The sequence below is a fragment of the Elephas maximus genome, chromosome 10, assembly GCF_024166365.1.
Source record: "Elephas maximus indicus isolate mEleMax1 chromosome 10, mEleMax1 primary haplotype, whole genome shotgun sequence".
Lineage (NCBI taxonomy): Eukaryota > Metazoa > Chordata > Mammalia > Proboscidea > Elephantidae > Elephas > Elephas maximus.
This window is the reverse complement of record NC_064828.1, coordinates 83,625,315-83,913,672: the sequence shown is the minus strand read 5'-3', so window position 1 is coordinate 83,913,672 and position 288,358 is coordinate 83,625,315. Positions and strand designations below refer to the sequence as shown.

The following is a 288,358-nucleotide window of genomic DNA, read 5'->3' as shown; positions in this document are numbered from 1 at the left end:
CTTTGAACCATTCCTCAACCATCCTGAACCCCAAACTTTTGCCTCAATTAAAAAATTCCACTCTTGCCAACAACACTGGCAGAATCTCCCTGTACTGTAACTCACAAAACAACATTTTATCTGCAGAAACAGTGGCTTTTGCAACCTGTGGCAAACATTTATGTGTAGTTCAATAACTATCACAAATTCCCTGGAACAGAAGCATAGCTCCTTCTTCATTGTTTACACTGAAGCAAGAGACCCAGGGCAGGGGAAATGAACTGGCCTACCTCAGGATCAGATGAAGATAGGTCTGGTCTGAGGCAGAGCCATTTTCTTAGAGTAGTGACACAGGCTGGGAAATGCCAGCTCTGAGCTAGCTGGGTCAATCCTGTAATTCAATGTAACTAAGCGTCCTGTCTAACCAGGGGACTATAGAGAGGCTCAAAGCAAAATTTAGTGGGGAGTAAGCATGACTTTGTACCTGCCACAGGGATTTTAGATGGAGTATCTAATTGTCACAATGACCCTGGAAAATGGGAGCCCTTCACCCATTTCATAGAGTGGAAAACCGAGACTTGCCCAGGATCCTGCCAATTGCTGTTGTTGTCTTCCCCATGGGATCAGAGCGGCCTGGAGAGAACATGATGAGCCAACTAAAGCCGTCCACATTCTCTTCCTAGCCACTTCATGCAATTAGCAGTGCTAGAAGAGAACATTAGGGCAAGTGCAGGGAACCAGGAAGAGGCCAGTGTCTAGCTCCAGGAGTTCTAACCCAAAGGTGCCTGGGACTGAGGCTACAGAGCTTCCATAGCCCAGAGCACCCATCCAAGGCCACCTGGTGCGTGTCCAGCAGCTCTGGAGGCTGGGAGGAGAGGATTTGCACAGGCCTATAATTTATTCTAACACATTTGACTGATTCACTGATTTATTTCTTTTATTCACTCAATGGAAATTTATTAAATTCCCCTTCAAAGGCAGATCTAGTTTCTGTGGGGTCTGACACATACTTGTAAACCCTCTTTAAGAAAACCACAAATAAAAAACTAGATACAAAATTGAATATTTACTTAGGATGAGAAGAAAAATCACAACATATTACTGGTGTTGGACATTCAGATCTTTTTATTCTGAGGTCTCTGGATCATTGACCTAAAAAAAAACAAACAAAAAACCGAACCCGTTGCTGTCGAGTTGATTCCAACTCATAGTGACCCTATACGACAGAGTAGAACTGCCCCATAAGGTAGATTCAAGCAGCCGAGCTCTTAACCGCTGCTTCACCAGGGCTCCTGATCTAAAATACTTGTATACGAATACTTCTCCCATTGAAGTCTGGCTTCCCTGCCCCGTTAGAATACTCTGGGCCTCCCTTATAGCATCTATCCACTCCATGTTCTAAGGCTTCTGCCAAAACTCAGTAAACAGAAGATTCTTAATTCGTAGAAACTTCATGTATTGGGAGAGTTAGTCACCCACTTGCTCATTTATTTTGTGCTCTACTCATTCTTTATTCTGTCAAGTTACTGAGCACTGACTTTGGGCCAGGCACAGTACTAGGCACTGGTGCATACAGTGATGAGCAAAAACAGGTATGGTCTGCTGTCTTGGAAGTTGCCATTAAATAGTCACACTAATTGCATTGTAGTGAGTTACTGAATAGGCCTTTACAGTCATGCATGGTCTTGTGACTCCTACAAAAATGATTAGATGGGACTATGGAAATAAGGTGCTTGTGGCCCACCAAGGAGATTGGACAGCATTGTTAATAATGCAAATTAAGGTGCATGGCACACTTGTTGGGATGGGACCATGCAAATAAGCTGTATGGAACTTGGAATGAGGGGATTGGTCAGTTTTGCCATCCCACTAGGCTTAAAATAGAGCCAATCTCAGAGCAGAGGGGGGGACCTCACCACCACAAAGAAAGAACTGGGAGTAGAGCACATCCTTGGGATCTGGGGTCTCTGTGCTGAGAAATTCCTAGACCCAGGAGACAGAGAAGGAGCTGTAACACTGGAGATGGCGGAAGACAATGAGAAGCAGTGACAGAGGAAAGGCGTTAGCAGAGCCAGGAGACCAGCATGAGATAGCACAGTGGGCTTCCTGGACCACCAAGCAAGGTGGCTTCAGTGGGTGTGCTGACCCACAGAGTGAGAGAGCTGAGTACCTTAGAATAGGAGGCTTGCTGGTGGAGTGGAGTATCTCTGGACACTTATCAGTGGAGCTAAAGAGCTTCGTACCACTTGCCGAAGCAGGGCAGAGGCTGGGCCGAGTGTCCAAGAGAGAGAGACCTGCCTGTGGACACAGGCAAGAAGCTGTCCTGATTGAAGAACTATATCCTGAGTCATTCCTGATCCTGAATTGTAATCTGCTACTTCCCTAATAAATCCCATAACTTCAAGTATGGTCTGTGAGTTCTGTGTGGCCATTGCAATGAATTATCAAACCCAGTAGAGAACTAGAGAGTGCCATAGGAGGGATGGCTGGTGTCAGAATTGGTAAAAAGGTTGGAGGGTAGACGTCTGACCTCCACCTCATAGCAATCAGCCTTGGGCTGTTGATGCTAATAATGATTTTCCTTCCCTCTTATGAAGTTAGGTGAGGACGTTTGAAGCTCCAGTGCCATTTTTTACACTAATGATTTCTAATTAAAAACTGAGACGGGTTCTATGTTAAGGAGGAACATGGAGAGATCTCTGAAATTGTGTATGACAGACTGGGGCTTTGGAACATTTTCCTAGGGAGATGACATTTGAGGAGGTGAGTACAGAAGGAGGGTAGGTGAAACGGGGTTTGAGATAGGTAATCACTATGCCCCCAGATGGTGTACATTCTTCAGTCCTGCGTGGTTATTTGCTTTCGGGTGAGCTTCCTCCCTGCCAAAAGGCCCTGCACTGGCTCCAGTTATGCCTACTCCACCGGCCTGCTCTGAGACTGTGGGTGCGCTTAGCTTGGTTGGCATTGTAGTCTCTATTCCCAAGATACCTCCTCCTGCTTCTGCCCCTTCCAGTGGTATGCTTACACATAGTACTTGGAAGGCACAGCTGGCACCACATGGAGAGTGAGAATAGAGCCACGTGGCTCTGTAATTTCCAACCCCACAGATGCTGGCTGCCAGCCACCACCACTCTCTCTGGTTGCTGCGTAAAGGCTGAGACCTGGAGACAAGACTTTCCCTCAGTCCTGGAGTCACACAAAGAGTTAAGGGGTGGGGCTGGGCAGGGACAGGAGCCATCACAGAAGCTAAAACCATGAGTAAAACTCAAAGATGGGGAAGCCAAGCACCCTTGGGAATGGCAGGTTGGTTGGCATGTTCACTTCTATGTAGTTTGGGGAGAGAGAATGTGCCTGGCACGTCGCAGACTCGCAGCAAACATTCGTTGAAGGAGGCAGGAATGGATAGAAGGAACGAGTCCTGCTTGGTCACCTTGGAGAATGAAATAGGACATGGAGATGGCTGAGGTATGAGGGACAATAGTGCACCCTGACTGGATCATATGTCAATTCTGCATCCCACCCCTCAGGCTCATAGGAGAGGGTCCTCAGGCCACCCTGAGGAGGAAGCAGGAAAGCAGCTGTGGAGGTGGCTCCATTTCCAAACAGGGAAGAGAGGAGAGGCGTGACCACCAGCTAGGGCCAGGGCTCTGGCCTGTCGGGCAGATGCTGGTTGGAGCTGGATGACTGCAGAGCAGACAGCTCCTCCTGCTCAAGCCTCTGGCAGGCGCATCCCACCAGGTCCTGCTGAGCCCAACTGCGCTGCTAATTGGGGCTGGAGGGAAGGCGTGATTCTGCCTGCTTTTCTGGAGGGAGCCTTCTCCAACTGCTACCTCCCACCCGCCCCCAGCACCCTCCTCTTCTTGCCAAGTCTTCACTTGAAAATTTGCCTGTGTCCCCATGGCTGATCGATCCATGTACACTTGTTGGGTTTTTTCCCTCAGCATGAAGATGGTGATGATATCACACTACAGAAATGTTGAGGAACAGAGAAAGGACAAAACCAGCTGTGGTACCACCAACTAAATGCCACCCTGGCCTTGGCTTGTGTGGTCTCAGTCATTGTTCACAGTAGCTGGCCCAGGGCTCTGGACTCCAAACCTCTGTTTATGGGCCATCGCTGCCTGCGCTGGCACCCACCACAGTGCCAACATATCAGACTCTTCCTGGGCTGGCGGCAGGGCCACGGATGGGATCAATGGTATATTTCTTTCCTAGGGGTGCTGCTGTGACAACATACTATAATGTGGGTCGCTTTAATCCACAGGAATTTATTGTCACATCATTTTGGAGGCTAGAAGTCAGAATTCAAGGTGTCAGCAGGGCCATGCTCTTTCTGAAGATTCTAGGAGAAGATCCTTACCTGTCTCTCCTGGCTTCTGGTAGCCAAGTTGTTCCTTGGTTTGTAGCTGCAGCATCACTCCAATCTCTGCCTCTGTCTTTGCCTGGCTGTCTTCCTCTATCTGTCTCTCTGTGTCTCTTCTCTTATAAGGACACCACTCATATTAGATTAGGACCCACCCTACTCCAGCATGACCTCATGTAAACTGGTAAATCTTCAAAGACCTTATTACCAAACCAGGTCACATTTACAGGTACCAGTGGTTAGGACTTCAATATATATTTCTGAGGCACACAATTCAATCTATAATAGATAGGGAAAGCTGGTCCAAGTCTAGGAGCCTCTAAAAATGCTACAGGGCACATCCACAGTTCTTCTTCCATTGAAAACATCAGAAGAGAAGTAAAAGACTGAATGAAAGGGAGCTGACTATCGGGACTGGAAGAGAGGGAAAAGGACCAAGAATTGAAATGCTGCACTTTGGCTTGTCCAAGCTGCCCCTATAGGTTGCCCGCTTTGGAAAGCCTTCAGAAACTACAGGGAGCAGGGACTCATGCCTTCCCCTAGGGCCTACGATTCCCCCATTTTCTCTTGCTGGCTCTGCCCTTCGCCTACAAAGCTCCCTTGGAGGGAGGGGGCATTGCTTCTGGGATTGGTCAGAGTCCCAGACACCAAGCTACACTTGACCGGGAAGCAAGACCATTATGTGCTTCCAGTCCCACAGTCCTGCTTCCCATCTCTCTCCGCTACTTGGTGCAGCTGGGAGGGCACATGGGCTTCGGGTCAGCCCTTGGCAGACCTTGGCCTTGAGATCTGTCCTCAACTTGCTTTTTCCACAAAACCTGAAATTGAAACTCAGAAGTGGGATAGGGAGCCATGGCTGTGGGCTCCTACCCAGCTTTTACTCCAATTCTGCAAAGAGGTTACTGGGTTACAGCTCAGCTATTAATAAGGTGGTATATCGATTCCTATTCTGCACTTGTCACTTTTGTTTGTGTATAAAATAAGACAGCATTTGAACATTTCTAGTCCCTCTCCATAAAGCAGTCAAAATACCATCCCATCCCAGGAGCACTCTCGGGTGAGTTGAAAGGGTGTTTTATTTCGGGTGTTGCAAGCTCAGACAGTGGGCTTCTGCAGTGGAACTGGACACTTAGTGAACAAGCCTGAGTATTAACTAGATCTGTGCTGTTCACACTTCAATGTGCATACGCATGACTTGAAGGATCTTGCTAAAATGCAGATTCTGATTCAGGAGGTCTGGGTGGGGTCCGAGAGTCCGCCTTTCTACTGAGCTCCAGGTGCTGCCCCCGCTGCTGGTCTACAGACCACGTGATGTGTAACTGGCATCCAGAAAGTCGCAGCCAGGGCTACGAAGGGTCTGCTGCCTCTCCTAGAGCATCCACCTGCAAGGGGAGGTTCAAGTCTTCCCCACCAGAAGCTCATGGGAACCACCGGGCTGGGTCTCCTGTTGTGCACTGAGGTGTCTTTCAGTGGCTGCAGACCAGGACAACAGCAAAGGCAGCCGCTCCTCCTTTCCCCTCCCCTCCAAGTGGGAAAGTGACAAGTTGCTGATTAAGCACAAAGGGACGTGCTCCAGCTGAGAACAGCCATTCACCATGGGCTCCCTTTGTGCAGGAGAGGACAGGCACCACATGTTCCCTGCTCAACACCTTTAAGCCTCAACTCTTGCAGGTGACGGATGGGCCGTGGAACATTGCTAACAACAAAAAAGAAAGAATTTGCTGCCAAAGGCAGAAACAACCATCCTGAAGTCACCCAGCCATCCTGAGTCTGAGGACATTTATTTAGCATCACTGGGTGCAAAGCACTGCCTGACGAACACAAAGATGATGAGACCTGGTCCTTGTCTCTGGGAGTGCACTACCCTGGGGCAGCGTGACATGCAAACGTACTGTGGCACATGGGAGGCACAAATAAGTTCCAACCAGAGAGAAAAAGTTATCCATTGTGAGCGTTGTTCTTGCTAGATGCTGTTGATTCTGATTCATAGTGACTCTATGTGACAGAGCAGAACAGCCCCATAGGGTTTCCAAGGAGTGCCTGGCGGATCTGAACTGCCAAACTTTTGGTTAGCAGCCATAGCTCTTAGCCACTATGGCCCCAGGGTTTCCCCCAGAGAGGTTAGGGGTTCAGAAAAGGGACATATTCCTTTGGTCCCTGTCTCTGGACAACCGTGGGTCCCTTGAATGAAGACAAGCAGATAGACTATCTGATTAACCAGTGGTTGGCCTCCTGAAGGAGCCCTGGTGGCATAGTGGTTAAGAGTTATACCTGCTAACAAAAAGGTCTGCAATTTGAATCCACAAGTTGCTCCTTGGAAACACTATGGAGCAGTTCTACTCTGTCCTATAGGGTCGCCATGAGTCAGAATCTACTCAGTGGCAATGGATTTGGTTGGTCTCCTGGAAAAGGCAATAGAGCTTGGTGACAGAACTAGGACATTGGGCCTTTTTTATTGGTATTCTACTTGAGCTTTCAGCAACTTCTCCCCACCCTTCCTGACACAGCTGTGAAGCCTCGCCCTTGACTAAGTTGCTATGTCTGTAAAACAGTTGATTTAAAGGATTACCTGTCAGTTATTAAAGAAAACCATCTCAAACCAGGAAATAAGGCCAAAAGAATATTTTCATGTCCTTTCAATGTCATACTGAAAACAGGCTCGACCAAGGATTATTAATAGGAAATGCACCATTGTTGACTTCACTGTTTGCTATTAAGGACTCAGACTCTGTGAAATTACATGTGAGCTTGTAGAGTTGTGTGCACACAAATGGTCCCTGTCCAGTAGAAAAGATAACCTCAAAGGTTAGGCTTAATTGCCCTGTAGAATGTTAACCAGTTTTGTACCTAATCTCTGTATCCAATGTTCTTTCTTTAATAGTGCTATACAAACCCCAACCCCCTTGTGTTCATTCTGGGCCCAGGATGAAGGGGCAGCAGTTAACCTGAGGGAGCTCATCTTACAGCAATGGCAAAAATGCAAGAGAGCAAGAGGAAGTATATAAGGTTTCTTAAGAATGGATTCTCTGGGTGGTGTGAAGAGTTAACACACTTGGCTACTAACTGAAAAGTTGGAGGTTTGAGTCTACCCAGAGGCACCTCGGAAGAAAGGCCTGGTGATCTACTTCAAGAAAATCAGCCATTAAAAGCCTATGGAGCACAGTTCTACTCTGACACACATGGGGTTGCCATGAACTGGAGTTGATTTTATGACAACTGGTGGTGGTAGGCTCAGAGCCGCACACTATTACTTCCATTCACATCATTGGCCCAAGCAAGTCACACAGCCAAGGTCAAGGTCCAGGTCAAGAGGAGCACCCTTCACTACAATAAAGTCATAGCAAGGGTTTAGGCTCAGTGAGTGGTAAAGGATCAGGCCAATCGTTCAATCTAACCTAGAGAAGGTGAACTGATGATGTAATAACTGTGTTAATGGTCTTTGGAAGCCCCCACTTTCTGTGTGTCTGCCTCTTTCTAGCAAAGCAAAGAGAGCTAGGCCACCTCTAGCCCACACTTCCACATCCTCAGCAAGCTTCTGGGGGAAGCTGGGGCTTGGTTATGTGACTGAATGGCACCGGGACTGCCACAAACGCAGTCTTCTTTTTTTGTTTTTCTTTTCCTCCATGAGCCTGGTAAACACTGTAATCATTTCAGAGCTGTTTCCTACAGCCCATTAGAATGGTTCTCATTCCACCTCACTGTGCAGTTGAGGTTTCAAATCCTTTAATTACTGTGTTGCATCCCAGGAATGACATGGCACATCAAATGGATTCTAATGAAGGCCCGGTGTTTACCCTGATGGTGTCTGTAATTATCAGCAAAATTTCTTTCAGGGGGCCCATACTGCCCCATTGTGAGAATAAAGAAGAATTCTAGTGACGACACTCCAGGACTACGATTTGGGTCCTCAGGACACAGACAGATGTGTCTAACAACTAGTTACCTTTTATTGAGTTGGGATCACAGTTATGTGTCAGGCACATGCTAGGTGCTTTATACATGGCACAGGAAGGTCTTGTCCCTGGAAGATTGATGGCCCACTCTGGGGAAATTGTGGTGAGACTTTGGGGCAAGACAGGACAGGCAGCAACTTCCTCTGAGGGTGGGTATCTGTGGGGTCACTGGCTGGAATTCAGGGAGCAGGAGAGGGTGGGTGTTATGGATTGAATTGTGTCCCCCAGAAAGATATATTTAAGCCCTAACCCCCTTGACCTTGGTTGGAAATAGGGCCTTTTGAAGATACTGTCAGTTAACATGAAGGCATACGGGAGTAGGGTGGGTAGGTCACCACCTGAGTGGTGTCCTTTTAAAAGACAAGAAGAGACACAGAGTGACAGACAAGAGGAAGAGGGCCATATGATGATGCACCTGCCACCAAGGGCCGCCTGGGGCTACCAGGAGCTGGGAGAGGCAGGAAAGGATCTTCCTCTGGAGCTTTCAGAAAGAGCAAATCCCTGCCAACCCCCTGCATTCAGACTTCTAGCCTCCAGAAATGTGAGACAACAAATGTCTGTTCTTATAAGCCACGCAATGTGTGGTATTTTGTTACAGCAGTCGTAGGAAAAAAAACAGTGGGGAATTTCTGGCTGTGGCTGAGGCTAGAAGCTCTCTCAGACCCAACTTATTGCCACTGTGTAAAAGGACTTTGTGTGTGTGTGTTTGAAAGAGAGAGGGGGAAGGAGAGAGAGAGAGGGATCAAAGAGCTGAGTAATTGAAGAACACACCAGAGCCCAAGCGTTGGTGTTCAAGACCAGGGACCCCAGCCAAGGTCTTTCAGGTGGAGGTGAGTGGAATGTGAAGTTGCACACACTTTGTAGTCACAGTTTCTCCCCACCTCCATACTCATTGTCACCAAGGTGTGGGTGGACAGGACTGATGCCAGCCAGCATGGGGCCCCTGGCTTTAGTTACATGCATATTCATGTGACAGCCGTGTTAATGGCCTTTGTAAAACCAGAGTTATACATAGACACACACTTATTTAAACACATAAACAGAATTATACTGTACATATTTTTCTATATGAGTCGGAATCGACTTGACGGCACTGGGTCTGGGTGGGTATATTTTTCTATGTTTCTTTTTACTGAATATGCTTTAGATATCTTTCCATGTTAATACTTATTAATCTGTATCTCTTTTAATGGGTATGAAGTATTTCTCCTTTTTTTAAATTTTTACAAAAACCAGCATATACACATGGTTACGAATTCCAGTCACAAGGATGAAAAATAGAAAGTAAAAGTTTCTAGACCACCCATTTGCATTTCCTCTGAAATATACTCTTTCATAAATTTTCTAGGCATCTAATTAACACAGATGTATTTTTTAATTTAAATAGGATTTATTTACTAGATGGAACGGTGGGGGAAGGCGTGATTCTATGGTATTTATTCAATAGTAATAAATTTATTTACTAAATTAGATAATACTATATACATGGTTTGGCAACTCTCTTTTCTAACTTCATACTATCTTGGACATCTTTTCTTATTAGCACATATATATCTACTACAGTCATTTTTAACTGCTGCGTAATATTCCACTGAACACATGTATCTTACTTTATTTAATCAGCCTTCATAGTCTTACTAGGTTTTTTCAGTTACAAAAAAAAAGAAAATGCCGCAATGAACATCCTTATGCCTACATCTATACCTACGTATGTGAGTGTTGTATCAGAGGCTGTGCAATGTCCCCTACTAGCCAATCTCCTCCACTTTTTTAAATCATTTTAGTCAGCTAAACTTTAGTACCTCCACCCATCTGTTAGTTTTACTGTGGTGGCTTACATGTTGCTCTGTTGCTGGAAGCTGTGCCACTGGTATATCAAATGCCATCAGGATCACCGATGGTGGACAGGTTTCAGCAGAGTTGCCAGACTAAGATAGATGAGGAAGAAAGGTCTGGTAACCTACTTCCAAAAATTAGTCAATGAAAACTTTATGGATCACACTAGAACATTGTTTAACTTGCTTGCTTTGGATTCATCATCAGGAGAGATCAATCCCTGGAGGAGGATATCATGTATGATGTAGAGGAGGGCCAATATGGGGGTGGGAGACTGGTGGTGAGATGGACTGGCACAGCAGTCATAACAATGGACTCTAAAAGGCTGGCAATCGTGAGGATGATGCATTACCAGGCGCTGTTTCATACTGTTGTACATAAGGTTGCCATGAGACTTTGTGGTTAGGTCCCATTCAGTTGATTCTGACTGATGGTGACCCTACGTGCTACAGAATGAAACACTGCCCAGTCCTGTGGCATCCTCACAATCATTGCTATTTTGAGTCCATTGTTGCAGCACAGTGTCAATCTACCTCATTAGGGTCTTCCTCTCTTTCACTGACCCTCTACCTTGCCAAGCATGATGTCCCTCTTCAGGGACTGGTCCCTCTTGATAACATGTCCAAAGTAGATGAGATGAAGTTTTGCCATCCTCACTTCTAAGGACCGTTCTGGCTGTACATCTTCCAAGATAGATTTGTTTGTTCTTCTGGCAGTCCATGGTATATTCAATATACTTCACCAACACCATAACTCAAAGGCATCAATTCTTCTTCCATCCTCCTTATTCATTGTCCAGCTTTCACATGTATATGAGGCAATTGAAAACACCATGGCTTGAGTCAGGTGCTTACTCCTTCAAGTGATATCTTTGCTTTTAAACACATTGAAGAAATCTTTTGCAGCTGATTTGCCCAATGCAACACATCGTTTGATTTCTTGACTGCTGCTTCCATGGGCATTAATAGTGGATCCAAGTAAAAAGAAATCCTTGATAACTTCAATCTTTTCTCCGTTTATCATGATTTTGTTTATTAGTTCAGTTGTGAGGATTTTTGTTTTCTTTATGTTGATGTATAATCCATATTGAAGGCTGTGGTCTTTGATCTTCATCCATAAGTACTTCAAGTCCTCTTCACTTTCAGCAAGCAAGGCTGTGTCATCTGCATATCACAGGTTGTTAATGAGTCTTCCTCCAACACTGATGCCATGTTCTTCTTCATATAGTCCAGCTTCTCATATTATTTGCTCAGCATACAGATTGAACAAGTACGGGGAAAGGATACAACCCTGACACACACATCTCTTGACTTTAAACCATGCAGTATGTCCTTTCTCTGCTTAAACGACTGCCTCTTGGTCTAAATACAAGTTCCTCACGAGCACAGTTGAGTGTTCTGGAATTCACATTCTTAGCAATGTTTTGCATAATTTGTTGTGATCCACACAGTCAAATGCCTTCGCATAGTCAATAAAACACAGGTAATCATCTTTCTGGTATTCTCTGCTTTCAGTCAACATCCATCTGACATCAGCAATGATATCCTTTATTCCATGTCCTCTCCTGACTCTAGCTTGAATTTCCGGCAGTTCCCTGTTGATGTACTGCTGTAACCGCTTTTGAATGATCTTTAGCAAAATTTTACTTGTGTGTGATTTCAATAATATTGTTCAGTAATTTCTGCATTCTGTTGGGTCTCCTTTCTTTGGACTGGGCATAAATATAGATCTCTTCCAGTCGGTTGGCCAGATTTGTCTTCTAAATTTCTTGACATAGATGAGGGAGCATTTCCACACATGGTGGCTATGAGATTTTACAGCAGTTAAAAAGCAAAGATGTCACCATGAGAACTTCAGTGTGCCTGACCCAAGCCATGATATTTCCAATCACGTCACATGCATGGCCAAGCAGGACAATAAATAAAGAAAACTGAAGAATTGACACCATTGAATTACGGTGTTGGTGAAGAGTATTGAATATACCATAGATTGCCAGAAGAAAGAACAAACCTGTCTTGGAAGAAGTACAGCCAGAATGTTCTTTAGAAGCGAGGAAGGTGAGACTTTGTCTCACATACTTTGGACATGTTATCAGGAAAGACCAGTCCCTGGAGAAGGACACCATGGTCAGCAAAAAAAGAGAAGACCTTCGATGAGATGGACTGACACAGTGGCGGCAACAATTGTGAGGATGGTGCACGACTGGGCAGTGTTTTGTTCTTTTGTAGGTAGGGCTGCTATAAGTTGGAACAAAATTGACAGCACCTAACAACAACAATAAATTTTAGTTGACTGCCCAGAATAAGGAGTACATTTCCCAGCCTCCCTTTATTTAGAGGTGGCCATGTGACAAAGTTCTGGCCAGTGGGAGATAGCAGAAGTGATAGGTGCAACTGCTGGGTTGTAGCCTTAAAGGGAAGGGGTATGCACCCCATCTCTTTCCCATTGGCCCTGGCTGTATCAAGCAGCTATCCTCCATTCTGCAGATGAAGGTAACACCCTTGTGTGGCAGAGCATCAAAATATAGAACCTGAAAATCAGGAAAACAATACCATTTATAATAGCCCCTAAAAAAATAAAATATTTAGGAATAAATCTAACCAGGGATATGAAAGACCTATACAAAAAAAACTACAAGACACTACTTCAAGAAACCAAAAGAGATTTACATAAATGGAAAAACATACCATGCTCTGGATAGGTAGACTCAACATTGTGAAAATGACAATTCTATCCAAAGCAATTTATAAATACAATGCAATCCCGATATTCTTTAAAGAGATGGAAAAGCTAATCATTAACTTTGTACGGAAAGGGGAGAGGCCCCAGATAAGTAAAGCACTATTGAAGAAGAAGAATAAAGTAGAACTTGCACTGCCTGACCTAAGAACCTACTACACAGCTAAGTAGTCAAAACAGCTGGGCATTGGTACAACGACAGATACATTGACCAATGGAACAGAATTGAGAACCCAGATGTAAATCCATCCACCTACGGTAAGCTCATCTTCCATAGAAGCGCAAAGTTCATCAAATGGGGAAAAGACAGTCTCTTCAATGAATGGTGCTGGCAAAACTAGAAGTCCATTTGTGAAAAAACGAAATAGGACCCATACTTCACACCATACACAAAAACTAATTCAAAATGGATCAAAGACCTAAATACAAAACCAAAAACTATAAAGACCATAGAAGAAGATCATAGGATCAACGCTAGAGGCCCTAATACACAGCATTGACAGGATACAAACCATAGCTAACAACGCACAAGCTCCAGAGGATAAGCTAGATAACTGGGATCTTCTAAAAATTAAACACTTATGCTCATCAAAAGACTTCACCAAAAGAGTAAAAAGAGAACCTACACACTGGGAAAAACTTTTTGGCAATTACAAATCCAACAAAGGTCTAATCTCTAAAATCTACAGGAAAATCCAACACCTCTACAACAAAAAGACAAACAATCCAATTAAAAAATGGGCAAAGGCTTCTGTTGGCTCAGGACAGGAACCATTCCCGAAGCCAACTCTTCAGACATGGATTGGACTGGACAATGGGTTGGAGAGGAATGCTGGTGAGGAGTGAGCTTCTTGGATCAGGTAGACACTTGAGACTATGTTGGCATCTCCTGCCTGGAGGGGAGATGAGAGGGTGGAGGGGGTTAGAAGCTGGTGAAATGGACACGAAAAGAGAGAGTAGAGGGAGAGAGTGGGCTGTCTCATTAGGGGGAGAGTGATTGGGAGTGTGTAGCAAGGGGTATATGGGTTTTTGTGTAAGAGGCTGACTTGATTTGTAAACTTTCACTTAAAGCACAATAAAAATTACTAAAAAAAAAAAAAAAAAGAATATCTGGCCTCCCCCAGGCTGGCCAAAGAGCCCCGACCACATTCTCCCCTGGATGGACACCAGAAGTGAAACATGATTCTAACCTGGTCATTGGGGCTAAGCAGTGACACAGGAGAAGTTGCTGAGGGGTGAGGTGGTGGGTTGTGTTCCCCAAATAACCCCCATTCAGGCAAATCCTTTCCTTTACACCACCAAAACCACATACCTCAGAGCCCTGCTTTGAAAAACAACATCCAACAAGTCGCAAGTCACAGAGATCTGGACTCACCAGGGCAATGAACTAGAGAGGGATTCCCTTCTGGTTTCCCGCAAAGAGTGAGCTGCCAATGCCCATCAGCATTGGCTCACACAGGCACCCACTACCCATCAGCAGGGAGACCGAGGCTGGGGCGCAGCGAGGTGATGGAAAAGAGAACTTTCTAGAAACAACTGACGGTCACGTTGGATGCCACCAAAGCTGCAGGGCCTCACCTTGCAGGTGGTGATAAAAAGAAGAGCCATGAGGGAAAATAAATCAAACCCCTCAGTAGATGGGAAGTTCCCGTTTTCCCTCCGCCCATGGAAAGAAGGAAGAAAGAGGAGCACCAAACAGGAGCTGGGACCAAAGAAACCAGGAGCTCAGACTGAAGGTCCCAAACTTGAAAAGAACTGTCTCCTCATTCCCAGAGTCCCCTGGACACGGTTCACATACGTGGCTGCTAAATATGAACTCCCACCTAACCCGCACCCCCACCTCCCCCTACTGGACCTCCAGAAGCAGAAGCAGAGGGGGTTCCAGCTTCCTGAGCCTTCCATGAGCTCTCAGGTCTGGGTTCTCTCCTCATTCCCAGCCTCACTCAGTGTCTGCCTGCCCACCACCTTCTTCAGCCCTGAGAGAAAGACAAAGACAAATTGTGACCACCTAGCTCGAGTCTTTAAACCTTTCAAACCCTGGAGGGACATGTTGGTGAAGAAGACAAGATTTAGGGTCCTAAGGTCTGGTACTGCTAGCTCTCCTGCACACTGCCGACCTCAGCCATATTACTTGACTCTTCCAAGTCTCAGTTTCTTCATCAGAAAGAAGAAGACCCTGAAGCTATCTGTCTCATAGGGTTGGTGTGACAGCTGGCTGGGGTAGAACAGTTGCCTCGTCCTAGTCAAGGAGCTTTTACTCAAGTAACAGAAATTCTCCTCGTTGAGTTAAAGGGAGTGCAGTGGGATGGGAATTCCTATAATGACACAGAGGCATTTATAAACAACTGCCTTATGGGGTTAGACAGATAGGATCCAGAGGCATCTATAAACAACTGCTTTATGGGGTTAGACAGGCCTGGCAATCATTTGTCTCTGGGGTGGGTTTTCCTCTCAAGGAGTCTCTGCCTTCTTTTTTTTTTTTTTTTAATTTTTTGTGTGTGCATGATAAATATATAAATATATACCACCAAAAAAAAAAATGGGCAAAGGAAATGAACAGACACTTCAAAGAAGACATTTCAAGCGGCCAACAGACAGATGAGGAAATGCTCACGATCACTAGCCATTAAAAAAAAAAAAAAAAGCCATTAGAGAAATGGAAGTCAAAACCACAATGAAATACCATCTCACCCTGGCATTATTGGCACAAATCAAAAAAACAGAGAATAACAAATGTTGGAGAGGATGCGGGGAGACTGTGAACTCTTATACACTGCAGATGGGAATGCAAAACAGTACAACCATTTTGGAAAACAATATGGCGCTTCCTTAGAAAGCTAGAAATGGAAATACCATACAACCCAGCAACCCACTGCTGGGAATATATCCTAGAGAAATAAGAGCCATCACATAAATAGACATATGCACACCCATGTTCATTGCAGCATTGGTCACAATAGCAAAAAGATGGAAACAACCTAGATACCTATCAACAGATGAATGGATAAACAAAATATGATAATATACACAATGGAGTACTAAACAACTTTAAAGAACAATGGTGATCTGCGAAGCGTCTTACAACATGGATGAAACTGGAGGGCATTATGTTGAGTGAAATAAGTCAATCAGAAAAGGACAAATATTATATGAGACCACTGCTATAAAAACTCATGAAATGGTTTACACACAAAAAGAAACAATCTTTGATGGTTATGAGGGAGAGGAGGGGTGGGGATGGAAAAACACTAAATAGACAGTAGATAAGTGGTAACTTTGGTGAAGGGTAAGCCAGTACACAATACTGGGGAAGCTGGCACAACTTGTACAAGGCAAGGTCTTGGAAGCTCCATAGACACATTCAAACTCCCTGAGGGAAGAAATTAGGGGCTGAGGGCTGTGGGACCATGGTCTCAGGGAACATCTAGCCCAACTGGCATAACATAGTTTATGAAGAAAATGTTCTACTTTCTACTTTGGTAAGTGGTGTCTGGGGTCCTATAAGCCTGTAAGCGGCCATCTAAGATATTTTACTATTCTCACCCCTTTGGGAACAAGGGAGAATGAAGAAAACTAAATACACAAGGGAAAGATTAGTCCAAAGGAATAATGGACCACATCTACCACAGCCTCCACCAGACTGAGTCCAGTACAACTAGATGGTGCCTGGCTACCACCACTGACTGCTCTGACAGGGATCACAATAGAGGGTCCTGGACAGAGCTGGAGAAAAATGTAGAACAAAATCCTAACTCACAAAAAAAGACCAGACTTACTGGCCTGACAGAGACTGGAGAAACCCCAACAGTATGACCCCGGACACTAAAAGGGTAATGAAGTCATTCCTCAGGTTCTCCCTTCAGCCACAGATTAGACAGGCCCATAAAACAAAACAAGACTAAAGTGGCACACCGGCCCAGAGGCAAGGACTAGAAGGCCAGAGAGGGCAAGAAAGCTGGTAATAGGGAATCCAAGGTCAAGAAGGGAGAGTGTTGACATGTCATGCAGTTGTTAACCAATGTCATAAAACAATATGTGCACTAAATGTTTAATGAGAAGGTAGTGTGTTCTATAAAACTTCATCTAAAGTACAACTAAACCTAAAAACAAAATTGAAAAATGGCTGGTTAAAGAATTTCCTCTGGAAACCATGCTTTTATTGACACCAATGATTATCTTACGAATATCTTAAAAAATAAAATCTTTCAACTTTGTCACATCTTAAAAAAAAAAAAATACAGAACCTGGTCCCCAACACCACGGAATCGCACCCCACATACACTGCCTGCGCTAGATTGGTTAGGTTAGGCTCTTATGTTCCGGAAGGAATATAATTCTATTGCGTTTAAGCCACTGTTATTTTAGGTCTCTATTATAGCAATCAAGCCAGTATCCTAATTAAAATTAATATATTCATAGGATAAATTCAGAGTGGCAGAATTGTTAGGTCAAAAGTATGTGCATTAAATGATTTGATTTTTAATATCAAGTTGCCTTCCCCAGCTGTTGTACTAATTTATACTCCCACCAACAGTATATGAAGGTGTCTGCTTTCCCCTTCTGTTGCGAACATTGTCCATTATTAAACTTAAACTGCTTATCAGTTGAAAAAAATCTCATAATTCAAAAATTTGCATTAAATATGATTGAAAATCAGTCTTTGCATATGTTTATTATCTTTCCATACATTATCTTCAATCCTTATAACAATTCTACGACTTATTATTATACCCATTTAGTTTATCTCTAAAATGTTAAGTATCTTGTCCAGGATGACACAGCTGGTAAGTGATGGAGCCAGCATTTGAATTCAGGTCTGACTCACCTGAAACAGAGTTCCTTCCTGCATCACACCTTTGACGTTGCCAGGCTCCCATCTACTACCTCACACTGCCTGTCCTCATCTATATAGGTACTGAACAGGGCTGTAGGGCCCATATAGGCAAATTGGCCTCAGCATCTGGGTCGGTCCAGGCCCACTGGAGCATCGATGAATTAGGATTTTCCACTTGGACTTCAGATAGTCAGGGCTCATGAGCTCCTGCTTCAGGCAGAGGGAGCTGTGCAGTCTTTTCTGCTTTTCTTGTTGAGGGGAAAGTTCACCAAGCCTGACCTCCTCAGGACCAGAAGCTCCTCTGGGTGGACACCAAACTCCAACCTTTCAGTTAGCAGCCGTTACGTTAACTATTTGCACCACCCAGGGACTCCAACCTCCTCATAATTATCTTTAAAAATATTTTTTCATCTGGTTTTGTTTACTACGTCTAACACCAGTGGAGAAAATGGTCTTCCAGAGTTAACTGGCAGTAGCATCATGAACACCTGACATTGTGGGCAAAGAGAACAGCCTCCTGACCCAAAGAACAAGGGGGTTTTGAGTTTTAGTTTCCTCATCTTTAAACTGAGAATAATGATAGCTTATTTTTATTACCCTAGGTGTGTGTGTTTGTGTGTGTGTGTGTGTGTGCGTGAGAAAGAGAGATAATAAATGTAAATAATAAATGTAAAGCACTTCGTATTAGTAGAATCTCCATAAATTTTGCCCGTCTTATTATTAAGACTCCACTACGCACCCCTTACAGCCCACAAGCCTGTGAGATACACACATTTATGTTGATCCTCTTTTTCCAGCCTTATTTATGAATTCATTCAGAAAATATTTCTTGCTCAGTCTTGACACCTTGGGAATGACATGAGGATACTAGTAACAATACTAGCTAACACATGCATATTCTGACCCTGGGCCAAGCGTTGTTCTCTGCTTTCCATGCACTGACTCATCTAACCCTCACCACAACAACCCTAAGTTGTATGATCCCATTTTACAGATGGGGGAGCCTGAGTTCAGGGGGGTTAGTGAGTAGCCCTAGTTCTCAGAAATGGTAATTAGCGGAGTTTGGAATTGAGCTCCAGCAGTCTGGGTTTACTTCTTATACCTCCTCTAGCCATGTCAGGATATTCTCAAACGTGCTGTTCTCTGCTCTCCTCCTCATGGTGAATGTCCTAGTCACCCTTCCCTTCCAGGTCTACCTCCAACATCACCTTGTCCTAGATACCCTTTCCATTCATTCATTTCTCCCTACCCCGTTGCCCATCTTCTCAATTCCCAGCTCTAGTGTAATTATTCACCAAGAAGCCCTGACGACACCCACCATCAGCCCTGGTCTATGAGCAACTTGAGGGCAGGGAGGTGTCTAATTTATCTGTGTCTCTGGCCTCATCAAGCCCCAGGCAGGTGTGGCCTCTCAGGGCCTATTTCCAGGAAGAACCAAGACTGGGGAAGAAAGGGCCAGACCCCTGGGGAACAATAGTGGAAGGGTGAATTCCCTGGCTGAGTGCAATGGTGTCTGGATTCTTTGAGTGATGGCCTGAAAGATAGAAGGGCCAACACCATAGGAGCCAGGGAGCCAGGACACCTTGTGGGAACAGGGAGGCCTGCCTTTTGGAAGACACTAGGGGAATTCTGTTCCCTCTGAGTCAGAGGGAAGCACCCATAGGTCCATGTGGCTACAAAGCCTGTGGGATTGATCACTACCTGCAGATCCTAGGGAAGGCTAATGGAAGAGAAGGAAGAGAAGGAAACCTGGTGTTGGCGGGAAAGGGAGAGGAGCAGCAGCCTAGCCGACTCTCAGATAGCAAGACCTGGTGGATGATAGGTACCAACAGCTTCCTAGGTTGTCTTCCCAGGCTAATTTATGGAATGGAATTTCCCCCCAATATTATTCTTGCCTGTCCAGCACGGATTTTCTGCCCTTAAAAAGGACAGAGCCTTCTCCTGGAGACTGAGGAGGTTGAGCAGATAGTGAATGCTGCCTCCAGGATGTGGTCTCCCCAGAGCAGGCTGAATTGGGAGAGCAGCCGACTCCATAGGGGATGAGCAGGCAGTTGGGTCAGGATTCAGATCCCTGCCTGGGTGTCTTCCAGGCAGCTTTTGAATTCTCACACTCCCTACTACATACACATATACACACACACACGCACATACACACACCCTGGAAGGACACTGCCTTCTCCTCTGGGCTGGGGTACTCAGATGGCCCTCCAAGGCCTGTGCTGTCTCTCCTTAAGACTCCTTACCATAGTTCAGCCTGTAGCCCCAGGACAGATTCCCTTCCTGGTTGGTCAGCATGGTCTGCCTCCAACACAGGTACTCTGTAAGGCCCCTAAAAGCCTCACTACATGAAATGGAAGACTCAGGGACAAGTCATTTGGATAGATGGGAATTCAGGCCTTGATAGAACACAAAACAGATCAAAGCCCCAGTTACCACTTTTAATAAGCTTAATTTCCACTTAGGGAGGTAAGACTGTTACCAGGTGGAAACCCCAGGTTCATGCTTGGCATGATCCATATTGGCCAGTAAACGAGAGACCGAGGTGGAGAACAGGAAAGGCACTTTTATTTCATTGTACAAGGAAAGGAGTCAGTCGGAGCTGCTGCTGCCAAGACTGCTCTCCAAGGGCAGGCAGGCCAGTTACTTTAAAAGGGGTTTTCAAGTAGGGAGTTCATACGAATTACATGAGCAACATTCTTAGTCATACCATGCAGGCGCAATGGGGTTTACATAAAAGAAGAATTCAAATGCAAAGCTAGCGGGGAGGAAGCCAAGCAAAGGAAATAGGATTTTTAATACAGTACTGTGGGGGCTGTCTCAAGACAAGTGTAGCATCATGGCTTTGTGTTGCTGAAAGGAACTTACGGTCCACCTGGTCCAACTTGTTCATTTTACAATGGAGAACATGAGGAAAGTGAGTGCCCCGCACAAAGTCACAGATGGACCAGACCCCAGGTCGCCCCTATGGCTCAGACTATAATTCTTTTATTTTTAAAGATCTAGCTTTTGTCATAAGGGAATTATCACACTTGCAATTGTTCTGGCACCCAAGGGCTTAAATTCAGTTTGCTTTGCCAGTGAATGTAGGTAACAATCTAGGCTAATCACCCCAGACTTCTGGAAAAGTAGAATTGCAAGAGGAAAAAGACAGAAACAGGCTGTAGTTCAGCAATTCCAATGTTTGGTGAGAAAACAGATTAACACCATGCCCTAGACGCCTCCAGCTTAATGGGGAAGGAGCTTTTTTGAGTCAAGAGAGTGTCACAGCGGGAGGTTTCCTCTGTGCTCACAATCCCTGTGCAATGGTTTAGACAAGGCACTCTGTTCTGTTAGCCTCCAACTTTACAGACTGTAGGTGGTTTGGAGCCCTCCATTACCCTATAACTGGGCTGCTAGAGCCCTCTGATACCAGGATCTTTTAAAAAGGTGGAGAAAGGGCATAGCAAGCTTCAGTTACTACTCTTTTTCTCCTTGCAACTGGACAAGTGTAGGCAGAAAGAACAACTGAGTTTGCTTTCTCTCTACAACCACCAGGTACTGAGAGTAGGGGGAGGGAGGGGTTAGAGCTGCCTTCTCACTGTGCCCATTGCAACATCTTCTGGAACTCAGCAAGGAAGGCATGAAGTGAGCTTACCCAGGCCAGTCTCTCTGGTTGTGGGTAGAATACAGGAGACTATGGATAAAAGTTGGCAGGTTTCCTGTGGTCAGTGAGGGTGAAATTTCACAGGGGTTCTGTCTTGTCATCACTCAAAATGAAATGTATTCAGATTGGGAGAGAATTCTTGGGAACCATATACCTAGTAGGGGTATAATATGGAAAAAATATATTAAAAAACTTCTGCAATGTAACAACAAAAAGACAAGCAACCTAATCAAAATATGTGCAGAAGACTCGAACACACAATTCACCAATATTAAAATGGCCAACAAGCACATGAAGAGATGCTTAACTTTATTAGCCATTATTGTTGTTGTGTGCCATTGAGTAGATTCCAACTCACAGTGATCCTGTAGGACAGAGTAGAACTGTGCCATAGGATCTTCTAGGCTGTTAACTTTATGGGAGCAGATTGACAGGTCTTTTCTCCTGTGGAGCTGCTGATGGGTTTGAACTGCAGATGTTTCACTTAGCAGCGAAGCAGTTAACCATTGCACCACCAGGACTTCTTCATTAGTCATTAACCCATTGCCATGGAGCCAATTCCAACTCATTAGCCATTCCAAACGAAAAAACCAAACCCAGTGCCATTGAGTCGATTCCGACTCATGGTGACCCTATAGGACAGAGTAGAACTGCCCCATAGAGTTTCCAAGGAGCGCCTGGTGGATTTGAACTGCTGACCCTTTGGTTAGCAGCCATAGCACTTAACCACTATGCCACCAGGGTTCCCCATTAGCCATTTAGGGAGATGCAAATCAAAACCACAAATGAGAGGGTGGAAACAACGTGGCGCCCTAGACAGACACATCATGCTGTTCCTCTGCAGCAAAGACCCAAAAAACTGAGTAAAACAGATATAAACATCAACCCTGGAACTCTAAGCATCAAATAAAGGGATAAAGAACTAGATTGAACACCAAATGGAAGAAGAAATTGAAGGAAAACAGAGAACAAGGAGAGATACGGAGTGGAGGTCCCCTGTCAACTATCACAGCAAAGTGTTGCCATCTTGGAGCAGAGTCAGCAATGAATGACCTTGGACAAGGAGTACGGAAAGGCAAATTCATGGAGTTCCCAACAGGAGACAGAGCACCCAGTAACCAGAGAAACACATTATCCCATCCCTCACCCTTCTGTCCCATATGCCACCTCCACTCCTTCCTACGGGACCACACTATGTTGCATTGGCTATGGTGCCACTAGTCAGCTCTCAGCCTGGGTCTGCCCCCCGCCCCCACCTGCTGGCTTCCATCACATTTTTTCCACTTTATTCCTTTTCTTTCTCCCTCCCACCTAACCCATATGCCACCTCCTCCCCTTCCTGGTAGGCCATCCCGTACAGCCTTGGCTAGAAAGCCAATGGCCCACCACCACCCTGGGTCCATGCCACCCCGACTTGCTAGCTCCCGCCACACCATTCCCCCCCCCCTTCTTTTTCTTTCTCCCTATCACCTAGCCCCATATACCACCTCTAACCCTTCTCACTGGGCCATTTTGTGCTGCTTTGGCTAGAGTGCCACCAGCCCAGCTCTGCCCCATTCCCTCCCACTAGCTCCCATTGTGGCATTTTTTTCTCTTTCTTCTTTTTCTTTCTCCCTCCTACCTAGCTCTGTACGCCACCTCCACTCCTTCCCACTGGGCCATGGCACACCACTTGGCTAGAGTACCACCAGCCCACCACCAGCCTAGATCTGCCCCACCCCCACCCATTGGCTGCTGCTGCACCATTTTTTTTTCCCGTTCTTCTTTTTCTTTCTCCACCCTACCTAGCCCAGTACTCCACCTCTACCTCTTCCCACTGGGCCATGCTGCACCACCTTGGCTAGAGAGCCACCAGTCCACCACCGCCCTGGGTTCACCCTGTCCCAACCACCGGCTCCTGACACATCATTTTTTTTCACTTTCTTTTCTTTCTCCCTCCCTCCCACATAGTGCCACATGCCACCTCTACCCTCTCCTGCTGTGCCATGCTGCTCCACCACAGGTAGAGAGCCACCAGCTCACCGCCACTCAGGGTTTGCCCTGCCCCCACCCACCAGCTCCCACCACACCATTTTTTTCTTTTTCCCCTTTTTTACTTCTCTTTCTCCCTCCCACCTAGCCCTGTATGCCACCTACTTCCCTTCCCACTGGCCCCCAGGTCCGCCTCATCCCCACCCGCCACATACCCTCTTTTTTTCTCTATCTCTTTGTTCCCCCTGCCTAGCCTCGTACACCAACCTCCTTCCCACTGGCCCTCGCTGTGCCACTGTGACTAGAGCATCCCCCAACTCAGGCCCGCTGACCCACTGGGACTGCCCTGCCTCTACCCTCGTGCCACTAGACCAGCTGCTGAAAGAAAGGAAGCAAGGCCATACTACTCCTCACCTGACATCCCTGCCTATCTGGTGAGGGGTTGTCAATCCTCCAACACTGCAGGACCAACATCAAGAGGCAGACAGCACCTGCCCAGTCCACCTTCAGCCACCTCATCAAACCAGTGTACAGTGAAACTGGCTTACCCTGCTTCTGCTCCCCTGCCCAACCAGACAAGGTGGTGGGAGCTATCATGTCTGCATACGAGCAAGCAGCAAAATGTGCCTAGCCTGCCCAGTCTGACATATTAAAACAAAACAAAGAAGCAGGATGAAACAAATGAACACACAATCAACAAATACAGAAATAATACTTTAATGTCTCAGAGACAGCAGATGGTACAAAACATTAAAAAAAAAAAAAAAAGCAGGACAAGATGGCTCCAGCAAGTAACCAAAATAAAGAATCAGATGACCTTTCGGTAGAAGAAAAGGTAGTAGAACTACCAGATATGGAATTCAAAAGACTAATATTTAGGGCTCTGCAACATATTAAGAAAGAGATCAAGGAAAACAGAGACAAAGCCAAGGAAAAAAGACAAAATCATGGCGAACACAGACAAAACCAACAAAAACATAACTAAAATCAAGAAAAGCATAGACAGGGCAATAGAAGAATTCAGGAAAATAAAAGAATACAATGTCAAAATAAATAATTAGAAATTATACAAAAACAGTAGCTAAAAATCCAAAAGATAAATAACAAAATTTCAGAAATGGACAACTTAATAAAAGATTTCAGAAGCAAATTTGAAGCAGTAGACAGAATCAGGGAAGCTTAAGACAAATCCATGGATATCACCTTGCTTGAGGAAAAACTCAGAGAAACGATTGAAGAAAAACGAAGTAAACCTACGAATTATGTGGGACATAGTCAAGAGCAAAAAATTGCACATGACTGGAATTCAAGAATAGGGAGAGAAAATGGAAAACATAGAGAAGATTGTTGAAGGTTTACGGCAGAAAACTTCCCAAATATGAAAGAAGAAAAGATGATCATTCAAGAAGCTCAATGCACCCCATATTGGATAGGCCTGAAAAGAAAGTCACCAAGACATACCATAATCACACTTACCAAGACAAAAGACAAAGGAAGAACCCTGAAAGCAGCTTAAGAAAAATGAAAAGTCAATTACAAAGGTGAAACAATAAGACTGAACTCTGAACTCATCAGAAACTATGCAGGCAAGTAGACAATGGGATGACATATGTAAAACCTTGAAAGAAAAAACTGCCAACCAGGAATAATATATCCTACAAAGCTTTCTCTCAAATACTACCACAAAATTAGGACATTTCCAGATAAACAGAAATTAAGGGAATTTGTAAAAACCAAGCCAAAATCACAAGAAATATTAAAGAGAGTCCTTTGGTTAGAGAACCAGTAACATCAGTCAACAGCCTAAATCTAGGACACAGGACCACATCAGCCAGATACCAACATATGTAAAGAACTCTCAATAATAAAAAGAAGCTAAAAGTCTTTTTTTTTTTAAAGTCTTAAAACAGGGAAACAGAGGCATCAATTTGTAAATGACGACAACATCAAAACAATAAAAGGGGGAATAAATGGTGTAGGAATAGAACTTTCAAGTGGAGAGGAAGTCAAGGTGATACCAGGTAATAAAAGACTGGTTCAAACTTAGGAAGATAAGGGTAAATTTTAAGGTAACCACAAAAAAAGCTAACAAATCTACCACTCAGAGTAAAAAAACAGAAGAAAAACATAAAGTCTCAGTAAACACAAAATCCATAATAACGTAAGAAAAGAAAATCCACAAACAAAAGGAATTTAGCACAAGAAAGTAAAAGGAACGAAGAAAACGTCAGCACCACAAAAAAAGCAGAACAATATGACAGCATTAAACTATTACCTATTAATAATCACACTGAATGTAAATGGTTTAAATGTGGCAGAATGGATTAAAAAAAAATGAACCATCAATATGGTATCTACAAGACACACCTTAGACACAAAGACAAAAATATATTAAAAATCAAAGGATGGAAAAAATATATCAAGCAAACAGTAAGGAAAAAAGAACAGTGATGGCAATACTAATCTCAGATATAATAGATTTTAAGCAAAATCAACTGTAAGAGAAAGGACATTACATAATGATTAAAGGGACAATCCACCAGAAGACATAACTTTAATAAATATCTATACACCCAATCACAAAGCTCCAAAATACATAAAACAAACTCTAACAGGACTGAAAAGAGAAATTGAGTTTCACAATAATAGTAGGAAACTTCAACATACCACTCTCGGTAATGGACATCTAGAAAGAAATTCAACAAATGTACAGAAGATCTAAAGGCCCAAATCAAGCAACTTGACCTCATACATATATATACAACATTCCACCCAATAGCAGAAAACTATACATTCTTTTGCAACACACATGGAACATTCTCCAGAATAGACTACATTTCAGGCCACAAAATAACCCTTGATAAAATCCAAAACATTAAAAATTTAATGCAAAGCATTCTCTCTGATCACAATGCCATAAAAGTAGAAATAACAGGAAGAACAAGGAAAAAAAGAAATCAAATATATGGAAATTGAATAACGCCTTGCTTAAAAACAACTGGGCAATAGAAGAAATCAAAGAAGGAATAAAAAATTCCTAGAATTAAATGAGAATGAAAACACATCATATCCAAACCTTAGCAATACAACAAAAGCAGTGCTCAGAAATCAATTTATAGCAATAAATGCATACATAAAAAAAGAATGGGCCAAAATCAAAATGTTAGCCCTACAACTTGAACAAACAGAAAGAGAATAGCAACAGAAGCCCACATCTACCAGAAGAATGGAAAATTACAAAGATTACAGCAGAAATAGAGAACAGGAAAACAATAGAAGAGTCAATGAGACCAAAAGCAGGTTCTTTGAAAAACCAAAAAAAAAAAACAACCCACTGCCGTGGAGTCGATTCTGACTCATAGCGACCCTATAGGACAGAGTAGAACTGCCCCATAGAGTTTCCAAGGAGCGCCTGGTGTATTCAAACTGCCGACCTCTCGGTTAGCAGCTGTAGCACTTAACCACTACGTGACCAGGGTTTCCGGTTCTTTGAAAAGATCAACAAAATCGACAAACCACTGACCAAAGTGACGAATGAAAAACAGGAAAGGGAGCAAGTAACCCTGATAGGAAATGAGATTGGGTACATTACAGCAGACCCAACTGAAATAAAAAGAGATCATAACAATACTACAAAAAAATGTACTCCAACAAATTTGAGAACCTAGAGGAAATGAACAAATTTTTAGAAACACACTATCTAACTAACGCAAGCTGAGACAGAAAATCTGAATAGACCCATAACGAGGGAAGAGATTGAAGAGGTAACAACAACAACAAAAAACTCCCAACAACAACAACAAAAACCCCTGGCCCCAGAGGGCTTCACCGAAGAATTCTACCAAACTTCACAGAATTGCTCACACCAGTACTACTCAAACTATTTCAGAACATAGAAAAGGAAGGGATACCCCTGAATTCATTCTATGGAGTTAGCATAACCCTGATACTAAAAGCCAAGCAAAGACACCACAAAAAAGGAAAATCATAGACCAATATCTCCCATGAATACAGATGCAAAAATTCCCAACAAAATTCTAGTCAATAGAATTCAGCATCATATTAAAAAAAAAAAAAAAATACACCACGACCAAGAGGGATTCATACCAGGTATGCAATGATGGTACAGCATTAGCAAATCAATCAAACTAATCCACCACATAAATAGAACAAAAGAAAAGAATTACAAGATCATCTCAATAGATGCAGAAAAGGTGTTTGAAAAAAGTCCAACACTCATTCCTGATAAAAACTCTCAAAAAAATAGGAATAGAAGGGAAATTCCTCAACATAATAAAGCACATCTGTAAAAATCAACAGCCAACATCATTCTCAATGGAGAGAGGATGAAAACATTCCCCCTGAGAATGGGAACAAGACAAAGATGCCCTCTTATCACTACTCTTATTTAACACTGTGCTGGAAGTCCCAGCTAGAGCAATAGGCAAGAAAAAGAAATAAAGGGCATCCAAACTGGAAAAGAAGAAGTAAAACTATCCCTATTCACAGATGATATGATCCTATACATAGACAACCCCAAAGATTTCCCAAGAAAATCACTGGAACTAACAGGAAGGTTCAGCAGAGTAGCAGGATACAAGGTCAACATGCAAAAATCAGTTGAATTCCTATACACCAACAATAAGAACTTCAAAAAGAAAATCAGGAAAACAATACCATTTATAATAGTCTGTAAAAAGACAAAATCAGGAAAACAATACCATTTATAATAGCCCCTAAAAAGATAAAATATTTAGCAATAAATCTAACTGTAAAACTGGATGTCCATCTGTAAAAAAAAAAACAAAAAACAGGACCCATACCTCACACTATACACAAAACTAACTCAAAATAGATCAAAGACCTAATTACAAATCCTAAAATGATAAAGATCACAGAAGGAAAAATAGAGACATTGTTAGGGGTCCTAACACACAGCATAAATTCAGTACAACCCATAACTAACAATACACAAACACCAGAAACTAGATAAACAGGATCTCTTAAAAACTAAGCACTTATGCTCATCGAAAAGACCTCAGCAAAAAAGTAAAAAGAGAACATAAAGACTGGGAAAAAAATTGTGGCTATGACATATCTGACAAAGGTCTAATCTATAAAATCTATGGAATACTTCAACATCTCAGTAATAAAAAGTCAACTCAATTAAAAAATTGGCAAAGGATATGAATAGACACTTCCCCAAAGAAGACATTCAGGCAGCTAACAGACACATGAGAAAATTCTCTTGATCATTAGTTGTTAGAGAAATACAAATCAAAACTGCGATGGGATATCATCTCACCTCGATTTTACTAGCATGAATGAAAACAACAGAAAATAACAAATGTTGGAGAGGTTTCGGGAAGATTGGAACTCTTATGCAGTGCTGGTGGTAATGTAAAATAGTACAACCACAATGGAAAACGATATGGTGCCTCCTTAAAAAGCTAGAAATACCATACAATCTACCAATCCCATCCCTAGGACTATATCTTAGAGAAAGAAGAGCTGTCATATGAACAGACATATGCACATATGCACACCCATGTCCACTGTAGCATTATTCACAACAGCAAAATGATGAAAACAACTTAAGTGCCCATCAACAGATGAATGGATAAACAAATTATGGTACACACATACAATGGTGTACTATGCAACGATAAGGAGCAATGATGAATCCGTGAAAAATCTCACAACATGGATGAATCTGGAGGGCATTATACTGACTGAAATAAGTCAATTACAAAAGGACAAATACTATATGAGATCACTATTATAAAAACCCAAGAAAATGTTTATACACAGAAAAAAACAATCTTTGATAGTTACGAAGGAGGAGACAGGTGGGGAAGGGAAATGACTAACTAGATGGTAGACAAGTGTTAACTTTGGTAGAGGGAAAGACAACACACAATATAGAGTAAATCAGCACAACTTGAACAAGGCAAAATCATAGAAGCTTCCTAGACACATCCAAACACCTTGAGGGACCGAGTTACTGGGGCTGAGGGCTGGGGACCATGGTCTTGGGGGACATCTAGGCCAACTGGCAATGTCATAGTTTATAAAGAAAATGTTCTACATCCTACTTTGGTGAGTAGGATCTGGGGTCTTAAAAGCTTGTGAGTGGCCATCTAAGATACATCTTGTCTTGGTTAGCTAGTGCTGCCATAAAAGAAATACCACAAGTGGATAGCTTTAACAAAGAGAAATTTATTTCCTCGCAGTAAAGTAGGCTAAAAATCCAAATTCAGGGTGTCAGCTCCAGGGAAAGTCTTTCTCTGTTGGCTCTGGAGAAAGGTCCTTGTCCTCAATCTTTCCCTGGTCGAAGAGCTTCTCAGGCACAGGGACCCCAGGGCCAAAGGACATGCTCTGCTCCTAGTGCTGCTTTCTTTTCTCTCTTAAGAAAACAAAAGACACAAGGAAAATATTAGTCCAAAGGACTAATGGACCACATGAACCTCCAGCCTGAGCCCATCTATGGTGCCTGGCTACCATCATGGACTGGTCTGACAGGGATCACAATAGAGGGTCCCAGGCAAAGCAGGAAAAAAAAATGTAGGAAAAAAAATCTAATTCACCAAAAAAAGACCAGATTTACTGGTCTAACAGAGACTGGAAGAACCCTTGAGACTATGGTCCCCGGACACCCTACTAACTCAGAACTGAAGCCACCCCTAAAGTCCACCTTTCAGCCAAAGATTAGATAGGCCTATAAAACAAACAATAACACACGTAAGGAACATGCTTCTTAGTTCAATCAAGTATACAAGACCAAATGGTCAACGCTTGTCCAAAAGCAAAGATGAGAAGGTAGGAGGGAAGAGGAAAACTGGACATGGAGAACCCAGGGTGGAAAGGGAAAGGGGGAGAGTGCTGACACATTGCAGGGATTGCAACCTATGTCACAAAACAATTTCTGTATAAATTTTTGAATGAGTAATTTGTGCTGTAAACTTTCACCTAAAACACGATAAAAAAAAAAACCCACAATGAGATACCATCTCTCCCACATTAGAATGGCAATGATTAAAACAAACAAAACTGGAAAACGACAGGTGCTGCTGAGATTGTAGAGAAACAGGAACCCTCATCCATTGCTGGTGGGAATGTAAAAATGATACAGTTGCTGCAGGAAACAATTTGTCAGTTCTTCAAAAAGATGAAGAGCAGCCTTGGTGGTGCCATGGTTAATTCCAAAACGGATGCAGAAGAGATTCTGAAACTTGCTCTTGAACATAGAATACTTAAAGGAAATGGAAGAAATGATGAAGTAAAAGAGCTGAACAGAAGATTTCAAAGGGCAGCTTGACTAATGTATTATAAGGACATGTGCAAAGGCCTGGAGTTAGAAAACCAACAGGAAAGAGCACTTTTGGCATTTCTTAAGCTGAAAGAACTGAAGAAAAAATTCAAGCCTCATGTTGTAATACTGAAGGATTCTATGGGCAAAATATCGAACGACACAGGAAGCATCAAAAAAAAAAAAAAGATGGAAGGAATACACAGAGTCACTGTACAGAAAAGAAATGGTCAATGTTCAACCATTTCAGGAGGTAGCATATGATCAAGAACCAATGGTACTGAAAGAAGAAGTCCAAGCTGCACTGAAGGCATTGGCAAAAAACAAAGCTCTAGGAATCGATGGAATACAAATTGAAATGTTTCAACAAAGGGATGCAGTTCTGGAGGTGCTCACTCTTCTGTGCCCAGAAGTTTGGAAGACAGCTAGCTACCTAGCCGACCAATTGGACGAGATCCACATTTGTGCATATTCTAAAGAAAGGTGATTCAACCAAATGCAGAAATTATGGAACAATATCATTAATATTGCACGCAAGTAAAATTTTGCTGGATAATTTAAAAACGGTTGCAGCAGTACATCAACAGAACTGCCAGAAATTCAAGCTGAATTCAGGAGAGGACATGAAACAAGGAATAACATTGGCGATGTCAGATGGATCTTTTCTGAAAGCAGGGAATACCAGAAAGATGTTTACCTGTGTTTTATAGACTATAGCAAAGGCATTCGATTGTGTGGATCATAACAAATTCTGGATAACATTGTGAAGAATGGGAATTCCAGAACACTTAAATGTGCTCATGAGGAACCTGTACATAGACCAAGAGGCAGGTGTTTGAACAGAACAAGGGGATACCATGTGGTTTAAAATTAGGAAAGGCGTGTGTCACGGTTGTATCCGTTTACCATACTTATTCGATCTATATGCTGAGAAAATAATCCCAGAAGCTGGACTATATGAAGAATGTGGCATCAGGATTGGAGGAAGAGTTATTAGCAACCTATGATATACAGATGACACAACCTTGCTTGCTGAAAGTGAAGAGGTTTTGAAGCACTTACTGATGAAGATTAAAGACTCTTCGATCTTTGATATGGATTACACTTTAACATAAAGAAAACAAAAATCCTCACTACCAGACTACTAAGCAACATCATGATAAGCAGAGAAAATATTGAAGTGGTCAAGGATATCGTTTGTACACTTGAATCCATAATTAACGCCCATGGAAGCAGCAGTCAAGAAATCAAATAATGTATTGCATATGTCAAATCTGTTGCAAAAGACCTCTTTTAAGTGTTGGAAAACAAAGATGTTACTTTGAGGACTAAGGTGCACCTGACCCAAGCCATGGTATTTTCAATCGCCTCATATGAATGTGAAAACTGGACAATGAATAAGGAAGACTGAAGAATTGATGCCTTTGAATTATGGTGCTGGTGAAGAATAGTGAATATACCATGAACTGCTGGAAGAACAAACAAATCTGTCTTGGAAAAAGTACAAGAGTGCTCCTTGAAAGCTAGAATGGTGGGACTTTGTCTCATGTACTTTAGACATGTTATCAGGAGGGACCAGTACCTGGAAAAGGACATCATGCTCAGCAAGGTTGAGGGTCAGTGAAAAAGAGGAAGACCCATGAGGAGATGGATTGACACAGTGCCTGCAACTATGGGCTCAAGCATAGCAATGATCGTGAGGATGGCGTAGGACTGAGCACTGTTTTGTTCTGTTGTACATAGGGTCGCTATGAGTTGGAACCCACTCGACGGCACCTAACAACAAAATATGAGTTGGAATTGACTCAGCAAGAGTCGGTTTGGTTTTTTTTGGTCTAAAAGTTGAATGTAGAATTATCATATGACCAGCAATCGCAATTCTAGGTATATAACCCAGATGAAATGAAAGGAACACAAAGAAAAACCTGTACACCAATGTTCGCTGCAGCACTTTTACAATGTGGAAACAACAAAAATGTCCATCAACAAATAAATTGATAACAAGATGTGGTATATACATACAATGGAGTATGACTCAGCCATAAAGAGAAATGAAGTCCTGATACATGCCACAACATGAATGAACCTTGAAAATATTATGCTGAGTGAAATAAGTCATCCATAAAAGGATAAATACTGTATGGTTTTGCTTGTAATAAGTAAGCAAATATACAGAAACCAAAGGTTATTAGTGCTTAAAACGAGTGGGAAGGAGGGGAAAAGGGGTAGTTTTTGCTTAGGGAGTATTGAGTTTATGTCAATGGTGGTGGAATAATTTGGAAAAGGGTAGTAATAATGGTTGCACAACATGAAGAATGTAATCAATATAACTGAATTACACAGGTAGAAATTGTTGAATTGGCAAATGTTTGGTTGTGTATATTTTCACCACAGTAAAGGAAGGAAGGAAGGGATGGAGAGAGGAACGAAAGGAAAAGAAATGCATTGACAGCAGGGGACGTGGAGAAACTGTGGGCCATTCTACTTTTTTAGAAATCTGGTATTTGGAGACTGGCAGACCTGGAGAGTCAGGGGCTTCTTGTGAAGATCGAAAAGGCAAGTGCGACACAGGCAGGGAGGTGACTCATCAGGTAGTGGTGGGCTTTTACCCAAAGCATCAAACCACAAATGTTTCACTTCTAGATCTTGTAGACTTTGGTATATAGACATTTCCGTTAAGCACTATATGAGCCAATGGGATGACTGGTTTCTTCCCCCTCCCCACGGAGACCATGTGCATCATTTATAGGATGCTCGTGTAGTGTGATTAACTTTCAAGTAGGGATTTATTAATGAGTCGCTTTGGAATTCTCAGATGGACGGCCACATAAGGATGCAGAGTTGCTGTTCTTCCGGTATATGGAAAGTATGTGAGCACCAGCCCCTCAGCCCCAGTGAGCAGTTGCCTGGGAATGGTGTGGTTACTGATAGTGGGAGGAGAGAGATGGTGAGGAGTTTCCTATGGAGTACCCATTGCTGAAGAAATCTCCCTACCTCCTGGTGTGATTGAGGCCTTCCAGGAATAAAATAAGACTCATTTGATGGGGAAACAGAAAAGCAATCATTCCCCACTTCCCAACACCTCCCATCTCCCTACCTGTCTCAGCTCCCAACAGAGCAGTAATAGGTGCTGTCTTAGTCACCTAGTGCTGCCATAACAGAAATACCACAAGGGGATGGCTTCAACAAACAGAAGTTTATCCTCTCACAGCCTGGTAGGCTACAAGTCCAAATTCAGGGTGTCAGCTCCAGGGGAAGGTCCGCGTCATCAGTCTTCCCCTGGACTAGGGGCTTCTTCACGCAGGAACCCCAGGTCCAAAGGATGCACTCTGCTCCTGGTGCTGCCTTCTTGGTGATAAAAGGACCCCAATTTTCTGCTTGCTTTTCTTTCATCTCTTATAAGGTAAAAGGTGGTGCAGGCCATGCCCCAGGGAAACTCCCTTTACAGGGATGTGACCTGAGCAAGGGTGTTACATCCCATGCTAATCATCTTGAACTAGCAGAGATTATGATTTATAACACATAGGAAAATCACAAAATGGAGGACAACCACACAGTACTGGGACTCATGGCCTAACCAAGTTGACACGTATTTTGGGGGGACATGATTCAATCCATGACAGGTGCCTACACACTCATTAGATGGCTGTGCAAAATGTGTGCACAGTGAGGAGAGCTCACGTGGCGTAACTATCAACAGCCTGATTCTGGAGCAGATTGTTCAGCTGGAATCCCAGGTCTGCTACTCACTAGGCTGTGAACTTAGGGCAAGTTACTTCACCTTTTGAGCCTGTTTTCCCTTCTGTTAAAAAGGGGTAATGAGAGTACCCACCTCACAGGGCTACTGCATGCATTAAATGAATTAATATACATCACTGGTTCTCAACTGTGGTGATTCTGTTTCCTAGCAGACATTTGGCAATGTCTGGAGAAATTTTTGGTTGTCACGTCTGGAGGGTGCTACTGGCATCTAGTGGGTTGAGGCCAGGAATGCTAAGCATCTTATAAGGCACAGGACAGCCCCCACAACTAAGAATTACCTGGCCCAGAATGTCAATACTGCTGAGGTTGAGAGGTCTTGATGTGAAGCACCTGGTACACTGTGGCTCAGATAAATGGCAACTGTGATTTTTATTTCATTTATGCAAAAAGAACTCATCATGCTCCCAAGTTCCTCTGACTCTCCCAAGGAAGCTGTCACTGATGCGGAGCACCCAGGAGGGCCTCCCCTAATGAAGGGGTTGAAGGTGAGGGTGATGCCGGCTGCAGTGGGGGTGAGGCTGAGTGGCCATGAGCAGGTGGCAGTTCATGGTCATTAGAAGAATTAGAAAGACCAGAAGATCTTTCTCCACAACCTCAGTCTGTTAAAAGTTTATATTAATTTATTTCTTTAAACCAAATTAACTTGACCACAAACCCTCACCCCTCTGGGCAGATGGGAAATTCAAACTCAGTCATTATTAGTGTCTCTTCCTGCCCACCCCCCAAAGCTGAGCAGAGAACTGGGGTCTTATGCAGAGTCAGACATCCAAGGAGGCTCCTCTAGCCTTCAACCTGCTCAGGACTGTCACTGTGGTGGCCCCTGACCAAGCCTGTGCGGTCTCCGGAAGGCTACAGGTTGCTGGCTCTGCTGTTCTGGTGCTCAAGAGCTTTTACTGCGGAGAGGAGGCCCAGTGTTTGGATTCCAGCCTCCCTAAGCCTCACATGAAGTCATTCTCCTCCTCTACCACTCTACCCCCCGCCAAGGTCCTGTCAGCAATACACTAATTTGAGGAACCTCCTCCCCCTTCTCAGTTTTGGGGTACTCTCCCTTCACCTCTAGCATAATTCCATCAATGAGACTCTGCAGTACAGCACAGGCCTACCTGGAGGAACTGGGGGCAGGGTTGCTGGGTGGTGGTTGGTCTGTTGTCCTTCTGCTCCAAACCCCCTTTCTATACTGTGCTTTGTAATGCTGAGGCCAAAGCTCTGCACGTTCTTTCTCCTTCCTGGGTTCTGACAAGGGCCACAGAGAGACTGGGACGTAGGAGGAGGGAGGATTCCTTACTGTCAGCATTTCTCCATCAAAGGCCTGCAAGTTCATCCCAGCCTCCAGCTGTTTTTTCCAACCTTCCAGTCCTAGCCACACTGTGCCACCTCTGATGTATATGCCACTTTAGTTGAGGTACATGCTGCTTCAGTCAGCACCTCCCCCTTAGAGGTCGGAATTGCAGTTTAGCAGGGTCCTTCCTCCAAATGACTAGGTTCTAATAAGCCCAACCTCTTCTTTGCTCCCCTAGCCCGGGGACATGAGCTATTTGTGTGACTACCTTGGGTCTCTTCCCACTTTTCTCAGTCTTCCACCACCTGTTTAACCAACTCACATTAAATTCTGTTAAAATAGTGTGTTTCTGTTCTCCTAATACAGCTAAGCTACCTTCCCTAATTGTGTGTGTGTGGGTGGGGGGCACGGGTATATCCTTGCACAGCACCAAGGCCCCCACACAGAAGTGCTGACTGCCTAGCAGCATCGACAACACTGCCAGAGATGAAATGACCATTCTGAGTTATTGGAAGAACACCGGATGCCAGGCTTCCTTCATCGAAGCAGATTTAACTTGTCATTGTCAACTGCCACTGTCAGGATGGAAGGAGGACAGTTTGCTGTTTGACCTCAGAAGCTGCCGCCTGCTCACCACCCCCCCCCCCCAAAAAAAACTAGTGGAGTGGCACGCAGATAGGCAGAGTGCCTTCCTCTTGGTCCTTCTGAGAGGGACCAGCTTTATAATCCATGTGAAACAACAAATATAAAGTACCTTGCACAAAACCAATTCAGCAAGACCCTGGGTGTTTTAACTGGCAATTTTTATTTTAAGGTTTATGATTGCAGGGGCCTAAATTTAGCCAAGGGAAAGAACTTACCTGGGAAACGTAAGTAAGTACAGCACTCAAGGAACCAATGTGTGAATCTGGGAGGGTATAAGATACAGCAAGTGGTCAGGGAGCTACCAGTGTGCAGATTCCTGATTTAAATACATTCCAAGAGCATTTTCGTGCACTCACTTTTCCTTCCTCACCCCTCTTCTGGACGTGTGGGTGCCCGCACGTCCAACTCCCCACCCCCAACACATACCCCTCGAATCAGCCTCTCCCCAGTGTGGGCTGAACTCCTGCTGCCATCTAGTGGCAGTTTCTGTAAGGACACTAGGAAGGCAAAGCCACTGACTTTCGGGTAAGTGGGTAAGTATGTGTGTGTGTGTGTGTGTGTGTGTGTGTGTTTGGAGAGGGTAACTACTGTTGATAAGGGGCAAGTACAAGCAGGATGGACACAAATACTATTACTGTCCTTCAGAGTCCTCCAGGAAGTCTCCTTTTGAAGCGGGGATTTATTTGGGTATCTCTTGAGAGGAAAAATATGAACTGCAAAGCCAATACAAAGCTCCATTGCACCAAAGGATTGTCTTGTCTTCTCAGCCACATCCACCGTTCACATTGCAGCATACTGAAATCGTGGCACTGTCTTGACGCTTTCCTTGGCATATGGTTTCCAGTGAGAGCTTCTTGAGGTCAACGACCTTTTGTCTCCATAACTTGTATCTAGTATGAGACTGAGCATAGCAAAGGTATTAAATGTTTCTTGAGTGAAGGAACTCTGTATCTGGTCAGCATATCCTGTCATTTCTTCCTCTAGAAGTCATTCCCGTATCTGTAGCGTTCCACTTTAATCCCAGTGCCAATGTATTAGGTGCTGGGTGTGACCCAGACTTCCCTTCAGGAGAGACATTCCCCTTGACCATTTAAAGCTAAGTCTCTTCCCAGAAATTGCCCTCCGGTCAAAGTATCTGATTCATCCAAGGTTAAATCTTCTCCCGCGGGGATCCTACATCCAACAACTGGTCAATGCTAGCAGAGACAACTCTGAAGGACCAGCTCCAGGGCTTCCCATGAGATCAGCCGATGCCTGCATTGTAACTGCGTCACAGTTCAACCTCTCCTCCGCCCAGGCGTGCGTACAGGTGGAGAGTATCCATGCACTAAGAAAGACAGTCAAAGGCTGAGGGCAACGAACTGCCTGTTTAAGGCAAAGTGTCAGTCCTAGGGGCTTCCCTGATAGCATATAAAGAATTCTCATCTTATTTAGCCAGAAGGCAGAAGCTGAAGCTGAAGGCGAAGACATAAGGGAATGAAGCTCCAGAGAAGGCTGATTCCTTGACTTAAGCAAGTGGTTATACCCTGGTCAGGGCTCTAGTTGAGAAGGAGTTGAGACCTGAGATGGGGACATCTAGGTTGATGTGCTCGAGAATTTCATTACTACAGGCCCGCCAAACCCTAGCCTGTAGATATGACCCACTCCCCTCTTCTTGAAGATGACTCAGAAGCTTTGCAAAATAGTATACATCACCTTCAAAATCTACTCCCACCTCCCTTCCTGGCTGCCATGTCAATAACTAGGATCAACTCACAACATACCTGGCCAGGGAAGTGCTGGGTCTGCTAAGGAAGGAAAGGGACTATATGTCGAAGAGGCTGCAAGACCTAGCCAAGCTGTTCTGTCGGAATCAAGGAGAATTTACGTGGGACTGAACCCTGACGGTGCTGAATCAAGAGGGACAGGATATAAAGTTGGATAAGAGAGTTTATGAATATGAGTACAATCATATTAGCATCATGTTGAAGGATTTTGCCAGGGTATTAATCTTGTATCATGGCAGACTGTACTCACTGAAGGACCCTGCAACACCACAGCAAGGTATATGGTATGACTACCTCTATCCTTCCCCCCCACGGACTATGGGAAAAGGGGAATATCCAAATATTTTGAGAACTGGTTGGACACAGACACAGAATCAGAGTTGACATTGATATTGGGCACCCAAAGCATCATGATGGCCCCTGTTATAATTGGGAGAGATATAAGGGGGAATGTAGGGGTCAGCTAACAAATGGAGTCCTGGTGCAGGTCTGACTCTCACTGGCTCTGCTGAGTCCACAGACATGCTTGGTGGGTATTTTCCTGGCCCCCGAATGTATGATCAGAATGGACAGACTGAGTAGCCAGGAGAACCAACTAGTTAGTAGCCACATTGGTCCATTGGCCTGTGGGATAAAAGGCATTATATTGGAGAAGGCTAAAAGAAAGCCTATGAAACTTCCCCCTACCTCCAACCAAGAGAGTAAATCGCAGGCAATACCATATCCTGTGGGAACCAGCGGAGACAAAGGAGAGGGGTGGTGGCATCCATATTCCCAATTGATTCACCAGTCAGGCCCCCAAAAATCAGACAAAAGTGGTATCTTTGCTAGAGCAAATTAACACTTCTTCAGGTATGTGGGGGGAACATGGTATACAGCCACACTGGCAAATGTGTTCTTTTCCATCCCTAACAAAAAGGAGGATCAGATACAGTTTGCATTCATGAGTTTCCTTTAAAAAAAAAACACCCATTGCCGTCGAGTCCGACTCATAGTGACCCTATAGGACATAGTAGAACTGCCCCATAGAGTTTCCAAGGAGTTCCTGGTGGATTCAAACTACCTTTTGGTTAGCAGCCGTAGCTCCTAACCACTAGGCCACCAGAGTTTCCATTCATGAGGTAGGTAACAGAATATGTTTACTTAAGATCTTGCCCGAGTAATGGAAAAATTTGAAAATAAGGGTGACAGTTGAACAATATGATGAACATAACGTCACTGAGCTGTACAAGTGAAATTACGAAATGGAAAATGTTTCATTACATATAATCTACCACACAGACAAAAGATCTTGCCCCAGGGCTATGTTAACTCTTCTCTATAAAAGATATCCTGAAGAAAAGCTGGACCTTCTGGATATCCTGTAGATCCTAAGTTTTAAGCTTGTGGGATGGGGAAGATAGTGGTAGAAACAGTAAATACAGTAACTCAGAATGAGCAATATGGAAAGCAAAGAATATTTAGGGGAAAAGATGATGGATTCAGCTTTAAACAAATTGAAATTGAGGTGTGGGTGAGTCATCTGTGTGCCAGCATTTGTTAGGTGGTGGGAAACAGGAGCCTCTAGCAAAGGAGAACTAGGAGACAGTCTCATCCAGGCACCCTCGAAGTCATGGAGGACGCTGATATTTAAAAGGGGGGGATGTAAGAAGAAAAGAAGTCTTAAAAAAAAAAAAAAAAACCCAAAACTTTTCCTTCAAAGGAAGGAACAAAATAATCAATGAAGGAGATAGAGAAGGAGTGGTCAATGAGTTGGAGGAGAACAGGAGGGTTATAGTATTGCTGCCTAGGGAGGAGCTTTAGAAAGAGGACCAAGATATCAGTCAGGGCTCTTTGATTGAAAGGAGTGAAAACTAACTCTAACTTAAACATAAAGCGGAATTTATTGGCTTAATAATCAAACAGTGGGAAGGACAGTGATACTGACTGAAGTGACCTTTGCTGTTTTATGGCCTTCCAGAATTTATTGTTGCTGTTAGCTCCCATCGAGTCAGTCCCCAACTCATGACAGCACCATGCACAATAGAACAAAAAACACTGCCTGGTCCTGCACCATCCCCAGATCTGTTGTGGATTAGACCGTTGTGATCCACAGGGGATTGGTTTGTTTTAAATATTTTATTGTAGTTTTGGTGATAGAGTATACACAGCAAAACAGGTTCCCATTCAACAATATCTACACGTAATGTTCAGTGACACTGGTTACATTCTTCTGTTTGTGTCAACATTGTTACCATTCTAGTTGTTCCACTTCCAGTAACTTGGTCTCACTGACCTTCCCCCAAACTTCTCATTTATGCTTTAGAGTAACAGTTGACAATTTAGTCTCATATGGATAATTTTTAAAAGAGCACAGTTCTCAAGGGTGAAATTCTTTACTTTTTGAGCTAACCTTGTATTTAGTTAAAAGGTGACTTCCACGGATAGTTTCTCTTCAAGGTTTAAGAAGAATCTCAGGGCAATAGTCTTGGGAATTCCTCTAGTCTCCTTGGGTCCAGTAAGTCTGGATTCTTTGAGAATTTGAAGTTCTGTTCTATATTTTCCTGCTTTCTATCAGGATCCATAAATCATGATCCTGATCAAAATCCACAGGGTTTTCACTGGCTGGTTTAGGAACATTGGCTGGAAACAGAGAGGATCTCTCTTCTACTCTGAAACACACGAGGTTGCCGTGAGTTGGAATCAACTTGATGGCAACCGGTTCAGTTTTTTTTTTTTTTTTTGGCTTCTCCCTCATGAAATGTGAGAATTTTTATCACTGAACCACCACGGCACCCCCCTCCACTTTTCTTTTCCTAATAGCGATCAGATTTCCTTTTGAGGCATTTGTGAATACAGTGCAGTGGAGGCCTGTGCCTCCAGCTGGGTGATCTATAAGCCCGCTCTGGAACTTGAATCTTGGACCAAATGAAATAAAAAAGCCAGAAGGGTAGGATTCCTACATCTCTAGCAGTCTGAGTAAACTGTTTCTCCATGAGACCATTCTTTTCTATCCTGCTTCCTAGGCCTTGAAGTGGCCCAGATTCCCACCTGCTTCCAAGCCTGGCTCTTCAGACTTCCATCAATTCTGTGAACCAAAAACCAGAGTCTCCCACATGTCTGTCAGTTTGTCATACTGTCGGGGCTTGCGTGTTGCTGTGATGCTGGAAGCTATGCCACTGGTATTCAGATACCAGGAGGGTCTCCCATGGAGGACAGGTTTCAGCTGATCTTCCAGACTAAGACAGACTAGGAAGAAGGAACTGGCAGTCTACTTCTGAAAACCATTAGCCAGTGAAAACCTTATGAATAGCAGCAGAACATTGTCTGATATAGTAGTGCTGGAAGATGAGCCCCCCAGGTTGAAAGGCACTCAGAAGATGACTGGGGAAGAGCTGCCTCCTCAAAGTAGAGCTGACCTTAATGATGTGGATGGAGTAAAACTTTTGGGACCTTCATTTGCTGATGTGGCATGACTCAAAATGAGAAGAAACAGCTGCAAACATCCATTAATAATAGGAACCTGGAATGTATGAAGTATGAATCTAGGAAAATTAGAAATTGTCAAAAATGAAATGGAATGCATAAACATTGATATCCTAGGCATTAGTGAGCTGAAATGGACCGGTATTGGCCATTTTGACTCAGACAATCATATAGTCTACTATGCTGGGAATGACAACTCCAAGAGGAATGGTGTTACATTCATCGTCAAAAAGAATGTTTCAAGATCTATCCTGAAGTACAACCCTGTCAGAGATAGGATAATATCCATACGCCTACAAGGAAGACAAGTTAATAAGATTATTCAAATTTATGCACCAACCACTAGGGCCAAAGTTGAAGAAACAGAAGATTTTTATCAGCTGCTGCAGTATGAAATTGATCGAAGATGCAATCAAGATGCATTGATAATTACTGGTGACTGCAATGCGAAAGTTGGAAACAAAGAAGGTTCAGTAGTTGGAAAATATGGCCTTCATGACAGAAATAATGCTGGAGACCGAATGACAGAATTTTGCAAGACCAATGACTTCTTCATTGCAAATACCTTCTTTCACCCACGTAAATGGTGACTATACACAAGGGACCTCACCAGATTCAACACACAGAAATCAAATTGACTACATCTGTGGAAAAAGACGATGGAAAAGCTTGATATCATCAGTCAGAACAAGGCCAGGGGCCGACTGTGAACAGACCATTAATTGCTCATATGCAAGTTCAAGCTGAAACTGAAGAAAATCAGAGCAAGTCCACGAGAGCCAAAATATGACCTTGAGTGTATGCCACCTGAATTTAGAGACCAGCTGAAGAAAAGATTTGACACATTGAACACTAGTGACCAAAGACCAGATGAGTTGTGGAATGACATCAAGGACATCATCCATGAAGAAAGCAAGAGGTCAATGAAAAGATGGGAAAGAAAGAAAAGACCAAGATGGATGTCAGAGGAGACTCTGAAACTTGCTCTGGAGTGTCGAGCAGCTAAAGCAAAAGGAAGAATTGATGAAGCAAAAGAGCTGAACAGAAGATTTCAAAGGGCGGCTTGAGAAGACAAAGTAAAGTATTATAATGACATGTGCAAAGAGCTGGAGATGGAAAACCAAAACGGAAGAACACGATCGGTGTTTCTCAAGCTGAAAGAACAGAAGAAAAAATTCAAGCCTCAAGTTGCAATAGTGAAGGATTCCATGGAGAAAATATTAAACGATGCAGGAAGCATCAAAAGAAGATGGAAGTCATTATGCCAATAAGAACTAGTCAATGTTCAACCATTTCAAGAGGTGGATGTGATCAAGAACCGATGGTACTGAAGGAAGAAGTCCAAGCAGCTCTGAAGGCATTGGCGAAAAACAAGGCTCCAGAAATTGATGGAATATCAATTGAGATGTTTCAACAGATGCAGCACTGGAGGTGCTCACTTGTCTATGCCAAGAAATATGGAAGACAGCTTTCTAGCCAACTGACTGGAAGAGATCCATATTTATGCCTATTTCAAGAAAGGTGATCCAACCGAACGTGGAAATTATCAAACAATATCATTAATATCACACACAAGCAAAATTTTGCTGAAGATTATTCAAAAATGGCTGCAGCAGTATATTGACAGGGAACTGCCAGAAATTCAGGCCGGTTTCAGAAGAGGACGTGGAACCAGGGATATCATTGCTGATGTCAGATGGATCCTGGCTGAAAGCAGAGAATACCAGAAGGATGTTTACCTGTGTTTTATTGACTATGCAAAGGCATTCAACTGTGTGGATCATAACAAATTATGGATAACATTGCGAAGAACGGGAATTCCAGAACACTTAATTGTGCTCACGAGGAACCTTTACATAGATCAAGAGGCAGTTGTTCAGACAGAACAAGGGGATACTGATTGATTTAAAGTCAGGAAAGGTGTGTGTCAGGGTTGTATTCTTTCACCACACCTATTCAATCTGTATGCTGAGCAAATAATATGAGAAGCTGGACTATATGAAGAAGAACGGGGCATCAGGATTGGAGGAAGACTCATTAACAACCTGCATTATGCAGATGACACAACCTTGCTTGCTGAAAGTGAAGAGGACTTGAAGCACTTACTAATGAAGATCAAAGACCACAGCTTTCAGTATGGATTGCACCTCAACATAAACAAAACAAAAATCCTCACAACTGGACCAATGAGTAACATCGTAATAAATGAGAAAAGATTGAAGTTGTCAAGGATTTCATTTTACTTGGATCCACAACCAACAGCCATGGAAGCAGCAGTCAAGAAATGAAAAGACGCATTGCATTGGGTAAATCTGCTGCAAAAGACCTCTTTAAAGTGTTGAAGAGCAAAGATGTCACCTTGAAGATTAAGGTGCGCCTGAGCCAAGCCATGGTATTCAGCATATGCATGTGAAAGCTGGACAATGAATAAGGAAGACCGAAGAAGAATTGATGCCTTTGAACTGTGGTGTTGGCAAAGAATATTGAATATACCATGGACTGCCAAAAGAATGAACAAATCTGTCTTAGAAGAAGTACAACCAGAATGCTCCTTAGAAGCAAGGATGGCGAGACTGCAGGAGGGATCAGTCCCTGGAGAAGGACATCATGCTTGGCAGAGTACAGGGTCAGCGGAAAAGAGGAAGACTCTCAGTGAGGTGGATTGACACAGTGGCTGCAACAATGAACTCGAGCGTAACAACGACTGTAAGGATGGCTCAGGGCCAGGCAGTGTTTCGTTCTTTTGTGTATGGGGTTGCTATGAGTTGGAAGTGACTGAACGGAACCTAACAACAATAACAAAACCAGAGTTAAGAGTCTCCCAGCCCAGGGAAAGGGCAGGCCTCTGTAGGCAGCTTTAGGCCTGGGGAAGCAAGCTTCAGCTGTGAAACCAGGAGGCATGCACCTTGGCCTTGCCACTCTCCAGCTGGATGTCTGGGAACCCCTGGCTCCCTCGGGCTGGGCCTTAGCTCACCATAGGTAGAATGCCCTTTCCAGTAATTCCCTGTCAGTCCCTGGGACCAGAGGGAGGTTCACAAGGGATATGACTCCTGCAGGTTGTATCCTGGAACTCAAAATTGGAGAAGCAGGAAGGGGAAGCTTTAGTTCCTCTAGTCTCCCAGGGAGTTCCAATTCACAGTTCCACTTGATATGCTGGCATTATGGTCAACATTTGCTCAGAACACTGCTCCCCAGCCCCCATCTGAACCACTGCCAGGTATGGCACTCCTCTAATCTGGATACAATGGAGAAAGAACTTAGAAAAGCTGAGAACCCAGGCAGCTGATCATATGCCCACTCTTGGCAAGTAGAGGGTGAGGGTGATGGGCAGCTGCAAGGGGGAAGAATCACTGATCCCAAACTCTCAACCTGGGCAGCTTTCTAAAATACTCTTGCCTGGCCCCACCCCCAGAGTCCAATTGAAGTAGCCTAATGTGGGGCTTGGTCATCAGTGTTTTTAAGGATCCCCAATGATTCTAATGTGCAGCCATGAATGAGAACCAGTGTTCTACCGCCACATTTTAAAGGGCATGGTATTCCTCCAGCAAGTTTTTTCAAGGCCGGTGGTAGTCAAATTTGTTTCTTTGGGAGTAAAATGAAGGGCTTTGCAAGACAATCTCTAAGGGTTCTTCTGGCTCTAGCCTATCCTTCTAAGTATCCCTTCAGCTCTAGTAGCTTGCTCTTTCTATACCCCTCTCCTCTCAGACCTCCCTCTTCCCACAAGGCTTACTCTCCTGACAAGAGTCATTCACACTAAAGACTGTAACCAAAACCCCAAACCCTCTGCAGTGGAGTTGATTCTGACTCATAGCAACCCAATACGACAGTAGAACTGTCCCATAGGGTTTCCAAGGCTGTAGTCTTTACAGAAGCCAACTGTCACATCTTTCTCCAGGGGAGTGGCTGGTGGGTTTGAACCACTGACCTTTCAGTTAGCAGCTGAGCACTTTAGACACTGCTCTACCAGAATGTCTCCCAAGGGCATGGGTATTACAGGCACTGAAGGAACCTGGTATAGTGGGCAGTTTCTGGGGCGTTCATTGAACTGATTTAGAGAAAAGGCACTGCAGTTGGAGTCAGGAGTCCTGGGTTCTGTTGGCGAGTGGCTGCACCTATCTGGACTTCTGACTCCTCATCCACTGACTAAGAAAGTAGACCAGATGATCCCTAAGGCCTTCTACGCTCATGTTTTTTTGGGAGTACATTCCTAAGGGTGGGAGGTTAATTTTGTCGGGAAAGGGCCCTGCAGAGCCCCCTCAGTCTGTATCAGCATCTAAGACTGGTGCAGACCCTGCTTCTTGAAACATATACCCTGAGTATACCTGGGCTGCTATCCCGCCCCTTGCCCTAAGGTCTGGGCTGTTTTCTATCCTTTGTCCCCTCCCACCGTGCCCTAGACTGTGCCCATTTGGTCCTTGATCAAGCAACTGCATGGGGACAGTTCCTTTTCTCAGACTCCAGGCTTCATGAAGGCCAGGATCACCCATACAATGCCATTTCTAACCCAGAGGGCTGATGGCCAGGACTTGGTCACCTGAGTCTCTGTCCACTGGGCAGTGTGCATGCTGGTAGATTAACCTCCCACCTGGTAACAGAGGGATGCCAAGAACATCGCTATGACTCTTTCTCAGACACCAGAGACCTGCAGCTCTCAGCCAACAGAGTCTCTGATGTCCTAAGTGGGCAACCCAGAATTTCCTGGCAGGGGTTTAAAAGAAGCAAGGTCTAGCCTGGAAAAAAATCAGGATGTGGGACATAAGATTCCTCCTGAAAAAGGAAACTCATAAAAAGTCCTTCTACAAGACATCCTCTTAGATCTGCTACCTTCAGAGAGAGCCTGTAGGAGTCCCTAAGAGACCATTTTCGAGCTTGGTGCTAGAAAGTTCAGCCTCAGTCGACAGTAGCGTCTGCAAAGGCTTGCCAGAGCCCTCCAAGGGCACAAGCAACTGTATGGATCATAACAAATGATGGATAACATTGCCCCACCCTGGATTCACTGCCCAATCATAGTGAAGACTGTTTCAAATTAATTTAAAGTAAAAAAAAAAAACAAAAACTTTTTAAACACAGAATGTTTTAAGATATTGTGTGTTGCTTTAGCTTTTAGATTTCAAAAATTTAAAGTTTTGCATGTTTTATTAAAGAAAATACCATTTGATGATGAATAAAGTATAAATTTTTATATTGCAAAATATATCTTTTCAGCCTAAATCCCAGCTACCACCCTACATGGTCTTTCTGCTCCAATCTATCTTTTGTTCCCACATTTCTCACGTTTCCTCTTCTCATGACAATCCCTTCCACCCAGAGTGGCTTTCTTAGGGCCACCTTCTCAGAGTACCTCCTCCAGAGCCCCTCAGTTGAAAGTGGTGTTTTGATCCTTTAGGTCCCCAGGAAGGCATTTGTGTCTTTCAGCACTTCCCACCTTCTGCCTGCCTGGCGTCATCCTCATCCATGGCTTTCCCAAAGACTGTGTGTTCCTCAAGGGTAGGAGTTCGCTCATTCATCGTTGTCATTCCAGTGCCTGGCACACAGGAGGCACTTAACAAGAGCACTAAACAAACGCATCTTGTTCAGTGTATTGCCCAACGTCTCTCCCGTTCCCGCTCTGCCTTGCAGGAAGGGGTGATGGAGTTCTATTTGCTTTGCAGCTAGCTGGGCCCACACTGCTGCCTAGCCCACTCAAAGGAGAATGCCTGTTTTATTATTAGCAAGGGCGCTGCTGGCTAGCATTAAGGCTGGGGCAGTCTCAGAACACGCAGCTGCCTGCCCCCTCCAGGGACGCAGGTGTGACTGGGCTTCCCTTGGCATCTGCCCAAGTGACGGGGAAGCCACAGCAGAAGCAACCTTGAGAGCTGCAGCTTTGAGTCACTCTGACCCTTCCCTCACCCCAGCCACCTGCCCAGCCTGGAGAGAATAAGACCTTGTCCTCCCTCCCTCCCCTCCCTGACAGTTGTTTGGAGAAGCACTGAGGGCTTGTTAGTTCCATTTTTCTAATATTTAGGGGGTTCTGGGCCCCTCATAACTCAGTCTACAGCCTAAAGTTGTGGCCAGGTGACAGGTCCACATTTCAGCACCTGCTCAGGGAAGACTGGCTGCTTCCTTAGGTGCAGAGTTGCTGGACACCCACTTCCTTATCAGGCCTGATGGTGGAGACTGGACTTCCCAGTGAGGGACTCAGTTTAGCTTTTCCTAAGGCCTTTGGGCTTCAAATGGGCTCCTGAGGGCCCCATATGCCCCTGCCCCTTGTCTCCTCCCAGGTAATTCACACCATTTCCTCAATGTACAGAAGTGAGATAAAGTGTGTAAAGAACTTTCTGTAATGCCTTAGGAGGTCTTGGGAAAAAGTAGTGTCCTTTTTCTTTTGGGTTCATGTTTTCCCCTTTTATCAGGAAAGAAAATGCTTTTGCAGAAGCCCCCGGCCCCTTACATGTACATATTAGTTTCCCAATACTATTGTAACAAAATATCACAAATTTAGCAGCTTAAAATAACACAAATGTTATTTTAAGTTCTAAACAGTTCTAGAGGCCAGAAATCTGAAATAGGTTTCACCAGGTGAAAATCGAGGTGTTGGCAGGGCTGCGTTCCTTCTTGAGGCTCTAGAGGAGAATCTTGTTTTCTTACCTGTTCCAGCTTCCAGAGGCTTCCCATTTTCTTGACCCATGGTCCCCTTCCTCCACCTTCAAAACCAACAATGGCGGGTGGACTCTTTCTCACATCACATCGCTGTGATGCTCAATGTTCTGCCTCCCTCTTCCACATTTAAGAATCCTGAGATTAAATTAGGCCCACCTGAATGATGCATACTACACTCCCTATTTCAAAGTCAGCTGATTCCCAGCCTTAATTTCACCTGAAGCCTTAATTCTCTTCTGGCCTGTAAACCTACATATTCACAGGTTCCGAGGATTAGGATGTAGACATCTTTGGGGGCCATTCTGCCTACTGCAGCGTCCTTGGCCAAACCAGATCTCATGGCTACCACCAGCTACAAGGCAGGCTGGTAAATCAATTAGCTGACAAAAGAGAGCAGGATGGTCATGATTGGCTTAGGTCAATCATGTTTCACCACCTAAATCTGGGTACTTGTTACCTCAAATCAAATCAGGGTCTCATTAGCAAGGAAAAGCGGGGAAGGAATGGATAGTGGGTTGGCCACTAACAACCTGCCAACACCATGCAACTGACTTTAGGGTCTTCCCGAATTACACGTCATATTTGCATTTTGTAATAAGATGGGATGGAAATAATTGTTGATTTCTCTGACCCTGTCCCAATAATCCCTTCCTTACAGCCTGACTCCAGCTTTGCCAGGCAGCATTCCCTTTCCTCCCCTTCTCTTGGCCCTAGCCCTTCACAGGAGGAACCTTCCCAGACAAAATGGTTCTCTTGGCTTTTGTAACGGGCAAAGAAGAGCAGAGTTAGATGGAGAGGTGCGAAAAGATTTATTGAGAACATGTGCCCATCTACATAATAAATACCTGAGAGAATGAGACAAAAAGAGAATATGGGTAGAATTTAGGAAGGCCTGAAGGGACACAGAAGCAGTACAAGAGGGAAGAAAGAGAATTTTAAGACGTGTTGCTGGAGACTATAATCCTCTTCTTTGGTTCAGGAAAAATTAAGTACTGGGTTGCCAGTTGGTGTGACTCCACCGTAGCACTCAACCACATGGTAGAATCAAATAAATTATTACAAGTAACTGTCCCACCCCATCTCCTTCAGCTAACTGGCTTCAGAGTCTCACCTGTGAAATGAGCATTTGGACAAGATTTCTGAATTCTCTTTCAGATCTGAAAATCTACAATCCTATGATCACTATGTGAAGTCCAAAATAAGCTTCTTCCACGTGTAAGTTTTGTACCCAGGGTGTCTAGGGTGTCACTTGCATTCTAAAAGATGGGCTAACAAAGAACATAGGGTTCGGAACTCTACCCTCATAAGATCGCTTACCTTCTCGCAGCTTGTTCCCTCAAAAGCAAATGGCTACTGTAATATCCCACTTGGACTGTTTATGTAAGGATTAGAGGTAACATATGTAAGGTGTCTGGCACATAGTAGGCACTCAATGAAGAGTAGTTATTACTATTCCTACTTAAAACAGGGAATAAAAGATGAAATGATGATCTATGATCACAGAAAAAAAACAGTTGTCTTGAGGGTTGCTGTTTGTTGTTTGCTGCCTTTGAGTCTATTCCGACTCATAGCAACCCTATGTACAACAGAAGAAAACACGGCCTGGTCCTGCACCATCTTTACAATTTTTGTTATGCTTGAGCCCACTATGCAGCCACTGTGACAATCTACCTCGTTAAGGGTATTCCTCTTTTTCGCTGTTTATCAAGCATCATGTCCTTTCCCAGGGACTGGTTGCTTCCTGATAACATGTCCAAAGTATGTGAGATGAAATCTTGTCATCCTCACTTCCAGCATTCTGGCTGTACTTCTTCCAAGACAGATTTGTTCATTCTTCTGGCAGTTCATGGTATATTCTTCACCAACATTGTAATTCAAAGGCATCACTTCTTCTTTGGTTTTCCTTACTCATTGTCCAGATTTCCCATTCAAATGAGGTAATGGAAAATACCATGGCTTAGGTCAAGCACACCTTAGTCCTCAAAGTGACATTTTTGCTTTTTGACACTTTAAAGAGATCTTTTGCAGATTTGCCCAATGTAATATGTTGTTTGATTTCCTGACTGCTGCTTCCGTGGGTGTTGATTATGGATCCAAGTAAAATGACATCTTGACAACTTCAATATTTTCTCCATTTATCATGATGTTGCTTATTGGTCTAGTCGTGAGAACCAGTAACATTTTTGTTTTCTTTATGATGAGGTGTAATCTATACTGAAGGTTGTAATTTTCAGTCTTCATCATTAAGTGCTTCAAGCCCTCTTCCAACAAGCAAGGTTGTGTCATCTGCACGTCACAGGCTGTTAACGATTCTTCCTCCAATCCCGATGCTGCATTCTTCACATAGTCAGCTTCTCAGATTATTTGCTCAGTATACAGACTGAATGAGTATGGTGAAAGGATACAACCCTGATGCATACCTTTTCTGATTGTAAACATATTAACACACACATTTATATTCTATTGGTTCTGTTTCTCTGGAGATTTCTGACTAATATACTTCCCTGTCCCTTCTCATTGCTCTACTTCTATACCTGTGCTTCCTGGAAGCACTTCTCAAGTTAACTACTTGAATTCAAACTTTTTTTTGGGGGGGGGGCTTAAACAATGAGGAGCCTGACCTAAGATAGATGGCACCAGAAGTGATCCTAGGAAGTAGACTTTTAAGAGTAGGATTTTGGAAATGGATCACCCTGTAGCCATAGGGCAGCAAGAACCCTTTGATGAAAGGAAATGAGGTAATGTGGTGAAACGAGTTCCCTTAGGTGGCCTTTTGCTTTGGTTCTTCAGAAAAACACCTTGAGAGATTTCCCTCCTAAGCCGTGAGGAGCTACTTTTGCCCTAGTTTTTCTACCCTAGAAGGTTTGTTACTTTTGTCCAGGTTGATTGCAATTTCCTGGATAAGCAGTAAGCAACTTGAGGTTTGATACTTTTAGTCTGGCCCTGGGCTGACACCTGTCCTGTGATTGGTAAGCATGTTGTAGGAATTGGCCATAATACTATGCAAGTGAAATGCCTGTGGCCTACCAAGAGGGGATTGGTCAGCTCATGGCCTTGGTGGGAGGGCCAGGCCTTGAAATTGACCAGGAGTTTGCTTATATATGCAGCCCCACAGAGGTTTGCAGACAGAAAAGGAAGCAGCAGAAGAAAGAAGGGAAAAAGGCAAGAAAAGAGAAGCAGCAGAGAAGAGGTAAGGAACCTCTTAAAAGAGCTGTAACATGGTGTCCTAGTCATCTAGTGCTGCTCTAAAAAAATACCCACAAGTGGATGGCTTTAACAAACCGAAGTTCATTCTCTCACAGTCTAGCAGGCTAGAAGTGCAAATTGAAGGCATGAGCTCCAGGGGAAGGCTTTCTCTGTCAGCTCTGGAGAAAGGTCCTTCTCATCAATCTTTCCCTGGACGAGGAGATTCTCCGTGCAGGAACCCCTGGTGCAAAAGATGCTCTCTGCTCCTGGTGCTACTTTCTTGGTGGTATGAGGTCCCCCGTCTCTCTGCTTGCTTCTCTCTTTTATGTCTCAAAGAGATAGGCTCAAGACACAATTGAATCTTTTAGATTGATTCCTGCCTCATTAACATAACTGCCGCCTATTCCACCTCATTAACATGATAGAGGTAGGATTTACAACACACAGGAAAATCACATCAGATGACAAAATTGTGGACAATCACACAATACTAGGAATCATGGCCTAGCCAAATAGATACACATATTTTTGGAGGACACAATTCAATCCATGACACATGGGTCCAGGGCTGTATCACCGAAGACACCAAGAGGCCCAAAGGGGCCCTGCAGCAGATGAGTGGTAACAAAAAGCAGGGCCAAGAAGCCTGTCCTCTGGGGGCTGAGAGAGGACATGCATAACAGACAGAAGGACCTGCTTGCTTGCATGGCTAAGAGGAGCTGAGAGAGCTGTCCTACAGTGAACAAGGGAGGGATGTGTTCTTCACTTCAGGGGAGCCTTCCAGGCTTTGCCTACATGTTTCCTGATCCTAAGTTGTACCCTATTACTTCTTTAATAAACCAATTACTGTAAATATGGTCTGTGAGCTCAGGGTGGCTGCTGCAACAGATTAATGAACTCAGCAGAGAAGCAAAGAGTGCCATGGGTAGGGCGGCTACTGTCAGTATTGTTAAAAAGGTTGGAGTGGAGATATGCCCGACCTCCACCTCACAGGAATCAGCTTTAGGCTGACTGTGATTCTCATTATCCCCACTGAGTTAGACAATTTCTGACACTGATGCTACTACCACCATTTCTCAGGTATTTTCTGGCATGCTGTATCATTACAATAACTGTCTCAGGTATAGCTCTAGTTTGTGAAAGACATGGAACAATGGTAATTGTAACAATTTTTACATTGTATGGCTATTTTTAATTTCTACAGAATCTCTATATGGAGGTTCAGGTCAGCCAGCTATCAAGTTGGAGTTTATACTGAAAGCCAGAAAGTCTCCATCAAAAAAACCCATAGACACACATCTCCTGCAGCTGGAAGGCAAATTGTGATTAAAATCAGGCTTAAAGCTCAGTGTCACAGAGTAACCATCCATATTCTGCTTAGTGTAAAATTGAAAGATTTACTGAAAGAGACAGCTTGAGCTGAGAATAAACTGAACTCCACATGGTGGAACCCAGAAATTCAAAATGGCAATTCAGCAGTGACATTTTATAGGAGGAGAACAAGGGATGTGAAACATGTTACTTGATTGGCATTTACAACCTTAGATCATTGAAAGACATTACTTCATTGGTAATTACAGGCTTAGATCATTAAAAGGCATTACTCAATTAGTAGTAGATCATTTTGAGGGAGAGCTTCTGGTGGTGGGAACCTATTAAAACAAAAGTTTCTGTGGAGGGAACTTGTGAAGCATGAATTCCTATAGCAGAACTTGTAAGGAGGGCTTCCTGTGCCAAGCTCTGTAAGGAGATTGGCTTAAAAGGGTATCCATCTCTTAGATTACAGTGTGGCAATTACACAGATGTGTAGCAGGGAGGGGTTGCAGTGTAGTTTATGTCACCATTACCGGACATTCCTATCTTAAAAAGGGTATGGAAGATGGCTACCGCTAGGTTTAAAACGGAACCAGCAAACAGAGCATGGCGTCCAGTCCTCAAACTGGCCATTTCAGACTATATCAGGTACCTCAATTTTTCTTTAATTCCCTTACACATCAGAGATGTGTAAGACCAGAGACTCCACTGGCTGAATATGTTTCCTGGGAGGGCCAAGGGGATGTCTCTTTACTAAATTTATGAGGAATGTGCTAGTAAAGGGTCACTAGAACCATTGAGAGGTTCAGTACTGGCTGCCCTCCGTAGACCTGCGTTGATATCGCCATAGAATTGGTCTCCATGGAATTGGCCCTTTGGCCCGAGAAAGCCAGTGAAAAGAGGCACACCTGCCTAGTGCTTGCCGAGACCAATACGAGTCATGTGAGAATAGGACCGGGATAGAGTGCTGTGTCCACTGGCGCCAATGTGAAGTCGCCCTTGTGGGGGCTCCAGGTGAGTAGCTGCAGATGGGCCCCAGAGATACGCTGTATGTATTATTCTGTTGTACATGGGCTCACTATGAGTCAGAACCTACCTGACGACACCTAACAACATATCCTTTTTATCACGTATATATCCATCTATCCACCATTCTATATCCATCAAACTATCTTATTCAAAGTAAGCCGCAGCTCCCTGGGGAAGAGCTGCCTCCTCAAAGTAGAGCTGACCTTAATGACGTGGATGGAGTCAAGTTTTTGGGACCTTCATTTGCTGATGTGGCACGACTCAAAATGAGAAGAAACAGCTGTAAACATCCATTAATAATCAGAACATGGAATGTACAAAGTATGAATCTAGGAAAATTGGAAATCATCAAAAATGAAACAGAACACATACACACTGATATCCTAGGCATTACTTAGCTGAAATGGCCTGGTATTGGCCATTTTTAATCAGACAGTCATATGGTCTACTATGCCTGGAACGACAACTTGAAGAGGAATGGCTATTGCATTTGTCCTCAGAAAGAACATTTCAAGGTCTGTCCCGAAGTACAATACTGTTGGTGATAGGATAATATCCACACAACTACAGGTTTGACTATTATTCAAATTTACCGACCAACTGCTAAGGCCAAAGGTGAAGAAATTAAAGGTTTTTTTTACCAGCTTCTGCATGTCTAAAATTGATCAAACATGCAATCAGGATGCAATGATAATTACTGGTGATTGGAATGCAAAAGTTGGAGACAAATAAGAAGGATTGGTAGTTGGAAAATATGGCCTTGGTGATAGATACGATGCTGAAGATCACATGACTGATTTTTACAAGACCAACATCTTCATTGCAAATATTTTTTTTCACTAACATAAATGGCGACTATACACATGGACGTCACCAGATGGAATACATAGGAATAAAATCAACTACATCTGTGGAAAGAGACAACTGAAAAGCTCAATATCATCGGTCAGAACAAGGCCAGGGGCTGACGGCAAATCAGACCACGTCCACAACAGCCAAAGTACGACCTTGAATATATCCCACCTGAATTTAGAGACCATCTCAAGAACAGGCTTGACATGTTAAACGCTAATGACTGAAGACCAGACGAGTTGTGGAATGATATCAAGGACATCATACATGAAGAAAGCAAGAGGTCACTAAAAAGACAGGAGAGAAAGAAAAGACCTAAACGGATGTCAGAAGACTCAAACTTGCAAAGAAAAAAAATGACAAAGTAAAAGAGCTTAGCAGATTTCAAAAGCCGGCTCGAGAAGACAAACTATTATGATGACATGTGCAAAGACCTGGAGATAGAAAACCAAAAGGGAAGAACACGCTCAGCATTTCTGAGAAAATGAAGAAAAAAATTCAAGTGTTGAGTTGCAACACTGAAAGGTTCTATAGGGAAAATATCAAAACAACGCAGGAAGCATCAAAAGATGGAAGGAATACACAGAGCCACTAAACCAAAAAGAATTGGTTGACGTTCAACCATTTCAGGAGGTAACATATAATCAGGAACCAATGGTATTCTTTTGCAATTCACAGAATATCAATTGAGATGTTTCAACAAACAGATGCAGCGCTGGAAGTGTTCACTCGTCTATGCCAAAAAATTTGGAAGACAGCTATCTAGCCAACTGATGGGAAGAGATCCGTATTTATGCCTATTCCCAAGAAAGGTGATCCAACCTAATGCATAAATTATCGAACAATATCACTAACATCACACTCAGGCAAAACTTTGCTGAAGATCATTCAAAAGCAGCTGCAGCAGTATGTCAACATGAAACTGCCAGAAATTCAAGCTGGATTTAGAAGTGAATGTGGAACCAGGGATATCACTGCTGATATCAGATGGATTCTGGCTGAAAGCAGAGAATACCAGAAGGATGTTTACCTGTGTTTTATTGACTACACAAAGGCATTCGACTGTATGGATCATAACAAATTATGGATAACGTTGCAAAGAATGGGAATTCCAGGACACTTAATTGTGCTCATGAGGAACTTGCACATTGATCAAGAGGCAGTTGTTCAGACAGAACAAGGGGATACGGATTGGTTTAAAGTCAGGAAAGGTGTGCAGCAGGGCTGTATCCTTTCACCATATCTATTCAATCTGTATGCTGACCAAATAATCCTAGAAACTGGACTATATGAAGAAGAACATGGCATCAGGATTGAAGGAAGACTCATTAACAACTTGCATTATGCAGATGACACAACCTTGATTGCTGGAAGTGAAGAGGACCTGAAGCACTTAATGATGAAGATCAAAGATCACAGCCTGCGGTATGGATTATACCTCAATATAAAGAAAACAAAAATCCTCACAACTGGACCAATAAGCAACATCATGATAAATGGAGAAAAACTGAGGTTGTTGAGGATTTAATTTTACTTGGATCCACAATCAATGCCCATGGAAGCAGCAGTCAAGAAATCAAAAGATGCATTCCACTGGGCAAACTGGCTGCAAGAGATCTCTTTAAAGTGTTAAAATGCAAGGATGGCACCTTGAGGACTAAGGTGCGCCTGACCCAAGCTATGGTGTTTTCAATCCCCTCATGTGCATGGGAAAACTGGACAATAAATAAGGAAGATCGAAGAACTGACACCTTTGAATTGTGGTGTTGGTGAAGAATATCGAATATACCATGGACTGCCAGAAGAAGGAACAAATCTGTTTTGGAAGAAGTACAACCAGAATGCTCCTTAGAAGCAAGGATGGTGAGACTTTGTCTCACATACTTTGGACATGTTATCAGGAGGGATCAGTCCCTGGAGAAGGACATCATAATACTTTATATATATGTGTGTACATATATATATATGTTGTTTTTAGGTGCCGTCAAGTCAGTTCTGACTCACAGCGACCTTAGGTACAACAAATTGAAACTGCCCAGTCTTGTACCATCCTCAAAATTGTTGCTATCTGAATCCACTCTTGCAGCCACTGGGTCAATCCATATCCTTGAGGGTCTTCCTCTTTTTCACTGACCCTCTACTTTACCAAGCCTGATGTCCTTCTCCGGGACTAGTCCCTCCTGATAACATGTCCAAAGTATGTGAGACCAACTCTCACATTCCTTGCTCCTAAGGAGCATTCTGGCTGTACTTCTTCCAAGACAGATTTGTTCCTTTTTCTGGCAGTCCATGGTATACTCAATATTCTTCGCCAACACCATAATTCAAAGGCACCAATTCTTCTTGTCTTCCTTATTTGTTGTTCAGCTTTCACATGCATTACGAGGAGACTGAAACTACAATGGATCATCAGGTGCACCTTAGTCCTTAAAGTGACATCTTTACTTTTCAACACTTTGGAGAGATCTTTTGCAGCAGATTTTCCCAATGCAATACATTGTTTGATTTCTTGACTGCTGCTCCCATGGATGCTGATTGTGGATCCAAGTAAAATGAAATTTGTCTTAGGCTAGGTTCTGCAGAGCAGCAAAACCAGTATATATATGTACAAATATATAGAGAGATTTATTTCAAGGAAATGGCTCATGTACTTGAAATGACTCATTAAAGCTCAATTAGTGATTTAATTCAGGAGGACGTGTCCATTCCCATTGTAAGTCAGCTCTCGTTTTCTTTTAAGTATTATTGGTGAAATCACTGGGTTAGTACTCACCCCAGATATAGTTAACAAACTAGCTCTTGTCTGATCTTGATGGCTGTAATTCAGATGTTCTTTCCTTTTCCTATATTGTAATTTAGTGTGAAATTGAATACGAACACATTTTCAACATTCTACATTTTGTATGTAGTATTACATCATCAATATGGCACATTCAGATGATATAAACAACCTTTCGACAATGAAAAGTGTGTGAAAATATCCCTTCTTAATATGAAATTTTACACATCTGTTCCACTGTGAGCTGAATCACATTTTTATAGTCCAAAGCTTCTGTTTAAGATTATTTCAGAAACAAGTATATGTTTTAAGACTATGCCATGCAGAACTTAATATGGTATTACTTTTAATTTTTCCTAATTTGACAAAAATGGACAGAACGCAAAATGAAAAAAAAATTTATTTCCTCAGTGTTTTATGCACTGTCAATACTGTATTCTTGATGCAATATATTTGCAAAAGAAGAAAATCTCAGCTTTTCTTTTCCATCATTTTAAACAACTACAATATTTACAAGCGGTTTGGAACAACATACTCTCAAACACACATACACACACACCTCCTCACAGACACACGCCAGTACATATATCCTTATCTCTGGTTTGTAAATGAATGCTGGTAGAGGCAATGGATACCTTTCAGAGCCCATGATCAGAAAAGGGAAACTCATTGTCCTTCCTCACACCTCCCTTCCTAGGATCATTTCTGATATTCCTCCTTCCATTTCCTCATGCAGAGCTCATTGCCAGAGTTATATAAGGGTAAAGTAATCAATTTTTACAATTTATTTTTTACATAAAACTATAAGCTTTTTAAAGCATAAGCAGACATGGTTTTCCCCCATTTCTGTTATTTTAGTTGTAGAAACAAGCTTTGTATATAAAAATCTTGTACAACCATGAGTGCACGAAACCTACGAGTATTCTGGAGCAGCCATCTCATTGTCTACGACTCTGTTTTGAATTCCAGGGTATCATTTTATCTGTGTGAGTAACAGCAAGGAATTCATTCTCATCACAGTGTTAGGTAACCTTTGTGCCTCCTACTGTGGCCCCACTGGATCATAAACTCAGGTACAGGGTTGAGGCATAAGAAAAAACGGTATAACTCTATATGATAGGTATAAAAGCCTTAGAGCAAAGTTTTCACGTAATCTCATGGTAACAAATATCTCTGATTCTCCCAAAGAATGTTATGTTGCTTCCATAAAATAGCAGTAATGAAGTTCAGCTCACAAATAAAAGTTATTTACCTTAATTCAGGAAGAATATGTGGCTTACTGGGTAACAAAGAAATTATTCTCACGTAGTTCCTGACAGATGACTCTAGCGAAATGATTCAAAGCATAAAATATCCTGTGTTACAAGCAAAATTAAGCTCCATTCATAAACTACTGAGTCTACTTGTATACTTAATTCCTTTCCAATCAAAATTCTTGCCTAAACATGTAACAAGTTTAAAATTAAGAAGGCCTGGGTATATGTATATCAACCAGAATTTTTTTTTAAAAGAAAAATGAAGAAAAGGCTGTTTTTTAATAATAAAAAGAGGTATACATAGAAACATTAAAATTTATGCTGTCTAAAGACATGGTAGTATCTAATTCTCCTCCCTCTTCAGGTGAATAAAACCCAATTTATATATAAGATTGAAACAAAGTTCAGAGTTTCATCAACTTAGTAAATTATATCAGGTTTCATGCACCATCTTAGCCTCAATTGAAATTATTTTCTCCACTTATCTTGGAATTAAAGGAAAAGCCTCAAGAAAAGAAAAAAAAATGAAAAATTTTATACCTTGTCTGAACAATATATCAAAGGAAAAAATTAACTAGGTCTATCTTTTTTTTTATGACCAAAGTAATTTTACATGATTACGCTACAATTACATGATTATACTACATTACAAAAAAAAAAAAAATTAGGTTGACTACTAAGGATTTAAAAAAACAGCAAGGGCTTTGTCTGCAGTCATGAAAAAGTAATTACAAATAAATACAAAACTGATCAACAATATGGGCAGCAGTTTACAGAAAAAAAAAGTGGTGCAACATTTAAGTGCTCAGCTGCTAACCAAAAGGTTGTCGGTTCAAAGTCACCCTGTGGCTCCATGGAAAAAAGACCTGGCAATCTGCTACTGTAAAGATTACAGCCTAGGAAACCCAATGAGGTAGTTCTACTCTGTCCTAGAGGGTTGCTAAGAGTTGAAATTAACTTGATGGCACCTAACAGCAATGACAACAACAAAAACAACCAAAACCAAACCTGCTTCCGTCAAGTCAATTTCGACTCAGCGACCCTACGGGACAGAGTAGAGCTGCCCCGCAGGGTTTCCAAGGAGTGACTGTCAGATTTGAACTGCCAGCCTTTTGGTTAGCAGCGGAATGCTTAACCACTGGCCACCAGGGCTCCAAAACAACAGCAACAACAGCTAGCAAATATAAACTCAAAGAATGCTCACACAAAATTACTAAGTTATCTTTTTCTCAAGTCAAGTATTTATTTAGGAGGAAAGATGCTTGAATGTTAGCTAAAAGGAAAAGACACTGGGCCAATCATAAGTTTAAAAGTCCCAGCTCTAGACAAATGACTCAATGTAGCGAGCCACCAAATGAAGTTTCTAAGCAGAGGTAGAAGGATACTCGCTCAGAAGCAAAGTGTTATTTATTAAGGCTAAATTACCCTTGTTTAGATGTGAGACTTTTAATATAAGATGGAAAAATAAACCAACCCAAGAAAAAAAGTACATCTTCTTAATGAGCTGTAGTGTCCTACATAAAAACTTGTATTTTCATTGCTTGACATTTGTTATACAGAATAACATTCCATATCTCACTGAGAAGAAAAATATTGTCTGACTACTTCTGTTGCAAATATTGGTAGAAGTATCTCAGATATACTTGAAATATTTTTAAAAATACTTCAAATTGAATAGATTTTTACCCTCCAGTAATGGAAACCAAAGAAGACAGAACACTGATTAAGTTTGTTCACTAATTTCCTGAAGGGTAATTAATTTCCTCTTATCTTAAAAAAAAAAAAAAAAGCAGCCCCATCACCTACTCTCCCAGGTCCTTAAATACCGTTATTTTATATTAATCCAGATTGCCAGAAAAATTAAAGTTCTTCCGCAAAAAGTCAACAAAAAAGTTTATCAAGTATTGAAAATGGTGTAAAAAGAAGGCTCACAACCAAGTTATAAACTAGAAGATTAACTAAAAAGCTTACTGTTATAATTTGGAGTTAAAAAAATTTTTTGCCACTAAGTGAGAGAAAAAAAGCTAACAACTTATAACTCATTCCAGGATTGCCCATTTCTCAAAAGGGGGAAAAAAAACCCCAAAATTAAACAAGAACAAAAAAGAAAGGAATCAATGTTTAAACCCTATTGAAAGAAAATAAATACAAAGCTGGTGTTTCAATTACATGGTTTTACTTTCAAATTATGGAACTCTAAAGGTTTTGGCAATTATAAACTAAACTGAAAACTTTGAAATGCAAAACATACAAGATACTAATGTATGTTGGAGTCTTGCGCAATTACGAAAAAGATTAGGTAAGGAATCTAAACAAATAGCTCATTAATCTCAAAAAAAAAAAAAGAGACATGTATGGTCAATTTAATGAAAATATGTGTATTTTTAAGTGGAATAATTTAGGTAAATTATTCTTAAGACATGAATCTTCTAATCATCACTGTTTCCTCTGATGCCATTATTAGAACCGTATTATGATTTTTAAGACTATCAGTTTTAGACTTAAAAAATAAAAGCAGGTCTTCTCTTAGGGTTCCTAATTCATAAATTCACTAGTTGAAGGACTAGATGGTAACAAAATTCAACTCATTTGAGAAAAATGTCTAGTAATTGTTCCTCAAGATCAAGAACCAATATATGTTGATATAAAATCTAGTCTCGCAAAATCTGAGGTCTGACTTCTCGTGTGTGATGAGTTTAACTTTTTGTTTTTGAGCTAAGAATGAAAATAATTCTAGCCCTTCTGACTGAATCACCTGAAGTTCAGGTATGTTTTCTGTGTGTTAAAATAAATTATCTTCCATCTAAGACTGAGTATGTTCTCCTCATCTACACTCTAGGCGATGACCACAAATGGATCGTATTCACTTCACAAAGGAAACGAGCGGCAGGAAGCAGAGTGCCTTGGAAAAGATTTTAAAAAATTTATATATATGTATATATAATTCTATCTGATATATATACATTCACACACATATAAATACATGTGTAAATACATATATGTCTATCTATACATACAAAATATTCAGTTTCAGGGGAAAAAGACATTAAACTTCAATGGCATACTGTAGATTTGCCAATATGAGACCAACAGAGATTTAATATAATGACAGTATCAGGAAAACACATTTTAAAATGGTCACCTTAGAAAGGCTGTGCAAAGGTTCAGTCGATCACTGACAAATGTGCAGCTTTTGAAGAGTCAAATTTACTATAAACGTGAAGTCTATGGAAAAATTAACATTAGGCACATTGGGTACTGAGCCACCATAAAACTTTAAAATTGGAAAAAAGGAAAATTAATAGGCTTTGGAGTAGAAATGCAGTTAGATACTGTATAGCAGCTATTTCCTTCCTTATGTTTTCATTCCTCTAGCGTAATGTTATGTTATGCTCCGAGACTGACTTCAGCACCTCCTGTCACCTCCTCAAAAATTACTTTAAACCTGTGCTGTCCAATATAGTCACCAGCCACATGTGGCTACTGAGTACTTAAAATATGGTTGGTGCCACATGCTGAAATAGTAGTATTTTGGATGTATTCAGTTAAATAAAATATATTATCAAAGATAATTTGCTCCTTTTTTCTTTTCATTCATGGGGGATAGAAAGATGGCTGCTCCTAAATGCTCAGAAGAAATGTATAACCTTCTTTTGAATTTCACACCAAAAGGAAAAATTTTCTTAAGGATTTCAAAAAAATGTTAAAGTTGCAAATTCAATCTAAGTTGCCGTTCTCAACTAACTCAATTGTAAATCTGAGTTATATTATTTCCCTGAATACATATTTTAAAAACCAATAAAATTTAAGTTATGAGACAACACATGAATTAAGTCAATTTCACAGTTATAAATATTTGCAATTACAGCTTCACACTATAAATTACAGGAAACAAAATTCAAGTAATAGAAAAAGAGAGGGGGAAAATAAAAGGTGAAGTTATTAAAGCGAGATACAGCAGTAAGAATTGCACCATTTGGATAATTTTGTTTGAAAAAAGTTTTCACTTGATTATCTGAACTGCATGTGACTAATTTCAAGAGCTAAGAACTCTTACACTGAAAGGCAATTCTTTTCTTTAAATTCATCTCCTCCTTCTTTGAAAAGCAAAAGTATTTTCTTTGACCCCAACAGAGCCTTGCTCCCCAAGTGGAGAGAAGCAGAGCCCCTCGGGCACACCACACTGTGTCAGACCGGAACTGAAATGTGGACACGGGAACTGGCAGTGGTGATCACGTGATCGATTCATTGACCACACACTGGTTCTGGGAAAGGGCAGCAATGAAGCCATGTATATCTTGAGATTTATTATTCATTTTAAAGAAAACATCCAATGGACTGGCATGAAGTACAGACTACAAACAGAAGAATGGGCAGCACAGGTCCTGCTACCTATCTTTACAAGGAAAGGGAAGGGGTTATCCCAAAGGCAATTTAAATAATGGTCTTTTATTTTTATATATAAATAAATGTTCTGAGCAATCTCAGACTTTAGTGCATTGCTGTAAAAAATTAGTGCAGTTTTTTTCATTAAAGATTTTAACGCTCAAGGAATAAGATAAATCTATGTCTGTTCATAGTCTCTTTCACTGTACATTTGACTTTTATACTGCTATATTTGAAACTGAAGGTTTGTACACTGGTCTGTTTTTAAAAATTAAGGTAAATGGATTTCATGTTCTATGACAAAACATGGCAATTATTTTTGGCAAGAAATTAGAAAAATATGAGCTCAAAGTTTAGAAACAAAGAGTCTGTTGATTTAAAGCATAGGCAATGCATAGGAAAAACTTTTCTTACGGATGTATTTTAACAGAACTTTATCCTTCATGCAAAATGTTTTCTCGGTAGCTAACTTAAAAAAATATTTCAGCTTTATTTAGGGATGGAGACAGTGACAGAAGTCAGGGTGAAGGGTGAAGGAGAGGTGCTTGACCAAGCGCACCCTATTTTCAAGTCTCTCTCACACAGGATCAGAGTGATACCTGCAGGCATCTTCCGCGCTCGCCTCTCTTTTTCCAATGTCTTGAAATTGGGAGGGAAAAGAAATGTCGTTGTAAAACACTGGCTCACACTTCAGCTCCAAGTTCTAGTACCCCAGTTTCAATTACAGTCACATATTTATCATCAATCTGGACCAGAAGTACTGTCTTGTCGATGTGGGATCTAGTACCTGGATCTCTGCTGCAAGGCACCCATCGGTGAATCACCTAATGATTTAGAATAAAACAAGAAGTTAGTGGCAGAGGCCTTTAATATAGTCACGAACTCTTATACCTCACTTAGGATTAGTGGCAGCCACAAGATGCATGGTGGGAAGGTGGATCATTTTCAATTCAGAGTATCTTTAGGTCAAATTCACCAAAAGTATAAGCATAAACTAAATTCTGCTGAAAATTTTATAGAAAACCTGGATGAACAGGACAAGGAGCTGGTGGGAGAGGGGTTGCCGACTTACTCTCCCCTAAAGTCAAAACAGATTTATACTGTACCAGTAGAGCATACAAATCCTGCAGGTATAAAATTGGGCATTCATTATAATGGTCATCTGTCTTCAGAATATATTCTTCATTATTATAAAACTGTAATACTAAAATATATAAAATAATTATTTATACTTTAGATATGGTTTTACATGCCTTGCAAAAGCCCTTCTTTTGCAAGCCTTTACATGTTAGAAAAGTACATACTGAAAGTGAACATGAAAAAAACTCCTCATAGGCATCTGTAGGTAATGTTTCTCCTGTATATATACCAAAGATTCTTTATTTAGATAATGGGAGAGAAGATAAAGGTGGGGCGGGGAAGGAAAATTTTGCTTACATTTATTCTACAAGGGTTTCTCTAAGAAAAAAAGAATTTGCTCGGTGCACTTAATAAGAAGTAATCTTCCCTGGTTACTTCCACGTGATTTCTGTAGGCTCTTCTCTCTTGGATTCTCATGCCATATTAATACTAACTTGGGAGCATATATTTGGATGCCTGGCATTTCTAAAAGGTTTAGGGCAGGCTGTCCAATAGAGTTCTCTGAGATGACAGTAATGTCCTGTTCTGTCCAATATGGTAGCTACATGCGGCTAGTGGGTCTAAGGAACTGGTTTGAAATTTTAATCATCCCATGTGGCTAGTGGTTACCATACTTGACAGCCCAGGTTTAGGTACTCAAATCCAGTTGCCTCTAATTCCTAGAATTTATTAAAATCCAATCATTTATGTGTGCTAGCTCAATGCCATATTTATTTTTAGCTCAATGCCATAAGGTGCTTGACAATTTTTACGTTTTTTTCCTGTAAGATAGAGTACTTGAGAACTTACGGGAACAATCATTCTCTCTTCCATGGGGGCTGAGGAAAAAAAGGGTGAAAACCAAGGACTCCCATCAAATTTTGGTTTCAATAAAAGAAACAGTGATTTGTTAAGAATGGCTCTTCCTTTAACAAAGGGAGTCAAATGGGCATAATCATCTGTTACATGGAGAGCTAATATGCATCATGATAAAAAAAATTAAATATCAATTAAAGAGGATAAGTATTTACAACAATGATGAATCTTTAAGACATAAATAAAAGACACTGGTACTTAGCTTAGTAATAATAAAACTAAGGCTACTGCTATGTAATTAAAAAAAAATTATATATATATATATACACACACACACTTAAATAGGAAGGCCAAGATCGAACCTGATAAACTGATTTGAGAATTAAACCTAAGTATATAGAAATTCAGGCAACACTGGTGGCGTAGTGGTTAAGTGCTATGGCTGCTAACCAAGAGGTCGGCAGTTCAAATCTGCCAGGCGCTCCTTGGAAACCCTATGGGGCAGTTGTACTCTGTCCGATAGGGTCGCTATGAGTCGGAATTGACTTCACAGCAGTGGGTTTGGTTTTTGGGTTTTTTATAAATTCAAGGAGAATTCAACTTATATATATTTAAGGTTTAATTCTCAAATAGTTTCATCAACTTTAATCTTTGCCTTCCCTTTTGAAAAAAATCTTTACTTACATAGTTATAGCTTTAGCTTTACTGGCGGCACAAGAGAAAAACATACATAAACTACCTAAAATCACACATACAAGTGAGCCACACTTCACAAAAAAGTCAGACCACCAGGCAACTGGCTTCCTAAGAACTTACATGGCCTTCCATGCCTTCCTGAGGATTCCAGTCTTTCCAACTGTTTCTCCCAGCTTTTAACCGAATTCCTTCGTCTGGCCACTGCAGCTCTTTCCTTTTTGACAGGTTGATCCCATCCAGAATTTGACTGGGATCCACAATCTATACAGTAAATAAATATGGGTAATTTCCAATTCATTTTTTCTTAATGATAAAAAATTACATAATTCTGAACAAAATTTCTTTGTGATTACTTCATAGGACTCCGTGTCTCAAGTTTTCTACTGGCTGTAAGGGAATAAAAAACTATCTAAAGAGCCACCTCCCAAATTCCTTTTAGTCTACTGGTAGACCTTATTGCCATAGCCACAATAGCTGGATGGTGACAACAGCTAAATAGGGAACAAACAGCACTTCTGTAAAACCTGCTTGGTTTCAGGTTTTAAACTGGCAGAATTTTTTTAACATTCTGAAGTGTTCTAGCCTTTAGACTAAGAAATATAAGTTGCGTCTTCACAAGAGCCCTTCATTCAACAAATCAAAGAAATGAAAACAAATGAGTAATCAAAACAGCACAGGAAGACTTCTGGGCTTACTCACTTGGACTCTGTAAACCACTTCCCCCTTTTTGGCGTGTGAATTATTGGCAGGACTTAAGCTGTTGCCCGGCTGTGCATCAGTGGCACTACTCTGACCTCCGTCTGTCCCAAGAAAGCCCACAAGAGTGTGATGTTTGCAGGCTGGGATGCTTTGGCTGGAACTACTGGAAGAAGGCAGGCCATGCTGCACACAGGTCAGGCCACTCTGGCTGTAGGGTTCCATCTGGTTCACCATAGAGAGGCGGGACTGGATGGACGAAGGTAAGTTGCGAAGCGATATCTGACTGGTGGAAGAGCGCCGACAAGGCACAAATCCTGTAGTGGACATCCGGAGAGATGAATGCCGGCTGCTATAGCAGTAAGAGGACTGGCTGGCTACTGAGGCCCGCGCAGGGGACTGTCTGATCAGGCTTGACTGTACAGAGTGAGAGCTGTGGCTAGTGCCTGAAGAAGGAGAGACAACAGCACACACTCAGAGTGGGATGGTCCCAATACAATTCTAAGACTTTCTCTCTTAAGCAGCTTCTTGCTGAATTTACAGAAGTTAGCATTTATACCTAAAACATTTTCTTTTGGTATTCTTATACATTTCTATAATTGAATTATTTAATTAGATATATGATTCATTTAGAATAACTACATTAAGTTTCAAGTAACCTTATTTATTTTTAATAATGCTTTATTGTGTTTTCAGAGAAGTTTATGCAAGTTCTGTTTCCATTTAACAATTACTGCACTTATTCAGATACATTGTTACATTTTTCACAATGTTTTAACATTCTCATTAATTCTCTTCTGAATGTTTCATTTCCAGTAATCTGGTTTTCCTATCCCCTTACCCTTTCATCTTTGCTTTAATTGTTGACCATATGGTTATACCTAAAACTTTTAAAAGCTGTCAAAAAGTAATAAATATCTGAGATTTGTTTCCTTGTGTGGATTTTATAATTTTTATTTGTTGAAGCTTTTTAAAATTCAAATTCTGGGGCATAAGAAAATACTAATAATTTACAGCAAACATCAGAATTTAAGTTTGGAATAAATCCTAAATTATCTTTCACAGGAATATGAAAAAAAATGAAAAAAATCCCTCTTTAATAAATCAGAAATGAAACATCTCACAGGAATGAGTCAGCCAGGAACAGTCATTAAAAAGCCTACTATGTGGTAAGCTTTGTACCATTATTTCTCAAAGTACAGTATTACTGCCCTTTCAGTCTATTTCAATGACAGCAGCACTGCTGAGAGAGACAATGAATACTACACCATGATTTTCATAAACATTAAGGAACTCCTACCAAATGTGAATTATCCGTAATACTGAGTAGCAGGTTCTTCTGCATATTTTTCAAGTGGCTTGACATGATTCTTCAGGCTTATCTTCAGGGTAATTAGGAATAAGTAATTAGTGTAAAAGAGTTACTAGAAAATAACCATTAGGTATACTGGAAACATAGCTAAGAGGCTAACATTAATCATATAATTTTGCTCCATATTACCTAGTGCTGGAGGACAGGATGTGACAGGCGGATGGAGTCCTGCTCCTGTTCCTTGCCCTGGGTTTCCAGTACTTCCTTGGGACACGTTGCTATGGGGATCATTGGCAGTTGTTGTGTTGTTACTGGTGCAGGAAGTTCCACCTCCGGTATCGGAATCTTCAATATTGCCACCACTGTTACATCCAGCTCCACAACCTTTCCTTAACCTAGGAACAAACACCAGAACAGAGAGCACGAGTCTCAAGGTCACTTAAACATAGGTACTTTATCCTTTTTCCAGTTACTCTGAATTGTTAATGCTACTAATATTCACCCATGAAAATCTTTACGGTATAATCAATATTAAGAACAAAAAAGTCTGTTATGTTTTCAAAGAATGGCCTAAGAACTATAGCCCTCTAAAACCAAAAAGCAAACCCACTGCCGTCGAATTGACTCCAACTCATAGCGACCCTATATATCCCCCTTCATATTCGCTGTGTCACTTCTACCCGATCTATTTCACTCTGTACACTTGAACATCTTTCTTACACCATAATGAAGAACTGCACAGAACACAGTTGTATCATTAAAGTCACAGCTGAAAGTGGCATTTCTGCCCATGTCTGTTCAAAGACTCTGAAATACACAACTGAAAACCTAATTTACTTATGGTGTTGCTGTACCACACTAAACACCAAAAGTGATGCTATAATCACTTTTCCTCTTTATTTTTTAATCTCTGTGTAGGATGGCCAACTGTCCCAGTTTGCTCATGACTGTCCCAGTTTCCCACTGTCCCAGTTTAGCACTGAAAGTCCCACGTCCCAGAAAACCCCTCAGTCAACAAACCCCTGGTTTGTCCTGGGCAAGCCAGGACAGTTGGGCATCCTATTTCTATGCCATTTCTTAGAAGGCAAAAACTTAATCTCCTCAAGGTAATTCCAGCATAACAGACATTTTTTTGAAAAGAAAATTCTCTGAATACAACCCTGGTTTACGTTCTTCCGTTTGACGGCACTTGGTGTTAAAATGGTAGAACTTCACTAAGTGTTGGGTATTCCCAAAAGAATTTAAACACACCGATGTAAGAGAATTCACTGTTCTAATCACCAGATTCTGTTTTTCTTAAGGTCTCATAATTCTAACAATATTCTGATTTCCTCTCTTGGTTTCTATTTTAAGAATCTGAAGAACTCTCAGGAAACAGAAACAACTTTCTGTGATTCGTCTTCACCATCCACCACACTTTGATGTTCCTACACCATATATCATAATTTACTAGACAAAAAGCAGAGAAAAAATTCACGTGGATATGTAAAGACACGATATATTTGTGACCGGGGTGAAGAATGAACTGTTAAAAAGGCGGTTGTATCTCTGCACGGCACAGCCAGGAGTTTCCGCATGTATGGGGTGCTCCCCCAACTGCTAGAACACACCGATAAAACAGAAGAAAATAATAATCAACCTCCACAAGTTTATGTTTTTCTCCTAGTTTGTTCTGTTTGCTGGCCCATTTACTCGGGCCAAAAAGAGTGAACTACTCTGATCAATAGTAAGTACAAGCTATGGTGTTATTTTGTAACCTAGGAATCACAAGAGAGTCAAGAAAAATTAAACAAGTAAACAAACAGGAACTTTTCAAGATTCTACCAAATGCCAGAGCAGTGGTTCCTAAACAGAGCTGTGCATTAGATTTATTTAATAAGATTTTGAAGATAAAAATGCTCAGGTTCTATTTCCTGAAATGCAGACATGATAGGTTTAGATTGTGCCATGGCACCTGTATTTTCCCTATGAGCTAATGCACACTACCTAGGTTAAGAGGGTCAAGATATAACACCCCTGAAAAATGCCACCCCATGGCTCACCTGTGCCAGGTGGATACTATGAAGTTTCTGATATTTCCCAAGCTGATAGGTCCCCCAAGAATTTCCTTAAGCTGTTCATGGCTGTCAGAGTAAGAAGTTGTCAGGGGTGAGACAAAGATTGGGTAGCCAATAGGTTGATCACAAGATGAGTTTATCATGTTTCTCAGAGCTTGCTTTGCATTTTGGATGCTACCTCTCTCTGGGTTACGGTTACGAAGAAAAACAAGCTCCTGCTGTTGGCCTGCCCAAAGACCTCGGACACATTCCTTGTTCACCTGAAGACAAGAATACACGGGAATGAATTTAAAGGGTTAAGAATCAAATTCACATAAACAGAAGAGCAGAAATGGAAGAGATAAAAATTCATTATGATAACCAACTGTAAAAAGTAGGAGACAAATATAAGGAGATCACATTTGAATAGAAGCTACCCAATTTCCTTTGTCACTCTCAGGCTAGTAGATAATAAGCACCCATAGGGCTCCTTCCCTTGCTCTCTCTTGTGAAAATATCAAGTAAAATGTTGGGGTCCGTTTAGCTTTTCAAATTGAAGCACTAAATGTGTAAATGAGCTAATTGATATTTTTTATAGGAATGAGGGTAGCAAATATTTAGACTTGAAATGAGGTTTCTGACATTTATTGGTTGATTAAATGACACAGATAAAAAGTAAACTATTACAGACTCAAAAAAAAAAAGTTCCAAATCAGCCTCATAAAATCTGAGATGTGTGGGAATACAAAAACAAACAAACAGGGGAAAGTTAAGAATGAAGCATTCACAGTTAGCTGCTGATCACTGTCAAGTACAGGATATGGTGTTATTTTGCAACCTAGGTTGGTTTTTTTTAGGAATCATATCACATTAGCAATACAGTGCTGACATTTTAAGAAGAGATGCTACCCAGATCTCATGTATAATAGATACCACATTGCCATGAACTGGATAAAAGACTGCCAAAATTGAAATAAGCAAAATTTCTAAAGCTTTAAGGCACATGAGAAAAGTTCAAAGGACAGAATAAATCACTGAAAAAATGAGTCAAAATAAGTCAAAATTATTATAAACAATAAACACGAATGTAGTATGGTCATTATTTCTTTTCATTATAAAAAATCTTTTTTAGTCACTATCTAAAAGTTTGGATCAAGTTATTTAAGCTCCATTTTTTCAGACACGAAGACCTCAGAAACGTACTTTAATGACCCTGAAGCTAAGGTGGCGCCTGTTGAGCATGATAATTTTGTATTCATTGGTGCCGTCGTCCATGACGTGCCGCAACGCGAGCAAGGAGGGGGAGCTGGCAAGGACAGCACTCCGCCACGCGGGGTCCCCTTCATGGGCTATCACGAGGTTTTTTTCATGAGAGACGATGGCTTCATAGAGGACACTAGGGTCATCGTATTCATCTGGGGAAGTAAAATGATCCTAAACACAGAAATTAAAAAAAATACTGTTTTTAGGAAGAAGAGAATGATTTCCAGGATGACTAAAAACTTTTATAGTTACTAAATGAAAATTCTTATTTCACATGAGTACATGTTAACATTATTCGAGATAAATGACGGATTCTTAACCATAACCAAGTTAGGAATTAGCTCATCACTGTTACGACCACTTCTGTACGTTGCTCAGTCCAACTCTCTCCTCTAAGGTTTAGATAAATAGACACCATTTTTACTTTTTACACATTTTCTTTGTTTTTCTTATTCAAGTTGGTTTTTTCTATCTTCATTCATGTATTTATAAACATTTTCTTTTAAAGGATTATTTTGCTGTTATCAGTTTACATAAAAGGTCTCTAAATTGTGTTCCTTTTTAACTAGATGCTTCGCATAAAGCTTCATCTGTAGAATGACTCTAATTTACCATTTTATCCGGCCTCTCGTCTTTAAGGGTATGCCTCAAAGCTATGAGTTTTCAGGAGAGATTAAGGCCTAGTCCTAAAGGAGGGGTCGCTGGTGGTGCAAATAGTTAACATGCTTGCTGCTAATGGAAAGGTTGATGGTTTGAGTTCACTCAGAGTTGCCTTGGAAGAAGGACCTGGTGATCTACCTCTGCAAAATCAGCCATTAAAAACCCTACAGAGCAGGTTCTCATGGGGTTGCCATGAGTTGAAGTGACTCAACTCGACAACTGGTAATCCCAAAAAAGCTAGTAAGGTCTTCCCTGAAAAATCTCTTGGTCTTAATAACTACTCCTTTATTTGATTAACATTTATTCAATATTTTCCATAGGCAGAAGTCTGTAGCAGGTAGTATGAATGAAACAAAGAAGTATATGAAATATACTCCCTTTAAACCAAAAAACCAAACCTGTTGCCATCAAGCTGATTCCGATTCATAGCGACCCTATAGTATAGAGTAGAATTGCCCTGTAGAGTTTCCAAGGAGGGTCTGGTTCATTCAAACTGCCGACCTTTTGTTCAGCAGCAGTAGCTCTTAACCACTATACCACCATGATTTCCACATTCCCTTTAGGAACTTACAAATTAATACGTGACACAGGACACATACTCAAATAATCATAACACCAATTTGCATTTTTTAAATGGCCTGAGTGTTCAGGAAATGCAAACATTATACTGGCTACCTTTGTATTTACAGCTGGGAGGTAGTAAATTTTCACACCCAGGTAAAGTAACTCATTTGTACTCAAAGCCAACTGACTAGTGTGTGTGCTTGCTGAAGGGGAGGGGAAGGAGAGGAGGGAGATAGCCTCAGAGTCTGGGGGCTGGGCTATATGAGAATGCAAAATAAATGAGTTCTCCAATACGCTCCAATACAAAGAAAATCTGGCTCTTAACAAGAACCTAGCACGAAGGTTGGGCAGGTAATACCCACATTTCACACGTATCAAAATAAAGCTCAAAGAGACTCAGCTGCTTCCTAGGTTTAGTAGTAAATGGTAATGCCAGGGCTTGAACTTAGATTTTTATTGAGTATTTTTGCATTCCATTAGAAAAAATTATATGATTATAAAAGTTAACTAAAAGAACTGTCGAGTTCAGGTGATGTGATTAGGGAAGGCTACACAATGGAGGTGGTCTTGCGCCAAGCCTTAAAGAAGGAATACAATGTCAGTGGAGGGAGATGGGCAGTGTGAGTGAAAAGGAATGGACTCCAAGCAGGGAAACCTATAGGGTAAGAGCACAAAAGGTCAGTGAAGAGATAACGACAATTATAGCATAAAGTCTCTTTGTGGGAACTAGGTACCTATTCCACTGCCAGGCATTGTGCTGGGGACTGCAAATACAGTAGTGAACGAGGTGGATACAAACACTGCGCTCACATGCCTTACAGCCTAGTGGGAAAACAGTGAGAAAATTAGATAACTGGCTTTTTGAGCAGAGTGGAGTACCTCACTGGTGTCCCCTCCAGATTTCTTTTTCTAGGCTGGTGCACTCATCTCTCTTCTGCTTTTGAGTGTTAGCTTGAAACAGCTCACAGCTGTTCTCCTAAGAACTGCCTTCAGCTGATGGGAGCTGCCTGGACAGGAAATGCTGGGGAATTGGTGTTACTCAGGTTGCAGGCACCCTCTGAAATCGGGCTGAGGCTAGAATCCAGCTGAAACACATCTTTGCTTAGCTTCTTCCCCTGTTCTATCCTTCTCCCATCACTTCCTTACAGAATTTTCTTGAGAGAACTCTCTGGATAAATCTCTTGAAAGAATCTTGGCCTCTAGCTCTGCTTCTAGGGAAGCCGATCTAAGGTAACATTCATAACAAAATGCTGGTAGATGACTCTTGACTTTTGTACATTGTACACCAACTCTCCTTTCTTTTAAATGCTGACTTCATATTTTTCTATACCAGCAGATGTCTACATGTCATATGGTATGCTTTCTACTAGCAAATAGTTCCATTTGGAAAGGAATACCATTTTTGTATAGCAGTACTGGTGCAATTATTTGAATGAAAAATAAAAGTCTAGACAGGCAATAATCACCTAAAATGGACACAAAGATGGAAATCGTTAGGCATAGCAAAAGGGGAGATTTTAATTTTGTTCAAGTTTCTTTTCACTGGACATAAGATGGTTGAATGAGTATGTAAAATTCTGTGTACATCAGTGCAGCACTATTTTCATGACAAAACATTTTAAATAAGCAGAACGTCCATGAACAAGGAAATGGCTGAATAAACTGTGGTAAAAATTATGGAATCTGGAATACTATAGAGCCATTAAAATATATGAGGTACCTCTGTATGTACTGACTTGGAAACATGCCTGTGTTATACTAAATGGAAAAAAAAAGGGATGCATTACAGATCAATTTGTATCACACAATTAAAATTTTTAAAAGGAAAATATATACATAGATGGAAATGTCTGTAGGAACTTGGGGGAGGAATGAGAAAATATATTCATCAAATTATTGGCAGCGATTGCTGCTTGGGGGTAGAGTAGGACGGCATGTGGTGATGGAAAGATGTTTACTTTTGGGTGGTTTATCTTTTTAATGTTCTTCAGTATTTTCAAATAAACAAAAAGAAATAATGACCCAGTTCTTCTGGGAAAAGTTTTGGGAAGCATTTTAGAAACATACTTTAGAAGCTACAAGCAGATGCCTTTGATGACTGGTCTATTCCACCTCTAACAACCATGAGATTTCTCAGAGACTAGTAAGAAAGGAAAAACAAGTGAGGAGGAAACATGTTTTACAAAATGATTAAAAAGAGGACAAGAAAGAGGGCACAGAAAGAAGGCAACTGGCTTATTTCCTCTGAGTTTTGGTTAATCTTCATCTACAAAATGGGATTTAAATAACTCTCTAGGTTAGTGTGATACAATGAGATACCAAAGCACTTTATAGAATTGTTAGTTTGAATTTCCAAAATGTAAGCACAAAAAATACTTTACATTGATATACTTTAGATATCAAATCTAAAGAAACTTTTGTAAAAAATTTATATAGAATGCTTCCAGGTAAACCCATATCAGATTTAGGTTATACAGCTATAAGGGGGAGAGAGAGAGAAAAGAAAAAAGGAAAGGAAAAAACAAAATCTAAAAATACACACGAAGTGCTAAAAACATACCATCAAAGATTATGTCTGAAAGGCAAAAGGGTCATAGAAATTTTATATTTTTAGCTCTCTCAGACTCAGAACAGAAATCCTTTTTTTTAAAGTTTGAGGTATAATTTACATACAAGAAAATGCACCCATTTAAAGTATACAGTTAGATGCATTTTGATGAACCTGCATGCCCATGTAATCACTGCCGTAATCTAAGTATAGAACATTTCCATCACTCCAAAAAATTCCTTCCTGCCCTTTGGCATTCCATCTCTACCCCTAACCCCAAGCGACCTCTGATCTACTTTCTGTCACTATAAATTAGTTCTGCCTGTTTTAAAATCTATATAAATAAAATCACACAGAGCGCACTCTTTTTTTATGTCTGGCTTCTCTTGCTCTGCAGCATGTTTGAGATTCATTCATGTTGTGGCATGTAACAACAGATGGTTTCTTTTAATTTCTGAGTAATATTCTATCATGTGGATATAGCACAATTTGTATGTTCATCTGATGGGCATTTGAATTGTTTCCAATTTGGGGCTATAATGAATAAAGTTACTCTGAACACTTGTGTATGGTCTTTGTGTAGACATATGCTTTCATTCTCTTGGGTAAACATCTAAGAGTAGAATTGCTGGGTCACACGGCAAATGCACGCATAAATTTTCTTTTTAATATTTAAGCCTATTGTTCACTTTATGGATTTTCATGAGTACATGATGAACTTTGGAGATGATCAGCACTGATCTGTCTGTCTTTTCCAGGTCCGAGAGCTCCTCACAGGTAGCCCAACGTCTGGCTCAAAGTGATGCTCAACATCAAACCAAACCAAACCCACTGCTGACCAGTCGATTCTGACTCATAGCAACTCTGGAGGACAGAGAACTGCCCCATAGGGTTTCCAAGGAGCAACTGGTGGATTCGAACAGCCCACCTTTTGGTTAGCAGCCTAACACTTAACCACCGTGCCACCAGGGCTCCAATAAATGTATGCTTGATACCCAAAAACCCATTGCTGCTGAGTCAATTCCGACTCATAGCGACACCATAGGACAGAGTAGAACTGCCCCACAGTTTCCAAGGAGTGCCTGGTGCATTGGAACTGCCAACCTTTTGGTTAGCAGCCACAGCACTTAACCACTATGCCACCAGGGTTTATGCTTGATATGTGAATGCTACTTGGTACTTTATAGGTCAATCTATATCATATATCAGAATTACAAGAGGGGCTTCTTCCAGTTGCATTTATGCCTGTCCTCACTCCCCAACCCCACTATTCCTAAGTTCCCAATTCCTCCTCATTCTCCCTGTCTCTCACTGTTGTTGTGAGTCTTGGCTAACGATAGGCGTATGCTGTAGCCAGAGTGTTGGGCCTGAAAACAAGGTAGAGAACTACTAGAATAGGCAATAGTGCCAAAACCAAATAAATGTGTAAAGGAAATGGCCCCGGCAGCAATAGGAAAAAGGACGTGTATGGAATGACTAGAGGCAGAGACTTAAGGTTGGAGGCTACCACCATAGGCTATGAACTCTGCCAGATGGAGACAAGATATCTGTCATAATGTTTAGAAGATGTCTGTCAGAAGCTGAACAGCCATATAAAAGAGAGCATGTCTCACACAGCAGATATATAATTGGTGCCTTTTAAAATATTCTGTAGTTTTAGAAACATTTTCACCTGAAATCATTATCTTTTTCTTTTAAATTCATTGAATTTTATCTCAAGACTCTAAAGCTAGTCTGAAAAAGACAATTCTATTTGATCCCAAATAAATATTTTCCCCATCACCCTCAAAAGCATTTTTCAGAGATTTTCAAAAAATATAACTTTCATTAGTAATGCTCTTAAAGTAACTCTTATGGGAATTCAACTAAATTTCAGTATTTTATGTTGTATTAAAATCACTTGAAAAGTAATTGAGACTTTATTTGGGGGAAAAACAGATTCAATCAGATTTGAGCACAAAAAAAACAAAAACCAAACCTGTTGCCGTCGAGTCGATTCCGACTCATAGTGACCCTACAGGACAGAGCAGAACCACCCTATAGAGTTTCCAAGGAGTGCCTGGTGGATTCGAACTGCTGACCTTTTGGTTAGCAGCCGCAGCTCTTAACCACTATGCTACCAGGGTTTCCCATTAGAGCACAGCAGATACATTTTAACGAGTCTTTTTATTATGTGGTCTCTATCATCAGACCTGATTAATTATTTTCAAGTAGAATGATCAGGGCAGCAAATGCCAGTATTTAATTTAGCAATCAAATTCTTGAAATGATCTAGGTCTTTGCAAGTACATTTCTAGGCCTCATTTTAACTTTATTACTCTACCAGGATTACTTAACTAAGGCTAAATCTATTCTAACGATTCTTTATTCTACATAACATGCTAAATGAAACTTAAGATTCCATAACAGCAGCCTATTTATAACACTCCTAAACTGTTACTACGCTGCATTTGGAGTTGGCTAGTATTCATGTAGGAAACCCTGGTGGCGTAGTGGTTAAGTGCTACAGCTGCTAACCAAGAGGTCGGCAGTTCAAATCCGCCAGGCGCTCCTTGGAAACTCTATGGGGCAGTTCTACTCTGTCCTCTAGGGTCGCTATGAATTGGAATCGACTCAATGGCATTGGGTTTGGTTTTCTTTTTTTGGAGCATTCATGCAGGAAAGATGCAAAAATTGCAATCACATGAAAATAAACCTGTGGCTGTCAAGTTGATGCTGACTCATAGTGACCCTACAGGACAGAGTAGAACTGCCCCATAGGGTTTCCAAGGCTGTAAATCTTTATAGAAGCAGACTACCACATTTTTCTCCCCTGGAGCAGTTGGTGGGTTTGAACCTCAGACCTTCAGTTAGCAGCCGAGTACTTAACCACTGCCAAAGACCTTTATCTCCAGCTTGCCATTGCTTAAATTTTTCTTCAAGTTATTCTTGCCCAGATCAGTCACCCTCTAATATTAACGTTCACATTCACTGTTAGAAACATAGGTTCAGGCATCTAAGATTTAATATCTTGCTATGAATCAGATTTTTCTTAATTTCAGATCAGAATTATTTCTCAAAAAGTTTCTAAGAAACATATAATTTGGAAGGTCAAGTGAAAAATGATCAGTAAAAACCAGTAATGATATTAGAAATCTCATCTTCTTACCTGATGAAGTTTAATGGACATACGGATTCCAGGGACTACTACTTTTCTTAGCAATTCCATGTCAGCAAAGATCCACTCATCTCGAATTGAAGAAATACGGAAATCTCCCTTAAATAGGGCATGCAATCCATAGAGGAATGACTCTAAATTACTGTTAAGATTGGAGATAAAGATTCACATATTTTGACAGTGAAAGGTCTTCCGCTATACTGATTCTTACATTTGGTTGTGGATCATGACCATCTGGGGGCGTTGTGAAAATAGAGATTCCAGGAACTAATGTCAGAACTCTTGAATCAGAATCACAGGAGATAGGGCCTGTTTGACCTGGGACCCGTGCTTATGAACACTGTAATACTGAGTCCATGAAAATAAACGAAAGATAATGAGCTTATACGTTAAAATAAAAAAGAAGGGTCTAATGGAAATCATGTAGGAATCACAGAGACTTAAAATATCAGTTATTTCTTATTTCCAATTCATATAAATGCATACTTCGAGAAATTCAGTTTGTACTTCGAGTCCCAAAATTCAATGTACAACTATTTTAAAATTATGAATGTTCTAGACAAAAGCTGTTTTTTAAATTTAAATTTTAAAAGTTGTACATTAAATTAGAAAAACAAATGTAAATGGGAGACCAATAATATTTGATGATATGATTATTTTTTTAACCATCTTAAATCCATTAAATTCTCATCAATATTTACCCACACATGTGTGAATTTTAAAAGCCAGCTCTGTTAATCAGCTAATAGAACTCAACTACATGCAGCAAAAAGATCTACACAAATATCAAATCTAAAGAAACTTGCAATACATTTGCATAGAATGTGTCCATGTAAAATTATGTCAGATTTAGGTTATATGGCTCCCCATATTGTCTTCATGAGAACAGAAATGCCTCTCATACCTAGACATATGGTGGGAGGCAGTGCCCAAAGCTCTCCGTCCCAGAACACAGAGTCCATAACAAAGAGTCACCAGGGATGAATCTTTGTCCACATCCACGGGCTTTAAAAAAAAAAAAAAAGGTACGTTAGTCATCAGAAAGGTAGTAAGTATTTAACAAATCAGAAGATACCTATTTAATAAATCAGTGAGAGGATAAAGAACTCAACCAGAGCATAGTTTCTCTCTCTTCAAATAAAAGTTCGAAAGAAAATAAAGTTAGCAACAAAAGGGTATAAAATAAGAGTTGTAATCTTTAAACAAAATCCAATACTTTATAATACTGGAACATAGTTTTAAAAAACCTGGCTGTATTATAAAGTATTAGGATCTTAGCTAAAGATCTCAAAGTACTTCCTGGTATACTAATTTCTGACATTGTGTTAGCCTTAAAATATACCACTCAATGAGTTGTGTCTGGCCATAACCTGGCAAGGAGGCTGTTAGCGACAGCTGTGTCATCCAATCTATAACTATCAAATTGATGTGTATACTGTTTCCATCTTTTTTTCTTTTAAAATAACTGCATGCCTTGACAATTAAAGGAAGATGGTAGATCACCTCTCCTTCCTGGCCCAGGAGAGCCTAATAATATTCACTGATATGTAAGTTAACATAATGTTTTACCTTGTTATAAATACTAGATAAAATCTTGGTATCTCAGTTACTAAGACATTCTTTAGGGCAGTGGTTCTCAAAGCATAGTCCCAGGACCACCACCATTAGAAGCTGGGAACTTGTTAGAAATGCAAACTCTTGGGCCACTCAGACCTTATACAGTCACAATTCTGGAGCTGGGTTCCGGCAATGACCCCTCAGGTGACTCTAACGTTAGCTAAAGTTAAACAATCACTGATACAGGTTAATAATGAGCTTAATTATTTTAATTTTGCAAGTGATATATATTTTCAGCTTTATAAATCATTTCACTTATAAACAAAAAAGGGGCAAATATATCAATTTAATATTGATTGGTCAATTTAATTAACATATTAGTCAATTCTGTTAATTTATTGTAATCATAAGAGGATTTTAAAATTTAACTTAATTTCATCTATAATAAATGTACGCCTACAAACAAAAAACTGTGTAAGAGATGCCTAATTGTTTATCAATTAGACTGTTTCCAAAGATATATTATCTCTTATAGTAAGTATACATCCTGGTTTAATCAAACTGACTCTCTGAAAGAATTCTGGCTCCACCTTACAAAATTGTAGATAAAGAGTAAGAAAGCACTTGTTTTAAGAAACAGGAAAGAAAAAAAGAGAGCAAGTATGTGAGTACAAATTTGAAGTTATATAAATGATAAAAGTACGCGTGACTTTTTCTTCATTCTCCCCTGGCCCTGACAATTTTCTATGATTAAAATGTTTGGCGTTTGTGATGAGGAAAAAAAAAATTACAATTTAGTTCAGGCTTCTGCTTCTCATCAAGATGGAGTAATAGAGCACCAAAGAACTGTACACAACACATGAACAATGGTTTGCAGACAATGGACATTTGGCGGGGCAGGATACTAATCTCTGAGAGATGTGAAACAAATGAGGTGAGCCTTATGATTGACCCAACTTGCTGACTAGAGTTACCAGGCTACAATGCAAGGAACAAAGGTGAAACCTAGAGGTCTCCAACTTGAGGAGACAGCTGGGAGTCTGAGAGGGTCAAGGCAAGTAGAGTTCAGAGGGCAAAGTACCAGAAAAAAAAAGCTACATAAAAAACTCCAGATATCTGCAGATGGTCCCTGTTGAGTCTTCATCCGAGTACTGATCAACACATGCAGCAACGACCCAAGGTTGGGAAAAGAACCACCAGAAAGAAGCAGAAAGTGGCAATGTAAAATCTTGTGCTTGGCTATACTACTCAGAAGTACCAGCCTCAGTAACGGGGAAAATTTAGCCCTAAACTTAATGCTGCTCTGGTCTTTCTTTCTAATTTGGCATTCCAGGTAGTTGTACTGCACTAGGAGTTGGAAATGACTCAATGGCAAAGGGTTTGGTTTGGTTTTGGTTTAGGACCACATTTATGAGTTGAGATTGACTTGACAGTAACAGAGTTTTTTTATTTTTCAGGACAGCGTTTAGAAAAAACATTATTTCAATGTCTTTAGAAGATATATATAGCTAGTATATGGAAAATTATTCCCTCCTAGCATACATAGCACTTACTGATGAAGATCAACAACTATAGCCTTTAGTATGGATTGCACGTCAACATAAAGAAAACAAAAATCCTTACAACTGACCAATAAGCAACATCTTGATAAATGGAGAAAAGAATGAAGTCGTCAAGGGTTTCATTTTACTTGGAGCCACAACAATGCCCATGGAAACAGCTGTCAAGAAACCAAAAGACGCACTGCATTGGGCAAATCTGCTGCAAAAGTCCTCTTTAAAAAGATGTTACTTTGAGGACTAAGGTGCACCTGACCCAAGCCATGATATTTTCAATCACCTCATATGCATGTGAAAGCTGGACAGTGAATAACGAAGGCTGAAGAATTGATGCCTTTGAATTATGGACTTGGCGAAGAATTTTGAATATATTATGGACTAACAGAAGAACGAACAAATCTGTCTTGGAAGAAGTACAGCCAGAATGTTCCTCGGAAAAGAGGAAGGCAAGACTTCTCACATGTACTTTGGACATGTTATCAAATGCAACCAGTCCCTGGAGAAGGACATCATGCTTGGTAGAGGGTCAGTGAAAAAGAGGAAGACCCTCAACAAGATGGACTGACACAGTGGCTGCAACAACGAGTTCAAGCATAACAATGATTGTGAGGATGGCACAGGACTGGGCAGTGTTTTGTTCTGTTTTATATAGGGTTCCTGTGAGTTGGAACTGACTTGATGGCACCTAACAAAAACAAGAATATATATACGGTAAAACCTGAGAAAGCCGGAATCTGTGTAAGATAGGAACCTGTCGGAGAACGAAAACTCAAATATTTTCCACTAATAGAGAGTGACCGAAAAGTGGTAAGCTGCACCCCGTCAAAGGTGGAAAATTTGAGAGACCTGGAAAAACAAGGCAATCTCTCACAGATTTCACTGTAATTAGAGAAGAAAGAAATATGATTTTTGAAATTTCTATTTAGTGTAGAACACTATTTGGGAAGAACACTTTGGAAAAAGTGTTTTGAGGCAACTTTCTGCCATTTAGGTGAGGGCACCAGAGCTTAGAGTCAGCAAATCTTTCCAGCTTAATTAAAAACTTCCCCAGGAAGAGGCTATTCTGGGAATGGTGACTCAGAGAAAAGAATGCACAATTTTAAGGAGGTAGGGATAATCACTTTCAATTTAAAAGAAAAACTGGAATGGCTGCAGAACATAATGAAAGTGGTGATTAACGTCACTGAATAAAACCAAAACCAAACCCAGTGCTGTCAAGTCAATTCCGACTCATAGCGACCCAACAGGACAGAGTAGAACGGCCCCACAGAGTTTTCAAGGAGCGCCTGGAGGATTCAAACTGCCGACCCTTTGGTTAGAAGCTGTGGCATTTAATCGCTACGCCACCAGGGTTTCCATGTCACTGAATAGCACATGTAAAAAGTTTTAAGAGTATATAGCTGGAAAAATGCAATTGATAACTTTTCCTCCCTTTGGATGATTCTTATAAGAATTACATTACACAGAATATAAGCCTGACTGACCTAGTAATAATAAGCCATCTGAAGAGACTGGAGATATCCAAGTTTGGACACAAACTTTCTGAATGCATGAATTAGCCACTGGGAGGACTTCCTCAAGTGATGTCCATGACCTCAGGAATAATCTATAAGAGAAGGGTCCTGAAGTTTAGGAAAGATAGACCCCTGTTCCTGAGTGGGAAGAAAATAAGTTCCTAGCCCAGGTGACCATGAGAAAAACAAAACTAAAGTAGCCAGTATCATCTAAGCCAGAGAAAGGCTATTAGAATAATATGACCACCGCCCTCAACAACAACAAAACTCAAGTCTAAACTATTCTAAGTATATTTCATTTTTGAAAAAGTAAAATTGCTCATCACGGGGTTAGAAGCAGAGAAGTTTAGTCCTGTTTCTGAGCCTCTTCTGAGGTTCTTTTACCCTACTCTTTCTCCCTTCTTAAAAAAAGTGCTACTCAACTCAGTCAACATTATTGTGTTTCTAGTATAAAGCTCAAAGGCCACCGTTTAGAGAAGCACAAGGATGCTCCCTTTCTTACTGATGAAGTAAAAAGACAAGAGACTGATATGATAAGGTTTCTTACTCTAAGTAGCTGCAACACAAGGCATAAAGCAGGTGCTAAACCTAAAGCTGGTCAGTGTTAAAAGGCACTGGTTGTAAAGGTGATCTGTGGTCAAATTAATCCTGTACACAGGATGCTGGTGGTTCAATACACAATGCTGTGGCTTGGAAAAGGAGCCTTGGTGGTACAATGGTTAACCACTTAGCTGTTAACTGAACCCACCAGTGACTCCTTGAGGGAAAAGACCTGGAGATCTGTTTCAATAAAGATTACACCCTGGGAAACTGTGAAGAGCAGTTCTACTCTGTCCTGTAGGGTCACTATGAGTGAGAATCAACTCAACAGCACACACTACCACCACCACGGCTTGGAAAGCAATAGTGGTGATCAGGATTAGGTTCTGGAACCACAGGCTGTGGTTATTTCACACAGAGTCTGGCCAGGGGGCCAATTATTCCATGAGAGCCACGAAACCTAGAAGGAAGTAGTAGTATGCTGAGGTCTCATCTTACCTTTAGGAATGAGCAATTTAGGAATGAGTCATATACCAAGGCTTCTCCAAGTGCTGATGGGAGCAACTTGAATTAAAATTACCCAAGGTGATGCAGATTTTGGGGTCCCAGGTTAGATATACTGACTCAGAATCTCTCAGGGAGACCCAGAGATCTGCATTTTTACAAGTTCCTAGGTCGTTTTTACCCACATTAACATTGAAAAGCCAATGGTCTAGATCTACATGTCTAAAATGGTAACCACTAGCCACTTGTAGCTATTAAAATAAAATTAAATACAATTAAGAATTCAGTTCCTTAGTTGTACTAGCCACATTTCAAGTGTTCAATAGCCACATGTGGTTAATGGCTACAACACTGGACAGCACAGATCATTTCGATCATTGCAGAGAGTTCTATCAAACAGCACTGTTCTCACTTTAGATTTGGGAAAAAGGTACTTAATTATCCTTAAGTCTAGGTGGGCTCTCCAAAATGTAGTCTTCAAGAAGGCATTCAATGTGATTGTAATTTGAGCATGTGCATGCGTAAGGTGGAGGGGGGCTACTCGAACAGTGAGATTAGGACACTGAAAATGAAAGAATGAAGGTGGTCACTTTATTAAACCTGTTTTTGGCAGAGTTGGTTGGTGTAGTCCAACCACAATGAACCAGAGTAAGATCAGAAAGAACTACAAAAAAAAAAACAAAAAAAACTGACCACATAATAACAAACAGGGATACTCCTTCCATCTCTGAAAAAAACCTGGATTCAAAGACTTGTAAGTGAAATCAAGTACCCCTACCTTTGCTCTTCGGGAAGAGCAATACTCTATCCAGTTGAGGTAAATCACACAGAAACTCTCCCTGGATATGCCTGCTAGTCGATGGTCATAGTCTTCATCAATGTTTGGATTAAACGTTGGGTCCACATCAACATAATTTCGATCTGCGCAGAGACGTAGTCCTTCTTGCATTGTCTCGTTAGCTAGCCACTCCTCTAACTTAGAGGAGGTTGTAACATAATAAATGATACCCTAATGTGGAAAAGATTTTTAAAAATTCAGGTTAAATCACAATTTGAATTGATTCTAATTCCTCAGTAAAATAAACTGATTGTGTCGACTGATAAGGTAGCTCAAAAAATATTTCATTCTAGCTCAATACTATATGTATACATTTTAAGAATGCTATAATACTGTATCTCAGGTCTTCCTGAATGGAGAAAAAAAAAATTAATGCTTTAAAATCAGAGCCATAAATTCAGCAAGGCAACTTCAAAACAACTCCTCGTCTGTTGACTTAAAAGCTTTTGAATTTAGGATATTTTAAGCAAGGTGAAAAGCTTTTGTCACAGTGCATCTATTAGAGAAATTTCTCATAGAGAGCTATTAAACCATCTTGTGATGCTAGTCGGGGATAAAAATATAGCTAATTAAAAAGTAATACATAATATTTAGAACTAGATACAGACAATGCCCTATACACACTAACACATGTCAAATATGTTGTAAAAGCAATCTCTTTAGCTTCATGGGGTTGGGTTTAACCAAACATTAAATGCAAGAATCAAGGGTTGAGCATGAATAAGGTGGTATGTAGAGGTAATGACGCAAAACATGGAAAATTTAGAAATGGGTCATTAAAACTTAGCACAGATTTTCCTCTTGGAAACACTGACTTCAGCTGGAAGCCCCCAAATCACAGCCACGCTGTATTTCTGTAAAATCTTCGGCAAAATAATTCACTGGAATAGCTGTGCAATAAAGAATTAACCTTGCCTAAAGTTTTTTTTTTAAAGTTTGGGTTTTGCCCTGGGCTCCTCTGAGGTAATCTCTGCTCTTCTTGTTAGTTACCACTGAGTTGGCTCTGACTCATGCTGACCTTATGTATACAGAAAAAAACATTGCCCAGTTCTATGCCAACTTCATGACTGTATTTTGAGTGCCTTCCAACCTGGGGCTCACCTTCCAGCACCAAATTGGGCATCTTCCTGCTGAGATCCATTTGGTTTCCACTGGCTAATTTCCGGAAGTAGATCGCTAGGTCTTTCTTCCTAGTCTGTATAATCTGGGAGCTTCGCTGACACCTGTCCACGATGCGTGATCGTGCTGGTGCATTTAAAATACCAGTGGCATAGTTTCCAGCATCATAACAAAACACAAGCCACCACAGTAGGACAAATGAGTGGTAGGAAAAAAAATCTCTAAACCCTTGGAATGTCCTGCCTAATAAGAGCATCTTTGTTTCCCTGAGGACCTTGGGCCATGCCAATTAGTCTATGCTAACAGTGTGACTTATGTTGAGGGATCCTGGGTCAAGCAGTATCAACTTGACCTCTGGAGGGGCTGGGTATTAAGGTCAGCCACATGGTCAGTCAACCATGCCTACAGGACTGAGCCCCCAATAAAAACTCTGGACACTGAGGCTTGTGCAAGCTTCTCTGGTTTATGGGCACACATCATTGCTGGGAGAAGTAAGGGCTGTCTGCACAACTCCACTGGGAGAGTACAACTGAAGCTCTGTGCCTTGGTGTCTTCTGGACACTTACCTATGTGCCTCTTCCCTTGGCTGATTTTAATCAGAATCCTTTTGCTGTAATAAATTATAACCATGAGTATAGTGGTTTTGAGTTCTGTGAGATCGTTTAGTGAATTACTGAACTTGAGGGTGGTTTTGGGGACCTCCTGAACTTTGCAATACCACTATCCAGTTTACTGAAAGCACTGTAAGGCAGTGGTTGACAGCACGGGCTTAGTTAGAGGACCTTGGGTAAGTTAACTTCTAATCCTTAAGTTGTTCAGTTGTAAAGCAGAGAAGTAATATTCCTTCAGAGAATTATGCATGTAGTGTGTGTATAGTGTTTAGCATAGTGCCTAGAACAGATACAAATGGTAGCAATTATTATTAGTTAACAAATGGAATAAGCTCCAATAAAGAAAGAAACCACGAGACCTTCACAGGTATATTTTACTAAGTTTTCTGGATACTAGAGAATTTAAATCACTGCTTAGAAGCAAAGAACAAGTAAAAAAGAATATACATATCTTTCCCAAGAAGAATCTGATTATCAGAAGATCTACAGAGGCACATATTATTACCTTAACATAGTAGGTGGTGAGTACTTTCCGAAGGTCAAAGACTTGAAGCATAGAAGCAGCACTATTGTCAGTGATGCTATAACCCTCCAGAATATACTTAGTGACTACCACTTCCCAAGCTAGCCAGCGCTGGCTAAATGCAGCATTAAATGAAAGCACATGAGGGATATGGCCAGGTTCACAGCAGCAAAATCCTTCATCCTCCTCCACACCCTCAGTAATGGCCTCCACTTCCCGCTGTTGACAGTAAGTACCTTAAAGAGAGAGAATGCACATTAAAAACTAAGGGGAAAAAACATAATATGGAAAAACAAACGCTTCAAAGACACAAGGTATTCAAAAGGCACATTTTATAGCAACTGAAAGTACGTGATTGATTTGTCTTAGAATGTTCATTAACGAACTCCAACAGACTCCAGAAATGAAGTGTACTACATATTCACCTCCTGCAGAATCACAGAATTTATGAAGTAATGTAACCTCTTTAATTCTGACTCACTGATTTCCAAACTTTTCAAATTCGGGAATTGCATTTGTATGAAATGAAGTCAAATCAGTAAAGGTGCATCTCATAAAGGCTTGAGTTATCTCAGAAAAAAGAAGAGTTGTGTGACAACTGAATTATCCCCCGGCACACGAGAATAAAGACAGACATGCAGGACTCAGAAGAGCTGAAGCTCTATTTACTGGTATCATGTTCATGCTGTAAGCAGAAATATTATAGACATCCTATTTCTTTGGAAGTACTAACCTGTTAACAGTTAATTATACTTTTATATTAAACACATACTAAAAAAATTTTGTTTCGAGTTCTGACAATGATTGTATAAGACTGCATGATTGGCATATGGGAGCCCTGGCTGCCCAGTGGTTAAAAGCTTGGCTGCTAACTAAAAGGTCAGCAGTTCAAATCCACCAGCTGCTCCTTGGAAACCCTATGGGGCAGTTCTACTGGGCAGTTCCATAGGGTCACTATGAGTCGGAACTGACTTGCCAGCAATGGATTTTTTTTTAAATTGAGGTTTACCTGCTAATAAAGTTTCAACCAGGTATGAAATACGATTACACCAGCAAACAAATCTTTGAAGTTATATTCTTTTATACAAGATACTTGCCAAACTGGCATTCTCGGCACTGGTATTACTGACATAAAAATAAAAAAATAGATTAAATATAGAATCAGACCCACAGCAAACCAGTGCCAGCAAAATATCATCTATCACATTAATGTTAATTTTTATTTTGTTGTATGGTCTTGTTTACATTTAATTTGTATATTCCTTATATTATATAAGAACTCTAGAGAGATTACACTTAATTTTATGTATGTACTACCTTAAGTACCACTACCTGAAGTTATACTATAATAAAAATAACTTAGTGGGACTTTACAATAATTTTTTTTTCCTTAAAGGGTATACATATACTCTCATCACATTTAAAAAACGCTACTTTGAGAGAAATAGATGCCAGGAAGCCTAACTCCAGTTGGTGGTGGGGGTATGCTGAAAGAAAAGGCTGAAGACGTAAGCTTGGCCAAGCTGAAGAGCAGCATTGTTTAGTGCTCTAGAACTCTCCAACAATTTTATTATTTTCATTTTCTTGTTTAATTACATTGGCCAACACTTCCAGAATAATGTCACATAGTGGTGGTAAGAAATATCCATGTCTTGTACCTCACATTGAAAGAAATACCCATTGTGGTTGACCATTACACATGATACTAACTAAAAATACACATACACATAACTCTTTTAATAAATAAATTTTTCACATAAATGTTTTAAAAAATAAAGCACATTTTAATAGCTTCAATTTTAAATCACATTTTAAGATGAGGAAATCTTCTAGGCTCTTCTAGGTAACAGTGAAGCTACTACAGCTGGAAGGAATGCATGCCCCATGTGTGTTTTAAGCCTAAAACGCAGCAACTTGAAGGCAGACAACACCAACATGTCACCCTTCAGACTAGATAACTGGAGCTAGAAAGAGCAGAGGACCCAGTGAAGTTCATGCAACCACCGTCTGATTCCCTGACCTTCACACTGCAGAGCCAAATGAAAGTTGGTGTTGCTTTTAGGTGAACTAGAGGTAGATATCCAATCACTTTAACAGAAACTTGCTCTTACTGGTAACAATTAGGCCAAGGGCATTAGCTACAGTAGGATATTCCACTGATAAAATAAAGAACAATATTAGAATAGCAAAGAGGAGGTTACACAGATAATCTTGGTCCTTCAAATATCAGAAACTTCCACATTCTATCAGTAGAGCAGTGGAATGAACTCCACCTCCAAAGCTTAGTCCAAAAACATTCTGCTGTCATTAGCACCAAACTAGGCTCCCCTTGTACTTCTGGCATCATCTGCTGGGCTATGAGATCCAGTTGGCTTTCTAGGGTGTTCGAAACCTTTATCTTATGATCTGCATTATAGATCTCAACACCACCATCTATGTCCTCAGTCAGTTAGGTCTCCTGATCAATTCAGGCCTCAACATCTTTTTTGGTGGCAATTTTGTATGTAGGGATTGCTTTTTGCACTGAAGCCTTTACCAGAGGGAAATCCTGTTTCCTGCAATGAGCAATCATTTGGGGCTCGAGCGACTGGCAGAAACCCTAGAGGACCAGTCCATCCAGCAGCAGTTGGTACTTGGCTGTATCTTTTACCACCTTGCTGAGTCTCTGTTTTGCTTCATTTAGTAGGTCTGTGATAAGGTCTCTTGTTCTGAGGATTTTCAGTCTTACTTGATTCATCAAATTGGACATGTGAATTTTCTTCTGCTGCTCAATTTGTTTTTCTTTCTTCTCAGAGTATTCTGTAATCTTCAGTCTTTGGGTTTACACAAGATGACCTCTCTCAATGTTGAACCCTTCTTCTGCCTTTGCATCCATTTCTTCTACCTTATTGGCCTCTTGTTCAATGAAAGCCACCATGTGCTTAATCTGCTTTTGCATGTCAGCATCACTGAGGGCCATGGCAAAAGCATTGTTAGGCTGGTGGGCAACAAACAGGCTTGAGTTTAGGTTTGAGGGAGGAGGTGGAAGGAGTGGGAGAGCCACATACATTTTTTCAGCATAATAAAGATGTATACATTTTTAAAAGTATTTTAAAAAACAATAATGGAAATGAAATTTCATCAAATGTCCCCCATCATCTTTTCAAAGAATCAGCTTTTTCTGGATTCTGCGAATTCTGTATCTACAGTCACAAGTGTAAACCCTGGTGGTATGGTGGTTAAGGGCTATGGCTGCTAGCCAAAAGGCTGGCAGTTCAAAACCACCAGGTGCTCCTTGGAAACCCTAGGGGCAGTTCTACTCTGTCCGACAGGGCTGCTATGAGTAGGAATCGACTCAATGGCAATGAGCTTAGGTTTTTTTTTTTTGGTTTTGTCATAAGTGAAATTAAACTACGGTTATTTTTTTATGCCAGTGTAGTCATGTTCTGACATTATAGTATTACACTGGTTTCATGAAAAGCCTTGGAAGAATTTCCTTTTTTATTCATGTGCTAGAATGGGTTAGAGAACAGAAGAATTACCCAATTTCTAAAAGGAACTTCTCAAGCCTGTTTTTTTGTTTTTTAATTGTGGTATGAAGTTCAGACCATTCCTTAAGTTTTATGTGTCACAGCTTCATTTTGTTCATTTTGGTTACTTTAAGCATGTTCCTATACTACCATCTTTCTGAGAAGTCAGTCAAAAGCTTTTAAATAGAAGAAATAGCATAATGCGAGCTATATTTTATACAAATAACTTTGTTAGTGGCAGACAGAAAAGAAATGCAGCAAGAGACAACTTGGAGGGTCTGGTATTTAGGTAGAATAAGGTCCTTGTTCAGAGTAGTGGGGCCCTGGTGGTATAGTGGTTAAGAGCTATGGCTGCAAACGAAAAAGTCAGCAGTTCAAATCCATCAGCTGCTCCTTGAAACCCTATGGGGCAGTTCTACTCTGTCTTATAGGGTCACTATGAGTCAGAACCGACTCTTCAGCAACAGGTTTTGGTTTTTGGAGTAACAGAATAAGGTAAATGTAACTGAATTAACACAGAGTGCTTTAGCTCCATCATAAAAAACCAAAAGATAACAAACCACGATTCTGACTCATGGTGATCCCATGCGTACAGAGTGAAACTGCACTCCATAGGACCTCTAAGGCTGTGATCTTTTGGAAGCAGATAGCCAGGTCTTTCTGCTGAGGTGCCTCTGGATAGATTCAAACTGCCAACCTTTCAGTTCGTAGCTGAACACTTAACTATCTGCACCACCAAGGGACTCCTTTACGCCACTATAAAAAGAAAAAAAAACCCAAACCTATTGCCATCGAGTTGATTCCGACTCATACTGACCCTACAGGACAGAGCAGAACTGCCCCATAGGGTTTCCAAGGAGCGCCTAGTGGATTCAAGCTGCCAACCTTTTGGTTAGCAGCCGTAGCACTTAACCACTACACCACCAGGATTTCCTTACTCCACTATAAAAAAAAAATACTGTCCATAAAATATTTTCCACCCCAATATATCCAAGTAATATATTTTACTCAGAAAATCAAGTCAACAATAAATACAGGAATTAACATCAATAATTGAAAAAAGAATTTGAGATTGGAAAAGGATTCTAGAAAATCTACAAGGAGTAATTATTGTTTTTTGGATTTTCTAGAATCTTTCAGGCACTTCAAGTGAGCATTACTGATAAAAATAAACAAAACTGGCAATCATAAAAACTAGACATGTTAAAATTGATTTAAGTAAGTAAAAACTGAAAGGAATCTAATTGGCATGACAAATTTTTTACCTGTAAAGTCTGACTTGGAAAACTACACTTGGCAGAAGCAATGGTTACAAATAAGAAAACAGCAGAAGCCATAATAAGAAAAAATTGATGTAGATAGAAAACTGGGAACTCCAATCTTTGACATAAAATTTACATGGAAATGAATCTTGAGAATATCAGTATGATAAAAAATGAAAATTTAAAAACCTGAAAGGGTTTAACCAAGACCTACAGAAAACTGATCAAGAAATTTGTTTAGTCAAATGTTGCTTAAAACTGAGCATCTACCACAAAAGACAAAATCAAAGGAGCTATATTGGTTTAACGGTTTAATGGAGTGTGTCCTAGAAAATGCAGGAAAATGTTCAGCAGATCCAAACATCTATGCCTGGCAAAATGTTGACAATTAATATTTTGAAGTATGGGATGTGGATGGAACATGGCGTAATACTGTGATGAAAAGACAATTACCAAAGATCACATCCACATTTGAGAAAAAATATAATCGTACCTCATGAGAATTTTGCTAAAAAGGAGAAATGATTATACTTTTTAATGTATTAATACTAATACCTGTGATATTAGTAATTAATAACCTGTGATTAATAAACTGCGGTATGCAGATGACACACCCTTGTTTGCTGAAAGTGAAGAGGGCTTGATCTTACTGATGAAGATCAAAGACCACACCCTTCAGTATGGATTACACCACACCATAAAGAAAAAAAAAATCCTCACAACTGGACCAATGAGCAACATCATGATAAATAAATGGAGAAAAGACTGAAGTCATCAAGGATTTCATTTTCTTTGGATCCACAATCAACACCCACGGAAGCAGCAGTTGAGAAATCAAATGATGCATCGCCTTGGGCAAATCTGCTGCAAAGGGCCTCTATACACTGTTAAAAAGCAAAGATGTCACCTTGAAGACGAAGGTGCGCCTGACCCAACCCATGGTGTTTTCAATTCCTCATATGCACGTGAAAGCTGGACGACAAATAAGGAAGACTGAAGAAGAACTGATGCCTTAGAATTGTGGTGTTGGCAAAGAATATTGATATACCATGAACTGCCAAAAGAATGAACAAATCTGTCTTGGAAGAAGTACAACCAGAATGCTCCGTAGAAGCAAGGATGGTGAGACTACATCTAATATACTTTGGACAATTTATCAGGAGGGATTAGTCCCAGGAGAAGGACATCAAGGTTGGTAAAGTAGAAGGTCTGTGAAAAAGAGGAAGACCCTCAACAAGATGGATTAACACAGTGGCTGCAACAATGGGCTCAAGCATCACAATGATTGTGGGGATGGTGCAGGACTGGACAGTGTTTAGTTCTATATTGTACATGGGGTCACTATGAGTCGGAACTAACGGCACCTAACAACAACCTGTGGTAAGTGCTTGACACCTGAATATATCTGAAGGAAGATGTAATTCCTGTCCTTGAGGAGCTTATAGTCTATAGGTGCTGTTGCTATGTGTCATCGAGTTGATTCTTGCTCGTACAGTCCCTATATGACAGAGCAGAACTGCCCCATAGAGCTTCCTAGGCTGTAATCTTGATGGGAGTAGATTGCCAGGTCTTTCTCCTGCAGAGCAGTTGGTGGTTTGAACTGCCAACCTTTCGGTTAGCAGCTAAGCACTTAACCATTGTCCTGCCAAGGCTTCTAATTGTCTAGAGTAAGGGTTGGCAAGCTGTAGCCCTGAGCCAAATCCAGACCCAGCAGGTCTTTTTTTATTTGACAGGCTAATAATGATTTTTATATTTTTAAAGGATTTGTTTAAAAAAAAAAAAAAGAACAAGAATATGTAACAGAGACTGTTCGTGCCCCCCCCCACCCCCAAGCCTAAAATATTTACTAACTGGACCTTTAGAGAAAAAGTATGCCAACCCCCTGGCTATAGGAGAAATAAACTTTAAATGAATAAACACAAATTATTATAAAATTATAACTATGGAAAGTGCCAAGGGGGTAAAACAGGGTAGGATGAAAGATAATCACGTGAGACACTGTGGTTAGAAAAGGATGCTCTGAGAAAGTGACATTTAGGTTAACACCTAACGATAAATAAGGTTAATGCATCTGGCTGCTAACCAAACAGAGGTTTGAGTCCGCCTAGTGACACCTGAAAAAAACAGGCCTGGCAGTCTACCTCCGAAAAATCATTAAAAACCCTACAGAGCACAATTCTACTCTGACACACATGAGGGTGCCATGACCTGGGCTTGACTTGACAGCAACTGGAAGAAGTAAAGAATTTAGCATATGTAAAAACCTAAAGACAAGCCAGTGTGGCTATAATGAGTTAGGTATAAAGTGAGACTTGAGAAACTGACAGGAGCCAGATCGTACCGTGTTTTTGTTGTTTGCTGTCATCGGGTTGGCCCCTGACTCATAGTGAGCCAATGCACAATGGAGTAAAATGCTGCCCGGTTCTGTGCCACCCCTATGACTGGTTTCAGATCAGACTATTGTGACCCACAAGGTGTCCACTGGCTATTTTTCAGAAGTAGATTGTCAGGCCTTTCTTCCTAGTCTCTCTTCATCTGGAAGCTCTGCTGAAATCTGCTCGGCATCACAGCAACATGCAAGACTCCACTGGCAAACAGGTAATGGCTGTGCATGAGGTACAGTGGCCGGGGATAGAACTCGGATCTCCCGCATGGAAGGTGAGAGTTCTACCCCTGAAGTACCATGGCCCCCTGCAGTGTTGTAGGCCATGTTAAAAGTATGAACTGTATTTTAAATGCAATGGGGAGCCACCGAAAAATTTTAAGTATGGGACTGACATAACCAAATCTGTATTTTAAAAAAAACCACTACGACTGAGTGAAGAATGATAGACATTCCTTGATATGATCTGAGTTCTGATTGGCAAATAGGACAGTTTGGATAGCAAGGGATTTATCCAAAAACTTATCTATTTAGTATCACAGCACAAACATTGAGAAAAAGAGAATTTGGATCAATTTTTGATACGAAGAATTTCTAATCAATATGGCAGAATGAGCAGATAGATAGGAAAGGTCCTCTTCAATTCCACACACATAGAAATGCTCGATAGAAGAAACTTCCCATGCATATTTGTAGAAAGATTTACTTAAAACTAAAAAGCAAAGGTGAGCTTTTTAGGTCTTCACTTCCAAGATGACAAAGAAGAAAAGAAACAATGGTTCTGCCAAAAAGGGCTATAGCCTCATGCAGCCTATTTGCTGCATGAACTGCAGCCACTGTGCATGCCCAAGGACAAGGTCAATATGAAGTTCATCACTGGAAATATAGTAGAGGCTGCAGCCACCAGGGACATTTTTGAAGCAAGTGACTTCAGTGCCTATGTTCCTTTCTCAAGCTACATGTCCATCTATGTTATTGCATGAATTGAACCATTCATACCAAGGTGGTCAAGAACCATTCTTGTAAATCCCAGAAGGACTGAACACCCCTACCCCAACTTAGACCTGCAGGTGCTACTCCATGACCTCCAGCAAAGCCCATGGAAGGATTTTAGTCCTTAAAGACTGAAGAAAACTAACCTGAAAGAAAACAAAATGAAAATTATAAAGTCATAACAGTGGTAGGTGTGGTGGTGAGGGTGTTGGATAATCCCTGTTGGATTAGGTTAAAACTCTAAAAGAGAGGTAATTAAGGTCTTAGGCTCCTAATGGATAGCCAGAAACAAAAATCCATAAAATTAGAATAGGATATTTTTTTTTGGGGGGGGGGATGTGGGGAAGGAAGAGAAAGAAAGAGACAAAGACTGAGTGAGAGAGAGAGAGATGGATAACAAATGGATTATAAATGAGTAACAAATATCAACATTTACCGCATTATTCGAGTATTGTGTATGCAAAATCTTATTTCCAGTGAATAGAGTAACTTCCACAGACATAGATAGCTGGGGTTGAGGTGGTTCCAACTCATAGTGACCTTCTGCACAACACAACGAAATGCTGCCCAGTCCTTCGCCATCGCCAGCATGTTCGAGTCCATTGTTTCAGCAATCCATCTCACTGAGTGTCTCCCTCACCCTTTCTGGCCCTCTACCAAAAATGATGTCCTCCTCCAGTGATTGGTTCTTCCTGATGATGTGTCCAAAGCAAGTGAGTCAAACAATGCTCTGTTGTAATCCATAAGGTTTTTTTTGTTGTTGCTGTTGAATCCATAAAGTTTTCATTGGCTGATTTTTGGAAGCAAATTGCCAGGCATTTTTTCCTGAGTCTGTCTTAGTCTGGAAGCTCTGCTGAAAACTGCCCACCATGAGTGACCCTGCTGGTATTTGAAATACTGGTGGCATAGCTTCCAGAATTGTAGCAACAGGAAAGCCACCACAATAAGACAAACTGACAGAGGGGTGATGGTCTAGAGAAGTACTTGCTCCATTAACATATATATTCCACAACAAAGGTGCAAGCCTTCTGATTCAAGACCTGGGTAAAATAAAGCTACAGGGTAAAGGTTTGGCTTAATCCTCTTCCTATTCAAATGCTTTTCTGTTTTGTATTCCAGACTAAAAACATCCATGACACTTCTTAGAATAGATGATAACACACCCCGGATGCTGTCTCTACAAACTGTGAAGTCTAAATATTCCCTAGGATGGAAACACACATTAATAGGACATTTTTGAGCTCCTAAAAGTTTTTATTTGTGCTTACAAAATATTCAACTTAAAGTAGTTGATAACATCAAGCTGATGGGTCCCTAAGTTCATGATTTTCTGTGTAGAGATAGCTTCATTTGTCAAAACCCAAAGCTACTGAGGGCTGGAGAAGAGGGGAACTGAGAGTAACTGCTTAATGGATAAGGGGTTTTATTTGGGGTGATGAAATTTTTTGGAACTAGACAGAGGTGGTGGTCGTACAACACTGTGAATGTACTAAATATTACTTTAAAGTGGTTAATTTTGTGTTATGTAAATTTTAGCTCAGTGAAGGAGCTTGTTGAAGAGAAAGGCATGGCATCTATACAAAAGTAACTTGAGTAACTAGTCTGCCTCACACAAAAACACAGCATTCTAAGTTGTCAGCCATCTGACAAATACATGTAGTCAGTCACAAAAAGGTCTGATAAGAGAGCAAGCACAGAACAACAGAAATTCAGCATCACTAGGAAAACAAGTCAATTACACACTAAAAACACTACCTTTATATATAATGCCACAATGCAAAAATGATTCTTTTCTGAATATGAAATTAGGGGGAAAAATCTATTATTCTTCAACAACTTTTCTCATTCCACAATTTCAAAGGCTAAAGACCTAATTTTATGACTTTTGATTTGAGATATAAACATATAAAACTTAAATGTCACATGAGTACACTTTAGAAATAAAACACAAGGTGAACGAATGTCTTACCTCTGAATTCAAGTCCCCGCAGTTGGAAGGTGACCAGACCATTGCCTATCTCGATAAGGTGTACTAATGCATTGAGGTAGTCAGAGGCCAGAATGAAACAATCTCCAGTACTGTAGTTTCCCCACCGTCCTAGCAGCAAATCACCACACAGACTATGTTGTAGAGATCTGGTTAAATGTTCATAAAAGATGGAATTCAGATTGTTGTCATCTGATCCTATAAGGAGGGATTTAAAAAAAAAAATTAAATTTTAATTTAAATCCTCTTTATATCAACAAACAAGATTGTTAAAAATACTAAAACTAACTTCCAGTTAGTTTCTGATGAGGAAAATAATATTCACACCCTTACAATTTCTATATAAAAATGAACCATGGGATAATGGAAGAAATTTCAAAACTCATGAGTCAACCTCTCCAAATCTCTGGTTGCCATCCACAAAACGTGGGGACTGGATTAGATGAGATCTAAGGTCTTTTCCATCTCTGTCGTAGTGATCTAGTGCTGCTACAACAGAAATACCACAAGTGGGTGGCTTTAATGAGCAGAAATTTATTTTTTCACAGTTTAGGAGGCTAGAAGTCCAAATTCACGGTGCCGGTTCTAGGGGAAGGCTTTCCCTGTCGCTCTGGAGGAATGTCCTTGTTTCTTTAGCTTTTGCTTCCTGGTTCCTTAGAGATCTTGATGTGTCTGGGGATCTATCTTACCCCAACCTTGCTCGCTTGCTTGTTTAATCTCTTTTATATTTCAAAAGAGAATGACTCGAGGCTATGGCCCTACATTAATCCTGTCTCATTAACACAACAAAGACAACCCATTCCCAAATGGGATTATAACTACAGGCATAGAGATTAGGATTTACAACTCATATTTTGGGGGGACACAATTCAATCCTTAATATTCCACTCTTTGGCCCCTAAAATTCATGTTCTTGCCACATACAAAAAACCTTCACCCAATCACATCATCCCAAAAGTCTTAAATCAACTCCAAGCCCCAAATCTCATCTTCTGAATCATCTAAATCAAACATGGGTGAGACTTTAGGCATATTCAACCCTGGGGCAAAATTCCTCTTCATCTGTGAACCTGTGAAACCTAAACCACAGGTTATCTATTTCCAAAATACAATGGCAGAACTGGCATGAGGTAGACATTTCTGCATATTAATTCAGGACATGGGCTTTTTGTTATACAGAATGGCACTATCAGCATTATGAGAATTCTAACCCCCTTGCAAGCACCTACTGGAGCTAAGATGGTTCTATTATCTACTAAAACATGATCGTGATAGTCATAAATATCAAATAATGAATAATAGTCATTAATAATTAGTTCTTGCTCCTATTTTAATAAGTATGAATCAATCTGACAATTATAATTTAACTTCTTAGGTGGACAGAGCACTTGAGAAAATTGGCAAGTCAAATGGATACAAATACTCCAGTCTATTTGGGTGTTAATATTTCTTTTAGTAAATTAATACATTGAAATTCTGGTTGATACATGAATCTCTTATGATTGGGGCAGTAAGACTCACTGTCTCTGTTTCAGATTACTACTGGGTGGGCTGACAGAATGATGTTTCCCAAACGATAAAACTAAGAACCAAGCTTCAGGTAACAGTAACATCACCAAGATGCCATCCACTGAAATCCGATCTAATTGGATAATTTGCCAGTAAATGTCCCCTAGATGACATCTCTACATACAATAAAACAAATGAAACTTAATTTATATTTACCTAAACATTTGGGGGAGAGGGAAGCAAACACATTAATAAAACATGTATCAATCTGATTGCATGCCCTTCAATATACCTGACCAGTTTTACTTTTGAGTTCTGCTTTTTAATCTATACAATAGACGTTTTTAAATGGCATTTTTCATTCCTATCAGCATTCTTATAAGGCATTTTATAAAAGATGGGCGTCTAAATTTGTACATACTCTCATTCATACATACTTTGCTAACGTAAAGAATATTTATTTTTTAAAAAAATGATTTATTTTTCATTTGGAACCCACACAGGATTCCCAACAAGCTTGGTGTGAACTATATGTATTACGTTCCTTATACTTGCCTCTTTACTCATAAAAAGAACTATTACCTGGATTTCTATCAAGCTGGGAAGCCAATCTGGTATTTGAATGATCCACTCGTTTTGTGCTGAAGATGACAAAACAAACATATCCAATGACTTTTTTAAACTTCAAAAAGGTTTAACAATTAAGGATGAAGGAGAAAAATATAGAATATAAATGAAATAAATATTAACCACCTTATGAAAATCTCTGGTAAAATCTATGTTACATAATGATAAAAATTCTTGGTAGCACAATTTTAGGGGTGAAGTCTTTTTGACTCTCCCACTCCCCCCCGCCACCACATACATTTAGTTTTTCCCAAACTGATGTCTCCCTGAACAGTGTGTGCAGGAAGCTATTAATGAGTGTACTTTTGGGGGGCATGGTGGGGTGGGGGGACTGACCAGGATGAAAAAATGTATACTATATATGCTGTTCTTAAAAACTTACAGTACACGAACATTCTTTGCCAGGGGAAGGTACATCGACCAATGTCTGGTGGTACAGTGTTCTTTAGAAAGGTGGTTCATAAAACATGGTCCACAGAACCCAGGGTAAAGGGTTCAAGACCCTTTCAGGAACTTTTTGAGATTCAAGCTATTTTCCTAAGAATACTGAGCCATTATTTAACTTTTTCTTCGCTGTATTGACAATTGCATTGACGGTGCAAAAGCAGTGGCATAAGTGCTGATACCTTGGCATGAATTAAGGCAGAAGCACTAATAATGATGCAGTAAAAAATTAATTTTATTAAATCTCTACCATTCTGTACATGCTTTTTAAATATTCTTTGTGGCAAAACTGAGAAAATATACATTAGCTAAACTAAGATTATTCAGACTTGGGTATTTAACAGACATTTCTTGAAAATGAAGAAAGTTAGCCTGTCATTTCAAGGAAAGTGGCTGACAATATCTACTGTCAATGATAAAATTCAAGATTTCAAGCAAAAATTTGAATTTTGGAAAATGTATATTCACCACCATGAGCTTGAAAGCTTCCTTATACTCAAAGGTTTCTTTTTTTTTAAGTTGGTGGTGAAATTAAAGAACACATTTAAAAACATATCGTATAATGAAATATGTCAACATCTGGAAGGCCTGCGTTACTCAGTGAACCAATATTTTCCAAAGGACCAATAAATAATGCTACAAAATTATGCATGGATAAAAGATCCATTCAAAGTATAAGAAAGATCAGTGGATTTTCAGATAACTCAGTTCTAAATGTTCATGGATATGGAATTAGATTTCACATCACAACTAACCATTAAGAAACTATCATTTTTCAAGTTTTAGTGAAGTATCAAAAAACAATATCCACAATTATCCAAAAAGGTTATTAAAATATTTTTCTTTTCCAACTACATATCTGTGTGAGGCCAAATTTTCTTAATATACTTCAATCAAAACAACATATTGCAACAGACTGAATGAAGAAGCAGGCATGAGAATCCAGCTGTCTTTCACTAAGCCGGATGGTAAAGGGATTTGTGAAAGCGTAAAACAATGCTACTCTTCTCGTTAATTTTTTGGGGGGGTAGGGTAAGTACAGCTATTCGCATTTTTAAAAAAGTTATTTATGTTAACATGCAGTAGGTTTATTATTATTTTAAAATAAATTAATAAATAAGCATTAAAGAATTTTTCTAAATGTTGATTTCTATTACAGTAAATATTGATAAAACCCATATAAACAAGAACTCCTCAGGCTTCTCAATAATTTTTAAGAGTGTAGAGGGGTTCTGAGACCAAAACGTTTAAGAACTACTGCCGTAAAACATTATTTTGGGCTAAAAGCTGGCTCAGGAGAAAAGAATAGGATTGAATTCTATCTGGTGAACACTAAAGTTCACTAAAACGGGAAATATCATTTTAGATAAAGGACCTGAGTAGAAGTTTCAAACCTACAATAATAACATGCTTAAACTTTGTATTTTATAATGTTACATTATTTTAATAGTTATAAGAAGTTATAGTTACTTCTAGTAACTACCTAAGCATTGTTTAAAAGGTGAGATGACAATTTTCACTTACTAAATCTGCCAATGCGTGAAAATGCAGAGAGAAAGACAGTCATGGATATGGTCAGTAAAATTATAAATTACTACTACGAGCTTTTTGGAAATCAATTTGTTCATAGATATTAAAGACCTTTAAAATGTTTATGCTTACTGATTTGGTAATTTCTCTTCTAGGAATTCTTCCTCAAATAAATAAAGTGAAGTCTTAAGAGATTACACACAAGGATCGTTGCTGGGCATTAGATTAATAACTAGCCTAAGAAACTAAGCCTAAATGGAGAAAACACTTTATGTACAAAGATTCTCACTAAAAACTTATACTCACAAAAAAACAGAAGTAACTTATTATAACTATTAAAATAATGTAACATCATAAAATATGAAGTTTAAGCATGTTATTAGTGTGGAATAATTCCAAGAAATATCCTCAAAAGAGACAAAATAAGTATATTAAATTACAACTGTTTTTAAAATCTTATGAGCAGAAAAAATACAGAAAACAAAGAGTAATTTTCCTCTGACTTTTCTACTTTTGCTCTAATTTTCACATTTTAAAAGTCTAAGTTTTTAGCAAAATAAATACTTCAACACAATAAATTGTGAACCAGAAATAACTTTTAATAATACTAGCATAGCTTTTCCTAGCAAAAATGATAAAAACTGCCTATCAAGTGTTTTACTCACTTATAGTCTCGCTCCCAGAACTTCACGGGTCGGACGTACGAAGTGATGAATATTGCACTTCCCAGGAAAGGATTTAGTGGGGTAGAAAAGAAGGCTGAAACAGCAGCCTGCACAAACAACATGGCAGAGTCTATGGGGAAACTGGTTAAGGAACTTAACATTCACCTTCGCACAAAACAACACATCTCACAAACACATTTAGATGACAGCAATTAGAAAAACGAGATTCACGAGAGGATTACAGAAGAGATTGTATTGCTAGACAACTAAGGGGGGACAAGTAGAAAGACACAGAAATTACAACCTGGCATAATGCTTCAAAGGGACCCAAATGAGTATTTGCTAATATGCATTTGTAAAAGTCCACTTATGGATCTTGGACAGAAATGCTCGGGTTTAATTTTCCTGGAGACTAAAACTAAAATTTACAGATAACACAAAAGTCTGCATTTCAACGTCTATGAGGCCACTAATCGTTACTTTTGTTCAGAAAGTTCTCTTAAGAAATGATGAGCATAGAAAATTTTGGATTAATTACAATCATATGATTATGAAAAATGTTTCACAACTTCATTTATTTTAAAATATTTTTAAAACATTTTGCGTGTACAGAAAATTTCTGAATTTTAGTATTCCCATATACGAGTAAAACTTTACATCAGCATTACCACTTTAATACCTTTCCCATATTCAGATACCTGTGGATCACAGATTTTCATGTAAATAACCAAAATCGATATAGGTATGAACTCAAAGAACTGTAAATTTGTGATAATCATACACTAACTGTATTCTATGCCTGTGAGAGGTTATGCCCAGAAGCCAACACTGTCATGAAGGATATGACTGCCCATTCTTATAAAACCGTAATTAGAAGGATACGGGGCACTGCAAAGGGCTGAGCAAAAGCGTGAAAAGCAGAACCCCATGTAATCTGCCATGGGGCAATGTAGGTATATACAAACTGCAATTTATAAAGGAGTTCCCAGAGCTGGAGGAGGAAAAGAAAACAATGAGTGAAAAAGTTATCAATAGGTATGGGAATTAAAAAATGAAAGGCCTCTGAAATGTATGTTCTCCCTAACAGGGAAGTGGCATTGGGATTATTTTACCTTTGTACAATAGCAAAAGGTATCAACTGCTAAAACACTGCACTGTTTTTGTTTTGTTTAAAAAATTCTATGCCCTCTACTGGCCACACTACTAATACTAGCAAAATAAGGAGAATATATATATTCTGAGGCCCATGGCCCCCGAATTTTAGTGTTCTGGAAATGGGGTATCTCTTAAATGTATTGTCCAAAGGAATCTGAAAGCCAGGCAGGGGATAAAGCTGTAACACAGTTGTCAATCCCCGTTCAGGTAGGAAATGAATTGTGCATTATCAGCCATCTGCTCATATGCCTCAGCTGTTACTGCCCATGGTAGCACAATATGTATTTTTACCTTATTTACATTTGGATCTCTATTGCTTTGAACATGTCTTTAATCCTGAAGCGGCTACTGTATTTACCCAACGCTACCTCTAATGTGTTAGGCAATGAGAGGTTCGCTCTCTCAAAACAGATCAAAGAATCTTAAAAGCAAGAGATTCAGGCCAACTCAGGTACCATGATTTAGGCACCAAACACCTCAGTTCTTAAAATCATTTAGCTGATTTATACATGAACCTGTTTAACCTCCAATTTAAACAAAAATCACAGCTTGAACCAATTAGAAAATGCTGATGAATTCCAATGACCTTTGCCTTGACTCAGTTACCAGGATCACACAGTAAGTGAAGGCAGCACATATATCACCATGCTGCCACTATAAATGTTTAAAGCAGTGATTCAGAAAACTCTTCGGATTCTAAATGTGAGAGGTTACATTCAAATTTTGACTTTAATATTAAAGGAGAAAATTATGTGCAATTATATGAACAAATGGTTGGTTGGTAAAAACATTTCTGTATATATTTAATTTTTTCTTGAAAGGTTATTATTGATAGTGCATCTTACAACAATATCTTAGAATAAGAATATATCTAAAAAGATCCCTTGTATACTACTTGCTTATTATCATTAAGCTCTATTAAGTGACCATATAAAACGCAAACTCCTTAAGGGCATGGTTCTTTGTGTTTTATCCTAAGCATCTAGAACAGTCCTGGCACATGGTGTGCAATCAAATAAACATTTGTTTAAGAAATGAAAGTATTAAGAAAATCTACTGTTCTAATGCAGTTAAGTATAGTGAATGTATTTTTCAAGGACTGTTTGATTTATACTTTAGTGCAACTTTCACTTTTTTCCAACCAGTATAATCACATGCAATACAATTTTCAACCTACATATTTAAATTTGTAAGAAACCACAAACTTCCTTATACCAACAATTCTCTGATTAACTTTCTGGCTTGCTCCAATGGTCAGTTACCATGCTCATTACAAGAGGGAATAAATGATAAAAATGAATACAAATTAGTGGTCGTACAAATACTGAAATATTTTAAAAGTTATTTATAATAATATGGAAATAAACTATCCCTAAAACCTTGCTCAGATGAACGATTTTCCATTTTTATTGGTCCCATCCTAGATCCTACGTCAGGCCTCCATCACATCTGAAGTACTGTCAAAACCTCTTCAGCTTCTCTCCATACCTTCAGGTTCTCTCTTCCCCAATTCATCCCAAATGTGGCTGACCAGGCTACCTTTCCTAAAATTGGGCTTTCATTGTGTTTTGTAGCTGCTCATATGCTTCAGCTCTCTGTTACCTATCAAACGGGATAATATGTGTCAAAGTCCTTTGTACGTGGTCAGTGTTAACATGAAATCTAAGCACTATTTAATTTACAAAGCTTTCTGTAATATGATTGTACAATCTATGCCATGTAGAAAAGGTAGTGTGATTCCGCAAAAAGGTCCCTGCATAGGAAGGCAGAAGACCCAGGTTTTATAACCTCATCTACAAAAGGAATAAGAGCACCTGTCTTATAATGGAATAAGAAATTATAGAAGCATTCTGTAAACTTCACGGTATTCTGCAAATGTCACCATCAAGCTAATTTCTGATTGTTCCCACATGGCTTCATGGCCCTCAGTATCTACCATCTTCATTCAGATATCAGGTTATTAACCTTGACCAGAATTTCCTCCCTCCATCTATACACACTTCAGCAGCCCACAGGCCAATTCAATTATTACTACTTCCATTTCTTAAGTTATTCCAAACTACACTGCCTTCTGAAAAGAGCCCACATATTTAAAAATATATACATATATTAGTGTTTCTCTAATTTTTCTACATAAGTGTTTATCTTATCTTCCTAGCTATAGCAAGGACTAGATCTTTTATGGATCATAGTGACTAGCATTGTTTACAGAATCAAATATGGTCTTGAATATTGAGTTGACTGAAGAGAGGTATTATTTATTTAAAAGACAATAAATGAAATGCAAGCATAACCCTAAAAGAATAGTGTATTACTTAGGCAGATAGTTTTTAACTGATGGGGTATTCTTTTCAGTGATAAGTTACCTTGTTGAAGAGTATGGACATGAAGAAGAGGTCCAGTAGCATGGTCTCTGAAAAAGCTTCATAGTCAAATTTGAAAAAGAGAACGGTGAAGATGACTGTGACATACTGATAAGTAGGGCTGCTAAAAGAAGATCGTAGCAACTTCAAACCAGCAATGGTGATCATTAAAGCACCTAATCTATAATATAAGGAAAGCAAAACTCATCAACCAATGACTGAGAACTTTAGAACAGCTACTAACTTCAGGAAAATCATCACTTAAATTACCAACCTTACAATGTATAGATCAAATTTAAACTAAAAATGATTTATATAGCTAAGCAAATTATATTCTAAAAGAATGACTACTATAATATTTGCTTTTAGTAATATATATTATGATTCTTATTCTTCACATAAATAAGCCTTTTTAAAAATAAGAAACCATATTGTAATTTCTGATATTTTGTTCTCCAGTTTCTCAATATTTCTATTACTTTAAAATTAATTGCATTTAGCACATGAAAAATATATTAATTCTTTTTTTTTTCCCTTGGATGTAATCTTTTTTTTTTTTTATTAACTTTTATTAAGCTTCAAGTGAACGTTTACAAATCCCATCAGTCTGTCACATATAAGTTTACATACATCTTACTCCGTACTCCCACCTGCTCTTCCCCTATTGAGTCAGCCCTTTCAGTCTCTCCTTTGGTGACAATTTTGCCAGCTTCCCTCTCTCTCTATCCTCCCATCCCCCCTCCAGACAAGAGTTGCCAACACACTCTCAAGTGTCCACCTGATATCATTAGCTCACTCTTCATCAGCATCTCTCTCCCACCCGCTGACCAGTCCCTTTCATGTCTGATGAGTTGTCTTCGGGGATGGTTCCTGTCCTGTGCCGACAGAAGGTCTGGGGACCATGGCCGCCGGGATTCCTCTAGTCTCAGTCAGACCATTAAGTATGGTCTTTTTATGAGAATTTGGGGTCTGCATCCCACTGATCTCCTGCTCCCTCAGGGGTCCTCTGCTGTGCTCCCTGTCAGGGCAGTCATCGATTGTGGCCGGGCACCAACTCGTTCTTCTGGTCTCACGATGATGTAGGTCTCTAGTTCATGTGGCCCTTTCTGTCTCTTGGGCTCCTAGTTGTCGTGTGACCTTGGTGTTCTTCATTTTCCTTTGCTCCAGGTGGGTTGAGACCAATTGATGATGGCCGCTTGTTAGCATTTAAGACCCCAGACGCCACATTTCAAAGTGGGATGCAGAATATTTTCATAATAGAATTATTTTGCCAATTGACTTAGAACTCCCCTCAAACCATGTTCCCCAGACCCCCCCCCAGACCCCCGCCCCTGCTCCGCTGACCTTTGAAGCATTCATTTGATCCCGGAAACTTCTTTGCTTTTGGTCCAGTCCAATTGAGCTGACCTTCCATGTATTGAGTGTCGTCTTTCCCTTCACCCAAAGCAGTTCTTATCTACTGATTAATCAATAAAAAACCCTCTCCCACCCTCCCCGCTTCGTAACCACAAAAGTATGTGTTCTTCTCAGTTTTTACTATTTCTCAAGATCTTATAATAGTGGTCTTATACAATATTTGTCCTTTTGCCTCTGACTCATTTCGCTCAGCATAATGCCTTCCAGGTTCCTCCATGTTATGAAATGTTTCACAGATTCGTCACTGTTCTTTATCAATGCGTAGTATTCCATTGTGTGAATATACCACAATTTATTTACCCATTCATCCGTTGATGGACACCTTGGTTGCTTCCAGCTTTTTGCTATTGTAAACAGAGCTGCAATAAACATGGGTATGCATATAAATGTTTGTGTGAAGGCTCTTGTATCTCTAGGGTATATTCCGAGGAGTGGGATATCTGGGATGTATGGTAGTTCTATTTCTAACTTTTTAAGAAAACGCCAGATACATTTCCAAAGTGGTTGTACGATTTTACATTCCCACCAGCAGTGTATAAGAGTTCCAATCTCCCCGCAGCCTCTCCAACATTTATTATTTTGTGTTTTTGGGATTAATGCCAGCCTTGTTGGTGTGAGATGGAATCTCACCGTAGTTTTAATTTGCATTTCTCTAATGGCTAATGATCGGGAGCATTTTCTCATGTGTCTGTTGGCTGCCTGAATATCTTCTTTAGTGAAATGTGTGTTCATATCCTTTGCCCAATTCTTGATTGGGTTGTTTGTCTTTTTGTGGTTGAGTTTTGACAGAATCATGTAGATTTTAGAGATCAGGCGCTGGTCTGAGATGTCATAGCTGAAAATTCTTTCCCAGTCTGTAGGTGGTCTTTTTACTCTTTTGGTGAAGTCTTTAGATGAGCATGGATGTTTGATTTTTAGGAGCTCCCAGTTATCGGGTTTCTCTTCATCGTTTTTGGTAATGTTTTGTATTCTGTTTATGCCTTGTATTAGGGCTCCTAGGGTTGTCCCTATTTTTTCTTCCATGATCTTTACCGTTTTAGTCTTTATGTTTAGGTCTTTGATCCACTTGGAGTTAGTTTTTGTGCATGGTGTGAGGTATGGGTCCTGTTTCATTCTTTTGCAAATGGATATCCAGTTATGCCAGCACCATTTGTTAAAAAGACTATCTTTTCCCCAATTAATTGACACTGGTCCTTTGTCAAATATCAGCTGCTCATATGTGGATGGATTTATATCTGGGTTCTCAGTTCTGTTCCATTGGTCTATGTGCCTGTTGTTGTACCAGTACCAGGCTGTTTTGACTACTGTGGCTGTATAATAGGTTCTGAAGTCAGGGAAAGTGAGGCCTCCCACTTTCTTCTTCTTTTTCAGTAGTGCTTTGCTTATCCGGGGCTTCTTTCCCTTCCATATGAAATTGGTGATTTGTTTCTCTATCCCCATAAAATATGACATTGTAATTTGGATCAGAAGTGCATTGTATGTATAGATGGCTTTTGGTAGAATAGACATTTTTACTACGTTAAGTCTTCCTATCCATGAGCAAGGTATGTTTTTCCACTTAAGTATGTCCTTTTGAATTTCTTGTAGTAGAGCTTTGTAGTTTTCTTTGTATAGGTCTTTTACATCCTTGGTAAGATTTCTTCCTAAGTATTTTATCTTCTTGGGGGCTACTGTGAATGGTATTGATTTGGTGATTTCCTCTTCGGTGTTCTTTTTGTTGATGTAGAGGAATCCAAGTGATTTTTGTATGTTTATTTTATAACCTGAGACTCTGCCAAACTCTTCTATTAGTTTCAGTAGTTTTCTGGAGGATTCCTTAGGGTTTTCTGTGTATAAGATCATGTCATCTGCAAATAGTGATAACTTTACTTCCTCCTTGCCAATCTGGATACCCTTTATTTCTTTGTCTCGCCTAATTGCCCTCGCTAGGACTTCAAGTACGATGTTGAATAAGAGCGGTGATAAAGGGCATCCTTGTCTGGTTCCCGTTCTCAAGGGAAATGCTTTCAGGTTCTCTCCATTTAGAGTGATATTGGCTGTTGGCTTTGCATAGATGCCCTTTATTATGTTGAGGAATTTTCCTTCAATTCCTATTTTGGTAAGAGTTTTTATCATAAATGGGTGTTGGACTTTGTCAAATGCCTTTTCTGCATCAGTTGATAAGATCATGTGGTTTTTATCTTTTATTTATGTGATGGATTACATTAATGGTTTTTCTAATATTAAACCAGCCTTGCATACCTGGTATAAATCCCACTTGATCAGGGTGAATTATTTTTTTGATGTGTTGTTGGATTCTATTGGCTAGAATTTTGTTGAGGATTTTTGCATCTATGTTCATGAGGGATATAGGTCTGTAATTTTCTTTTTTTGTAATGTCTTTACCTGGTTTTGGTATCAGGGAGATGGTGGCTTCATAGAATGAGTTGGGTAGTATTCCGTCATTTTCTATGCTTTGAAATACCTTCAGTAGTAGTGGTGTTAACTCTTCTCTGAAAGTTTGGTAGAACTCTGCAGTGAAGTCGTCCGGGCCAGGGCTTTTTTTTGTTGGGAGTTTTTTGATTACCGTTTCAATCTCTTTTTTTGTTATGGGTCTATTTAGTTGTTCTACTTCTGAATGTGTTAGTTTAGGTAGGTAGTGTTTTTCCAAGAATTCATCCATTTCTTCTAGGTTTTCAAATTTGTTAGAGTACAATTTTTCGTAGTAATCTGAAATGATTCTTTTAATTTCATTTGGTTCTGTTGTGATGTGGTCCTTCTCGTTTCTTATTCGGGTTATTTGTTTCCTTTCCTGTATTTCTTTAGTCAGTCTAGCCAATGGTTTATCAATTTTGTTAATTTTTTCAAAGAACCAGCTTTTGGCTTTGTTAATTCTTTCAATTGTTTTTCTGTTCTCTAATTCATTTAGTTCAGCTCTAATTTTTATTATTTGTTTTCTTCTGGTGCCTGATGGGTTCTCTTTTGTTGCTCACTTTCTATTTGTTCAAGTTGTAGGGACAGTTCTCTGATTTTGGCTCTTTCTTCTTTTTGTATGTGTGCATTTATTGATATAAATTGGCCTCGGAGCACTGCTTTTGCTGTGTCCCAGAGGTTTTGATAGGAAGTATTTTCATTCTCGTTGCATTCTACGAATTTCCTTATTTCCTCCTTGATGTCTTCTACGACCCAGTCCTTTTTCAGGAGGGTATTGTTCGTTTTGCAAGTATTTGATTTCTTTTCCCTAGTTTTTCTGTTATTGATTTCTACTTTTATTGCCTTGTGGTCTGAGAAGATGCTTTGTAATATTTCGATGTTTTGGACTCTGCAAAGGTTTGTTTTATGACCTAAAATGTGGTCTATTCTAGAGAATGTTCCATGTGCACTAGAAAAAAAAGTATACTTTGCAGCAGTTGGGTGGAGAGTTCTGTATAAGTCAATGAGGTCAAGTTGGTTGATTGTTGTAAGTAGGTCTTCCGTGTCTCTATTGAGCTTCTTACTGGATGTCCTGTCCTTCTCCGAAAGTGGTGTGTTGAAGTCTCCTACTATAACTGTGGAGGTGTCTATCTCACTTTTCAATTCTGTTAAAATTTGATTTATGTATCTTGCAGCCCTGTCATTGGGTGCTTAAATATTTAATATGGTTATGTCTTCCTGATCAATTGTCCCTTTTATCATTATATAGTGTCCTTCTTTATCCTTTGTGGTGGATTTAAGTCTAAAGTCTATTTTGTCAGAAATTAATATTGCTACTCCTCTTCTTTTTTGCTTATTGTTTGCTTGATATCTTTTTTTCCATCCTTTGAGTTTTAGTTTGTTTGTGTCTCTAAGCCTAAAGTGTGTCTGTTGTAGGCAGCATATAGATGGATCATGTTTCTTTATCCAGTCCATGACTCTCTGTCTCTTTATTGGTGCATTTAGTCCATTTACATTCAGCGTAATTATAGATAGATAAGTTTTTAGTGTTGTCATTTTGATGCCTTTTCATATGTGTTGTTGGCAATTTCATTTTTCCACATGCTTTTTTGTGCTGAGATGTTTTTCTTAGTAAATTGTGAGAGCCTCATTTTCATAGTGTTTGACTTTATGTTAGTTGAGTCGTTACGTTTTTCTTGGCTTTTATCTTGAGTTATAGAGTTGTTATACCTTTTTGTGGTTACCTTATTATTTACCCCTATTTTTCTAAGTAAAAACCTAACTTGTTTCGTTCTATATCGCCTTGTATCACTCTCCATCTGGCAGTTCAATGCCTCCTGTATTTAGTCCCACTTTTTGATTATTGTGATCTTTTACCTATTGACTTCCATGATTCCCTGTTATGTGTATTATTATTATTTTTAATTAATCTTAATTTGTTTGTTTTTGTGATTTCCCTATTTGAGTTGATATCAGGACATTCTGTTTTGTGACCTTGTATTGTGCTGGTATCTGATATTACTGGTTTTCTGAGAAACAATATCCTTTAGTATTTCTTGTAGCTTTGGTTTGGTTTTTGCAAATTCTCTACACTTGTGTTTATATGAAAATATCTTAATTTCACCTTCATATTTCAGAGAGAGTTTTGCTGGATATATGATCCTTGGTTGGCAGTTTTTCTCCTTCAGTGCTCTGTATATGTCGTCCCATTCCTTCTTGCCTGCATGGTTTCTGCTGAGTAGTCTGAACTTATTCTTATTGATTCTCCCTTGAAGGAAACCTTTCTTTTCTCCCTGGCTGCTTTTAAAATTTTCTGTTTATCTTTGGTTTTGGTGAGTTTGATGATAATATGTCTTGGTGTTTTTCTTTTTGGATCAGTCTTAAATGGGGTTCAATGAGCATCTTGGATAGATATCCTTTCGTCTTTCATGATGTCAGGGAAGTTTTCTGTCAGGAGTTCTTCAACTATTTTCTCTGTGTTTTCTGTCCCCCCTCCCTGTTCTGGGACTCCAATCACTCGCAAGTTATCCTTCTTGATAGAGTCCCACATGATTCTTAGGGTTTCTTCATTTTTTTAAATTCTTTTATCTGATTTTTTTTCAGCTATGTTGGTGTTGATTCCCTGGTCCTCCAGATATCACAGTCTGCATTCTAATTGCTTGAGTCTGCTCCTCTGACTTCCTATTGCGTTGTCTAATTCTGTAATTTTATTGTTAATCTTTTGGATTTCTACATGCTGTCTCTCTATGGATTCTTGCAACTTATTAATTTTTCCACTATGTTCTTGAATAATCTTTTTGAGTTCTTCAACAGTTTTATCGGTGTGTTCCTTGGCTTTTTCTGCAGTTTGCCTTATTTCGTTTGTGATGTCTTGAAGCATTCTGTAAATTAGTTTTTTATATTCTGTATCTGATAATTCCAGGATTTTATCTTCATTTGGGAAAGATTTTGATTCTTTTGTTTGGGGGGTTGTAGCAGCTGTCATGGTCTGCTTCTTTATGTGGTTTGATATGGACTGCTGTCTCCGAGCCATCACTGGGAAACTAGTTTTTCCAGAAAATCCGCTGACTGGTACGCTGGCTCCCGGTTCTGAAAACAATCGCTGCCTCCCCGTATTTGTTCATTCTCCGTCTCTAAATCTGTGTGTGTTGTTCAGGGTTCGTAGATTGTTATGTATGTGATCGATTCACTTATTTTTCCGAGTCTTTGTTGCAAGAGGGATCCGCGGTAGCGTCCACCTAGTCCGCCATCTTGGCCCCGCCTCCCTTGGATGTCAAAAAAATATTAATTATTACTCAACAACATGTACCTATTCTAGTTGGCAGGCCTAAAGGATAACTGTGTAGGCAACTGACCACATATGTGGTACACAAAAATAGCCTATAGGATACAAAAATAGCCGTCTTCCAAACCTGTCATCTAATATTAAAAATTATTATCTAATCATAAAATACTAGTTAACAATGAGCAAAAACAGATGCTCAGAAAAGGGAAGTCAAATACAAAATTTCACCTCAATTTTTTATTTCACAGTGCCTTGCATCAAATAGACAGTGACTATTTGTAACTTGATCAATGACTTAAGACATTACTTATTCCCCAGTAGTCAGACTTAGATTACAGGACTATTGTACTTACTCTGTATCCAGTTTTTTTGGACTAGCAATTGTCTCTGCACTGCTACTAAGCTCATTGAGAACGATCAATGGATAGATGATATTCTTCTCCACAAAAAGAAGCCACACATGAAGTTTTTCAAACCACATCACAGTGGCTGCATCTAATAAGGCAATACAAGTCAAGAAGACCACATGTCACCTAATGTATAAAATAGTTTGGCAATGTGATGCAAAAGGACAATCTTACAACTCAAATTTAGCTCTATTATAAATAAATAAAGGAGCCCTGATGGCACAGTGGTTAAGCACTTGGCTGCTACGCAAAAGGTCAACGATTTGAACCCACCAGCAACTCCACAGGAGAAGATGTGGCAGTCTGCTTTCGTAAAGACTGCAGCCTTGAAAACCTGATGGGGCAGTTCTACGCTGTCCTATACGATTGCTATGAGTAGAAATCAACTTGACAGCAACGGGTTCAGTTTTGGTCTTTATAAATAAATAACATAAGAAACCTAGTACTTAGGTCAACTGTCAACTTCTATGACTTCTGGGACACATCCAAATTTGTAATTCAGATATTACTTGAGTTAAGATGAATTCCACTTTAAACTTTAATTCTTGAAACTTCAGTTTATAATCATAACTTTTTCTCATTTATGCCTGTAACTTATAGGAAAGGTTACTTAAGATCATTAGGCTGCTCTTCCCCTCAAAAAGAAAGAGGCTATTAAATTATCCACTTGTAAAATGCTAAGATATGTACACATACATGCACACACATACAGATTTTATACAATGCAACACCTCAGAACAAATATGGAAGTATGACATGATCTGGATTCAGATCTCCTAAGAGTCATTTTAATTGCCAATAATATTTTTCCAATACTTTAATACTATTTCATTGATGAAAGTGTTTACAGTTAACTAAAAGATTTAAAACAAGATACTTGGGCTATCTGAAAACATTGTCACCTGGTCTTAGAAAGTTCTTTAATGAAGAGTATTTTTCTTTCAGCTGCTAAAATCAATAGGAGGACAGAACTCTGCTATTACCTAATACTTTTAATGAGTCAAAAATGATATGCTGATTCAAAGTTTATAAAAATTTACACTAAATGGTCTATAAAGGTCAAAAATGAAAACAATATGCTCAATGATTTATTTTAGTGACAACTGCTGATCTTTAAAACAAACTAGATACACCTGCTATCATTTATATATGAAAATGACACTAACATTAAAGAAGTATCTCAAGTTATTTTCCTGATGGCAGGAATAAATCGGTGTAGACTCTTACACAGTTTCGTGTCATTTTCCCTTATTCAAAGAGCACATATTTTATAACAGGTCTTGCACAGTGCTGTTAGTGCAACCTATACATCAGTGTTTGTTTAATAATGTCTCCGGGATCAAACTGGTGATTGAGATTACAGTAACGTGATGCTTCAATCAACTTTGCTAAAAGGCCTAATAAATTTGTCTTGAGAATGTAAAGTCAAGTTTGGTACAGAAAGCTTTCAAGGCTCTAGAGTTCCCTAATCTCCCAACCCTTATCCCCATCAGTTTTCTTTACAATGTGACATCTTCTTTAAGGGCTTTATTTGAAATATTTTTAAATCAAAACATAGGGAGAATAGAGAGGTCTTTGGTCCTGTTTCCACCGGAGACAGTATCCTACCAGAGGAGAACCTAAAAGAGCTGATAAAGTCAGAAGTTAAAAACATTTTATAATAATTGTTCCTATTAGCGCACATTTGGAATAAAGTATAAAATCACACAGAAAGAGGTAGAAGGTCAGCCACAGCCACATAAGAAGGATTCACTAGTGAGAGGTCTGTGAAGAACAATTTAGGCAGAAGCCAGCTTTATTCAATGGGAATACTGCCGCTCCTCCTTCAATTGAAACTAAAGCATCCTACAATGCATTAATAGCTTTAAACCTAAGTAAAATAAACATAAGCCAAAGTGTTGCTGGGTGACTCTCATTTAACTGAGTCATCTATCTACGAACACACACACAAATCCACAGCATTAAAAAAAAGTGCTAATGAAATACTTACTTCGAACTTCATATTGATTATACTCCACTGTCTTCAGCAGGGGATGAGAAAAACAGTGCCATGGGAGCTGTTTCCTAACCTGAGGCAGCACATAATGGGTCAGAAAACCCACAAAGCCCACTAATGCGTATAACACATACTTGAGAGCGGGCTAAAAGAAAAAAAAAATGTTGACAAAATTAGGAGTGATTTTCAGACCCAGAGGAGAAAGAATCATTTGTCAGTTCAATTTTCTTTTGACGACAGCGAATAGCAAAGTCAATTTTGGAATCTAAGAACATCCATCTACAGTTAACATTTCAACAGTATGCACGGTTTTGGATTTTTAATTAAATAAGTCATGAATGAATGGAATTGTTCATGTATTAAACCAAAACCCAAATACATTGCCATAGAGTCCATTCTAACTCATAGCAACCCTATGGGACAGAGAACTGCCTCACAGGGTTTCCAAAGCTGTAAATCTTTACAGAAAGAGACTGCCGCATCGTGTTCCTGTAGAGCAGCTGATGGGTTCAAACCACTGACTTTTTGGTTGGCAGCTGAGTGCTTTAACCACTGTAACACCAGGGCTCCTGTTCAAGTATTACAGACATTTAAAAATGTGTTAACTACTTTCTTTGGTGTCTCACACTACTGTATAATGAGGGAGTGGCTTGAGGTATATCACTTGCTAGTCCAAGAATGTTCTACATGACTTTCAGAGCAATGTACTGAATTGTTTTAAAATAGTAGTGATAAAGGATGTGAGTTAAGTAAAACTAAGTCTGACAGAAAAGCAGAATAAGATGAGGAAAAAAGTATTCTGTTTTTGTGGTATACTGTTAGAACAGAGTTCTTACATATGACTAAATTTCAAAGAGAAAATCAAGTATTTCAAGTATTCAAATTAAAAGTCACATATTTAGAAACTGTGGAACCTCTTAGACATGAAGGAGCCTTCACTTGAGCCCTGAAGACCTCACTGGGCCTTACTCAGCTTGTGAGTGTTTAGGAATTAAACAGTTCAAACTGGAAAAAAGGAAAAACAGGCAGACATGTTAAATGAAATTAAATAATACAGCCTAACTTCTAGCCAAACAGAGTAACAGGGACCAGATTTACCCTCCCATATGAAACAGCCAGAACAGAATCAACTATATGAACCAATGATTTTCTAGACACTAGACTTTTTTTTTTTTTAGACATAGGGAGGAGCCCTGGTGGTACAATGGTTAAAAGCTTGGCTGTTAACCAAAAGGTTGGCAGTTTGAATCTAGCAGCTGGTCCTTGGAAACCTTATGCGGCAGTTCTACTTTGTCCTATAGGGTCACTATGAGTCGGAACCGATTTGATGGCACATAACAACAACAGACACAGGGGACAAACAGTGAACCTTGAGAGAAAGCAAACAAATGAGATGAGCCTTATCACAGCCTTAAGAGTTTCTAGGCCACAGTGCAGGAGGGGGAAGCCAGGAGGAGCCTAGTACTCCCTGAGTTAAGGAGACGGAACTGAGTCTGGGGAGAACAAGGAAGCTAGAGCTCCCCAGACAGCATACTACAGAGAACTATACAGAGAGAGGAACTCTGGAAATCTGCAGAGGATCTTCCTCAAGTATTCAGGGGAACACTAATCACATCATGTGTGTGAGGAAGCCACATGAGTCCAGAAAAAGGACCACCTGAAAGGATTAGTGGGAAGAACACTGTCCAGCACTCACAAAGGGCCAGGAATAGTGCCTATTCTCACCAGCTGGACTGGAAAAGTGCAACATTCACAGGGCATTGGGCAGAGTACTGAAAGGGAGAATATTAGATAGCCCTATGCTAATACTGGTCTCACCTAAGAAATCTTAAAAACAAGACCTGAAAGGATCAAACTGTTGCCAAGTAACTTAACTGTGTCCCAGAACCAAGTCCAAGAATATTCTACAAATACAAAAATATCCAGCACCCAAAAATAGGAATTGAAGGAAAATTCCTCAACATAATAAAGGGCATCTATGCAAAGCCAACAGCCAACATCACTCTAAATGGAGAAAGCCTGAAAGCATTTCCCTTGAGAACGGGAACCAGACAAGGATGCCCTTTATCACCGCTCTTATTCAACATTGTGCTAGAGGTCCTAGCCACAGCAATTAGGCTAGACAAAGAAATAAAGGGCATCCGGATTGGCAAGGAGGAAGTAAAATTATCTCTATTTGCAGATGACATGATCTTATACACAGAAAACCCTAAGGAATCCTCAAGAAAACTATTGAAACTAATAGAAGAATTTGGCAGAGTCTCAGGTAACAAGATAAACATACAAAAATCACTTGGATTCCTCTACATCAACAAAAAAGAACATTGAAGAGGAAATCACCAAATCAATACCATTCACAGTAGCCCCCAAGAAGATAAAATACTTAGGAATAAATCTTATCAAAGATGTAAAAGACCTATACAAAGAAAACTACAAAGTACTACTGCAAGAATCTAAAAAGGACCTACTTAAGTGGAAAAACATACCTTGCTCATGGATAGGAAGACTTAACATAGTAAAAATGTCTATTCTACCAAAAGCCATCTATACATACAATGCACTTCTGATCCAAATTCCAATGACATTTTTTAATGTGATGGAGAAACAAATCACCAACTTCATATGGAAGGGAAAGAAGCCTCGGATAAGCAAAGCATTACTGAAAAAGAAGAAGAAAGTGGGAGGCCTCACTCTATCCAATTTTAGAACATATTATACAGCCACAGTAGTCAAAACAGCCTGGTACTGGTACAACAACAGGCACATAGACCAATGGAACAGAATTGAGAACCCAGATATAAATCCATCCACATATGAGCAGCTGATATTTGACAAAGGAACAGTGTCAGTTAATTGGGGAAAAGACAGTCTTTTTAACAAATGGTGCTGGCATAACTGGATATCCATTTGCAAAAGAATGAAACAGGACCCATACCTCACACCATGCACAAAAACTAACTCCAAGTGGATCAAAGACCTAAACATAAAAACTAAAACGATAAAGATCATGGAAATAAAAATAGGGACAATGTTAGGAGCCCTAATACAAGGCATAAACAGAATACAAAACATTACTAAAAATGACGAAGAGAAACCAGATAACTGGGAGCTCCTAAAAATCAAACACCTATGCTTATCTAAAGACTTCACCAAAAGAGTAAAAAGACCACCTACAGATTGGGAAAGAATTTTCAGCTATGACATCTCCGACCAGTGCCTGATCTCTAAAATCTATATGATTCTGTTAAAATTCAACCAGAAAAAGAAAAACAACCCAATCAAGAAGTGGGCAAAGGATATGAACAAGCACTTCACTAAAGAAGATATTCAGGCAGCTAACAGATACATGAGATAACGCTCTCGATCATTAGCCATTAGAGAAATGCAAATTAAAACTACGGTGAGATTCCATCTCACTCCAACAAGGCTGGCATTAATCCAAAAAACACAAAATAATAAATGTTGGAGAGGCTGCGGGGAGATTGGAACTCTCATACACTGCTGGTGGGAATGTAAAATGGTACAACCACTTTGGAAATCTATCTGGCATTTTCTTAAAAAGTTAGAAATAGAACTACCATACAACCCAGAAATCCCACTCCTCGGAATATACCCTAGAGAAATAAGAGCCTTTACACGAACAGATATATGCACACGCATGTTTATTGCTGCTCTGTTTACAATAGCAAAAAGCTGGAAGCAACTAAGGTGTCCATCAATGGATGAATGGTTACATAAATTGTGGTATATTCACACAATGGAATACTATGCATCGATAAAGAACAGTGACGAATCTGTGAAACATTTCATAACATGGAGGAACCTGGAAGGCATGATGCTGAGCGAAATGAGTCAGAGGCAAAAGGACAAATATTGTATAAGACCACTATTATTAGATCTTGAGAAACAGTATAAACTGAGAAGAACACATACTTTTGTGGTTACGGGGTGGGGGAGGGAGGGAGGATGGGAGAGGGTTATTTACTGATTAGTTAGTAGATAAGAACTACTTTAGGTGAAGGGAACGACAATACTCAATACATAGAAGGTCAGCTCAACTGAACTGGACCAAAAGCAAAGAAGTTTCGGGATAAACTGAATGCTTCAAAGGTCAGCGGAGCAAGGGTGGGGGTTTGGGGACCACGGTTTAAGGGGACTTCTAAGTCAATTGGCAAAATAATTCTATTATGAAAACATTCTACATCCCACTTTGAAATGTGGCGTCTGGGGTCTTAAATGCTAACAAGGGGCCATCTAAGATGCATCAATTGGTCTCAACCCACCTGGATCAAAGGAAAATGAAGAACACCAAGGTCACATGATAACTATGAGCCCAAGAGACAGAAAGGGCCACATGAACCAGAGACTTACATCATCTTGAGATCAGAAGAACTAGATGGTGCCTGGCCACAACCGATGACTGCCCTGACAGGGAGCACAACAGAGAACCCCTGAGGGAGCAGGAGAACAGTGGGATGCAGACCCCAAATTCTCATAAAAAGACCAGACTTAACGGTCTGACTGAGACTAGAGGAATCCCGGCGGTCATGGTCCCCAAACCTTCTGTTGGCCCAGGACAGGAACCATTCCCGAAGACAACTCATCAGACATAGAAGGGACTGGACAATGGGTTGGAGAGAGATGCTGACGAAGAGTGAGCTACTTATATCAGGTGGACACTTAAGACTGTGTTGGCATCTCCTGTCTGGAGGGGAGATAGGAGGGTAGAGAGGGTTAGAAACTGGCAAAATTGTCACGAAAGGAGAGACTGGAAGGAGGGAATGGGCTGACTCATTAGGGGGAGAGTAAGTGGGAGTATGGAGTAAGGTATATATAAGCTTATATGTGACAGACTGACTTGATTTGTAAAGGTTCACTTAAAGCTCAATGAAAATTATTAAAAAATACATATATATATATATCCAGCACCCAACAAGATGAAATTTATAATGTATGGCATCCAATCCAAATTACCAGGGATGCAAAAATCAGGAAAACACAATCCATAGTGAGGAACAAAAAATTAACCAAAATCAGCCCATAGGTGACACAGATGTTAGAGTTAGTAGACAAGGATGTTAAGAATTATAACTGAATTCCATATATTCAAAAAGTAGAGGACTATGAGATTAAAAAAAGAGGAATTGAATTTCTAAAGATAAAAATAGTAAGATCTGAGATGAAAAATATACTAGATGAGATTAGTGGCAGATTATACATTACAGAAAAGATTAACTTGAAGACAGAGCAATGGAAACTATTCAAAATTAAACATTAAAAAAAAAAAAAACTAAAAAGAAGGAAAAGAGTATCAGTGGGCTGTGGTACCATTTGAAGAGGCCTAAGATACAAGATACATATAACTGGAGTCCCTGAGGTGGTGTGGGAGTGAGGACAGAGAAAACATTTGAAGTAATAATGGCCAAAATTTTCCAAATTTGATGAAAACTATAAACTCGTGAATTCAAGAAGCTCAATGAACCCCAAGCACAAAACCATGAAAAAAACTATACCAAGGAATATCATAACTGAATTACTCAAAATCAGTAATAAAGAGACGATCTTAAAAGCAACAGAGAAAAAAGGCAAGTTACCGACAGAGGAACAAAAACAATAACAGCAGATTTGGAAGCAATGCAAGTGAGAAGACAGTGGAGCAACATCTTTAGAGTACTGAAGAAAAAACTGTCATCCTAGAATTCTGTACCCACTGAAACATCTTTCAAAACGAAAGGTGAAAAAAAGGCTTTTCTAGATATACAGAGGCTGAAACAATTTGCAGACTCTCTCTACAAGTTACAGGAAGTCTTTTAGGCTGAAGGGAAATGACACCATATGGAAATATGGATCTACACAACAGAATGAAGAGTACTGGAAATGGTAATTATCTGGCCTACGGGTGGGAGTTACTGTACTCAAGAAACAACAATATGGAGCCTCACCCACACCTGGACCTGGTTTAGACAGTATTTTAGACTTCCATCTGTACAGGGAGTTTATAAATGTATTTTCCAAGTGGGGAGAAAGTGAATCACTGGGTGTCAGAGGACAGACCGCAGCAATCAGTCTCCAAATTGGTCCCCAGTGATCTCCGCCTCCTAGTATTTACACCCATTTGTATTTCCTTCCCACATTTGTCCAGGGCTGGTCTTTGTGACCAACAGAATACCAAAGAGGAGGTAGTATGTCACTTCTGCTATCAGGTTATTAAAGGTTATGCCTTCTACATCGGGCTTTCTCTCCCTAGGATCACTTGCTCTGCGGAAAATCAGCTGCCATTTCATGAGGACATTCAGGCGACCTATGGTAAGGATCATGTGGAGAAGAAGTCAGGTCTCTGGCCAATAGAAAAAAAGGAGGCCTACGAACAAGCAGCCCCAGGTGATGGCACCATCACAGAATCATCCAGCTAAGCCACTCCCAGTTTCATGGCCCAAAAAACTATGAGAAAATAAATGTTTGTTGTTAAAATCAAACAAAAAGTCATATTTTTCAACACTATGAAAAAACATTACAATCAAACTAGAAACAAACCCAAATGAATAAAATTCTTTTTTCCAAATTAAAAGAATAAAATGATTCCTTACCTGTAATACTGTGAATACTGTGCTTACATGAATAGCAAAATACAGCACACCAATGACAATGCATACTACTAGGTCAGACTGTAAACGTTCACTCTGTGGAACACAACAGAATTATTAAGCAACTATATAAATTAATTAAGCAAATACTAAATTAAAAAAAATTATTTTACTGCCAACTGGTAAAATTTAAGAAAAAATTTTCATAGACATTCTTTAGCACTTCTAGAAATTTCTCATATACAATAATTAGTTAAAATAAATCTTATTTGCTTCCTCAATTTCCTCATATTTTGGTTTGACACTGTAATGCCCAGGAAATTAAACAACTTATTTAGTTCCACACGTTGAATAACACACCACAACAAAGTCTTTTAAATCTCCTTCCACGGGTTTGTAAGTTTTCCTTTTACATATGAAAAAAGGAAATGAAGTACGTAAATTGCTGCTATGATTTGTACAGGTCTATTCCTTTGGATTACAAAGTTATATTTTCATTGGTCTTTTCAAACTTTGTATGCATTTATGTCCTGTTTTACTTACTAGATATTTGTTCTCTTATCAATTGTAGTAAAAAAATCAGAAACCTGTTGATATCATTGTTTGGTCATCAATTGACACGTTAAATTTACGCTTATAAACTAGATTCAGAATATGTTACTATACTTAACATTAAACATTCTTTGTTAACATGAAAAATCAGAAAAAAAGAAAGTTTAAATCACGCCCTTAGGCAGTTTTGTATTTCTAAAGTTTTCTGAAGAATATATGAAAATCTCAAGTCCACTGAAGGTAAATACTATATCTAATTCAAGGCCTATATAAACTCAGTCTTTCACAAATGGAAATATTCTAAAATAACAATTTTATGTATTTTCTATAGGATTCATTTTTTAAATAATTACTAATAAAAGATAGGCAGCATTATAATTCACTAAATTAAAAAATTACTGCATTTACTTAAGCATATTAAGATACTGCAGCTTATTTTTCTCTCCTTCAAGAGGAAAAACACACACACATGCACCCACAACTTTTCAGAGTTCCCTTGAGAAACGTAACAGACTAAAAGACTAGTAGATGACTTACAAGAACATAGCTTTTATCACCAAGCACAACAAAATCAATCTCATTTATTAGTATTTATCTTTCAAGTCCTACTTTAAATTGAATAAAACATTCTATGAACAATGATATTATGTACTTAATTTTATCTGACCTAAAAGTGGATGTTCAGCATACTGGTTGATGGAGAAACCACGTCTGAGAAACGAACATTTCTTAACATGTCAAAATTTAAAATAAAGGCAACCAACAACATACAACTAATCTAACTCAATGTAACTGACATTCCCCTCAATTACTTAAGACCTTCGAAAGGTGTTCATTATATAACATGATGAACTATCTGAAACTTAAATATATTAGGTGATTTAAAAAAGCTAAAACTTACCACAGAATTTCTAAGTTTTTCAGGCAGTGGATCTTTTACTTCAGACAGGGGATCTTCTGGATTTTTCTCTTCTGTTTTTGGAAAAATCTTGGATTGCACCAAAGAGCTTTACATTTAAAAAAGAAAAAAAAAAAAAGGCAAAAAATAAATAATACATTTATAATGTAAACACTAGTATATCAAATAGCAAATAAAACTTATGGTAGAAAAACCAAATGATCCAATTTTATTTAATCATTAGCAAATGACATATTCTAAAAAGGTTAAGATGCCATAAACCAGCATATAATGAAAATATTCCTATTAAAACATAGTTTTAATATTTGGGAAGGGAAGAGCTGATAAATACCCCCCCAACCCGGTTTAACCCGGTTAGAATCACCCAAAGTTAATATATTTTGAAACGTAATATAGAATTAGGCTAACAGCACTTGGAAAGGTGTTGGGAAGAGAAATCTTGGAAGTTTGAAAAAAATGCCAACTTATTTAAATCCCTTTAACTCAATAATGTTAATTGATTTCACTTACAAAAGTACAGACGGGTCACTACTTTGTCGGCTGAGATGATAGGCTACCGCCACTAACAAACCACAAAAAATGGAGAAAAGTACTGGAATATGCTGGCCATCCCAAGAATCCTGTTGCGGGGTAAAAAAAAAACACAATTTAACACAGCATGTTTCTATTTGATAATCCATCAAATCCTCCTCTTATTTCTGTATTTTGGAGTACATAATTAACTTAAATTCAACAAAAACCTTTTAGTCACATTATTAGTTACATTTTACTTCAGATAACTGAGATGTATTACTTTCTGATGAGCCAGAATCTAGTTGCTAGACTGTCTTCAGACTTCTCTTGGTGCTACAGTTCTACTCACATTCTAGGAATAACACATTTGCTTCTGATGGATGTTGCTGTCAATTTCTTCAGATTTTTAGTGCTATTAAGCTTACAGTAAACTATGGCTCCCTTCTGAAGACTAAACTAACTTGGTATAGTTAATTTTAAATAAAATAAAGGAGTAGGAAAAGGCAATACATAAGGGAAAAGAAAATGCTGACATTTGGTCTAGTATTTTCTTGATGCCTCTGCTCAAGATCCATGGCTTACAACCATTATATCCTCCAGAGCACTGAATAGTAAGTAAGGCATTAGGTAAGTGCTTTCTGAACGAATGAACTGCATATTCCCAGAAATAAATAATTCAAAGGCTAACTTCCAAAGCCAAGCAAACATGTGGATATGCTATGCCTGCTCTGCTCACTATATCATATCTGGAGTTTCTATTAGCATGGTACATGGCATACAGTGGATAATAATGATAACAGAAATATTTGACATTGCTTAATTGTGTCCTGTATGGCAGACACCATTCTACTCCTTCATCTCTCTCCGTGAATTTGGTAATGGAGAATGGCAGGGGTGGGAGCCATATCATAGTACACTACACATATTTTTTCTGCTTTATAATTGTCCAAATTTTAGCAATCTCTTAAAAACATGGAAACCTCTGGAAAGTTACACATATTAATAGGATGCAAGTAAAGGAAAAATTTTAGCTTTTAAAAAACTAAGCACTCCAGGGGCTGACTGTGCAACAGATCATCAACTGCTCATATGCAAGTTCAAGTTGAAACTGAAGCAAATCAGAAAAAGTCCACGAGAGCCAAAGTATGACCTTGAGTATATGCCACCTGAATTTAGACAACATCTCAAGGATAGATTTGACGCGTTGAACACTAATGACCGAAGACCAGATGAGCTGTGGAATGATATTCAAGGACATCATACGTGAAGAAAGCAAGAGGTCATTAAAAAGACAAGAAAGAAAAGACCGAAATGGATGTGAGAAGAGACTATGAAACTTGCTCTTGAACGCTGAGCAGCTAAAGCAAAAAGAAGAAACGATGAAGTAAAAGAACTGAACAGAAGACTTCAAAGGTGGCTCGAAAAGACAAAGTATTATAATGACATGTGCAAAGAGCTGGAGATAGAAAACTAAAAGGAAAGAACATGCTCTGCATTTCTCAAGCTGAAAGAACTGAAGAGAAAATTCAAGCCTCAAGTTGCAAGAGTGAAGGATTCTACAGGGAAAATATTAAACGATACAGGAAGCATCAAAAGAAGATGGAAGGAACATATGGAGTCATTATACCAAAAAAAATTGGTCAAGGTTCAACCATTTCAAGAGGTAGCATATGATCAGGAACTGATGATACTGAAGGAAGAAGTCCATGCTGTACTGAAGGCACTGGCGAAAAATAAGGCTCCAGGAATTGATGGAATATCAACTGAGACGTTTCAACAATTGGATGCAGCACTGGAAGTTCTCACTTGTCTATGCCGAAAAATCTGGAAGATAGCTACCCGGCCAACCGGCTGGAAGAGAGCCATATTTATGCCTATTCCCAAGAACAGTGATCCAACCGAATGCTGAGATTATTGAACAGTATCATTAATATCACATGCAAGCAAAACTTTGCTGAAGACCATTCAAGAACAGCTGCAGCAGTGTATCAACAGAGAACTGCCAGAAATTCAGGCAGGATTCAGAAGAGGACATGGATCCAGGGATATCATTGTTGATCTCACATGAATCCTGGCTGAATACAGAGAATACCAGAAGCATGTTTACCTGTTTTATTGACTATGCAAAGGCATTCAACTGTGTGGATCATAACAAATTATGGAAAACACTGCAAAGAATGGGAATTCGAGGACATTTAATTGTGCTCATGAAGAACCTGTACATAGATCAAGAGGCAGTTGTTCAGACAGAACAAGGGGATGCTGCCTGGATTAAAGTCAGAAAAGGTGTGCGTCAGGGTTGTATCCTTTCACCATACCTATTCAATCTGTACGCTGAGCAAATAATCCAAGAAGCTGGACTATATGAAGAAGAACGTGGTATCAGGATTGGAGGAAGACTCAATAGCCCGGATTACGCAGATGACACAACTTTGCTCACTGAAAGTGAAGAGGACTTGAAGCACTTACTGATGAAGATCAAAGGCCATGGCCTCCAGTATGGATTACACCTCAGCATAAAGAAAATAAAAATCCTCACAACTGGACCAATAAACAACATCATGATAAACGGAGAAAAGACTGAAGTTGTTAAGGATTTCATTTTACTTGGATCCCCAATCAACACCCATGGAAGCAGCAGTCAAGAAATCAAAATACACATTGCATTGGGCAAATCTGCTACAAAAGACCTTTCAAGCGTTGAAAAGCAAAGATGTAACCTCGAAGACTAAGGTGCGCCTGACTCAAGCCATGGTATTTTCAATAGCATCATATGCATGCAAAAGGGGGACGATGAATAAGGAAGATTGAAGAAGAATTGATGCCTCTGAATTGTGCTGTTGGCAAAGAATACTGTATATACCATGCACTGCCAAAAAAAACAAACAAATCTGTCTTGGAAGAAGTATAACCACAATGCTCCACAGGAGCAAGAATGGCAAGACTACTTCCTACATACTTTGGACATGCTGTCAGGGGGGATCAGTTCCTAGAGAAGGACATCATGCTTGGTATAGATCATGGTCAGTGGAAAAAAGAACACCCTCAACAAGATGGAGTGACACCGTGGCTGCAACAATGGGCTCAAGCACAACGACGACTATGATGATGGTGCAGGACTGGGCAGTGTTTCATTCTGTGGTACACTGGGTCACTATGAGTTGAAACTGACTCGGCGGCAACTGACAACAATGACAACAACAAGCATTCCATTAAAAAGTTCAAGAAAAAACAAAAGGGTAAATACAAGTGCAGTATAAAACAGGATATAACCCATCCACCCCAACAGGATATAGTAGCCATAAAAGTCTCCACTAGTGAATAAATAAAAAGAAAACAAATTAAACCATTCCAAAGTTATGCAGTAAGGTCATCCTATGACTCTAACAGTCCAAAAGCAACTAATGTTATCTATTTCTTGTGTATTCTTCCATAATTATTCTCTACATATACAAGCCTTCCCATGTATCTTAAAAAAAAAAAAGCACAATGGAAACATATTTTTTTCTTTTTGCATATTCCCCTACCCCTTTTTAAACTAATAGTATGTGTTATAGATCATTCCACATTAGCACATGAAGATGTTTTATTCTTTTTGTGTGTGTGTTTGTGTGGTTGTATAGTATTCCACTGTAATTTAATTATTCCATAATTAATCTAACCATTCACGAATGATAGATATTAGGTCATTTCCAGTTTTTTGCAATTACAAACAGTGCTATAATGAAATACTTGTACACAATCTTTGCTCAGATGCGCAATTATCTATATAGACGCATTAAATTTATAATGGTGGGGTATGTATTTATTGGTGGGGTATAAAACTGAACCAAGAAAGAAGGAAGAAAATTTTCTCTCTTGTCTGTCTTAGGACATAGGATTCTAGTTGGCAATTTTATAACTGCTGCTGTTCTGTTACCCAATTATAGTTAAATATTGCTGTTGTTAGTTGCTGTTAAGTCAATTCCGACTCACGGCAACTCTCTATGTGCAGAGTAGGACTGCTCCACAGGATTTTCAAGGCCGTAACTTTTTGGAAGCAGATTGCCAGGCCCGTCTTCTGAGTCATCTCTGGGTGAGTCTGAACTGCCAACTTTTCTGCTAGTAGTTGAGCACTTAACTGTCTGCACCACCCAGGAACTCCTAATAGTTAAACAGGCCTTTGTAAATTAGGGTAGAAAATGTATTGCACTTGTTACTCAATGATTGTAATTCCAAATAATGACTCACTTTCCAAAACATGACCCAAAACACAGATCTAAAACTTATGCTAGAATGGTTTATAGGTGGTACATCTGAGAGAAGCTGGGTTTGGATATTCCCTCCAGTTCTTTCCTGGGCTTAGCTCCAATTATCCTGCTTTCTATTACACCCTCCCCACCCCCCACTCCTGCTCTCCTTTTAAACCCAACCATGTCTCAGATTGTTTGAAAAAAAAAAACAAAAACCAGAAAACACCCTCCATCATGTACACCAGTTTCCCAGCTCAATTCTAGAAAGAGTAGAACTTCCTTAACATCTGTTCAAACTTAAACTAGTATTAATCGGGCTTCCTCAAATTACAAAGAAGTTGCTTTTGTTAAAGTCATCAATATCCTATTAACTGTCAGTAAAAACTTTTTTTAAGACTCTATTTCCCCTAAGTTTCCTTTGTGGGATCTTGTTCCTTTAAAGAACACTTAGATATTGCCATTTCCCAGGGTTCTATTCTCATCTGTTTTCTCTTGTCAATCCACATTAGCAATCTTTTGTTTCACTTTACTTTGGTTGACGACTTCTAAATGTATCCATCACTACCTCAAAAATCTCTACTCTATATTCAGCTATCTACTATGCATCTCTGGATACCCCAGAAATATCAACATATAAACAGGTCCAAATCTAAACAATCATTTTCCTCACCAAACTCGCCAGCATTCCAAGGTTTCCAATCTTGTTCACTAGTATCACTATCCAACCAGTTGCTCAAGCCAGAAATCATTCTAGACCGTTCTGGCTCTTTTCTCTTTATCCAGATACTTCCCAAATATATTCGTTGAATCTAGCTCAGTCCTTCATAATTTCAAGACTACAGTACAATTAGTCTCCCTATGTCTAATCCCTCGTGTTCATATTTCAATCTTCTTCACACTAGGGTCCACGTAGTCTTTGTAACATGCAATCTAGTAATTTCTCTGCCCTACCAAAAATACTCTGGTTGTCTTCCACTGCCACACCATCACCTTCAGGATAAAAAAATCTTTCATATTCTAGTCTTTATTGAAAGTCATCTTTCCTTATTGCTTAAACTTCCAGAAATTTCTAATTACTTGCTGTTTCCCTTACACAACGTATTTCTTTATAACTCCATGGCTTTTTGTCCAATTACTATTTTTCCTTCACAATTTGGATCAAATGCCATCCCCCTCGAAAATCATCTTGAATCCCTTTAGGCTGACTACAGTAGTCTCATTTTGTATGTCCACAGCACTCTGTTTTCACAGCCTTCGTTACTCTGTATTGAAAGTGTTGGTTAACTTGTTAATCACAGCTAAATATAGCCTACTTAACCAAAACCGAAAAGCCCAAACCCACTGCCATCAAGTCAATTCCAACTCATAGCAACCCTGTAAGACAGAGTAGAACTGCCCCACAGGGTTTCCAAGGAGCTCCTGGTGGATTCGAACTGCCAACCTTTTGGTTACCAGCTGTAGCTCTTAACCACTAAGCCACCAGGGTTTCCATAAGCTCCTTAAAGGCAGGGAATTTCTTTTACCATAGTACCTGACATACAGTAAGCGTGCCATAAATGTTGCTAAATAAACAGGGCAAGCAATGGTACTGTGAGTCACTTTTCATAGTCCTTTCAACCCCATCATTCTCTGATCATCTTGCATTAATCATAAAACAACAATAAAACAGAAGTACACTGGAAGGGTTGAAAATTTTTATGTTTTCAATTTGTTGACAATCTTTTATAAAAGGAGCTCGTAAGACTCATCCAGCTCTTTCCAACCCAATAATGACATTTAATTTCAGTGCATTTTTACTAGAATGCCTCTTAAATTGTAATCCTTGAACTTGTTCTTATAAGTTTTAAGAAATTCTGATATGAACAGTAGTTAATAAAAATCTAAAATTAATTTCATATTCTGTGATTACCATAACTGCCCCTATCCTAGACTAGCCTACTTTTTAATAACCTGTTTCTAATATTAACCTGTGGTTATTACTTGGAAAAAGATTTTCTTTTAATAATGATTACCTATTAAATTGCTTTCAAATTCAAATTAAATGAGAATAACATTCAACATATGAAGACCATGGAAGTTAAAATTAAAGTGCTACGAGTGAAAAAAATCATTGTTCAGCTTAAAACAATCTCCATGTAGAAATACAGCCTTAAGGATAAAACAAGCTACAATTTACTGCTCACCTTTAAAGCGCCATAACACAATCCATACAACAAGGCTACTGCCACAATGCTACAGATAAAACTGTAAAGTGCTGCAAGTAGGCTTGTGGTGGCTAGATAGTAAAGGAAAAAAGCAATTAATGTTTTATAAACAGCAATGTAAAAACATATTTTAAAAGTTCATCAAATTGCATTTAAGATGTTATAATGTAGGCTGCAATTCATTCTGATTTTAAAAATTCAATTACTTCATCATCTGCTTTCAAATGATTTTGGAATGACAATGGTTTGCTACTCTCAATCTTTGATATACGATAAAATGTGTTTACCCTGGAAGTAATAAAAATGTGCACATGGAAGAAAAAATAATACCTATATTATGCTTCAAGAAATGTATCTTATGTTAATAAAAAGTATGGGAAAATGAAGCTTGCTAAGGCCTAAAAAAGACCTGGAGATGCATTAAGTATTCATGGAAAGATATTAGTAATACATAAACAGAGTCGTGTTGCTCACGGAAATAAATTTTCATTCCCTTGTGTTAATTAATTCTCACAAAAAAAGTATTAAAAGTACAAAAAGTAACTAGATCTGACCAATTACAGGTAACAACAACAAAAATCAGATCCAATGGGATTATCAATAATAGGGAATAAGGAGATGGCTAAAATACCTAGCTTTTATTTTTAAAATATAGATAATAGATTTTCATCAATGGTAATTCTACATAAAAAACGCATTGCTGTGAAGTCAATTTTGACTCATAGTGACACTACAGGAAAGACTAAAACTGCCCTGTAGGGTTTTCAAGGCTATAAATCTTTACGGAAGCAGACTACCACATCTTTCTCCAGCGGAGCAGCTGGTGGGTTCAAATAGTGACTAAAAGAAATCTATAGTGAAAAAATTTCTTCAGGAAGTATTAAAAAACTAAAACCTTGCACAAGGTTATAAATTACAGTACAACCAAGTCTACTATTATAAATTACCTACACTAAGCCCTCCCTGTGGTATTTAGATTAATACAGCACCTATAATAGTCCGGAAACTGTCTTCTACCCATTAAGCTACGCTGATTGATGAGACCAACCCTGTCTTAATTCACAGCCCTTCAAGAGTTTTTCAAAACACTAAAAATGCTCTAAGTACACAGCAACAAAGAAAAGGCTTGGTTTCTACTTAAAATTTAAGCTATACTATTTTACCAGCAAGAAATGATTTCAATGCATATACTTGGAAGATAAATGTGGATGGAAAATGTGAAGTATGAAGAGAAATGGACTATAAAATTATAGTTATATATCCTTCCCTTTTATATTTTTCTCTAATTGAAGACTAATTTTTCCGTAAAATTTCAAATGGTTAAACTAAATAATGATGTAGTTAACCACGACGGCAATGGGGTATGAACAACTGAAGGATGACAAACAGGAACGATAAATATAAATGAGCACTAGCAAGTGGTTGGAAAACCGCTCATAGGGTTATTTTCAAGTTCTGCAAACCATTATCTATTCCATAGTATTTATTTTTAAAAACAGAAGATACTTATGTGCTAGGAGAACAGATTTTCTAGGTTTATCAATTCATATTATTATGATCTCTAAAAATAAAGATGCTTTTTAATACCTTACTTAGTAAGATGTTTTTGGGTTTTGGTGTTTCCATTCTAAAGATAAAATAAAGCTCTAAAACCAAATACACAGACACATCAGGTGCACACACCACTTCAAAAGTCCAAACCTAACGAACGCCATGTGTCAGGGTTTAATCTGTGTGCGACAGGCGATCTTTTAGAAGTACCTGATAAGTCTGTATAGGTTCCACATAAACTCACTGTAACTTTTGGTTTTAGGCCATAATATTTTACTGCTTCTTATACACTGACTCTAATTAAAGCTTGCCCCTGGATCTTTCACTAAGGTAGCAGATGACTACTTTTTGCTATGTACAAATTAATTCCTGCTGAGTCTTCGATTATTAAATACGTACTTTTTTTTTTTAATTTCAATACTAAAGTGAAACTGGAAAAGTATTTCAATGTTTAGTTTACCACTTCATGATCTGTAAAAGTAATACTGTAATCTGTAGTTTTTAAAAAGAAGTACTCACCATTACCACCAAATATATGAATATCCAATTGTTCACAAAGGTACATTACAAATGTATTCACCTGAGGCAGGAGACCAATGAAAAATACTATTGGGAAACAGAGCGTAAACACTATAGAAGGAAAGAAAAGTATATTAAAAATACTATACCATATCCTTTTGTTCATTTAAAGATTATAAAATAAACCATAAAATGGGATCTGAAATTAATATAAACTACTAAGTAATTTCTAAGAAGATTTCACTTTTAACTCTTTCTATATAACTGGCTGGGTATTAAATAAAATCTCTTCAACTATAAACAACACTTTTAAAATGATTCCATTTTCACATAATAGGAACTTGAGATATAGAATCCAAAAGGAAATTTCTCATTTCATCTGCTTCAAAAACAATACTATAATATTTGTTCATCATTTGCTTTTTTCTTTCTAATAGCCCTATAGTTTTGTTCTACACTGAAAGGATTACAAATAGTAAAATAAGCTTATCAAAACTATTATTGCCTATATAATCAATCTACTTATTAGTGAACTGTTTGTAATCAAATAAATTAATGTTAAGATCTGAGTTGCTTTAAAGATGACTCACCTATAACTAAATCCCTGGCTGAGATAAGTACCAGTGGGTTGGTGAAAGTTATTCCATACAATTTGAACTTGGTTGTGGTAATGTTTCTGCTACCATAATCCAAGAGCCAAATAAGACCACAACATAAACAGAAATAAACTGGTCTACTGTAGGCAATGATACGATTATGACCCTGAAAACAATATTAAAAAAAAAGTCAGGTTAGTTAATTTTAAGAGTCAAAACAGCTACTGAGGTCTTCGATGGCTTATATTCTAAGGATTCAAAAGGCTTTCGTATGGAATCTAGGTTTTAACTGCTGGAGAAGGGAGTTACAAATACGGAAAAGAGGAAGGACAAAATGAACTCTGTGATACTGTACAGAATTGGGGTATCAGTATGAACTCATTATTTTTAATATACACATAGATATAGGAATAGATATACATGTGTGTGCACATATGTGTATGCATATGTATATACATATATATTTCCTGGCTTTACGTACTATGAAAACCTAGAAGCAATGACACTCTAATAATAAAGAACACTAGTGTTCAGATCTTAGTGAAGAAATACCACTGTTCACTAAAAAGAACCAGGGCTCTTTAAAGAAATGGCTGGTTTTCTGCTACAACACGGAAAATACAAGATGAACCTGGAACATCCTTTCATATGAAAATGTAAGGAGGTACTCAAAAAATGATAGAACTATGTCAAAAGGACACAGAAGGCAGCTTGATGGGACTCCCAATGGTCAAATCAGAGACAATTTGAGCATCAAAATAAATAATTACAGGGAGAGATTATCTTCCATTGACTACAATAAGAATCCATGAATTTACACTGACACAAATAATACTGCAAAGACAAAAAGGAAAACTTTTCCTTACAGTGAAAAGTCAACTAGTATGTGCAGAAGGAATGTAGGAGTTAAAAAAAAAATCATTAGGCAACCATGCAATCTAAACTGATTCAAGCAAAATACATCAATAGATACTAAAATAAGTAGGTGAAAGTTCGCAGAGTAATGGGACATACGTATAATCTCAAAGTATTTCCCTACAGGATACTTACAGAGTAGCAGTTCTCAAGGGGTTGAGGGGAGTGATTTTGCCCTCAGGGAACATCTGGCAATGTCTGGAGACATTTTTGGTTGCCACAACTAGGGTGGAGGTACAACTGGCATTTGGTGGATAGAGGCCAGATATAATGCTAAAATAAATGTCCTACAATGCACAGCACAGCCCTCTCCACCTCAACAAAGAATGATCCAGCCCCAAATTTTAGCAGTGCAAAGGGTGATAAGCCCTGCAGGAGAGAAGCCTGGCAGACATCACTTTAACCAAAAATGCAAAGTAAACATTACTAGTTACAGGATAAATTGCTTCCTGATCTGATGCGCTGAGAAAAAAAACATCATTTTCGTAGTTTTCCTACAAAAATACGTGGCCTGTGTCTAGTCAAGAAGAAACATCAGACAAATTCAGACTAAGGAATGGTCTACAAAATAACAGGCCTGTATGCATCAAAAATGTCAATATTGTGAAAGACAAATCCTGAGGAATTAAACCAGTTGCTATCGAGTCAATTCTGACTCATGGTGATCCCATATGTGTCAGAGTAGAGCTGTGTTCTGTAGGGTTTTCAATAGTTGATTTTTTGGAAATAGATTCCCAGGGCTTCCTTCCAAGGTGTCTCTAGGTAGACTACAGCAGCCTGGTGCGTTAACCATTCGCATCGCTGAGGGACTCCACTGAGGAATTGCTCCAGTAAAAGAGACTAAAGAGACCAAATGCACGATCAAGAAATTTCAACTGCCAATTGAGACAGGGGGCAAAATTTCAATAAGGTCTGTAGATTAGATAACAGTACTGTATCAATGTTAATGTACTGATTTTGATTAATTATAGTAATGTAAAGGACCACCGCTTGTCTGTTGGTTTGTTGTACAGTGGTGGCTTGTGTGTTGCTACGATGCTAGGAGCTATGCAAACAATATTTGAAATACTAGCAGGGCCACCCATGGTGAACAGGTTTCAGTGGAGCCTCCAGACTAAAAATAGACTAGAAAGAAAGGACTGACAATCTACTTCCAAAAATTAGCCAGTGAAAACCCTATGGATCACAACAGAATACTATCTGATATAGTGCTGGTAGATGAGTCCCCTAGGTTAGAAGGCACTCAAGACACACAGAGTCTACAACGGACTCAAGTATACCAATGACCATGAAGACACTGCAAGTAGGCAACGTTTCATTCTGTTATATACGACTTGATGGCACCTAACAATAGCAATAAAAAGGAATTTATATTGTTTCTAGGAACCACATACTGAGGTATTTAGAGGTAAAGAGGTACTTGGAGGTAAAGGGGTATCATGCCTGGAACTCCCTTTCAAACAGTTCAGATAAGCATGTATATGGCCGTGGTGGTGGGTATGTGTTTAGAGAGAGATAGAAAGGGGTTAAGCAAATATGGGGAATGTTAACATAGAGAAACTGGGTGAAGAGTATTAGGAATTCTTTGTACTATCACTGCAACTTTTCTGTACCTGGAAATTACGTCAAAATAAAAAGGTAAAGGAAAAGCAATGCTTCCATATATTATTATACTTCAAAAAATTCTTACAAAGTAATACATGTAATCAGTCAAAAGAAAATTGTTTGCCTCTTTGTTGTTTTGCTTCTCTATTCCCGTTTTTAAGTACTCCAGTACATGAATAAAAAAAAAATGATATTCAAGAAAGGAAGAAGTATCAATATAAACTGTTCCTGGAGTCTATGTTCTTGAACTACTTTAATGAGAATGGCCTCTAGTCTTTCTACTAAACAAATAACTCCTAAGTTAGGTCTAAAACTGGACCATACTTTCACAATAAATACATTTTTCCTACTTCAAAATTCTGTGTTTGAATACGTATTCACGATTACTGAAAATCTGTTAAGTGAAAATTATCAAATAGTCATGAGTTTATATGACCCCTGTCTACCTAATCGATAACCTCCTCCTGAAACAAGCTGTCAAACAATGAATTACTATGCTCCTTTTCAACCAAGATTTAGAGTCCACAAGTACAATGCCATTCTATCTCATATAATAAGTCACCTATTTTCTAGCAGTGCCAAATCTTAGAGGAGAAAATAGTAACATAAATCTTAATCCAATCTGACACATGCCAAAAAGGAAAAGAAAAAAAGGCTTTGATGGATGTTACGGAACTGTGAGTTACAGAAATATCAGAGTGACTTACGTGTCTGGGAGAAGAAGAATCTGGTTGAACACTCTACAAGTAAAACAGAAAGACAGATTATACTACTGAAGCCCTGGTAATTTATAAACAACTTTCAAAATGCCTGAGATGATTTTAAGTAAATATACCATGATAAGAAACAGCCCACATTAATTCTGTTCCACAGATGAACATTAATTCCAGATACTGGTATCACCATGGCATTAAAAATACCCTAAATCTTCCCTGACTCAAACTTATTAAGGTTAATAATTTGCATCTAGCTTAATGTTTCTGAAATGGCACATGGTATGGCATTAGCAGTAAGATCTATCTTACAATTTGGCTTGTTACTATACATAAATAAGTATACTTACTGTAGAATCCTTTCTCATGTAGTATCACTTCATTTAGGAAACACACAATAACACAGTTAGTTTATAAGATGAATCCTAGTTCTGTCTGCAAATTCCAACCTCCCAAAACAATCCAATGATACATGTATTAAATATATTATCTGTATTTTCACATCAAAATGATCAAATTATAAGCTATATCCTTTTAAGAGACTTTATTAACGTCCCGTTAAAATCTCAAAAGGTACTATGCAGATACTTCCTAAATCATGACTTTTCTCTCAGGTTCAAATTCATTTCCAGTGGCACACCAAACAACTTCACTAAGATGGTCTCTCACCAACCTCTAATTCTACATTGGACCAATACCGCATCGTCTGGCATGTGGCCCTTGGCTGGATTTGAGCCCAGGTTAAACTTTCAACTCCAATGCAAATCCTCTAAAAGCTTCTGTTCCTACCTTTCTTATTTCTGTTCATATTACTATTCTTCTAGCCAACTAGGTTCAAAAATCTCAGTCATCTTTTACCTTTTCCACATCTAACCATATTAACCTAAGAGTAGTAGACACAATCAATGCGATAAAGGAGACTGAAGCCAAGGAATAAATTTAAATGGTTTAAGGCATAAAGGAATGGATTAAGGTGGCTGCAATGAAAGGCAAGAACAGAGGCCAGGAATTTTAACACAGAATTACCAAAATTAATCAAAGACTCTGGGTTACTTGTTATGAAGGATCAAGGAGGAAGGAGCAGAGGTGCTAAGATTTTGAGTCAGTACCCCATTGTCAAAAGCAAAGGAATTGGAAAAGGGAGACATTTTATCAGAAGGTGATGATGTGCTATTTAAAAAATGTATGCCATTGTCTGTTAGATATAAAGGACTAAAGCTTGCAAAAGAGGTGAAAACACGGAGCTATAAATCTGGACATCGTTCATACATAGAGTCAAAGTAATAAAAGGGGATGGCTTCAATGGCAGGGAATTGCAAACAGAGAAGATGACCAAATGAAGCTGTAGAGAATTCCATAAATTAAGAAGTGGCTGAAAGAACAAAAAGGCATCAACAGAGGAAAATATTGTTATCTTCAAAGGAGGAAAATCATCAGAGTTGTATAAAGTCACAGGTCAGTCCTGAGAAGAATACAAAAATGAGAGACAGGATTAATAGGTATTAAATCATACAGCTCTCATAGAGAATGAAGACTAAGAAAAGGATACCAGGTTTGGCAATTTAGAGATCATCAGCAACCACAAAGTACTGTAAACTCAGTACTTCAATGAGGAAAGACGGTATAGATGGGTCTTGAAATGGAGTGGTTGACCTGGGTGACTTACTTGAGATGGCTAGCTATAAGTGGAGAGAGAAAAAGGAAGACAGGATAGCTGATATAGTGAACAGAACGAAGCTAATAGTTTTCAGAATCAGGGAGAGCTCTGCATATTAGCACAAAAAACAGGCAAATAAAGAATACAAAGCAAGGGTATTTACAGATTAAGAACAAAAGGGAAGGAAACTGCCCACAAAGACAGGAATGGAAAAAATTGGGGTAACTGATTTTGCATGGATGGTGAAGAATCTGGTTTTACATGAGTTGACGATGTATCTGATTCCTCCATTTCTTGAAAGCTTAAAATTGATAGCACTTAGAATTTTAGAGATACTATTAAAACAGTAACAAAGGGGCATCAGCCTTCTATTTTCAATGCCCTAAAAGAATATACACACTAAGTTTTGTCATTATTATACTGTTATGGATTGAATTGTGACTCCCAAAAATATGCGTACCAATTTGGCTAGGTCATGATTCCCAGTATTGTGTGGATTGTCTACCATTTTGTCATCTGATGTAATTTCCCTGTGTGTTGCAAATCCTCATCTCCACCTGTGGCTGATGAGGCAAGATTAGATTATGTTAAAGAGGATTAGGGTGGAATGTAACACCTTTGCTCAGGTCACATCCCTGATCCAATGCAAAGGGAGTTTCCCTTGGGTGTGCCCTGCATCACCTTTTATCTTACAAGAGACAAAAGGAAAGGAAAGGGAGCAGAGAGTGGGGGACCTCATACCATCAAGAAAGCAGTGCCAGGAGCAGAGCACACCCTTTGGACCTGGGGTTCCTGCATGAATAAGCTCCTAGACCAAGGAAAGTTTCATGACAAGAACCTTGCTCCAGAGCCAACAGAGAGAGAAAGCCTTCCCCTGGGGCTGATGCCCTGAATTTAGACTTCTTTAGCCTACTAGACTGTGAGAGAATAAACTTCTGTTTATTGAAGCCATCTGCTTTTGGTATTTCTGTTATAGCAACACTACATAACTAAGACATACACCTACCAATGACAGATTTTAATAAATCTCACCTACAGAAGACTCAAAGAATGGAACTGGGAGACTTCCAAGAACGCATATTCTTATTTTTTACAAATGCCCAAATATTTTCTTTTAATACAAAGAAAATATTTAGGGAGCTCCATTTATATAGCATTAACTTTAAAGTTTACTGTCCTATTTTGTTCCCTACAAAATGGTATGTAAGGTACATATCCAAGAAAAATAAGTCTAAAAATTAATATCTTACTATATAATTCAGTGAATGATATGAAATCTTCTGCCTTTTAACACAAGTTATTATTCTCTAGCATGAAAAGAAGAGAGATGCTGATACCTTGAGTAGTGAGTAGTGGCAGCTGGCTATCACCAGGCAGAACTGGAAGACCCAGATATCTCTGAAAAAGCCTTGTATGAGAAGAATAGATCCCAAAAAAGCCACAAGAATAGCCAGAATGACAGCTAACCCATTTTCCAGGATCTCACGATTTCTGCAAACAAAAAAATTGATGAGTAAGGTAAATGTATCATAAGAAAATAACCACAGTGGGTTTAACAGAGACAATATCAATATGAAGCTCATCGTATGATTGCTGACGTGACTTTCTGGTACTAAATCTGAGTAAGTTTTTTTTTTTTTTAAAGTTGTCAAATCCAATTGCTTTTTCTTTTAATTTATTTTTATTGTGGTAAAAATATAACAAAACATTTGTCAATTCAATAGTATTTACATGTATAATTCAGTGACATGACTATGTCCATCATGTTGTGCAGCTACCACCACTATCTTTCTACAAATTGCTCCACCACCATTAACAGAAGCTCAGTGCCCTCTAAGGCAAGACTCTCCCTTCCCCCTCCCACCCAACTCTGGTAACCACTAATCAACTTTGGTCTCATTTGCCTATTTCACATAAGTGGAATCATACAATATTTGTCCTTTTGTGACTAAAGTATTTTCTCTCAGCACAGTGCTTTCAAGGAGCCCTGGTGGTGTCATGGTTAAGAGCTATGGATGCTAACCAAAAGGTCAGCAGTTTGAATCCACCAGTCGCTCTTGGAAGCCCTATGGGGCAGTTCTATTCTGTCTGATAGGGTTGCTAAAGTCAGAATCTACTTGAAAGCAATGGGTTTGGCTTTTTTGTTGTTGTTTTTTTAATGCTTCCAAGGTTCATCCATGTGTTGTGCATTGCTGAGTTGATTCTGACTAATAGTGACCTTATAAGACAGAGTAGAACTGCCCCATAGGGTTTCCTAGGCTGTAATTTTTATGGAAGCAGATCGCCTGGTTTTTTCTTCCCCCCCAGAGCTGCTGATGGGTTCGAACTACGGACCTTTCAGTTAGCAGCCAAGCATTAACTTCATTCTTCTTTATGTGGCTGAGTAATATTTTGAATAAGGTTTCATCACACTTAAAAAGGAAACTAGTTTCACGTGGAAACAACACAAATTCTTATATTGGATTATGAAGTCTGAATTAAAATAAGTAATATAGTTTTCATTTGTATTAATGAACTTCCACCTTTTTAATATACGCTTTTCTGTCAAATTTGGTGCAAAATAACTGATCAACTCTAATGACAAATCAAGTAGATATATAAAAAGCAAGTTAAGTTTACAAAACAAAATTTCAAAATAATTTCAGAAAATTCGATTTAAAACTTATTTTTTAATCCAATACTAAGTGGTTTTGTTCTTCCATTTTCCAGTTATCTAAAATAATCCAGAAAATTCACTTACTAGAATTACTTAAGTACAGGTTCTACATATTCTTGAGCATGATGGCAGTGATAATGACTTATTAATTCTGCCTTCTGTCAAAGCTGCTCAGACGATGTCATCAAACTGACAGTAATGCAAAAGAAACAATATGATGCCCAAGATAACTACATACAGCATTGGGAATGATTTTTTATGTAACATATATGTAAGATGTCTTATATAAAAAAATAAGTTATGCCTCATTACTTCTTGGGCAAACTTTATTCACAAAATGTTAAACAAATACTTATAAAAGTCATGTTCTTAAAGATATATTTAATAACACAGAAAAATGCTCAGCATGTTTACTATAAAGAGCAGGATACCAAACTGCATATACAGCAGAAGTGGTTATTGAAAAATGTACACATATGTTGAAAAAGAGAATATACCAAAATAATACAAATAATAAGAATTAACTCTGGGTGAAGGAATTATGGTTGGCCTCTGTCTTCAAGGAAACCCTGGTGGCATAGTGGTTAAATGCTACAGCTGCTAGCCAAAAGGTCAGCAGTTTGAATCCACCAGGTGCTCCTTGGAAACCATATGGGGCAGTGCTACTCTGTCCTATAGGGTTGCTATGAGTCGGAATCGGCTCGACAGCAGTGGGTTTTTTGGTTTTTCTGTCTTCAAACCTTTCTACACAATATTTAAATTTTCTTAAAGGGTAAATAATCACATTTATAACTTCAAATTTTTTTATTATTATTACCCAATGCCATATTTATAATCATCAATTGGACCTAAAAAATTAACATATCTATACTATTTTATTTAATAGTTCTACCAGGTTAAAACAAGTTCAACGGTTATTTTTGAAGCAATAAATTATTGCTCTCTCCTTTTGTTCTTATATAGCAGTTATGGAACTTCAGATTTGCCAAATCTAATAGTTACTTTTTAATTCTTGTCCTGCCTTGCTGAACTGCATACTAATGTCAAACTCCTTCTTTTCATTGAAAATCTGCTTTTCTTTAGCTTTAAGTTTTTAATTTTGATGAATCCAATTTATCTGTTTGTTCTTTTATTGATCCTGTTTTTTGTGTCATATCTAAGGAATTTTGCCTTAACCTAACATTTTCAGGTTTTTTAACATCACAAAAATAGTCTACGTTTTTCTTGAAGTTTTATGTTTTACATGTAGACCTATAATCCACTTTAATTTTTGTAACATCGTGTAAGATATGGATCCCAGTTCATTTTAATTGCATATGTAAAACCAATTGTTTCAGCATTATTTGTTGAAAACCCTATCCTTATCCTCTTCATTGACTTGGGAAATTATTTTAATGCCATTTGAACCTGGAGTTTTCTTTGTGGGAAGGATTTTCACTACAACTTCAACTTATTTGATAGATATAGGCCTATAAAGGTTATGTATTTCTTCCAGGATGAGCTTGATAATTACATTTGTTTTGAGTAATTTGTCCATTTCATCTGCTCTTCATCAAATTTATTTGCAAATAGTTGGTCATAATATTCCCTTATTATCTATTAATACCTACACAATTTGTAGAGATGTCACAACTCACATTCCTGGTGTTGGTAATTTGTGTCTTTTCTTTTTTCCCCTCCCCATTCGGCCTGGCTAAAGGCTTATCAATTTAAGTGATCTCAAACAAGCAGCTTTTAGTTTGTTTAGATTTCTCTATTGTTTTTCTGTTTCCTCATTGGTTTCCAACTTGTTCTTATTTTCTTTCTTCTGCTTACTTTGAGTTTAATTTGCTTTTCTCTCTTTTTCTAGTTTCTTAACCATCATGTGTCTGTCAGTTTGTCATACTGTGGTGGCTTGTGTGTTGCTGTAATCCTAGAAGCTATGGCACCAGTATTTAAAATACCAGCAGGGTCATCCATGGTGGACAGGTTTCAGCCAAGTTTCCAGACTAAGACCAGGAAGAAGGACCTGGTAGTCTACTTCTCAAACACTTGCAAGTGAAAACCTTATGGATAGCAGAACACTGTCTGATACAGTGTTGGGAGATGACCTCCTCAGGTTGGAAGGCACTCAAAACACCACTGGGGAAGAGCTGCCTCCTCAAAATAGAGTTGACCTTAATGACATAGATGGAGTAAAGGTTTCAGGACCTTCATTTGCTGATGTGGCACAAAGTATAAACCTAGGACAATTAGAAGTTGTCAAAAATGAAATGGAATGCATAAAGATCGATATCCTAGGCATTAGTAACTGAAATGGGCTGGTAATGGCCATTCTGAATTGGACAATCATGTGGTCTACTATGCTGGGAACGACGAAGAGGGACGGCATGGCATTTATTATCAAAAAGAACATTTCAAGATCTACCCTGAAGTACTGAAGTACAGTGCTGTCAGTGATAGGATAATATCCACACACCTACAAAGAAGACTGGACCCTAGTGGTACAATGGTTAGAAGCTCAGGCTGTTAACCAAAAGACCAACAGTTCAGATCTACCAGCTGCTCCTTGGAAACCTGATGGGGCAGTTCTACTCTATCCTACAGAGTCACACTGAGTCAGAATCAACTCAATGGCAAAAGGCAACAGGACAAAGAAAACCAGTTAATACAACTATTCTTCAAATTTACAAACCAACCACTAATGCCAAAGATTAGGAAATTGAATATTTTTATCAACTTCTGCAGTCTGAAACTGATCAAACATGCAATCAGGATGCACTGATAATACTGGTGTTTGGAATGCGAAAGCTGGAAATCAAGAAGGACCCGTAGTTGGAAAATACGGCGTTGGTGTTAGAAACAATGCTGGAGATCACATGATAGAATTTTGCAAGACCAATCACCTATTCATTCTAAGTACTTTTTTTCAACAACATAAATTGCCAACTATACACGTGGACCTCACCGGACGGAAAACACGGGGATCAAATTGAACACATCTGTGGAAAGAGGCAATCAGAAAAAGGCCAGGGGCCAACTGCGGAACAGACCACCAATTGCTCATATGCAAATTCAAAATGAAGTTGAAGAAAATTACAGCAAGTGCACAAGAGCCAAGATAGGACCTTGAGTATATCCCACCTGAATTTATAGACCACCTTAAGAACAGATTTGATACCTTGAACACTAATGACCAAAGACCAGATGAATTATGGGATGACATCAAGGATTTCATAAAGAAATCAAAAGGTCATTAAAAAGACAGGAAAGAAAGAAAATATCAAAATGGACGTCAGAAGAGGCTCTAAAGCAAATGAAGAAATGATGAAGTAGAAGAGCTAAACAGATTTCAAAGAGCGGCTCAAGAGGACAAAGAAAGTATTACAATGAAATGTGCCAGCCATGGAACTAGAAAACCCAGAGGACGCACTTAGCATTGCTCAAGCTGAAAGAACTGAAGAAAAAATTCAAGCCTCAAGTTGCAATTATGAAGGGTTCTAAGGGCAAAACATTGAACGACACAGGAAACATCAAAAGAGGATGGAAGGAATTCTCAGAGTCACTGTAACAAAAATAATTGGTCAGTGTTCAACCATTTCAAAAGGTAGCGTATGATAAAGAATCGATAGTTTTGAACAAAGAAGTCCAAGCTGCATTGAAGGTTCTGGGAATTGACAGAAAACCAACTGAGCTGTTTCAACAAACGGACGCAGCACTGGAGGTGCTCACTTGTCTGTGCCAAGAAATTTGGAAGACAGCTACCTGGCCAACTGACTGGAAGGGATCCAATGTTTGCCCATTTAATAGAAAAGTGATTCAACAGATTGCAGAAATGATAAAATAATATCATTCATATCACACATAAGTAAAATTCTGCTGAAGATTAGATTATTCAAAAGTGGCTACATCAGTATACTGACAGGGAAATGTCAGGAATTCAAGCTGCCAGATTCAGAATAGGTCGTAGAACCAGGGATATCATTGCTGATGTCAGATGGATCTTGGCTGAAAGTAGAGAATACCAGAAGGATGTTTTATTGACTATACAAAGGCATTTGATTGTGTGGATCATAACAAATTATGGATAATATTGAGAAGAATGGGAATTCCCACAACCGTGCTCATGCAGAACCTGTACATAGACCCAAGAAGCAGTCATTCGACTAGAACAAGGGGTTACTGCATGGTTCAAAATCAGGAACGGTGTTTGTTAGGGTTGCATCCTTTCACCATACTTATGCAATCCGTATGCTGAGTAATTTTACTTGGATCTACAATCAACACCCATGGAAGGTAAAGTCACTGACTTGAGACCTCTCTTCTTTTCTAAGGTGGTCATTAATGTTACAGACTTCCCGAAGTACTGTCTTAGTGGTATTTCAAAAATTCTGATATGTTGTGTTTTCATTTTCATTCAATTCAAAACACTTCCCAATTTATCTCAATTTCTTCTTTGATCCATGGGTTATTTAGAAGTTTCCAATTATTGAGGGAATTTTCCAGAATGTTTTTATTAATGTATTAATTCCTTTGTGTTCAGACAGCACACTATGTATGACTTAAATCCTTTTAAATTTATTAAAAATTATTTAATGGCCCAGATTATGGTCTGTCTTGGTCAATGTTCTGTGTGCACTTAAAAGAACGTATATTCTATTGTTATGAGCGGAGTCAATATAGCTATCAGTCAGCTCAAGGTGGTTGATAGCATTGTTCAAGTCTATTATATCCTTGCTAATTTTCTACATACTTGTTCTATGAACTGTTGAGAAAGGGGTGATGAAACAGACTGTAATTGTGGATTTGTCTCTTTCTCCTTCTAGTTCTATCAGCTTCTGTTTCATGTACTTTGAAGTTCTGTTATTAGGTGTATTTAGGATTATTTTGTCCTGTTGATTAATTGGCCCCCTTTATCATTATGAAAGAATCTTTTTTATCCCTAGAAATGTTCTTTGCTCTGAAAGCTACTTTGATATGAATATAGCCAGCAACTCCAGCTTTCTTTTTATTAGTGTTAGCATGCAACATCTTTTTCCATTCTTTTACTCTTAACCTCTTTCTTTTACTTAAAGTGCATTTCTTGCAGGCAGCATATAGTTGAGTCTTGGTTTTTTCAATCCAACCTGACAACTTCTGACTCTACTGTCTTGTCATTCGTTTCCAACCTGCCCCATCTGCCCTTTGAATTTCTTTTTCCACCTTCTTTTAGATTACCAGAGTACTATTTATGAATCTATTTTATCTTTTGGTCTCATTAGCAATAACTCTTTCTTTTGTAATTTTAGCAGTCACTTTAGGGTTTATGGTATACATCCGGTCATAGTCTATCTTCAAGTGATATTATACCACTTCACATATAAAAACCTTACAGTAGTGCATTTTTATTTCTCTCCTGGATTTTATGTTATTAGTGTCATAAATTTTATTTTTAGATACGTTGTAATCCCCACAATACATTGTTACTATTTTTGCTTAAACTATGAATTATCACTTAAGGAGATTTAATTAATAAGAAAAAAAAATTGTATTTATCCATGTAGTTATTTACCATTTCCAGTGATCTTTGCTCCTTTGAAAAGATCTATATTCCCATTTGGTATCTTTTTTTTTTTCTCTGCCTGAAAGACATCTTTTAACATTTTTTGTAGAGTGGGACTGCAGGTGATAGATTTTTTCATTTTTCCTAAATCTGAAAAGGTCTGTAATTCACCTCAGTTTTTCAAAGACATTTTTCAAATATCTTTTGAAAGAATTCTAGGTTGACAGTTTTCTTTTAATACTTTAAAGATGCTGCTCCACTGTCTTCTTGCTTCCATGATTTCCAGTTATAAAAATCTGATGTCTTCCCCATCTCTGATTCTCTGTAGGAAACAGGTCTTTTTCTGTGGCAGCTTTTAAGACTTTATCACTGGTTTTGAGGAATTATAATGTGCCCCGGTGTAGTTTTCTTCATGTTCCTTGTGCTTGGGGTTCGCTGAGCTTCTTGGATGTGTGCATTTACAGTTTTCATCAAATTTGGAAAGTTTTCTGCCATTAATTTTTCAAAAATTGTTTTTGTCCCACAGCTCAGTCTCTTTCATTTTCTTTTTGTTCTCTTTTGTTGGGGAGTGACAGGAGGATTCTTTTTTTATCTTTTGGAGAGTTTCTACTGGTATGCTTTCAAATTCACTTTTCTTCTGCAATGTCTAGTCCGCCATTAATTCCACTCAGTGTGATTTTTTTATCTCATATATTAGTTTTCATATGTAAAAGTTTGATTTTGGACTTTTATTATATCTTTCTTGTCTCTATTTTTTAACAAATGGAATAGAGTTATAACTATTTTAATGTCCTTGTTTGCTAATTCCAGTATGTGTGTCAGTTATAGGTTAATTCTGATTGATTTATTATTTTCCTTATTATAGGCTTTTCTGCTTCTTTGCAAGCCAATCTTTGACTGGCTGCCAGACACTGTGAAATTTATCTTGGTGGTGCTGAGTATTTCTAGACTCCTGTAAATCTTATGGTCCCTGGATGCTGCAAATGGTTAACACACTCAGCTGCTTAACCAAAAGGCTGGAGGTCTGAGTCCACCCCAGAGGCACCTTAGAAGTCCTGGTGGCACAGTGGCTAAGAGCTCAGGCTGCTAACCAAAAGGTCAGCAGTTCAAATCCACCAGCTGCTCCTTGGAAATCCTATGGGGCAGTTCTACTCTGTCCTGTAGAATCTCTATGAGTCATAATCAACTTGAGAGGAAAGAGTTTGTTTTTTGGTTTAGAGGCACCTTGGAAGAAAATCCTGGCACGCAACCTCTAAAAAATCAGCCATTGAAAACCCTATGGAGCACAGTTCTGCTCTGACATACCTGGGTTCACCATGAGTTGGAATTGACTTAACAGCGACTGGTTTTATAAATATTATGGGGTTTTGTTAAGCTACTTGCAAGCAGTTTGGTCCTTTCAGGTCTTGTTTTTATGACTTGTTATATGGTTCTGGAATAGTGCTCATTCTAGGGCTAATCATACCTCACATCTAAGGCAAGATCTTCCTGACTACATAATGTATCATAAAACATGAATTATGAGTCTTTCTAGTCTGACTGCTGAGAACAGGCACTATTCCTGGCCCTGTGTGAGTGCCAGGCCCTATTCTTCTATCCCTTTCAGATGATTCTTTCCCCGGCCCCCAGCAGTTTCCTCACATGCATGTGTTTATCAGCAGTCGCTCAATACACGAAGAGACCCTCTGGAAATCTCCAGAGTTTTCGCTCAGCAGCTCCCTCCTCTCTGATATTCTGTTCTATGAACTCTAGCTGCCTTAGTCTCCCTGAACTCTTATCTCCATCTCCTCAACTCAAGAGGTTGCTGGGCTCTACCTCAGTTCCCCCTCTCTGTGTGGCAGCCTAGAAACCCTCTTAAGGCAGTAAGCTGGGGCAGCTTTCGGGCTCATATCACTTGTTTCCCACCTCTCAGGGATCACTGTCCTTTGTTGCCTTATGTCCAGTGTCTTAAAAACTACTGTTTCATGTATTTTGTCTGTTTTTGGTTATTTCAGGTAGGAGGTTGAATCCAGTCTTTGTTAGTTCATGTTGACCAGAAGCAGGAATTAGTTATCAAAACTTTAATAGACTAATGTTGTTTACCATTAAGATAGCAGTGCTAAGAAATAGGAAAACAGAAATTTCCTATTATGCCTTTACGTTTAAGACTATATTATCCACAAGATCTACGTAACACACACACACGTACACACATATATAAATGAAAGACCCATATTACCTATAAGATCAACAGTTCACAGCCTTGAGCCTTTAAATATAGTTGCATGAAGCTTACTGACAATAAAAAAGAATTCTTTGTAGAGACAAAATAAAAGTGCTACAAAAAAAGTTTTCAATGGATTTAAAAGAGTAAATGTTTGGAAGCCCTTACTTCCTTAAATTTTATCACAAGAGAACAAGAAGAGAAAGCACTTTCCAACATGGCAAGCAGGTAAAAACCTCAGTGGGTAATTAGGGACAACTCAAAATGAAATCGTCATGTATCTTTAACATCACATTATATCCTCACCTATCAAACAGGGCCAAAAGTGTGAGTCTGTCAAAGTTAATGCCAATCCATAGTTGGGGCAGGATCCAAAAACGGTAATAGTGTTTAACCTTCTGGGCAGCTTCTTCTGTTGGACCATAAGTAGCTGCCAAGTCAGGGCTTAGATCAATGTCCTGTTGCTCCAACAAGTCTGTGTCGATGGTCAATAATCTATTCAATCGAATCTGTGGAAGAGAAAGCTAAAAGAAAGTCAGAATAGACAGGCTTAAAAAATCTTTAACAAATTCATGATTCAAAGGTTACTCAATCATCTTGTAGACTGTAGGAGCCCTTTAATTCTCTATTCCAGACCACACCTTCTGTATATTTTCCGATCACCAGAAACTACAGGAGGTAACAATGGAAATTAAACTAAAAACAAACCAATCAACAGAGCTTTCAGAAAAGTTTTATTAGGAAGAGTTTGAAGTTCTAAGATTTTATGAACTGTGTAGCCAGTGTGTAATTACTGATTCATAAATATAACTAATGAAACCTCATGATGTTTTATGCATGTTTCTTTCTTTCTTTCTTAACAAAGGACTTACCAGAAGAGATGATTCTGCCATAATTTTCAACAAAACTAACATTTTGTAACTTAATCAATTTTTCTGATTTTTTTATAGGTACTTAATCTGAAAATATACCATTTTACAAAAATAACGGAAAACCTACCACATCATGTGGATAAAATCGAACTGAGGTAGAACTGGATACGTGAGAATCCGTGTCACTAAAATGAATTGAAAAAGACTTTAGGAATAAATAGTTTGTCAATTAGTAGAAAGAAAAAATCTTTAACAACTGGACGCTATTTACACTGTCTTCATTTTTCCATGTAAACTTCTAAATACAAAACAGCATTTCCCTAGAGTTGTGATTAAGAGCAACAGCCAATGAGTTACAGTGCCTATATTCAAATCTCTTCTTCAACTGAATGAGATTCTTGGACAAGTTATCTAACCTCTTTATACCTCAGTTTCCTCATCAGTAACATAATAGTACCTATAACACAAGGTTCTTTAGTATTTAAATGAAATAATCCAAAGAAAGCAATTAACATTTGCCTGGAACCAGTAAATCCACAATAAATTTAAGCTACATACACTATAATAACCTGCCCATAGCTACAGGGTCACTATTATAGGGTCATTATGAGTTGGAGGAAACCCTAGTGGCGTACTGGTTAAGTGCTGCGGCTGCTAACCAAAGGGTCGGCAGTTCGAATCCGCCAGGCGCTCCTTGGAAACTCTATGGGGCAGTTCTACTCTGTCCTATAGGGTCGCTAGGAGTTGGAATTGACTCGACGGCACTGGGTTTGGTTGGGGTTTTTGGTTTATGAGTTGGAATTGATTCAATGGCAACGAGTTTGTGTTTTTGTTTTTATAATAACCCAGGGAGCCCTGGTGGCACAGGGGTTAAAAGCTCAGCTGCTAACCAAAAGGTAAGCAGTTCGAATCCACCAGCCGCTCCTTGGAAACCCTATGGGGCAGTTCTGCTCTGTCCTATAGGGTCGCTATGAGTCGTAATTGACTTGGTAACAACAGGGCTATAATAACCTAGAACATAACAGTCTAGCTTCCCATAGGTCAGTCAAGTTTAGATTTCAAAATCTGAAGACTTTAACCATATTTATGATGCAAAGGATTTTTCTTCTCTTTGAATTATATTAGACGTGATGCCTTTCCATTCCCACATCCCCAGACTGTTTTCACCAACGCGACACTTAATTCCGTTATAAAATCATGTAACCCTCAATCTAATAATTTTTTTGAAAGAGTGAATACTGAAACTCAACTAAAGAGTTTAAAGAGTATACTTTTCTGAATAGTCTATCTTTACAAAATACAGAGCTGAATGACTGCAAGATCCTTTTGCTTTAAACGGCCCCTGAAGACATAAAAAAACTAAGTGAACTGCCTATAGAGCTTTAACATTTAAAATGTGCCCATTATTAAACTGAACTGTTAAAAGAATCAAATGACCCTTGTGAAATAAGTGAGCTAATTTAAAAATAAATGAATATCAGGGCAGCAACTTGAAAAGACGAACACTAAGATTAAAAATTTAGAAAACAAAACTGTAACGCATTCTAAAATTATAATTGATTATGTGATAGGATCAAGATTTCCCATTTCTTATTTGCTTTTCTCCTAACTCCTGCATTATCTTAATTCCTTCTTAAGGGAAAGAAAGAAAAGAAACAATGTAATGATAAAATATGCATTTTAAGCAACTCCGCCTTCTCATTGCTGGTTAAAAAAAAATTTTTAAAACAAAATGAAAGCTGGCTGATCATTTAAAAAGCAACTTTACCAAAACAACTTAGAAGGAAATAAAATTTTAAAATTTCATAAAAAAGAAAACTAACAGATGGGTTTTAACTTACATATGTACCTATTTTTCTGATAAGCTTTATCAGTAACATATATTTTATGCTATATGTATATATATAACATACATTGTTAAATTTGAAACTGTTGAAAAACTGTCCCACATTAAGGTCTATAGGAAACTCTGATTTTTTTTTTTTTAAACACAGAATAGCTTTTATTTAAAAAAATAATAATAATGCTTTCTTCTTTCCATAGCAAAAAAAGTTCTACTTTATTCCTTTGGGAAAAAATGCACTATGGCCAATTATTTAAGCCAATATGAACAAATGTTTTCAAAACAATTTTTATATTGTAAGCCTTCAAAATTTTAAACACGGCAAGTAGATGCATGTATACACACACTCCTAATATGACTTCGGACATACCAGATATTGGATGTTCTTCTTGCTGCTGGTTCAAAATTCACAAGTGACATATCACAGCCACCAGTCTCATAGAGCGTAGAAGAGAACTTACCTAGCAAATAAATGATGTTTTTAAAAAGCCATTAGAATACTCAGAATTTTTCCTTCATTATACACTAAATTTCATAGTTATTACATGTTTAAAAACTGTACTATAACCTCCTGATATATTTTTACCACAGTAATGTGCACGTAATTCAGCTTGGGGTGAATTGAAAAGGAATGCTAAACAGTGGAGTAAATGTCAACATATATAATCAGATGTTAAAAGTAAAGGATTTAAGTCAGCCTTGCAATACAAGTCTCATTCTCTTTTCCCCTCCCAACATGTTCTAAATTCAAGCAATCATATGAATAAATTTACTACTCTTTAAAAGTCACCTGACTACTAATTGTGAGTGGCTACTTGCAAGCTGCTTAAGTTTTGAGGTAGTTCAAACCATACAATCAAACTACAAGATAAACTGAATTGTGTGATTGCCTCCCAAGTTGTTTATTTTTAAGACAAAAAGTGTCAAAATGGATCTAAGGAAGTTCAATAATTGAATGGGCAATAATAATGTTGGTGATAGCTAAATTACAGTATTTCATGAGTGTTACTAGTTATAGGATTCTACCATAAAAACTTTATGAAAAATTTAGAATAGCAACTGCTACAACCAAATATTTCTATAAAACTACTAAAAGGTTTAGAAATTATATTGGTTGTAAATAAATACAGGTTAAAAAATAATTCTCTTAATATGAACGCCATAAGATAAAATGATTTCCAATAATAGAATTTAAAAAATCTGGAAACTGCCTGAACTCCATTCTTTACTTTAAGGATCTATGGTGGCCATATCAATGGAGGGGATAAAGAATAAATAATTGAACACAAATTTCCAGTAGGGCAATGAGATGAACTATATAAACCCATAACCATTTGGGTCTAGTCTAGGTGGCTTTTTGAGGATTTATGAGATAAATTGGAGTATATTATTTTGGGGTGGTAGGGGGGAAGTCAACTACAGAAAATAGAACAATAAAATAAGTAAGACATTTATCTTATGACTCATGGACAGACACTCAAATAATTCTATCTAATAAAGTACTTTTTCTGGTTCTAATCCTCATGAAGACTGGCTGAAATGGTCTATAAACTCCTAATTATTAGTACATTATAGGGTTTTTTTTTTCCTATTTGTCATTTTTTAAGTCTTTCACTTAAATAAAAATCCTTACTGTGAACTGTTTGCACTGTAGGAACAGAACCGAAATCTGACTTTAGCCCTGCCATCAAGTTGAAATTGTCCTCTAAAGTGTCTCATTTTTATATTCCAAAATAATATACTTCTGAGATAAATTGCAGCCCTGGTGGTGCAGTGGTTAAGAGCTCGGCTGCTAAACAAAAGGTCAGCAGCAGTTGGAATTCACCAGCCGCTCCTACGGAAACCCTCTAGTGCAGTTCTACTCTGTTCTATAGGGCCGCTGTGAGTCAGAATCAACTTGACAGCAACAGGTTTGGATTTGGTTTTGGAGATGTATTAGATAAAAGCACTCTGTGAAATGCTCAGTTTATTTGCTGTGTGTAAGGGAGAATTACTCAGCATGTATCTAAGACTGCTTTTTTTCCCCCGTCTTATGAGAGTGATTATTCACTCAATACCTCTAACAGAAACCACACTAATCAACTATGACACTGGTAAACTGGCTACTTCTTACACCTATTACTGAAAAGTTTTTCATGGTAGTAGATGGGGTTGCAGGAATTGTTAGTAAAGAAAAAACTAAATACAAATAATGGCTCAACTGAGATTCAAAAATATTTTTAAAATATTATTTATGTTCTGCTCTTCATTTATCATTCATTATCAAAGATTGGCAGTGCATTTAAATTTACATTAATAGAAAAAACATCTCATCAAAATTCACTGACTGCATAAATGGAAAAGAGTTATAAATCCATGTTAAACGACTAACAGCACAACAAAGAGCTGGGAAGGCCTGGTTACTGAGTGTGAAGTCCAATAAGGATGAAATACATAAGCTTAAGGGTTAATAAACACATAATTTGTATGCATTTTAGAAATAAGTTAATTCTATTTTTATTTTCATAGGGTTCAAACTATTTCAGTATCTTCTGAGTACTTAAGCTTTCTGTGAGGTTTTTGTAATATAAATCAGTCCTGTTCCTGGTAGACAGAAAATAATATTTATATACAACTGTAATCAACTAAAGGTATTAGTCTTTGTAACTTTCAAATGGAATAGTAAAAGAATATTACTGTACTGTCTACATTGTCTTTTGGGCATAGATGCCTCATATTAAATTTATATAGGAACAATTACATTTTAAATAAAAATAAAGCATGCCCCCAAAAAACTTTTTCTAGGCAGAAAGAAAGCTGGAAAAAGTGGGTAGTTTTATTACCACATAAATTCTTCTATACAAAACAATGACTAACATGTAATAAAATTTAGAAATATAAACAGAGGCACGAAATGTACCTAAGAAAAGGGCAGCTATGATTTTAACAGATGTGCGTGACTTTGGCAGTATTTTTTTTCTTAAGGATACTTTTGTCTGTTTACTAAAACTTTAGGAGTATCAGCACATCCAGGTTCTTAAAAATACCCCTGGCACTTGTCAAAACAAAACGACATTGTAGCAGAGCTTAATTCCACTCCAAGAACAGACTCTCTGTGCCTCTTTTATCTTTGGCTTTGGCAACTGTCAGAGGGTAAACAACTCAGAAAAAAGTTACACTAAAAAAATGTTTAGATTAAGGTTTTAGTGAAAGAATAAATAATAAGTTAATGTAGTAATATGATAAGCTATTAAAGGCAGCTTCAGAATTAACCAAAACAGAAATAAGTATATATTGTTATTGGTTTATAAACATTAAAAATATTTTTAAATTATACAAGTCTTCTTAGCATGCACAGCAATTTTATTTATGTCTCATTTAAGATTAAAAACAGTCATTTTCTTCAGTGCCAAAGTAAAATCTGCTCTTATTAATAAACATATTTTAATATTAGTCTGGATTAAGAAAAACACTTCAATTTAAATATTGTTTTTATGAATATAAACCGGAAAGAAAGTAGCACATCAATGAAACGTCTTCTCATCAATGAATGTTGATTACAAACTAAACCATCTCATCATAATTCAACTCCCACGTCATAATGAACTATATTTAATAGAATGGCGCTGTCATGATTTAAGAAGAATATCAGTTTCTGACAAAATAAACAAGATTGGAAGTTGAAATTTCAGACTTATAATGATATTAGCCATGAAAGAGCGTCTCCGAAGATGAAAAGAAAAAAAAAGGTTAAGTTTTTAGCATTTCTCAGTTTTGAATACTCAACAATGACTGCTGTTTTCTACCAAAATTAAATATATTACAAGCAGCATTTTTTTTTGTAGGGGAATTTCAAAGTAATAACCATAGTCAATAAATAAGCAAAGAACAACAGGAAGATGGATTAAGTTGGATACTGACTTAAAGATCAAGTACACTTGAAGCACTGCCAGAAACCCTGAAGAATGCAGCAGACAAGTCAAAAGAACACTGATAAAACACTGAAGGATGTGAAATTAGTGCAATTCTCTGCTTTGCCCTATTCTCTGCTTTGCCCTATGTCTCACCATGTGACGCATAATACGTGCAGAAAGAACAACAGTACTCTCTTAAGAAACTCCTACTACATTCGTGAAGCCATTCTCATTTTTCTGAAGATTCCTATTTCTTGGAACGAGGCAATTACTACAGGGCAGTGTTTCCAATGGTTCATTCTGGTTCGAAACCCTGCTGAGAATTTGCATTTCCACTCCAGATATACTGAATAAGAATCTACATTTTTAATGAGGTTCCCTGGTGATTCTTATGTATAATAAATTTTGAGAACCACTGCTCTACTAGTGGTTCTCAGAATTGAGTCCTAACCAGCAGTATTAGCATGGCCTGGGAAGTTGTTAGAAATGCAAATTATCAGCACGGGTTCAAACCTGAACTACCAGTTTTAAGTCCTGCTGGAGGGTGTGTGGGACAAAGCATCTACAGGGTTTTTCTAATCCTCCCTGTACCAAAGGAGGCCTCCATCCAGTCCCTTAGATGATTTTCTTTATTGACTCCTCTCCCCTGATTCATTCCGTGTCCTCTAACTCTACCCTGATTTGCTGTCTTGACTTCCACTTTTCTGGTATTACTGTTGGAACAGGAATGGGCTAAAACGGCAAAGAGAGATACACGGGGGAAAGATTTTTAAAGTGGGTTTTTTGGGAGATGCTGGAGGACCACACACATCTATAGGACTAATTTAAGTATGCAGATAATAAGTGTAAAAAGTCTCTACTTCTGACAGTGATAAGAACTCAGTGAATATATTAGTAGACTTTTAAGAGAGAAGGTTTTTAAGATCAGTTCTAGTTTCTTGGATAGTACCCTCTTACGACCATGAGTGGCAACTCTGAGTTTCTGAGGTAACACCATGAGTTTGCATCCAGAAAGAAATGACTCATTTTTATTGCTATTTACAGATGAATGGAATTGTTTCTCCCTAGACCTCGGGTTGGCAAACTTTTTCTGTAACAGGCCAAACAGTAAATATTTTAGGCTTTGTTGGCCAGCTGGTCTTTGTCACAACAACTCAAGTAAGGCCAGTATAGCATGAAAGCAGCACTGTAAAACACACAGATGAAGGGGGTGTCTGTGCTCCAGTAAGACTCAGTTACAGAAAAAGGCAGAGCTACATTTAGCCACAGGCCTTTAGTTTACCAACCTCTATCTCAGGTAAAGAGCTTTAAAGTTTTTAGAACCTCCTTAACTCTGATACAATGAATTTCAAGTCACTATGCCCTATATGCCCTATAGGGTCGCTATGAGTCGGAATCGACTCCACGGCAGCAGGTTTATGCTGCTTGTTGGAAACCCTGGTGGCACAGTGGTTAAGAGCTACAGCTGCTAACTAAAAGGTGAGCAGTTCAGATCCACCAGGTGCTCCCTGAAAACTCTATGGGGCAGTTCTACTCTGTCCTATAGGGCCGCTATGAGTTGGAATCGACTCGATGGCAGTGGGTTTGGTTTTGGTTTTGGTATGCTGCTTGTAATTTCAAGGTTCATATTTAGAACCAGTCCATCATCCTGGACTGTGCAACGCTGCTCTAGACTTTAAAACAGGATAAGAATAAGGAAAAGGGTAGGTATGAGAAGAGATTAGGAGAAGGCTTAAGGGAATGGTAAGGAAAGATGGGTGTATCTATTGCTTGGCAACAGCATAAGACAGAGATTTATATACTGATGCATTTTATCAACATGACCCTCTTGTTCTCATTCGGACCTAACACAACATGCCTTAATTCACTGTAAGACTCCACTCCAGCGGCTTAATCCCCAGATCAGCTGAACCTTCCAAAAGTGGATGTACAAGTTCCTACTCTGCTATGATTTTATCATCTGCTCTCCTTTTATTTCAAAGGGATAAGTGCTCCTTTTCTTGGTAAAGTAATACCTAACAATGATACTGATGACACTAAAACTGATCAGGTAAACAAAAAGGCAAGACACAGAATAGGAGAAAATAGTGTAATTTGTACGTGACGAGTGAGCTGTATGTAAAATATCTAAGAACTCTTACACCTCAATAATAACAAAAAAATTTTTAAATGAGCAAAATATTTGAACAGATACACTTCACAAAAGAAGATATGTGAAGGTCAATAAACACATCAAAAGATGCTCAGCATCATTAGTCACGAGAGCAATGCAAATTTAAACCACAATGAGATACTATTATACACTCATTAGGACTAAAATTTGAAAAGACCAACAATAACAAGTGTTGCCAAGAATGAGAACAACTAGAACGCACAACACACTGCTAGTGAGGGTATAAAACCACCTGTGAAAAATACTTAGCAATTTTATTCACAATTTAGAAACAACACAAATATCCATCAACAAGTGAGTGGATAAACAATACATAGCATGCTCATACAATAGAATACTGCTCAGCAATAACAAAGAACAAATTACTACTAACATGCAAATGGATAAGTCTCAAAAGCAATGTGTCAAGTAAAAAATCAAACAATACCAAAAACACAACAACAACAAAAAATAGATAAACTGGACTTCACCTGCACATCAAAGGACTTTATCAGCAAAGAGACAACTTACAGAGTGGGAGAAAATATTTGGTAACCATATATCTAATAAGGATTTAATATCCAGGTTTTATAAAGAACTCCTACAACTCAACATCAAAAGGCAAACAACTCAATTAAAAAAGGGCAAAGAATTTCAACAGGCATTTCTCCAAAGAAGATATACAAATGGCCAATAAGTACATGAAAAGATGCTCAAAGTCAATAGTTGTTAGGAAAATGCAAATCAAAACCACAATGAGATACCACTTCAAACCCACTAGGATAGCTATTATCAAAAATACAGAAAAATAACAAGTGTTGGTAAGGATGTGGGTAAACTGGAACCCTTATCCACTGCTGATGGGAATATAAAATGGTGCCGCCACTGTGCAAAACACTTTGGTGCTTCCTCTAGAAGTTAAACACAGAATTACCATCTGATCTAGCAATTCCATTCCTAGGTACATATCCAGAAGACTTGAAAAAAGGCACTCAAGCAGATACTTGCACACCACTGTCCTTGGCAGCATGGTGCACAATAGTCAAACGGTGGAAACAGATAAACAGGTAAACAACATGTGGTATGCAGATACAATGGCCATGGAGAAAAAGGAAGTTCTGATACACACTACAGTGTGGATAAGCCTTGGAAATATTATGCTAAGTGAAGTAAATCAGACACAAAAAGACCAATATTGTAAGATCCCACTTACATAAAATATCTAGAATAAGCAAATCCATAGAGACAAACATTTATTAGTGGTTACCAGGGGCTGGGGGAAGGGAGGAGCGGAGAGCCACGGCCTAAAGGTACTCGGTTTCTGTTTGAGATGATGAAAAACTTTTGGAGACAGAAAGCGATGACGGTTGCACAACATGGTAAATATAATTAATATCAGTGAACTATTTTTTTATACATATAAAAGTGGTTGAAACGGCAGATGTTTTGTTATATATATTTTACCAGAATAAAAACGGTTAAAATGGCAAATTTATATATATATATATATAAATATAATTTTAAAAACACAAAAAGGCCATATATTGTATAATTACATTCATATAGAACTCTAAAAAAAACTCTAGGAGAGGAAAAACCGTATGACAAAAAGCAGATTAGTGGGTGTCATGGGCTAGTGGTGGAAGAGAGATAGGCTGCACGAGGGCACAAAGAATCTTTTGACAGTGTTGGAAACATTGCTTATCTTGACTGTGGTATATTTCATGGGTATTTGTTGTTGTTGTTACACATCTGTTAAAATTCACTGACTTGTACATGGTAAATGGATGCAAGTTACTGTACCTAAATTATGTGTCAATAACACCATTTTAAAAAACAAAGTAAAAAAAGAGTGAGACTGGTCAGGTAAGAGCCTGAGTAAAGGGATGAGCTGAGACAGTGTGTAGTCAATGGAGACAAGATGCTAATCAAGATTTCAGAGAGTGATGACAGTATTTGTTGTTTTGCTTCTCATTAAAAAAAACATAGTCATCAGAAGATTCAAAAGTATTCTATAAAATAAAGTTCTCCCATTCCTCAGAGGTAGCCAAGACCATTTTCTGTGTTAACAATTTTTACATACATGTATTCTGTCCAAAGACAAATTTATTTTTTTTTAACTTAATAAATGAGCTAATTTTCATGTTCACAACACAGGTTTATCGAACTCGGAACATTACACTGTTAATGTATCATTATTTCATTATGCAGTTCCTTCATGGTGAACGTTTAGACTGAAATTTTTCAAAACGATGAACAATGCTACAGTGAATATTCATAAATACATGTTTCCATGTTTGTAAAATTTCTGATCAAAAGATATGGGCATTTTGCTCTATAATTCCTAAACTGCCCTCTGAAAATGTTCTATCATTTAGTTGCTATTTCCCCAGACCCTTCTCAACAATGGACATCATTACACTTTCAACAAATGAAAAACATCTCAATCCTGTCTATAATAGCAGTTTTTAATTATAAGCGAGGTTAAGCTCTTTGCCCATGATTGCAGGTCCCTTCTATTTCTTTTGTTTGAACCCCTAATTTTTCTAGAACGTCATTTATCTTTATCTTATCAGTTTGGAAATATTGTCTATTGTAGCAAAGATTGCTTGCTGACTGCCTCCAGTGTTCATTTCCCCCTTATTCCTTTTAAAAATAGGACCTCCCCTCATGGAATTTTAGCTGAGCATATGTACGTCCAAGCAGTTAGGCATTTTCCAGCCTTTCTTGCAGCTAGAAGTTGCCATGTAACTATACATAAGCCAACGGGAGATGAGAGAAAATGACAGGGGCACGTTCCAAAACACAATCTGAAAGACAAGCCTAGTTGTCCCTTACTTCTTTTTTTTTTTTTTTTAATAACCCACCCCCTTTTCTGTTTGGTGGGAAATGTCAACAACTGGAGCAGACACTTTGGACCAGGCAGGGAAGCGCTCCCATTAGACTGTTCTATTTCATCCATTGGAAGTGTCTAACCTCCATTAAAGCTAACTTATATTCTAACTAACACATGTGTTAACCAACTTTAGTTTAGAATCTTTAGAATGTTCAATGTTAGAAAGCAAATAATCTAGTCTAGTGCTTCAAGAATTTTTCACAACACAAAACTACCAAGAGGCAAATTATGTATCTCAAAATCAGTCCCTGTTATCTCAGGTAAAATTCCTAGAGCAGCTCAGTCATCCATAAAGCAATTAACAGAATAAATAAAAAGCCTCAATTATCTTTATTCACCTTGACTGGCAATTCCACTTCTACGTGTTTATCCTAAAGAAATAATCAGAGCTATGAAAGGTTTATGTAAAGAATGTTCAGCACAGCTTTCATTACAATAAAAAATGTCTAGAAACATCTTGAAGGCTAATAACAATAGGGAAAGTAAATTATGGTTTATTATAATAATAATAGCATCAATGATTATATCACAGACTTACTATTGCCAGGCATTGTACTAATTGCTTTGCATATTTTAACAGATGTAACTCTCACCTTATCCCTATGAAGTATTATTATTGCTTCCTTTTTATGCATGAGGAAACTGAGGCACAGGGAGAGAAAATAACTTGCCCAAGATTGCACAGCTAGTAAGTAGTAGAGCTTGGATTTGAAGCCAGGAAATCTGGCTCTTCAGTCCACTACACTACACTGCCTTTCATGTAGATCTAAGTGACAAAATATCATGCAGCCACTTAAAAACAGGTTAAAAAACAAAACAAGAACAGTTAACAGATGAGTAAATGTTCAGACATGGTAAGTGAAAAGAGCAAGATACAAAACTCATACAGTTGCACAAAAGTTATACAGCATGATCTCAATTCTGTTTTAGGGAAGTCTATACATGTTTGCATTTAGAAAGGCAGGAAGTAAAAATTACAAAATGTTAATAGTGGGTGACTTAGTGATGAGATTACAGATGACTTAATTTTCATCATATTTTCCAGTTTTTCTAAAATATATTACTGTTAAAAGAAAGGTAAAGCACATTCTAATTTCATTAAAATAAATATAAGTAGAATATATCTCCCAAATCTCTTTACACCTCTTCCTTGCAGATAGAACAAAGTATTTTTATTTATTATTTCAATAAAATTAAATATTTTATCTTCATAGATACATACATTATGTTGCCCAACTACGACAAAAGAGAAACAAAGAAGAGGTCAGAACTTAGTATTTTCTGCACTCAAAAATAAAACAGTAAACACTGAGACCAAAAAAAAAAAAAAAAAGAGAGATGAATAAAAATAATATACCATAACATCTGCATTTATAGTAACAAGGAGAAAGTATGACAGAGCCCAAAACGCTACAGCAGTATATATTGCATATTCTCTTTTTTAAACACCAAGACTAACTCTAGTAAAATCACTAAAAGTATTTTCTGAGTCTCTGCTGCTTAAAGTAAAAAATAAAAAGCCTCCAAATCATATTTCTGCTTAATAATGCAGAGCTGCCCTGAACTGCTTGTTATGAAGGGCGACAGTGTGCTGCCAGCTTTCCTTTAAGTCTTTATTGAGTTCAGTATTTCTCTGAGCACATTTTCAAGTTAATATGTTCTGTAGTAAAGAGGATTATCTCAAAGAATACCTTCTTTGTCAATTCCTGCTACAGTAATGAAACATAAGAAAACCTAAAAAAAATCATTTCTGTATCACTTCTTAAACCTCTAATACAGTAATCAAAGAAAATCTTAATCACAACAGTACCTATGATATTTACGTATATGTTTTGACAAACATAAAACTTTCTTGTTCTCATTTTATTGCCTATACCATTACAATTGTATGTTTTTCTTTCTCAAATGAAAATTAAATAATTTTATAGATACTTTAAAAAAAATATATACTCACTACTGATCAAAAACTAATTTGATACACAAAACACAGTTTCTTATTCCATCTGATCTCATCTAGGACACTTCCTTTAAGGTGTTAAGTTACATATTAAAAGTTTATGAATTATAATGGCATGTTTCACACTGCATCAAAGAGTCTTAATTTACAAAGAAAGTTAAGATTAACATAAAAGCTGAGAAGCGATCACCAAGTTTTACAGAAAGGGCTTATTAGATATAGAAGGAGCCCTGGTGGCACAGTGGTTAAGTGTTTGGCTGCTAACCAAAATGCTGGAGGTTCGAAACTACCAACTGCTCTGACGGCATAAAGATTTATAGCCTTGGAAACTGTATGGGGCAGTTCTACTCTGTCCTGTAGGGCCATTCTGAGTTGGAAGCAACTTGACAGCAACAGGTTTACTAGATATAGAATAAAATTTTAAGGCTACCTGAATTCAGATTCTCTCATGTGACTTACCTGGGTATGAAGCCACACCTAGTTTTATTTAGTATAACTGCAGTTTAATTCAGAAAATAGCATGAAGTGCAAATAAACAAATCCATTAAAAGACTGATCAGAAGGAAACTAACCTTTAACATCTGGTCTGTATTTAAAAAAGCAACATGTCACACCGTAGGATTTGAGAAATTCTTTGATAGAAATTTCCTTTTCAAAGATGTTAACCTTAAAACCTCTCACTTATGTCATTTAAATCCTTTATAACTAAGTTTGCAAGGATATGAAGTCCATAAATAAGAAAGGAAACCATCTAAATTTTTTCAAGCAGATATTAAATTATACCACTTATAATTCAGTTTTTGAAATTAATTATGATTTAGCAATTATGCCTGAGTATGGATGATGAAAACACATTTTCCTCTGCTGAATAAGCTACTAATAAAATCCTTACAATATTATCTTCAATGAATTTTTCTACCATGTCTGATGTTACCTGGCAACCTTGAAATGCTAATTAAGATGTAACACAGAAATAAGTACTTTCAGGGTTTAGTATAGGAAATGGATGTCGGTCTCTTAGTATGACACTGCAGATCACAGACGCAGAAATCACAGCTAAGGAAAACTGTCTAGGCTTGGAATTAAACAATGCCTAACTCCAAGCTTCCGTTTCTCCAAAAATGCCATTCTTCAGGAGTCTGGGCCTACTGAACGGCAACTAAAAATAATGTATACGTTTATGAGTATGAGTGTATATATACTTATATGCAAGTGTATCTATGGGTATACATAAATGTATTATTATAATGTATACATTTCCACATGTAAAAAAATGTGCAGTTAAAAATGTTCAACTGAAGAACCTAAATTTGGGAAGAAGCAATTGTTTGTAAATACTCTACACTTCGAGGAAATATCACGTCTAACTTTAACATAATTGAGCATAAAAAAAAAAAAAATTTGACCGTACAATGTCTAAATTCCTTCATACAAAATTATCTTACTACTATTAAGTCACTCAGAAAATTAAACCATGCAACAGAAGTATTCTACTGGAATGTATCACAGAAGTCGATTTCTCTACCAATTTCTTTAAGCTCGGCAGCAGTTCACTTTCTGAATCTTTTCTGGCCAACTTTATGCACTATGGAATAGGTATATACTTCCCATTGTTTTGTGCTAATTATTACTAAGCATTCAATTTGGCAAAATTCAGCTACCACACACCAACAATTATCAGAAGGCAGTTAACACAAAAGATAAAATCCAAATTTCAAGAGAATATTCCGAATATCCACCAAAACCAAAAAAACCAAACTCGTTGCCTTGGAGTCAATTCCGACTCATAGCGATCCTATAGGACAGAGCAGAACTGCCCCACAGAGTTTCCAAGGAGCACCTGGTGGATTCGAACTGCCAACCTTTTGGTTAACAGCTGCAGCATTTAACCACCAGGCCACCAGGGTTTCCAATCAGTAGATGCTAAAATCACTTCCAATCAGAAGAGGGTTTTTTTTTCTTCAGGTCTGGCAAGACAGTTCATATGTACATAATTTCAACAATCTGTGCGTGGCTTTAGGATGGGACTTTACAATTAAAGGTGCAGCAAATTTTTTAAGCACAATAAGTATCTTGATAGAGGAATATCACCTACTGTTTCATTTTATGCTGGATCTGACAAAAGTCTAAGAACGCAAAATGAATCAAAGTGAAGCTTTTTATCTTAGTTAATCTACTGCCATAAAGCCAGTGAACAGGCAATGGTGATGGTGACTCTAATTTTATATTCACAAATCAACATTCCTCCGGTCCATGAGAACTTTGGGTTAACTGGAGAGAGACGTTAATATAAAGACATTATTACCTGACTCGATATACTTGCAACTAAAAGGTATTATTGTTTTAAGTCAAAGCGAGTAGCTAAACTGAAATCCACCTTACTATCTCTTGAGCACCATCTTCACACAGACTACCTTTCCAAATTACGAATTCAAAAGCGAAGCCCTCTAAATTTAATAAGTTTTATTGCCTTCTCTGTTTTTTTTTTTTTTAGAAATCATCATACATTCTAAAGCTGTAACTACCTTAGAAAACCATTTTAAAGTTTCTGTAAAATTTGCTGAAGATGCTTATTTTCATCAACACGCATAGGTATACACTTATCAATACCTCTCTGTAACTAAGTATTTTTACACAACGGAAAGAGAGTCAATGAATAGATACCAAAACCAAACCCATTACTGTTGAGTAGATTTACAACTCACAGCAACCCTACAGGACAGAGTAGAACTCATAGGGTTTCCAAGGCTGTAAATCACTAGGAAAGCAGACTGCCACATCTTTCTCCTGAAGAACGGGTGATGGGTTCAAACCCCTGACCTTCTGATTAGCAGCCTAGCACTTCACCACTGCGCCATCCTGGTCCCCAAATGAACAGATAGCAAATGAAATTTTTCATACCCAGTTTGGGTACTTTATACCCCATATCTCTCTAGTCAAAGCATCAACTGGGTTATCATCTTTATTAATAAAAGGCAAGAGTAACATGGATAAAACAAAACCATAATGATTCAATGTTATGCTTTCAAATGCCTATTTTTCAACAAGACTTTATCTTTATCATCATATTTACACATCAATCATTATTAACCTGTACTCCAAACATAAGAAAGCTGGATTGTACAAAGAAGTGAAACCAAGTCGTATAAAATACTGTCCTTAAATAATGCACAAAGCAAATGTTTATGTGGATAGGTATTACTGAGGTTTTAACCTACACCTCCCCTCTAACGATTAACTATTCAATAATTTATATTTGCAGGTTTAACAGGAAAAAATAAGCTTTAAAAAAGTTATTATTTGGTATTAGTATAGAACCTCTGCATTTGGAATTACAATAAATCCTGTATTTCAGGTGATGGACACTGATTATGGAACACAGAATACTAAAAGAAAAATTCTATGGTCATAGACCATTAGAAAGCATTTTTCCCTTTCTTACTGCACACTGATAAAGAAACTAAGGTTTAGTAAAAATCATTAAAAGAAAGAAAGAAAATGCCCCAGCTAGGAATGACAGAGCTGCCAAACACTGAAGCATGAACAATAATACTTTTAAGCACTTATTAATAACAGACATGCTCAAAAAAATTGTGGGTTAAGAGTAGAGAGAAACAGAAGAGGAACAGGCAAAAGTCAAATTTTCCTTACACACAGGGCAAATCCTATAAAAAATGCTCTTACGCATATTTCCAAAATGAAGCTCTCTAAAGAAAGAATTGCAATCATTACCCATTATCTGCTGTTTTAAAATTTCGTATCACCAAGATTACATAAGGCCTGCATACCAAGTTCATCGTGCAAACTGCTGCCGCCTACAGCAGATGCATTGTCATGTGATGCTTCTAAGTGGACACTCCCATTTCTCACCAGCAAGGAGGCACTAGCACTGAGCACTGCAGCCTGGGAAGGGGGGCGGGACTGGACTTTGATCTGGGCTGTGGACTGCTGGCCTTGCTGACCATCTTGAAGGCTAGGAGAAAACATGGATTGGGGAAACATTACAGGGAAGAAAAGAGAAAACAATAGCTAGAATGAAGTCAATGTAGAAAACTGATTTCAAAAAGAAACTTTTTCATAGTAACCTAAGAGCCAACAAGCTTTGTAAAATATACAGATTACACTGTTGGCTTAAATCTGGTCCCCATAAATGAGTCACAGTGATGACCAGAATGAATACAGTAAACATTTAATGCTCATTTGTTAAATCAACCAATCAGTGACTTTTTTCTACCTCAATCCAACTAAGAAAAAAGAAAGCAGCAAAGAAGAATCACGAGTAATTCAATATATGTGGGTTACAGCTGGTCCCCCATAGATAAACCTATTTTTTAGTTAAATATGCACTTTTCTTTACAACCTTATAATAAATAATCCCAGAATTCTTCTTTCAAACATTCCAGCATCTCAAATTTGCAAGAAAGTCTCTATGTACTTGAAAACCAAAGAATCTTTATAAAATGAAACCAAGATTCAAATTCTGAATCAAAAGAAAATTATGATCTAGTACAAAAACCAGATTAACAAACACTAACTGAACTAAAGGAAATGCAAATTTGGCAGAAGTAGAATCAATACAAAGTATTATATACAAAAAGTCTACATATTTCTGAAATAAGGCCATAGGCTTATTGTACACAGTGCTAGTTAAAAATAATTATGTTCCCTTAACAAATTTTATTCCCTTTTCCAATCCATACTGTAGTCTCATTAACAAGAACCTATCAAATTAGAAAATCTTAAAAATAATTTGTAAGCCAGTGATTTCCCAAGGGAGTTTTTCTTTAATTTTATAAAAAATATTAAATACTCATTATTTTATGATAAGTATATTAATTTAAAATTACAAAATTCATAAATTACCTAAAATTAGGAACCTATATTATTTTTAAACCCTTTTATATCTTTACATATTTATGCATTTTAAAATACTATGAATTTTCATGTTCTTCGTATAGTACTTATCCAAATATAAACTGATGTGACTCATGAAAACATTCTGAGTATAATTACTGTATGTCATTCTCTATGTGATGTTCACTGCAACTCAGCATTACTTCGAACAAACCTGCAGCCTGTTACTAAAGTTACTAGACTTCTCAAAAAAAAAAAGAATGGCCTCATTCAGTTTTACCATTTCTCATGAGTATCAGCTTCTCTTTAATTCTCTCAATTCAGTGCAATGATTTCTCTGATGACTATAAAAGAAGTTCACGTGCTTTAGACTGAGAAGGGAACTATAATTTGAAATAACCATAAAATAAAAGGCCTAATAGAAAATACTTTATATGCTGATTAAGCCCGTGGTTACAGCAACAGGCTACACTCTGGAACTGCACTGTCCAATACACTAGCCACATGTGGCTATTAAGTTAATTAAAAATTTAGTTCCTTAGTCATACTAACCACTTCAAGTGCTACTGCATTGAACAGCAGCGAGTAGCTACCACAATGGGCAGCAGCTAGTAGCTAGTGGCTACCATACTGGACAGTGCAGATTACGGAACATTTCCTCCATCACACAAGCTTCTATGAAACAATGCTGCCTGGAACATCCATTTTTCAGGCTTCTTCTAGACCACTGAAAAGTATACATGCATAGAGCATAGGAATGCATATAGCAAATAAAGTATGTTCGCAAAATGTTGACTTTCAAGCCTTTCTGATACTATTTTAAGCCATAGCTATAAAAATATTTAAGAACTTCTTTGGACGAGAGTTTTTGTCCGATAGACATAAATCAAGAGATAATCTTGGGAACTACTATAATCAAGTATGTTTATATCTTCTAATATAATCAAAACTAATATATTCAGATAGGTTTGTCTATAATATAGGCTGTTACTCCTTCTTGGAAGATTAAATATAAACTTATCCACAAACTTTACAATCAATAAATTTCACAAAGAAGAAAATGCTGAGAAGAAAAAGTTAAAAAGTTCAAGTGCCGTGTCCCTTCAGGTTCAGAAGACTGCAGAGTTTTATAGAGTATGTAAGTATGTACTCAACAAATTTTTCTATCAATTTTTTTCACTTAAAGTCATAAACAAAGGTGCTGTGTGGAGCTCGAATCTACCAAGCGCTCCCTGAAAACTCTACAGGGCGGTTCTACTCTGTCCTATAGGGTCGCTATGAGTTGGAATCTACTCAACGGCAACGGGTTTGGTTTTTTTTTTTTTTTGGTGGCAGTTAGATGTATTTTAAGGCTAAGCATATTTCAAAATATACTAATCTTAAACATAGATGCACAATGTATATACAAATACACAAAAAAGTTTGTAAATTAAGCAATGCACTAAAATCAACTCCAGAATAAATAAACAAAAGAAATTAGTCAAAATCTATGTGGTTGTAAATGTCAAGATTTTAAACATTAAAATAAAGCTAGTCATAAAATATATGTTGTTCTTCTGTTAGCTGCCATTGAGTCAGACCCTGATTCATGGTGACCCCGTGCACAACAGGTCAGAGTGTTGTGATCCAGAGTCTCCACTGGCTGATTTTTTTGGAGGTACACAGCCAGGCCTTTTTTCCTAGTCTGCCTCAGCCTGGAAGCCCCACCTAAACCTGTTCAGCATCATAGCAACATGCCAGCCTCCAATGACAGATGAGGGGTGGCTATGCTTGAGGTGTACTGGCCAGGAATCAAACCTGGGCCTTCCTCATGGAAGGCGAGAATTCCACCAGGTAGAGGAAAAATTCCCATTTTCAAACTACTTCAACTACAATAACAAAAGCCTGTCATTTATGCACAAAATATAAGGAGGTATAGTCCTGGAAGGTTACACTTCACCTTAAACAAATACTTGGCATGAATTAATCTTTTTGACAGTATCAATTATATGCCAAAAAACAGTTTGAAAAAAGCAACTATTTTACAACACAGCAAAAGGAAAAGTTTAGGTCTATAACTACCAGCTATCAATAGCATTGTTGACTCACAATCTTAAAAAAATTAATATTTCTAATTTAAATGACAGAAAAATATAGTTGGCCCTCGTCTTTCTTTCCGCTGTACTATTTATTTGGTATTTGACATTCTGCCTTATACTGCCTTATACAAAGGTATGCGTCTCCCCAGCTAAAACGTAAACTCTTAAAGAGTATGACCACGTTATTCCTATGTATCTCCACATTCCAGAGAACACCCAGAAGAGTCTCTTGAAAATAGCACACAAACAACAAATGTTTGGTGAATTTATTTCTGAGCACCACCCTCTCGGTTCTGACTATGACCTTATTTATCACAGATATTTCAATCTTATCATTTAAAAAAGTAAATCTAAGACTACACCAAAGGTTTTTCCCCCTTCACCAAAATGCACTAATTTCTTTTCATTCCAGCTCATTAACTAGAGTTCTAAAAGTATCACATTTAGGTAGATATATTTAGATAAATATAGAATTACAAGACTAAGTAAATGAAAAAAATCCTTTTCAAAATAATTCTGAAACAATATTCTAACAGACATTATAAAATTCATCCCAATTCTCTTTGTGAAGAAATTCATGATTCCAAGTTCTTGATAACATATACTTTACCAAGATCCACAAGAGTGTGCGTTTCAGATTGTAAATTCTTTAAGTTATTCATTAAAGTTTAAAATAAGTTAGCAGATTTTATCAGGATTTAGATAGTAATTATAACTAAAGTATCCCCACATCCATTCCACTTGCTTTTGCAAGACCATGCCATCCAATATTTAAAGATGAGATTATTATTCTCTAACTCACACTGAGAGATAACACCAATATACTAGAACTGAACATCTTTGCAATTACAAAACTGACTTTAATAAACATCTCTCCTAATTCCTCACAGCTAAAATCTCATTTATTCCATGATGAGGTCAGTTCATTTAAAATATATGTAATCTCTATCTTAGAAATATTCCTGGAACCTCAACAAAAAACTATAATGGAAGACTACTTTCCAAAAATTCTAATTTGGACTCTTTACAAGTAAGTTTCACACCATAACCTCATTCGGATGGTGATGTATTTAAAGCCCTAGAAAAGCAGGGAAATCCTACGCGATTGGCTAGAGCAGAACATAGCTCCTTCAATATTCCACCAGGCAGAGAAAAAACTAATTTGTCTACATTTGTTTAGGGAGTGGGATCCAGCAGTTTCATTTGTAGCAAAGAATGAAAAGATTTTAAAGGCTGAAAAGAGAAGGTTAAACGAAAAAAAGTCTCAGAAATACCAACATGGGGTGAGTTGGAAAGCAAAGATGACTATGGTTAGGTATTATTCAAGGGGCAAAAAGAAGAGGTTAAAAACTAAAATGAAATGTGGAACTCTTTCATTTGGTCTGTGTCCCAAATTCATCAGCAGAAAGAAAAATTCCTTCAGGCAGCAAAGGAAAGGAGGTGGGGAGAAAATAACAGGAGGGCTCACAAAATGCAAAGGTGCGCTGGAAAGATTTCTACAGCAACGTTTCTTTTTATTGGTTGTCTTTTATATTTTAAATATTGTTTAAACTAAGCCATACCACTTTTTACAGAATTATGCATTACTGCAGGGTTAATCAGGAACACAATCTACGAAAGGTGAAGTTCTTGATTATAATGTAAAATCCAGAAAAATAATCAAGTCTTAAAACCCAGGAGAATATAAATAAAGCAATACTTAAATGAATAGGATTTTACCACTATCAAGAACAAAGTTTTAGCAATATAAGTGGTTTATCTCTTCCAACCTACCATGCACTCTAGAGCAGTTATTTCATTAAATGCTCTTACTTTTGAGTTTCAAATTAAAATGTGGTAGAAAAATAATCTGGGTAACAGTGCTTCTAGATATAGAGGAAAAGTACGTGGTATGGTACGTGCAGTGCTTCGTTAAGCACATGTAAAGTATTTATGTTCATATTTGTGTTCTTAAAATAAATTAAAGCACATGTCTTTTGAATAAATTTTACATTTTTAATTCAAGGCATGGACTCATTGCATTTGAAACAACTGAGAATAAAATATGAAATTGTAATAAGAAATTATTCCCAATGTTATAAAAGGATGTTCTCTTGATGAGGAATATTGGAAACAAAAATGTATTTGTTCCATACGCTATTAAAGGCTGAGAATTCAATATAGATGTACATACAAATATATACATCCAATTGACCCTATTTTACCATAAATTAAATATTCTAGTCCCCTGTCATTTATTAGGTCCTGGTGATTAGAAAAGATACCAATTTTTTTAAGACACATAAAATTATATATATATATATATACACATTATTGAGAAATAAATAATCAAACTGGCTTATCAAGCTGAGGATGGCCATCTGTTATTCTCACAAGCTCTCTACTCAGTCCCATGTTTGTTCCTATTAAACTGCAAGATGCTGGGGAAAGACATTGCATTAATATTATTCATTTGGAGTAGAAAACAAATGAAAAGCTGACTTAATGCCTCTACTTACATTTCTATAACTACCCTAAGGTAATTCTGCAAATTTAAAATCGGCTAAACCACCTGATCATTTTGTTTAAACAGTGCAACATAAGCATGCATAATGCAATAAGCTCATGGTCACATGCAGAGAAAGCCTATAAGAGCTTAAAGGTACAGAAGGGAAACTGAAAGATAAAAAGAAAAAGCTCTTCGAATGCTTTCTTGGGATTGACAGAACAGGTTAGGTCTGTTACATGCATGCTAAACTTGGTGGAATTTTAAAATACCATACCTTAGGGGTGATCCGATGAGCAATGTAGGAGGGGTAGGGTTACTCCCTGCATTGTGGCGGCGCCGTACTGCCTGGCGCCTAAATGTGCTGCGTTCACGGCGAAATGACACTGCCTCCTCGCTGGCCTGTGCTGCTGTATCAAGACAGACTCAGGTCAAATAGGAGCCTAGGTCAAAGATGTAAATAGCAGCTGAGCCTGTCTTTCCCTTTCCTTCCCACCCTCAGAAGTAAAGGGAACTTGTCCAATTAATCCAAATTGCTCTTGTATGTGCACTGTTAACCTACCATATCAGGGAGCACACAAAAGTATGTGCCATTTATTTAAAGATAATTCACTGCCTCTTTAAAATAAAGCTTCTAATCTATTATCTGGCTTCACCATCTCCAACCTGAGTTTCCTATTTTAGGATCACTGTTGCTTTAAATCTTTTCTTAAAAGTCTCATTTATTTAGTCCCATATTCTTCTATTTCCCCTTTAATTAAGATGACCTTAAAAATAGAGTGTTTGGTAGTTTCTACTAACAGGAATAGGGCATTAGTTTCTACTCTCATGAGGATACTAAAAACAGCAAACACAGTACTTCATTTTTAATAACCGAGGAGTAAAGCAGAGATAAGATGTTTATCTCAGTGTCCCGTGCCATACTTTGGCAGCACTAAAAGAAACCACTGCTAGGATGCACAACTAGTTTGTTAAACTTCAATTCAAGATAGCATGAATATTTCTTAACTGTTTCAGATTCTTTGCTGCCATCAAATTTCATTCAACTCTATGCCCCTGTACTGGTCCCCTCAACATTAGGAAGCAAACATTAGCAAAACGGCAAGTACATACACTTAATTCAAAAGCAATAAAAAGTACAAACCAAAACCAAGTATACAACAATGAGAATATCACAACAATGGCTTTATAGAATTACATAAAATTTTATAAAACCATACTAATTAGCTGATTTGGATTTCTAAAACAAAAGGCAAAATTATTTTCATCCAATTGAATATAACTGTGTTTCCTAGTGATCTAAACATGAATAAAGGCAAAACTAGCACAGAAACATTCTTTCCAAACACATGGAAATTCACCTAAATTTGAAAAAGCTGTTACTTGTGGGGTAAAAGCTAACATATGTAAAAATTATGTATGACCTATGTGAACAAATGATGTTAATTAGATCTGGTCATCTAGAATTATGCTGTCCAATATGGTAGCCACTAGCCACATGCGACGATTTAAATTACATAAAATTAAAAATCCAGTTCCTCAGATGCACTAGCCATATTTCAAGTGCTTAATATGTGGCTACCATACTGAACAGTGCAGATACAGAATACTTTCATTATCACAGAAAATTGTATTATTAGACAGCACTGATCTAGAAAGTCAAGGCTGCCTTTTTGTTAGCAAAATCATACTGCATACTTTGCCTATTCCTGACAATGACAACTTCAATAAAAGGAAGCTGCAGCCAGCATTGTCACAAAGAAGAAAACATACATTGGCAGGGTAGTCATTGGGAAGAAGGGTGAAACAAAGCAAAAAGGAAAAAAAGCTACTTGAGGGAAGAAATGAAAAATTAGATGAGTGACTGGCATACCTACTAACAGTTCTTAGACACCAGTATGGTTGTCAGGGCACGGAATTTGAATCACTGCTCTAAAACTCCATGCAAGCCTTCTTTTGTGAAATTACATTCAAAATTTCAATTCTATTGTTGTAAAACTACTATTCAATTTATAGGTTAACCCAACTTCATTAAGAAACTTCCCAATATGTTTTCTAGTTACAGATATTTCAATCAAAACAGCAGAATAAAATTTATCCAGGTATAATTTATAGAGGATAATTTGAAACATGAAATATACTAAAATTATTCTGAAGGATTTGAAAACACACTATGTGATCACTGAATACTAACAATACGAAGGAGGGCAACAGGAGACAGTTTTCTATACTATCTTTCTTCTACTGAAGGCTCAATCGTGGAAATTTTAAGTAAAAGTAGTCCATAGTACTGGAACAAAAAAGACAAACTACATTGTCCATTTTTAGTCAAAATGTCCTTTTCCATCTTCAGAAAATACCACTCTTTTATTTTTTCACTACTTACAAATCATTTATATTTTGCTATTTGCAAAATAACTATACATTACTAATTTCCCTAATAAAATAATCTCAGAAATACAACAAGATGAAAGTTTGGGCATCTAATGAACAATGTATTATAAATTGGTTATTATGGTTATTGCAATTATGGAATTATGGTTATTGCCTCTGATTCTGCCATTATAATATTCTAGGTATAGATACCTACAGTTAAAATGGTTTTCAATGCTTAATATAGCAACTTCTCTAACATCAGTTAGGATCACACATTCAACTGGAAACACTATGCTACAATTTGTGGTCACAATGAGGAAGACTAAGCCATGTCCTAAGCCTAAAATGGGAATATGCTACTTATATAAAACATCTCTATTTGGAACAGGATTCAGCGTGGGTCTACTTCTATTACAGTCAAAAGGGAAAAATGTCTTCAAGCTTAAATTTGCTGTAAACATATACAATCATATAAGTTATAGTCACACTTGACAAACACCTACAGTTAACTGTAATAAATATTTTTTGAATCCTTTATAGGAGAAAGCAAAAGAAAAAATCTTTTACCTAGGGAACCACAGAGGAGGGGAAAAATACTTTTAAAACTGTTTCTTAAAAGTTGGCATTTTAATGCTGCTTAAAAGCCAGTATCTTCTGTCAAAGAGAATGAAATTAGTTTAATAGTGACAGTATAAAATGCGAATAGTGAAAATTTAGCCCTCTTTCCATAGTCATTAGGTAAACCAATTTTCATGCATGTGTAGGTAAAGGAAGAAACAAAACCACTCAAGTGATTCAAAAGCCATGAATAACAAGACAGATATCGAATACTTCCAAGAACATACATAGTTGTGCGTTTTTCTACTTTTCCCCCAACTGTAAAAGGCTTGACTTTCTAAACATTTGTTTATTGGTGTTAAGAATACGTCAAAGTACTGAATTTACAATCATAACAAGTTTAAGAGGAACCTTCGGATAATTTGGCTTTTTACTTTTGGGGTCATGATACAATCGTTGAATTAAGTTTAAACATTTGCTGAGTTCCTAAGTGCAATTCATGGATAAGCACAGATACCCTGACATTTAATACCACTGTGGTCTTATCTGTTCCTAAAGATCACAAACAAAGTAAAATCCACAATATTCACCTCCCACCTCAGCAGTTACTTCCCATTTATTTCAGGAAGTTAAGGATAACTCTTGTTGTTGGGGGCTGTCAAGTTGATTTCCGGTAATAGCATGTCATGTGACAGAGAACTGCTCTAGGGGGGTTTCTAGGCTGTAGTCTTTACAGGAGCAGATCACCAGGTCTTCCTCCTGCGGAGATGCTGGGTGGGTTTGAAATGCCAACCTTTCTGTTAGCAGCCAAGTGCTTAACCATTGTGCCACCAGGGCTCCTTAAGGAAAACTGTAGGCATTCTATACTGAATTATTATAATGTAACTATTTTTATATAGAGGTATTCAAACAATAGCCTATCAGTTCATTTTTACCCTGTGAATGAAAACAGAAAAAGTATTACACAAAAGCACTACGATACTTTCAGGATGGCTGGAATGCACAAAAGAACAAAATTTGGCAAGATGAGAGGTATGATTACAAATTCTAAGGAAAAAAAATGTTATCTCAAAAATCAAAAAGTTGACGGTATAAATGTGTAGAAATGAAGACACCACTAAAAACAATGGCAATCATATAGCTAATTGCTTAGTGAAAGGATCCACACACAATAAGTTACTTTCTGGTTGTTATGTACGGCTATGTCTGGCCTCTTGCCATAGCTCATAGCTATTAAATGAATTACGGAATTAATAAAAATTTAGACAGGAGAAACTAATGAATAAAGTGGTAAGCGATTATTGTAGGAAAGAGAGGAATAAATTGGAGAGGGTTGTGCAAATAAAATTGTGTATTTTGGTACCTCTAATACATCAGAAGCAAAATGCTATCAGGAAACTAAATTTTAAAGAAAGAAGACCAATGTATGAAACAAGTAAGTATATACATCTCAGAAAAACAACAGATATTTGCAAACACTCCAAAATCCACTGAAGGATTCTTTAAGGTAAAAAACCACTTTACTTAAAAATAACTATGCAAAGAAATATTCAAACGATTTTGCAAAAAAAAAAAAAAAAATCTGCAATACATTAGTATCAATCTTAAGCCTAAGCATAAAATCCATTTTATCTAAATACAGTAAAACCTATGAAAGTCAGAACCTATAAGGTGGAAACCAGCCAGTGAATGAAAATTCAAATATTTTCTACTAATAGAGAGGGACAGAAAAATGTAAGACTATGCCCTATCAGAGGCAGAAAATTGTGAGATCTGAAAAACAAGGCAGTCCCGTTGAGTTCCGGCTCTCATAGGCTTCACTGTATTTTTTCCAGTTTCCATTCTGGCCAGTAATGATGCTGAACATGAGCATGCAAGGGTTCTATTCCAATACAGAAAGAAATGCTTATAGGCATCATTTTCTGACAGGCTAAAGGACAGTGGCAATCTACCATACAACTTTTAAGGTTCAGTTCTGAGTTAAAATAATGCCCATCTCCAAACACATTTTAGAGGACTACTCTACTTTTTGACAACTAAACAAACAGCAGCAAACAAAAACAAAATTATTAGCTGTGTCTTCAGTTAAAGAGAATGGTCATGTCCTCCCCGATATTTTCCACAATCCCAGCAGCCAAACAAATACAGCTGGGTAGACAAAATGGTTTCAAGAAATTTAAGTGATGCTCTGAAGTCATATTTCACAAAGCAAAGTCCTAAAAGATACAGCACAAGAATTACTTTCATCAGTGGTTCCTAATCTTTTTTAATCCTTTGCAAATTGGATGAAAGATAGCCACATCTCCCAGAAAACTGCATTTGGATACAATTTTGCACACATTTTCAGGAGATTCACCTTATAATAAGGAGTCACTAGTGAAGAACACACACCTGAAGCGACGTGTATTTGATGAAAAGGAAAACTTCCTTATAAATGATTAAAAGACATCACCAGCTTAGTTTACATAATGAATCTACAATTTACAAATCACTTTGACACATCTAAGCTCATTAAAGTTCAAGAGAGTCTGATAATCAAATGTGAGCCAGGCCCAGATGGTTATTTTTCCTGTTTTACAAAAAAGGAAACTGAGGCACAGATTTACTGGCTTACCAGAGTACTCAGTCAGTAATTAAAGGTAGCATTAAAATATAAGACTTTTGATTCCTTATCCAGAATCCCATACTGCTGCAAAGAAAAATACCGTAACAATTGTTCCTACCTAACAGAATCAGGGATGGGCTGATTTTGGGAAGTCTGTACACAAATATTTATTTGCCTCATTAATAAAATGTCTCTTTGCTTCATAATGTTCTAAGTGAAGTCAATTTTTCAAGTAACTGAAGTTCCCAAACCTGTTTTACTCTATTTAATGAGCATTCTTCTATGCTGCTTTATGTGTGCAGGCTTTCTTCACAGTATTCACTAAACAATCTTTTCTTAGTAAATCAGGATCAGCTATATATCCATTGATTATTGTATTACACTCTAAAACGATATTAAGTTATAATACCATCATGTCCTTGACCACTATTAAGATAGTTTCCCTGCTCTAATGACCCCATACTGTTATACTTTCTGCGTTGATTTGTGTAGTCATGCCAGTTCCTACCTGAGTGTCAGCTGTGTATTTCTGCTGCTGTCACTGCTTCGCCCCCAAGCAACCTTCCCTTCTACTAATTTACCTCTAACTTACTGTGTGGACTGAGGAATCAGGAAATTAAGTTTATTAGAATTTAGACTTCCTCTATTTAGTAATGTAAAAATGCTTTAATTCACATTTTTTTGCCTATACAGTGGTCTTTGCCTTTTCTTTCTAATGTTCAATGATATTTGGATACAAAACAAAAGACCTTCAATTTACATGTATGGCACAAACCTGCATAATTTGTGGGAAAAAGATTTGGTTTTTCTTTGAATAAAATAATATCCTTTAAGGGAAGATTATCGTTGGTTCCCAACATACACAATGTTATAATAAGATCCTACTACTTGCTTAAAAAGTAGTGAACCAAACATTATAATTAAAATAATCTTCTCACACAGAGATAGAGAGGCTAAAAAATTCAGAAAAAAGTACAAAGAATAATAAAGCAAACAAACTTTTCCACTCTGGGTGCTCTTTTTAACCTGTGAACTGATACAGAAAATATGCTGTAATAATTGTATTGAATCATGCAGGAAATGAGTTTAAATGACTCAAAAGAAAATGATTTTTTAAACATAGGCTAGAAAAAAACAGGACAACTTTCTACCAATATAAGTTGCCTATAAATTTTATTCTTGAAGTATTAGTCAAAAACTACTGAAGATACGCCTTATACTATAAAAAATTAAATGCAAAGTAAATGGTCAACAACAGAAAATGCCTTGGTTTGAACATTAAACTTTTTCCTGTCTAGACAGTTGAAGAACATTATTGATGAATTCCAACTCTGACCAAAGTACTTGATTAATCATGAGAAGTCCTATACCAACAATCATTTGTTACGTGACTGAGTATCAAAAGATGAGTTATATGATAAATTGCTGCTAAAATAAGATTAAAATCCAAATTGCTGGAATATTAGATGTTTAAAAATGTTTTTCTGTTAGCATTATGTAAAAAATTAGAAACTCAGATATTTTACTATTTATCAAGTTTCACAATGGCACAATTAATATCTCATGTTTCTATGTTAAATCATTTTTCTCTATTTTAATTGTATGCTACTAAATTAATAAAGTTAAACAAGGGATAGGATACAGTTGAGTAGCATACAAACTGGCCCTTTAAATAGCCGTAATATTAGCATTTATTAAACATTTACTATGAGTCAGAACCGACTGGACGGCAACGGGTTTTTTGGATGTGCCAGGCACTATTCTAAACATTTTACACGTAAGAACTTATTTAATCTTTTCAACAATTCTGTGAGATAGATACTATTATCACCTCTTTTTAACATGAGAAAGCTGAGGTTTAAAGAAGTAACACAGCTTTCCTAGAATCACACCTATAGTGGAGCCTATATGCTAATCGGTAAACAACTCCACATCATTATACTAGAAAATCTCCTATTTTAGAGGACTTTATTTTTATACTTTAAAGTATATTTCCTAAACTCTATCCCTCTACACTACTGCCACCACCTGCGTTAAAAGTAAAATAAAAAGAAATCGTTAGAGAACTCATCAACACCTCCAAATTCATTAGGATGAAATCCATTTATGCTTTGTGCACACACAGGCAGTATCCTCTGTTTTGCTGAAGCGTTCCAGCAGTACAGTGTGTAAGGCAGAAGGCCCAGAAAAATTTCTCCTAAATCGTCAGACAGGAGTGTGATAATTAATGCTAATATAAACAAATATCTTAATATTTAAGATGTTATGTAATTTTTAAATCATGAGAACCAAAACAAATCCCATCCTCCCACCACCTTCAATCTTCCAAAAGCCCATATAAACCTTTAACAAAATGTGATGAAAACCAACAAATTATAAATTCCCAACACATTCAAGCAGTCTAGTTTTATTCTTATTTTTATTCTAAACACAATAAGCTCAAATAAAAATAGACCCTACAATGCCTTCCTTTGGCAATAAATATGTTTTTCAACAGTCCACAGACTATTTCTTCCACTCAAGTGCATGGGAATTTTAGTTGATTATTCGTTTCTTATTAACATTCACTCAGGTTTTTGTGTTTTTTGGTTTGTTTTTTTTTTTTTAATTAAAAACACAAACAAAATAAAAGTTGGCACCTGGAAAAATGGGCACTTACTCGAGGGCACTGGGTTTATATTAAGTCAAAGAACTGCATGAAGAAGCAAATAATAGCTTCCATATACCATCTCTAAAAAAACAAAACAACAATGCTCCACATAACCCGTGAAAAGGAAATGACATTTTAAATACAAACACCTAGAGATATACTATAGCTTTTCATTTATTTACTTTTTAACAATATACGTTAACTCTTAAAATAATTTTGATAGGAACTTCAAAAATTAAGCTATATCTTAAAATCCAACAGTTTCTTGCACATCATGAAGTTAGTTAATATGATTTGTACGAGAAACTACTCAAAGCATTTCAGATCTTTAGAAAAAAACAAATAACATCCACGTCACCAAATGGTTATAATTACTTCAAATATAATTAGTTCTCAATACTTGGGTTTGAAAAACTGTCTTCTTTCTAAGATACTAAAGATTGTTTCTTTATACTCCCAGTAGAAATTAATCTTTGTTAGAAACTATACCAAAAGAAACAAGAGGTTTACGACAATACGGAGTTTTAAAAATACTCTTGATGAAATTAAAATTCTTTTCAAGAAAAAGTATGCTCCCTTGTGTTTCCGGGCATTTTTACAAAGAAAAAACTCAGTGGAACTCTTTATAATAACAGATATTATTAAGAGACATTTAATAAGACCAACAGACTATAAATTTGATAACTAAAGATATTAGCTTAATTAATGGGAATGTAGACGGAGGGTAAAAAAGCTAAGGTTCTAGCAATAGAAGATCTAATTCTTCTGATACTACTCAAGAACCAGATTCCATAATAACCAGAACAGAATGAACAAACTATTCTGGACAGGAGACAATAGCAGGGGGAGGCGGGGCAACTCTAAAATAAAAAAAAGGTAAATACACAATGACAGAATATAAAATCACGTATGGAGTTTTGCACAATTCCATAAACCTGAAATAAACTATTACTTCAACCAAAACACCCTCACTGTTATCATAGTAAACATCATACAACCACTAATGGATACTAAATGCCAATAAAAAGTCCAAACCCTGATTTAATAAACTTTGCTTTTAAGAAAAGCGTGAAGTTACAGAAAAAAAACAAAAAATTCCCAGTGCCTGAAACCTGAGTAAGCAAGAAATAAAACCAGACAAAAAGAGCCACAAATTTTCCAAGTTCATAATCAAAGTAGTATTTGGAAAAATCTTAGATAACAATTTTAGTGATCTACTTCTGAAGTTCAGTGGCACAGGCCGTATAAGAGATTACCAAAAATGGCTTGAAGCCCTCATATAATTCTACATTTTGCTGTTGCAATTGCTGTGCAGAGGAAGAGGGTTAATTGTTGTTATTCCTGACAAAGCATTAATTAAGGTGGCAACTGGTTAAAAAAAGGTGCATGCCATCAAGAACAAACTGATACCGTCAAATAATACAACTGAAGAAACATCTGCTTGGTGTTCATACCAAAGCCTTTCCTAAGGTAACCACCTCCTTCATGGAAATGAGTTTAATTTACTTTACCAACACAGTGGTAGAAAGAATATTAATACGAAGCATACTTTAACACAAAGCATATTTTAATAAGTACTACTCTTATCAACAGTACCAACATTATCACAGTGACTCTTTGGGAAATCTCTTCCTGCAGTTTACTCACCTCCACTGACTGCATCTTGCTCTTCCCCTTCGGGAAATGCAACCTGGCTTGGCAAGCTATTCCTAGACCGAGTGACTGTCTCTAACTGGGAAGCCCTTCCCAATAAAGACAGCTCATCTAGCACCTCTCCCTCTTTGGCCTCAAGATCTGATTTTGAAGTGGTTAACGGTTTTATACTTTCAGGCGCCATGAGCCTATTTGAGTCATTCAAACATGCTACTGTGCCACTGTCCAGGCTCAAGACTCGGGCACGAGTCTTGGCACTATTTGTGCTGGAAGTCCGCCGTGTTGCCCGCTTTTTGCCAGTCCCTTCAGGACCCAAATGAGTCTTGTGTGTGTGTTCAGAGTCTGCGCCCCTTTCTTTATGAGTGTGTTTGGTCTTTAGAGCACTGTATCTGCCCTCAGGAGACTGACAGGAATGGGAGGTGGTGCTAGAAGAGCTATCACTGCTGAACTGGTGAGCAGACTGAACGCTTGATGTCCTACTCAAGTCACTTTGATCACTTGAGTCCTCATCATGACAAAATACAGCACTGTGTGGCTTGGTACCAGAAACACCTCGAAAGGAAACATAGTCCCTATGCCGACTTGAGTCAAAACTGCTGGCCCGTTTTTTTCCTGTCCGTCTCCTGCCAGACTTGTGGGCAGAGGCTGTCCGGTGGATTAAGCTAGAAGACTTAGGTCGTACATCTCCTTCCTTTTGCTTTCCACCAACATCTTTGTAAGGTTTCGAATCCACCGGAACAGCTGACTTGTCACTCTGCTGTTCCTCTTTGTTTTCAGTTGTCTTCCCAAGTGGTTTGTCCCCTTGTGAAGTAAATTCATTTGCATGGGGGTTTTTGTTGGCTTCTTCGGATGCAGAGGTGCTGAGAGCTCTCTGATTGTGTGTATCATCGAGGGTATTAGAACCCTTGGCCTCCTGAACCCCACTGTTTGTACTTCCTTCCAAAGCAGTCTTTTCACTACTAGTCCTTTTGTCACTGGCACAGCTACTCTTTTCCTCCGTGTTAACAGAGCATTCTTTTTTCCTACCACTTTTCTTTCCTACTTTAGGAGACTCATCATGCTCTGACAAGATGCTCTCTATGTGAGTTGAGCTGGTTTGCTCACTTTTATAGCTGCTGACAGTACTGTTAGTGTCGCGGTCTGTCCCGCTGCAGTAGCTTTCGGTAGACCCACTACTCCGTGTGCTCAGGCTCCTCAAGCTGTCCACGCTTTTGTCTGCTTTCAAAGGTTTGCCCTTCCCACTTTTTGTGGGTGGCTGAGAATTGCTTTTTTTCAGGTCACCAACAAGCTGAAATTCCCCAGATAAACAAGAATTTTCCACCAAGGATTCTTTGGATCCAGAATGAGGCTTGGAAGATTCTAACTCACTGACTGGATCTAGCCCACGTCTTTGCTGATAGAGAGGGAAGTCATTCAGTGAAGCATCTGGAAAAGCCACAGCAGAGCTGGAAGTCCGTGGTACACCTCGTGGCCGGTGATCTTTCCTGTAAGAGTGTGAATGTAAAGGTACAAGAGAAGCCACTTCTGTGTCACAGGCGCTGGAAAGAGACTGGTCAACATGGTGGTGGTGGCTGTGGCTATGACTTGGCAGGCTCACTTTGTCACTGAAGTCCCTTGGTAGATCCTGTCCACCAGAGGATAAGGAAGGCTGAATGGAGATGAAGGAGTCATTGGAGACCAGGCGGAAGAGCTTCCGGTCAGTTGCCAAATCTATTTCAAACACAAATTTGGAAATGTTAACACAAATCTATGATCTGCTTTTCTACTGTTAAACAATGGAAAGAATTCACAGCATACAGTAAATCAAATATAAACAATTTCTCAAGCAGTCACTGAATAACACTGGCCAGTAATTCCAAAAAGCTGGTTTCTATTTCATAGCAGCACAAAGAAACCATTCTAGTGATGGAATGAACTGAGCTTCCAGTTTTTCAAATGGCCTCAAAAAAAGGTTCTATAGACTATCAACAATAAAATAAGAGATAACCAAGGATTATATTTAAAATGGATCTGAGTTTCTACTATGAGTTGTCTGTACCTTACTGAGTAACCTTGGGTTACCTTACTGAGTAACCTTGGGTTACCTTTCTGAGTAATCTTGGGTTACCTTTCTGAGTCTCAGTTCCTCATCTGTAAAATGTGATAGTATCAACCTCACTGAGGAGTATAGAGGAGTAACTGAGTTAATACTAGATACTGCTTAGCACAGTAGCTGGTACAATTAATGGCAGCAATCATTCTTTTACCTCACTAACACAATACTAAAATCCTTTTGAAAAAACTAACATGATTATTCTACAAATCAAGAAAAACCCATCAAAATCTGAAACAGAAAAAAAATTGAAAGGCTGGCCAATGCTCAAACAAGATGTGATACAATGACGTAAGACATCAGAGCACAATACCACATATTTACGTTTCTTTGTTGATGCAGCAGTTACAAAACGTCTCATTAAAAAATACGTATCCCCCTGTATCTCTAAAGCCATTCCTTTAATCCTCCATCCAGGGCAGTGCTTAGTGACTTGAGTTAACATATATACGATATATATAAATACAAATAAATCCATCTACCCACCTACCTACACTGCAATTTATTTTGGAATATAGCTTGACAACCGAACTGCACGATAGCTGATTTTTTACAAACATTTTGACAGACAAGGACGCTTGAATCTGCTGTTAGTTCAAAAAAAAGAAAAACTATTGTCTTATTTGTCAAAACTACATAGACAAAGTACAATGAAAGTGTCTGTAGTAAGTCAGACTATTCCCAGTAGAATCGCAATAATACAGGAAGCATATATTCCCACTAAAATTAAGAATGAGTTACTATAAATGTTCACGCACTTTAAAAAAAACTAAATCTAAATTAGATTCAATTAATTAAAAACTTATAGAGATGGTCTCCGAAATGTCCCGTATAAACTGTGATTTATAAATGACCTCTTTTAGGCTTTAACACATTTTTTTAAGATTTCAAGATAAGTAAAATCTACGCTCTTTATCATTTGCACAAAACAACTGCCATTGTACTTGGGTTCTTGTACCCTCTGAATACCAAAATTTAAAAGTTAACATTGTAATTACTTTTTTGTTGTATTAAATTATAATATGCTATTTCTAAGAACTCTCAATATATAGTCCTAGCAAGAAATTATGAATGGAGTGACATTCACATTTCTAGAATATGAATTTTATAGAACAAAAACTTACCAACTCTGAGCAACTAGTTGAAAATCAGTAATTGTAGATATACATTCGAGTACTTTTCAAAAAATGGTAACTATCAAAACCAACTTCCTTCCAATATGCTTTTAATAAAGAAAGTAAGTTTTTCACTTTAAAAGACACAGCCAAAATTACTTTAAAACGAATATATTTTTCCAATGCTTCCAAACAAATATGCCATGAAAAGCTCAATTTTGTCAGGGAGAATTTCAGGTGGCTTCAGGAAAATTTCAAGTATATCTGCTTTCTCTTAACAAATCAATACAGAGAGATGCTTTTTCACCTCATTGAAAATTTTTAGGTATTTTAGGTGTTTAAGATAAGAAAAACATGCTCGCAGTGGTGCAAACTGGTGTACCCTTCAGTAAAGGAATGCGGCGATATGGCCAAAGGCCTTGAGAAAGTGTTCTTACCCTTTGATCAACACCTATTTCTAGGAATTGTTGCTAAAAAATAAAAGCAGATATGTGTATAAGGTTCTAGCACAAAGTTGTTCATCTCAGGTTGTTTGTAAAAGTTCTGAAAACACAAAAAGTTAAACAATGTCCATTAAAATGGCTGAATAAGTTATGTCATTGATTAAAAAGATAATTAAGTGAAAAGGGTGCTATATAAAAAGTATGATTCCAGTTATGCTAGTTAAAGATGCTATTACATGTATAGGTATGTACGTTTGTATAAGTGTTACAAGTGATATACCATATTCTACCACACAAAGGAATTAAGTCCTCATACATGCTACAACATGGATGAACCTGGTAACCATTATACTAAGTGAAAAAAAGCCAGACACAAAAGCTACATATTGTATAATTCCACTTTTGTGAAATGTCCAAAATAGGAAAACCCACAGAGACAGAAAGTAGATTAATGGTAGCCAGGGACAAAGGGGAGAGAAGAACGGACAGTGAATGCTAATGGGTACAGGTTTCTTTTTGGGGTGATAAAATGTTCGGCATTAGATAGCGCTGATGATTGTACAACCTTATGAGTATTCTAAAAATTACTTAATTGTACACTTTAATATCATTAAATTTATGGTATGTGAAACCCTGGGGGCATAGTGGTTAAGTGCTATGGCTGCTAACCAAGGGGCTGGCAGTTCAAATCCGCCAGGCACTCCTTGGAAACTCTATGGGGCAGTTGTACTCTGTCCAATAGGGTCGCTATGAGTTGGAATCAACTCGATGGCACTGGGTCACTGGGTATGTGAATTATATCACAATTAAAAAATGAGAAAAAAGTTATATATAAAAAAATTAACAATAGTTATCTCAGTGGCAGAAGTGTGGATTATTTTTATTTTCCTCTTCAACTATATTCTCTAAAAGTAACATATATTACTTTTAAAAACAAAAACTTTTTGTTTAACAGCATGTTTGTATAGTGATCATCCCCATCACTATACAAACATGTTATTTTTCTTACACGATCTAAACCCCTTTTATCCTCATTTCCCCTGACAGCTACCACCAAATACCTCTGTTCCCTTTTACGACAATTCACCAAAAAGACAAAATCCATACATGTTGTCTTCTTTTCCTCCAATTGTCTCTTAAACATATTCCAATCCCACTCAATTAAACTGTGTTTATCAAGGTCACCAACATCCTCTACACACTGTTAAATCCAACAGTCAATTGTCAATAGTTGTATCTCCTGACCCACTGGGGACATGTGACATAGCTGAGCACTCCATTCTCCTTGAAATACTGGAATACCACACTCTCTTGGTTCTCCTTCTACCTCATCAATTACTCCTACTTAGTCTCCTGGACTTCTGAAATTGGAGTGGCTCAGTTTTGTTTTTCTATCTTTACTCCCTCTTTTGTTGATTACATCCTGTCTTCTGGCCCCCATGATAAGCAAAATTCAGAAATACCTGTAACTAGTTCCTCCATCCTCTGCCCAGTCTCTGTACTCATGAGGTTGGACTAAAGTTCTGATCTTGGGTAGGGGAGGTATAAGTGAGGTATAAGTGAGGCCGTGCAGGAAAACTACAGATAGCACTTTCTCAGGAGTGCAGAAGTAAATGCTTCATCCCCACATCCTGTTTTCTCCCAATCTTCCTGAATCAACTAACTGCTATTCAACTAAGTATACGTCACTCACTGTCCTCTAAGTCCAAACTAGCCAGAGAACCAGAAGAATCCTGGTATTTGAGCCAGAGTGAGTAGGTGCCACTAGGTGGTGCCAAACAGTAACAGGACCAAGAAGGATTTAGATCAGGGAGCCAGACCACCTAATCTCCAAGCCAGCTAACCTTGCACAATTGCCCTGTTAGTTGATGAACTTCATAATAACCCAACCCCACATTTGACATAACTGAATTTTTTGGGACCCATTTAATATTTATACACTGACAACTCCTAACGTTAAACTCCAACCCAGATCTCTTATCTGAAATGCAGACCTAATTATCTACTTGTTATTCCCCCTTGGATACCTAACAGCTTGCCATTCCACCAAACATCACCCATGGGCTAAAGAAAGGAACAGGCTGGAAACAGGGAGAGAAGTTTCTAACCCAATATTGGGTGCTAAACTATATAATCTTGGCTCGCCATTTGAAAATAGGGAAGACGTGTCTATTCTTTCATGTTTGGAAATCTAAACTTCAAACATAAAATTATGGTAGTTCTTAAAAAATAAAGAATTCAGTAAAATCCAAAGTGCCCATGCAAGTGGAGTTGCATAAGGAGAAAAATCACATAGTGCCAAAATTTCAACTAAAAATCTGGTAAAACAAGGTATCATGTTGGAAGCAGACATACAGTTTCTCAGTAAGTTCAACACAGCGAGTTATTTCTCTGTTGTAACACATGGCTTCCACAGTTGAGAAAGAGATGGAACAGCTGCATTCAGAGGCTATACTGAAGGGAAAATTATAGCTTTATATACTAGACTATCACTAAACCCGGCAAGACGATGTGACCAACTACAGGAATAACAGATCCTTATCTCATTTCATACTAACTCTGGGGCATATGCTCATAAAATTTCTCTCTCCATGGTTATTTGGCAGAACATGTATAATTAAATTCCAATAAGCTAAAAGTACTTATAACCCTATATTACCACTAGCCCAATAAATCACTTTATTTTAGTGTTTCTTAAAAGTATCATATTAAATTACTATAAACTTCTACCAAAATGTGAGTGAAGTATTCCACAAATTCACCCTGGTCATCACAATCTGTAGTGTGGTGAAGTATGGTGTCCTTACCTTGTTCTTCACTTCCTTCCTTACAAAGACTAGAGCTTTGGCCCAGACTTAAACTGATATCATCAGAAGTCTTGGCAGTGTCTGTATCGCCTACAAAGTTAAGGAAAACAAGTGAGGACATTATATTAAGAGTTAATGCTATATAATGTGGCATAACCAAGAAAGGACATCAAGGAGTATATAGATATCTACAACTGAAGCAGTTTCTGATTATCCAGGGTTACAATAATGGAAGATGTACTGAACAGGAAGTACCACAGACTATCAAGCAACATCATTATTCTCACAGTACCAACAATGGAAAGCTTCAGAGTGTCAGCGCTAATAAAACAATTTCTTCAAAGAGAAGCAGTCTCGATAAAGAAATGCAACTTATGTTATTTCCTTTCCAAGAAAAGTTTAAAAAAAAAAAAAAACCTAATCTGTTGCCATTGAGTTGATTCCGACTCATAGCGACCCTACAGGACAGAGTAGAACTACCCCATAGAGTTTCCAAGGAGCACCTGGTGGATTTGAACTGCCAACCTTTTGGTTAACAGCCATAGCTCCTAACCTTTACGCCACCACAGTTTCCAAAGAAAATTAGTAAGGTATAAATAATACAAATTTATCTGAAGTAGATGTATAGAACAAAAAGCAGGAAAAAACTTTTTTTTGTGTGTGTGTCTCATTTGCACTCACACTTACAGATTCTACATCAAAAATTAGTTTTCCATGAACCACACTAAATCCCATGAAAATATTCTCCCTCCAAGCAAGGAAGTTTCTCAGAGATCAAAAATTGTAATTCATGCAAATGCAAGTGGTCAAGTACTTCTGTAAAATCTGAATGAAAGCAGATCACAATTTAAATCAAACCTTTAATATTAAGATACACAATTTTATCTATGAAATAATTTCAAGAGTGATTTTTCATTACATTTGAACATATGACACTCAGTTATCTTTATTACAACCAAAAAGGAAATAGAAAGTCAGAGGCAACTTTCAAGTTATATCACATCTACCTTTAATAGTTGCTGCTGTTCCAAGACGAGAGGAACCAGATCCAATCTGAAAACATGACATGAAGTAAATAAAACTAATTAAAATGCCAGTTATGTATCATCCGTATAGACAAGATTATCTAACAAAATTATCATATTATCAAAACATGTTACCAGTCCCTGTTATCAATATAAAAAAGCTATCCTCCTTTCCCCCACTCCTTCCCCACCACCCCACACACAGAGCATGCTATATCACAACACACAACCTGTCTGCTGTGGTACATGCCCTGCATATATTTCAGATGTGCTGAGATCCTGAATCCCTCTGGTTGCTCAGGACTGAAGGAGCAACAGTGCCAGATGCTTCCAACTTAAAGCAGCCCGTGGTATACAACTATTATCACCATGATGTGTTCATGTTATAAACAAAAGCAAATCTATGTGTTGAGTCTATCTAAAACAGACTTATCAGACACACGAACATACGCTACAAAGAGCACCTAAATCTTGCTGTCAAATTATTAGTGTTTCCTTCAAGGGATAAAGTAGCAGGGTCTGGGAACCATGGTTTTGGGGGACGTCTAGGTCAACTGGAGTAACAAATTTTATTAAGAAAACGTTCTGCACCCCACTTTGGTGAGCGGCATCTGGGTTCTTAAAAGCTTGTGAGTGACGATCTACGATACATCAATTGGTCGCAACCAACTTGGAGCAAAGAAGAATGAAGAATGCCAAAGACACAAGGAAAATATTAGCCCAAGAGACAAAACGGCCACATAAACCAGAGACTCCATCAGCCTGAGACTAGAAGAACTAGATGGTGCCTGGCTACCACCAATGACCACCCTGACAGAGAACACAACAGACAGTCCCTGATGGAGCAGGAGAAAACTGTGGTGCAAAACTCAAATTCACATAAACAGACCAGACTTAACGGTCTGAGTGAAACTGGAGGAACCCTCAAAGCCATGGGTCCCAGATGCTCTGTTAACCCAGAACCAAAATCATCCCCAAAGCCCAGTCTTCTGACAAAGATTAGACTGGACTATACAACATAAAATAATATTCGTGAAGTGTACTTCTTAGTTCAAGCAGATACACCAGACCAAATGGGCGGCTCCTGTCTGGAGGTAGGATGAGAAGGCAGGGCAGGGACAGCAGCTGGTTGGATGGACATGCAAAATCCGGAGTGGAAAGGGGGAGGTTGTTGTCACACTACAGGGACTGCAACTAGTGTCACATAACAATGTGTATACAAATTTTTGCATGAGAAATTAACGTGAGCTGTAAACTTTTACCTAAAGCACAATAAATTTAAAAAGAGGGAAAAGAAAAGTTATGTTTAAAATGCACTTTCTTGAGTTTCAGGAAAAAAGCAAGTAGTTTTTTGCAGACTGACATAAATTTAAAATCAAAAGCTAAAGCATCCATGAAAAATGAATTTTTAGCACAAACTGTAAAATGAAACTAAAATCTGACTGCAGACCTTTTAGATGGTATAACATTTCCCTAAAATTTCAAAGCCATCATTTATTATATCACCATAAAGATCATATAAACAAATACAACAAATTCCATGAGCACATCAAGAAAACCAAATATAACAACATGGCAGTTACTAAGGCAGTAAATCTCAGTAACAATTTTTAAGAGACTGAAAGAAGAAAACAGGCAAATTCAGATTCTTAAGATAAAATCTGAATCCACCCAGACGGTTTTGAAAGACAGGCCCAGCGATCTACTTCTAAAAGGTCACAGGTTTGCAGACTCTATGGAGCAGTTCTACTCTGCACACACGTGGTCACCAAGAGTCAGAACTGACTTCATGGCAACTAACAACAACAAGATAAAATAAAGAGCATTCATATAATACTTAATATGTTACCAAGTCTTTCCTTTCATTGATTCAATTTAACTGAAGTATAAAAAAAAAAAAAAATTTTTTTTTTTAATACGACATAAAATTGCTTACAATATAGATTAATATTAACTTTGAAGGGCCATGAGGAACTTTTTTGATCTGGATGCAAACCGCGTAAGTGTGGTTAAAAGCTTGCCCGCTAACCAAAATGTCTGCATTTGAATCCACCAGCTGCTCCTTGGAAACCCTATGGATCAGTTTTGGTCTGTCCTATAAGGTCGCTATGAGTCGGAATCAACTTGAAGGCAACATGTATACATATGCAAAAATTTACTGAGCTCTGCACTTAGCACTTGTGCACCATGCTGCATATGTTATATCAGTGAAGAGCTAAGTAAAAATAGACATACACATAATAGCTGAAACTATTAATAACCTCGTAATGTAGCCAACAAAAAGTAAGCTTTGCAATATTTTTTGAATTGTTTATTAAACTTGATTCTCCTAGTTTTTCATGTCTGCTTTCAATTAGCCATAAAAAGCACTGCAATTAGCCAGAAGGAAAAAAGCCAAAGAGCATTTTGTTTTGCTGCAAAATGAAGTTTTCTTCCTACCACACTTGCTAGACAAGTTACAGAACTGAATTAAGTTACTTTTCTACTAGAATAAACAAACACATAAGTTCCCACACAGAAATTCAAAGACAAGCAAACAAAGACAGCACTGCTCTATGCACATCTTTCTAGAAATTTAAACTTAAAAATATTTTTTGAATGAGGTTATAGTGGTCATCATTTGATCACGACCTCAAATGTTCCCTTCTTCTTCCTCTAACAGGCTTCCCATTTTGTTCCGATACTGGGCACGTGTCTTTTCATCTATGAGAAGCAAGCCCGGTCCCTTGTCTAGAGGCAGGTATATGACTCAGTTCTGGCCAAAGAATGGGCGGGAGAGTCTGCTGGAAGGCCTCAGGAAAGGGCTTTTCCATGCCTGAGAAGAAAAGGACCAGGGAGGATCTGTCTGCCCTATACTTTAGTGTGATTCTTACTCCTCAAGAGTCATGATTGAAGCAATTGTGCTCATCCTGCAACCTTAAGGAAAAAGCCAAGAGAACTGTGGAAGGACAAACCCAGAGCTTTAGCAGTAGAGAGCTGCTTTATAAATGCCCACCACCACCTCCAGACTTAGGTGACAAACATAAACTCCCATTTCTTTAAGTTGCAATTAGCTGAATATTTTATTACTCCCTAACAAAAGCATTTTTAACTGATACAATGGGTGATTAGGTTTTATTCTTCATGCTTTTCTGTATTATTTAAGTTTCATTCCCCATCCCCCAAAATATAAAGAAATCATGAGTGGGTATGAATAAGTATTTACATGTGAAACAACAGGAGAATGAGCATATAAACTATAGTACATCCAAATAAAGGAATGCAATGCATTCCCTAAGTGTCACAGCCTGTTTCCTTGGTTGGCTGAAACATGGACCAAAATGTAGCCTGCACTAAATAAAGCTGAAATGCCAGAACTGCCTTGGTATACTGTAGAAAAAAGTATCCAAAGCCTAGAGAAATCAGAATGTTAGAATGGATTTATCATGTCAGGCCCACCCACCTACCCTGGGAGTGTCCAGAGAACGTGTCTTTCACCACAACCATGAGAAATAAATTTGTGAAGGAAGCGCCAGCATCCTTAAATAGCACTGTGATTGCTCTTCTCTGTAGGTCAAATATTATAGTGGAAAATGCTGACACTGAATTGGGAAATCTAAATGCAATGGGGGTAACTGGATCCCAGGTGGCAGGGGAAAAGCAGCATTTAATCGCCAAAGACAAGGTGGGCATGGTTTCTGTGGTAGACAGCAGAGTTGAAGCAGTAATTAGAATAATCTAGCTCTAAAAGACTATGGTGTTGGCTTAATTGATCATGACGTCCCTGGGAGTGAAACAGACAGAAAGCCTACTAAATATTGATTTGATCTGCATAAATTGAAGAGTTCTAGGTTAAGTGAACAGAAGTCTAACTTGAATCACAAAAACAGAGTCGCAGTGGCTCAATTAATTGCCAGACTTGAGCCAGTTTACAGACCCACAACCCCTTCAATGAAGGGGAGGTTGGGTCCCCTTGAGAAAGAACCCCTGCTACACTGCCAAAAATTTATACTGTTAATCTTTCTCCCAGCTTTCCCCAAAGGGGTCTATGGACTTTTACCAGGGTGACTGTTCACTGGAGAAAAGGAAATAATTAGACTTTTCAGGGATTACTTAACCACCGGGTCCGAACTGACACTACTCCTAAGGAGACCTAAACACTGCTCTCAGGAGACCACCTCCGACTGTGGTCCGCCAGTCACAGTAGGGATGTATGGAGATCAGGTGATCAGTAGAGTTTTAGCTCAGGTCTGACTCACAGTGCATCCAACCAAAACTCAAACCAAACCCACAGCCGTCAATTTGATTCTGACTCACAGCGACCCTAAAGGACAGAGCAGAACTGCCCCATAAGGTTTCCAGGGCTGTATATTTTTATGGAAGCAGACTGCCACATCTGTCTCCTGCGGAGCGGCTAGTAGGTCTGAATCGCCAACCTTCTGGTTAGCAGCCAAGCACTTTAACCACTGTGCCACCAAGGCTGCTCAGAGTGGGTCCAGCAGTCCCCAAACCCATCCTGTCGCAATATCTTCCGTTCCAGAATGTGTAAGTGGCATAGACTTACTCAGCAACTGGTAGAATCCCCACACTGAATATGCCATTTACTAAACAGGGTCACTATGAGTTGGAATCGACTTGACGGCAACGTGTTTGGTTTCGGTTTTTATGGCACTATTAATCACATTAATATGCTCATGATATATTCAATAAAGAGAATCAAGTTCCAAAGAGTATACACACTATAAACCCACTTTGTTTAAAAACTTTTTTTGAGGACATTTTGTATGATTCTGTTCTTTTTTATGGATGCTTTTGTTCAGCTCCTCTTTTTGCTTACCCTTATTTGTTAAATTTTGTAAAAATGAACACATTTAGAAAAGAAAAAATAAACCAAAAAGTGTGTCTTCAGACATGTGGAGGTGAAATTTTTTAAGTGGTTTATACAAACTAAAACAGTCTACTGCGTTTTCTCTTTGACAAATGCCATAGAAAAGATCTAGGAGGGATTATGGGTGTCAGAGAAGAAAGACATTACTCCCAACTAGACAACATATCAGGCAAGGTCACCTCCTCCATGAAGCCTTGCCTCTCTCTAACTGGAAATAATTATTGTCTCCTTTGAAATCATTAGCCCTTTTTCTGTACCATTCCTCTAGTAATTATTACTTTGTATCTTGTACTTAGATTTCCTTGGTAACCTTAATCACACCTATACCTTTCGTTACTTATATCGCATCTACTATGAGTCTGCAAACTCTATGGTGCTAAGACCCACTCCACACCCTAGACCAATTAAAATGCCTTGAATGCTGTTGTTGTTGAATAGGAAGACAATTGACAAAAGGGAGAGGAAAATAAAGGGAAAAGAGTAAAGGAGGGGAAATAAAGAACAGAAGGACTGAAGAAGGACAGAGTTGGCAAGAAGAAAAGAATAATAATGACTAAAACATAGCCAATGTATTCAAGGAGCTCACTACCTAGTACAGAAGACATTTACATAAACAAATAATGATGACAATGTATGATAACTGCCATATAATATGTTCATGAAACAACGGTATGTCTTTATCAGTAACACCACTGCCAATACACAAAAAGCCTGACTCCTTCACTTCAGCTTCCCTAAAGGGTTAACAGTAATTATGTCAATCATTTCTTTTGTCATAAACAGTATAAAACTAAAACATCAAAACCCAAGTAGCACAGCAGCCTTCGGTATTTGCCCATTTTTATTCAAAAGTTACTGTTTTAAGGAAAACCAAAATAGATATGCTATACATTTCTGTGGAAACCCTGGTGACGTAGTGGTTAATAGCTACGGCTGCTAACCAAAAGGTCAGCAGTTCAAATCCACCAGGTGCTCCCTGGAAACCCTATGGGTCAGTTCTACTCTGTCCTATAGGGGCACTATGAGTCGGAATCGACTAGACGGCAACAGGGTTGCTTTTATATATATACATTTATGTATGCACACGCATTAATTACATTCAAGATGGGACTCTCTCCTGAAACAAGTAGGGTAAGCTCCAATAGACACAATGCCAAGGGCAGAGTCTCCAAAAGTGGGTGGCCACTGCTGTGCTCTTTCACCTGTTCTACTGAAAAAAATTTTAAAAAGTGTGGCTCTCCAAAAGATTAGAAAAATGCAGGCTTTCTGGTGGGTAATCTGACATTGCCTATACTTGTCAATAAGAAGAAGAAGACAGGGTTGATTAAGAATACAAAATGTGTAACTATATTTAAGGATTACGTCACCTTGTTCTCTAAAAAGGAAACTGAGAAAAATATAAGGCCAACAAAAAATACAATCAAGGATAGTAACACTTTCTTCAAACTGGCATTGTAAAAAGTGAAATAAAAAAAAATCAAAGTATCAACCTAATTAATAAGTCACCACCATTTTCCACAATGTTTTTTTGTTGTTTTTCTTTAACTTGAAATCATGTCTCACTCCATCTGCTTGTTTGGGAAAATAAAAAAAAACGAAACCTAAACTTGTCACTGTCGAGTTGGCTCTGACTCACAACCACCCTGTAAGATAATTTAAAGGACCTATAAAAAAAATTTTTTTTTTTTTATAATATAGAACAGATTTAAAAAAAAAATTTTTTTTATCTGTTCTATATTACAATTAATTGTAACTAAAGCTATTACCAAAATTCAAAAATCACTTAAAGTTTAAACCATGAAAAGCAACTTAAATAGAGGCAAATCTTCTAACAAAATACACTAGGAAAACAAGACCCAGTTCAAGATTTTAATTCATAAAATATGGTGTCTTTTCATAGTATTGTTCTTAGATAGCACAGGGCTAACAATGTAGACAGTGTAACAACAAACAGGACGTGTTAGGAGAATTAGGTGCTAGAGGCCCTGGATGGCAAAAACAGTTAAGTACTCGACTACTAGCTAAAAGGTTGGTGGTTCGAACCCACCAGAGATGCCTCCGAAGATAGGCCTGGTGGTCCACATCTGAAAGGTCACAGCCTTGAAAACCCTATGAAGCAATTTCTACTCTGAACACACGCGTCACCGTGAGTCAGAACTGACTCAACAGCAACTAACAGCTTACTCATTTGTTAAATCTTTATCTACACAAAGATAATCAGCAATCATTAACTGAAAGTCCGCTGTGCATAAGGCAGTATACTCGGCAGTAGACAAAAGAGGAAGACTATTCTGTAGAGACTTATAAACTGCTACATATCATCACACACCAAAAAAGTACTAAATGAATACCATAAATAAGTACTCCGTCTGCAACAGAAAGGGGCAACAAGGTGAGGGTCAGCCTCAATTCTGATATAAATCAGCTGTTTCTTCCTCCCTATGATGAAAGGGCTAAAACAATGACACTAAAACTCATAGTGATCTAAAGTTCTACTATGAGGAGACTTCTAAAATTTCTCACACGCTTACCATCACACTCTTATACAGCTTTACTCTCACTAGTGAGATCACGTGCAGAGAAAGCAAGCAGGAATAACTGGGGCTTTGATTCGTGTGGAAGGTGTTTGAAAAGAGTTAATGAGACGAATTCAATAAGGGAGTTACTTTAGAATGAGTAAGAGAATTGGAGCAGCAAAGGCCCAGGTGAGGTAGGAGAGAATGAGTATAGCAGACTTGAGCCAAGTTCTGAGATAGTATTTTCAGAGTTACTATCTTAAAAGTTACACAGCAGACAGACATTAAAATTGGCAAAAGCACAACAGAGAAAGAAAACCTTCCCCTGGAGCGGATACCCTGAATTTGTACTTGTAGCCTACTAGACTATCAGAAAATAAATGTTTCTTTCTTAAAACCAAAAAAAATTGGCAAAAGCAGATTTGTATTCTACTTCTAGGTCTGCCATCAACACCTTGAGCACTGTGAGATTTTGTGCAAGTTATTTCACTTCTTTGCCATGTTTAAACCACAGACATCTACCCCTCAAAAACAAGGATGAGGTGAAGGTAAATGAGCAGGCCCAAGCTATACACTAAGATTCATAAGGGCACTGGCCATAACTGTCTTGCTCAAAACTACACGCCCAAGCAAGAAGCATGTGATATGTGCTCAGCAAAAACGTACTTAATTAATGTAGAAAGTCAGTTAAAAATAAGAATATTATAAAAGATGTTATTAATAAAAAATTAAAAAAATGATAAACCCAAACATCAACTGATGGCTACAGACATGAGATTACCTGGGACCATCCTCAGGAGGAGGGAAAAGGCAATGTGGAATAGTCCAGGTTCTTACCTGGTTGCTTGGGTCTAGACCAGCATAAGAATTTCTTGAACTGCAACCAACTGGGGGTGTGGCCTCTCGAATGAATTCAGACATTTCAATCCCTCCACCAGGATCACTGTGGGGGGAAAAAAATGAGGAAAAAAAGAATAGCTGTCACTCTGGCATCAGTGACTTTTTTTTTATTTATTATTTTCTTAAGTTATTGTAATTTTTCTATAATACTAAGAGGTAATGACTTTTAATATGGCAAACAGCTAAAAAAAAAAAAAAAAGTAATTAATAATCATTCTTCACTCTTAAGTCTGATGGAGCCCTGGTCTGATAATCTGAACTATTTTATAATCATGTCACTACTTGAAAATACTGAAAAACTCTCTTATCCCAAACTGTAGTCACCTAATTCAACATTAGAAACTGGCCTTAACAACAATTATAGCATAATAAATATTTCATGATATGTGCCACAGAACAACTCCAACAGAGAAAGAGAAATTATCCAAATACAAAAGCAGAAAGTAATCAGATATGACTCTGCCAGAGTAGACAGTCTGAGCTGCATGAAAAAGCAACCCAAACTTTTTCTGGTGAACCACCTCATCCCAGACTCTCATATGGTTTTTGGTAATGCTGACTGGCCAAAGTCAATCAGCATATTCCATTTTTCAGGCCATAGGGATTAGTGCATACATACAACCTAACACACGAGGCCAGGAGTGTTCCACTGCTGAGAGAGGAAAGTTCTCTATTTTTACTGGCGACAGTAAGATGTAAGGCCTGGAGGTGCTGCAGCCATCTTACAACCACTAGGGGAGAGCCTAAGAAGTCAACTAATGCAAAACAGTGGAGCCTGGCTGCAAGAAAAGATGTAGAGAGGGCCATCCATAAAGTGATTGTTAGGAACTCCACAGCCTGCCACATTTGAAAATATCCTTCACACGCAGGCTTTTAGGTAATGTGAGCCATAAATCCCTTAAGCCGGTTTAAGTTCGGTATTCTGACAGCTGCAATCAAAAGAAATGGGCAAAACAGAATTTGCTTGCAAGCATACCTTTCATTTAAGTACTTATCACTAAAGCAGTTTGAATTCCAGTGTGTTTTTATTACTTACGGTCTCATAATCATAATATCCTTGTTTGCATAATGGATTCCTAACTCTAGGGCCATTGACTTTAATTAGCTAATTAATGTCCAATATGGGAAAATAGCTTTCTAACTTGCTATCCATTTATAAAAACAGAATATGCTAGAACTTTGATGGCTAAGTCAGAGTTTAAATGCCCATGTATGAGAAGAATGCAATATGATCATTTGTTGCCTGTTTTAACTCATACAAGTTATTCAGGCCAGAATGAGAAACATCCTTATAAACTGAAAAAATCTTGAATGTGCATAGAGAGGAAGCTACAACCACAATGAAGTGGTGATAACCAGCAATATTATTATTATATTCACTGGGATGCATTCTCTAAATCAGATTCCATAAGATCAAAAGATGGACAAGGTGAAGATTAAGTAATAAAATACACAACACCACAGAAAGGAGAGAGTCCTCATCTTGCCTAGCTTTTTGTTTTTAAATATATTAACAGCTTTATTGATAATTTACATACCGTAAAATTCACCTATTTTAAGGAGTACAATTCTAGAGTTTTTAGTATATTCACAGATACATGCAACTATTACCACAGTCAAAAAAAAAAAAAAAAACAAGTACAGAATATTTCCATCACTTCAAAAAGAAACCCTGTACCCTTTAGCTATCACTCCCCAGGCCCTCCCAACTCCCCCACCTCCAGTCCTAAGAAACCACTGATTTAATTTCTGTCTTTACAAGTTTGCCTATTTTGAACATTTCATATAAATGGAATCATATAATATGTGGTCTTTCATGACTGGCTTCTTTGATCTAACATCATGTTTTCAAAATCCATCCATGTTGTAGCATGTATCAGTACTTTATTCCTTTTTATCCCGAATAATAGACTGTATGGATGTACCATATTTTGTTTATCCATTCATCAACTGAGGGACAATCTTGCCTAGTTTTATACGTCACTTCTGATAGCAAGTCCAAATGATTATAATCTGAGTGTAAAGCATTGTTATTAATAAATAAAAACAAATATTTACTGAATACTTAAGTTCCAGTCATAGAGGTATGTGCTTTATTTGCATTTTATGACATCTTCCCTAAAATCTATGATTTAAATACATGCCTCATTTTACAGATTAAAAAGTTAAAAATCAGAAAGTATAAATATCTGCCTAAAATCTCAGAGGAATGAGCAATATAAACTGATTCAGTGGTATAGCTATTATTTAGTAAAGATCATGAAACAAGTTCCATTTGTTGTTATGTATTATAATGAAGGAAAGTGTTTCTGTTCAAGAGTTTTAAAGGCTTTTACAAATTATAGAAATAGCCCATGGAGGCCAGGTGGGACTGTTGAAAATAATACTTAACTCAGCACTCTTCAACGTGTTATTATTATTTGTTATTTCTTTTTCCCCCATATTCCTGAACGTACGTTACATATAATTAGTAAGGACTGAGACAAGATTTGAACACCAGGTCTGTACAACTCCAAATTCTTTCTAACAAACCACACTGCCTTTCAACAAATAAGACAATGAAGTCCTCTCCAGTTCAAAACATTTTGGGCCATACAATTGTTGGGGGGCCTGCCCTGTGCATTGTAGGGTTATTTGGCAGCATCCCTAGCCTCTACCCACCAGATGCCAGTAGCAGTCTCCCCAGTTGTAACAAGCAAAAATGTCTTCAGACAGTGCCAAATGTTCCCTGGGGGACATCCCCAGCTGAAAACCACACATCTAGAATTAATGGTCAATAGTCAACATCAAGAGTGGAAAGAAAGGAGATACTAAGGAAACAAAAAAGATGGGCTAAAATGGATGGCTACTTGTATTAAAAATTCTTCAGCAAACTTCATTTACCTCTCTCTTCCTCACAAATTCAGAAGCAAAACTTTTAGCCAAGCCATAGTTAACATATAAAATGGCTGAGAAAGCATTTTCTTTTTTAGCAAGACTTGCAGGTTTTCAGCAACTGAGATTTCAGAACATACCTGGAAAGTATAGTGGTTTACAATTCTCACAGAAGCAAAGTGGTCTACTGCAGTAAGCAATACACCAAATTCAGAGGACCTCTACCTTTATGCCTTAACTTCCCCACCTGTTAAAAAAAAAAATACCAGGTACAGGGAAAGGCAGAAAAGCAGCAGGGGCTAATCTGAATTACAGAGGAGATGTCACGAACAAACTTGTTAATTATTAGTATCATTAAACTTCTTAGGCTTTTATCAGAAACTTCCCAGCACCATTACAATACTAAATTTACAAATATAATCTAGATCATAATGATGTTCATAATAGTATGAGTAGATAAATCTTCCTCAGAATATTTAGTCTATTACTCACCTGCATATAGTTTAAGTTAATCCCAACTTATAATATTCCAAGCATTACTGCCATGAAGAAAGAGAAAATATGGTCTGTCTCCTAAATATGTGTATTCAAATCCTAAAATACAATGTGCTAATTTCCTTCATAGAAACATTATAAACGTAATACAAACATTAATGACTTTGACTCATCCCCTAAAATAAAGGTTTAAACTAAAGAACAAAGACATTTTTTAACTGTGGCACCACATAAAAGAGAGGCCAATGAAAACCATAAGGCTCCAGTAGTCCTACAACTGCCATTCACTCATGCAACAAACTGACAGTTTATACTGTACCAAGCCAGAGATAGGGTCTGGAAATAAAATCGTTTATATTTTCTCGTTCATTTCTTTCTCTCAGGACAGGATGTAAGACACAAGCGGGAGGCTGGAGAAAAGGAAATGTCAAAACCAAAAACCTACAACAGATATCTTAATAATGCTGAAACTTAAAATCATTCCCTTTAAGTTTATAAAAAAGGTGAAGATGTTCACCAACACTATTTCAATTTAGCAATGTACCAGAAATCACAGGCAATAAAAAAGTAAAACATGACTTGTAAGAAATAGAAATAAGAAAAAAAACTGCCATCATTTATAGAAAATCAAGAAATACCCATAAAGCAGTATCATTAATGACAGAGTTTAATGAGGTTGTTAAATACAAAGAGAGAAAAACAGAAAATGTAATTATTCAAAAAAAAAATACACTGGCAGAAAAACTATAAAATTATTTGATAAATCCAATAAAAGTAGTTTTGTCTAACTTTTTAATAAAATTTAGATTTATCTAACGGACTGGAAGAGATCCATATTTGTGCTCATTCCCAAGAAAGGTTGATCCAAAAGAATGTGGAAATTATCAAATAGTATCAATTGATATCACACACAAGTAAAATTATACTGAAGATACTTCAAAACACTTGCAGCAGTACATCAACAGAGAATTGCCAGAAATTCAAGCCAGATTCAGAAGAGGACATGGAACGAGGGACATCACTGCTGATATCAGATGGATCTCGGCTTATATCAGAGAATACCGGAAAGATGTTTACCTGTGTGTAATCGTCTATGCAAAGGCATCTGACTGTGTGAATCATAGAAAATTATGGATAACATTGCAAAAAATGGGAATTCCAGAACACTTAATTGTGCTCATGCAGAACCTGTACATAGCCAAGAAGCAGTCACTGGAACAGAACAAGTGGATACTGTGTAGTTTAAAATCAGGAAAGATGTGTGTATCCTTTCACCATTCTTATTCAACCTGTATGCTGAGCATATAATCTGAGAAGGTGGACTATATGAAGAATGTGGCATCAGGATTGGAGGAAGACTCATTAACAATCTTCAATATGCAGATGACACAACCCTGCTTGCTGAAAGCAAAGAGAACTTTAAGCACTTACTGATGAAGATCAAAGACCACAGCCTTCAGTATGGATTACACCTCAACATAAAGAACACAAAAATCTTCACAACTGGACCAATAAGCAACATCATGATGAAGAGAGAAAATACTGAAACTATCAATGATTTCATTTTACGGGACCCACAATCAAAACCCATGGAAGCAGCAGTCAAGAAATCAATGTATATTAAAAAAAATAGAGAGACAACATGTAGAAATCCAAAAGATTAACAATAAAATTACAGAATTAGACAACACAATAGGAAGTCAGAGGAGCAGACTCGAGCAATTAGAATGCAGACTGGGACATCTGGAGGACCAGGGAATCAATACCAACATAGCTGAAAAAAAATCAGATAAAAGAATTTAAAAAAATGAAGAAACCCTAAGAATTATGTGGGACTCTATCAAGAAGGATAACCTGCGGGTGACTGGAGTCCCAGAACAGGGAGGGGGGACAGAAAACACAGAGAAAATAGTTGAAGAACTCCTGACACAAAACTTCCCTGACATCATGAAAGACGAAAGGATATCTATCCAAGATGCTCATCGAACCCCATTTAAGATTGACACAAAAAGAAAAACACCAAGACATATTATCATCAAACTCACCAAAACCAAAGATAAACAGAAAATTTTAAAAGCAGCCAGGGAGAAAAGAAAGGTTTCCTTCAAGGGAGAATCAATAAGAATAAGTTCAGACTACTCAGCAGAAACCATGCAGGCAAGAAGGAATGGGACAACATATACAGAACACTGAAGGAGAAAAACTGCCAGCCAAGGATCATATATCCAGCAAAACTCTCTCTGAAATATGAAGGCGAAATTAAGATATTTACAGACAAACACAAGTGTAGAGAATTTGCAAAAACCAAACCAAAGCTATAAGAAATACTAAAGGATATTGTTTGGTCAGAGAACCAATAATATCAGATATCAACACAAGGTCACAAAACAGAATGTCCTGATATCAACTCAAATAGGGAAAGCACAAAAACAAACAAATTAAGATTAATTAAAAAAAAAATACACATAACAGGGAATCATGGAAGTCAATAGGTAAAAGATCACAATAATCAAAAAGAGGGACTAAATACAGGAGGCATTGAACTGCCAGATGGAGAGTGATACAAGATGATATAGAACAATACAAGTTAGGTTTTTACTTAGAAAAATAGGGGTAAATAATAAGGTAACCACAAAAAGGTATAACAAGTCTATAACTCAAGATAAAAGCCAAGAAAAACGTAACGACTCAACTAGCATAAAGTCAAACACCATGAAAATGAGGATCTCACAATTTACTAAGAAAAACGCCTCAGCAGAAAAAAGTAAGTGGAAAAATGAAATTGTCAACAACACACATAAAAAGGCATCAAAATGACAGAACTAAAAACTTATTTATCTATAATTACCCTGAATGTAAATGGACTAAATGCACCAATAAAGAGACAGAGAGTCACGGACTGGATAAAGAAACACGATCCATCTATATGCTGCCTACAAGAGACACACCTTAGACTTAGAGACACAAACAAACTAAAACTCAAAGGATGGAAAAAAGTATATCAAGCAAACAATAAGCAAAAAAGAAGAGGAGTAGCAATATTAATTTCTGACAAAATAGACTTTAGACTTAAATCCACCACAAAGGATAAAGAAGGACACTATATAATGATAAAAGGGACAATTGATCAGGAAGACATAACCATATTAAATATTTATGCACCCAATGACAGGGCTGCAAGATACATAAATCAAATTTTAACAGAATTGAAAAGTGAGATAGACACCTCCACAATTATAGTAGGAGACTTCAACACACCCCTTTCGGAGAAGGACAGGACATCCAGTAAGAAGCTCAATAGAGACACGGAAGATCTACTTACAACAATCAACCAACTTGACCTCATTGACTTATACAGAACTCTCCATCCAACTGCTGCAAAATATACTTTTTTTTCTAGTGCACATGGAACATTCTCTAGAATAGACCACATATTAGGTCATAAAACAAACCTTTGCAGAGCCCAAAACATCGAAATATTACAAAGCATCTTCTCAGACCACAAGGCAATAAAACTAGAGATCAATAACAGAAAAACTAGGGAAAAGAAATCAAATACTTGGAAAATGAACAATACTCTCCTGAAAAAAGACTGGGTTATAGAAGACATCCAGGAGGGAATAAGGAAATTCTTAGAAAGCAATGAGAATGAAAATACTTCCTATCAAAACCTCTGGGACACAGCAAAAGCAGTGCTCAGAGGCCAATTTATATCAATAAATGCACACATACAAAAAGAAGAAAGAGCCAAGATCAGAGAACTGTCCCTACAACTTGAACAAATAGAAAGTGAGCAACAAAAGAATCCATCAGGCACCAGAAGAAAACAAACAATAAAAATTAGAGCTGAACTAAATGAATTAGAGAACAGAAAAACAATTAAAAGAATTAACAAAGCCAAAAGCTGGTTCTTTGAAAAAATTAACAAAATTGATAAACCATTGGCTAGACTGACTAAAGAAATACAGGAAAGGAAACAAATAACCTGAATAAGAAACGAGAAGGACCACATCACAACAGAACCAAATGAAATTAAAAGAATCATTTCAGATTATTATGAAAAATTGTACTCTAACAAATTTGAAAACCTAGAAGAAATGGATGAATTCCTGGAAAAACACTACCTACCTAAACTAACACATTCAGAAGTAGAACAACTAAATAGACCCATAACAAAAAAAGAGATTGAAACGGTAATCAAAAAACTCCCAACAAAAAAAAGCCCTGGCCCGGACGGCTTCCCTGCAGAGTTCTACCAAACTTTCAGAGAAGAGTTAACACCACTACTTCTGAAGGTATTCCAAAGCATAGAAAATGACGGAATACTACCCAACTCATTCTATGAAGCCACCATCTCCCTGATACCAAAACCAGGTAAAGACATTACAAAAAAAGAAAATGATAGACCTATATCCCTCATGAACATAGATGCAAAAATCCTCAACAAAATTCTAGCCAATAGAATCCAACAACACATCAAAAAAATAATTCACCCTGATCAAGTGGGATTTATACCAGGTATGCAAGGCTGGTTTAATATCAGAAAAACCATTAATGTAATCCATCACATAAAGAAAACAAAAGACAAAAACCACATGATCTTATCAATTGATGCAGAAAAGGCACAAAGTCCAACACCCATTCATGATAAAAACTCTCACCAAAATAGGAATTGAAGGAAAATTCCTCAACATAATAAAGGGCATCTATGCAAAGCCAACAGCCAATATCACTCTAAATGGAGAGAACCTGAAAGCATTTCCCTTGAGAACGGGAACCAGACAAGGATGCCCTTTATCACCGCTCTTATTTAACATCATGCTGGAAGTCCTAGCCAGGGCAATTAGGCTAGACAAAGAAATAAAAGGTATCCGGATTGGCAAGGAAGAAGTAAAGTTATCACTATTTGCTGATGACATGATTATATACACAGAAAACCCTAAGGAATCCTCCAGAAAACTACTGAAACTAATAGAAGAGTTTGGCAGAGTCTCTGGCTATAAAATAAACATACAAAAATCACTTGGATTCCTCTACATGAACAAAAAGAACACCGAAGAGGAGATAACCAAATCAATACCATTCACAGTAGCCCCCAAGAAGATAAGATACTTAGGAATAAATCTTACCAAGGATGTAAAAGACCTATACAAAGAAAACTACAAAGCTCTACTACGAGAAATTCAAAAGGACATACTTAAGTGGAAAAACATACCTTGCTCATGGATAGGAAGACTTAACGTAGTAAAAATGTCTATTCTACCAAAAGCCATCTATACATTTAACGCACTTCCGATCCAAATTCCAATGTCATATTTTAAGGGGATAGAGAAACAAATCACCAATTTCATATGGAAGGGAAAGAAGCCCCGGATAAGCAAAGCACTACTGAAAAAGAAGAAGAAAGTGGGAGGCCTCACTTTACCTGACTTCAGAACCTATTATACAGCCACAGTAGTCAAAACAGCCTGGTACTGGTACAACAACAGGCACACAGACCAATGGAACAGAATTGAGAATCCAGACATAGATCCATCCACGTATGAGCAGCTGATATTTGACAAAGGACCAGTGTCAATTAATTGGGGAAAAGATAGCCTTTTTAACAAATGGTGCTGGCATAACTGGATATCCATTTGCAAAAAAATCAAACAGGACCCATACCTCACACCATGCACAAAAACTAACTCCAAGTGGATCAAAGACCTAAACATAAAGACTAAAACGATAAAGATCATGGAAGAAAAAATTGGGACAACCCTAGGAGCCCTAATACAAGGTATAAACAGAATACAAAACATTACCAAAAATGATGTAGAGAAACCCGATAACTGGGAGCTCCTAAAAATCAAACACCTATGCTCATCTAAAGACTTCTCCAAAGAGTAAAAAGACCACTTACAGACTGGGAAAGAATTTTCAGCTATGACATCTCCGACCAGTGCCTGATCTCTAAAATCTACATGATTCTGTCAAAACTCAACCACAAAAAGATAAACAACCCAATCAAGAAGTGGGCAAAGGATATGAACACACATTTCACTAAAGAAGATATTCAGGCAGCCAACAGATACATGAGAAAATGCTCTCGATCATTAGCCATTAGAGAAATGCAAATTAAAACTACGATGAGATTCCATCTCACACCAGCAAGGCTGGCATTAATCCAAATAACACAAAATAATAAATGTTGGAGAGGCTGCAGAGAGATTGGAACTCTCATACACTGCTGGTGGGAATGTAAAATCGTACAACCACTTTGGAAATCTATCTGGCGTTTTCTTAAAAAGTTAGAAATAGAACTACCATACAACCCAGAAATCCCACTCCTGGGAATATACCCTAGAGATACAAGAGCCTTCATTCAAACAGATATATGCACACCCATGTTTATTGCAGCTCTGTTTACAATAGCAAAAAGCTGGAAGCAACCAAGGTGTCCATCAACGGATGAATGGGTAAATAAATTGTGGTATATTCACACAATGGAATACTACGCATCGATAAAGAACAGTGACGAATCTGAAACATTTCATAACATGGAGGAACCTGGAAGGCATTATGCTGAGCGAAATGAGTCAGAGGCAAAAGGACAAATATTGTATAAGACCACTACTATAAGATCTTGAGAAACAGGAAACCTGAGAAGAACACATACTTTTGTGGTTACAAGGCGGGGAGGGAGGGAGGGTGGGAGAGGGTTTTTTATTGATTAATCAGTAGGTAAGAACTGCTTTAGGTGAAGGGAAAGACAACACTCAATACATGGAAGGTCAGCTCAATTGGACTGGACCAAAAGCAAAGAAGTTTCCAGGATAAAATGAATGCTTCAAAGGTCAGCGGAGCAAGCGCGGGGGTCTGGGGAAAATGGTTTGCGGGGACTTCTAAGTCAATTGGCAAAATAATTCTATTATGAAATCATTCTGCATCCCACTTTGAAATGTGGCGTCTGGGGTCTTAAATGCTAACAAGCGGCCATCTAAGATGCATCAATTGGTCTCAACCCACCTGGATCAAAGGAGAATGAAGAACACCAAGGCCACACGACAACTAAGAGCCCAAGAGACAGAAAGGGCCACATGAACCAGAGACCTACATCATCCTGAGACCAGAAGAACGAGTTGGTGCCCAGCCACAATCGATGACTGCCCTGACAGGGAGCACAGCAGAGGACCCCTGAGGGAGCAGGAGATCAGTGGGATACAGACCCCAAATTCTCATAAAAAGACCAAACTTAATGGTCTGACTGAGACTAGAGGAATCCCGGCGGCCATGCTCCCCAGACCTTCTGTCGGCACAGGACAGGAACCATCCCCGAAGACAACTCATCAGACATGAAAGGGACTGGTCAGTGGGTGGGAGAGAGACGCTGATGAAGAGTGAGCTAATTATATCAGGTGGACACTTGAGAGTGTGTTGGCAACTCTTGTCTGGAGGGGGGATGGGAGGATAGAGAGAGAGGGAAGCCGGCAAAATTGTCAAGAAAGGAGAGACTGAAAGGGCTGACTCAAGAGGGGGAGAGCAAGTGGGAGTAGGGAGTGAGATGTATGTAAACTTATATGTGACAGACTGATTGGATTTGTAAACGTTCACTTGAAGCTTAATAAAAGTTATAAAAAAAAAAAATGTATAGCACTGGGAAAATCTGCTGCAAAAGACCTATTTAAAGTGTTAAGCAAGGATGTCACTTTCAGGACTAAAGTGTACCTGACTCAAGCCACGATATTTTCGATCACCTCATATGCATGCAAAAACTGGAGAATGAATAAGGAAGATAAAAGAATTGATGCCTTTGAATTACGGTCTTGGTAAAAAAACAGTGAATATACCATGCCTGCGAGAAGAACAAACAAATTTGAGAAGTACAGCCAGAATGCTCCTTAGCAGTGAAAATGGCAAGAGTTCGTCTCATGTACGGACATGTTATCAGAGGGGACCAGTTTCTGGAGAAGGACTTCATGCTTGGTAAAGTACAGGGTCAGCGAAAAAGAGGAAGACTCTCAAGAAGATAGGCTGACACAGTGGCTGCAACAACGGGTTCAAACACAGCAACGACTGTGGGGATGGCACAGGGCCGGGCAGTGTTTTTTTCTGTTGTACTTAGGGTTGCTATGAGTTGGAACTGTCTTGACAGCCATCTAACAACAACAAAAACAAAAGTTATGCAAGCCTTTTAATGAAGAAAATGACAAAACTTTACTGAAAGACATTAGAGAAGATTAATTGATTCACTATCATAAGGACACCAATTCTCACCAGAGGATCTCCCTACTCAATGTAATTCTAAAAAAATTCAAGTTCTTGCAGCCCTTGCCTAGCAGACTCTAAAGTTCATATCAAAGAGCAAAGGAACAAAAACATTAAAGTCACTCTTGAAAACAAAAAAGGTAGGGTGCTTGCCCCACCAGATATCAAGAGTCATTTTATAAAGGCACAGTAGTTAGGATAATGTGGTAATAGCACAAGCAAAAACAACTAGATGAATAAAACAGAGCGCCCAGAAACTTATCTACCACATATGGAAGCTTAATTTATGAAAAGGCAGTCTGTTTAACAAGTACTGAGAAAACCAGTTATTCACTATTAAAAAAAAAAAAGGTAAATCTGGGATCCCTATCTCAAACTACGGACTAAAAAAATTTCAAGTAAAATTGAAATTAAAAAAAAAAAAAAAACCCACACAACTTCTACAAGACCACATAGGAGAATATCTTTCTGATCTCTGAGTAGAAAATAATTTCTTAAACAAGACACAAAAAATGCTAATCACAAAAAAATGAATTTGATTATACTGACTTTAAGAATGTATGATAATCATAAGAAACAAAGAAAGTGAAATGACAAGCCACAAACTGAGAAGATAACATACATAATCAATAAAGGGGTTGTATCATGAATATAAAGAATTCCTATTAATCAATAAGAAAAAGATAACTCAAAAGAAAAATGGAACAAGACATGAGCAGGCACTTGAAAGAACACAAAACCTTAATGGACCAAAAATACATGATAAGACGCTCAACTTCATTAGTAGTAAGAAATGTTAACTAAAAGTCACAGTGAGATACATTTTACACTTACCTGATTGGCAAGTTTTTAAAGATCTAACAATATCAAATACTTATGAGGATATGCAACAATAAGGACTTTTATACTTTTATTGGTGAGAGTGTAAACTGGTACAATAATTTAGCAAACAGCTTGGAATTATCTAATAAAATTAAACATGAAAATGCCCTGTGAACATCTTAGGTACGCTAGAGGTACACATATGTACCAGGAGACATATACAATAACATGTTATGGAAATAATCTGAATGACTATCAACAGAAAACGGACAGATAAATTGTGGTCTACTCTTACGATGGCAGACTGTACAACAGCGAATATGAATGAACTACAGCTACTAGCACCTCACCTCATGGGTGAGTCTCTAAAACACAATTCTGCGCAAAAGAACCCCTCACAGAGAAGTGCATATCCTATGACTGTCTTCAGGTAATGTCCCAAAGCAGGCAAAATTAAATAATATATATGTTTAGGAATACCTACAAAGACTGTACAGTAAAGCCTGTGAAATCCAGAATCTGTGTAAGGAAGAAACCTGTCAGAAAAGGAAAACACAAATATCTTTCACTAAAATGAGTGACAGAAAAGTGGTAAGACCGCACCCTGTCATAGGCAGAAAACTTGCAAGACTCGGAAATATAAGGCAATTCCGTCAAGTTCTGGCTCTCATGGGTTTCACTGTATAACAATAAAAGAAAGCCAGGGGATTATGAATACAAAATCTAGATAATAGGTATTCCTAAAGGGAAAAGAATGGAATTAAATGGAAAAGAAGTAAATGGGGCTTGTATGATATTTGTAATGTCTTATTTCTTAATCTTTGTGGTAGGTAATTAAACACTTTTTTATTCTCTAAATTACACATATTTCACAGACTTTTTAGAATGTATATATTTCAAAATAAAATCATTTAAATAAAAGAAAACTGGAAAACAATTCAGTAATGGAAGCAATAAGAATATATATAGTATCTGGAAATAATAAGCACAGGGTTAGCAATTGTTAAGAAGTTACCCTGTGTCAGGAACTATTCCACGTGTTTTATATACATTATTTATTCCTTGTAGTAATCCTATGAGATGGTACTATTATTGCCTTATGACTCAGATGAAAAAGCCACAGCATAAGAAGCTTAAGTAATTTCCCCAAGGTGACAGCAAGTGATTCAAGCCCAGGCTGACAAAGCGCACAATCTACATTCTGTAGCCTTCCTAGTAATTTCACCTCTGATAAATTACGGCAAAAAAATTTAGTCATGTTTACATGATCTTTAAAATTTAAACATTATGTTTCTAATATTTAAGTTTGAAAATAACTGAAATAACTAAAAATAGGATAGTTAAATTATCATATATCCACAAAATGACTACTGTGCAGTCACGTAAAATAATATAGAAAAAATGTTTTCACTACTTCAAATATTTACTGAGTATCTATCAGTGCCAGACACTGTTCTGGGTTCTATAAATGTAGTTGTTTATAAGAAAAACAAGGTTCCTGCCTTCAAGATGCTTATAAATGTAAATAAATGATTAAGTAAGATAATTAGGGAAGAAGAAAAATATAATTTAAAGGGGCTAACAAGGGCCTTCAATGCACTGGAAAATATACCTTGGCACCTGAAATCTTTCTGATTATACTTAGTGGAAACATGGGATAGTGGTTAAAGGCATGGACTCCAAAGCCCAACTGCCTATACTATTTGATCTTTCTCATCTTAGTTTCCACTGATCTATAAAAACGGGATAATAGAATTGTTTGATGATTGAATGAGCTTATATATGTCAAGTGCTTATGTAGTAACCGTTTACGAGTTATGTTAGTGATATCTATTATTTCTATACGGTCATGATAAATTTTTGACTATGAATAAATTAAACCCCTCTCTCAAAAAGAGAAAAGGGGTAGGGCCGAGGTAATGGGTTAAAAAGCCACTGAGAGAGGCAGGGGGGATACTTTAACTGGGAAGGGGAGGGAAAATCTTCAGGTGAAGGTGACAAGTACAAAGTTAAATCCTAAAAAGTCATTCATGCAAAGATTTAGGAAAGCAAAGCTACCTTATTTTTACATAAGTAACACATGTGTTCTATGTTTATTTGCCAACCTTGCCCTCCCCCCAGGAGGTATTTTTATAAGCGCTATACCAATTTTTTTTTACATGTTGCCGTTAAAAAAAAAAAAAAATAGCACAGCATGCTTATGAAAATACATTGCAGGGGGAGGGCGTGATTGGCAAACAAACCTAGAACACACACATTATTTGCTAAAAATACAGTAAGCTTCTAAAAAAAAAAAAAAAAAAGCTTCTAAGGTACCAAAAAGAAAAAAAGACCAGATCTGTTGCTGTGGCGTCAACTCTGACTCACAATGACCCTACAGGGCAGAGCAGAGCTGCCCCAGGCAGTTCCCAAGGCTGTGATCTTTACCGAGGCAGACTGCTACATCTTTCTCCCGCGGAGTAGCTGGTGGGTTCAAACCGCCAACCTTTCGGTTAGCAGCAGAGCGCTTAACCACTGCACCACCAGGACTCCTAGTTTCTAAGGTAAGAATATAAAATTGAAAGATAATCAAAACAGACTAAGTGAGAAATACAGATTATAAATGTCAATTAAAACGTTATCACAATTTGCTTAAGATATAAAACGTACTTCGTTTATATGTGTAAATAAAAAGTTAAATGCTAAGATTCATAAGCTATTTCTTTGATATAAATATTATATGGCAACATACTGTTCTAACATGGCATTTAGTATTAAGGTGAAGGATATTACTTTAATCCCCAAGTATGTCAGTTAGCTTTGTTCTGGTCTAACATTACAAACCTGTACTTCTCGTCCTATCTACGGTGGTAAGACCCAAAACCGCTTTAAAACCATATAAACAGAACAGGTACGATACAATAATCACATCATTACACATATATAATAATCTACACCATTACACCAAGTAACTAGGTTTCCTTACCTCGGTCCATTGCTGTCTTTTCTCCTAGTTGAACAGTTGCCTTGTTCAGCTTTGGCTCGCTGATCTGTGAACTCATTTGCATTCCTATCTACAACTTCTCCAGCATCAAGTGCTCTGTGTAGCCGGTAGTTGACCATCTTCAGAACAATGAAAACAGCCGCTATCACAGGACAATAAACTGCTACTATAATCATGGAAGAAGGAAGAGCCTTTAAGAAAAAGAAAATACACATTTTTAAAGACTTTATATTTTATTCAATTAGAGAAATCTAACTAAAATACACGCACATTCACACACAAAGCACCAGTCTTGTAACACAACCTATTGTGTTAAAAAAAATTACTAGCACTAAATTATACATATTTAAGACCTCACTGTCCAATACTGTGGCCAATGGCTACACGTGGCTGTTGAGCACTTGAAATGCAGCCAGTCTGAATTGAATGTGCAGTGACTATAACATTGGATTTCAAAGAATCAGTATGAAAAAGGAGTGTATCTCAACAATATTTCATAAAAATACATTATTAAAACTAAGTTCACCTGTTTCTTTTATTACAGTGTGGCTTCTAGGGAATTTTGAATCACATATGTGGCTCACATTATACTTCCATTGGAAAGCACTGATGTACGGTCCATGCCAAAAGCTTACAATACAATTGCAGAGCTAAGGCATCACATTGCACAACATGGGTATAATTCTGCGTTGCGATACAAATGCAGATAATCCCTGTTTGTCTCAGCGTAACTTTTTTAGAATATAAACATTCTTTCTGTTCTAGAAAACTGAAGTTAAAACTGTCATGTGAATGACCTTAGAAAACCAAGTAAAACATGGGAGATATGCAAAACCCAAGTGGGTTTTATTTTAAAATATTTAAAAACTTTTGCCTGCCAGATAAAAAAGAATATATAACAGAATCAAGCAGTAAACAGATTAATTGCAATAACTCAGTGAAGTGACCTGTGTGTGGGGACTGCATACTTGAGGACTGCATGATGTGTGTGGAATGTGAATACAGAGATGGCAGGCTCTGAGACCACCCCTCTTGGAAAGCATGGTCTCGGAGTCATTGTTGCAAAAAACTATAAAACTAGGCTCAGCTTATTGCCACTTTCATGAGAAAAGTCACCCTGGGTGTCTGCAGCTGTAGAACCCACATGTTTCTATAAAATGTAACATCAGCCGTCTAAGAACAAAACCTCAAATTTGTTTGGGAAAGAAATCTCAAATACTCAAGATGGTGAAATTAGGTCTTTGGCTCTTTCACCCCAGAGAGATTTAGAAAACAGATACAATTAAAAACAACAACAACAAAAAAAAAACACACGATTTCATCAATCGATGCAGAAAAGGCATTTGGCAAAGTTCAACACCCATTCATGATAAACACTCTCAGCAAAATAGGAATAGAAGGAAAATTCCTCAACATAATAAAGGGCATTTATACATAGCCAACAGCCAACATCATTCTAAATGGAGAGAGTCTGAAAGCATTCCCCTTGAGACTGGGAACCAGACAAGGATGCCCTTTGCTGGAGATCCCAGCCAGACCAGTTAGGCTAGATAAACAAATAAAGGACATCCAGATTGGTAAGGAAGAAGTAAAAGTATCTGTATTTAAAGATGACATGATCTTATACACAGAAAACCCTAACGAATCCTCAAGAAAACTACTGAAACTAAAAGAAGAGCTCAGCAGATTATCAGGATACAAGATAAACATACAAAAATCAGTTGGATTCCTCTACACCAACAAAAAGAACATCAAAGAAGAAATCGCCAAATCAATACCATTTACAGTAGCCCTCAAGAAGATAAAATACTTAGGAATAAATCTTTCCAGAGATGTAAAAGACCTATACATAGAAAACTACAAGACATTACCGCAAAAAACCAAAAGAAACCTACACAAGTGGAAAAACGTACCTTGCTCATGGATAGGAAGACTTAACATTGTAAAAATGTCTATTCCACCAAAAGTGATCTATAGATACAATGCAATTCCGACCCAAATTTCACCAACATTTTTTAATGAGATGGAGAAACAAATCACCAACTTCATATGGAAGGGAAAGAGGCCCTGGATAAGTAAAGCATTACTGAAAAAGAAGAACAAAGTGGGAGGCCTCGCTCTACCTGATTTTAGAACCTATTATATATACCACCACAGTAGTTAAAACTGCCTGGTATTGGTAAAACAACAGATACATAGACCAATGGAACAGAATTGAGAATCCAGACGTAAATTCATCCACATATGAGCAGGTGATATCTGACAAAGGCCCAAAGTCAGTTAAATGGGGAAAAGACAGTCTTTTTAACAAATGGTGCTGGCATAACGGAATATCCATCTGCAAAAAAATGAAGCAAAACCCATACCTCACACCATGCACAAAAACGAACTCAAAATGGATCAAAGACCTAAATATAAAATCTAAAATGATAAAGATCATGGAAGAAAAAATAGGGACAATGTTAGGAGCCATAACACATGGCGTAAACAGTATACAAAACATTACTAACAATGCAGAAGAGCAACTAGATAACTGGGAGCTCCTAAAAATCAAACACCTGTGCTCATCCAAAGACTTCACCAAAAGTGTCAAAAGATTACCTACAGACCAGGAAAAAGTTTTTAGCTATGACATTTCCAGTCAGCGTCTGAGCTCTAAAATCTACATGAAAGTGCAAAAGCTCAACTACAAGAAGACACATAACCCAATTAAAAAATGGGCAAAGGATATGAACAGACACTTCACTAAAGAAGACATTCAGGTAGCTAACAGATACATGAGGAAATGCTCACCATCATTAGCCATTAGAGAAATGCAAATCAAAACTACAATGAGATTCCATCTCACTCCAACAAGGCTGGTATTAATCCAAAAAACACAAAATAATAAATGTTGGAGAGGTTGTGGAGAGCCTGGAACACTTATACACTGCTGGTGGGAATGCAAAATGGTACAACCACTTTGTAAATCGATTTGGCACTTCCTTCAAAAAAACTAGAAATAGAACTACCATACAATCCAGCAATCCCACTCCTTGGAATATATCCAAGAGAAATAAGAGCCTTTATACAAACAGATATATGCACACCCATGTTCATTGCAGCACTGTTTACGATAGCCAAAAGTTGGAAGCAACCAAGGTGCCCATCAATGGATGAGTGGATAAATTATGGTATATTCACACACTGGAATATTACACATCAATAGAGAACAATGATGAATCCATGAAACATTTCATAACCTGGAGGAATCTGGGAGGCATCATGCTGAGTGAAATTAGTCAGTTGCAAAAGGACAAATATTGTATAAGACTACTATTATAAGAACTCGAGAAACAGTTTAAACAGGGAAGAGAATATTCTTTGATGGTTACGAGAGGGGGAGGGAGGTAGAGAGGGAGAGGGCTTTCACTAATTGTTGTTGTTTCACTAATTAGATAGTAGATAAGAACTATTTTAGGGGAAGGGAAAGACAACACACAATACAGAAGAGGTCAGCACAACTGGACTAAACCAAAAGCAAAGAAGTTTCCTGAATAAACTAAACACTTTGAACGCCAGTGTAGCAGGGGCAGGGGTTTGGGGACCATGGTTTCAGGGGACATCTAAGTCAACTGGCATAATAAAGCCTATTAAGAAAACATTCTGCATCCCACTTCAGAGAGTGGCATCTGGGGTCTTAAACGCTGGCAAGCAGCCATCTAAGATGCATCAATTGGTCTCAACCCACCTGGAGCAAAGGAGAATGAAGAACACCAAGGACACAAGGTAATTATGAGCCCAAGAGGCAGAAAGGGCCACATACTACAGAGACTACATGAGCCTGAGACCAGAAGAACTAGATGGTGCCCAGCTACAACCGATGACTGTCCTGACAGGGAACACAAGAGAACCCCTGAAGGAACCAGAGAGCACTGGGATGTAGACCCCAAGTTTTCGTAAAAAGACCAGACTTAGTGGTCTGACTGAGACTAGAAGGATCCTGGAGTTCATGGTCTCCAGATCTTCTGTTAGCCCAAGACAGGAACCATTCCCAAAGCCAACTCTTCAGACAGGGACTGGACTGGACAATGGCATAGAACATGATACTGGGGAAGAATGAGCTTCTTGGATCAAGTAGACACATGAGACTATGTTGGCATCTCCTGTCTGAAGGGGAGATGAGAGGGTAGAGGGTGTCAGAAGCTGGCCGAATGGACAGGAAAAGAGAGAGCAGAGGGAAGGAGTGTGTTGTCTCATTAGGGGGAAAGCAATTAGGAGTATATAGCAAGGTGTTTATAAATTTTTGTACGAAGAGTCCAACTTGATTTGTAAACTTTCACTTAAAGCACAAAAAAAAAATTTTAAAAGCATATAAATCATAATTGAGAATTAAAAAAAAAAATTTTTTTTTTTTAATTTGGTAAAGAGAGGGTAAGGGTGTGAGCTGGAGTTGGGCGGGGGCGGGGGGGGGGCGGTGGCAAACAGCCTGTATTTTAATCATTCTGTGTTGGGTCTGGGCATAATATAGGTATACAATTGCTATTTGTAAAGCTTGGATTAAGAAATTCTGCATATTAGAGTATCTAAAAAATTAAATTTATGATTCTAATTCAAAATGTTATTAAACTGGTTTAGTTGAAAAGGTACTAAAATTGTACAACATCCATAAATATCAGAATTAGAAGAGCTAAGCAACTGGGAAGATATATTAAAAATGAATATTCAATTTATGAATGCAGTTTAAATTTCAGTGAGTTTAACTTCTAAAGAAACAAACTCTTAAAAATGACTGTTAAAATGTGATAAATTTGTAAAGAGTTGCATTCAAAGTTAAGCTAAGTTGTTTAATTTATAGGTTTAATAAATATACATATTTAATAAATTTAATACATATTTTCATTTACTTTAAAATATACTTTAAAACTATATCATTATTTTTAAAAAGTACCCTGAATAATCTTTTCTGGGCAAAATGGCCACCCTAAGGAAACACACAGAGATACTTTTAGAGAATTTACAGAAATGTGATACTCATTCTATATGAAACATTCACAAAAGAACTGGAATTTTTGGATATCATTTAGTTTAACACACTCATTTTCAGACAGGAAACTGAGACCTACTAAATCTGAATCATTTACCAGGATCTCACCTAGGTCTTCTGGTGACATAAATGGTTTGCATTGGAATATTAACCTAAAGTTTGGTGGTTCAAACCTACCCAGCAGCACCACGGAGGAAAAGCGATCTGCTTCTGTAAACGTTACAGCCAAGAAAACCATATGGAGCGGTTCTACTCTGTAACACATGGGGTCAACGTGAGTCAAAACTGACTCAAAGGCAAAGCTTTTTTTTTTTTTACCCAAGATCACTCAGTTATTTAATAACAAAATTAAGTCAGGTTTCTAGATGCCTACTTCACTGCACCTTTCATTACATATAACAAGTTACCACTTCTATTTTTAAATGTAAAATGACAATGAAAAATAAACCAGAGTTCCACTGTAATTCACCACAGTCCATATTAAGATAAAAGTGATTTTTTATATTAAGTGGATAGAAAGGCAACAACCCCAACATCATTACTGAACAGTTGATAAGTTCAATGCAAATACTAATGGCTCCTCCAAATGGAGAAAGATAACAAACAGAATTTGCCTCCATAAAGGGTCAAAGAAAAGATTATTAACGCTTAAAAAGATCTAAATAAACCCTTTCCCTCACTATTATATTACTAAGAGTAGTGAGTAATTGAGTGCGAAGACACACACTAAAATGTGCATGATTTATACAATAAGTACAAAATTTCTTTTTTAAAAACAATGAACACTGAAAGACTGAAGACACAGAAATGTTTTTTTCTCTTTTTTTATTGTGCTTTAGGGTTACGTGAAAGTTTACAATTCAAGTCAGTTTATCATACAAAAACTTATACACACATTGTTATGTGACCCTAGTTGCTCTCCCTACAATGTTACAGCACACTCCTCCTCTCTACCGTGTATTTTCTGTGTTCATTCAACCAGCTCCTGTTCCCCTCTGCCTTCTCATCTCATCTCCAGGGGGGCTGCCTACATAGTCTCATGTGTCTACTTGAACTAAGAAGCACACTTCTCACCAGTATCATTTTATATCTTATAGTACAGTCTAATCTTTGTCTGAAGAGTTGACTTTGGGAATGATTTTAGTTTTGGGCTCACAGAGAGTCAGGAGGCCATGACCTCTGGATTCTCTCCAGTCCCGGTCAGCCCATTAAGCTCTGCATCCCACTTTTATCCTGCACCATCAGGGGTCCTCTGTTGTGTTCCCTGTCAGGGCAGTCATTGGTGGTTGAGTGGGCACCAAATAGCTCTTCCATTCTCTGGTTGATGGAATCTCTGCTTTATGTAGCCCTTTTTGTCTCTTGGGCTCTTGTTTTCCTTGTGTCTTTGGTGTTCTTCATTCTTCTTTGCTCCAGGTAGGTTGAGAACAATTGATGCATCTTAGATGGCCACTTGCTAGCTTCTAAGAATCCAGATGCCACTCACCAAAGTGTGATGCAGAAGGTTTTCTTAATACACTTTGTTACGCCAATTGACCTAGTTGTTCCCCGAAACCATCATTGCCAGACTCCCGCCCCTGCTACCCTGTCCCTGAATGCTATTGATTTTTCTTAATAATTTTTATTGTGCTTTAAGTGAAAGTTTACAAATCAAGTCAGTCTGTCACATATAAGCTTATATATACCTTACTCCATACTCCCACTTACTCTCCCCCTAATGAGTCAGCCCGCTCCCTCCTTCCAGTCTCTCCTTTCCTGACAATTTCTCCAGTTTCTAACCCTCTCTACCCTCTTATCTTCCCTCCAGATAGGAGATGCCAACACAGTCTCAAGTGTCCACCTGATATAAGTAGCTCACTCTTCATCAGCGTCTCTCTCCAACCCATTGTCCAGTTCCATGTCTGATAAGTTGTCTTCGGGAATAGTTCCTGTCCTGGGCCAACAGAAGGTTTGGGGACCATGACCGCCGGGATTCCTCTAGTCTCAGTCAGACCATTAAGTCTGGTCTTTTTATGAGAATTTGGGGTCTGCATCCCACTGATCTCCTGCTCCCTCAGGGGTTCTCTGTTGTGCTCCCTGTCAGGGCAGTCATCAGTTGTGGCCGGGCACCATCTAGTTCTTCTGGTCTCAGGATGATGTAAGTCTCTGGTTCATGTGGCCCTTTCTGTCTCTTGGGCTCTTAGTTATCGTGTGACCTTGGTGTTCTTCATTCTCCTTTGATCCAGGTGGGTTGAGACCAATTGATGCATCTTAGATGGCCGCTTGTTAGCATTTAAGACCCCAGATGCCACATTTCAAAGTGGGATGCAGGATGCTTTCATAATAGAATTGTTTTGCCAATTGACTTAGACGCCCCCTTAAGCCATAGTCCCCAAACCCCCTCCCTTGCTCCGCTGACCTTTGAAGCATTCAGTTTATCCCGGAAACTTCTTTGCTTTTGGTCCAAAGACAAAGAAATTTAAATGACAATTTCATATTGGAAATCAGTATCTGATGAATAACACTCGTATTTTCTACTCAAATTACAAAAGTTACTCATATATTTTATACTATACTGTCTAAATGCTTAAGTTCTGTCAGTGGTTACCCTTGAGGTTCCTAGGTAACAGAGGACAGTTGTGCTATAAGATTCACTTTACCCAAAGGGGGTAAAAGTGTACAGACACACACCAGGCTGTTATGTGACTCTGTTTGAACTTGTTCTCTCCTCTACTTGCATTACTTCATTGGGCTCTCAGCTGATCCTGGGCAGCTGACAATATTAAAAACAGATCATAAACCCTCCCTGTAGTTGTGATTCAGTAATATCACAAGAAAATTTTAAATGGTGTCTGTCTTTACACAGTTTCAGTAGTTGTCTAAAATCAAACACCAAAAACCTAGAAACTATACCTCACTTTTATGGGTTCCATACTAAAAGGGCAAACTAAGTGGTGCATACTATTTGCTTTTATACTTTATTCAATTAGATATACCAATGCTGTATTTTCAAAGAAATAAGATTTTTTTCAGAGACATTTAGCATTCTATGTACCAATAAGCAGCATCTCATGGAAAAGTAGGTTCTTTTTCTGAAGAAAAACATTTTTAGAAAATTATTTTTGTTAAAAATACAATTTTTATATCCCACTCAACAATCCAATTCTAAATTAAAACCTGTATCTTGAATTTTTCTAGCAAGTACTTACTGACTTAATGTCAATTATGTACCATAACAAACAACATTTCTTAAAATATTGGTATATCCAAAAGGACACTTTTCATCTTCTTGGGTTAAAATATTTTATTGAAGATGTCATCTTCAAATTAATGCTGAAGCAACCAAGAACATTAACTTGCTCTAGTTATAAAAGCTATCTGTTTTATCTTCCCATACAAATCTGTCTATAGGTATAAACTGTTCATACAGAAAGGCTGTTTTCACTTTTTCCTGGATACCAGAAACAGTGGACAGCAGAGGATGCAGGTGGTGTACCAGCTGGTGTGATACAGATGGACAAACAAGGCCCCTTTTAAGTGTCTGGAAGCCCAAGATAAAGGTCTGCTAAGACATCATGGGCTTCAAGTAACTCTTCTTAGATATACTATATATTTTATACACCTTATATATCAAAAGGTTATAAAATTACCCAGTATACAGGCTGGGGGTACTTTTCAATTCCATTATGCGATGATTAATTAATTTATCAATTTCTGAGATTTGATTATTGTGGTGGTGAAGTGTTTAAGCGCTCAGCTGCTAACTGAAGGGTTGGCGGTTTGAACTCACCAGCCGCTCTGCGGGAGAAAGACGTGGCAGGCAGGTTCCCTAAAGATTACAGCTGAGGAAATCCCATGGGTGGTTCTACTCTCCTACAGGGTTGCTATGAGTCAGAATCAACATGATGGCAATGGGTTTTTGGTTTCGTAGTTATCCTTGGGTATATACAAACCAGTTCAGTCAGAAATCATGGTCTGTAACTTAAAGGTTAACAGAACAGCAGATATCACTCACAACTGAGACAAAGGTTGTTGGGCGGGAACCTTTTTTAAACAAGTCTCTTAAAATGTCCATCATTAATTCAAGACACCCTATATGCATGTTTTTACCCACGACTGCAACTACTTCATTATTTAAGGCAGTGTCTACTAAACATTCAGCATCACAGACTTCATGGGCATTCGGCAAACATGAGAACTACCACATTTTAGTTTCTTAAACTGAAAGGACTAAAGACTTTAATGTAAAGAGCAACAGTGCCATTTAACAACAAAACTGTGACAACAGCTCATTCTGCTTGCTCTCCTAGCAAAACAATTATAATCAATTTTGCCAAGTAGTTTTACAAGCTTTTTAGCCAAAGCATATAGTACATCTCTTTTTTATTACAAGAAGCTGTGCTTTCGAATATGCCTCTATGTTTTTGGCGTCTTCTCCCTCAGTGAGAAAACTTATCAATTTACACTAGAAAACCTTAGATTGAGATTATTTTGAAAAAAATCCAATTAATTTCCATAGAAATTACTAGGAAAATGACAAAAACTTCAATGGCTGCCTGGCAGTATTTGACAGTTTCAGTGCAGACAACTAAGGACCAGGAGGAGGGGCCTGTCAGAATAAAATTAAAAAATAGACACAAACATGAACATTGTAGCTCATAGTCTCTATTAAAAAGCATATTAATTACAAGAGAATCATTGTTGTTGTTCGGTGCCCTCAAGTTGATTCCGACTCATAGTGAACCCATGTACAACAGAACGAAACACTGCCCGGTCCTGCGCCATCCTTGTAATCGTTGTTATGTTTGAGCTCATTGTTGAAGCCACTGTCTCAATCCATCTCCTTGAGAGTCTTCCTCTTTTCTGGTGACCCTCTATTTTATCAAGCATGATGTCCTTCTCCAGGGACTGGTCCCTCCTGATAACATGTCTGAAGTATGTAAGATGAAATCTTAACCATCCTGACTTCCAAGGAACATTCTGGATGTACTTCTTCCAAGACAAATTTGGTCATTCTTCTGGAAGTCCATGGTCTATTCAATATTCTTCCCCAACACCATAATTCAAAGGCATCGATTCTTCTTCTGTCTTCTTATTCACATGTCCAGGTTTCACATGCATATAAGACAACTGAAAATATCATGGCTTGGGTCAAGCAAACCTTAGTCCTCAAAGTAACATCTTTGTTTTTTAACACTTTAAAGAAGTCTTTTGCAGGAGATTTGCCCAATGCGATGTGCAATTTGATTTTCTGAGTGCTGCTTCCATGGACATTGATTATGGATTCAAGTAAAATGAAATCCTTGACAACTTCAATCTTTTCTCCGTTTATCATGATGTTGCTTATTGGTCCAGTTATGAGGATTTTTGTTTTCCTTATGTTGAGGTGTAATCCATACTGAAGGGCAGTAGTCTTTGATCTTCACCAGTAGGTGCTTTCAGTAAGCCAGGTTCTGTCATCTGCATACTGCAGGTTGTTAACGAGTCTTCCTCCAATCCTGATGCTCCATTCTTCTTCATACAGTCCAGCTTCTCAGATTATATGCTCAGCATACAGACTGATAAGTATGGTAAAAGGATATAACACTGACACACCTTTGCTGATTTTAAATCACACAGTGTTCCCCTGTTCTATCCAAATGACTGCCTCTTGTTCTATGGACAGGTTCTTCATGAGCACAATGAAGTGTTCTAGAATTCTCATTCTTCACAATCCTATCCATAATTTGTTATGATCCACACAGTCGAATGCCTTTGTATAGTCAATAAAACACAGGTAAACATCTTTCTGGTATTGTCTGTTTTCAGCCAAGATCCACATGACATCAGCAATGATATACCTGGTTCCACAACATCTTCTGAATCTGGCTTGGACTTTGGGTAGTTCCCTGTCAAGGTACTGCTGCAATCACTTTTGAATAATCTTCAGCAAAATTTTACCTGTGTCTGATATTAATGATATTGTCCAATAATTTCCTCATTCTGTTGGATCACTTTTCTTTGGAATGGGCACAAATATGGATCTCTTCCAGTCAGGTGGCGAGGTAGCTGTCTTCCAAATTTCTTGGCATAGATAAGTGAGCAGTTCCAGCGCTGCATCCTTTTGCTGTAACATCTCAACTGGTATATTCCATCAATTCTCGAAGCCTTGTTTTTCAACAATGCCTTCAGTGTAGCTTGGACTTCTTCCTTCAATACCATCTGTTCTTGATCATATGCTACATCCTGAAATGGCTGAACGTCGACCAATTCTCCTTGGTACAGTGACTCTGTGTATTCCTTCCATCTTCTTTTGATGTTTCCTGTGTTGTTCAATATTTTGCCCAGAGAACCCTTCAATATTGCAACTCGAGGCTTGAATTTTTTCTTCATTTCTTTCAGCTTAAGAAATGCCGAGCATATTCTTCCTTCATCTGTCATTTTGTTGTACTGTGGTGGCCTGCCTGTTGCTATATTGCTGGAAGCTATGCCACCAGTATTTCAAATACCAACAGGGTCACCCATGGTGTACAGGTTTCTGTGGACCACAGACTAGGAAGAAGGACCTGGCGGTCTACTTCTGAAAGAACTGGCTAGTGAGAACTTTATGAACAGCAGAGGAACATCGTCTGATATAGTGCCAGAAGATGAGCCCCTCATGTTGGAAGGCACTCAAAATACCACTGTGGAAGAGCTGCCTCCTCAAAGTAGAGTTGACCTTAATGATGTGGATGGAGTAAAGCTTTTGGGACCTTCATGTGCTGATGTGGCATGACTCAAAATGAGAAGAAACAGCTGCAAACATTCATTAATAATCAGAACATGGGAGGTACGAAGTATGAATCTAGGAAAATTGGAACTTGTCAAAAATGAAATGGAAAGAATAAAGACCAACATCCTAGGCATTAAGTGAGCTGAAATGGACTGGTATTGGCCATTTTGAATTGCAAAATCATATGGTCTACTATGCCGGGAATGACAAATTGAAGAGGAATGGCGTGGCGCTGAACATCAAAAAGAACATTCCAAGATGTATCCTGAGGTACACCACTGTCCGTGATAGGGTAATATCCATATGCCTACAAGGAAGACCAGTTAATACAACTGTTATTAAATTTACGTACCAACCACTGGTGCCAAAGATGAAGAAACTGAAGATTTTTACCAACTTCTATAGTCTGAAATTGATCAAGCATGCAATCAAGAGAATCATAAAAAATTAAAAAAAAAAAATTCGGTTCAGTCTTTCAAAACAGATACCCACTCAAACGGTCACATTTCTCCAGCAAGTTAAAAAAAAATCTACTTAAGTTGTTTTTCCTCATACTGTTTAGCTATGAATTCATAACTAATAAATACAACTGTCGCTCCCCTGAGGCCGTCATTCTTTGCTGCCAGCTATGAGACAAAGTTTTGTTTACAAGTTCAAAACACTGAGTTCATTCAGATTACTCTTTTAAAACCCATGCTTCTCTCCTTGTGTGATTTGAGATTCTTGAATGCTGACAACTACCAAGATATAAAATAGTGCTTCTAGAGTGAGCTGTGACAGAAACAATCACTGACATATTTAGAGAGAAATGGTGAGTGTAAATTTTCTTAACTTTAAAGTTTCTGTCTGCTCTGTCAATCTCCTGCAGAAATGGGAGTAAAAATCAAATGACAGTAAATAAAATGTCTGACAAATGAAAAAAACAAGCAGAATTTGGACGCAATATGCCTATATCCTCGGCAGAAAATAACCACAGATACTATCTTGCCCTAAGGTGTAAGTTCCATCCATTAACAACATCTGAACTAACTTTTAATACTTTCTCAGGAGAAGAAAAACAAAACAATAGTTAACAACAAGGAGTGCTACCATCTTTCCATAGTGTGCCCCCAAATCAGTCAGTCCTATGACTGTTTTCAGCGGTGATAAATGGCCAATGAGGCAAAGAATTAAGAAGCATTTTTTGTAAAGCTCTACTGAGACAGCCAATTCATCCTGGGTTCTAGCTTTTCCACAAGTACATCCGAAGCTGCCCGCGGAGACCCCTACTTACACATCCTGATGGAAGATCCCTTTCAGCTTATTCTCCAGGAAGGATAAAGGGATAAACTCATTCCTATAATGTGCAAAATCCAGTTCCATATCTGTACCACCTTTTACTTCTGGCAAATGGGGAAAATATTGGGGGACAGGGAGGAAATGTTCAGTAACCAAAATTGCCATAAATTTAATTGCCCTTAAAGTGTAGTAAGTAACTGTTCATTAGAAGTGGAAGGAGGGGTTAGATCAGAAAGACAATGAATGTTTTTTAAGCTTTACAGTTTTCATATACAGGCTGCCCCAGAGGACTTAGAAAGGGCCTTCATATCAACAGTTGTGGCTCTAGGGATTCAGCCCTTTTGCCAGTCTCTTTGGGAACTGAAGAAAAATTCCAGTTATATGTTTCTTTTCAGAGGATGGGCTCTAGAAAAAAAGCAGAAAAATACTCCCAATATTGAGATCCAGTTGTACTTTCTCATAGGAAAAAAGTGAAAAGTACACTATTCTATAAATCTAACTACACAATGAGTCAAATTGACTTCAGGGGGCCAATGGGAAACTCTGTAACAAACTCAGACTACGTTTTCCCCAAAGGTAACTGGTTTACAAGTGAACTATTAGAATTTGAGCCTACCCATATTTCTGCAGAAGTTTGAATTTTCTCTGCCTCATAAATATTTAAATACAAATAAAATCATTCAAAACATTAGGTACTATCTTCTCTTGTCTATTTATATTTGCATTTTATGTTTCTGTAACTCCAGAACATTTTTTGTATTTACAATTTTAGTTACAGCAGAATGCTTTCTTAAAAAAAAGAATGCTTTCTTAGGGAGGTAATATTCAAAATTTAAGCCATATCACCCAGCTAAAAAGGGGTCAATGTAATATAGTATATAAAATTCATTGTCAAACAAAATAAAACCACCAAACCAGTTGCTGTCGAGTTGATTCTGACTCTTTGCAATCCTTATGTGTGTCAGAGTAGAACTGTGCTCCATGAGGTTTTCAATGGCTGAGTTTTCAAAAGCAGATCACCAGGCCTTTCTTCCGAGGTGCCTCTGGGTACACTCGAACCTCCAACCTTTCCGTTAGCAGCTGAGCTCTTAATCACATGCACCACCTATGCTGCCATCATGTCAAAAGACATGAATTGAGTCTATTACTCTGAGCAAGTCCATCACTGTACTAAGTGTTAGAGATGAGCAGCTTCGAACACATTTGAGAAAACCTGGCACAGACATGAAAATAAGGAAGAAAAAAAGGCCCTAACAAATAAAAGGATATACACTGATGAACTAAAATAATCCTACATACTTTAAAGGGAATCCTCCGTTTTTCCAACAAGAAAAGCCAAAAAAAAAAAGGTCTTCACACAATTTAAATCTATAAACTTTGGTGAAAATAAAAAAAGTTAAAATGGTATATAAAATATATTTTACAATATTATTTTTCCACTCTATTTCACGAAATGAGAAGCCCTGGTAGCACAGTGGTTAAGCACTAAGCTGCTAACCAAAAGGTTGGCAGTTCGAACCCACCAGCTGCTCCACGGGTAAAAGATGTGACAGTCTGCTTCCATAAAAGTTACAGCCTTGGAAACCCTATGGGGCAGTTCTACTCTGTCACTATAGGGTTGCTATGAGTCATAATCAACTAGACAGCAATGGGTTTTGGTGGTTTATTTCATGAAATAACTGTTCAAACTATTCACAAATATCTTTAGCAACACAGCTTTCTTCAACACAAAGCCATTCTGAGTTAGAGGTTTACACGGCACATCAACATCTCACTTCAGGATAAATCGTCTGAGTTCCAACACCTTTTGAATGTACATATGACGCTGTTACTGGAAGTTCTGTACACCACAAACACCCATTTGTATTTCATTCAGACAACTATTCTTTTTTTCATTTATCTCATACATGTATATTTCTGATCTCCAAAATCTCACAATTTGTTATCTTTTTAATTAATCTCTAATAATTTATGTATGACATGTGACACTTATAAATCATTAAACTATAGTCTTCATAATAGTTACTAAATCTATGTTACACTGTTTTAGGACTTTTTTTTTTTTTTAAACCAAGCCATGTTGTTACACATACAAAAAAAAGACAACCATGGAAGAAAAGTAACTGAGCAAGCAGCAATACAAAAACTTTGTATGGACTTAGGGTATAGTCAATGGAATTACCTTTGGACAGCAGGCAAATATGCATGAAATAATGAAATTCTTCTTGCACTTATTAACTATACTGACAGATGTAATACTCTATGCAACTATACTCTGATAGATGTAATACTCTATGTAACTATACTCTGATAGATGTTAATACTCTACACAGCTATACTCTGATAGATGTAATACTCTATACAGCTATATTCTAATAGATGTAATACTCCATACGAGCACAAAATAAATACCAATACAAGAGCTCTAATTTAAGGATCAAAATTAAAATAATTTAATTCACTAACAGAAGTATTGAGCCAAAGGAAAACAAACTATAAAGCTAAAATAAAGATAAACATTTTTAAAATAAAATATTAATACATACAAGATTCAGTTTATCAAAATTTATTGTTAGATTGTACTCTTATATTTCACTAAAATGTAGTGGAATAAAATACTCGAGTTTCTTCACGCAACAATGAAAATCATAAGATTTATAAGTTAAAAGGAATATATTGGCTCTCACACCACTTTTACCATTTCCATCGCATCTGTCCTGAGCTCACTCAATTTGGCTGGAAAAGAATGATGGTACTACATGCTATACAGTTTAGGAAGTGCTAAAATGAGGCAATAACCGAAAGGTCGGCAGTTCGAACCCGCCAGGTGCTCCTTGGAAACTCTACAGGGCAGTTCTAGTCTGTCCTATAGGGTCGCTGAGTCGGATTCGACTCGATGGCAGTGGGTTGGGTATCACACACTAAATACTTAAGACAAGGTAATAATGCAAAAGTTGCCTCACAGAGAAAAACAGTGAAGAGCACAGCATACCTGCATCCACCATTTCCTCATTTTCGATAAAAAAAAAAAATTTTGGTAACACCTGACTCAACGTGTAAGAGCTTTATTCATTCATTTGACGGGTATTTACTCCCTTTGCTGTCGAACAGATTCCAAATCACAGAGACCCCATAGGGCAGAGCAGAGCTTCCCCAAAGGGTTTCCGAGGCTGTCATCTTTACCCAAGCAGACTGCCAAAGCTTTCTCCTGTGAAGTGGCTGGTGGGTTCGAACTGTCAACCTTTCAATTAGCAGCCAAGAGCTCAACCACTGAGCTAGAACAGAGGTTCCTATGCTATGGCAAATTCCACTGCCTCAAGCAGCTTGATAGACACACCCAGTAGCTTCATATTAACATTCTGGTTCCCCTCAACTGCCGCCCAAACCTGGAAGTAATCGGTGAAAACCAGTTTAGACGCCATGTTGACATTCTGGGTAACCTTTCCTCTCATTTAAGTACCTCATACACAGTAACCTCCCTACTTCTGAGTGGAGTTTAACTGCCATTTTCTGAACATGTAATGCATGAAGGTATATGTAAATCCCACTGCGCCTGCACAGTATGATTAAGAATGTTGCTGATGTGACTTGTATGAACTCCCTGCTTGTAGACCCCATAAAAGTAACCTTCCCTCTCGCCCTTGATGAGCAGTCTTGGCGGTAGCCCCAACTGTTCCTTTCCTTGTGCAATGAAATAAAGGAGTCTTTCCAGTCTCCCACCTCGGTCTCTCATTTACTGGTTGAGACGAGGCGTGCCGAGCAGACCCTGGGGTTTCCACTTGGCAACAGTGCCATCGGGGCTCCTTCAATGTACATTCACTGAACACCTATTAAGTTTTAGATTATCTGTAAGGAATGGTAATACAGCAATAAACGAAACAAGATTCTTTCTCTCTTTGAGCTTGGGATAACTAGTGTTTTACCTCTTGCCAGTACTATCATTATCTCAATTTTGCTATTGTTAGGTGCCAGCAAGATGATTCCAACTCATAGAGACTCCATGTGACACAGCAGAACTGCCCCATAGGGTTTCCTTTTGGCTGTAATCTTTTCTTTCTCCTCTGGAGCAGCTGGGTGGATTTCAACCACCAACCTTTCGGTTAGCAGCTGCACACTTAACCATTGTGCCACCAGGGCTCCTTATTTAACATATGAGAAAACTGAGGCTATGGAGTCATTTGCCCACCCCTCATAGGTAGTAAAAACAGGGTTCATACCCACAAAATCAGACTCCAAAATCTGAGTTTTTATCCATTACACTATATAGTCTCCCTCCAAGGCACTGTTTCTCAATTTTTTGTTTCATTATCAGCCTTACTAATTAATGAGTCTTTTATTTTTAGACATTTATTTTCCTAATGCCACCACCTTCCCTGTAAGACATTTCAATATCACAAATATATATTTATATGTATATCTGTACTTTATACATAAAAAGAATAAGACTTTTCCCCTCCCCCAAAGAAACAATTTTCACTCCCTTGAAGGCAGTATCCCAGCCACTGAGAACGCACGCTCTAGGGTAAGGTTTCTCAACCTTCTTAATCTTGCCATCTTGGTCCAGATAAATCCTCTGTTGTGGGAGCTGCCCTGTGTCTGTAGGATGTTTAGCAGCTTCCCTGCCTCCACCCACCAAACAGCACCACTCTTCCAAGGTTAGGTTTCCAGCCCTTGAAACTCGTAGCTGAGTGGCAGCAAGTGTTTCCGTCGCAGCTATTCATATATTCTTAAGAACTATGGTTCAACACTATAATCGTAACAAACTGAGGTGGACAAGGTGTGAACAGGCTGCAAATGCTGGACCCCTGCAGCTGGAGTAAAGGAACAGGTGTGATGTCAGCACCAACGGCAAGAAGGGGACAGAAACAAAAGATAGAGAAGTGTTACAAGTTAGGACTTAGCAACTGAAAACACTAAAGACAAGTATTTGATATAAAGACAGGAAGAAAAGAATCCCATATTAAACCAGTAAGTGGACAGACATTAAAGTTTAATAAAAGCCATTTATAACTCATGCCATAGAACAACACAGACCTACCCCCCTCCCCCCAAAAAATAATGACTGAGACAAATTATCTCACTTTAAATATATGAGAGAGCCATAACTAAATCCCCAGGAAAACATCATGCTTTATAATGGGCTCCCACTGTATTCACATAATATGCCGGGCAAGAAGGGGAGCTAACATTAAGGATATAGTTTGATGGCAATGGGAATGACAGCTATGAGAGGTCTAGAGTCAGAACACATTGAAAAGGATCAGAGGACACTTAGTTCACCTCAAATCACAGGTAGGGTTTCAGGATCAGTGTAATCAGAAAGAAGCATCTTGCACAACTGTGTGGAGAAGGATAGAGTGACTGTAAGTGCTGATGGTACGAAGGTCAAAGGGAAGAAATGACAGCAGCAATCTACATAACCCTGAGCCAGTGATTTAAGCTCCAGGGGCCTCTGTTTCCCCATCTGTAAAATGAGGATAATACTATCTTCATTTCACAGGGCTGTGAGGAGGATTAAACAAGTAACTTTTAAAGTAGATGATATACAGGCATACAATAGCATGATAAATATTTGGTATTTTTAAAAACGGTTAAGCAATATAGTGACAAGACTAAGATAAGCAAACAAAAAGATCTAAGTAGGTATGGCTACGAAGAGCCACAGGATGAGCTAGAAAAGAGAAAAAGATGAGATAGGTAACATTTATGAGATTTTAGAGTAAATGGAGGCAAATATTAGTCTGGTACTGAATGACCAAAAGTCATTAGAAAATGGATAGACGAATACTTCTGTAACACAATTAAGAAAAAAATTCAATATTTCAAACCAAACCCTAGTATGCTTAAGGGTAAAACACTGGAATTACCATAAAAGTTGGGACCAAGGCAAAACTGCCTATATTTTCAGCATTATTGAATACAGTTATACAAAGTTTTATGCAAAGCAATTATACAAGGGAAAAAGTATTAATATTGGAAAGAAAGTACAATTGTTATTTACAGATATAATTATGTATCTAAAAATCAACAGAAAAATTAGAAAGAATAAACTAATTCCATAAGGTGACTGGTTACAAAATAAATAAATCAAAATCAATAATTTTGGATGGAATCCTGAAACAGAAAAAGTTTTTAGGTAAAAACTAAAGAAATCCAAATAAAGCATGGATTCTAGTTAGTAATGACATATTTATATTGGTTCATTAGTTGTGACAAATATACCTTGGCGGGCAGAGAGAGGACAGGTGTTAAAATAAAATCTACCCCCAATACCCAAGACCCCAAATTTATTGCAGAAAAGTAGAATGGAACCCCAGATAAGCTAATTCCTAGTTATTAGATTTTTTTTAATCTAATGACAAAAGCTCTGTCTCATGTATTGCCTATGTAGAAGATTGTGTCACATTCAACAGGCCAGCAATTTTTTGATGGAGTATAAAGATGCACACTAGTAAGGTACATAAAAGGAAGTACTAATAAGCTTCCAAAGATGGTGAATAACTTCCTTAAAAAAAAAAAAAAAAAAGCAGATTCAAGATGATCCCTCCATTAGCATCACTCTAGCTTGTGCTATCACTATTTTGCTACTGGAGAAGGAAAAGAGACAAGTAGTACCTCAAAAATGGGCAGGGGTGTGGGAAGCCTGGAGTTTGAAACAAGCCAATATAGAATTTTAATTCTCCTTACCCCCATTAGTAACCAAAAAATAATAATAATAATAAGTTACAGTTTTCTGAAAGCCAGATGTCAATGTCTAGAGTAGTAGCACACTTTTGTGACTTTATCGTTACCTTGGCTTTCCTTTTTATTTTTACCTATGTTGTGGTTGTGTGCAATCGAGTCAATTCCAACTCATAACAACTTTACAGGACAGAGCAGAACTGTCCCATGGAGTTTCCAAGGCTGTAATCTTTATGGAAGCAACTTTCTCCCACCACCGACCTGCAAGCTAGCAGCCCATCGCTTAACCGCAGCACCCCAGATATGTCTTTTACAAGGAAGAAAGTCAAAATAGATACACAATTACACACACTGCATAATAATGTGAACAAAAATAATGCTATAAACATCTGTCAGTAATTGCGTTATAAGACTACCAACCCAGGAAAAGTAACAATGAAAGGGAAATTTGCAATATAACACTAACCGTGTTAATCATGTTAAAATTTATAAATTCTGGGAACATAATTTGCACAATAAGGTTTAAGTTTACAGGAACTACAAAGAATAGAGAAAAACAACAACAAAATGACACCATAATCAGACAAGTCCATTATTTAAAATACTCTGTAAGATAACTGGCCCAGACTTTTTAAAAGTAAATTGGATGGGGGAAAATAAATAAACCTTAACTGGGTCCTGGTTTGGAAAAACTAGTTACAAATTATATTTTTGAAGATAACTAAGGAAATTTTAATAAGGACCAGATGTCAATTAAAAACCAAAAACCAAACCCAGTGCCGTCGAGTCGATTCCGACCCATAGCAACCCTGCGGGACAGAGAAGAACTGCCCCGTAGAGTTTCCAAGGAGTGCCTGGAGGATTTGAACTGCCGGTCCTTTGGTTAGCAGCCGTAGCACTTAACCACTATGCCACTAGGTTTCCAGATGTCAGTTACTAGGAAATTATTGTTAATCATCTTCAATATGAAAGGGTGTTAGGATTACGCAGGAGATGCACCCTGAAGTATTCAAGGGGTTATCTATAGGGTCACTACAAGTCGAAATCGACTTGACAGCAGCAGGTTTGGTTTGTTTTTTTTTTTTTAGTCAGCTAGTGCTGCTATAACAGAAATATCACAAGTGGATGGCTTCAACAAAGAGAAATTTATTCTCTCAAAAGTCTAGTAGGCTAAAAGTCCAAATTCAGGGCATCAGCTCCAGGGGAAGGCTTTCTCTGTCGGCTCTGGAGGAAGGTCCATGTCATCAATATTCCCTTGGCCTAGGGGATTCTCTGGGCAGGAACCCAGGTCTAAAGGACACACTCTGCTCCCGGCACTGCTTTTTTACTCGTATGAGGTTCCCATGTCTCTCTGCTCGCTTTTCTCTTTTTTTATCTCAAAAGAGATTGTTTTAAGACACTATCTAATTTTGTAAATCTCATCAATATAACTGCCACTAGTCTGTTTCATTACATCAGAGTGATAAGATTTACAACACATAGGGAAATCACATCAGATGATAAAATGGTAGACAGTCATACAGTACTGGGAATCATGACCCAGCCAAGTTGAGAGATATTATAACTGTATTCAATAATGCTGAAAATACAGGCAGTTTTGCCTTGGTCCCAACTGTCATGGGAATTCCAGTGTTTTACCCTTAAGCATACTAGGGTTTGGTTTGAAATAATTGGTTTAAATGGTTTTTCTTAACTGTTTTTACATCTTTTTTTTCACAGGTCCAGATACTTACTAGGAACAGTAATAATTATGGATATAAGTAATATTCAGAGAAGTTAAAAAACAATCCACTGAGAAACCCTTACCACCTTGGACATATTATAATAAAATACTTGATAGCACCAAAAAACATACTTTCCTTTAATAATCAAGTATATTCCTGTAATAAACAATCTTTCCCCGGAACAAAAATACATTTGCCTGAGGGAAGATTACGGAAACACTTTTCCAGTACAAATAAGAAACCCCTAAGAGTCCCATCACAAGGCCTACCACAGTGCCCAGCACACCATAAAAGCTCTGAATGAATTAACCTCTGCATAAAGTCTTCTAGGAAATAACTGCATCCTCCTTCCAATTCCTGAATACTCTATGGCACATAAGGGATTAATCATATTCTACCTTGTAACATGGCTTTGTACTGGTTTCATCACCTCTAATTTATAAGTTGGGGAAAACATTATACTACACAGGAAGCCAAGGGACTTGGAGTCTGGTGTCCACTCTGCCGCGAATGAGGTCTAGTCTTTCTCGTTTTTAGAATTACGTCATTTAATACAATTCTTCGTAAGTGAAATTCCTCAATGTTAAAGAGTATGACATAGATTACTGACCAATGCACCGTTTATAAATTACTACTCCAGATACTCTCCTCTTTTGTCCATCTAAAATGTACCTATCACAAGCATAAAAACCTTTTCACTAATTTTTCTTTTAAGATACATTTGATAAACTTACATATTATGTCAATTCCTCAAAGAACAGAATCCTAGAATGCCAACAAACAGTAAGTAGGAAGAATGCCAGCAAACAGAAAACAGTAAGAAAAAACACTAAAGAAGATGATACTAAATGTAATGTAGTATCCAAGATTGGATCCTGGAACAGAAAAAGAATAGTAGTGGACAAACTGGTAAAATCCAAATAAAATCTGTAGTTAATAGTACTGTGCCAATGTTAATTTCCTAACTTTGATAAATGTACCATGGTTATGTAAGATGTTAATATCAGAGGAAGCTGGGACAAGGGTATATGAGAATTCTGTACTATCTCTACAAATCTAAAATTATTTCAAAATAAAAAGCTTTAAAGACAAAATGATAATTATGGCAGTTGGATCAGTTTAGTTTGTGTCTAGACAACACTTAAGGAGTGAGGAGGGGCAGAAAAAGGAAATCAGCCAGATAATGATTCAAACTGCTCTAACTTGTGACTAATCTTCCTGCCTACTCTCAGGGCAGTTGGCATTTACGGTTCTGTTTGGTTTGCACAAAACTCTAAAGAACACGATTCCCCTTCCCGCCCCCTTTAAAATCTCAAAAGGAAATGGCTTGCTTCTTTCTAGGTTTTCTTTTCTTTCTTATAACACAAAGCAATCGAGACTAGCACCAATGGTACAAGTTACAAAAGATACAACTATTCAGGTTCAAATGATATAAAAGAAGAAAAGGAAAATCTGAACAGTTTTACAATTCTACCAAAGGAAACATTTAATCAACTTTTGGGGGACTGGCAGAAGCAGCAGAGGAACCATAATTAGTAGCTACTTATTTCACCGTGATTTGGTAAAATTCATCTAATGCCAAAATATTGCCAAAATGCCAAAAATTCAACAGTGGACAGTGGTAAAATCCACAGAGTATTTGTTGTAATCTTTCCTTTTCCTTTCCATTGTCTCTGCTACGTCTAGTGTTACTCCCAGGTGTGGCAGTTCACCTGACCAAATGATTCTCTACCTTCCCCAGCCATACACAGAGACACAAGAAAACCATTTAAATCAGATTAAATAACAGAAAGAAGTAATCAGTCGTCTTTCAAAAAATGTCTCTGCTTATTTATCAGCTGCCCTCTGTGGAAATTACCTGGGTACAAATAATAGGAAAAATCAGATCAAAGGTGTTAGGTGATATATGTTCATATGGTAAACTTCCTTAATTTGAACTGAGAAAAAATTTGAACTATAAAGTACTTTAAGAGAAACTCTATTATTAAAAACAAAGTATTACTGAAATGATTTTATTCAACATTTCATTAAACAAGAAACTTGTAGCCATAACAATGTGACTTGGGATACATTAGGTGGGGGGTAGGAAGGCAAGTACTCTCAATACTCTTGACATGAATTTAAATTAATACTACCTTTTTTCTGGAGGGCAATTTGGCATTTTTAACCCTTCTCTTCTTTTCAAACCTTGCTTGCTGAAAGTGAAGAGAACCTGAAGCACTGATGAAGATCAAAGACCACACCCTTCAGTATAGATTATACTTCAACAAAGAAAACAAAAATCCTCACAACTGGACCAATAAACAACATCATAATAAATGGAGAAAAGACTGAAGTTGTCAAGGATTTCATTTTACTTGGATCCACAATCAACACCCATGGAACCAGCAGTCAAAAAATCAAAAGACCCACTGCACTGGGCAAATCTACTGCAAAAGACCTTTTTAAAGTGTTCCAAAGCAAATGTGTCACTTTGAGGACTAAGATGCACCTGACCCAAGCCACTGTGTTTTCAATCGCATCATATACATGTGAAAGTTGGACAATGAATAACAAAACCGAAGAATTATTGAAGCCTTTGAATTACGGTGTTGGCAAAGAATGCTGAATAGACCATGGACTGCCAAAAGAACAAATAAATCTGTTTGGAGGAAGTACAACCAGAATGCTCCCTAGAAGCAAGGATGGCGAGACTACGTCTCACATACTTTGGACATGTTATCAGGAGGGGATCAGTCCCTAGAGGAGGACATCATGCTCGGTGAAGTGGAGGGTCAATGAAAAAGAGAAAGACCCTCAACAAGATGGACTGACACAGTGACTACAACAATGGGCTCAAATATAACAACGATTGTGAGGATGGCACAGGACTTGGCAGTATTTCACCCTATTGTACGGAGGGTCACTATAAGTTGGAACCAACTCGACAGCACCTAATGACAACTTTTTTTGAAAGGAGCTCTAGTGGCACAGTTGGTTAAGTACTCAGCTGCTAACTGAAAGGTTGGATGTTTGAACCCAGCAGCCACTCTGTGGCAGTCTGCTTTGTAAAGATTTACAGCCTTCGAAACTATGGGGCAGTTCTCTTGGTTTGATCATCTTTTCAAAATACTCTCTTCCCTTGGCTTCTACAATAGGTTCCTCGCTTGATTTTCCTCCTACCTTTTTTCTTGTCTCCTTTGCTGATTTTTAAATGTTGTTCGGCCTTAGAGTTCTGTCCAAGGCCATTTTCTTTTTAATAAGTTATACTATGTCCCCATAGGTCAGCAGTTTGAATCTACAGCTGAGGTCAGCAGTTCACATCTACCAGCTGCTTCTTAAAAACCCTATGGGACAGTTCTACTCTGTTCTATAGGGTCACTGTGAGTCAGAACCAACTCAACAGCAGCAGGGTTTTTTTTTCCCCCAAGTAAATTTTACCCAAAATTTTTCTCCTGAACATTCCTCTTCAACACTAAAGTCATGTTCTCCAGCCTCAAGGGTACCCTCAAAATTGTCGCTAGTTAGTTCACTTTTCCAGCTCTCCAGAAACAATGACAGCATTTCACATTCTGGGATCCTTCAAACCTTGAATATCTTCCTCACCTTCTTGCTCACTCCCAACAGAAAACACTCACTCTGTGCTTCATAGAGAATACATAAATCATAACAGAAACTACCTCAACTTTTACCGTGAACTGTTTATACCTTGCTCAACCACCATTCATACTTAATTGTTCCTTTTTTTTAAGGATGATAGGATGATCCCTTTTTTTTAAGGATGATAGGATGATCCCTTTTTTTTAAGGATGATAGGATGATCCCTTACATTACTATCCGTACTCTCTGGACCACAATCCTATTTTCTTCTCAAGAATCTTGCATGATTACCTATCAATTTCTCATTTTCTCATTCATATTTCTTCTCAATATAATGATTCACTCAATGCTTGTAAAATGAATGATTATTTATCAAAGGTAAATATGCATATCCTTTAATCTAACAGGTCCACTTCTAGGAATTTATACAAAGGACTGGTACAAAGATTTAACCTCAGGAATTGCCACACAACAACTGGAATCAATCTATGTTTTTTATTTTCTTTTTATCTACAATTTCTGATTCAGCCAAAAAAAAAAAAAAAATGTATAAAATTGACCAAAAAGACTGCATTGACAAAACAGAAAAATCTAAATACTGAGCAAATAAAAGTACAATGTTAAAGACTACTGAAATTGAAACATGAGTATGAAGTATGCCATTATCATAAATTTATTTTAAATTAAAACATGGTCTTATTTGGGAGGAGAAAAAAGGTTTTGATATTCCATAAAGTTTTTCAGTTTCTTTCAGTTCTGATAAAACCCACACTCATATTGGGATGGCATGTTTATACATAATAGCCAAGAACTGAAAACAGCCTAGACCCTAACATACAGGAGAATGGACACTGATGAAGAAACAGTGGTATATTCACACAAAGGAATACTACTTAGCAATAAAAAAAAAAGCTTCTGATGTACACAATATGGATGAATCTCAAAAGTATTATGCCGAATGAAAAAAAGGGTTATACAAAGTATATGCTAGAAAAAACCTACCTTCGAGTCAACATGACCATGCCCCTGAGTGGCACAAGTGGTTCGTGACTGTCTGGTAACCTGAAGGTTGGTGGTTCAAACCTGCCCGGCCATTCCGCAGGAGAAAGGCCTGCCAATCTGTTTCTGTAAATGTCACAGCCAAGAAAACCCTATACAGCAGTTCTACTCTGTAACACATGGGGTTGCCATGAAGTATATGCTACACGATTCCGTTTATACAACGTTCTAGACAGGATAAACTAATCTACGACAGAAAAAAATCAGAACAGCAGTCGGAGGATTGACTGGTAAGGCCAAGAAGGAACTTTCTCGGGACAGGTTAATGTTCTATAACATAACAAGGGTCTACGATACACAGGTGTTTGCATTTATCAACCCTCACCAAATGGTTCACTTAAGACTTGTGCCTTTTACGCTCTAGTTAACGATATACATACTGAAGTGTTCAGGGGTGGTCTGTTACAGATGTTTGTAACTTACTTTGATATGCATCTTTCCTCCCAAAAATATGGATTGATGAAAAGAGGGATGCACAGATGGAGATATGTAATGAAACAAATACAAACAAACAAAAAAAAAACCCAGTGAAATACAGCATATGTTAATTGTGGAATCCAGGTGATGGGCATAACTCTTTCAACTTTTCTCTGTGTCTGAAAATTCTCATAACAAAATGTTGGAAATGTTTAACTTTTAGTTAAGTCAGCTAGAGAAAGCAAACCATCTGGTTAAATCTGTTGATTCAAAGTCTGGAAAGAAACAGAAGCTTTCCTAGCTTTTCAATTGATCTTAAACTTAACAGTGATTTCTCAAATGGCAGAAAACATTCCATCTATATGTAAAAAAAAAAAAAGACATTAAGCCATTTTAGGAACCATCATTTCTATACATTCACGAGCTTTACTGACAGGGTATCCTTAAGTTATCACAGACAGAGCCACACAGAGAAATAGCTAATTAGCAAAATAACTATTTACACTGATCTAAATATTTTAAAATACTGGTAAGAAAAGTCACATAGTAAGTGAGTCAAAACAGACTATTTAAAAACTTTCCCTAAAGGATACAGAAAATACTCTATATAACACTACCAACAACTATATCTGTAATCACTAATTTATAACCTGCTAACTTTTTTTTTTTTTTAACTTTCGCAGCTTAATTAAAACATTTTTAGGAATATACATTTTTACAAATATATCTTTGTATTTTAAAATATAAACATATCTTATATTTTAAAATATAAAAGCCACCCACTTCTACTATATGAAAATTCCTATTTTGATCCATCATCTTAACTAAATCTTATTCACATTGATTTTTAAAATATATTTAAATTTTGGGGAAAGAAAATGACTTGAGTACCTCAGAGGTCTCACTAATAAAGGGCTTATCATTCAGTAGATGATAAGGAATCATCTACAGGAAATAACAGTAATGATCACAGCCTCCACCACACTGAGTCCAGTACAACTAGATGGTATCTGGCTACCACCACTGACTGCTCTGACAAGGATCACAATAGAGGGTCCTGGGCAGCGCTGGAGAAAAATGTAGAACAAAATTCTAACACAAAAAGAAAGACCACACTTGCTGGCCTGTCAGAGACTGGAGAAACCCTGAGAGTATGGCCCCCACATCCTTTCAGCTCAGTGGTGAAGTCACTCCTGAGGTTCACCCTTCAGCCAACGATTGGACATGCCCATAAAACAAGACTAATGGGACACATCAGCCCAGGGGCAGGGACTAGGACGCAGGTGTGGACAGGAAAGCTGGTAATAGGGAACCCAAGGTTGAGAAGGGAGACTGTTGGCATGTTTTGGGGTTGTTAACCAATGTGTGTACTGAATGTTTAATGAGAAACTAGTTTGTTCTATAAACCTTCATCTAAAATACAATAAAAAAATTAAAAAAGATAATAATGAGGATAATAAAAGTTGAAATCATCACAAATTTTATCTGAATGATTTGGTTTTTGAATACAATCTCTATAGGACTGAACAGTATACATCACTGTACATATCATGCATTTACCTGTGTGTGTGTGTGTAACTGCACAAAGCTGTATATACAAAAAGGGGTAACTATCAGTTGATGAGTCTAAAGAAAGTTCACATACATAATAAAAAATTCATTCAGGAAGTACGTATTCAGAGCCTAATATCAGCCACGCACGAGAGTAGGCACTGGACATACAAAAAAAGATAAATCAGACAGGGTTCCTGCCCTCGGGGACCAAACTACTGGGGGAGTGAGGGATTGTTAGAAACGGCAAACAAGTAAACAAATATATATGTTTATGATAAACACTATGGAAGAAATTTACAAGATGACATGATATCTATGGTTATCAGGTTAGGCGTCTCTGAGGAAATGGCATTTAAGGCCAGCCCTAAAGAACAAGCAATAGCCAGCTTGCAAAGAGCAGGAGGGAAGAGTGTCCCTTCAAAAGAGCAGGTGCAAAGGCCTTGCAGGAGGAACAAGCTCAGTAGGTTCAAGCAACAGAAAGAAGGCCAGTGTAACTGTAGCACAATGGGAAAAATGCACAAACTATAGACAAAGACAGAGCCGGCTTCGGATTTATTCTAAGTGCAAAAGAATATCATTGAAAGATATGAAAAAGGGGAAATGGCGTAAACACGTTTATATCTTTTACTATACGGAGAAAGAGTTGTACAGGGGCAAGGAATAGAAGCGAGAGGCCTGTAAGGAGGCTAAGGTGCAGACAAAAGATGACATCACTAGGAAGTGGAAAGAGAGGTTTCAGGTATTTTGACAACAGAACTGAAAAGATTTGCTCATGGAGTGAGGGGGAGAGGGATGGTCTGAGCAACTAGACACAAGATGACACCATTAATTAAGATTACAAAGACAGGGTGTGATAGTTAATTTTACGTGTCAACTTCGTTAGGCTACAGTCCCCAGCTGTTTGGCCAAACACTAGTCCAGCTGCTGTCATGCAGCAGTTACATGTGATTAGATCAGTTGGCCTCGCATGGAGCTGATATGTAATCTAATGTAATGACCTTACATCTAATATAATATAATCACCTTCCGTAATGCAGTCTGATGTAATACAATCAGTCAATCAGTTGAAGTCATACCAGTGTAGAGCGGAGGCTACACCTTATCACTTCAGAGTTATCAAACGCTAGAATAGACAGTAAGACACACGCAGGGAAAGCCAGACGGCATCTAAGAATCATCTACAAGCAAATGAGAGCCAAGATTACTGGCAGACACCAGGAGGAGGAGAAAGCCTCACAGGAGGAACTGACATGGCCTTAACCCCAATTTGGACTTTTAGCCTGCAGAACTCAGATAAAATAAGTTTCTGTTCTTTAAAGTCACCCATTTCTGATATTTCTGTTATGGCAGCGCTAGGTAAATAAGACACAGGATAAAAAGAAGATTTTGATTGTGTAGAGGGGGGATGGAGGGGTTGATGAGGAATGAAGAATGGCTGTAGACAGACATGATACCTTTGAGATGCCTGTAGACAACCAGGAACATACACGGAATTAGGAGCATACTGAACAAGTTTCTTAAACTTGCCTGAAGTATTTACAAAATACAAATTAATGAGCCATACTACTCCAGAACTACTGAATCAGAATGGGCATGTATATGTACACATTTTTAACATGTTTACATGATTCTGATACCTGCTAGAATTTGAGAACCACTTATATAAACAGGTTTTAATGTCATACTTCATCACCTAGGGATATAACTCTTTAAAGAAAACAGTATGTTGAGATAACAGTTTGACTTAATAAAAACAGAGCTATCTAATCTCCAATCATAGAGCACTGTAGAGGAAACTGTTCTAATTAGCCATTCCTTCAAATGACATTTACTGAAAGCCACTCTAGGTGCATAATTTCTCTTTCATAAATATTTTCTTACAAAACACCCATGAAATATCTCACAAGTGAGTAAATCAGAGTTCAGAAAGATGGACTCTTGCCCAAAGGACACGCAATCAATAACAGGATCAAGACTCAAAAATCAAGATAACACCAATTCCAGCCTGCTTTCCACCATACCAAAACACTGCTTACCCCCACAAAGCTCACCATCTGTGACCCATCATGTACAAAAATAATTACACCAAAATAAAACGAGGTGAGTGCCTGAAGGGAAACAGAAAGGACAATGAGATCTAAGAAGGGAAAGTCACATTTGATTTTCACAACTTAAAAGTCTTATGATTAGATTTCTCAGAAACTATAGTTAACTTTAGAACTTCACCTTTCAAAGTGTCCACAAAGCTACTAATAGAAAGCAAAAGTTTTTGAATCCTACACAGAAAGTCCTAAGACTCACAAAATATTATTAAAAAAATAAATAAATTTCCCACCCTGAAAAAAAAAAAATCCTAGCTCAATGTACAATCTCTTCACAGGCTTCAACTATTTTTTTAAAAGTGGCACTATGTATAGTGGTTTTAGCTTCAAAAAGCCCTGGGTAAATCCCAGCTCTCCTATCTGCCTAAAGTCATAAAACTAACAAGTCACTAATGACTTTTGTCCTCAGTCTAGGACTAAAGGTTTGGGATAAAGTTAATCTATACACACATAATAGTCATAATTACTTACCATTATTATTAGAAGATCATACAAATAATAATCTGTAACTACCTGAGATTTTATTTCAACAGGGAATGCTGGCATTTGCTTTAAGTATACGCTTCAAGCTATCCACCTCGATACTGTAGTATTAGAATGGTTTCCAAAATGTTTACAAATCCTCTTTGCTGACCCTCTCTGAACCAGGATCAACCCCTTGACCATAAACTCGGTGTTACACTGTACCTACCCTTTCATAACAGCTCCAACGGTTGTAACTGTTCATTATCTACAGGCTAGACATTAAGTTCCTTGAAGGCAGAAGCTGCATCTTGTTAGGCTCTAATCACTCATTTAATATCTGAGTACTTAGTACAGGATTTGCACTGACCTAGGTCCTAGAATACAGCAGTAAACAAAATCAAATCCCTGTACTCTTAAGAGTTTATATTCTAGTAGGATAAAAGAGACATTAAACATGTATCAACTAGTGATAAGTGCTACTTTAAAAAAGGGGGGGGGATGGATAGGAGTGAGAAGTGTTGTAGGAACTAGGGAAGTTACAGCTTTTTCATACCGGGTATCAGGGTAAGGCCTTACACATAGCAGAAACTTGGAATAAGCACAGCAAGCCACACAGATATGTGGAGGGGAGGAGTCATCCAGAGACAGGGGGAAGAGTAAACACAAAGGCCCTGAAGCAGGAATATGCTTGTGTGGGAAGAACAGAAAGAAGGTCAGTGTGGACTGAGACACACAGGAGGGCAAGCAGAGAGCAAAGAGTGATATCACCTGACTTACGTTTCAAAGGGTCACTCAAAACTGAGTGAGAGAACAGAGAGTAAAGAAAGAAAACAGTGAGACTCATTAGAATACTGCAATAATCCAGAAGAGAGAGAATGGCTTTGACCAAGGGAGTGGTGATGACAACCATGACAGCGATGATAATGATGTGACTGGATTGTAGTTATGTTTTGAAGGCAGAACCCACAGGATTTGCTGATGGACTGGATGTGAAAAGAAAAAGAGGTGTCAAGCAAAGTCCCAAGGTTTAGGAAGAGTGAACCAAAAAAAAAAAAAAAAAAAAACCAAACCCGTTGCAATCAAGTCGATTCCAACTCATAGTGACCCTACAGGAAGAGCGAAGTTGTCATTAATTGAGATGAGAAAGAGAAGCAGTTCTATTTTCCTAGAATCTAGCACAGTGTCTGGCCACTCAAATATTTATCTTAGAATTGAAGCTAGCTGAATAAACTCCTAAAATGAAGCAGGTAAAGTCAATGTATCGGTTTTCACTGGCTTTAAATTTCCTTTAGTAACGTTTGTTAATTACACAGAGAAAGGAAACCATGATTACAGTTAACTGCAGGTGCTAACAGGGAAACCATATACTGGAACACAACTGATCATTACATCTCAAGGATCGGTTCCAGTTTTAAATTTACAATTCTCCTAGCTGTAACAGCCATCTGCTATGAAGGCTCTGTGACAGCCTGAGGATTCTTACACCCAAAGTAATTAACCTGCTCATTAATAAATATCATACCCTGGAAGATACAGCAGAGCAAAAAGAACTCTAGGCCAGAATCAATAGAAAATTCTAACACTTCACGATAAATTCTCAGAATGGGGCAAGGCTGAACAAGTCCCTTAAAAAAATAAGCCATAAGCCATCAGCATTTTTAAATATTGGTTGTTTTACTTCAAACAATAAGGCCCTTCAAAACAATTTTAATAAAAAGTTGAAATCCAATTGCAAATGTGAAATTAAGCACATCTTCCCCCACTTTCCCCAATTAGTGAAACTGAGCTTCACTTAAGGAAATAATTAATCCACTTCGGCACTTCTTACAGTTATTTTCGATTCTCCTAAAGAAAAAGCTACCATCCCTTCTCCCCTTCTGGTCACTTAAAAAATTTAACTGAAGCTTAAGACTCATCTCTCTCTACATTAATTTTCTAATGTCCCACCTTAACCCACTGTGCTTAAAAAAAAAAAAGGACTTACAAATTTCAGTGAGCATATAGGTTAAAAACACAGACCTTTCAAAGAAGCCGATCGCACTGAATTCAGCAACAGGCAGTACTTTCCACTTTCCTATCAGTAAAAGCCCTTGAACCAACCCAAAGAAATCTGCTGAAATGCCAGCCAGATCCCCCGTATCACCCCCGCTCCGCCCGCAAGGAAACACAGCAGCCACTGACCATAAAGCTGAACAGAAAAGAACCCGTGGTAAGCAAAAAAACAATCTTGACAGGCACGAAGGTTAAGTGCCAGGTTTTCAACCACCACCTGGAAGCGAGTAAGAGCCCCGGCGACCCACAAACACATTCCAGGGCCGCACACATCCTTCCCCCGCTCCGAAGGCTCCGCACGCCGATTAGGGGCGAGGTAGAGGGAGGATTCTCGCCAAGGAGGAGGCGCGAGAACCGCCTCGGGTGTAGGGAGTGCCCACGGGGTACCCAGACGCCCAAGGAACTGAGCAAAAATAAGCCAGCGTGCCAAGGATGAATGCGGCGCCCCCTTAAAGAGCAACATACACGGTGCCTACCACAAAACGCTGAAGGGCAGGGAGCCCCGGTTGGGATTTACCCCCCGGGGTAGAAAGGCTGGGGGGGCGACAGGTAAAAAAAGGGGCCTAGGAAGCTTTTTTTTTAGGAAGCTACTATTTCTCAGTAAGCGGGCTGGGGGGAGGGGAGGACGGACACTGGAGATGGCAGCTGCTTTTTGATTCGTTTCTCAGTTCATCATTGAACTAGGGGAAGCCCTCAAGGGGTGGGGGGTAAGAGGAGGGAGAGGGGAGCGTGACACCGACGGGGGGCTGCGATTCCCAAGGGGGCCGCGGCATGATGGGGTGCGCGCACCGGGAACGGGAAGAGGGCGCAGCGGCCCGCCTGACTCTGGAAGCCGGGCGCTTCCCTGCCAGCGAGAAGGGAAAGGAGCCACCCTCCTCCCTGCCCCCACACTCACCATGTAGAGGGTGAAGGGCAGGCCGAGCAGAAAGAGCCACAGGTAGAGGTGCAGCGCGTTGACGAAGGTGGCCTGGTGCGGGTCGTAGTACCAGCCCCCGCTGAGCGCGGCCCACACCCCCTGCCGGAGGATTTGCAGCGTCTGCGACCCCATCCCCACCCGGCGCCGCCGCCGCCGCCGCCGCCGCTGCCGCCGTCCCCGCCCCGGCCCCAGCTCTGCCTCGGTCGCCGGAGCCTGCGGCTGCCCCGTCTATCCCCCTTCGGAACTCGGGGAGAGCGGGCCGGCGCTTCGGCGGTCGCTAGTGCTGCTGCAGGAGGAGGAGGCGGCGAACCAGGAGGAGGAGACCGACGAGGAGGCGGCGGCGAGCAACGGGGAGGAGAGCGAAGAGGAGGAGACCGGCCTCCAGGACGCCGCCGCCATCTTATCTCCTAAGAGCGGAGCCCGAGTCAGGTCCCCGCAGCCCGCGGCCCGCCAGCGCCCCGCCGCCGCCCCCGCCGCCGCCGCGACCCCCGCCGGCCGCCAGCCCTGAGCCGGGCGGAGAAGGAGGCCCGGCGCCCGGGAGGGACGGGGAACAAGCCGCGCCCCCTCCAGCTCCTCCTCTCCTCTTCCCTCCGCCCTCTCTGCCCGCTCCCCGCGGGTGCGCGCTGCGCCTCGGCCGCCGCGGGCGCCCCCTGTCGGCGCTCGGGATTAGCGCGCGCAGACTAGGGCCTGGGGGACCCCGGGGTAGGGGGTCCCGGGCTGCGAAGGTTCCCGTGATCCGGTGTAGAGGGTCTAGGAGTAAAACATCGGACATCAGACCCCACTCCGCTCCTGGTAAACAAACCTGGCAAGTTCATTTATCAATCCATAAACTTGGTCTTTCTGACTCAGAGACCAACAGACCTTGTCGTCACACTTAAATCCCGAATGAAATCCTGAATGAAGTTCTGTGATATTTATTAAAGACCTAGGAATAATTAGTCTAACAGCTGAACTATTCATTGAAGAACCTGAAGAATTGGGTATGGTTGATAGTACCAAACCAAACCCATTGCGCTCCAGTCGATTCCGACTCACAGTGACCACGTAGGACGGAGTAGAACTGCCCCACAGGGTTTTCAATGCGTGGCTGGTGGATTGGAACTTCTGACGTTTTGGTTAGCAGCCTAGCTCTTAATCACTCACTGCACCGCCAGGGCACCGTGGTCGAAGATACCGTTGAAAAATCACAAACACACCCAATTTGAGCAAGAACTGTGTTGGCCCCTGGAGCAGGCTAGAGGCCCTTTGGTGAGAAAAGAGATAGCCACATCCAGAATTGGGAAGATTTACTACTTTCAAAAGACAAAGTAGAAGCTGCAAGAGATATATGAGTATGGAGTGGACAGATTTATCATTTGTACATGGTATGGAAGAATAACCTATCTGGTTTTGTTTATTATTTTCAATGTGCTGCAACTTTTAGTCATCTTTATCAATAGGCCAATCTGAACAAGCACTAATTGAAAGATAACTGTGACTCCACGCCAAGTTACTATAGGGTCTTGTACTCCTATTTTTAGAGCTATAAAAACAGAATTGTTCTTGGCACTGTAAAGTTTATAAGGAATGTCTGATCTCAACTGAATGAAATTTTAAAAAATGAACTTGAAGTTTATTATAGCAATGAAAATACTCTATATTAAAGTTGCTATAATTAATGAAGAAAGCAAGAGAGCCAAAAGAAACTGGTGGCATTTTAAGACGTTAAGAGTAATGAAAAATGATAGTAGTACTTCCCAGGGTTATATCACTTTATAATTTTCCAAACATTTTCACAACTGTTTCATTTGATCTTCACAACTCTCCAGTGAGGGTGGCAGGTAGAGGATATCTTTATTTTATAGGTGAAGAAACCAAAGCTCAAAAAACTAAATGATTCGCCAAGTTTTCATAAGTAACAAGAGGTTGAGAAGCATACTGAAACCAACACTCATCCTAACTGCATGGACTAAACTTGAGAAGTTTATTTCTAAGCTAGCTTTCTTCTCATTATCTGTTCAGGTAAAAGTGAGCTGGTCAGGAGCTACTCAGCAGCTTCCAGTTACCTGTGGATAGTTTAAATGTGTGGCTACTTGTTAAAGTAATAGTCCTGGAACCAGCTATATCATCACCTGAGAATTTGTTAGAATTGCAAATACTCAGGCACCACTCCAGAGAAACTCTGAGGGTGGTACCCAGCAATCTGTTTTAATAAATCCTCCAGAGGACTCTAGTGCACCCTAAAGTCTGAAACTACCATTATAGAACACGTCCCCTTCCTTATTTTGTTTCCTTGAAACAGCAAAGCCACAGAGTTCCAGTGAGATACCTTGAAAATGAGAGAAATGAACAAACACTGGCTAAGACATACTTCAAAATATATTGGTATGTCTAAAAGGAAAATTATGATTAGGTAATATAATTTTACTATTAAATTAGTGGCTTTGAGGCTTGGTCATAGACTCAAGGTATTGTTAAGTTTTCACTCTCTAAAGGAGACAGGAAAGCTCACTGAACAGGGTTTGGAAGTGATCCCAAGCTTTTCCAACACAAAGAAAGATGTAAACAAGGATAAAATTCCAATACCACATCACACACCAGCAAATGTCTGCCGCAGTTTAATATAAAAGGATTAACTACAATAGGGGTGAGGTGGGCTGGGAGGAGTAGAAACTAGAACTGGATGCATCTGTGGAGTTGGAGGCAAACCCAGCTGGCATGATGGACGTGCAGCCAGAGACAGTATCCAGAGGATATGGAGCCGGCAACAGGCCAAGACGGCAGCCGGCAGCAGGCTGGCTCTACACAGAGAATACGAGCGTTGTAAGCCAATGGACAGCTGGAATACAGCCTTGGGAAATCCAGGAGCAGGCAAAAATTGGAAAGTCATGGCAGGAAATATTAGGAAAATGTGCTACAGTGCTGTCTTCCAGGTCTGGACTTCAATCACTAAGGGGAACTGATGAGAATAAGTAGAATCAGGTTTTTGTGCTGACATCCTGGGAAAATTTGAGAGGCAAGAACTTGGGCTCAAGGGAGCAAGACAAGTATCCAAAGGCCAGATCTGGGGGACAGAGTGAATCTTAGAAACAAAGCAGAAACCTAAAACCTAGAACTGAAACCTAATCTCACACTGAGCATGACTGACTTACGTTGAGGTCCCAGAGTATTAATATAGAACTCTGACTTCCCTCTGTTACGGCTGCGATGGATCTCAGAGCCTAGAGGCGGGAGTGACATTGTACCAGCCAAGGCACAAAGAGGTTAAATGGTTTGCCCAAGGTAACCCACTCTATCACACCCATAAAATATAAGAGCATGACCAAAACTAAGGAGTCTAATTTGCTAAGTGCTAATCCTCTTAGCCTTGCATAGAAGCCATTACTCAGCATGTCAAAGTTAGCCATCATGACATACTACCAAACCACCATCTGACATTTGCTATTCTTCCAGCTAATTCTATTAAAAAATTATACTTCTTGATTAGCTCATAGGCCCCTTGAGGACTGAAAATGCTCTGATAACAGATGCTCTCTCCTGCCTACAAGGGACAAAGCTGAGTGTGCAAAACCTAATAACCCCCACCCAAGCCCATCTTGGAGCAGGAGAGTACAAACTGCAGCTCTAATCTGTTTATGCTGTGACAATTATCAGCTTTAGACAGATAGCCCACATATCCTTCCACCAACCCAAGTGTAGCCAGTATCCATGTTTTCCCCCAGTCCTGGACCAGCCCTTCTTTATTTCTCTCAGTGAAACCAACATTTTCCAGCTCACTCAGACTTGGAACCTAATATATCCTCCCCCAAGGTTATCAAGGCTGGCCTAGTCTCCTAGAGTCTTTACTCTCCTTGCATTGCCAGATCAACCATCCTGGTGGATGCTCTCATCAACTTAAATTATCTCAATATCCTCCTACTGCCACCAATCTCTCTTCTTCAAACCCGTTCTACCTTCCACCAACGAAGAAACCTCCCTATCCACTTTTCTTCACATCTTTCCCAGAAGTCTTCAATTTCCTTCTGTTACCTACAGGACTAAAGGCACACTCAGCTGGACATTTGAGATCCCCAACAACCTGAATCACTATTTTCTCTCATTTACTTTCTACTACTCCCCAGAAAATATTGAAGTTGTCAAGGATTTCATTTTACTTGGATCCACAATCAACACCCATGGAAGCAACAGTCAAGAAATCAAACAACATATTGCATTGGGCAACTCTGCTGCAAAAGACCTCATTACAGTGTTCAAAAGCAAAGATGTCACTTTGAGGACTAAGGCGTACCTCACCCAAGCCATGGTGTTAGCAATTGCCTCATATGCCTGTGAAAGCTGGACAGTAAATAAGGAAGAACAAAGAATTGATGCCTTTGAATTAAGGTGTTGGCAAAGAATATTGAATATACCATGCACTGCCAGAAGAATGAAAAAATCTGTCTTGGAAGAATAACAGCCAAAATGCTCCTTAGAAGCCAGGATGGTGAGACTTCGTCTCATGCACTTTGGATGTATTATCAGGAGAGACTAGTCCCAGGAGAAGGACATCAAGCTTGGTAAAGTAGAGGGTCAACAAAAAAGAGGAAGACCCTCAATGAGATGGATTGACACAGTGGCTGCAATAATAGGGTCAAACATGGCAACGATTATGGGGATGGTGCAGGACTGGGCAGTGTTTTGCTTTGTTGTACATAGGGTCATTATGTACGGCAAGGTCCCTGAGTGGCACAGTTTGTGCTTGGCTGGTAATCTAAAGGTTGTTGGTTCAAACCCACCCAGCAGTGCCATGGAAAAAAGGCCTAACAATCTACTTCCATAGAGATTATAGCCAAGAAAACCCTATGGCGCACTTCTATTCTGTAACACATGGGGTCACCATAAGTTAGAATCAATTTGTTGGCAACAGGTTTGGTTCTTTACTCCCCTACATGAATCCTTCTCATTTACTGGTGAATATTGGCATACCTATTTATTTCTATTTATCAGCCCTACCTGTTTATTAATTTCTACCTTTGTGCTCTTACTAACACCATTTGCCTTATCTAGAAAACCTTATCCCTCCATCTACCTACCAAAATCTACATTCACTACTTCAGCCCCATTCATAAATTTTTCGAACGACCCACAGCATTCATATGTTTCACTCATTTAGCACTTAGTTGTGCACCACTCTATATCTTCCAACTAAACCGTACACTCCTTGAGGGCAAGGCACTTCTCAGTGTGTCTCACAGTGCCTGGCAGAAAGCTATGAAGATCAGCAGACACTCAAGTCAGTGTAAGTTGAATAAATAAAGCAATACAGAAACCATTGACTTTCCAATTAGAGATTTTAATCTATTTCAGCTTTCATTTGGTAACTCTTCGATATCCAAAAGCATTTCATCAGCTTAGAAGATTGTTCAAGGAAGGAGGAAACAATATGGATCTCAATGGGAACCCTAAGAAATTCTTACATAAAAGTGAAAAGAATTTGAAAGAGAGAAGAGATGCCTAGAATTCTTCCTTGATTTTCTTTTTAGCAATTTTCTATATACCACTTTTTATCACATCAGGAGAATAAACGTCAAAAGGGGAGAGGGAATCCCCAAAATCTTACATAATTATAAAATACCAATATCTGGATATGGAGTTAAGGAAGTAAAATAAAAGGCTTTCTTACTCACTGCCTAGCAGATCATCCTTCTTGGAAATCTCAACTGAATCTACTCTTTTTTTTTTTTTATGCCCATTCTATATGAGGAGTGCTTTTACACTTGTTTTAATCGACACTAGCTAATTCCGTAATTCTTACTGTTTCTTTCTTTCTGTCTTTCTGTCATTCTGAGGGTACCTTTTGTTATATCTCAAAAACACAATTCACTTTTGAAAAACTCATATACAACACCGGGTTCTCTGGAATACTCCTATTAGTAACCACCAGGGTCATCGGGAACATCTCCTTCATACCTTTGCAGAAAAGAGAGTTGTCACCTAGGGAGGCTGGATGTCTGCCTCCTCTGGCGAGGAGTACCAGGAACATTCCTTAGTGGGAAGGCAGTGTTAGGGAGTGCGGTAGTAGAAAGTTCATGGATTGTGGAATCAGATAAACCTGCATTTCAATCCAGATTCTGCTACTTCCTGAATTAGCCCTAACCCCAAGTCGAGGAATCCAACTAGAACTGCAGAATCCTGGGGAATACGGTGTTGCTAGACTCGCTGCATTAGTTTCAATTGTTGGCGCTTTTTTCTAACAGCAAAATGAACACTTTTCAATGATGCAAGAAAAATATCTTTCCAAGGAGATTTTTCACACTTTCGTTATGGAAATCTTGACAAAACAAGAGAATGTATTTCTCATTCATCTTTTTTTTGTTTGTTTGTTTTTCCTTGCATATTGTCACTGTGAATATACGTAGCCATTTTCTAATTATAAGCAAATAGTATATTTTGTATATGAGCCCTAGGGGGTGATATGTTCTGGAAAAAAATCTCTCAAATAAATCAGTACAGATCATGCTGGAAAGCAAAACCTCCCTCTCCTGGTTTTCTCACCCCCTTCCTCTAGGTATTTCCAACCTTTGAACTCATGCTGTCAAGTTCTGGAATATGTGTTTCTGAATGTGTAGTCCCTGAGCCACACAAATCACACTCTTCTATTAAAAACATAGATTTCTAAGTCACAGTACATCATAAAATAGTGAAAAACTCTCCCAACATTAGGAATCCCTGAATTTGAGACTTAATAGAAACACTTATTATTTTCCATCTTTTGATATTAAAAGATAAAAATCTAAACAGCCAATAAAACGTTGAAGTAGCTTTTAATGGACTGATACAAACTGATCTCTAAGATATAAAGTTAAGTGAAAAGCAGAACAAAACAGAACATCATGTAAAATATCTGCTGCTTATGTAAAGAAAAAAAGAATATATAGTGTGTGTGCTTGTCTGAATAATAAATGCCTATTTATAACAGAAGGATGCCTGAGAAAATGGAAGGGGTGAGAAGACTTACTGATTCATTGTATTGTCTGGATTTTGTACCATTCACACTTTTAAAATTTTTTAAAAGTACGTAGTAAATTGGAAAAAATAATACAGACTGTTAGCTGTGGGTCAGCCCCTGGCTAACAGATCCCATGCACAACATCCTCTTGATGGGTTTCTGATGGGAATGTTGTGATCCATAGGGTTTTCACTGGCTGATCTTTGGAAGTAGATTGCCAAGACTTTCTTACTAGTTGGTCTTAATCGGGAAGTTCTGCTGAAACCTCTGCAGTGTCACAGCAACATGCAAGCCCCCACTGACAGACAGGTGGTGCCTGTGCATAAGGTGCATTGGGCAAGAATTCTGCCACTGAACCACACTGCCCCCATCCAAGATTTACTAAATCAGAATCTCTCATGTGAGGCCCAGAGGTCAGCTTTTTTCATGGGCTCCCTTATTCTTCTGCAAATCAGTATTGAGAATCACTGTCCTTGACCTTTCCTCTTTCTATTTCTTCCATATTTTCTTTCCCTTGACCTTGCCCCCTGCCACTTCTCCTCCACTTGCTTCCTTATCAAATTTAGATCTCGTGGCTTTGTAATCCAGTCATTCCCAGGCTAGGGCTTTTTAACTCCTTTTACTCCTCACCCTTGCTATGGCTCTGTTTTCTCTGTCTCTAGCACACAGGCTGACTTTCCAATTATCTTTCAACTGCTACATCCACCTTCCTGGCAATTCTTTGGTTCTCACTCAGCCCCTCTTGCATCCCTCTTAATGACTTTTAAAATCTCACCGATTTCTCAAGTTACCGATACCATCCGCGCCTCCATAGTGCAGAGAAAATAGAGGATATCAGACTGTGATTCTTCAGTTTTCTGCCTTCCTCCTTCTAAATTTAGGAAGCGGTGCAAATGGTTAAGCACTCACTGCTTTGAACACCCCCAGCGACTCCTTGGGAGAAAGACCCTGCGGCGATCTGCTTCCATAAGGATTACAGCCAAGAAAATCCTATGGGGGCAGTTCCACTCTGTCAATGGGGTCGCTGTGAGTAGGAATAGACTCAATGGCATCCAACAACAACTTCTAAATTTATCTACAAACATCCTTCCTCCCTTTTTACCTCTTTTAGTAGAAGTGGTCTGTCTAAGGAAATTCCCCCACCTGTACTCTGGTTTCCATCTCCTTCTGTCTCTAAATCAGGCAACATAAGCTTTCACTTTCTACTGGTGCTTTCCTTCAGCTGATAAGCAGGCACTGTCATCTTTAGTCTACTCTAGCTTCCACTCTCTCCTTCACAAACACGTTTCTTAAGAGTGAAACAATGCTCCTCACCTGCCTTGAACTTAACTCTCATCAATGCTCTCGCCAAAGTCATCAATGACTTCCTTCTTCCTGAGTCCAAAAGGCACTTCTCAGTCCCTGTCTTATTTAACCTCTTTGTTTCTGGGTCATCACTTCTACGGGTTTCCTCTTACTTCCCTGATCACTCTAGATTCAAGTCTTCCTTATGGTCTTGTCTTCTTCCTTCTACTCCTCAAAGGCTATCAGTAGGTTAACAAGCAAAAAAAAAAAAAAGCAAAATCTATTATCCACTTCTAGGATTCTTTTTGATGCAGAAGATGCTAAAGCCTCCCAGCCTGAATCATGTAGTGAGTCTCAGCCTTAGGAAATACCAGAAAGTGAAAATAAATTCCATATGGGGGTGATTAGAAACATGACACCTCAAGAACAGCAAAATGACCTCTGCTTTCAAGATTACAACTGCAATCTAAACTTGCTTTCTGAGTTTTATTTGTTTGTTTCAAATATCTCACTCCTAGTAGCCTGAGGGAGCCCTGGTAGTACAGGGGTTAAGCCCTCGGCTGCTAACGGAAATGTCAGCAGTTTGAACCCACCAGCTGCTCAAAGGGAGAAAGATGTGGCAGTCTGCTTCTGTAAAGATTTACAGCCTTGGAAACCCTATGGAGCAGTTCTACTCTGTCCTACAGGGTCACTATGAGTTGGAGTCAACTTGACAGCAGTGGGTAACAGCCTGAGGTTTACTAAAAAAAAAACTAGGAACCCCTAAACCTCCTAATTTCTAATTTATAAAGAGCATTTCTATATGTAGGTTACCTACATACATAAATGTATGTATGTATATATGCATGTAGACTTGTCAATAGAAAACCTGCGTTTTGAAAACCTGATGCTAACTTATTGGCTCAGCCTCTACCATTCTGCTTCCTGTTGGCTTTTTTGGTGAGTATTTAGTTCTTCATCATAAAAGTGATATATTTCAACAATTGGTCTCAGCCCACCTGGAGCAAAGGAGAATGAAAAACACCAAAGAGATAAGGTAAGTATAAGCCCAAGAGTCAGAACGGGCCACATAAATCAAGGACTACATCAGCCTGAGACCAGAAGAACTAGATGGTGCCCACCTACAACCAATGGCTGCCATGACAAAGAGCACAACAGAGAATCCTTGAAAGAGCAGGAGAGCAGTGGGATGTAGACCCCAAATTCTAGTAAAAAGACTGACTGAGACCAGAGGGATCCCAGAGGTCATGGTCCCCAGACCTTCTCTGTTAGCCTGAGACAGCAACCATTCTTGAAGACAACTCTTCAGACAGGGATAGGATGATACCGGTGAGGAGTGGGCTTCTTGGATCAAGTAAACACGTGAGACTATCTGGCATCTCCTGTCTGGAGGGGAGACATGAAGGCCAAGGGAGACAGAAACTGGCTGCATGGACACGGAAACACAGGGTGGAGAGAAGGAGTGTGCTGTCTCATTAGGGGGAGAGCAACTAGGACTATACCGCAAAGTATATATAAGGTTTTGTATGACAGACTGACTTGATTTGTAAACGTACACTTAAAGCAAAATAAAAATTAAAAAAAGTAATATATTCAAGTATTTTATAAGCAAATATAGAAAAGAGAGATAAAACTTACCCAATAGACCCACTACCCAATCACCAGCACTGTTAATGTTTGGTATCTTTCTGCTCAGTCTCTCCCTGCGTTCCCCCTACTCTTTCTGTACCCTATTCTAATTGGAGTTCAGATCTTGATATAGAAAGTTTTTATGTCAACACATGCCATGTGCATTGGCAGTTTGCTGAGTCTGAGAAACTTTAGGAGACATTTCTTCCTTCTGACGTATCCATGTGTTTTACTTAAATTCTTGGAAACATTCTACTGTGCTGCATGGGTAACCAGCGTGCAGCTTCAAGTAACAGAAAATTCAATTCAAACTCATATAAACAATAAGGAAAATTATTGGGTTGTATGACTGAAAGTCCAGGAGGTGGGGAGGCTTCAGGGGCAGCTTAATTTAGTGGCTGTCTATCTATTTCTCTGCAACACCCTGAGACAGCCTCTTCTATGTGTTGGCTTTACCCTTGGACTGCTCCCTCATGGTGTCAAAATGGGTGTAGTAGTTCCTGGTTTCACAATGAGATGCCATCATTTGGATGGAGTTCACCAAAGAGCAAGGAAACTTCTTTCTCAGAAGCCTCCAGCATGCTTTTGGTCACATGCCTATTCTTGGGCAAACCCCTGTACCCAGGGGAATGCCACACACTGATTGACGTTGGCCTGTGTTCCTGAACGAATTACTGGCCAGGGAAATGGAATTATCCTTAGACCAGTTAGTCCTAGATGTGGACTGAAGCACAGGAGATGTGTTGGGATGGGTAGATGCCCAAATAAAACTGGATTATGTTAAGCAGAGAGGAAGAACAGATGTTCAACAAACAACTACCAATGGTCACTACACGTAGATTTAGAAACTTGGTCATTTTATATCTTTAAAGCAATTTTTGGCTTACTATTTTTCACTTCATTTTCTTTTTTTAAGTTTTAATAGGTAGTATCCTCAAATAGTTCAATATTCAAAGAACAAAAAAGGGGTATAGTGTGAAACATCTTCCCACTGCTGATCCCAGCCACCCAGTTATCCTCTACAGATATTTTTTGCATATACAAGGAAACAAATTATCTATATGTCTAGATACATGTTGTTTTAGTTATCTAGTGCTGCTATAACAGAAATAACGCAAGTGGATGACTTTAACAAAGAGAAATTTATTTCCTCACCATCTAGTAGGCTACAAGTCTAAATCAGGGCGTCAGCTCCAGGGGAAGGCTTTCTCTCTCTGTCAGCTCTGGAGGAAGGTCCTTGTCCTCAATCCTCCCCTAGTCAAGGAGCTTCTCAGGTTCAGGGACCCCGTGTCCAAAGGACACGCTCTGCTCCTGGTGCTGCTGTCTTGGTGGCATGAGGTCCCCAACTCTCTGCTTGCTTCCCTTTCCTTCTATCTCTTGAGTGATAAAAGGTGGTGTAGCAACAGAGAATCCCTGAGGGAGCAGGAGAACAGTGGGATGCAGACCCCAAATTCTCATAAAAAGACCAGACTTAACAGTCTGACTAAGACTAGAAGAATCCTGGTGGTCATGGTCCCCAAACCTTCTGTTGGCCCAGGACAGGAACCATTCCAGAAGACAACTCAGCAGACATGGATTGGACTGGATAATGGGTTGGAGAGAGATGCTGATGAGGAGTGAGCTACTTGTATCAGGTGGACACTTGAGACTGTGTTGGCATCTCCTGTCTAGAGGGGAGATGGGAGGGTAGCGGAGGTTAGAAACTGGCAAAAAGATCACAAAAGGAGAGACCGGAAGGAGGGAGCGGGCTGACTCATTAGGGGGAGAGTAAATGGGAGTATGTAGTAAGGTGTATATAAGTTTATACGTGACAGACTGACTTGATTTGTAAACTTTCACTTAAAGTGCAATAAAAATTATTAAAAAAAAAAAAGGTGGTGCAGGCCATACCCCAGGGAAACTCCCTTTACCTTGGATCAGGGAGGTAACCTGAGTAAGGGTGGTGTTACAATCCCACCCTAATCCTCTCAACATAAAATTACAATCACAAAATGGAGAACAAACACACAATACTGGGAATCATGGCCTGACAAAGTTGACACATATTTTTGGAGGGACACAATTCAATCCATGGCACATGTATATGTAAATATATATAAATATACCCTCCATTTTTGTATACAAAGTGTAGCATGCTATACACACTATTCTGTACCTTGTTTTTTTTTTTTTTTTAACTTATGTTCAAGATTGTTACATCAGTGCATAAAAAGCTTTGTCATTCTTTTTTCCACTGCATCGATTATGTTGTATGGGTATGCTACTATTTATTTAAGACCTTTGGATGGGCATTCAGGTTATTAATAATGCCTTGCTTTAAAAACACTGCTGTACCAGATAATATCATAATATGTCATTTTGTATGTTTGGGAAATATTTAAGCATAAATTTCTAAAGGTGGAGTTAATGGCAAGTTGCTTTCCTTAGCAGTTGCACCAGTTTATACTCCCACTGGCAGGGCATGAAAATGCCTGTTTCAGAACACCCTCATCAACAGAGTATGCTATTAGACTTTTGGATCTTTACTATTTGTTAAGAAAAAAAACAACAATATATCAGTGTAGTTTTAATTTGAATTTCTTCTACTATGAGTGAGGCTGAGTCCTTTTCATATGTCTAGGAGTCGTATGAGGAATCGCCTCACATGCACGCAAAATCTGGACAATAAATAAGAAGGCTGAAGAAGAACTGATGCCTTTGAATTATGGCGTTGGCAAAGATTACTGAGTATGCCATGGACTGCCGGAAGAAGGAATCTGTCTCGGGAGAAGTACAGCCAGAATGCTCCTTAGAAGTGAGGATAGCAAAACTTTGTCTCGTGTACTTTGGACATATTATCAGGAGGGACCAGTCTCTGGAGAAGGACATTATGCTTGGTGAAAAGAGGAAGACCCTCAAGAGATGGGTTGACACAGTGGCTGCAACAATGAGCTCAAACGTAGCCACGATCGTGGGGATGGCGCAGGAAAGGGCAGTGTTTTGTTCAGTTGTACGTAGGCTCACAAAGAGTTGTGACTGTGATAGCACCTAACAATAACACTGAGGAGCCATTTGTACTTGCCCTTCTAGACCCTGCCTGTTCATATTCTTGGACCATTTTTCTATTGCTTTATCTTTTCCTTATTAGTTTGTAGGAGCTCATAAATTAGGAAAAGTAGTCTTTGATCTGTAACAGAGGTGCAATACCTCCCCCAGTTTGTCATTTGTCTTTTGGCTTTGCTTATGGTATTTTCCATGCAGAAAGTTTTGATTGTGTAAGATTGAAAATGTCTATCTTTTTTGTTTTTTGGTTTAATGTAATAACCCTACAATAAATAATTTTCTCTTGGGTTCTAATAAAATTTGATGGTTTAATTTTACACAGTTAAATATTAGACCCACTTGGAATTTATCCTGGTCAATGTATCCTGTGAGGAATAAATCCTACTTTGATTTTCCCCCCATTTTATGCTGTTTCATGATGACTCTCCCTTCTTGTGTTGTGACACTTCAAGGCATTGCCAATATTCTCTGTAGATGTTTAAAGATATAAATTTTCATTGACTTTAAGTAGCAGAACAATAACTTGCAGGCTTTCTGTAACTTGCCCACATTTTGGAGGTTGAGGTGAGGATGGAGTGAAAGGTCTTGAGATCACACAAAGAATCCTGCTGTTCCGTTTCCAAAATCATTACTCTTTGGACATATATTTGCTCAGGAAATTTATTCAAAATACAAACAATTAAAAACAATAAAGCATGGTTTAAGTCATTTAAGTCACTTAACACTGGTACATTTAAAGTTCTTGTTAGTCACTTAGACCCTTTTATACACAGCATGATGAATCTTTTTTCGTATCTGTTATGAATTGAATTGTATCCCCCCAAATTATGTGCTGTAAATCTTAACCTCTATGCCTGTGGTTAAAATCCCATTTGGGAATGGGTTGTCTCTGTTGTGGTAATGATGTGGGATTAGTGTAGGGTACATTTTGAGTCAATCTCTTGTAAAATATAAAAGGAGCAGATTAAGGAGACAGAGATGGGGGAAGATTGATGCCAAGCCACTTGGAAGTTTCCAGGGAACAAGGAAACAGAAACAGAAGTGACAAAGACCTTCCCCCAGAGCTGACAGAAAGAGAAAGCCTTCCCCTAGAGGCAGCACCTTGAATTCGCACTTCTACCTCCTAAACTGTGAGAAAACAAATTTCTGTTTGTTAAAGCTATCCACTTGTATTTCTGTTATAGCGCTAAATGACTAAGACAATCCTATACAACGGCGGCAGATAGCTTGCTCCTGGTTATATCCCAAGCCACTGCTGAGCCCCTAGAGTCTAATCCAAGAGGCAGACCTCTTTGGGGCATGGGGTCCCCTCCAAGGCTACCTGTGGAGAAGAGAGCCCAGCAGCAAAAGCAGAGTGGAGGCACATTTTGGTTCTTTAAGCCATGGATTTGGGTGGTGGCACTAGCCAAATCCAGGTGTCCAGGGACGTGCTACTCAATCCCTTTAACTGCAAGGAAAATGTAATTGGCGTTGTGATTCTGTAGTGGAGTAGAAACTGACTTCTATCCACAACAACAGGATGTCATGGTCACTACTGAGTAAAATGCTTTGACAAGTGCCAACAGACTTCTGCTGTAGAGCTGTCACATTACATTAAGTTTGTTTGTTTACTTGCCCATCTTTCCCAGGAGACCAAATTCTTTAAGGGCAGAAGCTCTTTGTCTTCTTTGAATTCCGATGGCTTAGTACACTCATCCCTCTTGATAAGAATGTGCTTATTTCATACTTTTTGTATTATACGGTCAGTACACTTTTATATCCTACTCATGCATACGTCACATTTGTTGAGCAGCTACCAAGTGTCAGCTACTGAACTAAAGCACTTCACATACAATCCACCACCAGTTATCATTGAGTCGGCTTCGTCTCATGGTGACCCCATATGTGTCAGAGTTAACTGTTCTCTATAGGGTTTTCAATGGGTGATTTTTCCAAAGTAGATCACCTCTGGGTAGACTTGAACTTCCAACAATTTGGTTAGCACCCAAGCATGTTAATTATTTGGACCACCCAGGGACTTATCACATACATTATCTTTTTTTAATTCTTGCAACAACTCTACAAGGTAGGTACTATTATTATCCTCATTGTATAGGTGAGGAAACCAGGAAAAGAGAAGTTAAGTAACTTGCCCAAAGCCACACAGATAATAGGTGGTAGAATCAGAATTCAAACCCCAAGTGACCTAACTCTAGCTCCCACTGCTCTTAACAGGCTATGCAACATTATTTTTCTCCAGTCTGTTGGTAAGAAAAAAAAATTCTATGTAAAACAAGCATTTATACTTTTGCCTTCCAGAGAGGAGTGGCATAATTCATCCCATGGTATATGTGCTTTTTGGTGATTATTGTTGTTTGTCTAGGAAAATACTCTGATGTTCCTATTTGAGTATCCCACCCTTCCCCAGCCAGGGTAGGGGACGAAGAGCATGAAACAAAAGGCTAAACTGCTTTATACGAGAAAGAAATGTGGAATTGTGAGTTTTTACCTTGCTGCTCACGAGACTGTGTAAGGGATCTGAAAAAAGAAGAGTAAGATGTGAGAACCAGACCCTGTGCATGTTCCTGGGAAAAGAGAAATTTTCTGCAGTGGAGGACTTGAGAAACTAAAAAATAACCTGGACCATCAGTGATAGTTTGCAACCCACAATAAGCACATGTAAGAGGTGTCTTGTGAGAAGGGAGAAAGGGAAGTGGTACCCATCAGGAGCCAAGAGGCGCTGGGAGTTCTATTTATTAACTTGGGTTCTTTTTAGATATGGCATGACCATCTACTCTCCTATAGGAATGGGGGACATGGTTTGCTTCTGATTGTTCTCCAAGACACTGCTGAGCCCCCCAGAGTCTAAACCAAGAGGCAGACCACCCTGGGTTGGAAGGTCCCCTCGTAATGAGGGACAGAAGTTGCAGGGAGTTGAAAGTGATGGTCTGGAACAGGCAGTACCCATTCCCATTGCCGTCAAGTCGATTCTGACTCATAGCGACCCTGTAGGACAGAGCAGAACTGCCCCATAGAGTTTCCAAGGAGCACCTGGTGGATTCAAACTGCCGACCTTTTGGTTAGCAGCTGTAGCTCTTAACCTCTACGCCACCATGGTTTGTAGCAGTGAATGAAACAAATTGCATCACTGGCCCCCAGCTAAAACAATACTGCTACCCATTGCCATCAAGTCAATTCTGACTCACGGCAACCCTGTAGGACAGAGTAGAACTACTCCATAACATTTCCAAGGAGCGCCTGGTGGATTATGAACTGCTGTCCTTTTGGTTAGTAGCCGTGGCTCTTAACCACTATGCCGCCAGGGTTTCTATGCTAAAACAACAGCCATCTGGAAATCCATAGGGAATATTGGGAGGGATTTCTGCAGTGAGCTAGAGGTCTGAGCAAAAGTGACTCCAAAAGCTGAAGGACACGTATCTGGGTTATAGTAATATACGGTTTTTTTTTTTTCTTCTTCTTCTTCTTCTAAGACAGGGCTAGAGCCATAGAGCCATTTTTCTTAGCTTCAAAATAGCCCCTCACCCAGCCCATTTCCTAGAGTTCTTTCTTTTCTTCTTCAGAAGCTCCTTAATGAGAAACAGCCACCAGAGGTCCTGTCCTCCATCCTGGCATTTCAGATGACCTTTAGCTTATTAATTGCTTAAAAAAAAAAAAAAGCATGGTAAATTCTGTGCCCCTGGGAGAGCTGACACATTAATGAACAAAAATGACTAAGTTCCTCCTGTGAGGGGAATTGAACCCTGGCCTTAGAAAATGCTTACTTATTCTAAAATGCTCCACACCTGCACTAGCGCCATTCTGAAACTGATCCTACCTATATAAACCAGTCTCAACAAGCCGCCTGCGAGGCAGTCTTGGATGGCACATAGCCCTAACTGTCTTCTTGCTTGGCCAACCAATAAATTTGCCTTTCTTTCTCCCCAACTCTATCTCTGTCTTTTGGGGCATGATGGAGTCATGCCAAGTAGAACCTAGGGTTCCCAGCAACACTTCTGTGATTCAACCCAGTGGCAGTTTGCTCAGCTGCATTGGATATCAATGTCTCCTAACATGCTTATCAATTTTAGTATCAAGGTAGATCAAGGTTTCTTAACCTTGGCACTGTTGACATTTTGGGGCAGATAATTTTTTAATCTTTGTCGTGGGTTATAGTAGCAAATTCCTCCCCCCAACCCCGCCACTTTTAAAACACTGTCCTGTGCACTGTGGGATGTTTAGCAGCATCCCTGGTCTCTACTCACTAGGTGCCAGTAGCAGCCAATCATCTCAGTCAAAAATGTCTCCAGATTCTCTGAGGGACAAAAATCACTGCCTCCATCCTCCCCACCTCCTCACTGAGAACCACTGGTGTAGATGTAGATCTTTATTCCCTTTACACTTGTATCCTGTGTTCTTGCATCAAAACATTTTTTAAAGAGCCTTCGAACACCAAAACTCTATTTTGTGTCAGAATAACTCCCAAACACATTCTGAATCTTTCTGTTAAGTCATACTAAGTTGTTCAGCTTCTGAACATCTGGGAAGTGGCCAGGCTGCAACAAGTTCCCAGTTCTTCAAGAATATTTACAGTTTATTTGTGTAATGGCAGTGTTTACGGTTGGTTTTCTATAGCCTATATTTGCAAACATATTAATAGTACTGCCATTAATAGAAACATTGTGGTTTTAACATTATGCGGAACTAAGGATTAAGGGTTGGCTATACAAGTTTTCCCCTATAATCAAAATTTGAGTACGTGTCAAAGTTAAGTATCTGGCTTTGATACCTAGGACAGGCAATGGAACTAAACCGTCCTACCATAGATAGTCAGATCTATCTAATGAGAGGAGTCCTGGGTGGTGCAAATGATTAACGTGCTTGGCTTCTACTTGAAAATTTGGAGGTTCGCGTTCACTCAGAGACACCTCAGAAGAAAGGCCTACCAATCTAAAAAAAACTTCCCAAAAAATCAGACATTGAAAATCCTGTGGACCACAGTTCTACTCTGACATACGTGGGATTGCTATGAGTCAAAGTCGACTCAATGGTAACTGGCTTATCTATTGAGAAGGCAGTGTGATGAACTGAAGTCATTCTCTACCTTTGTCCTTTGGAGATATTCAAGATGGATGACATTCATACAAGCAGCACACTCTCTCAAGTAGAAACCAAATGGAAAGTGGTGAAAGTCCGTACTTTGCGGGGAAGTAAACCAGGGGAACAACATGTAATCACGACAACTATGATTGTGTCCACCAGCCATGGTTGTTCAGTGCTAGGGCACAGATAGAATGGATGTGTGTGATTCCCCAGGTAACCAGCTGCAATTTAATCCATTTTCCCCACTCAAAAAACACATTTGAGTACAAGAAAATGAGAGAGAGATTACCTATTCTGACTTATGTTTCTAAAGTATATCGCTATCAAACCTAGTTTTTTGGTAAGGACAAATTATTGTGTGACTCATCACACAACGAATTGCCATGCAGTGGATGAGAACCTCTGGCTTATGGCGAAGGGTGTGGGACTGAGATTTGAAGGGATTGAGTTCATTTTCTGATTGCAACTCACTGACTTCACTCTTGCTTAAGAAAGCGGGTATTTCCTTACCTGCAGAATGCATAATAAAATAATGCCTTTATCTCAGGCTCCTTGAGAGGAGTCAATGAGGTTTAAAACAATGTGCTATAAACCGCCAGACAATTGTCAATCACTATTCTTACCTCCCATTATCTCCAGAGCCTGGCGCAGGCCACCAGTCTATACAGAAGCCCTATAGAGTTTCTAAAGGCAACAGCAGTTCAGCAGGAGAATCCTCATCTTCCATGCTGGAGGCCTAGGTTTGATTCCCAGCCAACGCACTTCATGCACAGCTACCACTCACCTGTCAGTGGAGAACTGTAGGTTGCTATGATGCTGAACAGTTTGCAGAGCAACTTCTAGACTAAGCTGCACTAGGAAGAAAAGCCTGGTTATCTGCTTCCAAAAGTCAGCCAACGAAAACCCTATGGATTACAATCGTCTGGTTCCTAACCCATCATGAAGATGGCACAGGGTTTTGTTCCATTGTGCACTGGGTCACCATGAGCTGGGGACCAACTCCACAGGAGCCAAACAACAACAACATAGAGCGTCTGCCTTTTTCCTACTGCATGGTTACAGAAAAGTGGTATGGTACATACATTGCTTTCTTAAGATTTAAAAAATTGGGATGAGTATCAATACTTTTCCAATCCGCTGTCAGGTCTCCTTAAGCACCTGCTAAAGGAAAGGGATTATCGCAGCTCCTATTTCTCACCTACTCTTACAGAGTCAAACAGCAGCTGAGAGCCAAGATTCTCTGACGCCAGTTCCCTTCTCAGACCTGACACTAACCACCAGGAATTTCATAAGTAGCAGCAGACTGGGAAGGGCAACTGCCAGTGATAAGGGAATAAGTTCAACCCAATTCTTATTATTTTTTAACAATAAAAGTCATGAAGATAGATGAATATGCTGAGTTGACTCATACCCCTCAATATAGTCATCTTGATGGTGACACTCATTCTGACTGTGCTAAATAGGGTGACCTATTCTCTCAGCAATGGAATCCAGAGCCACTGGAACACAATATTTTTCATTACGTCATATAGGGGGGTAGGAGGGTTGGCTAAGGCTCCAAGATCCCAAGGGTTTTAATTAATAGGAAAATTTGATTCAATAATGGTCATTAAACAAATGGAAGGAAAACAAGGAGTGGCAGTGATAAGGGTGGAGAGCATAGGCAGGAAGGATGTAGGAAAATGCCCTGAAGGCTTAAAATTGGTACTATTGCAAGTCAAGGCTAGATTAGCTGGGAGGCTGAAACACCCTTAGCCACAGATAGAGGCTGGGAGCTACCTTCACAGTTGTTCTGTTCTGATTGTGTTCTCTTATCAAGCAAATTCTACTTCCTGTCTTTATCTGCTCTCTGCTTTCCTAGCAGCTCCTCTAGTGGCTCCCCGTGCAGGAATGAGTAGGAACAGGATAAGGGAGATACCTCAGGATCTCTCTTACCCTCTTCCCTCCACTCCCAAGAACATCTCCCTCCCCCTAGGGCCCAGGATCTGGTCTTCTTTGCTTAAAAATATTCAAACCATTCCCCAAGGCTGGCTTCTTTCATGAAGCCTTTCTTTTCTTTTCTTTTTTAATTTTTATTGTGCTTTAAGTGAAAGCTTACAAACCGGGTCAGTCTCTCATGCAAAAATTTATATACAATATTCACACAATGGAATACTATACATCAATAAAGAACAGTGAGGAATCTGTGAAACATTTCATAACATGGAGGAACCTGGAAGGCATTATGCTGAGTGAAATTAGTCAGTTGCAAAAGGACAGATATTGTATAAGACCATATTACAAGATTTTGAGAAATAGTTTAAACTGAGAAGAACACACTCTTTTGTAGTTACGAGAGGGGGAGGGAGGGAGGGAGGGTGGGAGAGGGATATTTACTAAATAGATAGTAGACAAGAACTACTTTAAGTGAAGGGAAGGACCACACTCAACACAGTGGAGGTCAGCACAACGCAACTAAACCAAAGCAGTTTCCTGAATAAACTGAATGCTTCGAAGGTCAGTGGAGCAGGGGCAGGGGCTTGGGGACCATGGTTTCAGGGGACCTCTAAGTCAATTGGCATAATAAAATCTATTAAGAAAACATTCTGCATCCCACTTTGAAGAGTGGCGTCTGGGGACTTAAATGCTAGCAAGCGGCCATCTAAGATGCATCAATGAGTCTCAACTCACCTGGACCGAAGGAGAATGAAGAACACCAAGAACATAAGATAATAATGAGCCCAAGAGACAGGAAGGGCTACATGAACCAGAGACTACATCATCCTGAGACCAGAAGAACGAGACGGTGCCCAGCCACAACCGATGACTGCCCTGACAGGGAACACAACAGAGAACCCCTGAGGGAGCAGGAGAACAGTGGGATGCAGACCCCAAATTCTCATAAAAGAATCAGACTTAATGGTCTGACTGAGACTGGAAGGACCTCGGTGATTATGGCCCCCGGACCTTCTGTTGGCCCACTATAGGAACCATCCCCAAAGCCAGCTCGTCAGACATGGACTGGGCTGGACAATGGGTTGGAGAGGGATGCTGGTGAGGCATGAGCTACTTGGTTCGGGTGAACGCTTGAGACAATGTTGGCATCTCCTGCCTGGAGGGGAGATGCAAGGGTAGAGCGGCTTAGAAGCTGGCAAAATGGTCATGAAAAGAGAGAGCAGAAGGAGGGAGCAGGCTGTCTTGTGGTGGGGAAAGTAACTGGGAGTATGTAGCAAGTTGTGTACGGGTTTTTGTGTGAGAGACTGACTTGATTTGTAAACTTTCACTTAAAGCACAATAAAAACTATTTAAAATAAAAAAAGGTAAAAAAAAAAATTCGTATACACCTTGTTACATACTCCTGGAAACCCTAGTGGCGTAGTGGTTAACAGCTATGGCTGCTAACCAAAAGGTAGGCAGTTTGAATCCTCCAGGTGCTCCTTGGAAACTCTATGGGGCAGTTTTACTCTGTCCGATAGGGTCGCTATGAGTCAGAACTGACTTGTTGGCAATGGGTTTAAATATATAATCCTAGTTGCTCTCCCCTTAATGAGACAGCACGCTCCTTCTCTCCACCCCGTATTTCCGTGTCCATTCAGCCTGCTTCTATCCCCCTCTGCCTTCTCATCTCCGCGCCAAACAGGAGCTGCCCATGTAGTCTCGTGTGTCTACTTGATCCAAGAAGCTCACTCCTCACGAGTATCATTTTCTATCTTATAGTCCAGTCCGATCCCTGTTTGAAGAGTTGGCTTTGGGGATGGTTCCTGTCTTGGGCTAACAGATGGTCTGGGGACCGTGACCTCCAGGGTCCTTCTAGTCTCAGTCAGACCATTAAGTCTGGCCTTTTTACAAGAATTTGAGGTCTGCATCCCACTGCTCTCCTGCTCCCTCAGGGGTTCTCTGCTGTGTTCCTGGTCAGGGCAGTCATCGGTTGTAGCTAGGCACCATCTAGCTCTTCTGGTCTCAAGCTGATGTAGTCTCTGATTTTTGTGGCCCTTTTTTTTCTGTCTCTTGGGCTCATAATTACTTTGTGTCTTTCGTGTTTTTCATTCTCCTTTGCTCCAGGTGGGTTGAGACCAATTGATGCATCTTAGATGGCTGCTTGCCAGCATTTAAGACCCCAGACACCACTCTCCAAAGTGGGATGCAGAATGTTTCACAAAGCCTTTCTTGATCACTCCAGCACACATTAGTTTTTCTTAATACCTGTAATTTGTACATAACATAGTTCATGAACACACTGACATATTTCTTCTGTATCGTATGTGTTGACCTTTTCTTTCCAAATAGATTATAAAAACTCCTTGAAGACAGAAACCATGTCTTAAACTTCCTGAACAACAACAACAAAAGCCCAAACCAATTGCTGTTCAGTCAATTCCGACTCATGGTAACTCCATGTGTTACAGAGTAGAACTGCTCCAAAGGGTTTTCTTGGCTGTAACCTTTACAGAAGCAGATTGCCAGGCCTGCCTTCCACAGCACTGCTTGGTGGGTTTGAACTACTAACCTTTAGGTTATAGTCAAGTACAAACCATTTTGCTCTACCCAGGGAAACTTCTTGAAATCCCTGCCTAATTCTATGAATTGGCAGTTAACCCAGCTGGGAGCCACTTAGGCTGCAGACTGTCTCTGCGGTCTGGGAGAACTTAAGGAACCCTAAGCCAGTTTCTCTAGAGAAAAACATCAAGTCAGCCTTGCTGTTTGGGCCTACACAAACCTTTTCCCTGATTTGTTCCTAGAGATGGAGTCACAGGCAGCCTGTATCTTGGTCCCTTTTCGGTGACCCTTGCTGGTATTCTATTTGTTCTGGACTAAGTGATGTGTGCTTGCTCCTGTCAATCCTCCTATGACTCATTTCTTGCCCCTGAACCTCACTCTCCAAGGCACAGTTCCTACTACCCACGACCGAGGCAGCTAATTTGGATTTCATGACAGCCCAGACCTTTCTACTGGGTGGGTTGGGCTCCGCCCACCTGTAGTTTATCACTAGCCCTCCCTGGCACTGATCTGTCAGCCTGCTTCTGGGTTGACTTTTTCTGCCAAGACCTTCTGGGGATGTCTGCCTTGCTCCAGGGTTTCTGGCTAGTGTCTGGGTTCTTTCCCATTCTGCCATCAGCTAAGACCTAATTCTGAAGTTAAAAAAAAAAAAATTCCCTTCAATGTTGGGGACACAGCAGACAACACGCACACGCACACACATCCACACAACCCTACTCACGAATTCATTTATCAGTTGAGAAGATTTCTACTATCTTCCTAAAGCTGTACTCTGCCGTTTCAGGCATTTATCATCATTTCTCTGTCTTCTATGTCAAGCTTGGAATTTTTTTTAAATCAAAGGAACCCTTAGAGATCATTTACTCCAACCCTCTTATTTTATTCTTAGTCTCTACTTTACTACCCTACGTTTATGCTTCTATTTAGAAGACCGTGGCATAGGATTTTTGCTAATGATGCCTTTAGCAGGGAATTCTCTTTGTCAGTAAATTGCCATGGCGCTAGAAGATTTTATAGAAAGTCTCAATTTAGTAATCAGGCACCATCAAGAGGCATTTATCCCTTGCTCCAATGAGACGATTTTCTTCTCAGAAATGAGACAAATAAATACGAGCACACACATACAGACACACACATTCACTCACACTCCCAATGTGATCAGCCAGCTTTCTGTTTGGAACAATCAAAATACCTCCCAGCTCGAATGACGGCATAATTTTATTGACGCTGAAATAGAAGGGTGATAAAGCAAGTCCCAGCAGGCACAGCAGATATGCACTGCTTTTATGATTCATATTTCAAAAATGATGCCATGAGACCAGAAATACAAAGCAGAGCTTGCTATGTGTTGGCAAAAATACATAGTTAAGGACAGCCACTTCAACTGAGACTTTTAAGCTCTGGAGGAAGAAACACTACCACCGATTTTCCCCTCTCTGCCTGAGGTTGCAATGGAAACTTGGACTTTCCTACAACCATTACCTCACTGTGCTCCATGCTGGGAGGGTGCTGAGAAAATTGTAGTATTTTCTATGTGGTGATGTTGCTCCAGATGCAGCGATATAAGGAGAATTGCAGTGGGAACAGAATCACCATGGTTATGTCCTGCCTTGGGCTATCTTTGGCCACATCCTCCTATCCCAGAATCCACAGGGTTGTGTGTGTGTGTGTGTGTGTGTGTGTGTGTGTGTGTGTGAACTTCTATCTCTGCTTTGCTTGGGGGCAGAACAGCGGTTCCCCAGGACAGAAAGCCCGTGGGAATTCCTTCCTTCTTCAGATTTTCAACAGCTTGTTTCCCACTTCTTTATTTGATCCCTCTTCTAGCAGACCCAAATAACAAAAACAATACTGGGTTAACATTCTATGAGCCATGAGGAGGAAAATAGACTAGAAATCAGAAAATGATTCTTGTGACCTCAAGCAGATCTTTAAGTTCAGGGTATGACAAACCCTCCATCTTCAAAATGTAGACACTCATGTTTGTGAGCTCACATCATCGTGGAGCACTTAGAGTTCCTTGAGCGGAAAGTACTGCCTTCACATAAACATTACCACATCAGGAGACTTGTTCCTGGACATTGGTTATGAGTCAGTGAAAAACCCCCAAAGGATCTAGGTATCAGTTGCTATCCTTTTGCTATTTCACTTCTAGTTTATGTAACAAACAAGAAAGAGGGCTTAGCTTGAGCTGCTGAAACTTCTCCCAAGAAGGTTCCCTTTTATTTTGAAACGAAAAAACAAATCCCTTGCCATTGAGTCAATTCCGACTCATAGTGATCCTATCGTTGGTAAATTTTAATAGTAGAGAAGTTTTCATGTAATGGGTAGAAATGAAAGCAGAAGTGAGGCAGTGTATATATAGTCATAATTTATATGACTCTAAAAACACTGATCTATTGACAATGCAACTCATCCAGGAAGACCAAAACACTGAGAATTGTAAGATGGGCCTCAAGATTCCTGGCTCCTGTTATTCCCAAAAGAGTCCCTGGGTGGTGCAAATACTTTAGCACTTGACTGCTCACCAAAAGGTTGGTGGTTCTAAACCCATCCAGAGGCACCTCAGAAGAAAGACCTGGCAACCTGCTTCTGAAAGGTCACAGACTTGAAAACCCATGGAGCACAGTTCTCCTCTACAGCACATGGGGTTGCCATGAGTCAGAATTGACTCAACTGGTCTGCTTATGTGCAAACCTTCTAGTTAGTCAATCAAATATTAATATGCTCTTTCTATGAAGGGATTTTACAGATGTAATTAATGTCCCAAATCAGTTGACCTTAACCCTTTCATGACCCAATTATTTTGTTCTTCTAATTTTTTGTTAATACTATGTGTTTTCAGTAACGGTGGGCATGCTGAATCGTTGAGTGTGTCTGTATTTTTGGTATGTAATATAGTTTTTGTTTTATGTCTCATTCTACAAATTGTACCCTCAGAGTCCAGAGGTACATGTACTAAATAAAAAGCTTCAAAATTTATGTTTTTCCTACCAAAAATTCAATGATTTAACACTACCTCATATAAAACCAAAAAACCCAAACCCAGTGCCGTCAAGTCGATTCTGACTCATAGCAACCCTATAGGACCGAGTAGAACTGCCCCATAGAGTTTCCAAGGAGCGCCTGGCGGATTTGAACTGCCGACCCTTTGGTTAGGAGCTGTAGCGCTCAACCACTACACCACCAGGGTTTCCACCTCATATAATACCCTGTAAAAACAGTCATTTGTGGCACAGACCTGTTTTTTCCATTTCCAAATGTCATACAGGGCACTGCCTGCTGGTAGCACGTGCCATCAGTGGGACAGCAGCTTCCCAATGAATCCCAGAGGTACAAAGAATAAGTGGTAGTTTGTATAGACCACCAGTCCTGAAAATGTTACAATAGGGAGATTATTTGGGTGGGCCTGACCTAATTATGTGAGTCCTTTAAATGTGGGCCTAGAGGTCAGAGACAGAAAAAGTCAGAGAATGGATGTGTGAGATGGATTCCACAAAAGGGAGATTCTTCTGTTCTGGCTCTGAAGGTGGAAGGCCCACGCGGCACAAACTGTGGCAGTCTCTAGGAATTGAGAATGGCCTCCCAGTTGACAGCCAGGAAGGAAGCAGAGCCTTAGTCCTCTAGTGGCAAGAAGCTGAATGAACTTGGGTAGGTGCCCTGTGCTACAACTGAGAACCAGCCCTACTGACACCTTGATTTTCAGCTTTGTGAGACAGAGAATGCCTGACCCACAAAAACTGTGAGATAATAAAGGACAGGCGGGGTGTGTGTGTGTGTGTGTGGTTTTGTTTGTTATTTTTAACATTTTTTAAATTGCAGTAAATATAAATATAACAAAGTATTTGACATTTCAACAGTCTTCACATGTACAGTTTGGTGACATTAATTATGTTCATCACGTTGTTCAACCAACACAACGGGTGTCGTTTTAAGTTGCTAAATATGTAGTTTTTTGTCACTCAACATATAGAAAACTAATACACACTTCACAAATGGTTTAAAAGGCTTTTATCTAAGACCAAAATACAACTTCCTCTAGAAAGAAAATAAACAATCACTGGGAACCAAAACTTTCAGGTAAGCCCCTTGCTGCTGCAAGTATGTTCCATGGACTAATAGCGTGCCATCTCCTGGGAATTTTGTTAGAAGTGCAGAATCTTAGGCCCCATCTACTGACCAAAACATGCGTTAAACAAATTCCCAAGTGATTTGTATTCACATTAAAGTGGAAGAAGCAGTGGTTAGCATTCTAAGCAAAAGTTGGGGATCTGGAATCAGCAAAACTGTCCTCGAACAAGTTGCTTAACCTCCCTGAGCATCTATTTACTTGTGGAATGAAGCAGACAATAGAACCGACTTCACTGTGGTGAGGATTAAATGGAATAGTGTGCGTTAAATGCTTTAGCCTAGTGCATGGCATGTAGTAAGGGCTTAATAAATGTTGGCTATGATTGGATTGAAGGAGTCCTGGTGTCACAGTGGTTAAGTGCTCAGCTGCTAACCAAAAGGTCAGCAGTTTGGACCCACCAGCCACTCCGAGGGTAAAAGATGTGGTAGCCTTGGAAACCCTACTGGGAGGTTCTACTCTGTCCTATAAGTTTGTTATGAGTTGGAATGACTCAGTGGCAACAGGATATGATTGGATTGACAGCAGTGATGATTCAGTGGTAGAATTCTCACCTTCCATTGGAAGACCTGGGTTTCAGTGGTCACTAGGGTTGGTGTTACCCAGTGCAGTAACTCATGGTGCCACCTTCCCCCTCCATGTATCTTCTCCCAGACCAGACCATACAGAATCCTTAGTAATGTTTATTGTCAATTTTAATCATAGAATAATATGTGATAAATATAGTTGCAAATTGCTTAAATGTAATATTTCTTGGATCATACGAATACTAACAAACTTGTTTTGAAAAATCTTTCTACACTGAATTGCAACATTATTAGTAATTGAGCTGAAGCCTTTGTTGATTTTTCTCCTTTCTCTGTAATTACTACTTTATCCTCACAAAAGTTTTTGATATAGGTGCGCAAATACTAATTACCACAATATTGTAGTTAAAACACCAGAAATTTTGACAAAATCACTGACTATAAAAACACCAGCAGCAACAAAAACCATAGCACCTGTTGATGAAAACACGGAATTCGAAGTATCACTGTAATTGGGTAATAATCCCATAGCTGGCCAGAGCACATTAGAAGGTTCAAAAAGTAAATCAGCATAGAGTTTTAGCCTCGTAGGTATATTTATACATGTAAGCTGGGCTTATGAAAAATGTTTTTGTTATAACTAACTACAGGAATATTTTTACAAAAGATAATAAATTTCTGCTGAACCACTGCACCAAAATTTTATAGACAGTCATTTTGGTGTCATCCCCTCTGACAGTGTCACCCAGTATGGTCCATACCCCCCTCACCTTCCTTGGGACACCGCTACCAGGTTTGAATCCTGGCCAATGCTGTTCTTGTGTAAGCACTACCCGTTCACCAGTGGGGGCTTGCGTATTTCTGTGATGCTGAGCAGGTTTCAGCAGACCTTCCACACTAAGACAGACTAGGAAGAAAGGCCCAGTTATCTATTTCCAAAAATCAGCCAGTGAAAACCCTATGGATCACAACAGTTCAATTCCCAACCAATCATGTGGATGGTATGGGGCCAGCAGCATTCTGTTCTGTTGTACATGGGGATCGCCAAGCTTCAAGGGCTGACTCTGTGGCAGCTAACAATGACATGATAGGATTGGGCACTGATAGCTGGGCGAGTTGAATGTAAAGGGAGAAAATCACATCAGTTGGAAGCTTGCAGGATCACTGTGGCCAATGTCCTCCACTGATGAAATATGTTGTCATGGGACTCCTCAGAGGCTGCAGATGTTCGTGACCTTGGTTTTCTACCCCAGTAAGCACTCCCTCATACCAGGCTGGGTCAGTCATCCCCCGCCCCCATAACAAACACCATCTCTTGTAACCACCTGTGATTCTCCCGGGGAGGCCTGCCCTGCTGACTTTAACCTCACTGGGCTCAACCTCACTTAGCTAATGAGATCTGGCCAGAAACCATAGAGACAGAAACCCTGAGCAGGTGGTGTCCCTGGATACCGATGACAGCTCACCCCACAGAAAAGATGAATGGATATGCCAGGGGCAGAGCACAGGCCCTGCTGCTGGTTTAACAGAAATCTAATGTTCTTTTTATTTTTGCCAGAAGGAGTGACGGCAATGGTGATAGTAGCACTGAGGAGCGTGTAAGAACAAACAGACATGTCGACAATTACAAACGGCCAACACATAAGCAAAAGGAGTCATTTGTGATCAGGTCGGAAGCTCTCCCTCCAGTTTTCTCTGTTTTTGGCAAATGCTCCTCTCATTTGCTTTATCACCCTGAGCTGAAGCGGTTTCTGTGGTTCAGTATAAATAAAGAGGATGCCATTGATAATAATAATAACAGCTCTTGTTTATTGAGTGCGTCAAATTCCAGGCACTTGCCATATATTATTTACACTCCCTATTTGGAAACCCTGGTAGCATAGTGGTTAAGAGCTACGGCTGCTAACCAAAAGGTCGGCAGTTCGAATCCACCAGGCACTCCTTGGAAACCATATGGGGCAGTTCTACTCTGTCCTATGGGTCACTATGAGTCAGAATCGATTTGACGGCAACGGGTTTATAACAACTGCAAGGTAGACATTATTATGTTCCTTTTTAGACAAGAAAACGGAGGCTCAGAGATATTAAGAGGCTTGCTTAAGTTTACACAGCAGATACGTAGTTGTCCTTGGATTCAAACCTGAATTGGCTCAACTCTGAAGCCTGTGCTCTCTTCACTTCCATGGCTGTTGTCCTGACTCCCTTGTCTATGCTTTTGACCCTTTGCTTGGATTCTTTACTTGAGCCTTTGATACTACCGTGCAGTTAGCCTCCTGAATGGCCTTTCTCCTGACCTTCCCGGGTTTTTACCACTCCTTTGTCCTGTCTTTTCTCCTCAGATGCTCACCTGTCTGATTCCTGGGACACAGCACTCACCTATTTCTATATGTTGATCCATGTGGTTCTGACCCAGGGATTTCTAATCTTTCATAAGTGTGCTGGCTGGGCCTGGCCAAGGGAGGACTGGACTTGGCATGAAACTCCCAAACTCCTTGTTCTAGATCCACCCACCTCACACATAGCCTTTTATCTACTCCAGGCTGGCCACGATTAAAGGAGTGTTTCCTGGGCATGTCAGGGAAACCATTTGTTATGGATTGAATTTTGTCCCTCAGAAAGGTATGTTGAAGTTCTAACCCCTGTGCCTGTGAATGTGGCCTCGTCTGAAGGTGCTATCAGTGAACATAAGGTCATATCGGAGTAGGGTGAGGCCTAATCCATACTGACTTATGTCCTTATGAAAAAGGAGAAGAGACAGAGGGAAGATGGCTACCTGAAGACAGAGGCAGAGATGGGATTACGCTGCAGCACCCAGGCTTACCAGAAGCCAACACCCCCCCACCCCCCAAAAAAAGCCTGTTGCCCTCGAATTGATCTGGACTCATAACAACCCTGTAGGACAGAGTAGAACTGTCCCATAGGCTTTTCAAGGCTGTAATCTTTACAGAAGCAGACTGCCATATCTTCCTCCTGTGGAGCAGCTGGTGGGTTCGAACCAACCTTTCATTAGCAGCCAAGCACTTAACCACTGTGCCACCAGGGCTCCTTTACCAGAAGCCAGGAGTGACAAAAAAGGATCTTCCCTTAGAGCCTTCAAAGAGAACGTGGCCTTGTCAACACCTTGAATCCAGACTACTAGCTTCCAGAAGCGTGAGACAATGAATTTCTGTACAAACGGTTACCACGCTCTGTTGCTAACTGAAAGGTTGGAGGTTTGAGTCTTCCCAGAGGTGCCTCAGAGGAAAGGCTGGAGATAGATTACAGCAAAATCAGCCATTGACAGTCCTGTGGAGCACAGTTCCACTCTGACACACATGGGGTTGCCATGAGTTGCAGTAGACTTGGCTACTGGTTGGTTAACTTTGTTGTACTTTGTTAAGGCAGACCCAGGAAATTAATTTTTCTGGACCTGTATTCCTCTCTCTGCCCCTGCTGTGCAGCCTTGAATACTCTTCCTTTCTTTCAAAACCACATTCTATTGCGCAGCTCATACCAGACAAACAAACAAAAAAGCCTGTGGCTGCTGAGTAAATGCCCACTCACGGCAGCCCTATAGGACAGAGTAGAGTTGCCCCAAAGCTAGGGTTTCCAAGGCTGTAATCTTTAAGGAAGCAGATTGCTACAATCTTCCGCCTGCTGAGCAGCTGCTGGGTTCAACCTGCAATTTTTTGATTAGCAGCCAATCGCTTAACCACTGCACCACCAGGGCTCCTGCCCAGCTGATGCCCCAATTCAAAATTGACCTGCTGCCCACTGAGTACACCTTGACCTACTATCATGTCCCTTCCCTACATGGCCTCAATGACCCTCCCAAATTCCAGCCCTATTTTCCAGCCAATTGTTCCCCATCCCTTCTCTGTGATTTTCTGCTGGTCTTTGGCTCCTGTTCCCTTCTGCCAGAAATGCTTATTTTCTTTCTGCACCATTTCTCTGTAATCCAAGGTCTAGCTCAAAATCCATCTTCTCCACAAAAATATCCCTCATCTCTCCAGCTGGAAACAATCTCTTCCTTCCGTTGATCTACTGTGGTGCTTTATCTGTACTTCTTTAGACACGCTTTAAACATACATTTCATCATACATACTCATCTTGTATATATATGCAAACCAAACCCACTGCCATCGAGTTGATTCTGACTCATAGAGACCCTATAGGACAGAGTAGAACTGTCCCATAGAGTTTCCAAGAAGCACCAGGTGGATTCAAACTGCAGACCTAGTGGTTAGCAGCTATAGCACCTAACCACTACGCTACCAGGGTTTCCATATATGTGAACATATACATACATTTCTCGCCTTGTAGACTATAAGGTCTCTGACATCAGAACCAACATCTGATGTTTTTATTTTTTGGTAACCTTTCAGTGTCTAGCAAAATGTCTTGTTCACATAAGTCTATCAGTCAAATGGGTGAATGGATGAATGAATTGATAGATAGATGGATAGATGAAAGGGAGCTTATAGGCACTAGAACCCTGGCTGAACTTTAGCCAGGCATCCATGGCAGGAGAAAGACTCCACCTATCTGGTAAGCAGGCTGTCATAATCACAAAAAGAGAAGAATAAACTGAACAAGTGAACCACACTTGGGGTAAAATCGAGGCATGCATTTCACCATTATTTTTATGTTTTTTTAAATTTTTTTATCATTAAAAATTTTTTAAATTATCATTAAAATATGAGTAGCAGAAACCCAAATTCAACCTCAAACTAGCTTCCAAATATAAAGAAATGTATTGGCATGATTACCTGAAGTCAGAGGGATGGTAGGGTCAGGATTGATGTATCCAGTGACACAATGAGACTCTTCATGTCTTTGCTGGGCCATCATCAAGGCTAACTTCATCCTATAAACTTGGCTAAATTTTTATAAATTTTTCTTAAGGGTGAGGAAGCATATTTTTCAGAAGCTCCTAGAAAACCCCTCTTTGTGACTTATTGGCCTAGGCCTGCCTGCTCTAGACCATTCACTGGCAGTGGGGGTGGGGTGACATACGTCGCTCAGATCACTCAGGTTCCACCCTGGAGCAGCAGTGGAACCTGACGATGGAGAGGCAATACAATACCCATTACACAGCAGACTGTTTTGGGGGTGCCACTCCCATTAAGATTGGCCCTTGTGACCTTATCATTTTAGACAAGCAGTAAACAATGGAAAAGTCAGTAATCTGGATGATTTCATTGTCCCAGATCTTACTATATGTCTGCTAGATAAGAACCCTTCCATGCTTCTTGTGCAAATTCTTTGGTTCACCAGTAGAGTTTCCTGAAGACATATTTAGATGGTTTTGTTATAGGCCCTGTGGAAAGTTACGGAAAAAAGAAGAGACAATGTAGCGACTTAAAAATTTTTTTTTACAGTACAGTAGTGTTCAGAGAAGCAGTCTTGTTTTGAGGGCAGCATCAGTTTTACTCAATGATTTTCAAGAAGATAGAAAATACTTGAGTCCCTTCCTCCTTGCTTTGTGCTCTCCTATTCAACTCTCCCTTTTCTTGCTGCTATTTTTCTCATTGCTAACTTTTTGCTCATTTCAGAAAAGCAATATAGCAAAGAAGTTAGAGTATAGACTCTGGAGTATAGACAAAGGAATTCTGGCTTTGAGCCCTATATGGGACTTCCCAGCCAATTAATTCATTTCTCTAAGCTTCTTTTTTCATTAGTAAGCCATGCTCAATGGTTATACTTACCTCTTGGGGGTCATTCTGGAATTTAAATGAGACATGCACATTAAAATATTTAATAAGCGCTATTTGAATGTCTTTTTTCGTTCTTTTCTAATTGTCCTACATTTTCTATTCTATCTTTCCACACCAAATCCCAGACATCGAGTCAATTCCAACTCATAGAGACCCTACAGGACAGAGTAGAACTGCCCCATACAGTTTCCAAGGAGTGCCTGGTGGATTCGAGCTGCCCACCTTTTGGTTAGCAGCTGTAGCTCTTAACCACTATACTAAGAGTGTACAAAATCAACTTTCCTGTGAAGGCTGGAACAGAACCATTTCAATTCCTTCTCTTTTCTTCATTATAATGGGAGTATTTAAAAAGTGTCTATGTGAATATAACTAAACCAAAACCAAACCTACTGCCATTGAGTGGATTTGAATATAACTAAGGCAATGAAAATATGCAAAACCAATTACAAATGAGAGGAACACATATGTAGTACATATGCAAGCAGGAGAGTGAATGCTTTTTCCATGTAAGAATCGCCCAGCTGACAATTCCAGCTTTATCTAGGTCTAGTTTGCTCAATTGGTTAGATCATGTTCTGAGGAGATCAAGATCATGGTTTCAATTTCAGAATGGGGTGACCTTGCTTTATCTTATTTTATGGCTGCACACTTCTCCCCTCACCTTGGCCAGCCTTCTGTAAAAGTATCCTTGTACATAGACCTAGTATCCAGCCTCATTAACATCACAGAGGTAGGATTTACAACACATAGGAAAATCACATTAGATGACAAAATGGTAGACAGTCACACAGTACTGGGAAGTATGGCCTAGCCAAGTTGACACACATTTTGGGGGGGCACAATTCAATCCACAACACCCTCCCATCATCTCCCTGATTTTATATCCAATGACCCCCAGCCCCACTGTATTTATACCACTCCAGTAAGTTTTTTTTTTTTTTTTAGTAAGATTGGACTTGCTGCTACCTCAATATGTCAAGCTTACTCCCACCTCAGGGCCTTTGGATTGGCTGTTCTCTCTGCCTGGAATGTTCTCCCAGATAGCTGCATGGCTCACTCCCCCAGGTCATTCTTTGCTCAAATGTCATGGACTTTTCAAAGAGGCCTCCTCTGACCATTCTATTTAAAATTATACTTTGTCTCTTAACTGTTCTCTCCACCATCTCCTTTATCCTGCTCTGCTTGTCCTTGTTTCCACAGTCCTCATCACCTTCTAACATATTGTATATTTACACACTTATTATCTCTATTCTCTGTTGTCTGTTCCACTTTGCTAGAATATAAACTACACCGGACAGATTTTTCTTTATTTTGTTCTTTGTTTACAACTTTGCAATTTTGCAACTAATTTACTTAATTCCTCTCCTTCTTTCTTCCTCCCTTCTCTCTCTTTCCCTGCTTTATCGATGCAGCTCAAAATATACTGGTTGAATGAATGAATGCAAGAATATGACCACAAAGATCACAGGGTTGCTCTCCTGGAGTCAGGAAAAGGGGGCCCTGTACAGGTATTTGGAAACCTTGATGGCATAGTGGTTAAGTGCTATGGCTGCTAACCAAAAGGTAGGTCGTTCAAACCCACCAGGTGCTCCTTGGAAACTCTATGGGGCAGTTCTACTGTGTCATATAGGGTTGCTGTGAGGAGGGATCAACTCGACGGCAATGGGTTCGGTTTTTGGGTTTTGTGTAGGTAGTTACTAGTTCAGGAGAAGGAGAAAAGGCAAACTTGTGTTGGTTTCAATTAGTATTTTTACAGACCCATTGTTCTCAGGGAGCCCTGGTGGTGCAGTGATTAAGACCTCAGCTGCTAACTAAAAGGCTGACAGTTTGAATCCATAAGCCGCTCCTTGGAAACCCTATGGGGCAGTTCTACTCTATCCTATAAGGTCGCTATGAGTCGAAATCGACTTGACAGCAATGGGTTTTTGGATTTTTCTTATGCACATAGGAGAAACTGAGGCAGTCAGCCTCATCTTCCTTTTAAATGCTTTTTAAAAGCATTATGTATATCTGTTTATCTAATACATTAGTACATTATCTCCATTATTACCTCCACTCAGCCTAGCCCTTGCTCCTTGGGGATAGAGTAGTGTTACACTGCAAACCTGTGTGGCACGGGCTGTGAGGAGGTACAGTTATAGAGAATTCTATACCCACTTTACCTCCCCAGCCTTAATCTCTGATACTAGCTCCAGTCTGGTAACCTTATCTTTACTCAGCCACACTCAGCCCTCTTACACCCTCCCTACTCGTCCTGCTTCTTTTAAGTCTGATGCCTCCTCCAGCCTTGCAGCAACCTCCATCCATTAAGCTCTGGGTCAAGTTGAAAAACAGACTTCAGTTTGTACCACTGTTTAGCAGGCTTCCATAAACAGTGGACCATTTAGTGGCATTGACTCTGGCCAGAAGCACTGTATTTTTTTAATAACATCTTAACTGATACTAGGAAAAGCTGAATATAATTGGTGTCACGAAACACCTCTGAAGTTGTTGAATTCTAATTTTTTATCTGCATCAGTTTTGATTCTGCTGCAGAACAGGCCTGGCCCCACACAAGTTATGAAGAAGAGTGCTTGATATTAGGCACCTTCTTCCTCTTTTTCGACTAGGTCCCTGGGTGGTGCCAATGGTTTGGATTTAAGTAAAGATTACAGCCAAGAAGACCCTATGGACCAGTAGTACTCTGTGTCAGAGGGGGTGACATGAGTTAGAATCGACTTGACAGCAACAGATTTGGTTTGCGTTTTTGGTTCCAGTTTTCAGCAGCATTTTTTCCCTCCCATGTGCAGAAGGGTTGGTGAGAAACTCTCTAGGTGAGATAAGTGATGTACGTGGAAGATCTCTTTAACATCGTCTGTTTTGTGTCACTTTTCTTTGATAGCACTGTGGTTGTGGCCACATGTATAGATCACCTTGCTAAAGAAACTTGATGTAGGTACTTGAAGCCCTGTGTCCCATAAATCAGGCAATTAAAATGACCTGGCCCTATAATCAGCCTAGGGCCCACATTCTTCTTTCTCCCTTTAGTCTTATTAAGGTAAAAATGATGGTTATTAAATTGTTGCTGTCCAGAGGTGAGAGGTATCTAGCGACCCTGTAGGACAGAGTAGCACTGACCCACTACATTTTATTAGAGAATAAAAAATTAAATTCTAAATACTCCACTAAAAGTAACTTCATCCTTTCTAATCTCCATGAAAGCCCTAGAATTAGATACCATCATTACTCCCATTTTATAGATGAGGAAATTGAGGTTTATACAATTACATGAACTTGTCCAAGACCATGTTGCCAGTAAGGTGGTGGAACTGGGTTTCAAATCCAGATCTATCTCACTCTAGCCTTTAGCATACTATCCCTGAACTGCCTTGTAAAATACAGGATAGATTTTGAACAAAAGTCAAAGGAGGTAGAATTTTGGTGGATGCCAAGGCATAACACACAGGTAATTCAATTGTTTTCTGTGTCTGACAGTAGGGCTGTGCATAGTTGGTGTATATTATTTCAGACTGATGGCTTCGGGGTCACCCAACAGTCTATTACACAGCCATTATTTCTTTTGGATACTATTTTTTGTACCTCTTTGTGTGCAAATGCCATGGAAACAGGTCCTTTTTATGCAATCAAAAAAAAAAAAAAAACTTTGATAGGCAAGATACTCCCGTGGAAATAATACTAGGTGTAGAATAGAAATCACTAATTTGTAATATAAAACGAGTAACCATGTGTGTTTCACATCTGATTCTTTATTATTCCAAGTCATTACTTTAATTTTTCAATCCTTTTGGAAAATAACCATTCACATTGAATGCAAAGTTTTTCGGTAATTGAAGTCTGCAATATACAAGAACCCCACCCAAGGGCTGGGGATGCAAAGAAAAAGAAGCAATGCGCCCTTAGACTCACTCTGCCTATAGAGCAGACTTCTTAAGCTTAATTTAAATGTATTATTACGTCTGATTATAAAAGTAATGCCACCTTATAAAAATGAAAATTATTCACAAACTTATAAACTAGGGGGAAGTCTCCAGGAATCATGCTTTTTAGAGAGGACCTGTAGAGCAATGGTTTTCTTACCAGAAATACTGTTTTTGTTTTTTTTAATTTATTGAACTTTTTATTATGGAAATCTTCACACGTACACAAAACACATGTACAAAAGTAACAAACCCCCATTTATCCATCACCCATCTTTAACATTTTACTACTTTAGAAGGATTTTTCTAATGAGTTGAGGCATAAAATGCTTGCATTTTATATTTTCCTTCTCTTGATATTATGTTTGCTTTTTAATTGCGGTAAATATATATTCAAAAAATATTTGCCATTTTGGATTCTTCACATGTACAATTCTGTGGCATTGATAATGTTTATCATGTTGTCCAACCATCACCATTATCTATTCACACAATTTTCAGTATCCCCTAAGCAATGAGCCCCCGTTTTCTGCTTTCTTTCACACATCCCCTCCCCGCCCCGCCCATAACCAACCAGGAACACTTGATAGAAAGAAATTATGTTAGCCTAATATGTAAAACAGATAAAAGCCACAGCCTTCTGAGTTCTCCCTTGGAATTCACCTTCCCTCCCACTGCCTATGAGGGCATCTCAGAAGTCCAAATCCTACCTCACCCAGTGCCGTCGAGTCGATTCTGACCTTATATAGGCTCTATTCATTTCTTTTCCTGATATTGAGAAAGTTAATAACAATCTTTTTTCTGATTGAACTCTTGCATATATTTGTTAAGTCAGTCATATTCTTTAAGGAAAAGGCAGGCCTTGGTGGCTTGGGATAATCTATTAGAGGAGTAGAGTCCCTGGGTGGTAGAAATGGTTAAAGAACCTAGCTGCTAACTGGAAGGTTGGTGGTTCAAGTTCACCCGGAGGTGCCTCAGAAGAAAGGCTTGGTGATCTATTTCCAAAATATCAGCCATTGAAAACCCTATAGCACATATGTCCACTCTGACATACCAAGGATCGCCATGAGTCAGAAGCAACTCGACGGCAATTGCTTTTATTATTATTATTATTATTAGGAGAGCACACAATAGTGAGGGATTTGGTTTTATCAGTGCACAGTCCCCCTGGGTTTTAGGTTTTCTGATACTGAGTGATGCAGCAGGCATCGAAGAAAACCAGCAAAGTTCTGCCTCTTGTTTCTCTTTGTTCATTTTTAGAATTTAAGCTTCCTCAAAAGGTTTTGATGGTTCACTTTGCCAACACTCAATTTAGAATGCTCCTTTTTGCAGAGTTTGTGCTTGGTTTCCTCCAAAGGGGTTGTCCTGATCGCAGAAGGCTCATGGATCACTAGTCAAATCAGTTGTGCCAGAGTTGCTGGGTTTGAGTTCACCCAGCAGCGTAACCCACAAGCACCTGCACCTGCTTTCCTTAAAAAACTAGCTATGCAGTATATGTAGACTTTAAGAGCTCTTCTATCAGTTCATCTAACATACTTTGACATCAGATTTTCTTTCCATCCTCTCTTTGCTTCTTGGTCTCTTGCCTGGAGGAAATAAGGCCCAACTGGGGATGTCTGGCTATGCTCTTTGGTTGGCCATATCTGCAAAGATGGCCAAGCAGCACCAGTCATGAACCCCTGCATGAGCATAGACAACAGTTTCTTACGTATGGAACCAAATGGGTACTGACTCCCAGAAACCACATTCAGGTGAAACTGCCATATTGAAAAGAGGGCTGGCCAAATATCTAGTTGTTTCATATGGCCGATTTGGGGAAACTAACCTAAGCTTCTCTCTTCCTCCATCCTTACCTGCTCCCATCCCCCCAAGTGCCCTGCTACTCAACTATCTGGGATGGTGGCTGAGAGGGAAAGGATTGCTTACAGGTGGGTTGCCTAAGCAATCACACACACCATTGGAATGGTGCCAAAATGATTTCAGGAAAGAAGAAAACTGCTTAGGTGTGTTTTCCTGGCCTTCATTTTTTAACCTTTGGCTTAAATGCCACTTTGCAAGAGAACTCTTCTCTGAGTTCTCATTCTAAATTAAGTGCCCTCCATTATATACTTTCATGGAACCCTATACCTTTCCCAAATAATGCTTATCCAAATCTGACAGTTAATCAATTTCTCATATATTTTCTGCTTTTGCTTCCAGGAAACCAAATTATCTGGCTTTCCTTCTACCTTTCTGGCTGCTCCTTTTCAGTTTCTTTTGCTGGTTTCTCTTCATATTCCCAACCTCTAAATGTTGGAGCCCCCAGAACTCAAACTTTGAGTTTCTTATCTTTTCTGTCCACATTCACTCCCTTAGTGATCTCATCCAGTTTTGTTGCTATAAGTACCATCTCTCTGCTCATGACTCTCAAATTTACATCTCCTCTGAATTCCAGATCCATATACCCAATTGTCTACAGGACATCTCTACTAGGATGTCTAAAATAGGCAAGTCAGACTAAATAAAGCCCAAACAAGTTCTTATACTATACCCCACTAGTTCCTTCTCTAGCTCAGTTAATGGCAATTGCAAGTTTCCAATTGCTTAGGCCAGAAACCTTGGTGATATTCATGGTTCTGTTTTTCTCACTACCCACTTTCAACTGGTCAGCAAATCTCATCAGCTCTAGTTTCAAAATATATCAGGAATTCAGACACTTCTTACCACCCCCATTTGTCCAAGGCACTATTTTGTTTTGCCTAAACTATTGCGACAGTCTCCTAACTGGGCTTCTTGCTTCTGCCCTTGACTCTCTGTAGTCTATTTTCATCACAACGGTCAGAATGATCCTATTAATATGTAAAGACAGGTTATGTTGCTTCTCTGCTCAAAATCCTCCCACGGTTTCCCTTTATGCACTGATTAAAAGCCAGTCTTTACTCTGACTTGCTAGCCCTGCATGATCTTGTCCCCTGTAACATTTTATTTCCTTTCCAGCCACATTTGCCTTTGCACTGGCCCTTTCCTCTGCCTGGAATCTTCCTCCTTTAGACATCTGTAGTACAAGTGCCATCACTTCTCTCAGGTCCTTATTCGGAAGCCTCCTTCTCAGGGAAACCTTCTTTGACCATCCTATCTGACACTTATCATACTCCCAACATTTTAAAATCTCCCTTCCTTGCTGTATATAATTTTTTTCTCTTCAGGCCTTGTAAATATCTACCATACCATATAGTTTACATATTCATCTTGTTTACTTTCTATCTTCCCTAATAGAATGTAAACTCCTTCAAGGAGGGGTTTTGGTGTGTTTGTTGACTATATTATCTGCAGTGCCTAGAGCAATGGCTGGCACAAAGTTGGCTCTTGATGAATACTTGTTGGATGAACGAGTGGATGTGTGATTAATTGATATATTTAATTCCCTTTCTAGAGTGTGATCTGTGTGAGACCAGAGATCAAGGCTGTTCTACTTACTTCTGAGTTCCTAGAGCTAAGCACCAGGCCTAGCACATAGTAGGTGCTCAGTAAGTATTTTTTTGAATAAATAATTGAAAATGTCAATAATTCCAGTATTAATGGAGGGAGGAGGGTAAGCAGATGTCTTTACATCTATGATGCTACCTAAGCAGTCCCAGATTAACCTTAGAGAATAATACTGGCTATTTTTAGGGATTACTTTTCATACACATTTAGGGTCTTAGAACTTGAAATGACACATAATAGTATATGATGGTGACATTGCACCATGCTTGGAGTTCGGGTTCTAAAGTCAACAAGAATGGCAAAAATCATGTATAGAAAAAATATTGTTAAAAATCTCTTAAATCACCCATACAGTACAGAGTACATGGCTTTCTGTGTTCTGTACCATCTTTCAATAAATCCAACACAGCCAGTTTTTCCTCCACGGTTGGAACAGATGGCAATAGCTGTTTCTTTGGTTGAGCACCAGATGAAGTAGTTGGCTTAAATTTAAGGGCCAGATTGTAGGGGGAAAATTGCATACATATATATATATATATTCATTTGTATTATTTTCTTTTGCTGACATATAGTTGAACTCAAGCAGCTTAAATACTTGTGTACTTTAATGCCATTGTACTGTTTGGTCCTCAATATTGTTAAATTCTTTTCAGTGTTTACGAAAGAGATAGGTACAAAGGAGGTGACAAATAACCCCTGGGGGCCATTGCAATAAGTGGCATGATGAAATAGTAGAATGTCAATTTAATGACTTTCCAAATTAAAAAAAAAAAAAAAAACTCTTTATCTAAATCGTATACGGACTATAAATCCCTACAAAAATAATGAAGAGCATAAATAGGGTGCCCACTATAGTCTTACTACACTGCCTCACAGCAACCCTGTGAAGAAGGTTATACTCTTTGACCCTGCTGTGGTTCCTCAGAACAGCCAGGCAGGCATGCAGGCTTGACCCATTGCCCACATGAACATACTTAGCAGGAGACAATTTTGGAAACACTCAGAGGCCAGGGCATGGTGCAAACATTTATGTCCTCTTCCCTTGGGTTGGCTTTCAGTCCACACCAAGTTTGCCTTGCAGGGTTGCTTGAAAATTTCTTCCTCTACCCCACAAGAGTAACTGGTATATTTATGTATAAAAATAATAAAAAATAAATCAGCTTGTTCCAAGATTTCTGCACAAGAGAGCTTATTCGTAGGGTTGGGGAAAAAAAATTCTACTTTGGTGAGAACTTGTAAAGTTACTTACAAACCAGCTCATTTCAAGGATGGAAGGAATTGTGGTCTCTTCTTAATATCAAAACTTTCTTATGCTTCTCTTTTGAACATGTTCTCTGTGAGTGTCCTCTTTTGTACACTGGATCATTCTTGGTTTCAACCTACTGTCAATGAAAGGACTACTAACACAGCACTATTACTTCAGATAAGCAGCAGTGGAATATTCCATCTGGTTCATTTTTTTGCACCTCCGTATATGTTTTTTTCATCAGTTTATTTAGGTATCACAGTTTCTTCCATATCTCCCAAAATCATATTTAAATGTTGATCTTAAGACTGTGTATGTTGCCAATATGTCTAAAACCTCTACCATTCCCACTCCCCCCCCCCGCCGCCTTTTTTTAATCCTCTCTTCTGTGTGATCATGGCTTCGTCCTCTCACCAGCCACTGTGTTCAAACTGGGGACAAAGAACTCTGCTTGGTCACGCTGGTGAAGATGGGGAGGGACCAAGCAAGAGAAAGAGGCAGAGACAATGGAGATGCCACATCTCACTCTTCTAGACGGTAACAGTGGATTTTGGGGACTTTAGGTAGTTGTCCTATGTTACCCAACTGGTAAGTAGCAGAACTGAGAATTAACCCTTAGTCTGTCTGGCTCCAGAACACCTACTGCTTCCATCATCCCACACTGCTTCTCATAAACAGTGGTTCCCATTAAAGGCAGGTGTTGGGCAACAATGATGAGCAGACTTTCTGGGAATAGACAGAATCATGGTTCACTAAACAAGTCTGGTGGTGTGACTGTGGAAAGAGGGACCAGATTCAGTGAAAGACTTTCCTGAGATCATCAACCCCATGAATGACTCTGTGTAAGGAACATTCTAGATGTTTTGAGGGAGACGCAAAGCATCCTATAAGATGCACCCAGGAGTCTTATAGTCTAGCTGAAGGGGAAAATTGTGTATTGTAATAGTTAGGGCACCACCTAAAGATAGAAAGCACACTCACACTGGACAATTAAGGGGCGTTTAGGGACTGATTTATTTACAAAAGTGTCAGTGAGGTTTTATGGAATTGGAAAAGGTTAATGGAGTACTCTAGGGCTAGCAAAACGGGATTCTGTTACCCATCCCCCTATACAACTACAGAAGCAAGGGGAAGGAGAAAAGCCTAGCTACATGTTGTTGTTAGGTGCTGTCAGGTTGCTTATGACTCATAGCAACCCTGTATACAGCAGAAAGAAACACTGCTGGGTCCTGTGTCGTCCTCACAATTGTTATGCTTTAGCCCCTTGTCGCAGCCACTGAGTCAATCCGTTTCATTGAGGGTCTTCCTCTCTTTCACTGACCTTTTACCAAGGATGATGTCCTTCTCCAAGGACTGGTCCCTCCTGATAACATGTCCAAAGTATATGAGATGAAGTCTTGCCATCCTTGTTTCTAATGAGCATTCTTGCTGTACTTCTTCCGAGACAGATTTGTTCATTCTTCTGGCAGTCCACAGTATATTCAATATTCTTCGCCAACACCGTACTTCAAAGTCATCAATTCTTCTCTGGTCTTCTTTATTTTCATTGTCCAGCTTTCACATGCATATGAGGCAGTTGAAAGCACCATGGCTTAGGTCAGGTGCACCTTAGTCCTCAAAGTGACATCTTTGCTTTTTAATATTTTAAAGAGGTCTTTTGCAGTGGGTTTGCCCAATGCAATGCATCTTTTGATTTCTTGACTGCTGCTTCTATGGGCATTGATCGTGGGTCCACGTAAAATGAAATCTTTGACAACCTCAATCTTTTGAAATCCAAAATCCTGTT

At 38.9% G+C, this 288,358-nt stretch overlaps 1 protein-coding gene and 2 pseudogenes across 5 annotated transcripts; 1 reads left to right on the top strand and 2 right to left on the bottom strand.

The window, feature by feature from the left end:
• Window positions 1-60,927: 60,927 nt before the first annotated feature.
• On the bottom strand, window positions 60,928-245,267 carry PCNX1 (pecanex 1). Of its 5 annotated transcripts, none has more exons than XM_049897946.1 (36): window positions 245,098-245,267; window positions 211,521-211,729; window positions 196,055-196,160; window positions 187,817-187,862; window positions 186,810-186,899; window positions 180,347-182,062; window positions 170,788-170,920; window positions 164,882-165,066; window positions 150,566-150,656; window positions 148,480-148,537; window positions 147,787-148,004; window positions 138,438-138,591; window positions 135,438-135,470; window positions 132,205-132,376; window positions 131,615-131,725; window positions 129,524-129,615; window positions 123,106-123,215; window positions 122,578-122,683; window positions 121,128-121,220; window positions 114,535-114,685; window positions 112,491-112,632; window positions 105,048-105,225; window positions 102,409-102,517; window positions 101,527-101,656; window positions 98,843-98,901; window positions 96,734-96,949; window positions 86,600-86,853; window positions 84,305-84,535; window positions 78,757-78,857; window positions 77,844-77,994; window positions 70,864-71,094; window positions 69,667-69,941; window positions 67,814-68,019; window positions 66,316-66,758; window positions 65,737-65,877; window positions 60,928-63,809 (listed from the first exon to the last, which is right to left on the bottom strand). In XM_049897946.1, exons 1-36 carry the CDS (start codon window positions 245,248-245,250, stop codon window positions 63,669-63,671), a joined length of 7,035 nt encoding a protein of 2,344 aa, XP_049753903.1. In that variant the 5' UTR covers window positions 245,251-245,267; the 3' UTR covers window positions 60,928-63,668. The 5 variants fall into 5 exon arrangements, with proteins under 5 accessions (XP_049753903.1, XP_049753905.1, XP_049753904.1 ...); XM_049897948.1 differs by having other exon boundaries at window positions 147,787-147,989; XM_049897947.1 differs by having other exon boundaries at window positions 170,788-170,917.
• LOC126083879 (V-type proton ATPase subunit E 1-like) lies at window positions 87,797-91,096 on the bottom strand (annotated as a pseudogene).
• On the top strand, window positions 94,525-94,885 carry LOC126084375 (40S ribosomal protein S26-like; annotated as a pseudogene).
• Window positions 245,268-288,358: the final 43,091 nt, after the last annotated feature.

What these genes read in the sequence shown, in the direction of transcription:
- PCNX1 (XM_049897946.1), bottom strand. Translation starts at nt 245,250, where the DNA reads ATGGGGTCGCAGACGCTGCAAATCCTCCGGCAGGGGGTGTGGGCCGCG. An exon ending in AGAAGAACATCCAATATCTG is followed by an intron (nt 148,538 to 150,565) that starts GTATGTCCGAAG and finishes AATTCATTTTAG; the next exon opens with TGACACGGATTCTCACGTAT. An exon ending in CCAAAAAAACTGGATACAGA is followed by an intron (nt 105,226 to 112,490) that starts GTAAGTACAATA and finishes CTTATATTATAG; the next exon opens with ATTAGGTGCTTTAATGATCA.